Below are 288,358 nucleotides of genomic sequence, written 5' to 3' on the forward strand. Positions count from 1 at the left end.
TTGTTCTTCCTCAAACAATACATCACCAGACTGACCCGGGCCTGTCCTAAACATAGTTTTTCTGAAAAGGCAAATTTCTCCTTGACCCAAGCAAGAAAGTAAAAAAATAAAAAAATAAAATAAAGTGATTTCGTGCTTATATTTATGCCTGAGAAAAAAAATACATCTAACTTTTCATTTACTTCAGATAAGCAGGTATTACTTCAGATACTTTTTCCTAAATTAATTACTGTAGTCTGTGCATATGGAAAGCCTTTATTGCGTATTTATTCATTAGTGTCTAGATGCCTCTTACTGAAGGATATTGATGGAGTGTCATCACTTGCTGAAGTTTAGAATTTCTCTGAAAATATCAACACACAAACTTTATAATTCGTCTTTTCATATATCACTCTAAATGCCTCCTTTGGCTGTTTTTATGCAGCAGCCCTGGGACAAATTGTGCCCTTGTGGTGGGGAACAGATATAGTGAGAGCCTTCATTCCACCTGACGTGCCCTGGCAGGCCCAGCCTTGGACACACCTCATCATGTCTCGCCTTCTGGCCACATTTTCTGCAGGCTGATTTTATGCGGTCACCTCACAGATTCAGTGAAAAGACCTCCACTGTACTCGTGTTTCTATGTCAGTATCAAAACAGCATGCTCCAGTGAATTGCTTGATAAAAGGTTGCAAATAAAGTTGTGGTTCCGAAGTGATTTTCTGTCCTGGAGGAAGAGGCTCAGGGCAATCCCACTAAATCACTGTGAAGAGGTTTGTCAGAGTCTGACTGTAGCACAAAGAGCAATTAGGGCTGTGCTCCCACCTGAGATTCAGAAACACAGAGAATAGTAACTAAAGAAAAGCAAAGTTGTCTGAAACTCAGGCGACTAGAAGCAGGTTGTGTCAGACCAAAGTGACGAGCCTAAGGCACCATATGAAATTGTAAAGTCAGGGTGAAGAAGGTTCTGTGTCAGTGACAGGTGACACTGGCTAAGGAGATCACCATGTTTCAAACTCATAGTGTAGAATACTTTTAAGTCAAGAGATTTTTCTAGAGGCAGAGAGAATTCAGGTTGCTCTAATTGCTGAAGTCTTGTTAACAGATGCAAGTTTACAGTTCATATAATTCCATCCAATTTCTTCTAGTAGTGTTAGAATATTCTGCTTCATATTCAGATATACTATAATTCTGAATTAAATGTGGTATTATTTTTGGTATCTAAGCAAAAAGAAGATCAGAATATCATTCACATTTTATTGGGGCTGGCCACTTTTTTTTTTTTTTTTTTTTTTTTTTTTTGAGACAGAGACAGAGTATGAGCAGGGGAGGGGCAGAGAGAGAGGGAGACACAGAATCTGAACCAGCCTTCAGGCTCTGAGCTGTAGCACAGAGCCCCACACGGGGCTCGAACTCACAGACCGTGAGATTATGACCTGAGCTGAAGTTGGATGCTTAACTGACTTAGCCACCCAGGCGCCCCTGGGGCTGCCCACTTTCTTACCAGGCAGCTCTAGTATCCAAAATCATACTTCTAGGCAGTTTTCAAGTTTATAGATTTTTGTCTATTCTGGCCAGTTGCCTGAATCAAAGTGTTAGTCTGTTTTATTCTCCGGTAACTTTTTTCTCCTGGGATACCATGAAAGCTCTCTGAGGAAAATCACCAGTTCTAACTTGTTTCTATTTCTTTGTTTCAAGCAACAGCCATTGGTTCAGATTAATTTATTTAATACTACAAGATAGTTTATTGTAACAGTGATAGATAATTCACAGAAGGACATGCTGAAAAACTAGACCCTTGGAAGAAAGTCAATTTGGAACAACTCTAGTAGCTCATTAGTGAGAGTATCTGGACAATCTCTTTAAGGTTCTGTCTGTACTCTAGCCTGTTTCCAACCATCTTCTGTCCTTGCATTCCCGCCCCCCCCCACCCCCGCCCCAGGAATCAGATTTCAGAGGGAAAAAGAGAGAAAGATTTTTGTAGCTTGGGTACCATTCTGTAGGTTGAGGTCCACTTGATTGTCCACCAAGATCATAATGGAATAACAGGGGAAGAATCACTCCAAAGAACTGCAGATCATTCAATGATGATTGGGAATATTACCTGACAAATTAAAATTCTGTATGTAATTAATTATAAATATAATCTGTATGCTTACAATTAGATCTGTATGCTTGAAGTCCAATGTGTTAAGTTAAAAAGGGTCCAGGATAGTAGGAGGGAGTTTAGTGATTCTTTAGGGTTTTGTTCTCTTATCAAAATATATGTAGTAAATGCCTAATTGTCTAGAAAATATATAGAAAAGTTAATGAATAGATCGAAATTGCCATCAAGTAACAGGACAAACAAGTTTCCAAATGAAGTGCCAATGCTTATTTCTAATCATGATAATTTTAGAAGCCTATAATCAAACTGGAGCAGTATAAAGATTAAATGCAGTGACTTTGGACTCACTGGTGTGAATCGTGGCTCTGCTGCTTACTTGTAGGACACTGGGAAAATCTCTCAACCTCTCTATTTCCATTTCTCCATCTCTAAAATAAAGGTAAGTGATATCTTTTTGCACTGATCTATTCAGTATTAAAGGGGGTAATAATATTTTTGATGTTCTTGTATTGCATAAATGGTAGATACTATATTTTCATCAGTATTCTTAAGAGTATGGACCACAAATCATGAGAAGACCAGTGTGTTATCATTCTAGGGCTACTATAACAAAGTACCACAAACTAGGTGGCCTAAACAACAGAAATTTATTATCTCACAGTTCTGGAGGCTGGAAGTCCAAGATCAAGGTATTGGCAGGGTTGATTCATTCTGAGGGCTCTGAGAGAAGAGCTCTGAGGGAAGAATCTTTTTCAGGACTCTCTTGTTTTGCAGATGCCATCTTCTCCTTGTGTCTCTTGTCATTATCTTCCCTCCATATGTGTCTCTGTGTCCAAAGTTCCCCTTTTTGTAAGGATCCCAGTCATATTGGATTAGAGCCCATTCCAAAGACTCCATTTTTAACTGGATTACATTTGAAATGACATTATCTCCAAATGAGGCCACATTCGGACATACTGGGCTTTAGGACTTCAACATCTGAATTTGGGGGGAACATAATTCAATCCATGACGACAAAGTTACATTCAGAGTAGTTGAAGAATCTGTGGCTGTCTAGTCTGGAGGAGAAAATGCTGCAGCATGCAGAGGAAGAAGTCTGATAAATGCGTTCATATAATGTAATGAACAGCATTTAAGGAGGTTAATACAGTGTTTAGTATATTATAAACATTCCATAAATGTCAGCTTTCTGACTCTGTCTCTGTCTCACTTGGACGAACATTTATTGAGTACCTACTATGTACCAGCTGATAGTCTAGGTGATGTAGATGTATTGTTGAACAGAGAAACCATGTATGCAGGATTAGACTTGTTTTGTGTGGCTCCAGGATTAAACTCCAACTAATGTGTACCAGTTATGTAGGGATATATTTTTATTTCATGAGGAATAAAGTTCTGAAGGGCAGTGCTATTCAAAGATGAAATGGGCTGCTTTTGAGGTAGCAAACCTCTCAATTTTACATATTGAAACACACTTTGAAAAACGAAGTACCTGGCATAATTTTATGGCACTTATCGAGTCAAAGGAAAATTAAGGTAACTCGGCATCCTTTAGAATCCTTCCCTATTCTTAATTTCACTGTTTAGTAATTCATTTAAGTAATCTCTATGCCCAATGTGCGGCTAGAACTCACAACCCCAAGATCAAGAGTTACAAGCTGTGCTGACTGAGCTAGCTAGGCAACCCTAGTGTTGTTTTAAAAGGGACTAGGGTGGGACACCTGGGTGGCTTAGTCACTTAAGCATCTGACTTCAGCTCAGGTCATCATCTTATAGTTCATGAATTTGAGCCCCACGTCCATCTCTATGCTGAGAGCTCAGAGCCTGGAGCCCGCATTGGATTCTGTGTCTCCCTGTCTCTGCCCCTTGCCCACTCACACTCCTCTCTCAAAAGTAAATAAACATTAAAACAATTTAAAAAAATAAAAGGGGCTATGGCAAGGGTGGCAAGAAAGCTTAAGAAACAGGTATGCAATCTTTGTTTTAAAGAAAAGTACTCTAATTTCTTCTTATTTACATGGGAAGACTTTTTGTAATTCCAGGAACTGTTGAAATGGTAGAAGAGAATCAACTCAACCAGTATTTCTTCTGGTCTTTCTTGGGTCTTTCAACTCTGATTTCAAGAAGATACCACTGTTGGGGTGCCTGGGTGCTCAATTGGTTAAGCGTCCAACTTCAGCTTAGGTCATGATCTTGTAATTTGTGAGTTCAAGCCCTACGTTGGGCTCTGCACTGACAGCTCAGAGCCTGGAGCCTGCTTTGGATTCTGTGTCTCCCTCTCTCTCTGCTCCTCCTCTACTTGTGCTCTCTCTCTCTCAAAAATAAATAAAACATTAAAAATTAAAAAAGAAAAGACAGCATTGCTGAATGGATGGAAAGTGTTCTGACAAAACCTCAGTATGGTTGTTTAAGAAGACTGGGAAAGGTTGCATAATAAAGCCCTTTTGGCACTGAAACATCAAGTTCCTTCTAAATAGGGAATATGCTGCTATGACTTCTAAATAAAGGCAAATGTTAAATTTATTTTTCTTTCATCCAATATTAAGGAATATGATACCACATAAAGTTAAATTTCAAAATGAAAACAATTTAAAGACTGGTAAAATTTAAATTTTAGAATAGAGTTTAAGGACACAGATGAAGTTATGTTTGAAGCTTCAGGACTTTAAGGAAAAGTAAATGTAAATTCATATAAAAAACCCCTTATTTATAAAATGTAGACTTCAAAGTTTTTATTACTTAAGTTGTAGGATAAGACTATAGGAAGTAAGTGTCTTATGCTTTAAGATTGTCTATATTATGTTTGTATTGCAGCTGATGGAGAGTAGAGATTTGACTTCTAATAAATGATTAGACAACATAAATATACAAGCTTAGACTCTCTATGGTAGACTTACATTGGTATCCCCTAAAGGTCATGTTTTCCAGTTGTGAGGACTTTGTGTAGTATGGTCTCATATTGGCTTTTGGCTTGGGCCTGTGACTTGCTTTGGCCAGTGGGACATTTGCAAGTGTGAGGCTTGTTAGAGCACTTGAATGTTGGGGCTTCTTTCTTGGAACCAGAATTTACAGCCAGCTCTGTAAATCAGGCTAGATATTGAATGATGAGAGGTTGATATGACAAGAGACCATGGAGGAGGAGGGCATTCTTGGGTATTCTTGCCCCATTTGAGCTCCCAGTTGCATATAGACCCATGAAGGACTTCAGTTACAAAAGAACCATCCAGCCTGCTAATAATCCCAGTCAACTCACAGAGGCATGAGAAATAATTACTGTTGTTTGAAGCCACTCAATTTCGGGATGATTTGTTACTCAAAAATAGATGACACAAATACTACTTTTTAAGTTATTTTATTTATAGCTTTTGTTTTCCGTTACGGTTTTATTTTGTTTTCAATAACTTCAGAAGAAAACTGTGTTTGATGAGGCAATGGTTGAATTAAATACCTACTGTTGATTTTACAGTATATTCCAGAATCCAAATGCATAGTTTTTAGGCAAGTTGTATGAACATAGTCTAAATTGCTCCCTAAGAAGAAGGGATTTTATGAAGAACTATAACATTTTAAAGGCTTCCATGAGAGCTTTAAGTAGGTTGCAGTAACTTATTAAATGATATATTCGGTCATGCATTTTAAATGTATGTAGTAGCTAATTACATTTGTACTTATTCTTTATCATGAACCAAGTCACTAATGAGTTTTGGGGCACAATATAGATAGGAAATTCTTTGGGAAAACAAACTGGAGAAATTTTTTTCCCACCAAACTGAGACTGAAGTTGATTATTTGTCCACAGATAATTCCCTTTTTAAAAGAATTTGCTTCAGGGTTCCTGAAAATTGCAATTTCTTTCTGTGTTTATATGAACTACTATTGAATTTAAAAAAATGACATATTAAACTTCACAGAAGCCCTCCATTATATTATTCATTGTAAAGAACAAAATATGCCTGTATTTTCAGATTATTCTAAAAAAAAAAAAGAAGTAAGTGTCTGTGTATCTTGTAAATCATGAATAAATGGATGTTACATATAATGGCAGTGTAATTGTAATCTCAACAGACAAAATCAGAAAAGAAGCTTTTTTGAGTTAAAGTTGTTTGTAATTCGTTGCTCCTCATCAAACATAAATGTAAATAGTAAATTAAATAATGTGGCAGTAGATTTAATGAAATTTAAATGTCTATACCTATCTTTTATAAGAATTTTAGTAAGGTAATATTATTACTTTGAATTATATAATGCTTAACAATTTATACAGTTCTTTCCCAGACTTAAAAAAATTTTTAATGTTTATTTATTTTTGAGAGAGAGACACAGAGAGAGAGAGAGAGAGAGAGATCTTGAGTCAGGGAGGGACAGAGAAAGAGAGACAGAGAGAGAGAGAGAGAGAGAGACAGAATCTGAAGCAGGCTTTAGGCTCTGAGCTGTCAGCACAGAGCCTGACATGGGGCTCGAACCCACAAACTGTGAGATCATGAGCAGAAGTTGGAGTCTTAACCAACTGGCAGCCCTACCAGACTTTTTAATTAATTGGTTACTAAGTGTCAAGGCACTATGAAATTCTAAGGTATCCAAGTAAACTCAATAGATATATAACATGGATCTCAGAATGTATGGTCAATGTAATCATAATGTAGGAAGTGGTATATATTCTCCTATACTGAGAAGATTTCATGATGTGGGCACTTGTACCAAATTTAGGATAATACTGCCTGGGAAGATCATCAAATGTCAAAGTCTAGGGATGGGAGAACATGGTTTGTGCCTCCCCCCCCCACCTGCAAGAACTAAGAGGGGAAAATGATTAATAATTCCAACTCATTAGTGTTCAGCTTATAGAAGGGACATGGCAAGGATTGAGAGTAGAGAGATTAGTACTATCTAGATCAAAATTGGCTTTTGAAGCCAAACAATGTCAAGAAATTTAGATTCTTTTCTAAGGAAATAGGGAAATAGGAAATAAGAAGCCATTAGGAAGACATGATCAGATTGCATTTAGAAATTTTACTCTGATTTTACAACAGTTAATACATTGAGCAGGGGCAAGAATGCTTGAAAGGAGCCATTAGGAGGCTTCTGGGAGAATCCAGACAATAAATGATTGAGGATGTAACTCAATGTAACTATGACATTAGAGATAAGTTAATAGAAGTGCAGAGGTAGAATGAATAGCATGTGGTGATATATTAATTGTAATGGGTTGAGGAAGGGGGCATGTTGAGTTTATTTTCCAAGGTTTATGGTTTGAGCAACAGGATGCATACTGCTTCCTGTTGCATAAGTCATAAATGTGTGAAATAGGAATATAAGAGAAAAAGTGAGTGTTGGGTTAATATTAATAAATTTCTGTTGATGGAGTTTCATTTGTAGGTACTTGTTCAACAGATAAGTAAGATTTATAGTAAAGAGTTGTATGGAAAATGTGTCGAGAAGAGGAGAGGGTGGGGAATAGGAACATGTGGAGAACTTTAATAAAAGGCTGTACAAGGGAGAAAGGAAACAAAAGATGGAGGAGGATGTGTGGACAAGGGACAGATTTAGGTTAAATTACTTTGAGCAGAAAGGAGAAAGAAATATAAGACAAAGGACAGGAATAATTGGCAGTGTCTCAGGACACAGCAGGAAACTGATTATAGAGCATATTATCTCACATAAGTCTGTCTGTCTCTCTCAAGCACACATACAACAATAAGTGTGATGTTATTAGTTGCTAGATAGTAGAACTAGAACTTGAGGTTACATAACCTATAAAATGTCACTTACCTGGTATATCACAGAGCTAAAACAATCCCTAGTGTCCTGACAGCTGAATCCAGGGTACATTCCTCTAGAGGCAGTGGGCACAGAGACTTTTTAATTGGTAGCTACCACAGAGTATTGAGCTCTGGCTGACAAGTGAGTCAGTCAATTAAAATAATCAATTACAAGTAATCCTACAGCTTGATAGTGAAAATTGAATTTTCCTTTTGAATCTAAATTTCTAATCACATAATTTTTGTATGATCCAGACTGGACTGAGTTTGTCTGACATATTTGCAATAAAGAAGCATTAGCGGTATGTGTACTAACCATATCTACATCTCTTGATTCCAGCTGTGTATGATTCCCACTGCCTATGCCATTTAACATTGGTCAAAAATGACCCATTCATTGTCTAGTGCTCAAAAAAAAAAAAAAAAAAAGAACACTTGGCCTTATGGTTTTAGAGGAAGATTCACTTACTTGAACAATCACAGAAATGAATGGCAGGAGAAATATAACAAGAGAAAGGTGGAGAAAATTTTTTACCCTTGTTTATTATTCTTATTATTTGTGTAGAATTAACCCAGTATCTTCTTTACTTTAAGGCTTTTATTACCAAGCACAGAAGTTTTATTCTTGCATTTAGACTATTAGATGTTTAGCATTTTTTTTTCTTATTTTGGACTCAAATTGCATAGGACATGCATTATTCATGGGCAGAAAATGTGGTAGTATGCACACTTGCATAAACATCATATGTAGGGTAGTTTAAATTTAGAAATAGTATTTGGCCTTCTGCTTCAGGAGACATCCTACTAAATCATACAATGACTAAAGCTTGTGATAGACATTTATCAATCCACCATGGGATGCCTGCTGTGACAAGCTGTCTTCAGGAACGGAGGATTTGCGAAGATAAAGTTACACTGGGTTTGCTCTATAAAAGGAAAGCCAAATGTAAGTGTGCTTCATTGTAACCTAACAGTACAGGTCTTCGACTTGCTGGAGCAGTTTTAAGCTTAAATGACTCCTGACTCCTAACAGATGATATATGAAACCATATATCCTGGATTTTTGTTAGGAAAATGTAGTCACCATGCTGTGACTGTATGTGCTGTTGCCAGCTTGTCTCCTTCAGATCTCTCCTGAATTCATGCCAGTCCCAATTCTTCCCCACCTGTGAACTAAAGCTGCCCAGCATTGATCACCAGGATCTATAAAATGTCATGTTCAATGGTTGTTTCTCAGTCCTTAGGTGAAAGGACCTATGAGATGTATTTGACCAAGTTTGTCACTGTCTGCTTTTCCTCAGTCACTTTGTTCACATGGCCTCCAGTTTCTTGGCTCCTCTGAACTTCACTAGATTCTCTCTCTCGACTTTATGGTCTTTAAATATTGGATTTCTCAGGGCTCAGTCCTTGGACCTTTACTATTCTCCATCTGTATTCACTTTGGAAACGATCTTGTTCATACCTAAGGCTTTTAACTATCTAAAGCTAATGGCTCCAAATTTTGTATCTCCAGCGTGGACTGCTCACCTGCATTTTGAACTTGTATATTCACAACTACTTGAATATGTAACAAACATCAGAAATTAATAAGTTCAAAAACAAGCTTGCATTTCTCTTTATCTTCTACCCCCTCTTCTCATAATCTGTCCTGTCTCAGAATGTGGCAAATCCATTTTTCAGTTACTCATGTCAAAACCTCAGTCACCTTTGATTCCTTTCTTTCTGTCACAGCTCGTATCCAAGCTGTCATTGTACCTTGTCACCCTAGCCTTCACATGTTTCTGCTCTCAGAGTACTTCTCGCCTTCCACCACTGCTTCCCTCACTTGAGTCCCTCTGTTTCTTTTTTTTTTTTTTAATTTTTTGTTAACGTTTATTTATTTTTGAGACAGAGAGAGAGAGAGAGAGAGAGCATGAACAGGGGAGGGTCAGAGAAAGAGGGAGACACAGAATCTGAAACAGGCTCCAGGCTCTGAGCTGTCAACACAGAGCCCGACGCGGGGCTCGAACCCACGGACCGCGAGATCATGACCTGAGCCGAAGTCGGCCGCTTAACCGACTGAGCCACTCAGGCGCCCCTAGTCCCTCTGTTTCTTGACAGGATCATTGCAATTGCTCCCTAATTCTTTTCTCTGTTTCCACTCTTGCTGCTCTAGAGACTGTTTGTGACATAGCTTCCAGAGTGAGCCTTTTAAAGCATAAGTCAGATCTTACCTGTCCCCCACTCAAAATTCAATGGTTTCCTGTTTCACACTGGTGAAAAATTCAGAGTCTTGACTGTGACCCTTTATGGCCGTACAAGATCTGACCTCTCCATCCTCACACTTGTCCCCATTACCCAGTCTCCCAATACTACCCCTCTTCCGCCATTTCCCTCAAGCGCACCTAGCTCTGTTCTGGCCATGACAAACCCCTATGGGTTTTATGAGTATACAAAGCCTGGTCTCACTTTTGGACTCTGGTACCTACTATTTCTTCTGCCTGGGATATTTTTTTCCTTGTGTCAGCCTGGCTCACGCTGTGTCTTTTTTCAGGCACCTGTTAAAATGTCACTTTATCTGAGAGGCCTTCTTTTATCTCTATGTGATAAGGGGTATCCATGTTACAATACGTCTACCTTTTTTGTGTTTGTCACTGTTTGACATGATATTTGCTAGTTTATTCCCTGTTGCTGTTAGGTACTTTATTTATTTATTTGTTTATTTAGTTATTTTTTAATGTTCATTTATTTTTGAGAGAGACAGAGACAGAATCCGAGTGGGTTGGGGCAGAGAGAGAGGGAGGCACAGAATCCGAAGCAGGCTCCAGGCTCCGAGCTGTCAGCACAGAGCGCGACGGGGGGCTCGAACCCACAAGCCATGAGATCATGACCTGAGCTGAAGTTGGACAGTCAACTGACTGAGCCACCCAGGTGCCCTGGTAATTACATATTTAAAATTAGAATTGCATACTTCTTAGTAGGCAATTAGAATAGTTAGCTCCATGGAAGCAGGGACTTTATCTGCTCAGTACCTACTATAGGTAAGGCCTGAAACATGGTAAGTTCCCCATAAATACTGATAAATGAATGATTATAATGATTATGTTTTCTTGCTTCCCAACTTTAACACATATTTTTACATAGGTTAATTCAGCCAAAGCAAAACTCCCCAATACCTACCAACTATTCCTTACTCTGTAAATAACTTCTTAGCTCTCTGGCCTTGATTTCTGCATAGACAATTCTCAGCTGAAAAGGGCCAGACTAGCAGGAAGTGTAAATGCAGGTCTAATTCATAGGAACATTGGTATTGAACTATAAACACAAACACAATTAACCTCTTGCACCTGGGTTATGAGTCATGATAACGGCACAACTCACAGTAAAGGCTCTGATCTGCTGGCAGATTGTGAACTACAACAGTGACTTGAGTTCTGTTACGTATAGTACTTTCTTTCCAGGAGTGAAATGTCCATTGCAGGAATTTTCTTTTAATATGACAAAAATACAATTTACTTAAAAACATCTTCTTCAGGATTTATACTTTTTATCCCATAAGTTGAAGAACTCTGCATTGACATTAAAAAAAAAAAAAAATGCTGCTAGGCAATCATGCAGAGTGACAGAGCCCAGGCTCTGGTGGGCCAGTGGTGGCTTCGAATAGCAGCTCTTCCAGATATTAGTTCCCTGAATTGGGGCAAGTGATAACCTTTCTCAAGTTTAGTTCCTGGGCTATAAAATGGGCAGAATAGTAGCATCATCCCTTAGAATTGCGCTGAGAACTAAGTGAGGCAACACATTAAAACACTTAGAAAAATTCCAGAGAAAACTCTTGCAGCTTTTTTTCTATTGGTATTGTTAGCATTACACTTACTTGTTTCATTGACCCTGAGTTGAATGTCCTCCCTCCAGTGGCCCTACTTCTCCAGTTACAAGTGCAGTCTACTGTTCTGAGAACAGACTTTTGTGGGAAAACTGAGATTGTCACCTGTGTTTGAGAATTACATGTTTTTCTAAATTCTTTTTTAAATTCGAAGGGGTTGTTACATTAAATTTTCGTGCTGTGTTGCCTCAGAAGTATGTGTGCAAGAGTGTTTTGTCCTCCCACACAAAAGAACAAAATAACTTAAAAATGATTAAAATTAAAAAGTCAATTTAAAATGTCTTAAAAATGGGCTCATATGTCTTTATAACATATTTTCCACCTGCGAACTAATGCTACAGAAGTTTGCATCATGTGTTAGTGAGTATTTCTGTAGGAAAGTGCTAATGTTTCCTAAGTAGCATATGGGCTATTAGATCTGATACATGGGAATAACTGTGCAGCAATCTTGGAAAATTATTCAAGGATTTGTTACAGAAGAAAAAACAGAATTTCTAGAGACACAAAAATCAAAATACCAGCTTGAATATTATAATGACACTTTGTGGTTATATATCACCTTTCTCAAATGCTTCACACCTATTTTCTCATCTAAAAACATCTTCTGTAAATTAATACAGTAGCGCGTATTAGTCGTCTTCCCAATATGAAGGGAAATCTTACTCGAGAGTTCACTACTCTGTTTCAGTTTGTACCATTTGAGATCTTCTGGAGTTCACATATTTAATATTTGCATTATTTTACTGGAAGCAAGAAGGTTGTCAACTGTAAGCATGATCTTCCAATGCAACAGCACATGTTGAAAATATATCCTGTTTAACTCAGGTTCTCTTACATGTGCTGAAGATAAATAGCTATTAGCACCAAAAAATAGTATTCTGTTATTCTATTGAGAAAACTAATTTACCTTAACTGTAGGTGAGACTGTTGATAGCTATAACTCTAAATCAAATAAACATGCATTTATTTACTTATCTATCAAACGTTTAATATGCACTCACTATGCACCCACTAACTGTAAGATGCTGAAGAGACGGTTTCGATTATACTCAATCTCTGCTGTCAAGAAAATTATGTTTCTTGGTTACAAAATAAATCCATCTTCAGTAACGATTTTAGTAGCATCATTGAATTTTAAAGGATAATATCTAATATAAGATGAAATGATGACTTAACGATAGATGTAAACGGGAGCCAAAGAAATTAGTTTGGTAATTTGTGTTCCATAACTAGTCATTGTCAGGTATTCAGCTGTCTAAACATATGTGTTCTCTACACTTGGGTAAAATCTGTGCCACTGCTCGCCTATCAGACCTAGAAGACACAGGAGGAATTGTGACCCTTCTTCCTAAAATGTGAATAATGATGGCAGTTGCTATCTGTATGAAGGAAAGTGCCCAAGGTAAATGATAGCTGGTCAGCATTTCCTTCTATTCTGTATGTATATCTAGTCATGTATATCTAGTCTTCTTTTTGACATGAACCTGAACTCAACATTTATCAGAATTAATGGTACATAAAGTAAAATTGAACCCATTAAAATTGTATTAAGATGACTTTCTGTAATGCAAGCAGATAGGAATCTGTATACAACAGAAGGAAATTTCCCACATTCGGATATTAAATTTACAAAAAAAAAATGTAAAAGTCAAAGTACATTCACTTAGTTCTTTCATTCAGTATTCCCAGTTTTCCTTTCTCATGAAGACCTGTAGGTTTTGCTCTTTACTTAAGTCTTGTGCCCTTGTTCCTTCTTTGAGTCCTTTTCAGTCTAAACACACAGGTTTAAACACATTGTTTAAGCTCACTGTTGTTTACAAGACCAAACTTCCTCACCTTGTTCTCTTTCAGTCTCACCTGTCTAACATATCCCTGACTCAGAATGTTAGCTTTCTACACTCAGACATTTGGCAACTCAAAGAGTCTTAGGAGCATTGCTGAAGGCCTAGTTTGGCTTTCTTGTCCATCAGTCTGCAGCCATAGATATCAACCTTTTCAAAGTCCAAATAAAAATTATATCCTCCTGGGCAGAGAATAACCAATGGCCAATTAACTCTTGTAACTTGAGGTAATACTTTCCCAGCTAGCAAAGTTATTCCCAAATAGTTTTTCCTAAATGGAAAGAGAACATTTGACTATCTGACTTCAGTATCCATTGCTTGAACCCTGGGTGTTATTACATAGTCAGTACAGATTTTCCAGGGCTCCCTGCCAGTCTCCCATGGCCTACTTCTGGATGATACTAAAGGAGCAACTTTTCTGATACTGGTGGGAGAAATAGTTCTCCATGATCTTGCATATCTTCTCATTATTAGATTAGGAATACTTGATTTGACAACAGTAATATAAAATACGTCAACTACACGAAGAGAAATGGTCGCCTAGATAGCCCAAGACTTAGAGGCAAGCCAAAAGGTTATCTGAGCCTAGTAAATACCTCATATTTTGCATGGGTCACCATTAGCAGAGAGTCAATATAATCAGTTTTCTGTATTCATCAACAATAATATCCAGATCCTGAAAATCTTCCTCAGAGATATTTGCTCTAAAAGGCCATTCCTTACAACCCATAGCAAAATAGGTAACTATAATCCATACAGGCAAGGGAATTGGATTTCCCTGATTAGTTTGGACTTACCTAGAATCTGGGGAGGTGTTCACCTGCCTATGAATATAGGGACATGTTCAGGAGGGATGGATATCTGGAAAGACAGGATTCTGTTTAAAGGAAGAGTTGGTCTATGATAGTTAGGTAAACCATAGTACATTCTATAAACAGAAATGATCTTTTGTGAGGCTAGTCTGGATTTCTAGATATTTCCAGACCTATCAGAGCCCACTAAGAGACATACTTTAATTTTGAACTTTAAAAAAGTTTATAAAGTTTTCACTTATATGGAGCCACTTCTAGATCCTCAAGAGGACCTCATCTTAGATATCTCTATGCCTTTACGCATTACTGTTATGGGGCGCCTGGGTGGCTCACTAGGTTAAGCCTCTGACTTCAGCTCAGGTCATTATCTCAGGGCTTGTGAGTTCGAGCCCCACATCAGGCCCTGTGCTGACAGCTCAGAGCCTGGAGCCTGCTGCAGATTCTGTGTCTCCCTCTCTCTCTTCCCTTCCCCTGCTCATGCTCTGTCTGTCCCTCCTTCAAAAATAAATAAACATTAAAAAAGAAACATCACTATTATTGAAGTCATTAGGTTGAAAGAATAGAAATTGACAGGAAACATTAAAAAAACAAAAACTTTATTATTTATTTTCAAGACCTATTCAAACTTGCTTGGGAGGGGGATTGGGGAGCAAATATTTTCTGTTCTTTGAGAGAAATTTAGGACATGTCCAGTTACTTTTTTGGTGATTTTCTGATCATAAAATTTCAATAAATTCTGGACAAACATATAATGTCCTTCAGTAAATGTCCAGGCCCATATAAAACTCAATATCATGAACTCTTCTTAAACCTAATACTTAACCTCCCCAAACTCTGCCTTTCATTAGGCAGGATGCTGGCAGTGGGATAGAGGATTATGCATGACTTCTCTATTTCTCCTCTTTGTGTGTCTCCCCTTAGCTATTTCCTATTCCATCCTAGGCTGTCTTTTGGTTCCTCTGAGTCTAAGGCTGAAGGCAAAGAGAGGTAGGAGGCACAATGTTCTTAGTTTACAGATGCTGTTATGATCTGGCATTTGTGTTTTCTAGGGTTGATGGCTATTTGAAGGTGGTATTTTCATACAGCATTTCTGGGGGTTTCTTAAAGCTTTCTTAACCGAGAACATTTACCTGTATCTCTCTGGTTTGTTGTATTCTTTCTTAACCGTGTTGGTGGCCAGCAACCTAGCTACCCACTCTGTTGGGATCACAAGTTTGAAGTGAACTTCTCAACTGATGGTTCCTAAGGACAAGAAACTCTCATATGCCCTTGCTCTCTAGACCCGTCAAAGTGTGGCTAACCAACAAGTGTATATCAGTCTTTTCCAGTTCTGACATCATAATTTCATGGAACTTTGAACTTTGAAACTTTGTATTCCTTATGTGTGAATCCAAGAGGAGCCCCCTCTCCCCCGCCCCCTGCCCCTTTCCTCTCAGCTTTAGAGGAAAAGCAACACACTCTAAAGTGTGATTTGGTTGCTTCCTATTATTGCATTTGGAAGACACAAATGGACGACAATGCTTTCTCAGTTGTGGGGAGAGCAGAAAGATGTAAAACTATGACATTATCTACAGTAGTAAAGGTGAATGTTTTTTAATAAAACAATATTTTTTTATTTTTAACCTCAGTGCCCTTTCAGAAATCAAGTCAGAAATTAGAGCAGTGATTTCTTTCTCTAAAATTAGTGTCTGGAGTGTATGGTAATATTTTTCACCATGAGCTGTTAGATGAGCGCTACCAGTTTGAAATGCTGCATGAGTTTCAGTGATGCAGGAGTGGAAGGATTGTCTTACGTGGGCAGCTGATAAATTGGCAACTAAAACTGAAAAATTAGGACTGAAAAATTAAAACTACATGGTGAATTGATGTGCAAATTTGAGAGGAGAATTAACTGTTTTAGAGGAAGTTCACTAGAAGGTCGAGTGACTCTGTTTGATTATGGATCTGAAGGAGGTTCAGCTTAAGCCACCTGCCTTCCACGGGTTCTCAGGGTTGATTTTATGTCTTATGCCAAGTTTGGCAGCTCTTCCCTTTATACAGATTCCATGTATTTGCTTCCTAAGGTGCTGCATTAGGTCCTGGTCAACCTTATCAGATAAAAGATGTTCATGCTAGCTAGAATCTCCAAACTAGCTCTCTGGTTGATGCTTTGAAATACAGACAGAAGTTTGTATTCAGTTCAGAGAATAATCTTTGTGTATTCTGTGCCAACCAGTGTATCATGATAATGATGATACAAAGATAAAGACATGACCTCTGCCACTGAAGACATTGTTCTAAGGGTGAGACAGAAAAGTCAATTGTGGAATTGTCCCTAGCTGAATTGCAGAAAAGATCTTACAGGAAAGAATGGTGTATTTGGAACCCTAGTGGGCTATTCTCTATGAATGGTGCCCTCTGGAGTTGTGCAATGCAGTGGCTTTGGGGATGATTGATTTTTAACAATTGCTTTAATATAAGTTTCTAAATATTTGAGGCAAAAAATCCTTTCTTCCATCTCCGCTTTTAGTTATAAAGATTGACTCTGGCAGTAGTGGGGATGAGGTTCATGGCACTGGTGAAGATGGATTGACGGTTATTTTGATTTCAGTGAAAATTAATAGACTTTTAAAAAATGCAGCTGCAAAATCCTGTAGCAATAGTTGACTAATCCTATTAAAAAGAGATGAATGAAAGAATATGTTTCCTTGGGAGAAAGAAGTATGTACAATTCAAGCAGAATTGCCCTTGATAGGATTTTGTCCTAGATTGTTTATGTTTTATCAAATCAAATGGAAGGGTTTCCCATATGAAAGGGCTTAAATATATATTTAGTAAATACTGACGTCAAAATAATTGGTTGCTGGATTGGATTCAACTGATATTGGGTGAATACAAGATAGGAGATTTCAAGTATATATTGACTATTCATTTCTCTCATTAAGTAATCTTCCACCAAGTAGATTCACTTATTATTTAATTTATTGTGTTGAAAAATTCCCAAGGAGTTGCACTATGTATACCTCTCTCTTCTTTATTTGTTTATATATTTTGCTGGCTATTTTACTTTCTGTCATATCTCAGCCTCAGAAGTTAATATTTAACATTTTTGAAAACATAGTAAGATATGATTACTGTGGTATGCTATTTGAATTATGGTAGACTAAATAATAGTAGGGCACTAGAAAATTGACAATTGTTAGTCTATAGTAAGTGAGTAACATGTTTTAGATAAGAAGAAAATCATTTCACATAGGAGCAAAATAAGGGGACCAATGCAGGGATATTGGTTAAGGATTGGTTTGGGTGTAAAGAGCAGGAAACTCTACTGTGAGTATTAAAAACATAGTCGTTTATTTTTTATTATATTGTGAGCGGCCTGAAGATAGGCTGTTGTAGTAAATATGGGAGCTTTAGTTATTCAAGTATGATGAAAATAATTTTTTTTTTAGTGTTTACTTATTTTTGAGAGAGAGAGAGGGACAGAGAGAGAGAGACAGAGACACAGAGTGCGAGTGGGAGGGAGGGGCCAAGAGAGAGGGAGACACAGAACCTGAACAGGCTCCAGGCTCTGAGCTCTCAGCACAGAGCCCGACGCGGGGCCCGAGCCCATGAACCGTGAGATCATGACCTGAAGCGAAGTCGGACATTTAACCGACTGAGCCACCCAGGTGCCCCGAAAATAATTTAAATTTAAATTTAAATGATTTGCCCTTATTCAGTAAGTAAGGATGCAGTAATTACTATATAACATTTAATATTATTACTATTATAATATTATTATTTACATAATCAAGACTTCATTACTGTTTAAAAAATAAATTCAATGTGTATATTTTTAAGGCCTCCCGCTCGTTCCCTGAATTAACCCAAAGTTTCTGGAGTCTCACTATACCAAGTGGCTCAGGCCTACTTCTGGAAAATCTATTCAGTTTACCAGTTCTTAGTACTTGTTACTGCATGGCATCCTAGTTAGTGACTGACTTCTCATGGTCTCATGGAAGTTGCTTATATAATCATGGAATGAGTCCTCTGGCTTCAATCACGGTGACCTCTGGCTTCAAGTTTCAATCTGTTTGGCTTAACTTTATGTGCTCAACCTGTTTTTAAAAGCCTGAAGAGAAATCAATTAAAAGGCAGTTGAAGAAAACCAGCAATGATTTACTTTTATGGTGGTATTAGTGAAAATAGAGGAGACAGGGTCAAAGGTTTTTTAGTTGGTAGAATCACAAGATTTGTCATTTTGGGGAGAGTGTTAAGAAATAAGAGACAACTTCAGCATTTTGTCTTGAGAAACTGTGTGGATAAAAGGTATCATTTCTGGAGATGAGAAGCATTTCCTGAGTTAGGAAACACTAGAAGAGCAGCTATGAAGAAAGAAAATGGATTTACTTTGAAATATACTGAGTTTTCATTGCTTCTGAATAATCTAAGCATATAGAGGGATTAGTTGATGTTTGGGTATATAGTTCTGAAGTTTAGGTGAGAAGACTAGATTAAAATTGAGGCTTTGAAGTCATAAATATATATACACCATTCATTCAATAGTTATAATTTCTAAATATCTAGAAATTCACCTTATTGGAATGAATTGCCCTTAAGTATTGATCTCCTTCCACCAAAAAAGATTGAAGCAGAAGTTGAATGATCTTTGGTCACCATTATAGTAAAACAACTCATTGGGAAATTTTGAATTTTCCAATTATTTTCCAAAATTCTTTCTGAATTATGTAAAAGTTGGGAAATTCCAAATACTAGTAGATATGAATAATTTCCCCCCCCCCAAGGAAGTCAATGCTGATATAATTCAGTAGAGGTCTTGTTCAAAGACCTCGAAGGAAGCTCTTATGTAACCCCTACAGATAAGGCTCAGAGCACATGCAATGTTGAATTGCTTATAGAAATGACAGATGAGAAAAACAGTCCATAAAGTAGGAAAGGAGGAATTGCAAAATGAAAAGGTCATGGGAGTTGAGAGTCAGACAGATTTTTGTTTAAATCCTGGTTATGCAGTTTATCTGCTACTTAACATTGGACTGCATATTCTCATATGTTATATAAGGGAAGTGACATCACTAGTGGTGAGGATGAAATACAGTATCAGTAATATGCTTCCACAGTGACCTTCATATATGTGGGGCCTAGTGACATAAAATGGTTACTACCACTAGCAGTTCACAGTTTACGACTTAGATTAAACAAATTAAAATAATCTATACAAAATAAGCATTTTGGATAAAGAGCTTATGTATATATGTAGGAGGTGAATTAAATAAATAAATATATATATAAATAATACATATAATATATATACAGTAGCTGAAAATATGAACATGTGGAAACAATTAAATTTTTACTAACTTTTTATGGTTATCTTATAACTTTTACATTTAAAAAAACTTATTTACGTATTTTTCTTCCATGTTGTGATTTGTATAAGTGATGAGAAACTCCATTTTAGGGACCAAGTGAGAGTAAAAAATAACTGGATTAAGTTTATGGTTAAACATAAGACATTTAGCTATCCCTGAACTAGAACTAATATTAAGGTACAGTGCTCACCTTTAAGCTACCTAAGCAAGGATCTAAGCCATGCACACTGTTAATTTTTCTATTAGCCAGAGGTCCTGATACCATATCTTAGAAAGGCAGGAAAGGGAGAGAATTCAATGTCTTTTTGTCTGGTCTCCTGAAAGGAAGGTTGAAGGCTGAAGCTCTCAGAGCACGTGCCTGATGACCGTGGAACAGGAGCTCAGACCAAAGTTTCCTCACTTCAATCCTTACCTCCCCTTCACACATCTGTCCTCCTTTCTTCAACTACCAGACGGTCTACACCACAGCAAAAATTTGTCACAAACCCACACGGTGTCCCTTTGGATTCTTAAGCTTGAGCAAGCATGTTGGGAAAAGCTGTGTTGAAGAAAACTTATGTTGCCTTCTCTTAGATATAGACTAATTATTCAATGAATACCTTATGATGAGTGCATCATGTCAGTCTAAAGTGATCCGTACAGTTTGCTGGGTCTGTAGTTTACAAGGCTATGGCTTGGCTTATCATGATTAGATCCGTTCTGTTTACTTTGAGTTTTCCCAGGTCTGAAGCTTGTTCTTGTTATAAGTCTTCAATGGTAAGTGATACTACCTCTGCACCTGAAATCCATTTAAATTCTCAGCTGCCCATGGGGGTACAACTCAGGCACTGCATTGTTTTGAAACGACCAGCTCCAGCTCCCAGGACGCCGGGCCATCTAGATAGCTGCTGAGTAGTAGCCAATTATTTCACAGATGTTCCAGCCAGACACTTCCCGGCTTCAGGGCAGGAAGTGGTATTTAAAAATGGAGATCTTACTTCTAGATACAGATAAGTTAGCAGATACTGTATCTTAGATATTTAAGAAAGCATGATCTAAATAATATTTCCATGGGAACCATTCACACAAACGATGAAGTACTCTGGCTAGTTAACAATCATTTTAGGTTAAAAACTTAGGAAAAACTTCCGTGTATCTTTCAGTTGTATTTTGAGGAGGGGACTTTAGTCTATTTCTATGTTATTACTTTCTGTCATATAAAAGTGGATATTCTCCAAGATTATGTGTTAATTTCTTGCCTCTCTCTAACCAGGGTTTCTTAATTTACATGGATCCTAGAGCAATAACCTCTAATTTTCTTTTGGGGGGAAGGTGGGTATTACCTCCATTTAGAATATAGTAAAAATGATAATACTTGTTCCTAGAAAAATGCACAAAAATGCACCTACCTACCAATTACTTTTTTTTTTTTTTTTAATGTAATTTTAGGTGTCATTGGTTGCAGCCCATCCCTGGACTTGCTAGGAGTTAAAACCTGAAGACTGAGAAAACAGTTAACCTTTTGCAGGGTACCTGGGTGGCTCAGTCAGTTAAGAGTCCTACTTTGGCTCAGGTCATGATCTCAGTTTGTGGGTTCAAGCCCCATGTCAGGCTCTGTGCTGACAGCTCAGAGCCTGGAGCCTGCTTTGGATTATATGTCTCCCTCTCTCTCTGCTCCTTCCCCACTCATGTTCTGTCTCACTCCATCTCTCAAAAATAAATAAAAATTTTAAAAAAGAATCTTTTGCAATAATTTAGAGAAGTAACAAGCAAAGCTAATGGAGAAGGCAACTAGAGCAACATTTCAATCATGTTTTCTGTAGCATTCCATAGTCTGTCATCCTCTCATTATTGAAGCTCTCTCCTGGTTTTATATGCCTTAATCTCTGTTTACCTCATTTAATCCCCAGACCCCATTCTCATATTTCTTACATATTTTTGAAAATTCATCCCCTTCCTATTTTATCCAGACCCTTTATTTTTTCTTGCCTGAACAATTACAGCAGACTCCAAAGTGGTCATTTAGCCTGTAACATCATAAATGTTAAATTGATTCTCCAATATTGATATAAATTTTCTTTGTAAAATAGACATCTGAAAATGTCTCTTTGAATAAAATGTCTTCCCATTATCTTTAGCACTGTTGTCTAATAGAAAATATAATGAGGGTGCATCTGGGTGGCTCAGCCAGTTAAGCATCCAACTCTTGACTTCAGCTCAGGTCATGATCTCACAGTTGTGAGATCAAGCCCTGCATCCTCAGCATGGAGCCTGCTTGGGATTCTCTCTGTCCCCCTCAGTGTACCCCTCCCCCATGCTCCTGTGTGCACACACATGCACTCTTTCTCTCTCTCTGACAATAAATAAATAAACTTAAAAAAAAGAAATTTGAGGGCTACATATGTAATTTAAATTTTCTAGTAGCCACATTAAAAAAGTAAAAAGAATCAGGTAAGGTCAATTAATGATCTGTTTAACCCAATATAGTCAAAATAGTATCATGTCAACATGTAATTACTTTGAGAATTATTAATACTTCAGTTTTTTGGACTATGTTTTCAAGATCCAATATGTATTTTACACTTAACATATCTCAACTAGGATGCTACATTTTCAAGGTTTAAGGTAAAATGAAGTTTTGCCTCCAAATGAAGTTATGTTTAATGACAAAAACAAGAAGTTTACATTGCTTCAGCTTTAAAATTTAAGTAACTGAAATAAAATAAAATTAAAAATTCAGTTTCTCTTCACACTGGCCATGTTGCAAGTGCTCAAGAGCCGCCTGTGGCTGGTGGCTACTGTATTGGAGAGTGAGCTCAAGTTTACAAGGTAAAACTTAAACTGTGCTATAGATTTGGAACATGGCTGTAGATTAGTGTGCTTCCTCTTGGTGCCACCCCTACAGCATACCACCCAGCTGTAGCAAATGCGTTGCCATTGCCCATGTATATTGTGTACCTATCCTGTTGGCCTGAATATCCTTGCCTCGTCTTTTTGCAATTCTGCTCACTCTCAGGTATTCGTTCTCAGCGTATTAAGACTCCCATGATAACTCTTTTTATTCTTCTGTTGTCCTGGCTTGAATCTGAAGAAAACAGTTCTTCCTCTATTCTCCCACAGAAATTCACTGTTACTGAGTACCTACAATGGGTATGTCTTTTTCAAATGTCTTCTCTCCTATTATCCTGTGCATAGAAGGGGAAACGGAAACTCAGAGAAGTATGTTGTGCAAAATCATTTACGTAGAAACTAGAGAAGAAAAGGAAGCCATTAGCCAGGACTTACCAACATTTTCTCAACACCAAATGTATAGATCTATCTACGTTTGCACCCACCTTCTCTCTTATCTACTATTACGTTGGAGGAAATTAATCTCCATTGTAAAAATATTTTTCATTTTCCATTGTAAAATAATATTTGTGTTACTTTGATAAGTGCTCTGCATAACATCATCTTTCACATTATCAAGGACTTTGCTTGTTTCTAGAGTTTGGTATCATCTGAGAAATAGAAGAAACATCAGCAGTTGTGTACTTCATGATTGTCCATCCTCCTCCTCCCCCTCCTCCCCCTCCTCCTCCTCTTCCCCCTCCTTCTCCTCCACCACTTCCTCCTTTTTCCTTCCTCTCCCTCTCCTTCCTTCTCCTCCTTCTACCTTTTTTGCTTCCCTAATATTTTTTTTTAAATATAATGCTGAAGATATAAAAACTAAAAGCATGAAAGATTAGAAAGAAGCAGGATATATTGTCCAAAATCATTGAGTATTCCAGTGGTAGAATATGGACAAAGGTGTGCACCTTTTAGTTCTTGGTTTAGTGCTTTTTCCATTTTATTGTAGCTTCTCCTCCCAAGGCCCTTTATTCATGAAAAAGCAGTCTTCCCCTTACATTTCAATGGGTAGAAATACCTGTGGAATTTCATTGAAAAAGCTGACCAAGTCAGCTTATAAAAATCATGTATTTGGTGCTAGGTACTAATGGTTTCAAAGTGTAGGTAATTTAAATTTCTGCAACCATTAGAACTTAATTATGTATTCAGCAGGGGTCAAAGGAGTGATAATCCTTTTATTACTATATGCCACTGGCATCCACAGTGATTTTTTAGCTTTTTTCAATAGTTAAAACTTAAATTGTATTTCTTTCTAATGCCTACAGATTATTTCTCATTATGTCTCTCTGTAATTTATATAATAAAAGAAAGAGAAAATGATTAGACATGGTGAATAAAGTACTTTCAGGGTGTCTCCTTGTTAAAGCATTTGCCAAGTATCAATTCTTAAAATTCAGCTTTCTAAACAATGATATGTTAGAAAGCCTTCACGCATCCAAATAAATATCTAGGTCTTCTAGCCGAACGCTTTTTTTTTTTTTTTAAATTAGAGTGGAATGTATGTTCTGGTTAAAGTCAATGAATGAAAGTCGAATGGGGCCCATGTCAGGTTGTCCATAAAAAAGTTTTCAGAATTTTCTACTTTATAAATGCTATGCTCCTGCTATGGATTAATAATAAGCAAAAGGGCTTTAAAAGACATATAAGAGATTATCTGTAGCTCTGTTACTCTCTCTGTTACTCCCCCTAATTTCTACATTACAGTGGATATTCAAAGCCTGTGAGGTTAGGAGGAATGGATATTATACTACACTACACTACACTATACTATACTGCAACACATCACAATGAAAAAATTTCTTTTTTCATGTTTATTTGGAGAGGGGGAGAGAGGGAGAGGGTGCGTGAGCACCTATGTGAATGGGGGAGGGGCAAAGAGAGACTCCTAGGCAGGCTCCACGCCATCAGTGTAGAGTCCCACACGGGGCTGCATCTCGCAAATCATGAGATCATGACCTGAGCTGAAATCAAGAGTCAAATGCTTAGCCAGCTGAGCCACCCAAGTGCCCCAACACATCACAATTTAATGTAAAAAGGCAACAGAGCCAACTTTGTTCTGTTAACTTTCCTGTCAGTTAACTGCCCAGACTGAGAAAAGATTCATAATTGAATTCCACAGACATTTCCTTGGGGTCATCTAGATGATGTATTTTGCATGCAAGGAATAGTATCATGAGGATGACGTGCTCTCTTACCTTGAGAGAGGTTTGATGAAAAAAAAAGAGGTTTGATGAAAAAAAAAATAGATAACATATTTCTATTACTTTGCTATTAACAAACTGTTAGGCACAATAATTATCTCTCTCACCTTTCCAATGCCCTGTGGCATCTTATCCCAAGTTTGCTTATTCCAATGCCCTTGGCATCTTATCCCAAGTTTGCTTATGATCACTCCTCAATGAGGTACTGTTATAACTAGGTACTCTTTCTCCCCAGTAACCTCTGGCTTCCCCACTCCTCAAACCTGTCAATGTCAATAGCCACTGATTGCCTGGGCTCAGTGTGCAAGTTACAACCTCGTGCTTGATTTCTCCCCTTCCTACATGTGGTTCAAGCTCCTAGAGCACATCATTTCAAAGGACACTCAAGCCTGATCTTAACCAGTCAGTGTCTTGCCTTGCTTTTGCCATCTTCATGTGCACATCATGTCTCTAGACTGTGGACAGACTCTTACTTCACCTCTAACAGAAGGTGGGTTCAAAACAACAGGCTGAATTTTGGTAATCTCAAAGCACTTTAGAAAGATTCTTATTAAAAAAATAATCTATGTGCTAACAGAGGTTGACGCCATAAAATGAAGGGAGGGTTGGATTTTTCAGCACTTTGCTCTCAGCCATCCATTCTTTCATCATCAGGGAAATCACAGAACCCAAGGAAGACTGTAATCAGGGATAGAAGCACAAGGCCAGGAGCTGTGTGGCCAGAGAAACTACAGTGAATACTACCAGTAGAAAATAGGTGGGGTGAGTAGAAAGAAAGGAAAGGTCAGGATTTCCCATTTCTGGTTCCACATGGAAGGAGTGTAGGGACCTAGGGCAGGCAGCACCAAGATGGGCCACTTTGGCATAAAGGTTATTTCCAGTTAAAAGTAATAGAAACCTAGCAGATGCAGGAAAGGATCTCTGCCTCCCCCATAACTGCCTAAATTTACATTGGAAAGGAGAGCCTGTAACAGGAAGAGAAGTATTAACAGAGACTACCCTTTATCTAAGGAACTTATCTGCATAACAGAACAATCTTGTTTTTCCAAAACATCTCCTTTCACCTTCTTGCTCATGAGCTTTATCTCCTTTGTGTTTTAGGCCCCTACCCCTCTCCTTAGCTCATTTAAACTTCCTGTTGCCTCATTGTCTTTGGAATTTGATGTCTGTGTGAATCTGCTGTACCTCTGCCTATTAAATTTGGTTTTCTCCTGGTCAGTTTGATTCTGAGTCCAGCTAGAAGAACCACGGAGCAGAGGAAAGTCTTCTTCCCCCATAGTAGTTTGGAAATTGCCATTCCATCCTAATAAGTAAAAAACTGATCAGACTGAAACAACAACCCTTCTTGGATCTGTAAGGGAGGGGAAGACACAGGGCCAACCGCCGCCCCCACCATCAGAGACAGGTGAATATAGGGAGTCATAGCTTCTTTGAGTCATTACATGCATTAAACTCTTTTGAGATTGAAGGTATTCACACTTGCTCTTCTCCTCTCTTCAGTGTGTTAACATATATGTATCCTTCAAATCTTAGCTCACTCCTCAGTCTAATCTAACTTGCCCTTGTTTTTGTTTCTCCTAGCATACTGCATGAATGAATGCATGGGAAAATACTTTATCGCTTGTTGTACTTTTCCTTTATGCATGTTACTCAACAGGAACCCTCTGTTAACAAACTTGTACCTAAAATATACAGCCGTGTTGGGCCTTGGACCTTGAATCAATGACCATTTCATGGCCCATTTCTATTTACAAAGTGTTTTCATTCATATTATGTCATTTGATTCCATTAATACCCTAGGAAGGAGTCCCTAGCTTTATTGTTGTATTACAGGTAGGGAAAGCTTCAGGAATTATCATGTCCATTATCTGGTAAATAGAACCCTATGTTCTGATAAAAATGCTGGTGTCTGCTCCTCTACATGAGAAATTCTGTGTGGTAGCAATAAGAGATTGTTATGGGAACAGGGATATAATAGAAGAATGCAAAAGAAAAGTCAAAGAATATGTTAACAGTCCAGTTTAGGCTTTCAAAGCAGTTACTGGCATGTTTAAATGTTGTCCTTTTCATTCTTTTTTTTTTTTAATTTTTTTTAACATTTATTTATTTTTGAGACACAGAGAGAGCATGAACGGGGGAGGGTCAGAGAGAGGGAGACACAGAATCTGAAACAGGCTCCAGGCTCTGAGCTGTCAGCACAGAGCCCGACACGGGGCTCGAACTCATGGACCATGAGATCATGACCTGAGCCGAAGTCGGCCGCCCAACCGACTGAGCCACCCAGGCACCCCTGTTCTTTTCATTCTTTAAATTACCTAATCAGTAAAAATGTTGCTGAAATGGAATCAGATACCGGAAATATTTTTTAAATGGAGACAAAAATGATTTGGGGCCTAAATAACCTGAATAATGGCCTCAACTATTTGCTTTCATTGAGGAGGTAAAGGTAGGTTAAGTTTCAAAATAAATCCTCTTCTAAGATGTACATGAGATGATACCAGCCATGAAACAAAGAACATTAAAGGCGAATATCAGAAGACCCTCCATGAAAGCCCCAAAGTACATGGTGACAATCATTAAAAAGACAACTCTCCTTCCACCTCCCTTAGAAGCAGTGCTACCAGAGACTCTCAAACAGGCTATTAAATAGGAGAGAAAAAGTGTTCTAAATATTCTCCGCCAATTTTGATTTCTCAATGTGATTATAGAAAATAAGGAAATCACTCAGAACAGCTGTGTTGAAATTTCAGATGTTTATCAGCTTGGCATTTCTGGAAAAAAATTACATATCTGAAACCTAATCGTTCTATGCCATAAGGTTACACAGAGCCCTAAGAAATTGTGGGGCCTCCAGGATTGTGATATCCTTTAAAATTAGAATGTTATCTCCATGTAGATTTAGTAATGCAAGAAGTAAAGGAAAGCTCGTTATGATTTTCTCATTCATATAATCTTCTCTTTGCCCCTTGTATAGAAGTTATTATAATATTAAGTGATACATAAATAGTAGATATTTTAACTTGTAGGCCCTTACTTCCCTCTCTTTCTTTCCTTTTCTTTTTTTTTTTTTTTTTTTGAAGAGATAACCAATCTTGCTGGAAATGTCCAAATAGAAAAATATGTTGGGTCATAACTATATACTCTTGGGGATTTTCAACAATGTTTGACTGTAAACCTAGATAATCTTCTTTGGTTTCAGAAAAGAAATAAGTTACAAGCAAAATGGAAACTACAGATTGAGAAAAAACAACAACAAAAAACTAACAACTTTTGCGCAGCCATCAAAGTGCAAAATAAATTAGTGGACCTTGTATAATTCAGACAACAGCTTTCCGTTCAGTCCAAATAAGTAGGATAGGCTATCTTTTGGTAGGTTGTAAAATTTTAAAGTTTCCAAATAATTATTTTGTCATAAGCTGAATGTAACCTGAAAACTAGTGCTTGTCTAGCTTCTCTTGATGTCTTAAAAAGGCATGTTTAAGGATATCTTCAGAAGACATCAAGAAAAGCCTGTTCGTACAAATACATGGAGAAAATATCTTTCATATTTGCCACCATCTTAGGATGACTGTCATATTTATAAAGAATTTTGGTTGAGCTTTTGACTATGTTAGCAGGTAGAACATTCCTGATGTGATACCATGTGACTTCTGGGACTGGGTCATAAAGGTAATGCTATTTCTCCCTTGTTCACTTAAGTTCTTGTACATGGAGACTCAAGCTACCATGTAACAATCCCACCTCCCCAGAAGCCACCATGCTGGGATGAACCCAAATCCAGTGGAGAAGCCATATGTAGGTGCTCCTGAAGGCAACACCAGTCTCCCCACCCACGTGCCATACGAGTAAGTGAGCAAATCTTCACATGACTCTAGCTCCCAGCCTGTGAGTCATCCGCATTTAGGCCTTCCCAAGGAAACCCTAGATATTGTGAACCAGAGACAATCCATTTCTGCTGTTTCCTGTCTAGATAAATTCTTGTCCTACAGACTCTGTGGGAGTAAAAAAAAAATCAATTAGAGCCACTCAGCTTCAGATTAATTTTGCGACTCAGCAGTAGTAACTGGAACAATTAGTGACTGGAATTTTTTTTCTAGTGACCACAGCCTTCAGACTATACAGCCAAGTAGACTTCCCAACTTTTTGGCAGGGTGTTAGCAAAGAGCACCAGCTGCGTTTGCAGAAGCAGAGGTGCTAATCCTGTCCTCCCCATGGATTCACCAATAATTTACAAGTGAAAGGGAGACTAGAGGAAACAATTCCTTCAGATTGAAGGAATATTTTAATGTTGCTTCTGTTACCCGAGAATATCAGGAAAATGTTTTATGTACTTTGAATTATCTTGATGGTAACTTAAATTCTCTTAATTTTGTATGTATCATCTGATCATGGTATGAAATCTGAGCAAATGAATGAATTTGCAAAGAACGAATGGAAAAGTCCTCATTAGTTACTAAATATGAATTGGCTCACACATAAGGTTTGGCATAGGGACTAGTGAAATGTGTGAAAGCATTTGGTCTCCAGACACTAACTCCACAAAAACCCTTCCACAATAACCAATCTGCCTTCTGTATTCTGTGACCAATGCCCAGATTTAGACCAGCTCAGTAGAGTACAAGTAGAAATGATATTATTTTATTTTTGTGATTTGGAAGGAACAGTGGTTTCTTCTGTTTCCCATCCTAATGGTCTAAAGAGAGCAAGGAAAATTTATTTTCATTTTCAGCTTCTTCCTTCACCTACTCAGTTCTGGAAATCATTGCATTTGTTTCTATAATATTATCAATATATGACAAAGTAATTAAAAGAATTGAGGCAACATTTTGGCTAAAAGAGAATAAGTACACAGGAGTGAATTGATTCATAAACTTACTTCAAATGAACTTCTCTCCAAGAGAGGACAGAATAATCACTGTAGTCAAAAGAAACTTATTTGAAAGTACATATATGTTATTTAAAAATTGGCTAAGTCCCTTTCCTTTTGTACAGAAGGACTTCTTTAGTAAGAATATGCTGGGAGGGATGTACATTGACAGTTCTCTCCCATAAAGTATAAAATTTTTTTATCTTAAAATATAATAGGTCTTATTTTTATTTCGATCATAAATCTTTGGAAAAGAAGGTAAGGGAGAGTAATGTTTGATTTTCTTCTTGAACTTAGTAATGTCTGCTTCTATAGATAAAATTTGTGTTAACTTACGTGTGCACACACATACAGGCAAAAATGGAGGTGGAGAATTAGTAAACTGTGTTCTTTTCAGGCTGTGTAGACAGCTAAATTGGACATCTCAGGGACACACATTAAATCCAGATTCATTGTAACAAAGTGGGGGTAAGCAAATTTTCAGCTTTGCTTCAGACAACTGAGGTCCCCTGAGCTCTACAAAGTCTGATTACATGTACCAGGCTAACCCAGAACATTAGTGGCTTATGAGTATAGTGGAACAGGAAATGGCCAGTCCACAGAACTAATGAGTCATCAACAGAGATTTTAGTGCTATGGCACTACAGGACAGAGTCCATCATCAGCTTAAACTAAGATCCGACCTCCTCTTGAGGCCAGTAGTACAAATGCACACTTTTATAAAGGCAACCTGTGTAAACTTACATTTTTTCCAGATTAATTGCATGTTACAGATACTTTGCAAAACAGACCTTTTTTTCCCCAATTAAATAAAGAAAAGGGGTAGTTGTCTGACTCCCTCGTTTTGTAGAGGAACCTCTGCAGCTTACTTCTCAGCCTATGTACAGTGTGTGCATGCGTGGAGATAAGCACAAATAAACACGGAGATACGAAACAAACCCACCCAAACCAACTTCTATACTTTTCTTCTTCTATAGATTTCAGGACGTTTCCTGAGTTAGAAGGAATTCTTTATTATTCACGAAGAATATTGTTTATAATAAGTCCATGAGTTTCATAAGAGTCGTTATTGACCTCCATATATTTGTGTTTTAGGGAAAGTGGTGTCAGTCATAAATCTTATTCCCAACATGGGCTTGACTCCATTGGTTTCAAACATGGTTTGGCAGCCCTGCTTTCCTTCCCACACTGTTTACTCAGCATACAGACCTGTATCTGCTGCCCTTTCTTTCACTTAGCATGTGTGTTTGTGTGTGTGTGTGTGTGTGTGTGTGTGTGTGTGTGTGTGTTGAGACAGGAAGTTTCTTTTCCAACTTCCGCTTCTGAATATACCTTTTAAATAATTAATCTAATTAAGAACTAGTATGTATATGGCAATGTTCTTTGCCCATTTGAATATACTTCAAAAACAAATTATTGGAAAAATGAAAAAAGTGGGTTTTTTCCCCAAATGTAATAGCAGTTATTAAAAACATTAGCTTTGATCATTACCAGAATTGTTGAATACTCTGTGGTGTATTCATGCAGTGAAATACTGTATAACATTGAGAATGAACAAACTTTACCTCTTTCCAATAACATGGACGGGTCTCAGAAACATCAGACAAAAGCAGTCAGAATCCAAAAGAATACATACTATATAATTCCATTTGTATGTAATTTAAAAATTAGTCTATGATGCTTGAAGACAAGCTGTGTTTACCCCTGAGGGAGTAGTGAGTAAAAGGGAGTTTGTGACTGGCATTAGGGTGCTGATAATGTTCCTGTTCTTGATCTGGGCACCTGTCATGTGAGTGTGTTTATTTTATAAAAATTCATTAAGCTGTGTACTTACTATTTTTGTATTAAAAAAATTAATGTTTGTTTATCTCTCAGAGAGAGGGAGAGACAGAGTGTGAGATGGGGAAGGGGCAGAGAGAGAGACACACACACAGAATCCAAAGCAGGCTTCAGGCCATCAGTGAAAAGCCCGATGCGGGGCTCAAACTCACAAACTGTGAGATCATGACCTGAACAGATTTAACCGACGGAGCCACCCAGGCGCCCCTTATTTGTGTATTTTAAAATAATGTCTCATAGTTTCATAAAAAGTTCACAAAACAAACCAAAATCAAAAAACTTAAAACACGAAAACAGTTTAAGTCTAACAATTTCTGCATCTTTTTGGCGCTAATCTAAAATAGTATTCACATTCCTGTGTCCTATTTTTGATGTGAAGTTGTAAAAGTTTCTTTTCACAAGGCCTACCAATGTTTGCCTGTATCAATGATTTCCAACTGATGTTTACCATTCATGTAGGTAAATGGTGCCTTCGTAGTTTCCTGGGCCAGGTCTACAGTACATTTTTCTAGGATTTTTCAATTTACCTGGGCCACTCGTGGCAGTAATTAAAGCAGGTAAAGTTAGTGTGCCGTAGCTTTTTCCTATTCTTCCTCTGCCTCATCTCTTCCTCCTCTTTTTTCTCCCTCGCTCATGTTTCCTTTCTTCCTTCCCTTTGTAGTTTTTCCCTCTTTTTCAATGCCTTTTTTGATAACTGGGCTGTTTGAGTCCTTAGGATATCAGGATCCACAAATCTCCCTTGATAAAAACATACTTTGCGAATAGTGGATACATGTCATTATGCATTTGTCCAAACCATAGAATGAGTACAACACCAAGAGTGAACCCTAATGTAAACTACGGACTTTGCATGATAGTGTTGTGTCATTGTGGTTCCTCAGTTTTAATAAATGTACTATCCCAGTAAAGGATGTTGGTAATAGGAGAGACTATGCATGTGTGGAGGTAGGGAGTATATAGGAAATCTCTGGATCTTCTGCCCAGTTTTACTGTGAACTTAAAACTGCTCTAAAAAAATAAAGTCTATTAAATAAACCTAACTTTGTCAAAAGGAAAAAATTTCTAACAACTTGACATATGAATTAATTGATTTATACCCACTCTCCATTTTTAAAAATTTGAATATAGTTGATGCATGACATTACATTGGTTTCACGTGTGCAACTTAGTGTTTCAAGAACTTTATACACACAAGTATAGCTGTCATCTGTCATCATGCAATTTTGTTACAGTACCTTTGACTATATTCCTTATGCTGTACCTTTATTCCCATTGACTTATTCATTCCATGACTGAAAGCCCATACCTCCCACTCTCCTTTACCCATTTTGCCCATCCACCCATTCTTCCCTTCTGGCAACCATCAGTTTGTTCTCTTATTTATAGGTCCGATTCTGCTTTTTGTTTGCTTGTTTATTCATTTGTTTTGTTTTTTAGATTCTACATATAAGTGAAATCATATGGTATTTGTCTTTTTCTGATTTATTTCACTTAGGATAACACTCTATAGGTCCCATGTTTTAACAAATGGCAAGATCTCCTCCTTTTTATGGCTGAGTAATACTCCACCATGTATGTATTCCACATCTTCTTTATCCATTCATCTATAAATGGACACTTGGGCTGCTTCCATATCTCTGCAATGGTAAATAATGCTGTAATAAGTATAGGAGTGCATAGATATTTTTGAATTAGTGTTTCATTTTCTTTGGGTAAATACCTAGGAGTGGAATTATTGGATCTTATGCTTTTTCTGTTTTTACTTTTTTTGAGGAACCTCCATACTGTTTTCCACAGTAGCCTTAGTAGTTTACATTCCTATTAACAGTGCACCAAGATTCCTTTTTTCTCCACATCCTTGCCAACCCTTGTTATTTCTTGTTTTCTTGATTCCAGCCTTTCTGACAGGTATAAGGTGATATCTCACGGTAGTCCTGATTTGCATTCCCCTAATGATGAGTAATGTTGAGCACCTTTTCATGTGTCTGTTGGCCACCTGTATGCCCTCTTTGGAAAAATGTCATTCAGGTCCTCTGCCAATGTTTAAATTGGATTATTTGGGTTTTTGCTGTTGTTGTTGTTGTTGTTAAGTTGTATAAATTCTTTGTATACTTTGGCTATTAACCCCTGATCAAATATATCATTTGCAAATATCTTCTCCTATTTGGTAGGTTGTCATATTGTTTTGTTGATGGCTTCCTTTGCTGTGCAGAAGTTTTGTTTTTGTTTTTGTTTTTTTGTTTTTATTTTGGTTTTTTTTTTTAAATGTAGTCCCAATAGTTTATTTTTGCTTTTGTTTACCTTGCCTGAGGGGGCATGTATAGAAAAATATTGCTGTGACTGATGTCAAAGAATTAACTGCCATATTTTCTTCTAGTATCTTAATGGTTTTAGGTCTCACATTTAGGTCTTTCATCCATTTTGAGTTTACTTTTGGGTATAGTGTAAGAAAGTAGTCTAGTTTCATTCTTTTGCATATAGCTGTCCAGGTTTCCCAGGACCATTTATTGCAGAGACCTTTGTCATAGGGTAGTTGACCCTATATATGTGGATTTATTTCTGGGCTCTCTATTCTCTACTGTTGACTTATGTGTCTGTTTTTGTTCCAATACCATACTGTTTTGATTACTACAGCTTTGTAGTATATCTTGAAATCGGGGATTGTGGTACCATCAGCTTTGTTCTTATTTTTCAATATTGCTTTGGCTATTCAGAGTCTTTTATAATTCCATACAAACTTTAGTGTTATTTGTTCTAGTTCTGTGAGAAATGCTGTTGATATTTTGATAGAGATTACATTGAATCTGTAGGTTGCTTTGAGTAGTATGGACATTTTAACAATATTAATTTTCCCAGTCCATGAACACGGAATATCTTTTTATCTGTTTGTGTCTTCTTTGATTTCTTTCATCATTGTTTTATAGTTTTCAGACCCTAGGTCTTTTATCTCCTTAGTTAGATTTATTCCTAAGCATTTTATTCTTTTTAGTGCAATTGTAAGTGGAATTATTTTCTTAATTTCTCTTTTTGCTTCATTATTAGAGTATAGAAATACAACTGGTTTATGAGTATTAATTTTATATCCTGCAACTTTACTGAATTAATTTATTACTTCTAATGTTGTCTTGGTAGAGGCTTTAGGGTTTTCTACATATACTATCTTGTCATCTGTAAATAGTGACACTTTAACTTGTCCTTAACAGTATAGAGGCCTTTTATGTACTTTTGCTGTGGCTAGGAATTCTAGTGCTATGTTGAATAAAAGTGGCGTGAGTCTCTCACTCTTCATTAAAAAAAATTTTTTTTAACATTTTATTTATTTTTGAGAGAGACAGAATATGAGTGGGGGAGGGGCAGAGAGAGAGGGAGACACGGAATCTGAAGCAGGCTCCAGGCTCCAAGCTGTCAGCACAGAGCCAGGTGTGGGGCTCGAACCCACGAACTGTGAGATCATGACCTGAGTCAAAGTCGGACACTTAACCGACAGAGCCACCCAGGCGCCCCTCTCACTCTTCATTTTTAAATGGGTAAAAATCAAAGAAATACAGGATGACTAAATACATAATAGGAGATGGAAAGAAGGGTGATCAAGCTATGTTGAAACCAACATAGGTAGATCATGTTAGGGGAAAGATTTGTAACTATTTCCCCCTCCTCCTGTCCCATATACACTTATAATAGCTTGGAGGTCAATAAGGCAGAGAAGATATTTGTTTATCTTTGATCCCCAACATTGGTCGCCTTGACTGACACACAGTAGGAGCTAAATAAATGTTTGACAAAGGAATGACAGCATGGATAGATGGTATAGCCTGTACTGTTTAAGTACAAAATGGCTCTATCTCTTTTATTTCTCCACTCACTGTTCCAATAACTGTTTTGTTTGTTTTGTTTTTTTCCTGAGTGTCACATGCCTAATTAGAAATTTATTTACATGGGTGCCTGGGTGGCTCAGTCGGTTAAGTGTCTGACTTCAGCTCGGGTCATGATCTTGAGGTCAGTGAGCTCAAGCCCTGCGTCGGGCTCTGTGCTGACAGATCAGAGCCTGGAGCCTGCTTTAGATTCTGTGTCTCCCTCTCTCTGCCTTTCCCTCACTCACACTCTGTCTCTCTCTGTCTCTCAAAAATGAATAAATGTCAAAAATTAAAAAAAAATAGATTATTACAAATGAATTTACATTAGAAGACCTTTCCTTCAAATTCTCAGGTTTTTGTTTTTGTTTTTTTTTCCCCCCTCTACATAGCAGGAGACTTAATCTAAAAAGGGTTAGCCTAGTTTGCAAACAAAAATTAGTAAGGACCAAGCTACAATTAACTTGGGCGATACCTTTTGTGAGCATTAGAAAAGTGAAAATAAAATTTGTTTTCCTCAAGTGAAAATAAAACCTGTTTTAAGTGAATATATTATTGCACAGCCTGGCCTGGGAGAGCTTTTTAGAGCCATGGAGGCTGTGACACATATGCCCTCTCAATTAAAGCAACCCATCACATTCAAAGTGGAGTGAAAGTGGGTGTATAATTGGGTGTCTAGGAGCTGTGAATAGGTGAGGGAAGCAACCTCAGGAGGGGGCTGAAGCTAAGAAAGAGCCAAGAACAGCTGCTCCAGTGAGTGAAGGAGATTGTGCTCCTCCATTTGTGTGTGTATATGACCCTGTGGATTCATAGGGATTATGTTGGACTTGCCTCTCTCCTGCTGCTCCTAGAGTTAGGCTGGAGGCCTACATTTTACTCCCATCACTGAAAAGACACCATTAAAGATGTCCCCCCACCCCCGGATGTTGGTGCCTTGTGAAATGCACAGTCTTTTGGAATGGCCTGGATAAGAGGAGTCTTAGCCCATAAACCCTGTTCCTTCTTTCTGCCAAATGGTGACACTTTTGCATAACTGTCCTGTAGAATCCAATGGACCCATTCCTGCTGGCTTATGTTGTCCTGTGTTAGGCACCACGTTGCAACATGTAATGTCATACTTCCACGCTCAGTTTCCATGTCACAGGACCTAGGTATATATAAACTTTAAGCAATATGCATAAACTATGCCAAGCCAAATCAACCATTTCTCAAAATTATATCCTTTTTCTTTTTTTAAGGTTTATTTATTTTGAGTGAGAGAGAGAGAGAGAGAGAGAGAGAGAGAGAGAGAGAGAAATTGCAAGCAGGGGGGAGCAGAGAGAGGGAGAGACAGAAGAGAATCCCAAGAGGGCTCTGTACTGCCAGCACAGAGCCCGATGATGCAGGGCTCAAACTCATGAATCATGAGATCATGACCTGAGCTGAAATCAAGAGTCAGATGCTTAACCAACTGAGCTGCCCAGGTGCCCCAGTATATCCTTTTTCTTGAACCCAGGTCACCAGTACAACCTCCTGTTTCCTCAAGGTAATTTTACTTCAAAGAGCTTACTGACTTTTCCTAACTTTGGTGATGACCACTCTAAGAAGACCTGCATATTCCTTTCTTTCCCAAATCCCCTCAATTCTTTATGCAAATTAATCCAGTCCTATGTTAGGAAACCTCTTTGAAAACCAGGGATTGTAGAGGGTAGTGATTTTGATAAAGTTAGAAAATGTTCTGTTGATTCCATCAGCACCGGCACCAGCACCAATCTGTCCTAGTAGGTGCGTCCTTGACTTACATTTAAGTAATTAAGAGCTCCTGTACTAGTGCTTGGTTCTGGACAGTGGGCTCCTTAAAAGTGAGCAATATCTTCTTTGGCTGTTACTGTACAGAAGAAAAAAAAAACAGTTTGTTTTTCACATAAGACAAAATTTTGTCCGATTTTCAAGCCATTCTATTACAAAATACTGCACAAACCAGTTTTTGGCTATGTTTAAGAGGCTTTTTACAGATTTATATCTTGTTAGTTTCTGTCCAGTCAGAGAAGGCCATTTATTTCATCCTGTGAGACCAGCTGAACTACTTAATTTTAATAAAATAGTTGCATTAGAAAAAGTGGATACATTTTTACTGATAGCCATCATTTGGAATGAAGTTAAATTTAGTCTACAGTTTATATTACTTTTTCCTCACAATTTAGTTTAATATGCTCTGAATGACCTGCTATGAATAAATAATGAAGGCATGATTTCTGCTGGCAATTACAGTTTTTAAAAGTGCAAAATGTAGGAAATTAATTGAACACCTCTCTCCTCTTTTATCCCTATACTTGTATATCTGATTTTATTTCTAGAAACCAAATATCAGATTAGTTGGAACATATTTTGATAGGTTTAAATGTCTTCAGTGCAAAGGAAATGTCTGAGGCTTTCTAATTTGAGTAAATTTAAAGAAAACCTGGCTGGCATTAGGCAATCTGATAAATTATTTTCCTGTGGAGAGCCATAAGGAGGTCAGAGAAACAAAGCACTTACAAAAATCTTTCCCTGGAGAGATGAGGTGGGGTAGGGGACAGAGAGAGAGAGAGAGAGAGAGAGAGAGAGCTGAGAGTCCGCTTGTTTGAGATGTTTCCATCCACTGGGTGTCACTGCTGATATGAGACTGAACAGACTGAAAGATATTCCTGTGGCAGCAAGAATTTCTGAGAGACAGGATGTGAAAATTTAGGGATTTAGAAGCTATCACTCGGATCTGCTACACAACTGAAAATACAATTGCATTTATTGTAGCAAGGTGGTGAGCATTCTGAATAGGATAATGGAACTACAAAAGAATGAGATATTAGAATTCCTCCTTGTGGCTGAGTAAGCCCTAGTGATAGTTACATTCTTGCTTTTATGATATGTGTCTGTTTTTCTCAGTTTACCAAAAAATAAAAAATAAAAAAAAAATAAGGGAAGAGAATTCCACTGAGGACTTTGGCATTGGAACATACCTAGGGTTTATCTTTGGATTTTCCAACTTGTAAGTAATGCACTTAAAAGGTGTCTGGTTTGCCCTAGCAGATTAGAGTTATGTTAATACTGGAGCTTTCTTCTCTTTTGGTTAAAGACTTGGCAATACCCATTGAAAATGCATCTATTTGTGACTTAGACTTCCTCTGGAGTGCATGCATTCTTTCTCTCTCTTTTCTTTCTTTCTTTCTTTCTTTCTTTCTTTCTTTCTTTCTTTCTTTCTTTCTTTCCTTCCTTCCTTCCTTCCTTCCTTCCTTCCTTCCTTCCTTCCTTCCTTCCTTCTTTCTTTTTTTTCTGCTTTTTTTTTTTAAACCTATTAACATTTTGCTAGAAACAGTTTGAAAAAGTAACAGAAACTGAATCATTTTTCTTGTCATGTGATGTTCTATGTCTTGTTTGTGAAATAAGGCTAAAGTTCTGATACAAAATAATGGGGTAGAAATTTGATGGTAGGAATGGATAGAGGGTGCATTCAAAGATACAGAGGAGCAAGGAGCATCTTTCGAATCAAATATGGAGAGAGAGAAAAAAAATAAAGAGGAAGTGTAGTAGGAGGATAAAGGAGAAATGAGAAAAGGAGATAAGGAGATGAGCAGGTTTAGGAAGAGAAGAAAGGGAATCAAAGAGAAGGGAAGAGGAAAGACAGGAAGAAGAGGAGGAAGTAAATAGCTCCCTAACCTCTTATTCATGATTTTGAAGGGAGTCGTTTTAGGTGCTCTGTGTACTTTGGAAGGTAATAGGCTGAAGGAAAGAGAAGTGCACCTGGGACTTGAGGTAATTCAGAAACCTAAGAGATGAATTCATTATTAAAGTAACCAGACATGCAAGTTCAGAGCTGGTAGAAAGGAGAGGAAATAGTTTGAGGAAGAAACACAAAGGAATCTATGACCCTTTTCAAGGCATGGAGTTTATGAAAGTCTAATGGCTGAACTTGGAATTGAGGGCACTACAAACTATCCTGGGCTTGCTTTACCCCTGCTAGCTTCTTGCAGTTGTATTAACAGAAAGAACTGCCATAGCAGATTGTGGAGGTGCTTATCCCTCAGAAGTACAGTGGATCCTATTTAGAGTTCCGTAGTCAGCTTTCTGGTGGTTTGAAACAACTTGTTACGGTGACAGCTTTGTATAGGATCTTAAGTCCGTAAGATAGGTACGTGGCCTGATTGTTCACTGCTATGGTCTCAGCACTCAGCATATCGTAAATGTCAATTTTTACTAAATTGTTGAATTGATAAGTTTCCCAGAAGCATGAGTTTGGCACATATGACTTCCAAACATCCAGTTACTTCTTGCCTTCCCCAGCTTTTTGTCCTTGTGCCTGAAATGGACATCCGAGTCCATACTTTAGATGTGTCATTAGCACTAAGACTTGTATGTTACCAGACACTCCGGGATCATTCAGTACTTGGGGACTTGGAGGTCAACCCTGTTAATTAGGCCTCAGTAACATTGGGGCAATTGAAAGAGAAAGGAGAGTATGGTCTCAAGTCACCAAAGATGACGCTCCAAATATCTGGTTAAAAGGGTGATCTTGAGTAGGTGACACCATAGTAGTGTTTCCTACAAAGTTAGTGCTTATTTTCAGGACACTGCTTACTATGCTGCTTATGCCTGCCTGAATATTTTTTCTTTCCAGAAAAATTAACTTATTCTTACATTTAAAAATTAATAAATTTTTAATAAATAAACCTGGTATGGCCAAGGGATTATGAAGTCCAGTTGCCTTCTAATGTAACTTAGGTTTGATGAAATGTAGTTACACAGAGATTGCAGCAAATAAAGTTGTTTTCATTCTATTTCTTTAAGTTGACATATTTAAAATATTTTCCCCTCCCTCACCAAGTGTTCAGTCTTCTATAATTATTGGCATTGGAAGCAGAGATGACAGAATGCCACTACATTTTTGCTCTGTTTTCCACATATGAGGCTATGATTATGTTAATTGTACATGTTAAATGGAAATATTCTTGAGAGAAAAAAAAATGTTTTTCCCTGCATATTCTCAACCATGAATAATGTTGCAAAGCTAATTGATATTAAACCTAGCTCTGGTTGACAACTAAGTGAAACTGATTTTAGTTTGGGTCTCCTTTCTCTCAAGTATATGTATATGCATGCACGTACGTGTGAGTATGGGTGTGTTGGCATTATAGAACATGCACACATCTGCATACATATATACATACATACATACTTACATGCATACACATATATTTCTTTGGTTAACTTGCATCAGAGGAATGATAAGAAAACTAGTCACAATAATTCAAAATCTATAAATAGCAATGAGTGAATCAGTGTTACCCATTGCCAGTAAACTTGAAATAAGGTAGTTAGCAAAAACCTTCTTATAATACTAGTGATTGAATCATAAAATAATCTCCTGAGGGCAGAAATATAGACTTTATCACCAAAGACATTTATAAACTACATGATTGTAAACCATCAGTGGCTATATTATTGGAATAGTTCCATACTGATATGAGTATGTATTAAATGCCTTCTTGGTTTTCTAGGTTTACATTAGTCTTTGTAGTGTTTTTATATTCAGTTTTATTTTTCTTCCTTTTTTTCTACAGTTGCTTGAAAATATTACCAGAGGCTAATCTTTCATTTTTGTGCTTATTGTGCAATTTTCCTTAAGTGCATGCACATCATTATTGTGATTAAACGTGTATGATTCAATCAACAAGATTAAAATTTAATGAAGAAAAATTTCTAAGATCTTGTTTAATAATTTATGCCTTGACTAGATATTCTTGGTGTTTTTCACAAGGACAAAATTGTGTGTGTGTGTGTGTGTGTGTGTGTGTGCACGTAAGTGTTTTCAGTAGTAAATAAGCCTACCGTTGTGAAATGAAACTGTAAGCAATTTAAGGAAAATGAAGGCAACAGACAGCAGGGTAATAGTACAGGGAAAGAAAAAAAATCACTTTTTGTACAGCAACATCATCGTTATTCTGAATACTGACTGGTGCTGCACACAGGGTGCTATTAATTCTTTCTGTGAAATACTATCTGGAACTAGATGGAAAGAATGAAGAGTTACCCTAATGTCCCTTAATGAGACTTTCTATGGGAGAAATTGAGCCTGCATCTCTGGGGTAAAACCAATACATTTTAGGCTGGAATGTATATATGCACAAGAGGCTTTATTGATATTTCATGGCAATTTAATGCACGCGTAACTTGTAATCGGTAGTGCAGTGCTGCCCAACACATAATTTCTGTTGACTTAGTAGCATTTAAACTAGACACAATTTAAATCTTTTTAAGTAAATCTGCATAGGGGAACAACCTTGTTGCTTAGGAGTAATTTCATGGTGGGGATAAACTTTAATTGCCTCTGTTGTTGAATAATTACTAGTTTTGTGTATTATGTGCAAACAAAATTATAACCAACAGCAAGACACATAGTTGCCTGTTAAAAAGAGTTACAGTAGTTTTATTCCTAGAGTTTTGACTTACTTGATTATGAAATACTCTGGGTTTTCAAATTTATTAGGTAGGCACCTTAAAGAAAACAAGTCTTAAAGATAATATTGCTGCTAAGATATATTGTTTACTCCTCCACATTTGGACTTTCCCAGTCCAGAAAAGAGATCATACATAAACCATGACATCAGTTTGAATTTTTGTTTTTCATATTCTGTATTTATCCTGTTTTGTTTCATTGAGCAAAAAGTTTCCTTTTATATTTCAAAAGTATACCTGTTTTTTAAATTTTTTTAAATTTTTATATTTTTTGGAGGGAGGGAGAGAGGGAGAGAGAGAGAGAGAAACCCAGCATGAGTAGGGGAGGAGCAGAGAGAGAGGAGGACACAGAATCCGAAGCAAGCTCCGGGCTCTGAACTGTCAGCACAGAGCATGATGCAGAGCTTGAACCACCAACCGTGAGATCGTGACCTGAGCCAAAGTCCAACACTTAACTAACTGACTGAGCCACCCAGGTGTCCCCAGGAAGCTTTTTAGACAATATGATGTTTAAAGGAGAAACAAAAGTAAAAATATATTAAAGTAAAAATATATTAAAAACAAAAAAAGGATTTAAAATTTAATAAACTATTATTACTTAGTTACAAAGAGGATTATTGTTATTTTTCTTGTGTTGAATCATGGAACATATTTTGATAAAAATATAAAGTTTGTTCAGAACTTCAGGAAGAAGTTTGCCTCAAAATATTGGAATGATGATATAGTGGCAGTCACCTAATCAATCTCATTTTTTCACAGATGACAATCCAAAATCACTCTTTAACTATTGTGTTTAAAGTCACATGACTTCTCATTCCCATAAATTATTTACAGCGGGATCAGAACTAGAACGTGGTAGTGTTGAAACCCACATGGACAGGGGCTGTGCCTCTCAACATCCAACATGGTGTCTGCTATTTGGTGAGAACTTGACAGTATTGGGGAAATGAATGATGCTTTCCAACTCTTGGTACAAGCTCATTCAGTTATCCCACATTGCCTCTCTGGGATAAAGTTTGCAAGGATGAAACAGATACCTATTGGTCCAGAAAAATAGTTTGCTTTGACCTAGGATAAATGTCTTCTTTTAAAGAAAATCTTAGATTGATAAATCAAGCAGCTGCCGAATGGCAAATCCCCAATATTAATTATATCATCAATAAAACTCTGTTACATGGGTGATGCAAATAACCAAACTACATACGATATGGCACTTGTTTCTTGGTATTCACCTATGCAGAGTAGATGGATTTATTATTGTGTATTGTGTGAGCCATGCTAATAATATTCTAACAACAATCTGGTTCTTTGCTGTGATTTATATTCTAATATACAAAACAAGACTGTACATTATCACCTTTTCTCTGCACATTTTCTCCCTAACAGCAATGTGGAGTTGACAGAAGCAGTGGCTGAATATCGTTAACAGCAAATGATAAAGAGGAGTAGCTTCTCTTTATCCATGATCTAACAATGTGCAAAGAGTAGTGGTATGAATAAAAATATAAATGTGTTTATATCTTATTAAGCATATTAACCTCCTCAAGCACACCATTTATTTAGAATTGTCTTTCAGCCATCCTCATTTATATTCTAAGCTTTGTTACCTGCTGTGCTGTTCTTATTTTTTCCCCCTCTCTTATAGCTCAGAGCTCAATGAGTGAAATTGTGTACATGTAGCTGCATCAGTTCTCAGGTATGAAATTCAGTTTTTGCTGGGTTTCTGTTGATCAGATTGCATGGGCAAAAGGGATAGAATTTGTTGTGTATTTCTGCATATTTGAGTGGCAAATCTAAATTTATGTGACTTTGACAGGAGATGGATAGAAATAATAACAAGTAGTAAAATCAGATTCATATTCACCTATGTTTATATTTTATCGCTGTGATTATTAACATAAAGTTTCTTTTAAATGAAACTTAGTGCTTCTGTTATCTATTGATGTGTAGAGGGCCACACCAAAACTTAGTGGCTTAAAACAGCATTTATCATTCTCTCTCACAGTTTCATGGACTGGCTAGACTCATGTGTATTCTTCCCACTGAGTCTGTTTTGAGGTTGCTGTTGCTTGATGGCTGAGGAGAGTTATTTGAAGGCTTAGTAGATCTGGATATCTAAGACAGATGCTTCGTTCACATGGCTAGTGCCTTAGTTGGCTTAGCTAGAGCACCCGGAAGCTGCCTGGTCAACTACTCTGTCTCCATGACTTCTCCATATGGCAAGTTTGGCTTTTTTAAAAAAAATGGTGGTCTCAATAGAGTTGGACTGTATCTGTGGTTGGCCGATGACTCTCAATGTTATTTTAAGAAACCTGGGTAGAAGCTATAAGGCTACTTGTGACCTGGCTTCAGAAACCAAGCAGTTCTTCTACTTATTCTGTTTTTTTATGCAGGCTCAGACCAAATTCACTATGGGAAAGAACTATGCAATGGTATAAATATAGGGGATATGGTCATTGGGGAATCTTCTTTAAGAGACTTCGTATCTTAATTTGTTTAGATAATGTGATTTCACTGTCTTAATCACCTTCGTGGCCCTCTTTGAAGTATGTTAATTTATTATAGATTAATAATACTACATAAGTGGAAAAATACATGCAATTATAAATTTCTTACTAATTATTTTCATTTTTACTTATTTCATGCAAATACTGACTTCAGTATTTCTTCAATTTTTATCTTTTCTGAGGCACCGTGTCCAGATGATCTTTTTTCTGCTTGACTACTCTCAGTTCATAAGCATGCCCGTTATTGATTTCTAGCAGCAATACATTGACAACCAGCATAAGAAATACTTAAAAAATTTTGTCAAGGTATAGAAAACAAATTCTACAACCTGCAAATATGAAAATAAAGATACATGTGAGTTTTAAAACTGCAGATAGTGTCACTGCCTGCCATGTGTGAACTTTATTCACTGATTTATTGAATGTTTATTAGGTAATTGTCACCTGGAAGATCTGAATACTGTGCTGAAGAAGCGTAGTTTATGCTGTGAAACTTACGTTTTTGTAAGGTGTTCTTCAATAATCAGTGGTTCTCAAATTTAATGTGCAACAAAAATCACTGCAAGACTTGTTAAAACACAGGTGATTGCGCCTCACCCCATGTTTCTGATTTATTCAGCCTGGAAAGGGGCTTGACTGAGAATTTGTATGTCAAATATATTATCAGAGAATGCCATTGCTGCTGGAGACCATACTTTGAGAATCACTCTGCTAGACAACATTCTAATCATGTCTGCTTCTCTCCTGATTCAGGACTAGAGCAAAGGTCAGGCAAATTGTGCCAGTTTGAAACAACCAGTTAAACAAAGAACCCTTGATTTGCATCCAAAGTGATGCCTGTGGACTGAAGACAATCCCTGCGTTCAGTTTTTCTGAGGAAACACAGACCAACCCCAGGAGATTTACACTCTTACTGAATCTGAGTCAAGAATGACGGAAAAAGTCAGTTGGTCCAATTCAATTTTCAATATTGGAAAACCCATCAACAATTTCATCATAATTGAATTACACAGACAAGGCCTTAGAGACAACCTGATTTCCAGAAAGGCAATAATATAATGTAAAGACCAAGAAATTTCAAATCAGAAACCAGAATCAGAGTTCCGATTTTACCACGTACTGGCCTATGGTCCCTTGGGAGTGTTTCCTTCCCTTCTAAGAATATATTTTTTCCCTTACCTATAAAATAAGAAACACAATAAGATTCACATTATAAAAGTATTATGGGCGTCAACTGAAGTAGTGCGTAGGAAAACTGTAAGTTATTATATAGATCTTCTAGCTGTTTGAGGTCATTATCGACTAGTGATTGAGTCAGTAGTGCCTTGTTTTGCTGCTAATTGGAATCCACAGACCTGTTGGTCTTTACACCCCATAGTTATTCAGGCAACCTCAGACAATTAATTGATTCATCCTTTAACATATCTTTTATCTCTCCTGTCCTTGCCTTTTTATAATTACACTGTTGTCTGTTCGTTAGACTTCATCATTTCAAATCTGTTTAAATGCAGTTTTCTACCTGGGGGCCAGTGTCTCCCTAAAACCCATCCCACCTGCAGCCCCACATACACACCCAAATAATTATTTATTTATACTGTCAATGCTCCTCTCATGAAGAAAAGGAGGAGAGATCAGAAAGATAATCAAGTCATTATTTACTAAACACTGTGTTCTAGTCACTGTGGTAATAAATTATCCAGGCATTATCTTTTTTTAACATTTGCAGCCACACTTTGAGGTAGACTCTGTTATATTCCTGATTTTTGACTGAGAAATCTGAGGTATACACAAATTTCCAAGGTCAAGTTGGAACGGCCTGAGGGCTGGAACTAGAATGCAAAGGTGGGTACGTCTCAATTGGGAGGCCTTATTTGTATCCACTCCTTGCTTGACCCTATGCCTTCTGTGGCTTTACAGAGCATAAATAGTAAGGGGGAAGGGAACCTGAAACAAAGTAATCTTGGCTCTGACAGGATCCTTCCAAGCATAGTCCTCACCACCTCTACTCAATCTGGGTTTGTTTGCTTATAGTCCCCTTACTGGCATCAATTCACACATTGTTGCACTCTTTTGTTCATTTAACAAGCTTATCTGCTGCTTCTGATTCATTTTCATTGAATACTTGTGATGTAACAGGAGTTTATCTGAGTTCTTTGTATTTACTAATTTTGTATAACAATATTTAGAAGTCAGTACTATTATTATCCCGTTTTGTATGCCATTAAAATGAGGAACAGGGATATGGAATCATTTGTGCTAAGTCACATGCTAGTATATCGGAAGGTGGTATTCAAGCCATGCTGACAGCAGAGCCCGTCCGTGATCTTAATGTCTCTACCGCCTGGGCTCCTGTGTTCCCTACTACCTACAGCTTCCCCCCACCTCATATATTTTCCCCATTTAAAATTACATCCTCCTTTTTCTTCTCTACCCATCGAAATTAAAAAAAAAAAAATGAAGATCATATTGAACTTTCCTTGCATAAAGTTTCCTAAGACAAACCATATCACCCAGCATTTATACCATTCACTTTATCTGTATGTCTCTGTAAATAGAAGATATTTTCTCTCAGGCTAATCACTAAATAAGTTTTAGTGATAGGGGATATTTTCTACTCCCATTCTGCCTCTGCCCGGCAGGGTGCTAGGGGATTCACAGTAGGTACACAATACAGTTTTCGGGGACCAAGTAGAAAAGGATTTTATGTATGTATGTATATATATATGTATATATACACATATACACACACACACACACATATATATGTATACATGTATATACATATATATGTATATATATATGTGTGTGTGTGTGTATATATGTGTATATATACATATATATATATATATATATTTTTTTTTTTTTCTGTCTCACATGACTTTCTCCCTGCCATCCACACTGGAATGTTCCACTTTTCTGGTCTTCTAAGTCTAACTGGAGTTTTACTTTTTCCATCAAGTTTTTATAGATGTCCCCCCCTGGAATGAATGCCTTCTTCCTTGATTTTATAGCAGTTATTGTCACAACATTCATTTGATTGTTCCCTTGTGATTTTATTACATTTTCTGATGTAAATTTGACAGAATACCACCCTTAGAAGGTATTGGTTAGGGTTGTTTCATCCTCTGTGAAATGGTTTTAGCTGCTTGTGATGTTGGTGCAAGAGAAAACTGTACAAAGAAATCCATTTCTGGATAGGGTAGATATCAAAACACACATGCACTGAGTCTGAAAATCCTGTTAGAGACAGTATTACCATGAAGGTGCTACACATTTATGAGATCCTCACGTCTTCGAGTTGAGAAGGAGAGTTGATGGGTTTCAATGCCCTTATCGGTGAAATATTATCTTCCATTTTAAATGCAGGTTTCCTTGCTCCTTTCTGTGCTATACAAGACCTGTTACTGGTTTTTCAGCTCTTTCTCATTTTGCCATTGTGAAAGTGAATATTGAGGAAGAAAAGTCAGAAAGCTACAATGCTCATATTTACACCAAGAACCTGGACAGATGGATATCCCAATCCATATTACTTACAATGTTAAGAAAACTAATATTAGTTAAAGCAAGGTATCTGTATAGCAGATGTCCATCTTTCTCCAACAGCTCCGAGCACCAGCTGTTCAGATGAGGTTTTTATGAAGTGTAAAAGTCTGAGTACTGGTGTTCTTTGTCCTGAATATTCTTTTAATTTTTTAAGAGCAGAAAAAAAAAAAAAAGAAAAAGGAAAAAAAAAAAAAAGAAAGGAAAGGGGAAAAAAAAGAAAGTCTCCAGGAGGAAAGTAAGGAAAGCCTTGTTGGGATGGTATCATACTAATTTAAGTATTTTTTTCTCCATTCATATATGCACAAAGTCTCTGAGATAGGACCTAGAGTGAAAAATTGAATGAATACCAAATATTTTCTTTTCATGTATGAAATATGCAGAACCACTTCCCTTGCTTGATGGTGATTCGATATTATAGGGTTAGCAAATATTTTTCCCTCCAAACTTTAATATCAAGAGGACTTTTCAATTTAGAAATAAATATCCTGCCTCTACCAAGGGCTTTACCTTGATTAACCTTCCTAACTAACTAGGGAGGTTGCTTGCTATGAATGTGTTTGCATGTGAACTTCAAGCTGGTTTTATTGACATAAGAGGTCAATCTAACAAGGTCCTGGCATCAAGGGAGGAGAGCAGAGAAGCTATACTAATTGTGGCCATGAAGAGCATGTAAGTGTTTTCATTAAAAGTCAATACTCATGCAGATTTTCAATTCACCATCTGGCCCTCTTCGCACTGATATTTGAAATGCAAGAAGCTGATTTAGTTACCAGATTTTTCTTCAATTTGTGATATATTCATAGACCAACTTTTTATCATTTCTAGGTAATACAAGTGAAAACATGGTAATAATAAACTTTCTACATCTCATATTTTATATTTGGACATTTTGATTCTGTATTTCAAAATGTTGCTAAATTTAGTTTTAGTTTACTATTTAAGAAGAATTAACTTGACCATCCTACTTAAACATACGTACTAATCATAGGAACTGAAGATCCATTTGAAAATGTATGGTAATACTGAAGTACATTTCTTTGCACAACTTTTGGTAATATGTGTGTGGGTGTGGGTAGAGATGAAGGGATGTTCTTCTTTCTCTAATGCCTCTTTGGAAATTACAGTGAGTTTACTACCAGGTGTGTGTTAGAGCTACAATTTGTTCCTTGTAGCATATATAATCAAATTCTTATTTCATGGCTGATTTTGGTGTTTGCTTTATTTATTATCTCTTTGTTCAACATGTGTGACTCATATGAAGATGACACTATTAACTAACAATTCTTTGAATTTGTGTTTAATTTATTTTATTGCTAGGTGAGGTTGTTTCTTTGAACCACCTTTACTCTTTTACCTGTTAAATGTGAGTCTTGAGGAATAAATGTGCTATTTGGGAAAGTTTTAGCAGTAATAATTTATTTGATTAATAAAAACATATTGGGGACTTAATATATGCCAGACATTGCTCTGGGTGTTGGGAACTTATTAGTGGGATATAATAAGGACAGCTGATAAATAATGAGTGTTTAAATCCTTTAAATGCATTGTCTTGTATGATAATCACGATGAACTCACAAGGAAACCTCCCCCCTCCCCTGCTTTACAAATGAGACAACTGGTACTTATAGAAGTTAAATAATTACCTAAGGTTTCACAGCCAGGAAGTAGTACATCTAGTATTTTAAACCAGATTTTCCTGGGTTGGCCTCACTATCTATTAGTTCCTATGCTAACACACAGAAAATGTTAATGGAATAGGAATTTCATATTCTGCTCTTTGGTAAATTCAGTCAAATGTTGTACTTGTAACTTTAATCCCAGTCGTGGTTGTTATTTGTTCCACTTACTCCATTTCACTGTCCCTTGATCACACCTTTTTCTTTGTGTCTTTGTCCTCGTATCCCCATAATTTATTTCAGTTGGATTGCTTGCTGCTCCTCCCTTACTCCTTCAGTAAATCTTAACACTCTGTATCCCTTTTTAGGTTCAGTTAAAATTTACTTATTCTTCCCCCAAATCTGCTGTCTTCTTCAAATTTCCTTGACCTTCCTTTTCTCTGAACTTCTTTAGTACTCTCTGTTGTTCCACTAAATTGGTGCTAAATTATGTATTATGTTTTCTTGATTTATTTGCTTATTCTCAATTACATTTTGAAATTTTAAAATAAATAATTATATCTTCTTTAGTATTTCTACCATTCAGACAAACTAACAAACTATATCAGGATGTAAAGCATGATGGAGAACAGATTAACCAGAGATTGGCTGGATTTGTGTATCAAAAACATTATCCTAATAGGTCTAGTGAATAATGTAGTATAACCTGCTTTTTATTGCTGTCAGTAAAATAGAGAATGAAAATATTAATTGTGGAAAATGACACATTTCAGAACAAGAAATGACTGACAACAGATCAGGAAGTCAATAGGAAATCCATGTCAGGAAAAGGGCATCTCTGTGATCACAGCTAATCCAATCATCATATGAAGGAAAACTTTCCACAAGTCACCCATCCTTCATCATAAACTGGAGATATTTTATTGATGAGATTAAGAACTTTCACAATGTCATCAGAGGTCTGGTCTCCTTAAGTGCAATCAATTTGAAATATTTTTAAAACGTGAAGATCATAACACATAATGAAAGTATTTTGCATGGATCAAGTTGTTGCTTCAGTGACTTGGGCAAATGTTATGGTGGTTATCATGAAGTCTAAAAAAAGGAAAGTTGGTAAGAATCTGTCAGTATGCCTCCATCCTGTGCCCTGATCACGGACACAAGTATTCTTGCCTATAATGGAAGATGACTCATTAGGTTACCATGGCATTATGAAAATATTGTGTAATGTACACTTTATTGGGTATGAAGTGATTAAACAGAAAGCCTCCCAGCTACTGTTGCCTTGGGAGGTTTTAACGATGCTATGCAGTAAGTGTTGTGGTTGCTGCCCAAATGGAGAATCTGTGCCTCCCTTAGTCTCTGAGCAGGAAAGAACTCCTCCCACCAGAAGGCCTTTAGAAGCTCTTCCACACTTAGAGAGATCACATCATTGGAGCAGAAAAACATTTTTTTTTTTTTAACCTGCAGACAGACCAGAAGACAGAGATGGCAGACACAAAATACTTAGTTTAGGACAATGCAACAATGTGTAAATAGGTATTTGAGGGGTTAACAAATAGAGGCATTCAGTGTTAATGTAAGCAAAGATGAAGTCTTAGTACTATGGATCCTGACCCAAGAAGTGAAGGTCTCAGACCAGAGGAAAAAAATGTGGAACACAAACAGCAGGTTCAGACTTTACCGTTACTGGGAATATTCTATGAGCCACACTGGTTCATGCTTAACACTAGCTCATTATTGTTAATTAGACATTGTTATGTGCCAGACACATGCTAGATAGTGAAAAATCAAGGAAAGTAAGCAGATCTAATTCCTCATTCTCATGGAGTTTATGGAGTAATAGGAAAGACGTGAAAACAAGAATCATCCAAACAAAAGTATAACCACAAAATATTTTAAGTGCTATGAAGAAAAGGTACAGGGAGGGTAATGATAACAACGTTTAACAGTGACTTAATAAAGCATAGGAGATGGAAGAGTAGGGAATTTTCCTTAGAAAGTATTATCTAAGCTGAGATCAAAGATGAGTGGACATTAAATAAATATGTTGAGTCACTGGCAGGGAAGAGATAGTGAGGACTGGAGAAAAGTGGACAGACCATCATGTGCCAATCAGTGTTGTGTGGATCAGGAAGCTAGCCAGAAGGGCTGGAACTAAAAGAGAAAGGGGAAGGGGAAGTTTGGGGGCAGAGCCGCTAAGACTTCAGGGGTCCTGTTTAGTATTTCGGTCTTGATTTTAATGGAAAGTCACTGAAGCTCTTAAGATAAGAGGATGATATTATTTACAGTTTAAACCTATGTTTGTCTATACTATAAACAATAATTAAAGAGTACAGAGTGAGTTAGAAAGGAACCAAACCAAAGACAATCAGCTTTTCTTGATTCCACTGTCAGCTACAGGAAGAAAGAACCCGTATTTTTTCAAGGCATGTAGAGATGGGGTTATATGGTGAAAGGAAGAGACTTGTTCCACAAACTTGGTGCAGGTTCACAGAGTATATCAAGAAGTTTAGAGCGTTTTTGCTGATAGTGAGCAGAGGATGAGAGTTTGCCAGTTGTGAGATTGGCATGGGTCCTGGAAAAGAACCTCCTGAGAGATGACTGAGTCTCTGCTACAAGAGCCCATGAATGCCAGCCTGTGTGGGTCATTTGTGGTCAGCAAGGCCCTGGCCTTGGGAATAGCAGCTTATCATGGCAGTGAGGCGGTGCCACCACTTTTCCTAAAAGAGCCTATCAGAATAAGCAAGGAGCATGGCCAAATTGGATTGCCTTCTTAATTTTGCACAATACAAATTGGAGGAAAGAATCTTACACTTTGTAGACTGAATTAGTTCAGGGTAGTTAGGTAGATGTTGAGCAGGGTTAGGAGAATTATGAATTCGTGTTTTAAGCCACTGAGTTTTTAATATAGAAACAAATGACTGGAGGGGTGCCTGCGTTGTTCAGTCGGCTAAATGTCTGGTTCTTGGTTTTGGCTCAGGTCATGAACTCACGGTTCATGGGATTGAGCCCCATGTCGGACTCTGTGCTGACAGCGTGGAGCCTGCTTGGCATTCTCTCTCTTCCCTGTCTCTGCAGCCCCCACCCTGCTTGTGCATGCATGCATTTTCTCAAAGTAAATAAATGTATTTTTAAGTATGAAAAGTAAATAAATTACTGGAATATCTGAAATTGGTGCTTTTCTACTCATTTGTTGACACCATCATCTGCCACAACTAACGACAAATAGTGACTTTGCAACTTTCCTCCTCCTCCTCCCTTCTCAACATTCGTCAAGTTTTAAATCTCTACCTGACTTGACAAGTAATATGTCATCATAAGAAACTGCTTTACTTTTCACTGAAAATTTTGTTGCGGTTTTTTCAACTAATTTATTTACTGCAGTGTATCCTGTCATCCTGTGTTATAAATTTCATGTTTCTGTATATGTTTCTTAAGATGTTATTTTTTAGAGACTAATAAGTAATATTTTAATATTTTATGACATAATATGTTAGTTTATTAGTTACATAGAAATGGGTGTTTTGGGTATACGTGTTTATTTATGTTTTAGGAAATTGATTGGGGTTTCGCATTAATATGTTTCATATTATAACTTTGCCATTTAAAATAATGGGAAATAAGCTCCTGTTTGGCATGGCTTAGTTTTCAGAAATGAATTAGTAACATTAAATGAGAGATGCCTATATTTAGGTTTTCCACTTTCTGTAGTGGAAGAATCAAGAGAGAAGGGGCTACTCTGTTGAGGAACACAGAACAGTGTCTGCAAGTAGGTGGATGATATGGAAATTGTTTGGGATTTGTTAGTTGCCTGGTGTTTTCACACTTAAGTAGAGAAGCCAAGTAGGCAATTTCTTAGGAAGACAAAAACAAACAAACAAAAACAACACTAGGGAATGATCAGTAACCACTGGACTAACAACCACTCACTTGTATTTGGGTCGGCAGATAAAATTATGAGAGGGGTCTACATGCATGTCGTGGCCCAGGAGGTCCAGCTCCAAAAGCACCAATGAACCCATTTCACATAGATACTAACTAATATTCTCTCCTTTGAAGCCAGAAATTGAGGACAGATTGCTGCTGGCTGTAGCATTGCTTTACAGAATCTTCCATTTTAGTGCATGTAATAGAAAGTCCTCAGGGGTAAGAGTTATATTTCATGTGGCCGGAGCAATTGACCCAGGCACCTAAGAACTTAAATGTCACTATGTGTGGGAGAGAAATACAGCCACACATTTCTGCAAAAATTCCATATATGTGCAAGTGAGATGCAAAGAACATATGTACAGCCATAAATATGCTCATGTATAGCAGTTGGTCCTTCTGTGAATAATCACATGCAGAGACATTTGAGGAAATGCAAATAAAGTGCTTAGAAGTGTTCTTGGCACTTTGTAAGTGCTCAATAAATGTTAACTGCAATAATAATATTATTGTTATTCTTTTCCTTCTGTTTCTCCTCGTCTTTCTCCTCCTCTGTCCTTTCTTTCTCCTTGTATTCTTTGCTTCTCTGGGCATGCCATTATAGTACTGTTACTGATTCCTGTCAACCACTTTCAGAACAGAGAGTCATAATTCTCTTCCTTGCCCTTCTACTGTTCCAATTAATGCCCTTCTAAGGTCAGTTTTACTCCCACACCCTTTAGTCCTCTCCTCTGTTTCATGCTCCTTGTCACTGCCATGTTTAATATTCCTGTGGCTTTTCATCTAGAAAGCACCAGCCTCACACCGAGAGTGGGTTGCCCATGAGCAGTTAAGCCTATCTTCAGAGCACTGCAAAACAGGCATGTCATAAAGATGAAAATTGTTCAGTCTTGATGAACCTTTCCAGGGTTTTTCTATCAGAAAACCTAGAACACGTATTGAAGTTTTGCCACGTTTCATTCTTAATAGTTAAGCATTGATTTTATTATGACCCACAGTTAAGGGCAACAATACCATTGTATTTTCAGTTTAGTGTTTCCCATGCCTTATAATCTGACCTAGCTTCTGGCTTATCCCCTTGATTCCAGCTGCTTCTTTCTCATGTACACTCCTTTCAGGATAGTGAATACTTTTGTAATGAGATTGCACTGCTCAGAAATTGACGGTGATGTATAGTGATTACAGATAAACAGCAACCACAGATATGTGGGTTAGGGAGAATTCCATAATGTTCTGGGGGGTATGAGTATAACGTAAGGAAACCTATATCAGGGTTAAGCAAGAGAAGACCATAGTCCCTGATATCTCATCATCCTCCAGAGAGATTCTTTGAGGACAGGGTACTTCTGGATACAGTACGGGTTTGTGTTACAGGTGTGGGTAACTGTCCCTTTGCTGAGCTCCTGCCTGGTAGTGCACGTGGGAGAAGACCTTTGCTAGAGGTATGAGTCAGAGTTCAATATGAGAGTCTATACCAGCTCTTCAGAGAGTTGTATGAAAGGGAGGGCCCTCATGGCCAAGGGAAGCTGAGCTCAAATGCATCCCTCACTGAGATGGGGGAGTGAGGGGTCTCTGTCGGCCCACTGCAAGGTAATGGGAGCTTCAGTGTTTATTTGCTGGATAATCCTGCTTTTCTCTCTTCACAACTTCTTAATTACTACCAAGTTTTGACTTAAACCTACCTTTGCTGATCCTGACACCCCCTTGCATTGCATGTTGTCTTAAGGATTTCTTTTGAATATTTCCTGTGCTGTGTTTCCTTGAAAGATTTGCTCATATTGGGATATGAGCACCTTGCTTACATCAGCCCACCACTTCCACACTTACACTTGCCACCTACATCAGCTTCATGTTTATTCTATGAAATTTTCAGAAACCATGTTAAAAACTGCCCCCTTCATGGAGTCTTCCTTTCCATTCACCTAAAGTTGTCTGGATTTTGATAAGGAAGTAAAATATGTAGAAAGCTAAAAGTTAAAATATTTTTTGAGTAACTGTGTATTTTTATTCTTTTCATCAAAACTAATTAATACAATAATGCCTCTGTTTAAAAATTCCATTTAGTTAATGGAAAACGCAAGGAACCCAAACTGACTTAGAAATGTCAGGATACTTTGTGGGAACTAAAGTTTTATGAACCATATGAATAGGCGAAGCCAAGATATCAGTGTCAAGCTTCTAGTAAAAGTGACTAGAAACTTCTAAGCAACAATTTCCATAAAGCTTTGTCAGCCAAGCAGTGAAATGTGAGCTTCTTTAAAGAAGCTTATAAAATTGCATTATTCACAAGTTTGGGAGTAGATCATATGTTACATGGAAATGATTTTTGATGCAAAATATTAAAACCCAAGCAGGACCTGAAGAGACTCTGAAAAAATGTGACCATACCTGGAACAGACATACATTAAACTTTGAGAAAGTACCAATAAGAGTTAAGGTGAAAACTCACGTGGTATCTGGTTGCACCGAAGTTGCAGGCACAGAGTATATTTCAGAATGGTGTGAAATTGCTTCTTGTCTAGGAATATGCATTAAATAAGGTAGAAGTACAGGTTCCAAAATAATAACCTATATTTTAGAGAGGACTAGTAAATAAACATGTAGTGCAACAGGCTGTACTGTTTGTGATTTGTTTTCTTGAATCATTAGTACTAGAAAATGTTTCCTAAGTACTTACCATGTATGAAAAACTATCCATGACGCAGAGACGGACGTGACCTCCACCCAGTGGTTCTGCAGTCTAAATAAGTCTGGTAACGAGGCAGACATAAAAATGCTGGAAGATGGGTGACTTACATGGAGGTGATGCAGTTTGCGTACGCTTTTATTTTTCTGGTTTCTTCTATGAGGCCTCTCCCATTGCTCTATGCTTTTAAAAAGGTGCCAGGCGTGGCATCACAGAATTGCATTTTGGTCCTGTGTTCTTCATAAAAAGTCTAGTATGAGGCTAATGTTAAATCGGTACGTTACAAATTGAGGCATTCAAAGGCTCTGGTTCATAAGAAAAAGAAAATATTTCTTCTACACATTTTTGCTTATTCCAGCTTTATTTGTACATGGCCAAAGTACATCATGTTTGCTAGAACTCTGTTATGCAGTGTTAGCAATTTAATAGAAATACTGGTTTTGATGATGGCCATCAGAATATCTTTTTAAAATCTTTTTAAAGGTTTTTGTGGTCATTACCTTTAAAGATTTCATCTTGTAAATAAACAGTAGGTTTTTCCCGCAAAATAATAAGAGAACAAGAGAAAGAAAATTGCTAAGAAGCAGGTAGCCGTTAGGAAATTCTGATCAGCACTATTTCTTGGGGGATCAGAGTCTCTAAGGAAGAGGTGTCTCCTAGACTGGAGGACCTCAGATATATTAATTGAATGCATGATATGTGGAGGTCCTTAATGTACCATCTGCAGCCTTAAAATTTTTGGAAGGGCAGTGGATTCTTGAAGTGTCTTGTTACCAATAAGTCTATCTTTGTTTGCAAGAGAGAAATCTATAAGAGAGAACTGTAAAATGAATAGCTCAGGTCAAAAGGGGTGTTTACTGACCATCTGTTTAATGATTTATTCATAAATCATGTGTCTGTTAACTAACTCTGTGCTTAGCGATGAGTTGATGCTTTCAAAAGCACCTGTCAAGCTAAGAAAATGATGACCACTTTGTACAATTAAGAACTACAGAATTCTCAGTCTTTATTGTCTTTTAATTGTGTTTATGTTGCAAAAAGCTCTTTATGAATCCCAATCACAGAGAAAACTGAAATTGGAAGTAAGTTGACATTTTTGATATTCTGTTAGATACTGACATTCCAGCAGACAGGAGTGATCTCTATGCATTAAACTAGGATAATACTTGCTTATACTAGACACTCAATATTGTTAGATGGATGAATGAATACATCGTGATAAATGATAGAGTGAAATGCTTCCCAAATTGAGGGATGGAAGAGGATGTTCACATTCATAAAACAGAAAGGATATCAAATAGGATAAATCTAAAGAAGTCTACATGAAGATACATTATGAGCTAATTGACAAAGGTCAAACACAAAGTGAATTTTGAAAGTTGCAAAAGAAAATTTGTCACATACAACGGAGCCCTCATAAGACTATCAGCGTATTTCTTAGCAGAAACCTTGCAGGCCAGGAGTTGGGTGATATGTTTAAAGTGCTGAAAGGAAAAAAGCTACCAAACAATAATACTCTATATACCAAAACATTTCTTCAAAAATGAAGGTGAGATAAAGACTTTCCCAGACAAATAGAAAATGAGGGAGTTCATGCTATAATTTGCTTTATAAGAAATACTAAAGGGAGTTCTCAAATTGAAATGTAAGATGCTAAACAGCATAAAAGTACATGAGCGCTGGTAATGATAAATATAAAAATAAATGCAGAGTATTGTAATACTGTAATGGTGGTATATAAATCACTTAATTTTAGCATAAAGATAAAAAACATTAAATATGACTATAAAATTGATTATATTCATAATATAAAGGATGTAATTTGTGACTTCAATAACATAAAGTGTGTTAGGCAGGGGAAGTAAAAAGAGTACAGTTTTTGCATGCTATTGAAGTTAATTTGTTATTGGTTTAAAATAGGTGGTTATAAGTTGTTTTATGTAAGCCCTATGATAACTATAAAAATACATACAGAATATACACAAAAAGAAAGGAATAAAAATATATGATTACAATAAATCAATAAAACACAAAGAAGGATAGCAAGAGAAGAAAAGATGAGCAAAAAAACTACAAAACAGAGAACAATGAACGAAATTGCAATAGTAAGTTTTCCCCTAAGACTGATTACTTTAAAAATAAATGGAATAAATTTCCTGATCAAAAGACATAGCATGGCTGATGGATAATAAAACAAGACCCAACTACATGTTGCCTACAAGGGACTTGCTTTAGAATTAAGGACCCACATAGGCTGAAATTGATGGTGGGTGGAAAAAGATACTCAGTGTAAATGGTAATCAGAAGAGAGCAGAGGTGGTTTTGCTTATATCAGACAAAATATACTTTAAATCAAAAACTGTCACAAGGCACCAAAAAGGATATTATATAATGATAAAAGGATATTCATCAGGAATATATAACAATTATAAATATATATGCACCCAACATCAGAACACCAAAATATATATAGCAAAAACTAATAGAACTGAAGGGAGAAATTCATACCAATGCAATAATAGTAGGAGACATCAATACCAAATTTTCAATAATTGATACAGCGTCCAGGAAGAAAATCAATAAAGAAACAGCTGACTTGAACAACACTGTAGATCAAATTAACCTAACAAACATATTCAGAACTTTCCCTCTAACGGCAGTAGAATATACATTTTCCTCAAGCACACATGGAACATTGTCCTGGATAGATTCCATGTTAGCTCATAAGGCAAGTCTTAACAAATTGAAGGGGACTGAAATTATACCAAATATCTTTTCCAACCATAATGCTATGAGACTAGGAATCAATAAAAGAGAAACTCACAAATACATGGAAATTAAGCAACACACTGTTGAACAACCAAGAACAACCAATGAGTCAAAGAAGAAATCAAAGGAGAAATCAGAAGAATGCCATGAGGCAAATGAAAATTAAAATACAAAACATCAAAACTTATGGGCCACAGGGGCGCCTGGGCAGCTCAATCGGTTAAGCGTCCGACTTAAGCTCAGGTCACGATCTCGTGGTCCGTGAGTTCGAGCCCCGCGTCGGGCTCTGGGCTGATGGCTCGGAGCCTGGAGCCTGCTTCCGATTCTGTGTCTCCCTCTCTCTCTGCCCCTCCCCCGTTCATGCTCTGTCTCTCTCTGTCTCAAAAACAAATAAAAAACGTTAAAAAAAATAAAAAAAAAAACTTATGGGACACAGAAAAAGTGGTAATAAGAGGGAATTTTATGGCAATACACACCCACATTAAAAAAGAAAGGTCTCAAAAAAAAAAAAACCCTAAATTTATACTTCAAGGAACTAGGGAAAAAAGTCTAAAATTAAGTGAAGGAAGGAAATACTAAATATTGGAACAAAAATAAGGAAATAGGGGCTATAAAAACAATAGAAAAGATCAATGAAACCAAGAGTTGGTTTTTGGAAAAGGTAAGCAAAATTGACAAATATTTAGCTAGAGAAAAAGCAGATTTAAATTAATAAAATCAGAAATGAAAGAGGAGACATTACAAGTAATGCCACAGAAATAAAAAGCATCATAAGAGGCTACTGTAACAGTTATTTGCCTACAATCTGGATACCAGAGGAAATGGATAAATTGCTAGATACACAACCTACCAGGACTGAATCATGAAGAAAAAGAAGGCCTGAACAGACCACTAATGAAAAAGGGAATTAATCAGTAATAAAAACCTTCCAACATAGAAAAGTCCAGGACCAGATGGCTTCACTAGTGAATTCTACCAAACATTTAAAGAAGAATTAATGCCAATTCTTTCCAAACTCTTCCAAAAAAATGAAGTGGAGAAAACACTTCCAAATAAATTTTATGAGGCCAGAATTACCCTGATCGCAAAGCCAGACAAAACTATGAGAAAAAAGAAAATTGCAGGTCAGTGCCCTTGATTAACATAGATGCAAAAGATCTCAACAAAATGCTAGCAAACTAAGTCACTACATTAAATCAGTACATTAAAAGGATCATATGTCATGATCAAGTAAGATTTATTCTTGAGATGCAAATGTGTTTCAATATACAGACATCAATAAATGTGTCACATTAATAGAAGTAAGTATAAGAATCACAGGGGTATCTCAATAGTTGCAGAAAAATAATTTAACAAAATTCAACACTTTTTCATGAAAAACACTAGGCATGGAAGCAACAGACTTCAACATAATAAAGTCCATATGTGAAAAACCCACAGCTGACCTCATACTCGTGATAAACTGAAAGCTTTTTCTCTACTGTCAGGAAAAAGAAAGGAAACCCATTCTCACCACTTCTATTCATCATAGTACTGGAAATTCTAGCCAGAGCAACCAGGCAAGAAAAAGAAATTAATTAATTTAAATCAGAAAGGATAAAGTAAAATTATGTCTGTTGCAGATAAGATAATTCTATATGTAGAAAACTTTAAGGATCCCACAAAAAACATGTTAAAACTAATAAATGAATTCAGTAAAGTTACAGGATACAGAACCAACATAAAAATCATTTGCATTTCTATGTAATAATAAAGAAATATCAAAAAGATAAATTAAGAAAGAAATCCTATTTACAATAACATAAAAAATACTTAGGAATAAATCTAATCAAGGAATAAAAGACTTATACACTGGAAACTGCAAAATATTGGTGAAACTAATAAAAGAGAACAAAAAATAGGAAAGCATCCCATGGTTATGCAGTAGAAGACTTAAAATTGTTAAAATGTTCACACAGCTCAGAGCAACCTACACATTTGATGCAATAGACATCAAAATTCTAGTGGCACTTTTTACAGAAATAGAAAAAATGTCCAAATTCATGTGGAATCATAAAGAATACCCCAAAGAGTCAAAGCAATATTGAGAAAGGAGAACAACCCCGGAGGCCTCACACTTTATGATTTCAAAATATAGTACAAAGCTACAGTAATTAAAACAGTATGGTACTGGCATGGATACAGACAGATCAACAAATGGAATAGAATAGAGAACTCAGAAATAAACCCATGCATATACAGTCAGTTGATGTTTGATAAGTGTGCCAAGAATTAACAAAGGGGAAAGGATATTCTTTTCAGCAAATGGTGATGGGAAAACTAGATATCTGCATGCAAAATAATGTGATCATAATATTATCTTACAACATTTACAAAAATCTGCTCAAAAAGTATTGAATACTTAAACATAACACCTGAAACTGTAAAAATCATAGGAGAAAACATAGGGCAAAGTCTCTTGACTTAGGTCTTGGCAGTGATTTTTAGATGTGGCACGAAAAGCACAGGCAACAAAGCAAAAATAGACAAGTGGGGCAACATGAAACTGAAAGGCTTCTGCAGAGCAAAGAAAACAACCAACCAACAAAGAATGAAAAGTCAACGTACAGAATGATAGAAAATGTTTGCAAGTCATATATCTGGTAAGGAGTTAATTTCCAAAGTATATAAGGAAATCCTACAACTCAGCTACAACATGGAAATAACTCCATTAAAAATGGACAATGGACTTGAACAGACATTTCTCCAAAGAAGATGTACAAATGTCCAACAGATACATGAAAGATGCTCTATGTCACTAATTATCAAGGAAATGTAAAATTATAATGAGAAATCACCTTGTACCTGATAGGATGGCCATTACCAAAAAGCCAAAGATAAGTATTGGTAAGCCTGTGGAGAAATTTGAACCTTGTACACTGTAGTGGGAAGATAAAATAGCAATTATAGAAAACAATATGTGGTTTATTAAAGATTTTTTTTTAAAGAACTATCATATGATCTAACAACCCTACTTCTGGGTACACATCCAAAATATTAAAATCAGGATTTTGAAGAGATATTATCTTCACTCTTATCTTCATTGTAGCACTATTTGTAATAGCTAAGAAATGGAAACAATCCAAGTGAACATCAACAGATGACTAAATAAAGAAAATGTGGCATATCCATTATTCAGCCTTAAAAAAGAAGATAACTTCAAACAACATGTTAAATGAAATCAGCCTATCACAGAAGAATACTGCGATTTCTACTAATAGGAGATATCTAAAATAACCACTCATAGAAGTAGATAATACAGTGGTGGTTGCTAGGGGCTGAGGGGAGGGGAAAAAAGGAGTGGTTGTTCAATGGGTAAAAAGTTTCAGTTATGCTTATTGAATAAACTCTAGAAATCTGCTGTACAACACCGTGCCTATAGTTAACAGTGTGGTATTGTTCACTTTGGAATTTGTTAAGAAGATAGAGCTCTCGTTAAATGCTTTTCCAACAACAACACAACAAAACAAACGAACAAAAGGGCACACGGAAAGTTTCAGAGGTGTTGGATGTATCTGTTACCTTAACTGTGGTGAAGTGTCATGGGTATTTGCGTATGTTCAAACTCTTCACATTCTGCACATTAAATATATGAAGTACTTTCTTTAAAAAAATTTTTAACGTTTATTTATTTTTGAGACAGACAGTGACACAGCATGAATGGGAGGGTCAGAGAGAGAGGGAGACACAGAATCTGAAACAGGCTCCAGGCTCTGAACTGTCAGCACAGAGCCCCACGCGGGGCTCAAACTCACAGACCGTGAGATCATGACCTGAGCCGAAGTCAGGTGCTTAACTGACTGAGCCATCCAGGTGTCCCTGAAGTTCTTTATTTTTGTTGATAGCTTAGTAAAGCTGTTAAAAAAAAAAAAAAAAAGAATAGTGGCTCAGATTTGACTCAGGAACCATAGTTGTGGACCTCTGCTATAAACTATCAAATACTTGGGGTGCCTGGATGGTTATCAGTTAAGCATCCAACTCTTCATTTTGGCTCAGGTCATGATCTCATGGTTCGTGAGTTTGGGCCCTGGGTCAGGCTCTGCGCTGACAGCACTGAGCCTGCTTGGGATTCTCTCCCTTGCAGGAGAATGGGAATCTCTCCCTTTCTCTTTCTTTCCCTCTTTCTCTGCCTTTTTCCTGCTTGTGCACTCTCTCTCTTTCTCAAATAAATAAACATTTGAAAAAAATCATCAAATACCTTCACAAGTTTCTTGAATAGGAGTTTTTATATGTTTATTGCCAAATTCCCATATCTAGAACAGGGTTTATTACAAAAAAATGCTTAATAAATGCTTGTGGAATAATCTAAGTAATAAAAACATACTGCAGTCTAAAAAAGAAATCCAGTAATGGCTGATTTATAAGAATACATGCATCCATTCATGGATGTGAGAATTGTTTTTGTAAGGGGGAGATTTTAAGGTTTTATTTGCAATAGATCTGTTTAAAAAATTGCTTTTTATAATATAAGTACAAGTCAAAAGACAGTAAAGGTGGAGAGTTTTTATAATTCTTAATTGTAGAATGTCAGCATCATGTGGATAAGTTGTTAGTTTGATAGATGCTTTAAAAAGTTTATGTAAATTGCCTCAGCATACCAGGAAGCCAAGCATGGATTGTCTACTTCTTGGAATTAAACAAGTTTTCCTATCAAATTTTGCTGGTTTGTGGATGTCCTGTAAATTATTTCTCACAACCAATCTTTTTTCTTACAAATAAACAGTGATGAGAAATTTTGACCCCCCAAAAATAGTTTCGTGTAGTTTAATTTTTTCAGTTCACCCCAAACAAAAATTAAACTCTTTTCTAACTTGAGAGACCTAAATATATATTTGAATTAAAATGTAGTAAGTTATGTTAATAATTGCATTATTTTATTAACTGGTTATTTCAGGAAACACACACACACACACACACACACACACACACACACACACACATTCATAAACCCACCAAAACACAATACAGTACTTCTATTCCCTTATTTCTCCTACTTAAAGGGAGAGAAAACAAAACCTTCCATCACAGCAAAGCACATTTAAGAAAAAGAGATGTGAGGCAAAAATTTTCACTTGCTTGAAAGATTTAAGTATATTTCATTACTAATATGAGTGAATTATAACTGAGTTTATATTTATAACCATCTGAGATTTTGCCTTCCTAGTTCTGGGTCACATGTACTGGGGAAAAAATGAATCTTAGATATTATATTGTTTACTGTGGAACAGTTTAATGGTATTACTGTGTAATATGTGGTGCTACACACTGTTACAGTAACTGTATTATTAAAACCCTATCAAATAAAGGTCATATCTTGGAATCCTGGCTTTACCAGCTGGCTCATAAATGTGGTTTAGAAATGGACTAATTAAATTACAGCATTCAAATAATAATACTGATTAAATAGATATTTATACAGTACTTGTCCAAGAGAGTCTGCCATGGTCAGTTTCCAGGGAAAAGAAAGATCTAATCAAGTATGTATATTTTTCAAAGTATACATGTTAATTTGAAAGCTGAGTAAGTTGCAGAAGTGTTTCAGGATCAATGACTAAAAAGAGAGGACAAAAAGCGTGCTCCTTGGCAAAGTAGAGTTGGGAATCATTAATCATTTTAAAGTAAATGTTTCTTTACCTGAATCTCTGCCAAAGGCCTTGACAGAGTACAGACTCCCAGAAGATCCAAACCTGCTGATGACAACAATGTTTGTTATCCAGTATGCAATATTACAAAAGATCCTTTCAGTGCTTGAGATCTTGAAAAGATGCCTGTATCTAGGATTTCTGATAAAGCTTACAACTGCTTTGAGTGATCCTCAGTTTTAATATATGAGGCTTCATGCCATTACATGCACCAGTTCCATCCTTCATGCTGCATTGGAAGGCTCAGTTAAGCCAACTGGGGCCAATTCTAGAATTCTTCTTGCCAATGATGACATGGCTTCCTTTCCAGAGCCTCTAGTGTATTCTCATGTAGTCTGACTTATAGAGAAGCCAAAAGTTATTGGAGGCTCAGATAATTTTTGAACCACACCTTGGTTTTTTAATCAGCAGAACTTGATAGAAGTAAATGCTGTGAACTACTTCATGCTTATATTGCCTCATTCATAATGTGGTTGTCACATAAAATTATCCGCCCACACTTTACCAGGAAGAATCTTTGCCTGCTCCTTCATCCATCAGGAAAAAGCCACTCCAAGTATAAATTTCTTGGCTGCTTTACAGGTCACTACCTATTTTGATCAAGAAAGTGGATGACAAAGCCTTTCAAGTAATGAAGTTTTCCATAAAAAGCCATTTTAACTTGAAATGTTATGATTAAGCTTTTTAATATGCCATCTCTTAGAGGTCAAACATTTAGATAGCAGAATTTTAAAAAATAGAGATGAACGGAAAGAAACGTGTACATTACATAATTATAGAACTCCCAAAGGACTGATATTTGCGCTGGAGAATCAATCTCCCATGCTCCTCTCCTGCCCAGAGCATAAAACAAAATAAACAAAAACACACCAGACTTCTTTTTGTTTATATATCTGTATCTTTTTTTTTAATTTTTTTTCAACGTTTATTTATTTTTGGGACAGAGAGAGACAGAGCATGAACGGGGGAGGGGCAGAGAGAGAGGGAGACACAGAATCGGAAACAGGCTCCAGGCTCTGAGCCATCAGCCCAGAGCCTGACGCGGGGCTCGAACTCACGGACCGCGAGATCGTGACCTGGCTGAAGTCGGACGCTTAACTGACTGCGCCACCCAGGCGCCCCTATCTGTATCTTAATCTTGTAGATAGCCAGCCAGAAATAAGCCTGGCTTGGTGTCATTCTGGAAAAAGCACAACTCTCTAGGTCCAGATATTTATCTGTGGCCCTACCTGCATACACTCTTTAGCTGGGAATGTTTATTAAAGAGTCCAAGAGGATTGGTAAAAAGACAACTGAATTCAAACTTTAGTAAAGAGACATACATAACTTAGTCTAAATTAACTAGGGTTAATATATATATATATATATATAACAAAAGTAAACTTTTGAGTGATATAAAGTTGTAATGTTTCATTATCATGGAATGGGCCAAAACTTCAGTTATGAGACTATGGATTTCTGGTAGGACTGGCTTCAGTGTTGCCAGTTTCTCTTCTTGCTTACTAGCAGTGTTTTGACATTCTTCTGTTCCTTCTATCCCATCCTTGTACCACTACAGTTTTGACTGAGTTGTTTCTTTGAATAAGACCCTTTGTTATTATCTGAGAGGCACCTTTGTTTCTCTATCTACAATTATGAAAATCGCACAGAGTTGATTTTTTAAAATTTGGTTTTCAGCTCTACTTTGATTCCCTGAAAAGCACACTGCAAAGTTCTTGCCAGTACATACTTATTACAGAATAATAGTATTACTATTTCTGAAACCCTGGGGTGGGTTCATGAATTTAATTTCTGGCCAGGTTTGTTTTTACAAAGTGTCCTGTTCCACTTTGAATCAGACTTAGATTCAAACTCAATTTAAGCAATTTGTTTAGAAAATGTTGCATGTCTCGTTCTGTTTCCAGGGATATAGCAGGTTGGGTTATTCAAACTAATCCTCCCATTGAAACCAACAACAGATGCTGGATAAAATATTTTATTACTACCTTTCAAAAACCATCAGAAAGCTGATGAGGTAGTAAGGAATTACCAAGCCAAGTCTAAGGAAAACCTGGAACCCAAGAGTAAAGGAGTAGTGGAGCTATTTTTGCCACAAAGGCAATTATTAATCAATGCTAATTTGCACTTTCTTTAGTTTTGATGGCTTAAACTTGAGGAGAATAGAAGTTATAGCCCAAGGCCTACCAATCACCCATGATAAGAAATCTGATATGAGATTCTTCCTACATTAAGATAGGGCTTCAGAGAGTTATAGCATTAGAATATTGGTAAATCAGAAGCAAATCTGCCCTCCACCTCCAGAACATCAGACAAAGTTGACTTAGAGTTGTGTAGAATAGAGGGGGAGAAAGCACCCTAAGAAACCATAATCATAGCCCACTTGAATAACACATTGCAGTCCAAATTAATAATTATCTGCTGGTTACAAAATAATCTACAGATTGTGAATACATTTTAAAGTGGCTGGACAGTTGTAGTACCCCTAGGTCCCTGTAAGAAACCAGGCAGATCTATAGAGGAAGGATCCCTCCCCCCCCCTTTTTTTTTGAATCTCCAAAATATCCACATACGTAATTTATCAAGACTATGAGCAGCACACAGTTAAAAATACCAAGCACATAAGGATTTCTGGCATTATATGCCAGAATCGGCAGAAACAAAAAGTAACAGAGATATACCCACAAAGGTTACAAATACTAGACTTCTTACAGACAGAGTATAAACTATACTACTGTGTTTAAAAAATAAAAAGATGAACTTGAAAATATCTACATATAGAAAAGTATGCAAAAGGCCAAAAGATTTTATTAAAAAAAAGAACTTCTAGAAATTAAAAAAATGCAATAAATAAAAGTATAACCTCAATGGATAATTGTAAAAGAAGATTAAACATAGTTGAAGAGAGAAGAGGAACTGAAAGATTATTTAGAAGAAATTATCTGTAAATTAGCACAGAGAAGTGTAAAGATGGGAAATAGGTAGGACAGGTTAAGAGACAAGGAAGAGTATGTGATGAGTTCTAAAGTATGATTAAATGGTGTTCCAGGAGGAGATGGAGAAAATAGGGAAGAGGCAATACATAAAAAGGTAATGAATAAAGTATTTATTGAACTGTCTGATCTGAGGAAGAAACAGATTTAAGATTCCCAATGGATCTCAAAGAGCACTAGAAATAATAATAATTCCAACTGGAGCACATAAAAGTGAAATTTCAGCATACCAAAGACAAAGTGAACAATCTTAAAAGCCAACCAGAGCAACACATACAGATAACCTTTAAGGAGTGCTGTGTAGATTAATATTTAATTTCTTAAAGAACATATAGATGTCAGACATATGATAAAAGAAAATAATTGCAAATCCATTGAAATATTCTCAATAATGTTGGCAAAGCAGAGATGTGTATGTTTAGGACAAACAAAAACTGAGAAGGACAATGCCTGCGACATTTTAGGGGTTTAGAACTCCCCTTGTTAGTAAGTCAGCTTCTTTGAGGCCTCAATTCAATAGCTCTTCTTTTCCTGATAGTCTTGGAGGCAGAGTCTATTGCAAATCTGTTTGGGTTTGGATCTCATGAAGGTGCCCAAGCCAACTGATCATGCCTTAAATACCTGTGAGTTTAAAGATTGACAAGTCTACATACTTATCCCATATTTGGAGTGATTATGATCCAGAAAAAAAATAATATGGTTATCCTCACCCCAGATCCCACGGCTTTGGACAATATTATAACAGTCTTTAGAATATAGGAAGCATAGTTTCACTGACTTACAAGGTCACATGAGCAATATTTAGCATTATTGATGTCATTAATTTTCATAATGATGATTTTCATAATTGTAGATAGAGAAGCAAAGGTGCCTCTCAGATAATAACAAAGGGTCTTATTCAAAGAAACAACTCAATCAAAACTGTAGTGGTACAAGGATGGGATAGAAGGAACAGAAGAATGTCAAAACACTGCTAGTAAGCAAGAAGAGAAACTGGCAACACTGAAGCCAGTCCTACCAGAAATCCTTAGTTGCTGTCATTACCAAACCCCAACACCCATTTTTCATACCAACTGCTTCTATTATCATCAGATATTTGGTCATACAAAGTAACTAAAAGAATAAATAATACACTTAACTTTTTTGAATTTAAAATAATTATCCTAATATTATAGTTAGGAGCAAGTATTTGGTGTGCATTATCATTTATGTAGACATTTTCTCAAATATTACCATGATTCGGCCTATGTATTCAATTAAGACACTAGTTGTGTGTGTGTGTGTGTGCGCACACATGCACGTGCACACATGCGTGCTTGTGTAATATAATGTATTCCAGAACAGAGGGAAGTGAGACATTTTGAAATAGGCAGACTTTTTGTGCTTCCTGAATTAGGTGGTTTCCCAATATGTGTGCATAGCAATAAAAAAATTGATTTCTGTATGTGCATCATACAAAGCAGCTTCATATTGACTCATTTAATCTTTACTAAATCTTTAAGATTGTCAAGGAGCATATTGAAAGTTCTATTTTCAGATAAAAAAATAGTACATTCAGATAGATTATGTGACTTGCCCAAGGTCATACAGCCACAAAATGAGGTGCTCAGAATGATGTGGCTAGACAGAGACTGGTTCCAAGGACATTGAGGACAGAAAAATTGATGTCAGGAGATTGCATTCACTGAATGGGACCTTCTACATGCCAAACCTTCTAATCACTGGAGATACAGAGGTGAACAAAGTTGGATTTATTCATTAAGATGCTCTGAATCTTATAGGGGGCCTCAAGGGCAGACAGCACTGCAGAGATCATGGTGAAACTCTGAGAACCCTTAGAAGAGGGAGTGAAAATAAGAAGTTCCTACACACGTATAGAATGGGTAAAATACAAACACTGGTAATACCAAATGCTGGTGAAGATATAGAGCAACAGGAACTCTCATTCATTGCTGATGGTACAGCCACTTTGGAAGAAAGTTTGGGAGTCTTTGATAAAGCTAAACATAGTCCTACCACACAAAACTTGCGCATAAATGTTTATAGCAGCTTTATTCATAATTGCCAAGACTTGAATGCAACCCAATGATCTTCAATAGGTGAATGGATAAACAAACTGTGGTACATCCATACAATGGAATATATATTCAACAATGAAAAGAAAGGAGTTATCAAATCACACAAAGACATAGAAGAACCTTAAATGCAAATTTTAAGTGAAAAATGGCAATTAGAAAAGGCTATATACTGTATGATTCCAATTATATGACATGCTGGAAAACACAAAACTATAGAGACAGTAAAAAAGATCAGGGTCATCAGTGATTATGGGGGATAAATAAATGGAGCAAAGGGGACTTGGGGCAGTGAAACTGTTCCTCATGATACTGTATTGGTGGATACCTGATATTATGAGTTTGTCAAACTCCGCAGAACTGTACAACACAATGAGTGGACCCTAATGGAAACCGTGGACTCCAGTTAATAATGTGGCATTGATAGTAGTTCATCAATTATAACAAATGTATTACACTAATGAAAGGTGTTAATCATAAGGGAAACTAAGGGGGCTGGAGGAGATGTATGGAAAATCTCTGTCCTTTGTTCAGTTTTTAAGCCTAATCTCTAAAAAAAAGTCTATTAATAATTAAAAAATGAAGGTCATAGGCAAGTTGAAGAAGGAAATAGGAGAGTAGTAGGGGTCAGAATTGAGGGTGGGGGTTCCATAATTAGGACTACTTAAAAATTTTTTAAACATGTATTTATTTTTGAGAGACAGAGAGAGGCAGAACATTAGCAGGTGAGGGGGAGAGAGAGAGGGAGATACAGAATCCGAAGCAGGCTCCAGACTCTGAGCTGTTTGTTAGCACAGAGCCCGACGTGGGGCTCAAAATTACAGCTGCGAGATTATGACCTGAGCTCAAGTTGGATGCTCAACCCACTGAGCCACCCAGGTGCCCCAGGAATACTTTAGATGTTATAGACTACCTCTTTTGTCACCCCAGAGGGTTTTTTTTTTAATTTACATCTAAGTTAGTTAGCATGTAGTGCAACAATGATTTTAGGAGTAGATACCTTAATGTCCCTTACCCATTTAGCCCATCCCCTCTCCAATAACCCCGCTCTTTGTTCTCCATATTTAAGAGTCTCTTATATTTTGTCCCTCTTCCTGTTTTTGTATTATTGTTGCTTCCCTTACCTTGTGTCACATCAGAGTTTTTAATGCAATCCCCATAAGTAAGAACATCTCTCTTACTTTAAGAACATTGGTGAATCTCTCATATTAATTAAGGCATGCAGGTCAGAACTCAATTTTTTTTTAAAGTTTATTTATTTTGAGAGATAATGTGAGCAGGAAAGAGGGAGAGAGAGAGAATCCCAAGCAGGCTTCACACTGTCAGCACAGAGCTCCATACAGGGCTTGAACTCAATGACCCATGATATTGTGACCTGAGTCGAAATCAGGAATCCGTTGCTCAACCAGCTGAGCCACCTAGGTGCCCCCAGAACTGAATTTTTGTCATTTGACTTCAAATCCATGACCAGTTCCCCCCACTGCAAATTACTAGTATGATTACCACAAATTACACAGTAAATTTTAAAAAGAAGAAAAGTTCTGGGAAAAAAAAAAAGGCAAAAATTCGGGAGGAGAAGCTAAGAATGTGAATATGGTGCCCACAATGAATTTCACCTTATTCAACCTGTCCATTTGTTCTTTTCTTCTTAAAGAATATTCTGCGAACAAATTCAAACTTCTGCCTGACAGACTCTTTGCTTCTTGAGGATTTTATTCTCAAGGGGGAAACAACAGGGGAATGAAAGGTATGCTGGAACATAATTTTCTTAGCTGAATGTTAACCACATCAGTGTTTTGAGTAAGCTCCAGTAGATGGAGTGAGAGAGTAGGAAGCGGCATCCCTTGCAGGGTGCGTTTTGAAATAAAGCAGCCGTATTTTCAACAGCTCTGAGTCTGTGTGATTTCTGGCAAGACATTTAGCAGAGGAGGAGAGCAGACAGTTTTATAGCCTCTGTCACTCTTCTTGGCAGAGCCAGAAGACCCTCTGGTCTATTGGACTTGAGGATTCCTTTCCTCTAGAAATATTTGATGGCAGCCAAGTGATTGCATGTTCCAAGACCCTTGAAAAGGGCTCTTCTGCGTCACTCAGATGGCGTTGTGTGCTAGAGGGCCTTTCCAACTCTGTGACTGATGGCAGGCAGCTAGACTAAAATCTGTGGAGCTCTTCTGCTTTTGCCAGAGGAAGTTACTAGAGCATTTTGATTTTTTTAAAGGCTACCAAAACAAACAAACAAAAAGTATGACTTAAATTGAGACAGTGAAACAATATTTTTATTCATAACTATAAGTGCAACATTTACCAATAGCACAGCATAGAGTTTATTTCTCTTTTTTCAGTTAGTCCCTTTTTGGAATGACACAGAACAGCATGATGGAAAGAATTGTATATTTAAAATTGTGCATTTAAAAAAATGTCCAAGTGAGTATATCATCAGTTGAGGTTGATCACATATACAGTGATGGAATTAAAATGCACTGGAAAGCTGTCCCTTCCCCCAGCCCACCAAATTATGGAGGGAAACTCAATAGCCTCACTCAAATTTCTGAGTACCTACCACTTTCTCTGGGAGACAAGAACCGTGGGACTGTAATAGATCTCTGTGTGTGTGTGTGTGTGTGTATTATATATAATATATATATTATATATATATAATATATATACAATTATATATAATATATATAATAATATATAATATAATATATATGACATATATATTATATATAGTCAGCTTTCTACTTAAGATGTTATTTAATTTTATAGAATTTTAACTTTCAAGAAGCATACATCTACAAATTATTTACACATTTCACTATCTGCCAAGCCATATTTCTTGTTTAAAGAAGTTTCTTGCTCTGTCCTTTGTCTTATTGTAGCTTCCTTCATGTTAGGTCAACTTTTTATGAGTAGCATAAGAATTATTTTGGGTTCTTTCCAAAATCAGTGTATGAAATTATTGCCCCACACTCACTCAATCAGAAAATAGTATGAAAGGGCACCTGGATGGCTCAGTCAGTTGCGCATCTGACATCAGCTCAGGTCATGATCTCACGGTTCGTGAGTTCGAGACCCGCATCAGGCTCTCTGCTGTCAGTATGTTGATGCAGAGCCTGCTTCGGATCCTCTGTTCCCTTCTCTCTCTGCCCCTTCCCTGCTCATGCTCTCTCTCTCTCTCTCAAAAAAAAAAAAAAAATTAAAAAAAAAGAAAATACCATGAAGAAAATAAGTGTATGAATGTTTAAATTAATAAGTTCTGCCAATACGTGGCATAGAGGGTATAAAAAATGAGAAGAACAAGGCCCCTTTCCTCTAGAGGCTCATGATCAATAATAATAGGACAAGCCCATATGAAGGAATGGCACCCATATAAACATTACTATAATCAAGGTCTGAATAAGGCATCATGGTAGTACAGAGGAGAAAATACTTTCTGTGATCGATAATATCAAGAAAGGTATTTTATTGGAGGTGGTATCTGGTCTGAGTGTTAAAGAATAGCAGAAATTCATCAGGCAGACAAGAGAATGAATGGTATTAATGACCCTGAAAAAGGCATATACAAAAGTTAAATAATATCCTATTTGTCAAAGGTAAGTAATTTAGAATGGTTAGAGCCCTGGCTAACTGTGGCAGAAAGAGGGAAATTAGATTAAGAAAACAGACGAGATAAAACTATGAAAAGCTTAAACATATTGCCTGGGAATCTGGGCTTAATTCAGCATTGTTTAATAAACCTTTCTGCAATTTTGGAAATGTTCTATAACTTGCATTGTCTAAAGCAGACACTAGCCACCTGTGGTTACTGAACAGTTTAAAAGGTGCTGGTGAGACTGAGGCCATTATTATTTTTGCTTAATTTAAATTAGATTTAAATAGTTGCATGAAACTAGTGGCTACTATATTGGATAGCACTGTTTGAATGATGGGAACTATTGAAAGATTATCTTTAGTGGAATTAAATGATTGGGTTTAAAATTAATCCAAAAATAAGCATAGTTTGTAACAATTCCATTGGATTATATGGTCCATTTAAAATCAAAGATGTTTAAATACTACATATTAACTTGGAGTTATGTTCATTTGTATAAGAAGAGCAATTGCAACTGTCCATGAACTAAGATAAGAATGCCTTTCTAGACAACTCAGCCTGAGAAGGTACAGAGTAAATAATCAAATGCATGTAGCCTCTAATCCATACATAAGGAAGTTAGGCATCCATATTTGGAGTGGAGAAAACATGTTATTAGAGATAAATGACCTCCACCAACTTAAGGAATTCCTTTACAAGATAAACCTTTTCCAATAATATGCAAATCTTTCCAAATCATTCTCAAACCTTTGGCTTATTGAATTCATGGAATTTGTGTCTGAATGATGAAAGAGACAAAGCCTGATTAGAATATAGACTCTGAAATCTCAGACAAGCAAGCCTGTGGCAACACTCTAGGCTGGCTTGCTGTTCTCTTCCCTCAGTAGATTTCAGCGGAGCTGAGGCTCTTTCTGATTTTCCTGGCTGCCTGTTTCACTGTAGGTATGTCTAATGGCACATCTCTTTTGAGAAGACAGGAAATGCTTCCAATCAGCACTAATGGCTGGGATCAAAAGAAAAAGTACCCAGAAAAGGCTTCTGATCAGTTTGGAAAATTATCTTAAAAAGAAACGTTGGTAACTTCATTTTGAATTATTTACTTTCCCCTTTGCAAGATGTGTTTATTTTCTACTGCTGAATAATAAATTATTACAAACTTAGCTTTCAAAGTGCTTAAACAATATCCATTTGTTAAAGTACACTTTTTGTAGGTTGCAAGTTCAGGCATACTGTAGCTGAATTCTCATTCAGAGTTGCTCTCACAAGGTCAAAGTCAAAGTCAAAGTGTCAGCCAAGTTGGATTCTCATTTGGAGCTCAGAGCCGTCTTCTAAGCTCATGTAGGTGCTAGAGAGTTCAGTGCCTTGTGGTTGTAGGACTGAGGCTCTCAACTCCCAGAGGGACCTTCAACTTCCTGGTCCATCGTCCTTTCCACAACATGATGGTTTGCTTCTTCAAGGACAACAGAAGAGAGTGTCTACTGCTGTTTTGAGCAGTTGAGTTCTGTAAGAGCTAAATTGATGAACTTGGGCCCACTAGGATAATCTCTCATTTGGTTAACTAAAGCCCGTTGATTCGGGATTTAATCAAATCTGCAAAATCCCTTCAGCTTAAAATAAAACATAATCATGGGAGTGATATCCACTCATACACTCATATCTGGCTACGACTAAAGAGGAAGGGATTATACAGGGCTCACGTACCAGCAGATGGGAGCCTAGGGAGCCATCTTAGAATTCTGCCTACCACACATGGTCATGGCAGTCTATACACATCTCTGTTCTAATGCTTTATTTTCCCTCACATGACTACATATGCTTACATATCTGTCTTTTCCACTAAAGACAGAGATGATATTGTAGTAAAGTGATCTTTCACACAAACTCTACAATATGATTTTAGAAGGAAGGAAGTCTCTTTGTTGCTCACTCTCCCTCATTTTCATATGATTAGTATAGTGCCTTGTACATATTGACTTATGTATAAATAGAGGTTTTTTAAGATCTTGTTTTCGTTTATATGAATTACTCAAAATATATATTATATAAAAATATATGCATCTCAATGCAAAGGGATAGTAAAGATGAATCTTGTGAAAACAAGACAGAAAATAACATTTTAAAGTGTTTTGAGAGCTTCTGATGTATAAAGGAGACAATGTGTTGTGATAACGCTGATTGATGAGAGAAGTAAGAAATGAACCACTGACATGGGTAAAGAGAAAGTAGAATATAAATTTGTATAAAATAAGATGAATTACCTCAAGGAATATGCATTTTATAGCTGGATTTGGACTCTTATAAAGTAATAACTTCCACATATTCCCATCTGAGCCTTTGTTCTTCCTTTTTGATGATTTGTAGTAGAACATGAAAACTTAGTTAATGAAAAATGTCTAGAAACAGTTTCATAATCATTTAGTGATTTTTTTAAGTCTCCAATACATCTCAGAGTAGAGGAGTGCGTTACCAGAAATATGTAGAAGATGTTAAATTATAGGATGAATTATATATGTGTGTATGTGTGTGTATTTGTGAGTGTATTTGATAAGACTAACAAATTTTTTTAGAATATTTGTAGAATATTCACTTATGAGGAGGTTATTAGTCTTTAGCCTGAAGCTAAACTCGATGGTCTCCTCTGCAGTAGTTGCCTTACAAAGCACTACTGATTCTCCTTATGTTCTGCCTACACCACCATCTTTGTTTTTAGACCTGTAGCCAGACTCAAGTCCCAGCAGCCTGCAAAGGATGAGGAAAAAGCGTGACCTGTCAGAAGGTGTACTGTACTACACAAAAGAGCAGCATTAACTGCTTGGTGCCCCCCCAACCCCACCCCCGGCCAATTTTTATAGATAGAAATCTAGAGAGTATGTGTGAGAATGGATATTATGGGTATGGAATAATGGGGAAAGGAATATAAAGTTGAATTAGGCCAAATTTATTGAAAGGGTCTGTATTAGTCAGGATTCTTCAGGGAAACAAAATATAGATGTGTGTATGTATGTATGTATGTATGTATATCCTGGGCCATACTAGATATTTAATGCTTAACCATGGGCCACCAAGTTATCATGTGAACTGAACTTTCCATTGTGAACTGGGTGTTGTTTGACACACAAAGTCATTAGGTTGGCACAGTAGCATTCCATTATGAAATGAAAGGTAGTATGGATGAGATAATGCTTGAGTAGGCCCGGTAGGAATAAGGTTCATGAGGAAGTAGGCAAAATGCACAAGACCCCTATTCCTGCTCATTGCTTTCTAACTCTTGGCTTGCACTTTTGACCTTATGGGAAATTTCCTGTTACCAGGTGCCTGAGGGAGAGAAAATTTAGGCCTGGTTTACAGATGGTTCTGCACCATATGTACGCACCATTTGAAAGTTGTCAGCTCCATTGCTATAGCCCCTCTCTGGGATATTCCTAAAGGAGAATGGTAAAAGGAGTTCCTCCTAGTGGACATATAGCACTTTGAGCAGTGCACCTGGTTATTTTGCCTGGAAAAAGAAATGGCCAGACTTAGAAGTCTATGCCTATTCATGGATTCTGACAAATGCTTTGGTTGGTCAGGGACTTGGAAGAAATATGGTTAGAAAATTCATGACAAGGAAGACTGGAAAAGGGATTTATAGATAGACCCTTCTGAATGGGCAAAGATTTTCGAAGACATTTGTATCCTTTGTTAATGCTCATCGAAGAATGACCTCGACAGAGGAGGATTTTAATAATGCAGTGGATAGGAAGACCAGTTTTGTGGATATTAGTAAGTTTCTTTTCCTATTCTTGTCATTGTCCAATGGGATCCTGAACAAAGGGGCCATAGTGGATGCAGGTTATGCATAGCCTCAACAACATGGGCTTCCATTCACTGAAGCTGACCTTACTATAGTCACTGCTAAATTCTAATCTGTCAGCAACAGAGACCAACACTGGATTTTCAGTATGGTACCATTTCTCAGGATGATCAGCCAGCTAACTGATGCAGATTGATAACATTGTTCTTACTACCATAGACACTTATCTAGATATGGATTTGCTTTCTTTGCACCTAATGCTTCTGTCAAAATTACCATCTGCAGACTAATAGAATGTTTTATTGCACATCATCAAATTCCACACAACATTGTTTCTGATCAAAGAACTCACTTCACAGCTAAAGAAGTACAGCAGTGAGCCCATGCTCATGGAATTCACTTATCTCTTACTATGTTCCCTATGGTAAGCAGCTGGCTTAATATAATGGTGAAATGACGTTTTAAAGACTTGATCGAGTGCCATGCCAACTAGGTGGCCATATTTATAGGGTTAGGGCAGTGCCTTGCAGGAGGCTGTGTATGCTCTAAATAAGCATCCAGTTTATAGTACTATTTCTTCCTTAGTCAGGATCCACTGGTCCAGGAATAAAAGCATAGAAATGAGAGTGGCACCATTCTCTGTTACCCCTAGTGTTCCCCCAGGAAAATTTCCACTAGCAAAATCTTTGCTTGCAGTCCCCACAACCTTATGCTCTGCAGATCTAGAGGACTTAATTCCATTGAGAGGAATGCTTCTACCAGAAGAGACAATAATTAAACTGTTGGATGGGAAGTTGAGGCTGTCACCCACCCACTTCATGGTCCTTACCCCATTGAATCAACACTTAAAGAAGGGAGCTACTATACTGACTGGGATGATTCATATTAATTGCCAAGGGAAAATTGCTACTACAAAATGGAAGTATGGAAGATTATGTCTGGCACACAGGAAATCCATTAGGATATATTTTACCAGGTCCTGTGATTAAAATCAATAGAAAACTAAACCCAATTCAGGCAGGAATGCTAATGGATCAGAACCTTCATGACTGAGGTTTTGCGTCACTCTACCATGCAAAGAACCATAACCAGCTGACATGGTTCCTGAGTACAGATGAATAAAGAATTGGCAGTGGAAGAAGGTGGTTATAAATAACAACTCTGCGTGGCTAGTTAATTTTATATCACAGCATTTATATTATAGGATATCAAAGAAGAAGATTGAACATTAGGGGAGGGCTTTGACTTCTTTTCTGGATCATGTTAAATGGAAATAAGACTTAGTGTTTAATTTTAATAGTAAGTATGGTTTAATGAGATATGTGGGTGTTAAGTTAACAAGGATGTGGCCATGATGGTTTTATTTGACTATCAACTAGTCTAAGTTTTCAGGCAAACATTAATTAATATGTTGGCATGAAGGAATTTTTAGATGTACTTAAACTCTATAATCAGTTGACTCTTAGTGACAGAGATTATCCTAGATGGTGTTAGTTGGCCAATTCAATGATTGGAAGGGACTTTAAAAGCTGAAATTTCCTGAGAGAAGATGAAATTCTGCCTATGGACAGTAGCTTCAGGCCATGGTGGAAAGTTTCAGCCTACCATTTCTGAAGGCCCACTGTGTAGATTTTAGACTTGCCTAGCCAGTTTGCATGATTGTAGAAACCATTTATTTGCAATATATCTCTTAGTATATATCTCCTCCTACTTCTGTTACTCTGGTTGAACTCAGACCATTACAATAGGCATTGGAGCATTGAATGAACAGTGGAGAGAAGAATGGTTAAGATAGAAAAGAATCAGATTTCATTTATTAGGTCATGTACAAGACAGTTGATATGCACAGAAGCAATTTATGGCCTGTAAAAATTACTGTTAGCTTGAGAGGAGACTGGTAAGAGGCTAAGAATGAGGCCAAGATTTTTTTTTAATACAGTAAAGACCAAGAAGTGATCAAATAAAAGTAGTAAATTGATTGATACCTAAAACAAATTTAGTTCTCCTGGTAAGCCTCTCCTCCATTCCCCCTGAATTTACTTTCTCTTGTTCCTTTTCATGAAGGCAATTCTGAGGCCAACTTAGGAATGATCCTGAAGTATTTGTGTTTCCATCAGGATGAATACCCCAGTATGTGTAATTCCTAGGAAGTTTGTAAAAATTATGTGGGATGCATAATGTTTTCTGGAAAGCTATTGTTGAAACTTCTCTGAGGTTTTTGGAACTCTATTCTATCAGCAATTAGAAATAATTTCTTTCTCTTGCTGAGCTAACCTTTTGAAGGGTAGCAACTCTGTAATTTCCTCTCATCTAAAATTTCTCTTTTTTTTTTAAATTGCTACTCCCTATTGATTAGATTATTGCCTACAGTGCTTTATATTTTATTTTATCCAGTCCATATTTCATTAATTGCATCAGAGGTATGCCAAGATTTTTTTCTTTTTTTTCTTCACTTAGTACATTTTGTCTTAAAATTAGCATTAGTTCCTCCCATATACTGGGAATTTTTAGCTCTCAGTTTTAATTTTTCAAGCTATGAGACTGCTATTCCATAGAAGAGACTTTATCATTGGTCATTTGTGTCAAGAAGAAAGAGACTTCCTGAGGAGCTACCCTGTGGCCTCATTTTGAGGACAAGAAGAATGCATTTGGCTCCAACCAACCTGACTACTTGCTTTCACTGAATTTTCCCAGTCCTTTCTCTTCCAAGCTTTCTTCTGGCACTGCTTCACTTTGATGACTTCTTTCCACTCTCATACCTAAAATTATCCTGCCCAGCCTAAGTGTCATCTCTTTCAGGATGTCTCTCTTTCAGGAGATTTTAATTTATCACTTCAACTAGAAGTGCTTTCTTTTTCCTGTGAATCCCTAGAGTAGTGATGGCAAGTATATTTCTGTTATGAACATCACTAATCATCATGGCATTCTCTCAAGCTGGGCTATGGCCGAGGAATCCTTACTATCACAGCACAGTATAGAGCCACTACGATTTCCTGAGTTAGCATTGGAAATGAAAATTAACTGTGATCCTCTCATCTTTCTCATGAACTAAACTGTAAGCAACTTGAAGACAGGGCACAAGTCACCTTTATTTTTATATTTCTCACAGTAAACAGTACACTGAGTTGAATGTATTAAATATCTCATTTCATATAGCTGTCTCCCATGTATTAACAATAATCTGTTCCTCAAAATCAGAACATCTGAATGAATATGCTAACCCATAATTTCCCATTATTTTAAATGGGAAATAATATAATGAGTTACAGGTCAGCCACAAACCCCCAATTTCTTTAACAAAAAAAGGTATATTTTTTATATATAAGTACCTGTTAAATATTTAAAACATTTCTTCCAGATCACCAAATGTAACTGATATGCCTATTAAAAAACAATTTGTTTGCAGTAACATGGCATTTCTTAGTGCCAGCAACATCTAAGATGAATACCCCTTTGTTGAGATTTAGCTAGCTCCTCAAAATGTCCATGCTATTCCAACATTCTATCAATTCTGTTTGGAAAATTACTTTTCCTCTTGCAATTTGTTAAAAAATGTCATATTGGGCTTTAGAGACATAAATGTAATTTTTTCTATATAAATATTGGCTGAAAATCCTGTGTTAAGAGACACATTTTCTATAAAGTTGGGGCATTAAAAATAAGGCAGCCTTCTACCAGAAAAATATTTAACTGTGTAGATCTTCTGTGCAGTTTTACTTTATTTGTGTATTTAATATATTGTTTATTCATCCAATGCAACACACATTTATTGATTACCTACCAGGGGTCAGGTGTTATGTAGGCATTATGCATGCAAATAGAAAATAAATTCCTGAAAATTAACCAACATTTTAATGAAGGGTAAACACATAGAAAGAAATAATTACAATACAAGTTAATACAATCTCTAGCAGCCTTGTGAGGTTTTAGTAGGAGAAGTTATTAATTTTCCCATAGTAATTATTTGAGACCTCACAGAAGAGGGGCGCAGGGACGTATGATTTACTTTAAAGACGTAATAAGAGTATAGTAGGTAGACTGGTAAGAATACTTACACAAAGTTATATTTAAAAATGTTATGTTTGAGGAACTTCAAGAAGTGTTTAATGTCTACAGTGCAAAATTTATGATAGGTGGATAGAGAGAGGTACAACTTAGAAGTTAATTAGAGCTAGATCCTGAATATTATATTAAATAGTCTGGAGTTTGGACTTTATTTCTTTGTGGTAAGGACCAAATGATGGCAGTGAGGTTGGAAGAGAGCTAATAAGACCTCATTTTAGAAAGACAACATTGCTGCTTATAAGCACTAAAACCTTATAAGGTTTTAGTGAGAAGTTATAGACAGTGCACAGTAGGTTTAGAAACGATAAAGGTCTTAGCCGATGTTTTTAAATGCTCTAAGCGCCATGTACTATGGTAAAAGCCAATGGCACCAACATACTTTTATGAATTGCAAAATATTGATATCTAAAAATTCTAACTGTAAGAAATTTTCAAAAAATTATTTCCATATAATGAAACCTGACTGCAAGAATAGGGCTAATACACAGCCACTAAGGAGAAGGATTAAATATTGTATGAGATGCTGGGGCTGATCATGAAAATGTTTCAGCTTTTGCTCAGACAAGGATCCTTGGGTTTGGGCTTCTGGAGCAATTTAGAAATACAACCTCAGGCTGTTCTTTCCATGTCATCCCCCCAGGCATCCCTCCTTTCTTCTACTGAGAGAGAGCCTCATTCATATTCCTTGGTGCAGCCGACCTCCAGCTACTATTCTCTTGTCATGCCTGAATATTCCTTTGCCCCAGCACTGGTTGAAGATAGGTCAAGCTGGTACCTCTGCCAGATCTTCATATGCAGTGTCACTGAAGTCTGAACAGGCTGGGAAAGTCAGCTTTGTGCATGCCTTTTCTTGAGTGTCTAAGAGGGACAAATTTCAGTCAAGCAGTTCTTTTTAGGAACACTTTTGATAGCCAAGGAGTTTCACCGAACTCTGATGCCTTATGTTTCAAAGCATGAGGTTAAACCTGCTGGGGCTATATCAGAGCCATAGCAACTCAAAAAGAAATGTAAGAGAGGGTAACCAACCTAGAGGGTAACCAACCTAGAGAAAAATAAGTAGCGACTAAGTATGATTGCGAGCAGTGAAATTTATTTGCAATCATATTTGAGTGAAAAGTTCTTTTCTCCTTGTTTTAATATTTAATCCCATCTTATGAACAAAGAGAAAAATATTAACAGGTCAAAAGACATCCAGGTTATTTTAAAGCTATATGGCTCTTTTGAATCTAAAAACTTCATACTGAGTCATAATATGGCAAAAATATATTTGTCAACTTGATCCTTTTCATTGATTAAATGTAAAATGTGATTTTGTTTAAAGGAAAATATTGTTGAACAAGTAAATCTTAATCAAGCATTTTAAGTCTTGGAATTTCTCAGGTACTAAAGTTAAGAGTACTATTTTTATGTAGAAGTCCACAAATTTGTTCAAAAAAGTTACTGAAAAGAAAGAAGTATTGAATGAAGAAAAAGTTTGCTGAAGATTTTTCTTTTAATCTCTAAGAGTGTACTTTATGTGAAGGAACTAAAATCCTAGGTTTCTTTTCTTAGAAAAAAGACGTAAAATGTTGAGAAAATAACTAAATTGGGACAAATGGAATTAAATATTTGATGTTCGTTGAATAATCGTAAATTGATTGCTAGCGTTGTCTAGTTTCTAAAATATACATGAGGAACTGCATAGCTTTCTTCTGATTGTACTATTTCCATTCATATTGAAGTTATTTTATTTTGATTTATTTGCAATGATGCTGAAATTTGGAGAATTATTAGTCTTAAATAACTTGGCTTTGTGATAAATGACATCAGTTTATCCATTCAAAGAAAATTCAGGTTTGGAGATTATATTTGGTTTTATTAAAAGAAAACATGCTATCTTTTCAAAACTAATAATTCATGTTTGTATTTTTTCTTCTTTTTTAAAAACATTTTGCAGGGGTAGGCAAATGAAGTCAATTTGGTACTTTACAAAATTGCAGTAAATAAGTTCTAAACCCTATAATATGGGGAAATAGATTCTTTTATATTTTAAATGGGAGCATACATTGATATAACTGGAATTAAGTAAAGGTTTATTCATCTAATCACAAATGGAAATACATGTCCTCTGTTCCAGCAGTTCAATTTTTAGGGATTTGTATTAAGATATACTTTCACATGCACAGAATAATGTGTGTAAGAGCAGCCATTGCAGTACCAAAATGTGCGCATTATTGGGGACTGCTCAAATAAATTATTGTAAATCTGTCCATTATAATGCCATTCAGACATTAAAAAGAATAAGAAAGCTTTATATGCAGTGAAATCTTCTATTTATATTACGTGAAAAAAATTCAACACATAGAAAAGGCTCCTTATCATGCTAATATTTAAATGTTAAAAAAGAATTCTACATGTATGTAATTACATGTGTAACTGACATCTATGGAAGGATAGCCAAGGAACTAGTTACAGTGGTTGACTTTAAGAAGAAAAGCTGGGTAGGAGTGGCAAAGAAAATAATTTTTTATTGTATACACTTTAATATCATTTGAACTCTCTTCCCTGTGCATTCATTATAAATTCAGAAAAATAAAATAATTCTAAAAAATAAAAATAGAACTTCTGGCAGATATTCATTTTTCTTGTTAACTTAGAATAATCTTTTAAAATTACCTATTTATGTTTTTTGAGAAGATACTGAAGTAAAACATCAGTAACAACAAAACAGAGCAATATTTCTAAAGTTTTTTTTTTCCATTATATAGTTGTAATTCTCACTGTTGTTTCTCATGAATAAAAATTTCAGGGTTAGCCCATTTATTACAGTGACCTTGATAACCAAATGAGACCACCTGGTAATTATTTTCGTCCTGGTGATTGGGTTTTAGTGTGAAGGCATTTAAATGTATAAAGCAATTATATCATGAAGTGATCTTAGAACATTGAATGTGGTCTTTTTGGTGTTCACATATAGAGAAACATAGCATAGTTTCACAACTGGTGAGTAGCCATTTGGTTTCCTTACATGTATTTCTGTAACCTTGAAACTTTATTTCAAATTACACCCTTTTGAATGAGCTCTTATCAGTTAAATGAGATTTCATGGAATATCGCTATTGCAAGTATTTTTCAAAATATTCAGGAAAGACTATGTTTTATAAGATTTGGCAACTGAAACATGTTGGCAGACTATTTCTGAAGAACTGAAAATTCTTCACATACAATGCTTTAGCTATTGATATTATTCCTGAATAGTTGTTTTCTTAGTTTACATATCTTGTCAGGGTATATTTCTGATAAAACAACAATCTCTCAAACAATTGGAACACAGCAATAGATACCCCTTTTTCATCCTCTGCCTTCCCCCCGCCTCCCCATTTTCCCATAGAATCTTGACAATTCTACTCTCGGCACACAATCAAAAGACAATTTTCATTTCTATTCTTAACTGTTCTTCACATTGTTAGAAGGAAGACTGAATAATTCTTCTGGGTCCTTACAGTAAGTCTTAATGACTCCAAGAATTTGTGAAGTAAATAGAATCAAGATTGATTGAGAAATACAATGATAATGTATATGAACTTCTAATTAGCACCAGTGTATAAGAGTAAATCTCTTAAGTGTCTTTAATACCTTATTATAGACAATCTTGAGTTAGTGGGTTATGCTATATAATTATGTTATAGTTAATGTTTCTGATTTAATTTCTTGTGACCTCTTATTTTAAATACACTCATAAAATGTATTTTCAATCCAACTACATTTTAATAATAATAGTAATAATAACGACAACAGATTAAAGTGCCATCTTTCAGATACTCTGATGCACATTTATAAGAGTTCAGATGTTTTGTGTCACCATTCAGTTGTGTAATTTATGTGAATTAATTTTGTCTTCATTTTTTAATGGGTGAATTTAACTTGGTTGCCGAACTCCTATTTTCACAGATGGCATAAGGTGCTTAATATAGTACTTTAGATAACTAAGTCACTTCTGAATTACAAACATAATTTTCCTCCCGAGGGAGTCTGACATAAGTGCCACTGTTTGGTCATTCCTCAACTGTGGTATTCCTTCCCGTTTAATCTGGGGGCTCTGCAGATTGAAACCCACAGCTCCCTTCCTTGGTCCTTTGTGGTCTCTGGTCATGTGGTCTGTCCCCCTGTCCCAACTCTTGGCCAAAGTCCATTCAGTCTAAAGACACTCTGAGTGTACTTGTACCTTCCCCCCACCCCTTGGGGTTATGTCTTCTCATCTGCTCTCTCTGCCAACTTTAGTCCTGATGAACTTTGTAAGGCATGACCTTAGACTCATCCATGGAAACACCAGTCATTTCTAATCTCCAGTTGTACCTTGACATATGGGTAGCTCTCTAAAGTTTGAGGAGCTAGAAATTTTCTTTGGATGTTTTCCTGTGAAGAAAGATATAAATTCTCTCCACTGGATTTTGTCATTCCCTTCTGGGCATTTAGATACCATTTTCTTTACTCCCCCAAGTCAACAGGTCTGGAACTCAAAAGTGTGGGATTCTGGCTGTCTTCTCAGGGACCCAGAAAGCATCTAAACCTTAAAGTGTTGCCTTCTAATATTCTCCAAACTCTTCCTTATCCAGAAGTATGTGTGAGCACATGTGTGTTTACTAGCTCTTTCCTGTATAGCAGGGAAGCTGCTGTTTGGTCATCATTCTTAATCTGCTTTTACTCTATGTTTGTTTCATAGACTTTATTTGTTCCTCTAGGCTCTGCTTCCTGTTATTCCAAGACAAGACTTTTCTTTTTTTTTTTTTTTTTTTTTTTTTTTGTAATTCAAAACCACAAACTGAAAACTGCCCCCATAATAAATGCCGAGGGTCTTACATATGAATAACTCTTTGGCTTTTAAACAATTGTGTTTGTTTTGAGTTTCAAAATCTATTTAGCTTCTCAATTGAGTTCTTTGTTCTAAGCTGTACTTGAATGCCCTACTGGGCTGATATTCCTACCACTTTAATACTGCAGAAAGGGTAAGGGTAATAGCAATGGAGGGGAAAAAACAGGGAGTTTAATGTCAAACTGTCATTCTGTACACATTCACGCATCTCGTTTATTTGTAGAGTCACACAGTAATACATTTGTGAAGGATACAGAAGTGGTCTAGTTATGGTAATCATGTTATATACACAAAGGAGTGGAGTCTAAGACATTATTTTCCCCTAAGATGACAAAACTGGCAAAAGCAGACTAGAACCTAGGCATTTTGATTTCTTGTAATATGGCACAGTATTCTTCTGCTATTCTTTATAATCTATTTCATTTTCATTTTAGCTGCCCTAAGCTCCTAAGAATAGACTTTTATGAGTTATTTGCATGAAAATTCTGTATTTGTTGTTGCAGAGGTAAGGCACAAAATGACATAGTGGGTGAAATGGATATCCAGGGTTTCATATTTATGCCTAACATACCTAATATAACTTTCCATGTGTTATCTTTTTTTATTATGAGATAGTTCTCCTAAGCTGCCTGAAATCCACATTCACAATATACTTTCTTAGATTTATATATGTGTATGTATTTAAAGGAACAGGAGCCTAAACAACTAACAAATCATATTAAATTCAGCATTTCACTGTCACACTGGAGTCCCTGCGGGTTGTATATGTATGCACCAGAGAGAAGTTGGCAGGTACCACATACCTATTGTGTAGGTTCTTGGGGGAATTGGATTTTATTTTATGTGCAGTAAGAAGCTACAAGACTTTATAAGCTAGAGAATGAAGTGATCTGATTATCATTTTTTTAAAGAAAAGCTTAACTGCTGAGGAGAGACCAAACTGAGAAACTGTAGTGGCAGAGGGACAGCGAAGTAGAGCAGAAACAGAAGAGAGGAAGCCAAAGAGAAGAACTGGTGTGGCTGCCCACGTGAGATACCTCCTGTCTGAATGAGGGCGATGGGAAGGAGACAGAGACGAAACCAGGGATATGTGTTGCAGACAAGAGTGGATGGTGCTTCTTGTGTTCTTTACCTGGGCTCAGGACAGAGGGATAAGAAAGAGTCAATAACTCACTATAATGCTCTCATGTGGCTAAATGCATTTAATTTTGTTTCTCTGCTAATCTAATATGAAATCAGGAAGAACTGTAGAGCTCAATGTGTAATAAATAGAAAGCAGTTAATACCATATACTCTAATATTCTTAGTTATTCAGTATTATTTCAAAAGATACAATGCTTAAAAAAGTCTTTAAACAAATTTTTTTTAAACGTTTATTTATTTTTGAGAGACAGAGCGCAAGCATAGGAGGGGCAGAGAGAGAGAGAGAGAGAGAGAGAGAGAGAGAGACAGAGACAGAATCCCAAGCAGGCTCTAGGCTCTGAGCTGTCAGCACAGAACCTGATGTGGGGCTCAAACCCACCAACCATGACATCGTAACCTGAGCCGAAGTCTGACGCTTTACTGACTGAGCCATCCAGGCACTTCTAAAAGAGTCTTTTAGTTAAATGTTGGCACACTAGACTGGACAGTTAACTTGTTATTATTATCATTAATACTAGTATTGTTTTACGGCCATTAGAATTGGACTTTCCCTTTTGTTCCTGATCTAAGAAGGGCTTATTTTTGTTGATCTTCTTGGCCTGATATAAAATCTATCTTTTGAGATTGGCATTCCCCAGTGACTAAGTGGTGAATTATGCTGTCTGGAAAGTTATTGTGAGTTCCACTGTGGTTTTGGTTCAGTAGGTTTTTATGTATTTTTACAAATTTTGTACACACACCCAGAGGCTTTTTGGCACTGGCTACATATTGAAATTCAAGAAAACAAATATGAACTATTTAACGGTATTCAATTCTAGATTTAGTGTTTCAAATATATTGAAATATGTATATGAAGAATTTCCTGAAACATGGAACGGAGACTGATTTGTCAGAGATTTTTACTAACATTACAAAGAAGAGCTCTCTCTGCAGCCCATTTGATGATATGTCCTTTAGGTCATGAGTGGTATATTTTGAATCTGAGCTCTGGAACTTGGAGGGAGTGTAGTTAATATTCTTGATATTTGTTTTGCATTTCTAGTGGCTGAATAAGACCCATGCTAATTGATTTACCCTATTCTTGGGAAAACTCTCAGGCTTATAGTCAGCTTGAATTATAGTCAATAGTATAGTGAAATGCAAAAAGGGTTATTTGGAAATGTAGAAAAAAATCATTTTTAAAATAAAGTACAGCTATTTCAAGAATATAAAAGATGTATTTGCTAATCTTTTTTCCTCCCATTTGTCAACTTTAAATAATCCACTTGCAAAATAAAGCCAAATGGCATATTCTACTGAAAGTTCAATTTATAGTGAAATAAAACCCTATAATTCTTATATGCATAGTTAGTTCTCCAAATTGACTGTTAATCACACAAGTAAATTAATATCACCCACAAGAATCTTACTATTATTAAAGGTAAAAAAAATATTATGATATATTCAGGATTCTGTAATATATATCTTGGAAATTGCCTTGGACCTTGAAAATGTGAGGCTCTTTCAGGAAGTAATGATACATACGGACACATAGGTAGTGGCAGTATTTTACTAAAGGGGTATTATTTTGTGTGTAATCACAGTGAGATGATTGTTATGACAGAGATGTACAAAAGTTTTAAGGGCAGAACAAATTTGAGACATAGGATCTATTGGTTCTGTTGGTTTTTATTCTTGGTTCTCCTGTTATTTTCTGCCTGGGTACCCTCATTCTGGCCATTTTTTAGTCTGCCAAAGGGGTGTCCACAATCCCTGTCAGCTACCACCTCAAAATATGGTCAGGGATCTCATATTTTGCTTGGTAATCCCTTGAGACGTTTGGATGAAAAGAACCATAAAAATCCAAACTGTTTTTCTAGGTGGGGGTTTCCAAAATTGGTCCCTTTGAGGGAGCCACCCACTTGGATATTGAATACCCTCCCTGTGTAATGTGGAAAAAGCAGTTGGTGAAAATTTGTTCTTCCAGCATCACCAAAAAAACAGACGTCTTTATTGTTTCGAAAGTGAAACACACCCATTGGGGATCACTTCATCATTTTTTTAAAGTGAATGAAAACATCACAAGTCGAAGTGATGAAATGCAGGATAAGTGCAAACAGACTACACCCTTCCTCTTTCAGTCACAAGGAGTGGAGGCCTGCCGTCTCCCCTCCCTGTCTAGTAAGGGCCCTACTTGGCTCACAGGCCTTGTCCGTATCTGAGCTACAACTAATCAGACCTCTGTTGAGTCACCAGCAGAAAATCCCACAGACTGGTTGCTTTCCTCTCTGTGGTGTAGGGCAGTGATTCGAGAGAGAATCTTTTCCCTGTTATTTTTTTCTCTTTTCATCTGTGTCATTTTTTTCCCCATTTGCTTACTCACTTGCATGTCTTCCAATTTTTAATTATCATCCCTCTCTTAGCCCATCCTCTTCTAATCTCAAGGGCTATTTTAAAAGGATGCTTATTCACCAGATGCAACTCTCCAAGGACACATTTGGAAAAAATAATAATCTTTTCTGTCCCTTTAGCTGCCAAAAGTCATCATGAGTCATGTTTTTGACTCAATTGACAGAAACACTTAATATAAATAGTTGGCCTTTCCCAGAGTTCCTTCTTGGTTGCCATTCTGTCTTGCTGATTTCAACTGACTGATAGGATTCAGCATTTGACCACAACAGTTTTCCTGGTCATTTTCTTCCTTTTTTTTTTTTTTTTCTTCTTTGTGTCTGTTACATGTGCCTAAAGCAATCAGATCAAGTGGGTGATAAGCAAAATAAGCCATTGTCAGTGAACATTCTAGCTCTAGAATATCTTGTTAGAAAAAATCCTTGCAAAGTTACTCCCCAAAATTGAACTGGATTCCATAAGCTAAATAAGAAATTAAGTAAACTACTTTCTAAACAATATTATTTCTAAATAATATTAACAAAAATAATGATACTACTAATAATTATATAAGATCATTCTTTGATGGTGTCACTCTTACAACCCACTACTAGTTGCTTTGGAACCATTAGACATTAACATCTTTGTTACAAATAGACACAGTATTTGGTTTCTTATCTTAAGGTTAGCAGAGCCCAAAAGAACTATTGCTGCTGTTCACATTTTACCTTGTCAAAGTGAAAGTCTTTGAAGGTTGAAAAAAATGCCTCTCATACAAATATGGAGTAAGCGTGGCAAAGGTTTATTTAACTCACTAATGGGGTTTATTAATCAGGGTTCAACCAGGTAAGCGAAGTAAGTAAGATATATGGATATGCCCTTCCCTTTCCCAAACACATATATATATTTTTTTTATTTCAAGAATGGCTTATAAATTTTGGGGACTGGTGAAGCAAATCTGAAACATGTCAAGAAAGCCAGGAAGGGAAGATCACAAGCAGGCTGGCTCCCACAGGCCTGGGCCAAAGCTATTCGTGCAAGGCAGTCAGAGAAGAATGATTGGGAGCAGGCTGGAACTCAGCAGGGCCTAGGTATGTCCTCTGGGAAAGCCTCCCTAAGAACAAGTCAGGCCCACAAATCTCTCTAATTTAAGTGAACTGATTAAGTACTTAATTTATATCTGCAGAAGCTTTTCCTGGCAGTGCCTAGGTTGGTGTTTGACTGGAGAACTGGGAGAACACGGGTTCATGCTGCAGAATGGCTAAGGCTTCCTTCTGTCCTGCAGCTCTCATGAACAGTATTTCTTGTCGTCTACCTTACGTAGAATCAGACTAGAAAGGCAGTTCTGGAGAAAGTATTTTATCCCAGCCAAGTTGACACAACAAAAGCCATATATGAATATTTACAGACTCTGTTATAGTTTGAGTGTGTTCTCCCAAAATTCATAAATTGAATCCTAATTCCCAAAGATGATGTTATTAGGATGTGCGACTTTCAAGGGTGGGCGGTGGTGATTAGGTCGTGAGGGCAGAACCTCATGAATGGAAATAGTGCCTCATGAAAGAGCCTCCAGAGATATTCCCAGCCCCTTCTGCCAACTGAGAACACAGCAAGATATAAAACAGATTACTGTTCAATAAGGCAACAAAACTGCAGTCTTCGGGACTGTCTTTTCTATCAGACAGATAATTCGCACCTGTACCGGACATAAACCCACAAGTTAACATGTAACTCCTTAGACTCTGAAACCTGACTAATAGTACACAGCGAGTCAAATAAAGGCACACAGGCCTAGATAATTACATAATCTTTACATGGGCCTATTAGACAATATTCCAGTATAACTTTGAAAGGACATGCATACCTCTTTTTGGTTTATTTATAAGTTTGTATAATTTTTCTTAACTTCTTAAATAATATACCTCCTTTCATTATTAAAATGCTAATATTTCTTCAAGAGTTTAGATTTCCCAAAATACTATATTCCATCAGATTAATCAGAAATCAGTGTAGATTTTGCAATTTCATGGTGATATCTTTTGGTTTTCTCTGCTCTAGCTACATATGATAGCTAGCCTTTCATGGGCTCTTGCTGCCTATCATAGGAGTTTCTCTGGGCATTTGGGAGGCGACTCCTATACTCCTAGGTACAGAAATCCCTTGTATCTACAGGCCCAAGCAATTAGAAAGGAAGAGAGAACAAAAGAGGAAAGAAGATCATTGTTTTATTTAAAGGCTCCGAGTCAGTGTGATAGAAATATTAGGAAGGAAGAATAACAAGAGAAAAGGAGAGAAATGTTATTTTCACTTGTACAAATGGTTATTTTTATGAGAAAATAAGACAGACCACCAAATTTGAAAATAATCAATTGACTGTAAATATAGGTTTGGTGAGAACAAAGAAAATGGTGTGTTCATCTTGAAAATTCCATGCTATTAAAGCTACAATTACTGTTTTGAACACAAGTGATTTATTCTCTTCTGTCCTAAACTGAGGACCACATGGGTCATGTTTATAAACCAATTATTCAGTAAGTGCTTCTAAGTATATATTTCAAAGGTGCCTTGAAATGGCTAATTTGGATAAAAATGAAAAAGTCAGCTGTGCAGACATTTTTCTTCATTTGACTTAAAACAAACACTTTGTAATAGACTCATTGCATTCTTTACTGAGATCTTTAAGACAACTGTTTGAGAATTTCCACCTCTTATGACAATACAGACATTGCTGACATGTTGTAAGTAATAGGAAATTCAAGCCAAACTACAAATTGTAGTGCTGGGAACAAATTCGTACTGATATGTGTCTAAACTACTGTTTCACTTTAGATGTCTTAGCAAATTATTGCAGTAAATATCTAACAACGATCTAACATGATAACTTTCCTAGTCATCATGTAATCAGCTGGCAAAATCATTATTCTAAAATCCAAGGATCTTTGTTTTCCTTTCTGGCCTAGTATGCTTCCTTGACACACACTGCCTACTTGATCAATGCACCTACCTAAGCAAGGTAGTCAAGGTTCTTTATGATCCAGGCTTTATTATCTCTTCAATTTCTTTTTTTGGCCATGCACAGTCAGCTTCTATGTGCACTATACATAGACATGGTATTTCCCAAACCTTCACATAATCTTGCTGTATAATATTTGCATGCATAATTACCCCTATAAGAAATGCCCTTCACCCGCTGTCATTCTGGAAAATTTCGTTTCATTCTTTAAAACCCAGCTTAGTTCCCTTCCTCTGAGTAACTTTTGACCATCCCTGCCTATTCCACCCCGACAGCCAGAACTAGCTTCTAAGCTAGAACTCTCCTAGGTTCTAGAGGCACTTCCTGGGCATAACTCTGCTATAGCCCTTAGCTTATCAGTGATTCAAAGGGCTTTTTATGTAGGTTTATTGCTCCCTGAGTGCAGATGCTTTACCTTTTTTTTTTCTTTGTTCCCAGAATATAGCTTAGGGTTTAATTTGGTAAGAGTTGCCTATGCAGAATAAAACCTTTGTTGAATATTGGGTATAATCAATTCCTCTGATCTGATGTTGGCTTTGGGAAATTAAAGTGGGTAAGTAGAGAAGCCATTCAGTTGAGGTCGTGGACGTTTTATTGTCTTTATTTACTAGTGGGTCTCAGACTTTACTCTGCTTCGGAATCTTCTTATTAAGACACAGATTGCTTGGCCTTGTCCCCGAGTTTAAGATCAGTAGGTCCGGGCTGGAGCTGCCAAAATGGCGTTTCTAGTTAGCGTGCACTTGTTGCTGCTTCCGGTGCTCAAGCAATTCTTAAATTACTGCTCTATATTTACACAAAAACCGAGGTGCTGAAAGGAAATATGTATATTTAATACATGCTTATCCAGTTGATAATGTTTTTGTTGTAAAGAATCTAAAAATCTTCATACAGAATATAATTTATTCTGTTCCCTTCTAAATCAAGAGAAATGGAAACATGGATGCGTATATATTTTATTTAACAAAGAAGATTAATAGTCTGAATTTTCTGTCATAATCATAATCCACCCATTATTTTCCAAGGGACAAAGGGAATTTTTAAAATTTCTGACCATGTTGATTTCCTTTTATAACAACAGATCTTAACTTTTTTTGAGAGGAGGGACAGATTATCACAACCATCTATGTTACTATGCAAGCAGTTAACCCATTCTTCAGAAAATTGAACATACATACTAAATTTGTCCTGATATTTTAGGTGGTTCCTGGACTCTCTTGAATTTCATAGGGGGATCCAAATTAAGAATATTTATTTTTAAAATTGTAAGTGGGAAATAAAGGATTGTAGAGATAAAATGAGAGCAGTCTTTTTTAAAAAAATCAACAAGAAATCTATTGGAGCAAATAAACAAATTCAGCAAAGTTGTAGGGTACAAGATGAACAAACAAAAATCAGAAGACCTAATAAATGGAAAGGCATTTCATGTTCTTGGGTAGGAATATGTAATATTGTTAGGATGTCATTGTTGCTCAAAGCAATCTATAGACTCAATGCAATTTTTATAAAAATTTGAACAACTTTTTTTGAAGAAATGGAAAATCAACACTCAAATTCTTATGAAATTGCAAGAAGTCCCAAATAGCCAAAACATTTTGAAAAACAAGAACAGAGATGGATAGTTCACACTTTCTACTTTCAAAACTTATAGCAAGAATATGGATTAATAATAGATCAATGGGCTAGAATTGAGAGTACAGAAATAAAAACATACAGCTATGTCCAACTGATTTTTGACGAGGGTGCCTTTGTCCACTCAATGGGAAAAGATTAGAGATGGTCCCTGACTTAAAATGGTTCAACCTCATGATTTTTTGGCTTTATGATGGTGCAAAAATGGTACACAATCAGTAGAATCTTTACTTGGAATCTGAAAGTTTGATCTTCTCCTGGGCTAGTGATATGCGGTACAAAATTATCTTGTAATGCTGGGCAGTGGTAGTGAGCTATATATCTCCCACTCAGCCAGATAACAATGAGGGTAAACACCTGATACACTTAGAACCATTCTGTACCCATATGACCATTCTATTTTTCACTTTCAGCACAGTATTTAACAAATGATAGAAGGTATTCAACATTTATTATAAAATAGGCTTTGTGTTAGATGATTTTGCCTAACTGTAGGATAATGTGTTATGAGCACATTTAAGTTAGGCTAGATTAAGGTATGATGCTCAGTAGATTAGGTGTCTCAAATGCATTTTTAGCATATGATTTTTTCAACTTATAATGGGTTTACCAGGTCAGAACCCCACTGTAAATTAAGGAGGACCTGTTGTCTCTTCAATAATGGTGCTGGAACAATTGGATTTCTACATGCAAAGGAATTTTGTTAGACACCTACCTTATATCATATACAAAAATTAACTAAAAATGGATAAACACTGTAAATATAAGTGCTAAAACCATAAAGCTCTTAGAAAAAATATAAGGATAAATCTTCATGACTTTAGAATTGGCAACTAATTCTTTTTTTTTTTTTTCTTAATGTCTATTTTTGAGAGAGAGAGAGTGTGCACAAGTTGTGGAGGGGCAGAGAGAGAGGGGGACGGAGGGTCTGAAGCAGGCTTGGGCACTGACAGCAGAAAGCTGGTTGTGGGGCTCAGACCCACAAACCGTGAGATCATGACCTGAGCTGACGTCTGACGCTTAACCGACTGAGCCACCCAGGCGCCCCAGTGACCAATTCTTAAATATGACACCAAAAGCATAGCCACAACAGAAAAAAGATCCATTGAATTTCATCAAAATTTAAACATTTTGTGTATTAAAGGATATTTTCAAGGAACTGAAAAGATAACCTAGAGAGTGGGAGAAAATGTTTGCAAATTATATATCTGATAAGTATTTAATATTAAATATATATAAAGAACTTTTTTATTAAAACAAAAATTTTTAATGTTTATTTATTTTTGAAGGAGAGAGAGACAGAGTGTGAATAAGGGAGGGGCATAGAGAGAGGGAAACACAGAATCCTAACCAGGCTCTAGGCTCTGAGCTGTCAGCACAGAGCCCAGCGTGGGACTCGAACATACAAACTGCAAGATCGTGAGCTGGGCTGAAGTCGGACGCTTAACCGACTGAGCCATCCAGGTGCCCCAATATATATATAAATAACTCTTAAAGCTGAACAGCAGAAAGACAAAACAATGGAGAAAGGACTCGAACAGATATTTCTCCAAAAACATACAAATAGCTTATAAGAACATGAAGACATATTCAACATCTTTAGTCACTAGGGAAATACAAATCGAAACAATAAGATTTCACTTCACATGTGCTGGGATGGATATAATGAAAGAAAAAAAACCTAGAAAATAACAAGAGTTGGTAACGATGTGGAGAAACTGGAACCCTGGTACACTGCTGGTGGGAATGAAAAATAATGGGAAAGTTAGTATGGGAATAGTTTGGCTGTTTTTCAAAAAAGCTAAATAATGAGTTGCTATTTGACCCAGCCATTCCACTCCAAATTATAACCCCCCAAATTGAAAATAGGGATCTATTTTTATGCCAGTGTTTATTGCAGCATTAGTAACTGTAGTCAAAAAATGGAAAAACCCCATGTATCCACCAGTAGAGGAATGCATAAGCCAAATGTTGTATATACATATAATGGAATATTATTAAGCCTTAAAGAGGAATGGATTCTAATGCACAGACAAACCTTGGAAACACTGCTTTAAGTGAAATAAATCATACATAAAAGGACAATTATTGTATGATTCTATTCAGTGAAATATCTAGAATAGGCAAATTCATGGAGACGGAAAGTAAATTAAAGATTAGTAGGAGTTTTTTTTGCTAGGCAGGAAGGGCGGGCAAAGGAATGCCTGTCGAAACAGCTTGGGAAAATGGCCATGGAGACGCTGGAGAGGGTCCTCAGTTACCAGGATGACAAAGAGCAGGGCCGGACTGAAAAGGTCCTGGATGCCCTGTCCTGTAGTTTCAATATCAGATTGAAATGGTTTGGCAGATGCTTTGTATGCAGCATTTCTTTTTTGTTACTGTTGTTTTATCCTTGGAACTGGATTGCTATTCCTTTCTGGTGGCATAAAACTTTTTGTGTTGTTTTATACCCTAGGAAGAATTGCTGCATTGACCAGTGTGAACTTTTCACTGGGCTCTGTGAAGCAACTGAAGAAAATGTTTGAAACAAGATTGCTTGCAACAGACATTATCATTATTTTTCATATTCACCTTCTGTGCTTCTCGTTAGCGACATAGGAAGAGACTGGCCTCATTGTTCTGCGTGTTGCTGGTCTTGTGAATGGCCTGATGGAGTCTATGATGTACTCCATATGCAAGAGATACAGAAATTAAATGCAGTTCTGTTCAAAGTTGAAAGTCCAAAACTCTCCAAAAAGAGCATTTGAAAATTAATGCTGTGGTTTTGGTGAAGAATGCTTTTCCTGATAAAATAATCATTCCAAAAACAACTGTAGTGACAATTTAAGACCTTTTGTATTCTGGTAAAAACTACATGCTTGTATAAACTGTTAAATGCTTATAACTTTAAATTCATATGAGTCATTACTATGCCCTTCCAAAGACAAGGAGATTTTAATCATTGCCAATTGTAAATTATTTTCAGCCATTTTTTAGTCTTTTCAAAACGGCTTTGGGATGTGAATAATTAAGCATGGACCTGTTCTGAAAGACATATTCAGCTTTTTTTTTTTGATCTTTTAAAATGTGAACATTTTAAAAACAATTTAAAAAAACGCTTTATGTGAAAGTTTAAACTTTAAGCTAAAGATCGCTTATTGTATGGGGGCACCTGGGTGGCTCAGTTGGTTAAGTGTCCAACTCTTGATTTCAGCTCAGGTCATGATCTCACAGCTGTGAGATCTATCACCACGTCAGGCTGAGCGGAAGCCTGCTTGGGATTCTTTCTCCCTCTCTGCTCCTCCCCTCTCATTCTCTCTCTCTCTCTCTCTCCCAAAATAAATACACATCAAAAATTTTTAAAAACATTGCTTATTGTACATAATAAAAATATTTTTTTATAATTAAAAAAAATTTTTTAATATATGAAATTTATTGTCAAATTGGTTTCTATACAACACCCAGTGCTCACCCCAAAAGATGCCCTCTTCAATACCGATCACCCACCCTCCCCTCCCTCCCACCCCCCATCAACCCTCAGTTTGTTCTCAGTTTTTAAGAGTCTCTTATGCTTTGGCTCTCTTCCACTCTAACCTCTTTTTTTTTTCCTTCCCCTCCCCCATGGGTTTCTGTTACGTTTCTCAGGATCTACATAAGAGTGAAAACATATGGTATCTGTCTTTCTCTGTATGGCTTATTTCCCTTAGCATCACACTCTCCAGTTCCATCCACGTTGCTGCAAAAGGCCATATTTCATTCTTTCTCATTGCCACATAGTACTCCATTGTGTATATAAACCACAATTTCTTTATCCATTCATCAGTTGATGGACATTTAGGCTCTTTCCATAATTTGGCTATTGTTGAGAGTGCTGCTATAAACATTGGGGTACAAGTGCCCCTATGCATCAGCACTCCTGTATCCCTTGGGTAAATTCCTAGCAGTGCTATTTCTGGGTCATAGGGTAGGTCTATTTTTAATTTTTTGAGGAACCTCCACACTGTTTTCCAGAGCGGCTGCAGCAGTTTGCATTCCCACCAACAGTGCAAGAGGGTTCCTGTTTCTCCACATCCTCTCCAGCATCTATAGTCTCCTGATTTGTTCATTTTGGCCACTCTGACTGGCGTGAGGTGATATCTGAGTGTGGTTTTGATTTGTATTTCCCTGATGAGGAGCGACGTTGAGCATCTTTTCATGTGCCTGTTGGCCATCTGGATGTCTTCTTTAGAGAAGTGTCTAGTCATGTTTTCTGCCCATTTCTTCACTGGGTTATTTGTTTTTCGGGTGTGGAGTTTGGTGAGCTCTTTATAGATTTTGGATCCTAACCCTTTGTCCGATATGTCATTTGCAAATATCTTTTCCCATTCCGTTGGTTGCCTTTTAGTTTTGTTGATTGTTTCCTTTGCAGTGCAGAAGCTTTTTAACTTCATGAGGTCCCAATAGTTCATTTTTGCTTTTAATTCCCTTGCCTTTGGGGATGTGTCAAGTAAGAAATTGCTACGGCTGAGGTCAGAGAGGTCTTTTCCTGCTTTCTCCTCTAGGGTTTTGACGGTTTCCTGTCTCACATTCAGGTCCTTCATCCATTTTGAGTTTGTTTTTGTGAATGGTGTGAGAAAGTGGTCTAGTTTCAACCTTCTGCATGTTGCTGTCCAGTTCTCCGCACCATTTGTTAAAGAGACTGTCTTTTTTACATTGGATATGCTTTCCTGCTTTGTCAAAGATTAGTTGGCCATACGTTTGTGGGTCTAGTTCTGGGGTTTCTATTCTATTCCATTGGTCTATGTGTCTGTTTTTGTGCTAATACCATGCTGTCTTGATGATGACAGTTTTGTAGTAGAGGCTAAAGTCTGGGATTGTGATGCCTCCTGCTTTGGTCTTCTTCAAAATTACTTTGGCTATTCGGGGCCTTTTGTGGTTCCATATGAATTTTAGGATTGTTTGTTCTAGCTTTGAGAAGAATGCTGGTGCAATTTTGATTGGGATTGCATTGAATGAAGTTTTTATAATTTTTAAATAAACCCACAGTTACAAATAAAGTTTACTAGGGGATAAAGGAAGGGACGAATGAGGACTTATTGTTTAATGTTTTTAGAGTTTCTGTTTGGACTGATGAAAAAGGTTTTGAATTAGTTAATAGTGATGGTTGCACAACATTGAAGGCCATTAATGCCACTGTACTATATACTTAACAATGGTTACTATTGAAAAACAATCAATGGAAGTAGATACAGAGAAATAAGCAAAAGTAGGTTAAGTTGCAAAGGTGAGAAGTGCTAACAATTACATAGTGTTTACTATATTCTGGGCTCTTTTAGGTGGTTTTATATATGTTAACTCACTCAATCCTCACAACATTATTTTCCTTGTAACTATGAGAAAACGAGGCTCAGAAAGTTTAAGTAATTTGTGAGTGTCAAGTAACTAGTGGATAGAAAAGCCAAGATTTGAACCCAGGTAGTTTGTCTCTAAAAACCGTGCTTTGGTAAAATCATGCTTGCATTTTAACCATGCATTACTATTTCTGCCCATTATTTGGTTAGGTGCTGAATGAGGAGAATGAACCTAAGACTGTGAGAAGCAAGAGGCTAGGAGAAATCAGTCTATTTTTTGGTCACTCTGGTCTCATAAGACCATAAACTTTACAAATAAATCTCTCTCTCTCTCTCTCTCTCTCTCTCTCTCTCTCTCTCTTACAAATCTAATTCTTAATTGACAAATTTTATATCCTTTTGGTGTTCATACTGCCTTCCCAAGTGATTTCTTAGAAAGTAGTAGGGTATGATGACCCTTTAATCTGATGGAGTCATTGAATACCTGCTCTGCACATTTTTTAGCAATTGATAATCAACTTATTAAAACAGATGATATTTTTCAGCTTTATTGAGATATAATTGACACATGAAATTATAAGCCATTTAAAGACCACAAGGTGATGGTTTGATACACGTATACATTGTGAAAGGATTCCTTTATCAAGTCAATTAATACATCCATCACCCCACATATTTGCTTTTTCCTCTTTTTTTTTGGTGAACACATTAAAGTTTTACTCTCTCACCAATTACAGTTAAACAACAGAGTGTTACCCACTATATAGTCACCATGTTATACATTAGGTCCTCAGACTTTACTCATCTTATAGGTGAACTATAACTTTTATCAACTCCAACCTCTACCTATTTCTTCCACCCCACAGCCCTTCGAAACTATTGGTTTACTCTCTGCTTCAGTAAGTTTGACATTTTTTTAGAATATACATGTAAGTGATACCAGGCAGTGTTTATGTTTCTCTGTCTGGATAATCTTGCTTACCTTAACATCCTCCAGTTCATCTATGTTGTTGCAAATGATAGGATTTCCTTTTTTTAAAGGGTGAATAATATTCTATTGTATATATGTACAGCATTTTCTTGGTCTGTTCTCTTGTTGATGGACACTTAGTTTTTTGCCAAATTTTGGCTATTGTGAATAATGCTCTGACAAACAGGAGTAGAGATCTATCTTTGAGATAATTATTTCGTTTTCTTTGGAAAATGACACTTGAACAACACAAGGGTGAGGGGCCAGTCCCCAGGGAGTCAAAAACCCACATATAACTTTGACTCCCCAAAAACTTAACTACAAGTAGCCTACTGTTGACCGGAAGCAGAAAACAGTTGATTAACACATATTTTCTGTGTTATATGTACTATGTACTGTAGTATTACAATAAAGTAAGCTAGAGAAAGGAAAATGTTATTGAGAAAATCATAAGGAAGAGAAAAATGCATTTATAGTACTATAGTTATTGAAAAAAATCTGTATATAAGTAAACATGTGCGGTTCAAACCTATGTCATTCAACGATCAACTCCGTATCTAGAAGTGAGATTGCTGGATCATATGTCGTAGTTCTATTTTTAATTTTCTGAATATAGTCCATACTGTTTTCCATAGAGGCTTTACAAATTTAAATTTACAAAATAGATGATTTTTAAGGAGACATGGAGAAGATTACAAAAAAAAGTTGAAAAATGTGACTTCTTTTACTTTTTAATAAATGGACTCTGATAACATTAAGAATACTGTAACATAAAGCTGATCTGCATTCTTTCCAATACTTATTTATTTTCTGCTAATTGTAGCTTCAAACACATTAATTTTTATAGAAATGATGAGGCATCAATATTTAAGACATTTCTTGAACACCTGTTTTGTGCAAAACTAAAAGCCAGTATCTTTCCACGTAAGGGATAAATTACAGACATATCCTGGTGGAATTCTTGTCTAATTATTGCTTTTATTTTTTTCAGTATTGTGTCCTAGCTAGTTATTTAGAGAACTTGGGAATTGTTTAAGAGGTGAGTTACAACAATGAAATACAACAAAAATATTATCTTTGGATCATGTTATTTTCATATATATGAAAGCAGTTTGCAGTAAAATATTTATCATACTTTAAAAAATATAAGTACTCTCTGTTAAGTTTTAATAACCCTAGTTTGAAATTTAAAACATTTTAAGCACAACCCAGGGGAATTTTATATGATATAAGCCAATGATATCAGAACAACAACTGTGGCCTTTTATTAGCAGTTATGATTTGTAGCAAGTCTTTATTGCCAATTTTCACAACTCCCTTCCTCTTTCTTTTCTTTTCTTTTCTTTTTGTTTTGTTTTGTTTTTCCCTGTAATCAAGTCTTGTATTAGTGCTTTTGGCCCCTGGGATCAATCTGCACCAGACAACATGAAACAAAACTTCCGTCTAGTTCTATACTTCAGCTGTTACTGACTGGAATTCAATTATATATAAGACACATTGTTATTTAAAATTCAGTAGGACTAAAAATAAAACAAATAAGCCAAAAACTAAAAGGTTTGCTTCCAAGGAAACACTCGTTGATTACTAATAGGTATTATTTGAGGCTAGAAACATCCAGAATTTAGAAAAGCCCACTTGATAACTTATTTTCATATATAACCAAGTTATTAAGGAATCTTAATAATAGATGTGGGCTATAAATAGGACATTAATGAGTTTTTCATTAACCATTGTCTCTAATTCCATTTTAGAACTTTCTTCTCTGAACTTTGAGTACATCTGAATAGAAGTGACAGGCTTTCTGGCCACTTTCATGCATTGATTAGCCCAAATCAAAGAAATTCATTCTCACATTCAATTGAAAGATGTTAATTTCCCATTTTTTCCTACCTCTTAGATTGGCCTGACTTGCAGTGTAGATGCATAATCTGTTTTTCACCCTGGCTATCTTCTTTCCCTGTATTCCCAGTTCCATGCAGGGATGAAAAAGGCATTAATGAAAGAGGAGTAAAGAATATGATAGTATTACAGGTGTCCTAATGTGAATTTCTTTTGGGTTGTATTTGTGGGCTTATGGGAATTATTCACTGGGATACTCATATTGAATAATTTACTGATATGGGACGTATACTTTGTCTAATCACTAGAAGTCCTTCTGTAGCTCTCCATTTTGCCTTCACCCACTGGTATACACTACAGTTTACAGTAGGGCTATACAGTACAGTACAGATCAATCTCTTCTCTATGGAAAATGCTTTCTTGGACATGGTCATTTACAGAAGCTTTGGGTGAAGTAATTTCCAGAATTTCCATTGGTAGATGGGAATTCAGTGTGCTAGAGATTGGCTACTTGTATACCAAATCCATTTTCTTTTCTTCCTGGATACAGGGCTATTCCTGCGTTTCCTAGCTTTCCTTGAATTTGATGTGGATATACGGCTGAGTTTTAGCCAACAAAATATGAGTGTGGTGCTATTTCCAAGGTTAGCTCACTAGAACTTCTCATGTACAGTCCTCCATATTCTTTTCACATCTGCCTCCTTGAGGCAGCTAAGGACAGAGATCTAGGAAGACACCTTTGAAAATGATGGACCATAAGATGAAATAAATCTAGATCCAATTAAAGAATAGTTTCTTGCTCCTTTGTAATTTTTATAAGCTCCTTTTGTAATTTTTATAAATAAATTCTTATTTATAAGAAATAAATTCTATCATACACAAACCGTTATACATTTTGGAGTTTGTCATAGCAAGTAATCATATTTTAACTAATTCATGCATGCATTGTAGCTAGGCTTGTCATATTTAGCAAATAAAAATAAAGGGCATCAACTTAACATCTAGAAGTTAGAAAAGCCCACTTGATAACTTATTTTCATATATAACCAAGTTATTGATGGATCTGAATGATAGATATGGGCGGTAAATAGGATATTAGTGAGTATTTCCTTAACCATTGTCTTTAATTCCATTTTAGAACTTTCTTCTCTGAACCTTGAGTACATCTGAATAGAAGTGACAGGTTTTCTGGCCACTTTCATGCATTGATTAGCCCAAATCAATTTCAGGTAAACAAGGAAAAAAATATATTTTTTTTAATTAAAAATTTTTGTTTAACGTTTATTCGTTTTTGAGAGACAGGGAGAGACAGAGCATGAGTGGGGAAGGGGCAGACGGAGGGAGACACAGAATCTGAAGCAGGCTTCAGGCTCTGAGCTGTCAGCACAGAGCCCAACGCGGGGCTCGAACTCTCGAACTCTGAGATCATGACCTGAGCCAAAGTCAGATGCTCAACCGACTGAGCCACTCAGGCGCCCCAAGGAAAAATATTTTAAAATAAGTATGTTCCATGAAAATATTGAGGACATGTTTACATTAAAGATTATTTGTTGTCTACCAGAAATTCACACTTAACTGGGCATCCTATATTTTATGTCAACCCTGATTCTTATCACACTAAAAAGTGGGCATGTATGGCACTCCCAGTGTTTCCCTCTCTTGTTCCATTTTTCTGTGACTGCTCTATCTGGAATCAGATTTTCAGAAACATATGGAGGAAGGTAACCTTTTGGCTTCTACATTCACATTATGCCTGCAAACAAGGAGAAATGTGCCAGTCTTGTCCCCAAATTCTCCCAACCAAGTCATTCCAGCACCATGGCACAAGTTTCTCCAACTCAACAACCATCCATGTGGGGAATGTCATGTAAGCCTTACCTTCAGTATACTCCCTAAATTTCTGTATATGATTCTCTCAGAACCCAACTAGCTTTGTTTGGCACAGAGACTATTACCATATTTTTAATAACCATATAACTGAACACTCAGATAAATTCTTCCCTCTGATGGACTTGAGTCTTTCTTTTATTTGGCTACAAGGGGTAGGGAGAGTGAAGGAAGCAGATATGGTCAAATCTTAGTAAATCTTGTGACTAATGCCTAAAAGCTCCTCTTCAGAATGTAGAGAAGCTTATTAGCTATTGGGTTTGTTTGTTTTTTTTAAATCTTCAACAGGAATTCTCAGACAACAGGAGAAGTTCACTTTATTATAATTCCATTCAAGTTCCATTCTATTACATTTTTTCAGATCGTCAAAAACATTGAGAAAATGCAAAACTTATATGCACATTCTTAATTTCACTTCAAAAAAATAACACTTGACAATCAAATCTGAATAGTATTTCTCTTGGCCAGCATAATTCTGTGTCCTTCAATTTACATCTTCAATAAGTTCAGGCTATCAGTTTGTGTATAGCTTACCAAACTCTATGGTAACCCACATACTATGTGCTCTGTGCTTTCATTATGTGCTTCATATCATTCTTTCTGGTGTCATTATAATACAATATTTGGCAAAATGTAATACTAAATATTGGGTTGGAGTTTTGTTTCTTCACTTACTCTAAATAATTTAACCTATATTTCTCTAAGAGTTTGATTTCTTTCTAAGAAAGAGATTATGTTTCTTCTGTAAGGGCAGTATAACTTAACACACTGAAACAATATTAAATATAATTATAATTTCAGGGTTCAAGGGAAAAATTACACTCAAAAGTGAAAGCAACACATCTTTTCAAATCAATTTGAACAAAATGAAGCATTATTTTAAAAAATAATATACTGTATTAGAAATGAGAAACTGAAGCTCCAGCAAAACTGATAATAAAGTGGACAACAAACTTGGGTCAGAGACAAGCAATTATACTATTATTTTTAATTTTTTGGCATCAGCTGCTAGATCCATGAGGTGAAAAATGAAAATAGAAAAAGAAAGAGACTCAAATCACATAATTGTATTATATATTATTCATATTATACAGTATTCTGTTTTCTCAATCTAATTTTCTGTGGTTAGTATCAGAAATACTCGGTTTAATAAAACAATACAGTTTGTTATGGGATAGATGCTAAAGTAAAAGCAGAATGCACAAGGATCTAATATCTATTTAGTAAAAAGGAAGGAAGCCTTATTCAATGGAAATCAAATTTGATATTTTACATTATGCATTATACTTAGTATTAAGAAATTATTGAAAACATCTGCAAAGAAGAAGTAAATGGGACAGAATATTTGGAGCCTTATTCTTAATTCTACATAAGAGATAGATATTAGTGTAGGACAGGAGTTGGTTGACAAACTTTTTCTTTAAAGATCCATATGGTCAATATTTTAAGCTCTGAGGGCCATAAGGTACTTATCTAACTAGTCAATCTGCTGTTGTAGTGAGAAAGTAGTCAAAGATAATGCATAAATGAGTAATTATGGCTGTGTTTCAGTAAAACTATAACTACAGGCTATTGGCTAGATTTGATCCAAGGATCAGAATTTGTCCATCCCTGTTCTAAAACAAATGCACATTATGTTACTATCTCTCTCAAACACAGAGACTGTCTTCTGTTTCTGATTTTAACTTCTCAGTTTACAAATCATTTCCAGTTCTGGTTCATGCCAGTGTTAATTTCCCAACAACCTTGCCCTTTCTTTGAAGCTCACAATTGATATATTGAGAAGCCTATTGCAATGTGCTTTTTTTTTTTTAATATTTATTTATTTTTGAGACAGAGAGAGACAGAGCATGAATGGGGGAGGGGCAGAGAGAGAGAGAGGGAGACACAGAATCAGAAGCAGGCTCCAGGCTCTGAGCCATCAGCCCTGAGCCTGACGCGGGGCTCAAACTCACGAACCGTGAGATCATGACCTGAGCTGAAGTCGGACGCTCAACCGACTGAGCCACCCAGGCGCCCCGAGAAGCCTATTAATTTCTTCATAGCTCTAAAGAGAATGGACTCCTAATCAGATCTAATCATTTGCCCAGCTATTTGTGGTTTTAAACTGATGAAAATGTTAAGACAGTAGTCCACTGTTCAATAGCAAGATGACTCTTTCTAGAGGGGATTATACATGTCTTTTTTTGTTTTTAATTTTTTTAACTTTATTTATGTTGGAGAGAGAGAGCAAGAGAGTGAGAGAGTGCACGCACGCAAGAGAGAGAAAGTGAGCAGGGAGGGGCAGAGAAAGAAGGTGAGAGAATCTCAAGCAGGCTCTGCACTGCCCACACAGAGCTTGACATGGGGCTTGAACTCATGAAGCAGAGATCATGACCTGAGCCGAAACCAAGAGTTGGATGCTTAACTGACTGAGCCACCCAGGCGCCCCAGGGATTATACGTTTCTTAGTCAATTTGATTCTTTTTTAAAAATTGATATAGGGAGGATCCATGTATAGCATCTAGGTGATTTTGCTTTGAGCAGTTGAGATTTCTCATCAAATATTTATTATTTATTTACAGACAGGAAGACATTTTAATTAGCTTATTTTTGACTGGAGTTCTTACTGCATAGCAGATCACTTCTTTGAAATGACTTTCCTGATGAACTGCTTCGGTACCATGACTGTAAAAATAGCCTCTTGAGGGGCGCCTGGGTAACTCAGTCAGTTAAGCGGCTGACTCTTGATCACAGCTCAGGTCTTCACCTGTGGGGGGTTGTGAATTCAAGCCCCACGTTGAGCTTCCTGCTGAGCATGAATCCTGCTTAAAAAAATAGCCTCTTGATGGCCATAAATATCTGTCTCCACCCCTGAATCCCAAATGTGTATACATCATTTTTCACTAATTCATAAATTCAACAAATATTTGTAGAGACCTAGTGTGCAAAACATGTTGTACTTGATGTTTGGCCTTGGTTGAGTTTTGACTATATATATAGGCAAGGTTGAGTTACTATTTGTGAAATCAGTAAAAAAAAAAAAAAAATGTACGCCAATTAAAAAAAAATAAATGTCTTTTTATGCATAAGGAAAATTTCAATATCTTAAACCACCCAGGGTGGGATAATGATGAATCCAATGGGAACTGAATGCCCTTTTCAAGAAGTCTAGTGAACTTTGTTGAAGTGGAAATCTTTGGACTAGCTTTCAAAGTTATTTAAAGGATTAGATGCCTCAGCTTCTATTTTCTCTTCTTCTGGATCCCCTAGAGACAAATTCTCGCTTCATTTTATTCTCCATCTCTAAGCCATGTTTGAGTTTTTGTTTGTTTGTTTGCTTTTTCCTTGACTGTGACAATAAAAAACTTTTGGCTAAAATTGGGTGCTCTTAAGTAGCATCATGTATAGATTTGTCAGATGCTCACCAAACTTTTGTCTTCACATTTCCTACCAAAATGCAGCTGATTTTCATATTCACAGTAGTCATATTCTATAAACTTATTAGGAATGATGAATTAATGAACAATGAGCTGTTACTCCTAGGAGAAATGTAAGATTAGTTTCCTAAGAGTCTCTGGTTGTATTGTTGTCAACTAATCAGTATATAGAGGTTTTTGTGTGTTTCTATCTAAAAACATTTTATTTAATAGATGTTATTGATTCATTAGCCTTGGACTCAGCCACAACACTATAATTCATGCTTGAATGAAACTTATCTAACACATGTATCATTCTTATGCTTAGGAAAACTTCAGCACTATGCTTTGGAGACCATTTTAAACAGTAAAATCACCAAGAAGAAGCATAAAATTGCAAATAATGTGGCACCAAATAAACGGCAAAGAAGATAATCAGAAGGAGAGCTGAAACAAGAAAACAGAACATCATCTTGTTTGACCTCCATTGGGAACCTGCTCTAAAGGTAACTCAAATTTTTTGATATCCTTACATGTCTATGAATGACCTTGAAACGGCTTTGATTATTGATTGTAGAGGTGCAAATGCATTTTAGTGAGGTGAATTTTTTTTGTAATATTATTTATTTTGAGAGAGAGGTGGGGAGGGACAGGGAGAGAGAGAGTGAGAATCCCAAGCAGGCTCCTCACTGTCAGCACAGAGCCTGACATGGGGCTTGATCCCACGAATGGTGAGATCATGACCCGAGCCCAAATCAAGAGTCAGACACTTAACCAACTGAGCCACCCAGGTGCCCTGTGAATAGGTGAATTTGTAATTATGGAATCTGTAATAATGAAGAATGACTGTACTTTGTCCTATTTTCTTCCTTTAATGCATATTTTTTACTTAGTTTTATTCAAATTTACCTTATAGCAAGATGGAAAGGAAATAGATTTTATTACTTGACTTATGTTGTTTTCCACTTAACTTGGTAGTCTACACACCATCCAACTGCTATTTTTGTATTGATAATATTGCTATTTATTGATATTGATTATAAGGGCTTACATTCCCTGTTGTTAAAGAATGGAGTGAAAAGTTGACTGGTAGATTTAGCAGGTGATCACGTACAATTTGTCTTAAGGTGCAACTCTCATGAGGCATTAAGAAATGGAATACAATATACTCTTAAACTCCCTTACAACATTTTCAGCTTCTGCCTAAATGATGCAAATCTGTGCAAAATTAACTCCAATAGTAATAATTTCTGACTGTTTTAAGTAATGTATTTTCAAAGTCCAAATTCTGTGCTGCATAAAGAAATAATTATTTCCACACATGGTTAAGTCCTCTTTGCATGCTAGAAAGACATTTTGATTGTAAACTTTGAATTTATTAAATTGTATGTACCATATAATTTTTTCCTAAGGAAGTCTTAGCATATATACATGGCTATGCTTTTTAGAACAGACCCAAACCAAATAATACCCTGGCATATTTTTGACTCTGCTCCCAATACCTGCCAGACCTTAAGCTCCACAAGGAAGGAGACACTAGCTCTCTTTATCACGGTTATTTAAAGAATGCATGACACATAGTAGAGGCTCAACAAATACTGGCCAAATAAATGAGTAAATGGGTCAGTATATCTATACCACAACATAAAGAATTAGGAAGGATTTATTCTCCAAAGTCTACTACCCTAATGATTTTGAGCCTTTAAAAAGAAAAAAAAAACATACCATAAAATACCATAAGATATTTTTTCGTATCATCTTATTTCAATATGATTTTACAAGTAATCTCATGGAATAATTAAAAATAATATTTATTATAAACTGATGTGAGTTAAAAAACAAAACAAAACATAATAAAAACCCTGTAATACATATTTTGGCTTTTCAATGGAATCCAAATTTCATCACCAGCTTACTGACACCCAACAAGCCAACCCTTTGGTATGTCTCTATACTTTCTCGTTAACTGTACACTCTGCTTCTAGTTCAGTAAAAATTGAAGTCAATATAAACAAGCTCTGAATCATAAAAAAAGATTACTAGGAAATCCCTAAATATTTGGAAATTTAAAAATTGACTTCTACAATGATTTACGTGTCAAAGAATGAATTAAAATGAAAATTAGAAAATATTTTGAGCTGAGTGACAACAAAACACTATATGCCAAAAATTTGGAGTGCACTTAAAACTACCAGAAGAAAAAAAATAATGTACTGCTTTATACCAGAAAAGGTGAATGGGAAAATTAGTGAACTAAGCACTGCTCTAAATAGCTTGGGAAAATGGCAACAAATGACACCTAAAGAAAATAGAAGAAAAGAAATTATAAATGTTAAGAACCAAAATTATTAACATAGAAAACAAACATACATTATAGAGACCTAGCAAAACTAAAAGCTGATTCTTTGAAAACACTGAAACATTCTTAAGCACCTGGATAAACTGAAGAACATTAAAAAAAACAAGGGAAACAAAACCAGTGGGAGAAACAAAAAAGGAAACTTCACTAACAATCCTACAGACATTAAAAATATATCACAGTAACTTCAAAAATATTTAAGAAGCAAAACATGGGAATAAATTTCACTAAGGTGTGCAAAATATCTACAAGGAAACATGTAAACCATGAATATGGGAAAATTAAAAAATAGATGTAAATGTAATAATAGAGATATAAATGTAGTAATAGACAAAACTTTTCATGGATTGGAAGATTCAGTATTTCAAAACATCAGTTCTCTTCAGATTACCCTCAAACACCAACATTTTTGTCCAGAGTTTAAAAACCTTATTCTAAAATCTGTATAGAATAACAAACATTCAAGACTAGCCGGGAAATTCTGAAGTAGAATAAAAAAGTGAGAAAACTTGCTCTGATAGATACTAAGACATTACAAAACTAGTGTAAGTTAAGACAGTTGTTGGCATAAGGATAGAAAAATAGGGAAATGAAGCAAAATTAGAATCCAATAACGGAAAACAGAAACACAATATAAAACAAAGGTGAATTTTCAGAGCAGTGAGAAAAAGACTATGAATACATAATGTTGGATTATTGGATATGCGAATGAAAAAAAAGTGAAATAAATTTGACCCCTACTTCACACTTTACCCCAAGTGGAATGAAACTAAATGTAAAAGGGAAACAAGTAATTCCACTGTAAAATAAGGTAGAAAATTACCTTTATTGGTGGGAGGGAAGGGGGAGTTAAGAAAATGTTTCTTTAACAAAACACGCACACAAAAACACAGCTAACCATAAAGGAAAATATTCATAAGCTACAATACAATAAAATTAAGAAATTCTGTTTATTGAAAGACAGGAATAAGATAGTGAAAAGACAAGCCACTGATTGGGAGAAGATATTTGCAATGCATATAATAAAAAGTGCTTGTTTTCTGAAACTTCAGTTTCTGAAACTGTGAATAATTCCCATAAGTCAGTAAGAAAAAGTCCAAGAGAAAAATGGCCATAAGAAATGAACTGGTACTTCAAAAGAGATTTTATGAAAATGTTTAAGAAACATTTAAAATGCTGGTTAATCTCATTAATACCCAGATAATAATAATTAGAAAAGTGTAAGTTGATGAAGAATCAAATATGATTACACAACCACCAGAATAGGTAAAAATAAAATTACTAAGGCACCTGGGTGGCTCAGTCGGTTAAGCATCTGACTCTGGGTTTTGGCTCAAGTCATGATCTCATGGCTCGTGAGTTTGAATCCTGAATGGGACTCCGCACTGCCAGTGAAGAGCCTGTTTGGGATTCTCTCTCTCTGCCCATTCCCCATTTGCACTGTCTCTGTCTCTCTCAAAATAAATAAACTTAAATAAATAAAACAATTTTTAGGTAAATAAAAATAAAATTACTAACACTGCCATGTGCTGACAAATATATGGAGGACTGTAAGTCAATACATTGTTGATATGTCTATAAATTGCAGCTGCTTTTGAAAACCAAAAGATATCATCTACTGAAATTCAACAGATACTTGCTCTATGATCCTTGCAAATCAACAATAAGGAGCTTTACATGCCTTAAGAAAAGAAGTTCCCAATAAGTAGATGAATCTGTGATATGTTTGTTACTGGAACATCTGGAAAAGGAGGTATCATTACCAGACAAGAATGGGAACTGAAATAAGAGATTTCCTAATCTCATTTAATAGATGGAAGACAGTTGTAAGCAGTGAACGGCTAGTGTCGAAGAATCACGCATAACATAAAACTATCATTAGAGCATCACTTTTAAATTTCACAGAAAATTCCTGCTGACTTTCAGCACAGGCTGCATAGCCTTCAGCAACATGTTGCTCAGTTGATGAAAAAAAATGAAACAGGTAGGGACGTTTAAGCAGACAGGAAATGCTAACAAAACTTTCCCATTCTCTGACATGACACAAAATTAATGCTGACAGTGCCCAAGGTGATTGGGTCATATATCATTTGTGCCTTAATAAGTCTAAAATAGTACTTGCAATAAGCCTAAAAAAAACTATGTATTAAGAAAGCAGTTGGTCAAGTTTTAATACTCAGCTTTTTTTTTCTTTGAATATTTCATAAAATAATGCTGAACAGTAAAATCATTGGCATCTTAGATTTGATGATATTCCATGAGATATTGCCTCTTCATGCTAATTCTCATACATATTCATAGAACACAGGAAAAGACAAAAAGTATGTACAACAAAATATTAAAATCATTTACCTTTAAAAACTTTAGGTTATATAAACTTGTAAGATCTTCCGGTACTTCTACACTTTAAAAAGTTTTGGGGCACCTGGGTAGCTCAGTTGGTTAAGCGTCTGTCTGACTCTTGATTTCAGCTCAGGCATGATCTCACTGTTTGTGAGTTCCAGCCCTGCGTTGGGCTCTGTGATGACAGCATGGGGCCTGCTTGAGATTCTCTCTCTCCCTCTCTCTCTCTGCCCCTCCCCTGTACACACACACTCTCTCTCTGTCTCTCTCAAATAAATAAACTTAAAAAAATTTTTAATTCTGGGCATGCATTAAGAAGTCTAAAATCTAATCAATGCTAAGCTTTATGGAAGGAGGCTTACTTGTAAAGGCATCTATGACTACTTAAATGTCTAGAACCATAGCTTCCTACACATTGGTCCAAAAATGACCAGGGGATCAAGGTTTAGAGAGCCAACCTCAGAGTTCCTGGTTCTGTGTCTCAAAATTCTGCAGTTTGCTTTTAAAGAACTCCAAGGATGATTCCGATGCAAAATTAGGTTGCTCTATGGCACATTAAAAGATTTTCCATAACATGAGATGTAGTTATATCAAGTTAAGAGGTGATTATCCACAATAACCATTATTTATTGGACTTTCCCTGGACAGTACCAGCCACTAGATTCATTTAACTTACAAAAATAATCAAGCAGATATTAACATTCTGTTTTTATAGATGCGTACTCTTACTCTACAGTTCTCTCTATGCTTACACCTATCACTTTGTAAGCAGCTAGAGAACACATGCTGCTGTTTTAATAAAGAACTCTATTTTGTACACAAAAGTCAGAGGTCCACATACTGTATTTCTTCTTTCTTCTGTACTTGGACTAAACAAAATGGAAGCAAGAGGTATTACCGATTCCCTGTGGACTTTTGTCTCATACATGAAGCTTATTAAGTAGAGAGAAACATCATGCCAGCAACTCAGATGACTTTGGATATATATAGTCAAGGCATTGCTTTCTGTCACTATATTATGCAACAGGATAGCGTAAAATATTTGGTGAGAACATTTTAAATTTCAAAAATCACACTCTGATGACTCTTTCAAAAGCTCTAAGGGGTTTCCTTTTTTTTAAAACAGCAATTTTTTAATTATTCCATGTTTTCTGTAGCAATAACGTATGGAAAATGTGGATATTAAGCATACGTTTTAAGCCACAAAAACAGTAAAAGGACTGAATTGTTTTGAGCACAGGTCGAATGGTGTGCTTGTGTTTTCACCAAGATAAACTTAAAGAGCAATGTTCCCAAACAAGATATACACACAGCCAAAAAAACAAAAGCAGAGCAACAACAAGAACAAAAACAAATAGAGGTGAACATTATTTTGTAACTTTTATTTGCTGGAAATTATGTCATTTCACAACATGATAAATTTACCAAGAAATCATAGAAGGTTCAAGAACCTTTTCTTGTACTTTTATTCAATAACATGAAATGTAATACATTCCCAGGGGTTTCGTGTGTCCTTACTTTATTTTGTCCAATGAGGAACAAATATAACAGCTTCTCACATTGGGGAACTTTAGTGAAATCTTATTAATTTGCATGCTAAAAAATATGATTATTTAACTTGTTAGTATATCATCTAGGATGGACTGAACAGAAGTATTTTCTCTTTACTGTCTATAAAGATTAGCTTTGATTATACAAGTAATAAAGCCAATGATATTCCAAAGACCCATTTCAACCTATTCCAGAAAAAAAATTATTTTTTAAAAGTAAGTTAATCTTAACTTATGAATGAATGTAAGCTACTAATTGCAAATTAATCTCACGTATTGGGGCACCTGGGTGGCTCAGTCAGTTAAGCATCTGATTTTGGCTCAGGTCATGATCTCATAGCTCATGAGTTCCAGCCCCACGTCAGGCTCTGTGCTGACAGCTCAGAGCCTGGAGCCTGCTTGGGATTCTGTGTCTCCTTCTCTCTCAGCCCTCCCCTGCTCATGCTCTGCCTGTCCCCCCACCTCTCAAAAATAAATAAATGTTTAAAAAAGTTTTTTTTTTAATCTCATTTATTTACTTCAAAAGGACCACTAGGACTTCCATTTGTAAATAGTTGTGAACAGTTAAGAGAGGGAGAGAGAGAGAAGGATTGATACAGAGAAAGGAGAAAGGCTGGAGACTTGCTAGTGTCACCTGGGTGAACTGAGGTGCTTTCAGAATTTCCAACAAAGACCAAAATATTTCATTTCCAGTGTCACACTTTTACTTTGTAAAATATAATACAATGCTCTAAATCCACAGTGGGTTTAAGAGGGTTAAACCTTATTTAAAGAGGCTTCACCAACACAAGCAATTTAACTTGTCCATTTGTTTGGTACTCCTGTAGTTTTTAAAGCTCAGGACAGTTTTCCAAAGAAGGATTGGGTTGGATGAGAACTTTCCCTTGTCAACTAAAAGAAAGAGAATTGCAGTCGAGGAGGTGGGGAAGGAGACCTTGCCTGGTACCTTGACTAGGACTACATTGCTGGGCAGCACATAGTTGAGGTTCTGGAAAGTGACTTTCTTAAGTCACCCTTGCCATTAATTCCCTTGGAAAGTCTTTGTGTACACTCAAGAGTCCAAGTTTTAAGATCATTGATTTAGAGAATTTCAGTAATCTGCAAAAGCCCACACAGATTAACATGTAGCTTAAACTCCCTGACTGCAGAAACCAAGTTCTTAACCACTGCACTGCAATCCATTCTTTTTTCATTAAAGATAAATTCTACATAGAAACAAATGCCTATTACTTTTTAGTATTTGTAAGTATCACACTGTCTCATCTCTAGCTCTCATTATAGAATGATGCTATTTTAATTGCTTTGATCTGTAACTATACCTTTTTACTGGGATTTTTTTTCATTCATATAGTTCTAATTTCTGGCAATCAAATTTAAGCCTCAGGAAATAGTATATCTATTGGAAATATCAAATAAACTTTCTACGTTTCAGTTTAGGAAATTTTATAGTGGTGAGGTAATGATGTTTAAAAGCAAATTTCTTGGTGTTTAGATTTATGGTTTGGCTGTTCTGTGCTTCTCTAGTTTATTTTCTGTTCCACTTTATATTAATACAATACTACAACATTATTATAAGATAAATGTTTCAGCTTTATTCATTAGAAAAACATTACAATTTTGTTCTAAAAACATTAATCATAGTAATTGCACTAAATTAATACTGTACATTCAAAATAATCTGTTTGCCTCTGCCAGCTGGAAATCTGTGTCTCACTAGGGAATAACATACAACCACTATAGAGAAACCAAGCTGATGTTCCCCTTCTAGAATATTTTAACTGTGTTTGCACCGTTGACAATGAAGGTTATAATATTTTCTTTGTATTTTCTAAACACGTTGTGGCTTACCACCAATAAATCGTTTTGAGGTATAGAAAATACTGCACTTGCCATTGTGAAGGAAGGTGGAAGGAATGGAAGAAGGAAGGGAAGGAAAGAAGGAGGGATGGAGGGTGGAAGTGAGGGAGGAAAGAAAGGAGGGAACGAAAGAATCGAGACACACAAGTTGTTAGAAAAGACATTTAGACTTGGAAGGGAGCTTAGATATCAACCAGGTTAATTATTTCATTTTCTAGACGGCATATCACCAAACTTGGAACTACAAACCATATATTCTTTTGAATATTAGAAAAAACCAAATGAATTTTTTCAAAGATATGCCTTCCTTATAGTGAAATAGTCTCTCTTTTATAATGAAGTTTTGATGGCTGCCTGGCTTCTTCATATTTTATTCCCCTCCCTCAGAGTTATTACTAATAATTCTACAACAGTTGGGAAATAGACAATAAAAACTTATGAGCTTCTTGGGCCACAGTGGATATTGTGTATATAATGATGTCACACAGGAAGGGCTATGGTGTCATGGTTCCTGCCAAATAGGGTTACCCACTATAGTTCAGATTGTAACCTGGAAATTATTTTCCCTATCCCAAAGTGAGTAATATATAAATGTCCCATCTACTGACCCAGAGCTTTGAACACAGGTGCAGGAGGCAGTGATAGAAAGAGATAGTTGCACTGACAGTTTAAGTATAAAAAGAAGCCTTTCCTGGTAACAAATAGCTCATGATCAGTATTTTGCAGAGCTTATTCAGGCAAGGGATCCTCCTTAGCAGTTTCACAACTGAGACTGGATGCTCCAATACATAATCGGAGGCAGAAGATTTGTGCATATAAAGTGCATACTTAATGTTCCCTGGCAGAAATTCCCCAGATCATTCACCTTTATCTCCAATTCCATACTTTTGGGTAGTCATTACCAAGAATTCTTGAATAATCAGGGTAGTGCTTATGTTCTCCAGAGTCAGGAGACCTTTCTGGAGTCACTCTTTATCTCCAATTCCATACTTTTGGGTAGTCGTTACCAAGAATTCTTGAATAATTAAGGTAGTGCTTATGTTCTCTAGAGTCAGGATATACCTCATTCTTCTTCCCATTCTTCCATAAAGTTCATTCCTGTGAAAGAAACGCTATCTGCCTTCCAGAGAACCACTAAAAAGGGCGGATGTGGGTAGCAGTCACTACTGTAGATTTTCTTGGGAGGTAGCCCATTGTAGGATGGCACAGAAATCCTTTACAATCAAATATTACCCATTTCTTGTTTAGGTTTCTTCACTACTGCAAATTATCACCAGTTTACTTTCTCCCCAGTGTCAAAGAAAAATTATGCCAGAGCGTTAAACAGTCAAGAAAGATTTTTTTCAAGATGATCGAACTAGGAGATTGAACTCTGCCTATACTAAAGGTGGGAGGGCTCAACTTTTGAAACAGAAGGTGGGAAAGTTTCAAGCACTAGGGGGTGCTAGTGGGAAGGCACCAGGGGTCTTCAGGAGGTTGGTTGGCCGGTGTGCTTAGGCCACCTGTGTTTATTTTACTAATTGGCTAATTTCTGCTTATCAGAGTTAGGCTCCTACTCTCCCATAAGGGCTGGGAAATCGGAACTCTATCTTTCTAAAAGGATTATATTTCAGAGGCTTGCCTTCCAGCTTCTTAAGAAAGATGTATCTGGTTGGTTAAACTGGTATAGCCTGGGAGGAGATTTACATTTCAAAGGAGCAGGGGAAAAAATGTATAATTGGAAGTTTTCTAAAGGAAATACTGTAAGAAAAGTGAGGTCAGGGGCCTACAGTCGGGAGGAAGCCTGTCTAAAGTTTAGTTAAGCTGCATAGAACAGTAGAGCCATTTTGTAATCAATGTTTTAGCCTCCAGTTTTTTGCTCAGATATTTTCTCTTTCTACAATTTTCACATATTTTTTTTTTAGTACACATAACTCCCTCTTTTTTTGAATGTGTTCAGAAACTCCCAGTTCCTCTTTTTTTAATATGCAGAAAAACATTAGTTTTCTCTTTTCTCCTTTCCTTTCAGAAAGTAGCATATTCAGGATGTGTAGAGTGAGGAAATTTTCACCTTTCACACCTCAGGAGCCCTTTTCCTGAGCAAAGCATCATTCATATTGATGTGAATTGTGTCAGTTCTTTGTGTATAAAGTCTTCTGCAGTCGGTTCTGTATTCAAACAATATATAGTTTCTCATCACAAGAAAAGAATGCTCAAGATTTGAACGGAACTAATGTGAAACCAGAAAGCAGAGTTCAAATATGCTCCCAAACCTGCCCACAGGGCAAGTCAGTTTGGTTGCTCTGTATTTGTGCCTTTACTAAATGCAGAGGTGCCCTAGGAAAAGGTAAATAACTGTCATATCCTTGCTTCTGGGCATGTTCTTCCTTATTCATGTAATGTGGGTTTTACACTAATTTCTCAGAAATATATGTTTACGTACCATCCCTTTACTTACAAAGCATCCGTTAAACTGATTACTAAGTGTGTGCATATTAGTATTTCAAGTCTGAGACTTTTTATTCTTTTCCAACTCCACACTGCTATTTTTATGAAGCTGCAAAAGCACACCCCTCTCAAAGGAGAGTTAATGGACTAGTTTTGCCTGTTTTCTAGTTCAGAAGGGTATTCCCCATGGGGGGAAAATCATAGCTTCATTAACCATTGCTGGAGTACTTTCCTGCTTTAAAATGCTGCCTTGAGGCTTTTAGTGGGTGTCTGTGAAGAAAAGTGACAGAGGATTTGATGCCATAGGTCCGACCTTCACTTCATGGGCATGGCTGCTGCTCATTACAGAATATCCTTGTGCACTAGGTGAGGAATTTCCTCTCCTCCCAGAGGGCTCTCATGTAGGGGTAATAATGGGTCTTGATTTTTCACTTCTTTTATTAAACCAGCAGATTGATATCTGGAAGGAGACTTTGACAATCTAATGAATGATGTGTTACAATTATGTTGAAACCACTGGTCCCATGTTACCTGTTCATCAGTCACCCTGTTACCATAAAACTTGTCAAAGTTGAGATGCAGATGGTATGGAATAGACTGTTTCAGAGTCTATATTAGTCAAAAATTATATCAGCAGCTGGAAGAATGCATTTGGAATGGCAAAGTCTTGGTTTCTTTGTTTGAAAAGAAGATCCATGCATCTATGTATGCTATCCACACAGATGGGTCTCAGTACTACCTTCTGATTCTTAGGTTGATCATTTAAGTCTTTTGTTTTGATGGCCTTTTCTGTTTTTATAAACTTGGGACGACTATCCCAAAATACATCAAAATGTAATGATTGAGAAAGCAATGGTTGTGGTTGTGAAGAAAGAATAATGATAAAGGAGCCGTGAGCTTTCAGATACTAAATAGTTATCTTAAAGCACAGTAGGTAATACACTGTGTTAACAGTACAAGGATCAGTGGATCACTGAGGAAAAGAAATATAGAAACAAACCCTATATCTAAGGGTTTAGTTAAAAGAGTAAATAGAGAAATTATGTGAGAAAAGAAATCAAGTTGGAATCACATCTTACATTTTTCAGTACAACAAATGCTAAAAGACAAGTCAAGTTGAAGTCATTAGATAAAACCATAAATGAAAAACAAAAACAAAAAAATTGATGTATTTGTAAACCTAAGTGAGGAATTCCTAAGGATAAATACAGTGAAGGTATTAATAAATAATGTATGATATATTTGGCATCCCTCCAAACAACAAAATCATCACTGGTATTAAAATATCAGAGATGCATAAAGAGAAATATTTGCGAGGCACCTGGGTTGCTCGGTTGTAGAGTGTTTGACTTCAGCTCAGATCATGATCTCCCAGTTTGTGAGTTCAAACCCCGCGCTGGCTCTGTGCTGATAGCTCAAGAGCCTGGAGCCCACTTCAGATTCTGTGTCTCCCTTTATTTCTGCCCCTCACGACCATTCACACTCTGTCTCTCTCTCTCTCTCTCTCTCTCTCTCTCTCAAAAATAAAAAACATTAAAAAAATTTTTAAATTTTTTAAAGAAAAATATTGCTATAATTATGATTAAAACTTAACATATGTAATATATACAGTACTTATAAATCAGATATAAATAAAACTCAAATTCACTGATCAAACTGACAATCCTGAAAGATAATTCAGAGGAGAAATACAAATGACTGATAAATGTACAAAAAAACCATATTAGTAATTAAAGAATTAAAAATTTATCTGATAATGAGATTTTTTTAAAAAGATGATAAAATTTGCAATATATACAATGGAATGTTACTCAGCCATGCCATTTACAATGACCTGGATGGAGCTAGAGAGTATTATGCTAAGTGAAATAAGTCAGTCAAAGAAATAGAAATACCATATGATTTCTTTCACTCATGTGGAATTTAAGAAACAAAACAAATAGATATGGGGGGCGGGGAAGAGAGAGGCAAACCATAAAACAGACTCTTAACTATAGAGAACAAACCTAGGGTTGCTGGAAGGGAGGTGAGGAAGGGGGGATGGGTTAAATGGGTGATGAGTATTAAGGAGGGCATTTGTGATAAGCACTGGATATTGTGTGTAAATGATGAGTCACTAAATTCTACATCTGAAACTAATATTACACTGTATGTTAACTAACTGGATTTTTAAAAAAAAATTTAAATGTTTATTTATTTTTGAGAGAGAGACAGAGTACAAACAGAGAGAGAGGGAGACACAGAATCTGAAGCAGGCTCCAGGCTCTGAGCTGTCAGCACAGAGCCCAACAGGGGGCTCGAATTCACGAACCGTGAGATCATGGCCTGAGCTGAAGCTGATGTTTAACTGACTGAGCCACCCAGGCGCCCCTTAACTAACTGAATTTAAGCAAAACCTTCAAACTACAAAAAAAAAAAAAAAATTAAAACATTAAAAGATGATAAAATTTGGAAAATGTTTTAAAATGATATAAATATGCTCTTTGGAGGATTATGGGATTGTGGCTCTCAATCTTGTCAGCCTAAATCATTCATCTTATAATAAATTATAATGGCCCTTTGACAATTTTGAAATGAAATTCATAAGTAGAATAAAGTACTAAATGAATAAGTTCCAGACAAAAGTGGGAGTACAGTACCCTATCTGGACTCTAAAGAAGAAAAAGGTGTTACTCAAATGTACTAATAATGCTGAATACCAAATAACTCATTTATGGGATCTGTCACTAAGATACTTGGTGACTGTTTTTGAGGAAGAATGCTGTGAATTGATAACTCCTGGTAGTCCTTTTGAAAAGTTGCTTATAAACTCATTTGGCTGAATAGCCATTCCTCTTGTTCATGTTTCATTTGTTGTACAGTAATGACACTGGAAAAGGATGTCTTTTAATGCAATTATTTTTTAGGTTGTTAAACACAGATAAACCTTTTGTATTCAGTTTCAGTAATTTTATGCAAGCAGAAATGCGTATTATCATCCAGGATGTTCCTCCCATTGAACTTAAAATTTGGTTGACTGCAGTCGTTGTTACACAGCTAATTTTCAAAAATCTTTTGCCATCTCATCAATTTCTCTCAAAGGAGTATCTTTGCTGAATGAAATAGAAGAGATGATTTCATTTGGATTTCTTTCCACCAATGGGCAGCTGCTAAAGATTAATTATTTTGTAAGATCGCATGGCCAATCACGCTTTGTGATATTGGCACTATTCTAAGAAATGAAACCTTTATTCTACCATAAATATTTGTAAAAATTTGTACTTTTTATAAAAATTGCTGTGACAGCATTATGAGTTTTAAAGTCCCCTTTGAATCTTGTATGATGTGTCTTTGACAATTCTGTGAACTTATTGCTTTGTAAGATACTCCATTTATCATTTGATTTCATTGGTCTGTCAGAAATGTGCAAAATAATAATTGAGTTTTTAATCCAATCATACCATCTTTTAATTGGAGTACTTAGGTCATTTACACTTACTCTAATGTTTGCGGTTTTGTTTACTACCATTATTATTATTATTTATTAATTATTTTGGCTTGCTATGCCTCTCTTTATGTTCTATTTCTCCTTGCCAACTTCTTTTGTATTATTTTAATTTTCTTAGTATTTTCATTTATATTTTCATTTTATATTTATATTTTATATTTTGAGTTTCCTTGCTCTGCTATGCATGTACTGTAGTGTGGGAACAGAGAAACAAGAAAAGCAACAGGAATTTGCCTCAGATTCTTTGAACCATAGTTTTTCTGGTCAGAGAGGATTCTCTCCCTCTTAGAGTTTTCCGTAACTACTCACTATCAAGGCCATGACTTTGCTGTCACTGCTGCCATGATGCTGCCAAGGTGTTAGGGTGGTAAGGAAGGGGAAGAAAAATCAACAGAAGATTTCCTTTATTCTCCCTGACTCATTGAGAATCCCTTTCCTGGTGCTTGGACCAGAAACAGCTTTTCTTAAACTTTTTTTATCTGCATTTAGTGCACATGTCTGGGTTTTAAGCTACCTTTGGCGGAGAAAAATAAATAAATAAACTTCCTTCCATTTCAAGGGAACTTGAAAAATTCTGATCTCTATTTCCCTTCCAGCTGCTACCATTTACTTTTCAGGGTTCTCAAGTAGCTGTTCCATGCATTCTATCTGGGATTTATAGTTGTATTTGATGGGAAAAAACAGGGTGTGATATGTGTATTCCATTTTCTCAGAACCAGAACTCTTCAAAGGACTTCTTTTGTTGTTTTAACAAACTGTCTTTATGACCTATAAGACTTATAAAAATACCATATTTTTTCAGTTTTGTATGCTTTATTAACATTTTTCATCACTTTTTAAAGTGTAGGCAGTCAACAAAATAATAAATTTTGATTTTCATGGCATAAGTACTCTCAGCATCGCCAGTTTCAGGCTACCAACATTACATCACTGGGTGTAAAATTGGAAAGGCACGTGCAATAAGTCGCACACCAGAAATTGTATTTCTGTCATGCAGATACAATAGATACAAATAACCTCAAGATAATAGGAAAATAATTAGTGATGTGTTTGAGTATCTATTACTTTTAATTTTTAATATAATTTATTTAATTATAAATTTATAAAATTTAACTTTATCTTATTTAGTTTTATTTTATTTTATTTTATTTTAATCCAAGTTAGTTAACGTATAGTGTAATAATGATTTCAGGAATAGAATTCAGTGATTCATCACTTACATATAACACCCAGTGCTCATCCCAGCAAGTTCCCTCCTTAATGGCCATCATCCCTTTAGCCCATCCCTCCACCCAACACCCCACCAGCAACCCTCAGTTTGTTCTCTGTGTTTAAGAGCCTCTTAGGGTTTGTCTCCCTTCCTGTTTTTATGTTATTTTTGCTTCCCTTCCAAGTGTCTTTATCACATGTAAGACTTATAAAAATGCCATATTTTTTTTAAGGATAAAGAAAATAGCACCTGGTGAGAAAATATTATACTTCAATAAACTGTAAATTGGAAGTTGTGTAGGATTTCTTTTTGAAGAGGGGCAGACTGATATAATAACTAAGATCATGGTGTCTTTGATCAGACTAATTGATATTCCTTTTGTACACAACCACTCTCTCTCTTAGTTTCTATATGTGTAAAATTGGATACTTGTAATACAACTAGGCACTGTTATAAAAATACATTAGAAAATACATGTGAAAGGATATAGAACAGTGCTAAGCAAATAGTAAGCACTATATAAGTGATAGCAGTTATTAGTGTACAGTTTATATAGTGCATATTACAATCCTGAAACTAAATAGAGAATACACTCAAATAGAAAACGATCATCGAAACTCTAGATTGTGAGTGTGATAGCACAGATTCAGCAATTCCCTACATTCTCAAACATTAGAAGAGGAAATTGCTGAACTTAAAACAAAAAATGGAAGAAGATTATATAAGAACCTAATATAATTTTTAGGCACATTATGATAAAATGTGTAATTTAAAACTGTATTTTATGTTTGTGAAATCTTTGATGAAGTGGTATTTCTTCCTATTGCTCAAATTTGCCTAAATGATAAAACCTGCACCTGTTTGAAATAGTTTCTTCCATACAAAATAATTACCATAAATTGCAATTAAAATTAACACTGCTATATCATCATTATATCTATGATTATTGTTGAAATATCTTCTTTCTTTACTTTTTTACATTAAAATGATGAACATAATTGAGAATCTACTTTTTGCTAAGATCTATGCTAAGCTCTGATTGAGAATTTAAATTCTACTCAAAATTCAACTCAAAATATTTAGGCACTGACACTGTGTAGCAACTTTCCCGTTTGTTTTCTTTTTAGCACTCTTCTCTATCTAAGGTGTATAATATACTGTGTATTTTACTTTTTTGTAATTTTATTGTTTTCCCCACAAGGATATAATCTGCATGCGTAAGGGGATTTCTGTTTTATTCACTACTCTACCATCTTCATTTTGATAAGTGCCTGGTATATATTAGGAGCTCAATGGATTTGGGGAATAGTGTAAAGAACATATATGATTTTGCTTCTTAGTATGTATAATGATTATGAAAGATCAACTACATATTCATTGATTTAATAATAACTAGCATTGGTGCATTCAGACTGTAAAGAACAATACTTAAGGGGAGGCAGTATGATGTAGTACTTTGTGAGAGCAGATCTGAGTTCACATCCTTGCTCTGATACTCATTAGTTCTCTAACCCTGAGAAAATTATTTCCTGTCAGTCAGTTTCTTAACCTGCATAACCAGTGATGTTAAAAAACACTCCTTGTTTTAAGGATTAAGTGAGTGAATGCATTCACAGCTCCTTAACAGTGCCTGGTACACAGGGAAGGGACATTTATAAAAGGTTAGCATTTATATATGATATTATTAGTTATTCAAAATACTCTGCATAGTAAATAGAACAGGCACTCTTTGTATTATTGATTTGTTACTTATTATCATTTAGCACTCCTTTTTTTTCAGATGAAGAGAAAGATTTAAACTACAGAGGTAATAATTGATCAAAGTGGGATTTGGAACCATGTTTCTCTAAATTCATAACCATGTTAATTCTTTTATGTTGGACCATCTTCAAATATTCACTGAGTGTCGGTATAGAGCATAGTAATGTGTTTGGCACTGTGGAAGATATAAGATAAGATCCTGGTACATTGATATTAATCTTGTCATATTTATACTGACAAACCAACAATGATAATAATCCAAGTGTCTGATAAAGTTGTCTGAAACACTTGAATGCTCATGAACATTATTAGATGCAGATAAAATATCGGTAATTGAGCATGGAAATCTGTTTACAAAGGATTTTTCCAGGAAGTAGGCTTGGAGTGCTGGGGGGAGGAGGGGTGGTGTGGTAGGTACAGGGATGCACCATTGAGACCCTCTTTGAGAAAGCACTACTTTGCCTTGGCTTAACGGAGTGCAGTCAGATCACAGCCAGCCCTTAAGGGTTGCCTCTGCTGCAGAAAACTGCCTTGCTCCTTCATGCTTTTCCTCAGGGAGGCCCACATCCAGTGACTGAGGTGGAGATTAAAAGGCAGGCTTTGCCTCCATGCGGTACAAACCTGAGGAGCCATTTTTAATCCTGAGCTCCCTGTAGAGTTGCCCTTGAAGTTTGACTTCTCCCCATCCAGTTCTCCTTCTCCTTCTTCCCACAGGTGTTGTTCCCAAGGATGCTTTTTAGTAAACACCCTGCATTAACTGCCTCCAGTCTCCTTCTTGGAGTCTAATTTCCAGAGACCCCAACCTGTGACAGGGAAGAGGAAAGAGGGCTTTGCTGGCAGCCTCGCCCTTATTCCTAGTCAGAAAATCACATGATTTTTTTGTTAGATAAATTGAACCATCTCTCTGGGGAAAACTTGTAACACTCTTGGAAGTTGAATAATGCTCTCTGTATAGCTCTCTGTGTCCTGGGATTTTAGGATCCAGAATCTTAAAGTCCAGAAGTCCCTTATGTTTTAACCTAAAAATGAAATATTTTAGCGGGCATGCTGATAATCCAGTTATCTCTACAGAGACCTTGGTCAGTCTTCTATTCTTAGGAAAGACTAGCAGAAAATAAACTTCAAGTGATACACGTGCCTCATTTAGGGAAATAAAAAAAAAGAATCAGAGTTACTAGGACACATTAGGCTATCACAGTATGAACACAAAACTTAGATAAGCTAATGCTTAGTTACTAGATTTAATTACACCAGGTAAAATCCATATGCTTGGCTTCTAGTACTTGGTGCTGTTGAAGACTATAGCAAAAACTCTAGTGCATATGTAGAGAGAGGGGGTGTTTGAAGGAAAACTTCATCTTCACCAAGATGACATGTAGTATGGACCAATGCTTCAGATTCAATGACTTGTGGTCTTACATTGTGATAGATCTTATTGACCTTGTGTATTCCCTATATCTGGAGATGAAACTTAGCCATCTGTGAGATCCTTTTTATTAGGGGCAATGGAGACTATGAGCCTTTCTTGAAAAGTTTATACGTTTGCAATAGTGGAAACCTTGAGAATTTTCTTTTTCTTTCTTTTTCCTCTAGAAAAGGTTCATCAGAACCTCTAATTGAGGTGCCTGGTTGGCTCAGTCAGTTAAGCATCCAAATTCAGCTTAGGACATGATATTGCGGTAAACAAGTTCAAGCCCTGTGTCAGGCTCTGTGCTGACAGCTCAGAGCCTGGAGCCTGCTTCAGATTCTGTGTCTCCCTCTCTCTCTCTGCCCCTCCCCTGTTCATGCTCTGTCTCTCTCTCTCTCTCTCAAAAATAAATAAACATTTAGAAAAAAAAAACAAAAACAAAACAAAACCGAAAACCTCTAACCATTTTCTCTATAAATCTCAATTTTCCTTAAAATGTTGTGTTGTATTTGCTTTGGGAGCTGACTAATGACAATTTCTTGTGAGCAAGTGTTTTTAGTACAAAATGCTGTTTCCACTGCCTCTTGGTATGGAATTTTTAAGTTAATTAAATGTGTCTCCTAGGGAAGGATTCCCTTCACATTTTTTCACTTTTACACCCGTCAGGAGAATCACTCTTTGCAGAATCTTCACCTGAAGCTATATTTATTGTTTCTGGACACCTAGTAAAGATGAAAGCTTCTGCCAAAATTCCTGTATCTCATCATCTATTTTTTTTTATAAACATTGTATTTGGAATAATTTTAGATTCACAGAGAAGTTGCAAAAATAGTGCAGAGAGTTTCTGTATACCCCTCACCCAGTTTACTTCACTGTTATTTTATATTATTTTGGTACATTTGTCAAAAATAAGAAACATGTTGATACATTGTTATTATTATTAAACTCCAGACTTTATTTGAGTGTCACCACTTTTGCATTGGTGTCCTTTTCGTCTTCCAGGAATCCATCCAGGGTACACACTGATATTAATTGTCATGTTTCCCCATTCTCCTCTGTGACAGTTCCTTAATTTTTCCTTGACCTTGACAGTTTTGAGGAATCTGGTCAGGTATTTGGAAGAATATTCTGGGGTTTCTACAATTTGGGGTTGTGTTGTTGTTTTTCCATATTTGGTTAAAGTGGTGCCTGTCAGACTCCTCCACTATAAAGTTACTCTTTCTTCTGTCCTTCTTGAAACAAAATCTCTATGCACAGCCCACACTTCAGAGGTGGGAGTTTTGTTCTAATTCCTGAAAAGAGCAGGGGGTGGAGGGAGACTATCTACATATACATTGTGTGGAATTCTTAAGGAAGAGTTTTCTCCTTCCTCTGCCAGTTTATTTACTTATTCGATCATTTACTCATATCATGATGAATGCACATATATTTACATTGTATTTTATGTTAACAGTTTGTAAATTGTTTTAGCTTTTGCTAATGGGAGTTTCTTTCAGGTTGGCTACTATATCTTTTTGAAATGTCGCCATCTTTTGTGTTTTTTGAGCCATTCTAACTTCCTGATACCGCAAAATGCCGTGGGTTCATCTCATGTTATTTCTGCTTCATTTTTCCCAGGTAGCTTTCCTTCCCTTTATTGGAACGTGGTACTTAGACAGCAGGGTCTGAGCAATGGGTGTGCTTGTTGTTACTAGGACGTCCTTGCTCCTTGTCTTGTCAGCACACAGAGCTGGGTAACATATGCCTGTGCACTAACCCAGGGATTAATTATTTATTAAAATAAATTTATTCAAATAAATTAATAAAATAAATGTACAGACTTATTAAAATAAATCTGTATATTTATTATGCTAAACATCTATTCATGCTAATGTCTCTGACTCCAATGCAATACCAAAGGGTCATTTTGATCTTTAGTACTTATCTTTGTCTTCCCTCTCTGATAGTGAGAAACCCAGTTCCCTGTCTCCAATATCCATTTACTTATTTGGCCAACCCCAGTATGCACGTAAGTAGTCTCAGAATTGTTAATCTTCACCCGGAGAGAAAGAAATTTGTGGAGTATAGTGTTGTATACTTCTTTTGTCTCTAGTCTTACAGTTTCCAGTGATAACATCATTTACCAAAATTACTTAGGTCAGCTCCTTTTTCTTTTTTTGCAAGTTTTTATTTAAATTCCAGTTACTTAACATACAGTATAATATTAGTTTCAGGTGTGTAGAATTAGTGATTTGTCCCTTACATACAACATCCAGTGCTCATCAGAATAGGTACACTCCTCAATCCCCATCACCTATATAACCCATACCCCTCATCCACCTTCCTCCAGCAACCCTCAGTTTCTTCTCCTGGTTTGCCTCTTTTTCCCCCACCATGTTCATCTGATTTGTTTCTTAAATTCTACATATGAGTGAAATGATAAGGTATTTATCCTTCTCTGACTGACTTAGCATAATACTCTCTAGCTCCTTCCACATTGTTACAAATGGTATGATTTCATTCTTCTTTATGGCTGGGTAATAGTATATATATACTGTTTCTTTCTATTTTTTTTAATTGAGAGAGACAGAGAAAAAATGAGTGGGGGAAGGGCAGGGGGAGAGAGAGAAAGAGAGAAAGAGAGGGAGAGAGAGAGAATCCCAGGCTCGAACTCATGAACCGTGAGATCATGACCTGAGCCAAAACCAAGAGTCTGACACTTAACCAGCTAAGCCACAATTTCTTTATCCATTCATCAGTTATAGGACATTTGGCCTGTTTCCATAATTTGGCTATTGTTCATAATGCTGCTGTAAACATCAGGGTGCGTGTATCCTTTTTTTGGGATACGGGATACGTGTATCCCGTATTTTTGTATCCTTTGGGTAAATACCTAGCATTACAATTAGGTCAGCTCCTTTTTTACCCTCACTTCCTTCAGCACAGTTGCATCTTATGTTCATAATATAATTAATTTACCACAGTCTTCATCCCATCCTGGGATCCCCAACATACTTGCTGATTTTGTTAAAATTTTGCATACATTAAAACACACTCTTTGTGATGTACAGTTTTGTTTGTTTGTTATTTAAATGGACACTTAAAAAGATTTATTGGGATAAGGACAGTGAGATTTACCCTCTTAACAGATTTTTTTTAATAATTAAAAAAAATTTTTAATGTTTATTTTTGAGAGAGAGAGAGAAAGAGAGAGAGACCGAGTGTGAGCCGAAGAGGGGTAGAGAGAGACAGGGAGACACAGAATCTGAAGCAGAATCCAGGCTCTGAGCTGTCAGCACAGAGCCCAACATGGGACTTGAACTCATGAATCGCATACGAGATCATGACCTGAGCTGAAGTCCGACACTTAACTGACCAAGTCATGCAGGCGAGCCCACTCTTGAAAGATTTTAAGTGTACAATACAGTGTTGTTATCTATAGGCACACTGTTGTGCAGTGTATGTCTAAAACTCACTCATCTTGTATAATTTAAATTTTATATCCATTGATCAGCAACTGCCCATTTCCCCTCCCCCACTCCCTGGCAACACATTTCTATTTGTTGCTTTCCTGAGTTTTACTAATTTATAGACCCTACATGAATGGAATCATGCAATATCTGCGATTGGCTTATTTCACGTAGCATATTGTCCTCCAGGTTCATCAGTGTTGTTATGTCTTACAGGATTTTCTTCTTTATTAAGACTGAATAATATTCCAAATGCTTGCATGTACCACATTTTTTGGTCCATTAATCCATTGATGGATAGTCCCCCCCCCCCCATATTTTAGCTATTGTGAATGGTGCTCCAGTGAACATAGGAGTAAAGATATCTCTTTGAGATTCAAGTCTTTTCAACATATAACCACAAGTGGAATTGCTGAAAATTTATGGAAAATTCCTGTGTGCTCATAGGCATAGCTAGGAATTTTTTTGTTTGTTGCACATATGATACAAAAGTGTGGCAGAAAAATATGGAACAATTCATGAATCATAACTGCAAATTAATTATCTCAAGGAAGAGTACATCTCCAATATTAAGTATTGTTATGATTGTTTTCTGAGACTTGTTTATATTTCTGTTCCAATTAATGAATTCTGAACTTTCAGTAGAATTTCCAAATGTCTTCTTTTTATTTTCTATAATATTAACTTAGAGTATAATGGAGGCTATCAACTAAATAAAACTTTAAATATGACTGTCCTCCAATATTTATATATAAAATAGTGTATATATTAAGATAGTAATATAATAGTGTGTCTATTAAAGTAATATATAAAAATAGTATATGTAAACAGTATAGATAAAAATAGTATAAAGGTATAAAAATACTATAAGTAAAAGTATATATGAATAATTTATATATAAGATAGCATGTATATAACATATAGTAATTTAAAAATATTTTTGGAGGAACCTCCATATTTTTATACATCGATACATATTTATATACACAGATATAAAAAATAGTATGCGGATATAAAAATAGTATATATAAAATAGCATATATACAAAAGTAGTATATATATATATATATAGTATATCATATGGTAATTATTTTTAAAATCTTTTGAGGAACCTCTGCACTTTTTTTTTTTAGCATTTTTATTTATTTTTGAGAGACAGAAAGAGACAGAGCGTGAGCAGGGGAGGGGAAGAGAGAGAGGGAGAATCCAAAGCAGGCTCCAGGCTCTGAGCCATCACCACAGAGCCTGATGCGGGGCTCTAACTCACAAATCGTGAGATCATGACCTGAGCCGAAGTCAGACGCTTAACCGACTGACCCACCCAGGTGCCTCACCTCTGCACCGTTTTGTGTCGTGGCTGCATGATTTTACATTCCCACCAACAGCGTACAAAGGTTTCAGTTTCTCCACAACCTTGCCAACACTTACTATCCTTTCTAAGGTTTTTTTTTGATTGTTGTTTGATAATGGCCATTCTACCAGGTGTGAAGTGATAATCATCTCGTGGTTTTGATTTGCATTTCCCTGTTGATTAATGATATTGAGCATCTTTTCATGTACCTGTAGGTCATCTGTGTATCTTCTTTGGAGAAATGTCTATTCAAGTCCTTACCCCATTTTTTTTTTTAATTCAGTTACTTTTTTTCTTTTTTGTTTTGCTATCAAATTATAGAAGTTCCTTAAATATTTTGGAGATTATCCCCTTATCAGATAAATGGCTTGCAGATATTTTCTCCTATTCCATCTGTTTATGGGTTTGGCAATGGATTGAATCAGGAGTCTACTACCACAGTATGGTATAGACTGGTCCTTCACCCGAGAAGTTTCTCTAAATGTCTCCTTTGTCATTAACCTCTCCTCTCTTTCTTGATTCCTGACAAGCACTGATCTCAGCATCTTTTAAATGTTCAAGGCCCTGACTGTCTTACTATGCTTAATGAATATGACAGTTTCAATTTCTGAAGTATCACCCCACAGTTTTTACATTTACAGAGCTAGCATAAGACTCTGTGTGTGTGTTTGTGTGTATTTGTGTGTGTGTGTGTGTGTGTGTGTGTGTGTGTGTCTAAATCCTCATTGAGATGGCATTTTGAGGTGAGGCCTTTGGGAATTGATTAGGTCCTGAGGGTGGGATCCTCCTGAATGGGATTTGTGTCTTTATAAAAGCGACTGTAGAGAGCATTGTGTTCCTTCTGCCATGTGAGAAACAGTAGGAGGACTTCCAGCAATGAATCAGGAAGGGGTCTTTCACCAGATACCAAATGCCAGTGCCTCCATCTTGGATTTCTTGGCCTCCAGAACTGTGAGAAATAAATGTTTGCTGTTTAAAGTCATCTAGTCTGTGGTATTTTTGTTCTAGCAGCTCTAACAGACTAAGATAGGAGGAACTGTCCTTAGCATATTGTTTCCCTTCCAGACTTGCCTGTGCGGTAAGTCATTCTTCATATGGTGAGAAGTTAGGGGAAGGAGAGAGATCAATGTTTTAGGGAAGGTCTTTCCAAATGCAAGCACCGGAGAGTAAATATTCCCCCAATAGTGCTGTTTATTTGCTTTCAACTTTTTAAAAAAATTTTTAAAGTTTATTTATTTTGAGAAAGATAAAGACAGCACAATGGGGAGGGGCAAAGAGAGAGGGAGAGAGAGAGAATCCCAAGCAGGCTCCGCACTGTGGGCACAGAGCCTGAAGCGGGGCCCAAACCCACAAAGCCATGAAATCATGACCTGGGCTGAAACCAAGAGTCAGATGCTTAACCCACTGAGCCACCCAGATGCCCCCTATTTGCTTTCAACTTTTGAGGTGACCTCAGCCAAAATACAGAGTACTTAACAATGTGATGAGAGAAGAGAATGTAAATATTATCTTTCAATTATGGCAATTTAAAAATAAAGGTGGAGCTAAAAATATGGTAGATAGGATAGGATGAGTAAACTATGTCAAAGGAATGAGGCACATTGTTTTCATATAGAGGTCAACCAAACAAGAGATTAGGTAGAGTTGAGAGAGAACTGGCATTTAAAATACCAGCTTTGGGAAGGGAGAGGGGATTGTGTGAGTTAAATCCTTTTCTTTAAAAAGACTTAAAATGACACAGTAACAAATAAAAATTTATGTTGGTTATTAAAGTTAAGGAGCTAACTACCAAAAGAAACTCAAAGCAGAGACAATTAAAAATAGTTACCACAGGGAAACAAGCCTTGCGTTTGCGAGGTGTAGGACATATTATAAAGCCGTCTGTAAAATTTTATTTCTGCCATGTGCATTTATGACTTGGATAAAAATTGGAAATGGAAAAAGCAATTGGTTCGGATTGGTGTAACATGTGATTTCAGTATTGTAAAAATTTCCTATCTCTAATTTTATGACCATACACTGAAAGGAATTTTTTTTATAAAAATATCATAAAATAATGGGCAAGAGTGAGATTCTGACATTTAAAATAAATTATGAGTTACTGATATCTTAAAAAAATAACATTTATTAAGTTCCAAGAGTTGTTTTTGCTTACTCTGAATCTCAAATTTTTCTTATTTCCTTTATTTTTCTGTGAATTTTGTTTTAATAGTATTTTCATGTATTGTATACCAGGGTTAAGTACTGAAAAATATATATATTTGTTTAAATCTGGCATCATATGTGGCTACTTTTTTTTTTAATAAATAAAAGTATTTTTTAAAGTACTTTAGAAAAGCTTAAAGAACACTTATATGCAGCTTTGGCCTTAACCTTATGGATAAGAGCTTCAAATTAGAGTTTTACTGGAAAAACTCGCAGCGTTCCTGGAAGGCCTCTTCATTTTGTTATTTCAGTGAATCAGAAGAACAAAAAGTACTTTAGTTACTTCTTATTTTATTAGCTTAATTGTTAGAGTGGGCTAACAGACTGCCTTGAGCGAATTTCTCTTCTGAAGAACAGGACACTTGACAAAGTGAGACTGTTCTTGGTCAAAAGCAAACGATTATTATTTCCTATCTTAGAGGTGTGACTGCTCTCTCCAACATTTCTGAACCTTCTGAGTAAAAATGGATAACATCCTACTTACACCATCTGAGCAGCAGCCACGGCAAGCTGGCTATTGAAGTGTAATTACTGATTCTGTTTTTGTTGTTGCTGCCATTGTTTTGTTTGTATTAAAAGAGTTGTGTTTGATTCACCCATTAGGTACTCAGAATCTAAGGTCACTGACCATTAAATACTTGTGTATGAAAATCAAGTTGTTGAAAGTTTCTATAGAGTCTCCTAAATCATTATTCATATGGCAATTGTCTAATTAAGAAGAAATAGGACTGTCTGACCTGATCTCACGGCACCAAAAATAAGAATTTCCAAATGGCCATAGAAAGCGAATGATCTGATCCTAACTAATCTCAGGTTTATGGGTTTGGGGGCCCCCAAAACACATTACCTGTGGGTTTAGGCCCCCAAAGTATAGTTTTATTTGTAACAGTAAAAATGGAATTTGGGAGAGTTGACATCTTCTGGAAAATTTTATGAGGTAACTCCAGTTGGGTATCTTGATATTGCATAAGTTTTATCTATTATCTGCATTACACGTTCTTCATTGTGTATATTTGACAAGCCTAAAAATTCTGGCTATATGGTTTGAGGGGATATATCTGATCCCAAAAGAAAAGTCTATTAAAGTTTTTAAATATCCCACATCTTCTTAGAGATGTAAATAGAAACACTGATTTCAATAGTGCTAGATCTCATATTAAGTGAAATGAACCAATAGGGAAACAATTATCAGAAATGAACCCAATTGTTTTTCTAAATACATTCCTCCAGCAATTATGTCAGGGGAACTTTCTCTTAATATTGGTGATTTAAAAAAATTGCTCAGCCATCTTAATTCCAAAGATTTGAAGATCAAATATAGCTATATAAAACTACGACTATATTAGTGATGGAGTTACACATTGACCTGTTTAAAACTTAGAACAGCATTACCTTGGGGCGGCTGGGTGACTCAGTCAGTTAAGCCTCTGACTTCAGCTCAGGTCATGATCTCACAGTTTCTGCATTGGAGCCCCTTGTCAGGCTCTGTGCTGTTGGCTCAGAGCCTGGAGCCTGCTTCTCACTCTCTTCCCCTCCCCCACTCATCCCCCATCTCTCTCTGTCTCTCAAAAACAAAGAAACAAAAAAAAAAGAGCAGCATTACCTTATCTAATGAGTATATCAGAGTATACCAGATTAGTTTTCAGCTGCAAAATTGGTTTATGCTCTATCAGTGTGCTGAAAGAATTTTAGACTATTCAGCCAATATGACTTCCGTGCTTTTGTTTATAATAAGAGAACACCAAAGTATAGATTTGCTGCTTCTCTCATTCTCACACATTGCACCTGGGCAAGGACATCGGTTGTTTTGGTCACTCAACATTTTTCGGAGACTGTTTACATTTTGATAGTTTCTCAGAATGCACTTTGGATCTTCAGACAAACAAAGGAAAAAACAAATAGGCAAACTAAGCCCTTTATTTCCTAGCTTCCCTCTTCTATTAGGGAGCATATGCATGATCATGCAGTTTAGGTCCTCCCACTCAGATACAAGCAGAGACACTGCTTCACAATTAATTATACTACAGCAGAGGCCAGGAATGAGGCCTTTATTTTACTGGCACTGGGAAGTGCAAAGGCGGTTTTGGGTTTAGCTGTTTTGGTGATCATTTTCTGACTGCTAGTGGGTCTGGAGTCTCGCCTGCATCTCCATCAAAGTTGTTTCTGGAAGCTCAGTGTATAGCAGTTCCCTAGCCTTTCCAAGATTCTGTAATCCACCTAATGTTGTATAAGAAACCCCTACTTGCTTATTAGTTAGGTGGAGGCCAAGGTCTGATCTCAAAGTTGGAGAGGAGCAGCAAGGTGGACTGTGAACATACTGGTTTATTTCCAGTGTTTGTTGCTAATTTCACTTCATCTATTTCCCAAAATCTTGGTGTTCTCCAGATCTGTTTAGCTTTATAAGAAACTGCCAAGCTGTCTTCTTAGGTGACCAAATTCTTGCATTCTCACCAGCAATGACTCAGACTGAGTTCTGTTGCTTTGCCTTCTCACCAGCCATTGGTATTTTCAGTGTTGTTGTTTTTTTCTTAATTAGCCACCTACAAATGTATAGAGGTATTGCTTTGTTATTTTAATTTGTATTTCTCTTGTGACAAATTATGTCAAGTATTTTTTTAAGTTTATTTTCCATCTGTATGTATACCTTCTCTAGTGAGGTGTGTGCTCAGATCTTTTAAACTCTTTTAAAATGAGTTGATTTTGAGTTTTAAGTGTTTTCTGGGTATTTTTCATTTAATTTTTTTCTCATCTTAATAAGGTGTAATTGACAAATCAAAATTGCATATATTTAATTGACAAATCAAAATTGCATATAATGTGATGTTTTGATGTAAGTCTACATTGAGAAATGTTTACCACAGTGAAGCTAATTAAAATATCTATCACCTCACATATTTATTGGTGTGTGTATTTTAGATCCGTGTTTTTATCACTTACTTTTTTTTATAGTTTTTTTTTTCCCTCCCTGGCTGAGGCTTGTTTTCTCGTTCTCTTATCAGCATTTTTCACAGATATGTTTTTAATTTTAAGGTTAATGAAGTCCAACTAATCAACGTTTTCTCTCATTGATCTTTTTTTTTCATATAGAAGAGTCATTGACTTCAGAGTTATGCATAATTATAATTATGCAAGTGAAATCCTTCACATTCTGAAAGTTACCTGTCAGACACACTCCTGTACCAGCCCTCTGTCTCTTTGTCACCTCCCATTTGTAGCTCATTTATTCAGTTTACTTGCAAATACATTTGTATAAAAGGAAAATGCAGGGGAACTATTGTGTTTGGACATTTTGCAAGGTGACTATTCTACTTGCCCTGCTCAACTGTTTCATTCACTTTTACTGCCCTTATCATTATTCTTATAGTCTCCTGTCATCTCTTCCTCAGAGAGTAAATCTTTACTTTTCCCTTCAAGTCATAGCTTACATGTTGCCATCTTTGTGGATATCTTCCAGATCTTCTACCCTGGCTCAGCAAAATCACTTCTCCTTCCTACTGGCACAGTAGTCCAGTAACACTTTGTTCAGGCCACCTTTATGTCAGCACGTCAACCTTTTCACATTTTATTACGTTTAGCTTTATACTTACTATCTCCCCTCCCCCTCACATACTAGACTAAGGAGTTTTTGTGGGCAGCGGTTATGGCTTACTCATCTTCTTTCCATAACATCCAACATAGTGTTGAGTCCATGTTAATTTTTCAAATACTGCTTGATAAACCAGAGTATTTAAAAATAAATAATTTAAGGCATTTGATGAATAACTTCATTTCATAAATACCTTTTTTATTATTCTTCAATTCATGTTAAACAGAGCCCAAATATTATCAATAGAATTAATTCACCAATTTCTCAGTACAAATTTGTTACTGATTTTTTTTCATGGCATAAATTCAAGGGATGATTAAAAATCAGAAAACATAATCTTCATAATAGAGAAGCTAGATAAGGAACGATGCCAATGAGTGCACACACACACACACACACACACACTCTACATAATTCACTTTTCACATACCCTTATTCCAACTGATGTCCCAAGAAGAATTAGAAACTGTCCTCTTCTTCATATTTTGCGTATTCCCTGCTGGTGACATCTGGCTTGCCACTTAGCTTCAAGTCTGGCTCCATCTTCAATTTCCTGATATAATTTGATGACGTTCACTTATATTCTCCTGTATTCAGGTTTGGATGTTTATGGCATACACCTTCATTTAAGAAAGAAATCTGTTTAGGGATTGCATATAGTCCTAACACAAGTTATTCAGGAAAATACAGAGAAATATTTAAGGGATTAGGAAGAATGGGGTGGAGCAAAGGTGGTTCCTGAAAACGTGTAAGGGAGGATCTTAGGAGGGACATTGGCGGAGGGGGGCATTTTGAGGAGTGAAAGGTGGAGTTCTCACTTCAGAAGAAGACAGATTCGAGGGGCGCCTGGGTGGCGCAGTCGGTTAAGCGTCCGACTTCAGCCAGGTCACGATCTCGCGGTCCGTGAGTTCGAGCCCCGCGTCGGGCTCTGGGCTGATGGCTCAGAGCCTGGAGCCTGTTTCTGATTCTGTGTCTCCCTCTCTCTCTGCCCCTCCCCCATTCATGCTCTGTCTCTCTCTGTCCCAAAAATAAATAAACGTTGAAAAAAAATTAAAAAAAAAAAAGAAGAAGACAGATTCGGTACTCAGGTTAACGGAAGGAAGATGGGTGGTCAGCAGTTGTATATGAAGTCCCTAGAGCAATGTTTTCTGAACAGGTGACCCACTAAATACTAACTGCACTAATTATTCTGAGGGAGCATGTTCTGAATTCAGATAATTTGGTCCGCACTTCATCAGTACACACTCCCGGTGAAAGATAACACCTGTCAGCATATTCAAAGTTCTCATAGAAGTTTTTTATACTGAGGCGACTTGTGTTACTTGTTTTTCCCAGGATTTTACAATTATTTTTTTTTCCCATGGTGTACTCCTCATCCATGTAATAAGCTTTGGAAAACGTTCTTATATTTCCTTACTTTTTTCTTTTTTCCTTGTCATTTGTCTTTTCCATTTTCCAGCAGAGACTTGGACTGGAATATCCTTCAATTCTTTGTTAATTGTGTCCCAAAAGGCACACAATTTTTGTTTTTTGTTTTTTTCTTCTTCTTTCCTGGAGAGTAGTGTGACATCATGAATTGTGAAACACTTAATCATAATAGTGCCAAAGGCTGTGCTAATCACGTGCATAGAAACCGCCTCATGTTATTCTTAGGAGTGCCAAATCAGGGTGAATTTCACGTACTTTATTTTGGCGAGAGATTTCTGATGTATTTAAAACCCTCAATATGGTTTCCCAGCATTAAACTTCCAATAATCATTTCTTATTATAACAAGAGCATGCATTCATACAAAAATTCAGGCAGTTTACCATTTTAGTACTTAGACTTCAGATTATATTAAAGGACAGACAGAACTAAACAGTATGATTATCGTTACTTAAATTATGTGTTTTTGCTTCATGGAGAAACCTATGGTTTATGTTCATTGAGTTGTCTCTTTTAGGTATAGTCTCAGATTTCTTCAGCAATTTTAGTTTCATTGTTTCAAACAGACTTAAAAAAGAGACTTTCAAGAGAATGATACCAGTATTGACTTCTAGTATATCAGGATCAGGTTTCATTTTTAGTGTTTAGTCTTTTATTTTCCAATAACCCATAGATCATCTGGTATAGGCTAATGTGTATCCCCAATATCTGTTTCCCTTTCTTTTCATTATCAAAATTTTAGCTGGAAATATAGCTACATGATAGAATGAAGACTTTACTTCACAGCCTTTCTTGCATCTAGATGTGGTCGTATGACTAATTCAAGCCAAAGATGACATTAATAGAAGCTCCATGTATTAGCAAGAAACCTTCTTTTGCTCGTATCCTTCTCCCTTTCTCTAATCTAATGCCTAAAGCTTAGGGCCATTTTGAACTCTGAGGAATGCCATCCCTTGGGAGATATGGATATTGACCAGATCTCTGACATGATCCCTATGAAGCATGATAGACCATTAGATCACCTTTTCAAGTTGTTCAACTTTTATGGATCTCAATATATTCTTCAGTAAAATGGAGCTATTTCCTATGGCCACTGGGGAGATTTTAGTAATAAAATACATAAATAGGACTTGACACAGTGCCTAGTTCATAGTGCTCAATAAATGACAGCTTCATTTATTGCTCTTTTTTACTATCCTGATTACATAGTTTTTCAACTCTAACCTCCACTTGGGTGGTCAAGGTCCACTTATGAGAGACAGAGTCTGGTATTTAAGGTTTCATATTATTGTTGTCTACCAGCCAGGCAGTATGTCACCATAAATTAGAGCTTATTTTCCTTTTAAAAATGCATAACTCACAACCTTGCTTTTCATTGTCTAGTTTTCATGATTCTAATATTTAAAAAATTCTCTTCTGTGAAAATATTTACTGTTTTAATATTTAATAGTTTAATGCAAATGAAAGCATCATCAAATATATAATTTAATATATTAATTTGGTTAATACATTGATAAAAGAAAAACGATATTTTAGTTTTGAAAGTTACTTAGCAAAAGAGGAAAGATCATTTATTTTCATTACCTTCAAAGTTCTGAATGTATACATAGAAGTCATTAAGTATCTGGAGATGGGCATTCCTTTAAAGAGAAAATTCTCTGTATTGTGACTTGAATGCATTGAGTTTGGCTAATTATATATATTTCTTGAACTAATTAAATTATTTTTTAAAAAGTGATTCTTCCAATTCTCTTTATCTTGTCACATGCAAGGTGTTCATTTCTGTAGTATAAAATATACTCTGGATATGTGAAAAAAGTTTTCCTTTAGAAAATTATTAGCCAAATTTATTAGTGACTAAAGTGATATGATAACTAAAATCAATACCTGATTTTTGATTTGACCTGGGATTGGGAAAAATGTTATATAGGGCATTATTGATAATTGGCCAAATTCGAATAGAGACTACAATGTTAGATTTTCTTATTTGAATAATAATGTGTTTATATATGTGAATATCCTTATTCTCAACCTATATAATACTGAATATTTAGGAGGAGGAGGGCATATTGTATGTGACTTACTTTCAAATAGTTCAAAGGGAAAATAAGTACAAATAATAAAACAAATATAGATAAAATATTAACAATTGATAATTCTGGGTCAAGAGAATTTGAATGTTCTTCATGATATCCTTATATTTTCCAATTAAGTTACCGAAAAAACACAAAACCTTAAAACCTAGAAGATTGAATTTTATGCAATATTTAAGAAGAATATTTATATCCACAAATATTTATAATAGAAAACACACAAACTTCTATAAGAAAAAACAAAACCCCATCTATATAGATTATATACATACATACATATATGTAATATTAAGGATCAATATATTCAAAAGACAGTATTGGACAATACTAATAAAGATGGATTACTTATAAATCTATAATATAATACTAGTAATGATAAACATGTCTCTAGCAAGTAAGCAAACAACATTAAGAATGGAAAATGTATAAAATCTTATATAACAGAGCATACTGCATTAATAAGTTTGAAATTTTAGACAAAATGCACAAATTCCTAGGAGAATATATTTTATCAAAATTGATTCTGGATAAAACAAATCCTGTGTACCTTTATATCATTAAAAAATGCATCAGCAACTTAAAAATACTTTCTACCATCAAAATTAATACACACACACACACCCCTCAGATCCAGAAATTTTGTCAGAGGGTGTAATAGATTTTGCAAAAGATAGAAAAAGACAGAATGATATTTAAGCCAATTTATGAGGTCAGCATTATATTACATATTTGTGACAATACCTGACAAAAAATAATTCAAGAAAGAAAATTATGAGCTAATCTTATTTGCTAACATTGATGAAATGAGATAATCAAATTGTAAATGCTAATAGAAGCCATGCCAAGTTGGATTAATTGCAGTAATGCTAAGATAGTGCATTTATCATAAAAAGAAAGCCATTAATGAAATTAATGGTATAAATATGCCTGCACGGTTGTATTTTTTCCCCGTCTCCTTTTTATATTCATTCAAAAGCAGAAATAGGAGACATATACAAACTGCAAACTCAAGTGTAGAGTCCGGGCAGATGCCTTATGGGAAGAAATAAAACAAAGAAGCTGATGTTCAGGGATCTTCTAGCAATGTGATGGAGATTCCCTTACTGTGTATCCTGAATCTTCTTTCTTGGTTTACTGCCTGGATTTGATGTATCTTCTGGAGAAAGAAGGCTTAGGAAATATCTATTTTTTATTCTAGCTTCACATTTAATTATTAGTTTTTGTGGAAACAGAATTTAATTTGGATATAATTTTCTCTCAGAATTTTGGAAACTTGGCTCCATTTTTTTTCTAGATTTCATTGTTATTCTTGTTCCTTTGTATGAGGTCTGTCTCTGCGTCTTCTATTTCATTTGCTCTTGCTCTCTCTGTGAAAGTCAACAACTTTTTCTTTTGCTCCTAATGTCCTAAAATTTCACAACGTTGTGTTTCAGTGTAGTCCCTATTCATTCATTCTTTTCTAGGCTCCTTCTGGGCCATTTCAATCTAGAAATTCATGTGATTCAGTGCTGGGAGTAATTACTTGATCATGTCCTATTTTCTGCCCTCTCTTTTTTTCATTTACTCCAATTACTTATCTATTTCATTGCTCTAAACTGGTCCTCTACATTTTCTCTGTCTTTTCTGTTTTCCATGTTTCTTCTCTATTTTGTTCTTGATTCTGGATAATTCCCAACTTTACTAACAAATCTATTGAGTTTTTAATTTCTGCTATAACAATTTCTTTGTTATAAAAAATTTACAAATGTTTGTAAAGTTGTCTTACCTTTGCATAATATAGGTTTCCTCCAAGTTGTTTTTATTTATTTGCTTGTTTTGGTTTATATCCTTCATACTGAATGCTTTCCTCAAATATTTGGTAATTCAATTTTGTCTATTTAAATATTAGGCACAGGAGCACTGGTCAGAAATTCTGTGACTTGAAGGACTTTGGGCTTACCTGAATGACAATATGGACCATGTTGGGGGCACTTTTTTCCAATATTTTTTTTCCTTTAACTGGACAGATTGCCCACAGAACACTATATCAGTTTTCCTCTTTAGAAGTTGAATTTCCAGTGTTTCAAGAGATATATGAGGGAAAGAATTTAGAAGCCTCAGTATTCACTAGTCAAATTTACTCAATTCTCTTATTTTCAGTTTAATACCCCAACTTCTGAAATCTAGAGAATATTTATTTTATCATCTCCAGAGACTGAGCCTTTAGTCTTACATCATAGTGGAAGACTGGTAGTCAATAGCCATGTGGAGTTGGTGTCTGATTACTTTATAAACAGACATTTAACCAATCTACCTGTTTTTTGGTCCCTTCTTCATGATCAATTCTAGAGGGACTTGGTGCCATTAACTTTTTAGCTTTTGGGGACTCTTCAACATAACCTTGGTAATTTCTTGGCTTTCACTACTGCTAAATATGGAATCTGCTTCCTCTGATAAAATTAGTGAGTTAGTACCCCTCCATCTACTTACTGCCTTTGAAAATTTTTTTGTTGGTTTCTTTTTTTCTCTATCCTTTTGCCTTTATTAGTTAATGCTTTAAAAAATTAGCTTGTTCCCACTTTAGTTAGAACTTTTAGAATAGGGGGGCTTAATGCACATTTTCAAACAGAAAACATAAAGTAGATATTCAAAGGAAAATGGGAAGAAGACATGAATAGACACTTTTCCAAAGAAATACAGATGGCTAACAAACACATGAAAAGATGCTCAACATCATTCACCATCAGAAAAATACAAATCAGAACCACAATGAGATACCACCTCACACCAGTCAGAATGCCTAAAATTAACAACTCAGGAAACAACAGATATTGGCGAGGAAGTGAAGAAAGGGGGACACTTTTGTACTGCTGGTGGGAATGAAAACTGGTGCAACCACTCTGGAAAACAGTGGGGAGGTTCCTCAAAAAATTAAAAATAGAATTACCCTATGACCCAGCAGTTGCACTACTAGGTATTTATCCAAAGGGTATAAAAATACTAGTTCAAAAGGGCTCAGAGACCCCAATGTTTATAGCAGCACTTTCAACAAGCCAAATTATGGAAGGAGCCCAAATGTCCTTTGATTGGTGAATTGATAAAGAAGATGTGGTATATATAAACAATGGAATATTAGTGATCAAAAAGAATGAAATCTTTCCATTTGCAACAACATGGATGGAATTAGAGTGTATTATGCTAAACAAAATAAGTCAGAGAAAGACAAATATCATATGATTTCACTCATATGTGGAATTTAAGAAACAAAACAGATGAACATAGGGGAAAAGAAGGAAAAATAAGGTAAAAGCCAAGAGGGAGGCAAAGCATAAGTGACCCTTAAATACAGAGAACCCACTGAGGATTGTTGGAATGGAGGTGGATTGGGGGATGGGCTAAATGGGTGATGGGTTTAAGGAAGCATTTGTTGTGATGAGCACTGGGTGTTATATGTAAGTGATAAATCACTGAGTTCTACTCGTGAAACGTATTGATACTACACTATATGTTAACTAACTTGAATTTAAATGAAAAAAGAATACTGAAAAAAATTTAAAGTTCATAGAACCTGTGACCCTTAGAAAGAGGTTTCTGCAGGATGCCTTCTTATATACCTTTGGTTTTAGTTTTCTAAATTGGCAAGATCCAGGGAAAGTGAAAGCCTAAGGAGAGCTATCTCTGTAGCTGTGAACAAAGTGCCGTATCTGGAGAAAAAAAATAATCAGCTGATCTCTGGCATGGTGTAGAAACCCCTATAGAAACCAAAAATAATAATAATGATCATTATCATTGTTTGGACTACTTCTTTGTGCCAGTAACTGCTCTGAGCATTTTATATACATTGTTTCAAATACTCCTTATAACATATTTGTGAGATAATCATGTTTATTTTCATTTTATTGATGAGAAAATTGTGGGTGGGAAGAGGTGCATTAATTGACCTGATGTTACCTGACTGCCATCTGGAGAGCAAAGAGTTTAGCATTCTAGTCCAGTCAATTCTAAATCTGATTTTACGACAGCATAATAAAGACTAGACAAGTATTAATCAGACTTGCCTAGTGCTGACTGCTTCTCAGATTGATGAGTACTAAAAAAAATATTATTCAAAAACTCATTATTCTGTTAAAATCAGAGCTTAAAAATTGTGCTCAATTCACTTATGATATGAAATGTGTATGTATTTGATGTATTATCATTATTATCTAAAATTCTTGATCCTTTATATGATGGGAAATTATTAGACTTATTTGGAAAGTTAGGGGCACCTGGGTGACTCAGTCAATTGAGTGTCTGACTCTTGATCTCAGCTCAGTTCTTGATCTTAGGGTCTTGAGTTCAAGCCTCATGTTGCGCTCCACACTGGGGGTGAAGCCTAGTGAAAGAAAGAGAGAAAGAGAGAGAGAAAGAAAGAAGAAAAGAAAAGAAAAAAAACGACTTATGTGAAAGAAAACAAATCTAGTTTTCAGTTAATTAGGACAAAGTATCATCTGCATGAGGACATGTATGGGCAGTTATGATTTAATTTCTTAAACTTAGTATAAACTGGTCTCATTATAATTTGCCTTTTTCTTACCAGAAAATAAAGGAGGAACTCGAGAGCTATCAGAGCACACCACAGTCAAAACCCGAAATTTCTCTTTTTCATGTAGAAGTGCAGGGATGACAAAATTTAATTTAATATTAGTCTTTAACTAAAACTGACTTTCAATATTAGTTGAATGTATGTTGCTAAAACTTATACCTCAGTAGTCATTGAGAAAGCATATAATTATATGCTCACCAGATGACTTTTACTGTAATTCTACATTGGTTAAGAATGGGAATTATTCACAGCTCTCCAGATTATGCTTCCTTAGAAAAATATAAGGCAAATGCACCAACCCATCATGGGTAATACAAAAGCTAGTGGAAATGAAATGGTTTATATATCCCAGAAACAATAGCCATATGAGGGGAGCAACTACACAGGAGAAGGTTTCTTTGGCAGGTAGGGAGCCAGAGGAAGAAATACCCTGACCTCACTTTCTTCTTGCCCTTCAATCACCTGCTGTTGTCTCCTATTGTCTAAACCCAAACGTAAGTCAGAAAACAAAGGTGCCTGTAGATACAGTTCATAAATAGCAGGATACAAACAGGAGATGAGTAGGTTCAGAATAGCAAAATGAAGTATCTATCAGAATAAGATGTGTAGTCAGCCAACGTGTATTAATCACTAACTATAATCAGTCTTTGGAAGCCAACATGAGTAGTGGGCCCCATCCCTCATAGAACCAATCAACCTAATGAAACAGACAGGAAAGAAGTCAAGGTATTATCACATGACAGTAATTGAACATTTAACCAATAGATGCTAGGAAAGTGCTGAGACCAATATTTTATAAAGATATCATGGGAAAAAAAGATATTGTGGACGAAGGAAAGTTCAAAGATACTAAGATCCATAAATAATTAATTGTTTCAAGTTAGTGAAGTTTCTATTTTAAGTTTTTGTTTTGCTCTCACATCGCATAATTATGGAAACATTTTTAGAGAGGCCGTAACTTGGTCATTTAGAGATACTAATTATTCATAAATAAACATATGTAACATTGAGTTTTATTTTTAATGTTTAATTTTTTGTAATATGCCTTTAAAATGTACAATAACTAATTTGGATGTAAATCACATTTTTCAGCAGTTTAAATGGTAACAAATAGTTAATTGTAATCACTATTTTAGTTCTAAAATTATTTGGGAAGAAAACCTCTATTGAATTATTTTTCAAGTCGGTTATTATATTTTCAGTTTCTATTAATTATTTCAGTTTAATGTCAACCTTCAGTATATAAAAAAAACCCACATCTCTTTGTTGTTGGAGGCAGTCATGAGAGGATGTGACACTGGTTGATCTGAAAGCTGGATCCGGGCAATCCATGGCTCTTCACCCTCACCTTTGTCCTTGGAATGTGCGTTCCATTCACCTTTCCCACAGTGGGAGCTGTTTTCAAGGTCACAGCTTTGTGTTGTTGAAATAACCTGGTCGGTATATGTGACTGGACCCAGTCAAGGCCTTTATATAAACTTTTAAGATTCTGGCAGGCAGGTGTGGAGATCTACCCCTTCTGGGACCGCCCAAGACAAGCCTAGTATTTAAGTTCCTTTGCTTACTGAACTTGGCCACCTACCTATCTGGAGTGGTCTGCTTCTTTTCATCAGTCTCTCCTTGCCTTCCATATACTGCAGTCATTTCAGATTTCACCTGGGAAGCTCCTGAGTTTTCAAGCCAACATATGCCTATTTGTTTCATTTTTTATGGAGAAGGAACAATTTTTAAAAATTAACATTTTTTCCTTAAGTTCAGTGATGAAGAAATAATTATTACTCAGAAAAATTTCTAGTGCATATTAAAATCTTTTCAACCTTTAAGCAGCCTGAATTTGCCATCCTGGTAAGACTGCTTCTTTTAACATGTTTCCTATAGAAATAGATTGAGATTTTGGCTCTGAGTTTGATATTTTAGGTGTATTTTCTCACTACTTGGTTTAGTTTAAGTCTTTATAAACTAGTTTTGACTATGACTAAGAGAAACCTGGAAGCACAGTTTCTGTGACAAGTTCTTATCACCCTGTAGAATTGAAATGTCCTTTCCATACGCTACAGAAAACCTTGTGATCACTTTGTTATAGTCCTTGTTTCCTTTATTACTGCAATAGATCTTACATTGGAATTTGCATTTCAAGTTATCACGATCTGGACACACAATAGAGTATATAACCTTTCAAATTGTCATTTATAAAATGAAAACAAATACTTTTAATCTGCTAGGTTACAAAATGTATTTTAGATTAAAGACCATAGAGTAGTTGGCAGTTCCCAAAGTGTGCTTTATTGCAAATATTTAAACCCCACACACACTCATGCATGCAGACACACAGAGTTAAACACTTTTCATTGAATGATAAATCTAATTCCATCTTTTCAGTATATCACGTTCATCTGCATAAGGCCAGCCAATCACTACCTAATTTGATGCAGCCAACCTAAGAATTCCCTTGGTCCCTGAACTCCAGCTTATTTCATTCTTAGTCCCTGCAAACATTGGTATTGCTTATACTATATGCTATGACTCTCCTTTAGCCATTTTAATTATCAGAGTTTAATTTTGGCACCAGCAGTATAGCTGATTCAAGCCTAAAATTGCTTTGCATTATACAGCCATGTCTACCTCACCATGGAAGGGTCCAAGATGTCCTCAACCTTGGATCCACTCGTGGTCACTAATAACCATGAAATGTTTACAGAAGAGGGAGTGTATGGGAAGACACCAGTACTCCAGTGACAGTGCTGCTGATTAACAGCAGTTTCTCAACCTCGGTACTATTGACATTCTGGACTTAAAGTTCTTTGTTGTGGGGACCTATGCATTGTATGATGTTTAGCAACATCTTTGGCTTCTACCCTGTCGTGAGTAGCAACCCCTTCTCCCGAAGTTTGACAACCAAAGCTATCTCCAGACACTGCCAAATGTTCTCTGAGGGGCAAAATTGCCCACAGCTGAGAACAACTGATCTTATCTTTGGCTACTGTGTGTAGTGTTCCTGACACTACACTATGGTGTATGGTGTTTATTGTGTTCTGATAAAGGTAATACGTTTCCTCGATTTAAAAACCAGTGGTTGCAATTGTTGTATTTCCTTGTAGCATACTCATAAAGAGAAAACGTTATTTGACATTGGCTGGAGAGAAAAAAAATGTAGCTCCTTTCCTTCAATGTCTATAAGGAAGCTTTACTGGACACTCTTAGTGTCCTCTTAGTACCAAAATTTCTTAGTAATCGGAATTTTTTAAATGTGACTCTTTAACACGGCCTTCATGTTAATTTGTGTAATTTGGCTTCTGCTTCGCAATTCAAATTCTCTTCACACTATTTCCCCAGTTGTTCAAAGCTGAAACAGTCTACTTTCGGTTTTTCTAATGCACCAGCTGCTATGACCTATCAGGACATTTGCATAAGCCTTTCTCTCCAACAGGAAAGAATCCTTCTCAACCCTCTATCCTCCCTCCAGCCCCTAATCACCCTGCAGTAATTCCTACTCAACTTGAAAATCTCAACTTAACTATCATTACCCTAAAATTGGCCTCATTATTATTATATTTTTAAATAGGAACCTCTTTTTCCACCTGTGGCATTTTTAAAAGTTTACAATGATGTTCATTAATATTTACACATTATATATCTGTCCTTCCTGCCCCCCGCACTAAGTATTATTTGACTATGTTTGGAGAACTTGTGAATATTCACTATTCAGCACTGCGCTAAATGTGTCAGAGAAATATGTGGAAGCTGATCATTGATCCTCAGAGTCTTTTCTCTCCTCAATTTTAGTACCTGCAATGTTTGTGATTCTTATACTTCTAGTTCAAGAGGTCTATGAAAATATTTTCACATGTCTCAATCACTGGGTGTAATTAATTGGGATATTATTTGCATAATTCAGAGGCTACATATGAGATAACTTCTCTGTAAAATTTCAAAATTATGTTGGCTATTGATAAAATATTAAGTGAGGGTTTGGTGTAAAATGGTGCCTACACACTAATTTATAAATCAGTTATATAATTTTAAGATGCTCATAGTACACAGAGGAGGATTATGGATGGGATGGACAAGTGCCCCACATATGTGGCAAGTCTGAGAGCTGGTCCTGATAATACAGATTTAAGGCTATCACTTCTTATGTCAAAACTATGCAAAATTGGGTATATAAAAATTTTAGCAAACCACTTCAGTATATAGCATCATCATTGATGAGGCCATAGATCTTACATAGAAATTTGCATTTCAAGTTATCATTGGAAACTAAGGCACCTCATAGTTTGGCTCTTCTGCCTGTGTGTCCAGAAAGGCACTAACATTTCTTTTCCCATGGTGGGTTGGGAGAATTCCTTCAATTGCTTTGCAACACTAAGAAGCTATCAGAGATAATATTCATAAATGTTGGTGGAGAGACGCAAAGCCTAATCATGGATTTTGGTTCATTCCTCAGTTTCCCTGGATAAAACTGCTAGCTAGGTACAGAGGAAAATGAAGGAACCATCAGCATCTTATATTTAAACCCAAGACACTGACACTTATACACATAATAAATGTTTCTTGAATCACTAAAAGAAAGAAGAAAGGAAAGGAGGAGAAATAATAATGACTAAATCCATGTATTTTTTCTTGAATAGAAGCATTCTGACCAGCCCTTATTGAATATCTGTTTGATCATGCACACAGCCTGCTCACCTTCTAGAGAGAATGTTAGACTTAGTGATAGATGCAGGATGTACAGATGAAATACAAAAATTAAAACAAAATACATTTTTTCACCAATTAAAAATAAAAACTATTGTTCATTTAAATTTGTACAGCCTCATTAAAAAATTAAGCAGGCTTCAAAGGAAGATAAATATCACAAAATGACACACATCATCCTTAGTGTGAATTATTACTGAGTATTTAACCCCAGTCCTCTTTGTTTTGATTTAGAATCAGAGGGAGGGAGGGATGGGGATTCTCCTGAGTGTTTCAACTCACTACTTGTCCATTTACTCATTTTCGCCTTAACCTCTCCTACTTCTGTCCCCTCTGCTGAAGTAGGCATCTCTGAAATCTAGCTGTTAATTTTATCTCCAATCTCTGCTTCCACCAGTCCTTTCCTCAAATATGAGGTTTTGGAATATTGCCTCCATTTTCTTTCCCTGCGCATCATTCTGTCTGTTTCTCATCTAAATGATCCGATATTTTTATGAGTTATGTTAAGTAGAGGTTGGAAAGAGAGGGGTTTTGTTTGCTTGTTTTTGTTTGTTTTTTTTAATTGGGAGAGGGCAAAGGATGGTTACTTTCTTTGTAGCAGCTGTAGCGCGTTAGGAAGGAGTAAGACGCAAAGAGCAAATTATCCTAACTTTCCTTACGGGAATGGTTTTAGAACTCTGCATGTAGAGAAAGCATTTGTTTTCCAAAATTATTTATAATAGGAATTGATCAGATCACCAGAGCACTGTTACTATGGGCCATCTGCTGGGGATAGATACAGCTTCGTCACACACAACCCTTTTTTATATTGGCATTCCTGTTGGGGAATTTTAACTGTAATCATCTCGCAACAGGGGATTCTTAGGTCATCAGTAGGTTAGTTGTTGTCTGGAGAATACAAGAGGGAGGAAGAACATTCAAAAAAAATTATTACCCAAACTATAGCCTTTTTCCTGAACCAAATGGACTCAATTTAACTACAGATGAGATTTAACCAGTTGAATTCTTATGTTTTAGCTATCAGGAGTCACCAAGGTACTGGAGATTAGAATTCACAGAGCCTGAAGTTTCTAGCTCATTGCTTAACCTGCTGAGTCGTACTGTTCCTTTATTATTCTGTACACAAGAGCGATGGTACACAATGATGCTGTACTAATGTATATTCCATGTCTGCAGGTAGGCATTAAATGTTGGTATAATCAGGTTGGTAACAGAAATTAACATAGAAATCTGGCAAGCTAGACTTTGTTTTAAGATGACAATAACCCTTTCTCTTTTTTAAAATCGCCATCACTGATGCACTTTGTTTACTAAACCAATTTTAAGAAAGTGCTAAGGCCTTTTCTGAAACACTAGCTCTAGTAGAGAATGAGATGTATTGTTTCTGCAGTGTGATAGAAAGAACCCAGTGTTGTCAGGAGACCTGATTTGATCCTTGCACTATTTTGTTGTGTGACCTTGAAGAAGTCAGTTGATCATTTGGTTTTAAATTTCCTCATCTATAAAACAAGACTGGAGATTCCTGTACTATCTATCCGATTAACTTATTGTAAGACTAATATATGCTATAAACATTTTATAAAGTGAAACATTGCCATACCATAGTAAGTTGAAATATACTTAAGTGTGTAGCACTTTTGTTTCTGTGGCTATGATCTAAAATATTCCCTGACTGGGGTGCCTGGGTGGCTCGGTTGGTTAGTCATCTAACTCTTGTTTTCAACTCAGGTCATGATCTTCTCAGTTGGTGAGATCTGCTGTCAGCGCAGAGCCTGCTTGGGATTCTCTCTCTCCTCTTTCCCTGCCCCTCCCCTGCTGTTCTCTCTCTTTCTCTCTCTCTCTCCCTCTCTCTCCCCCTCTCAAAATAAACTTAAAAAAAAAAAACTATTTAACGGGCGCCTGGGTGGCTCAGTCAGTTAAGCATCCGACTTCGGCTCAGGTTATAGTCTTGTGTTCATAAGTTTGAGCCCTGCGTCAGGCTCTGTGCTGACAGCTCAGAGCCTGGAGCCTGCTTCGGATTCTACGTCTCCCTTTCTCTCTGCCCCTCCCCCCCCCCAAATAAAATAAAATAAAAATACTTTAAAAAAGTATTTAAAAAATAAAATAATAAAAAATAAATAAAATACTCCCTGATTTATGAAAATTTCTGGATGTATTGAGCTGACAGATACAGTAGTCATGTTCATTGGAAGGAATATTGAATTACGTGCTGGTGAAAGAGCTCAAAAGATGGAGTACGTAATAGATGTTATGGTGTAATGGAGGACAATATTTCACAAACAACAACAAAGTAACATTTTGGATTCATAGTTTTAAATATGTTTTGTAACATATATCTAGAATATTAAAATATGTTTGCAACATCATTTTATGCCATATAAATCAAAATTCATTTTTGTCTTCATAGCATTTGGCAATGTTTAGCAGATTATTACACTCCATTGTGGAGAATTTGAAAATGACTTCATGCTATGAAATTTTGAAGATATTATTGTTGGCATATGGAATGGATTTTGCTGGCTGGACAGTTGAAATTTCAAATATAGTCAAAGGGACTCCCTTTATGAGCACCATGCATGAACATAAATGCCTGTCTTTTAAATGTCTGCATTATTTTTCTACAATTCGCTAAAGGTAAAAACATGAGAAAATCTAATTATAATTTATGATCATGTATTGAAACCCCAAATATCTTGACAGTGACATATCTAAAATGTACCAATATCTATTTCAGTTGTAATACTTGAATGTGCCAACATTTTAATCATCTCTTTCCTTGTTAAAAGACATTTGTTTGGAAATTGAAATATATTGACAGTGATGTTTTCTACATTTTTTTTTGCTTGTGAAAACATGTCTATGTAACTGAAGGACCATGTTGCAGTAACTGTAAGACTGAGTAAAAATCACAGAGTTTAGTGTGGTACATCATATACAGTAGAATTATTTCTACCTGCACTTAAACGTATGCATAATTGTTTTGGTACCAAATGATAATGAGTCATAGCTGAAGTCTAGTGGTAGGGCCTAAAAATCCATTTACCCATTTCACGGTTTATTTTATTTTAATTTGGCAGTAGCTCGGCTCTCCCTCACTTCCAAGAAGACAAATACTAGGTTGGACAGCAACGTTTTGTACCCACCTTTCCATCTCAAGGCTGTCATGTTCTTGACTACCATTCGAACTAGACTGTTTGTCAGTTTTTAAGAATTAATAAACAATATTTATTTTTATATGAGTACTAATCTCTTTATGGCTCAGTGTTTTCCTCTCTTCTTCTTCTTCTTCTTCTTCTTCTTCTTCTTCTTCTTCTTTTTTAAATCTTAGGGCAAGGTTTATGCATAGAATTCTGAATATAGGAAAGCTTTTAAAAGTGTCTATTTTAGGGGCGACTGGGTGGCTCAGTCAGCTAAGCATCTGACACTTGATTTCAACTCTGCACTGATAGTCTGGAGCCTGCTTGGGTGCTCTCTCTTCCTCTCTCTCTGCCCCTCCCCTGCTCTCTCTCTCTTTCTCTGTCAAAATAAATAAAATAAACACTAAAAAAAAATGCTTATTTTATACCCTACTAACCATCTTCCCTGTGATGTAGAACTTGTAACTGTACTTCTTGTTCAAATTTAGGAACTTCTATTTTTACTAATATGTTCTATCACTCTTGGAAATATTATTAATCATTTCTTATGTGTATTTTATATAATCTAATTCATTCAGTGGACTCTGAAGGAATCAACAATCTAAATGGGAAAGAATGCAAACTAATATAAGAATACATGTTTTTAAGGAGTATAGGTAGATCTCTCAATACAATCATTTTCTTTAATGATTATTGATAGTTTCCTGAAATTTCATTTTTAGTATTAATAAGGAAAACAAAATATCATCTATAGTAATCAGAGATTTTTCTCAACTTTTTCTTTCTTTCTTAAAAATGTTTAATGTTTATTTTTGAGAGAGATAGAAACAGAACATGAGCAGGGGAGGGGCAGAGAGAGAGGGAGACACAGAATCTGAAACAGGTTCCAGGCCCTAAGCTGTCAGCACAGAGTCCGACGCAGGGCTTGAACTCACGAGCCATGAGCTCATGACCCAAGCTGAAGTTGGACGCTTAACCAACTGAGCCACCCAGGTGCCCCTTAACTTTTTTTTTTCAAAAGGACCATAGCAATCCTATAGCTGATAGATAGTTCCTTGATGTTTTTTGTAATTTTTTCATTCCTACTATAAGATTTAGCCCTCCCCCCCCTCTTCTCTCTCTTCTCCCCTTCCCTCCCCTCCTCTTTCTCTCTCTTTCTTGGATTTCTCGTTTACTCCTGGCAGTTCCTAGACTGTGCCCTCAGTTTTCATTACATTACACATTCATTTCATTACACAGTGAAGATGTGCACTATCCCCATAGAACAGGGTTGTTATAAGGATTACATTTTGTGCACTCAAAATGCCTCACATAGTGCCTCAGTACTTGATAGTGACTATTATCTGGAGTAATTTTATTAATAATAGTGCTCTTTGAACTCCAAGTACTTCGTGTCTGGTTCTCAATAAATGGTGATTAAAGTGAACTGTTTTACATATCTTGTTGAACCAATCTCTTAAACTACTGCTGTATTGAACAGACTCTCTTTATTGATCACCTGTTCCCCTGCAAAGGCTGTTTTTTTTTTTTTTTTTTTTTTTGCTTTTTATTAAGCATCATTTCCTGGTAAAAAGTTCTGGAAAAAAATATACCTTTCCAGCCTTATCTGCTACTGATTTTTCCTAGGTGTTCTTTGTTTCCATTAAACGAAATTATTATTCATTTATTTTCCCTCTCTTAATTTTTATCTATCTCTATCTATCTAATCATCTAATCTTTCTATGCAGTCAATTGATACTCTTATTTTACTCTATGTAGAATGTCCCCTTTATGTGGCAAATCAGAAACATCTTTGAAGACATAAATGTCATGTTTTCTGATTTTACTTTACTATTTTTTGCTTACCCCATCCCCCCTTCAGATATAGTTAGTTACCTTCTCTGTATGCTCATTCAGTGTTGTATATGCATTTATTTAAGTACTAACCATATTCTTTTAAAGTTACTGTTAACCTTTGTTGTCTTTCTTTAGACACTGAGCTCTTCTAAGGTAATATTTGTATTCTACTCATTGAAACATTGTCCAACACCTAGTAAAGTGTCTAATACACAGTAAGTGATCACTTCAAAATGTTGGATAGATTATTTTAATTTTCCAGGCTCAAAATTTTGGAATTAGCTTTTGTTTATTTTTTTGCCATTCTTTTCTAATTATTACAAGATCCGGTCTCCCCTTTCCATTCTCAATTGCAAAATTCTGTATGAAAGCACAAAAATACTGTTATATAGCCTTTTCCTTACTATCCGTAGATTACATTTCTAAACTGTAGAAAAAGTATTTCCTTTGTGGCTTCATAATACACACCTAATATCCTCTACCTGCAATTTGTTATATTAATGTACCTGGTATACTTGCTTCTCTATTGTCTGAAATAAGGAATGGGATATATAACATATACTTGCAATATTGCAGCAATTCATTTAAAGCAGCTATTACCTGGCAAAAAGGATAAATGACTGTGGTCCTTCTCAATCTTGTCTTGCTGGAGAGACCACACTGACATTGCTAAAACCCTTCTTTAGCATCTGCTTCCCCAGGTCACATCTTACAGATTGGAACAAATGGTACCATGAGTCTCCATATTCCAGCAAATCACACTGTCACAATTTTGGCCCAGAATATCAAATAATATTTAATTTATTATACGTGTGTGATTTTTAAAAAAATGGTGCAATTTAAAAGTACTTTAGGAACAATTCTATTACTCTCTTAACTTTAGTACTCTAACTGCAGTATTTTCATCATAAAGTAATTAAGCAGAAAGATTAAATGGCTCTCACTGGCCAAATACTGACAATTTGAGCATCAAAAAGAATAATAACACTGTTTTATATATAACACAATGAATGTAAAAGAATCTATAATTCAGTAATAGCACTATAGTAGTGTTGAGGGCTGGCAGAAAAGAAAACCCTTTTACATAAAGTAAAAATTAATAAATGAAGAAGGAATGATAGAAATAAGTCACATTGTAATTATTTCCCATTGAAATAATTAATTTAGATGATCTTCATGGATACAGGAATTATTGGGTGAACAATTGTTACGGAGCAAATTATTTCCATAGTCTCAAAATATTGCCCCAGAGACTGCTTATTTGTTGTAGGAGGATAAGATAAAAAAAGTTTCTTTATACTAGAAAAATCTACAGACTCCCCAAATGATTAAACTTTAATATCACCAATCCTGTCTTAAACTGATGCCATGGTCCTACTGACAAGCACTGAGAAGGCACAGTATCACATATGTGGTAATGTTGCCAGCAGTGATGAAGAAAACAAGCAAATCCAAGTTAAGAAACATTTGCAAACCCAGTAGCCTAGATTTTTTAAAATGTCATTGTTGGGAAGAAAATAAAAACAAACATGGGTTCTGGGAGACTGTTTTAGTTTAAAGAGGCATGGCAACTAAATTGAATTGTGTATTCTTGATTGAATCTTGTATCTAGAAACAGAAAAGCACTTATGACATAATTAGGAGACCGTTTGTGATATGTAAATAAAAAATTTATATTATGTAATTGAGTAAGTAGTACAATACTAAATTTCTTGAGGGGATAATGCATTTATGTACTTTGGTTATGTAGAGAATGTCCTTGTTATTAAGACCTACAAATTAAAATATTTAAAGTGTCAAGATTTCTGCAAATGATTCAAATGGTAAGACAGATGTATGTGATATAAATGCAGTAAAACCTTGGGTTGTGAGTAACTTGTTCTGTGAGTGTTCCATAACACAAGCAAACATTTCTAATAATTCTAACTTTATAAACAAATGATGTCTCTCAATACGAGTAGTATGTGATACCAAACATCACATGATCGCAACCTGAACCAATGGTTCTTCTCTTTCTCTCTTGCTGTGGGATTGTGGGTGATCATCTCCCATGCTCAGATGCTCAGTCTTAGGCCATGGTGTTTGACAGATATCAGTGATTTTTCAGAACGTTGGAAGGTGCCCACAACTGGCACTAGTGTATTTTTTGTCACTTCAAAGCACCCGTGGACAGTCCTTTGCTTTTCCTTACAAGGGTAAGCTTACGAATGATTTGCTTCATTTAGGTCAGGCTGCTTGCAGAAACAGACCCTTTCCTCTGTTGCCTTATTGCCAGTTACATTAAATACAGTATATGACAAGAGTTTATTAACAACTGTACTATAGTCAACATCCACGTGAATATATACAATGGCCCTCAGGCAGAAAAACGTTGAAAAGAAAGGTGGTAAGAAGAAGGAGATGATTATGGTAGAAGTTAAGAAGGAAATCATTGAGAAGTATGAACAAGGTATGCAAGTGGCTGAAATTGAAAGATTTTATAAGAAGTCTACGTTGACCATTTGCTCAATATTAAAGAAGAAATAAGGGGGCTAGATGGAGCAAAAGGAGTCACAAGAATATCAAAGCAACAGGCACGTGTTGTGGAAGATGTAGAAAAGTTGCATTTGGTTTGGATAAACGAGAAACAACTAGCATGTGATGCTGTGAGTGAGAATTTTATGTGCAAGAAGGCAAAGGCCTTGTACACTGACCTCTTAGGTAAAGGTTAATTTGTTTATTTTTCTTTATATTTTGTATTTTCTTTATTATTTTGTATTATATTATAGTATTATAATCATTTTTATATGAATATTTTTGGGTTGTGGAATGAATCATCTGAGTTTCCATTATTTCTTATGGGGAAATTTGCTTTGATATACAAGTGCTTTGGATTATAAGCATATTTCTGGAATGAATTATGCTTGCAAACCAAGGTTTTCCTCTCTCTCTCTCTCTCTCTCTCTCTCTCTCTATATATATATATATATATATATATATATATATATGTAGACCCACACATGCACACACACACACACACACACTTCTTTATGTATATACAGTGAGAAAATTAAAGTACTTTTTGTATTTTTAACAGTTATGTTAGTAATTGCCAATATTTAGAACAACCCAAACATCCTTCAAAAGGTGAATGGATAAATAAACTGTGATATATTCAGACAGTGGACTATTATTCCATGCTATAAAGAAATGACCTATCATATGAAATATATGAAAGAGCCTTAAATGAATATTGCTAAGTTAAAGAAGCCAATGTAAAAAGGCTACATAGTATATGGTTCCAACTATATGACATTCTGGAAAAGGCAAAATGATGAACACAATAAACAGATTAAATTTTGTTAGGAGTTAGAGGATAGAGAGGGTTGAATAAACAGAGCAGAGGTAATTTTTGGAGCAGTGAAATTTTGTATGGTACTATCATGATGGATACATGTCATTATATATTTGCCAAAACCCATAAAATGCTAAGAGTTAACCCTAATGTAAACTACTGATTTAGCTGATAAAGTTATGTCCATGTAGGTTCATCAGTTACAATAGATGTACCATCTGTGTTTCAGGATGGACATAATGGGGAAAGCTGTGTGGTGGAGGCAGAAGGTATATGGAAACCTTGTAATTTCTGCCCAATTTTGTTATGAACCTAAAATTTCTCTAAAAATAAAATCTATTGAAAAGAAAAAAAAAACAAAACTAGCTATTGTTCTCATAACATCATTGGCCATTAAAAATAATTTTTCTTTTGCTAATCTGACAGGTGACTAAACTCATTTTACTTTTCATATTTTTAAATTACTGCTAAGGTTGACTAATAGGTTTGCTGTTTGTTTTTCCTCACTTGTTAATTGCCAATGTGTTTCTTTTGTCCCGTTTTATTTTAATGACCAATAAAGACTCTGTGTAGTAGTAACAGGTACACTTTGCTGTATTCAATATTTGTCTGGTTTGTTATCTTTTAACTTTGGTCATGGTATTTTTTGTCACAAGAAGTTTTATTTATTATTTAGTTTATTTATTTTGAGAATGAAAGAGAGACAGTGAATGTGAGCAGGGGAGGGGCAGAGACAGAGGGAGAGAAGGAGAATCCCAAGCAGCCTCCATGCTGTCAACACAGAGCCTGACATGGGGCTTGAACTCACAAACCATGAGATCACAGCCTGAGCTGAAATCAAGAGTCAGATGTTTAGCTGCCTGAGCCACCAAGGCATTCCCACGAGAAGTTTTAATACATAGTTAAGTCCATCTTTTCGTTTCACATCAGGATTACAGAAATATTCTCCTGTATCTTCTTTAAACACTTTAGTGGTTTGAATCTATTTGGAATTTTATGTATGTTTCTAAAATGAGATATTATATATTTCATGTTTTTTTCAAATGGATATACCATTTATTGAATAAATGTTTCCATTAATTTAGAATGTCTTGTAAAATTTCATATAAACGACTTTTTGTCTGGATTCACAGAAAGAAATAAACATGCTGAATATTTCTCAGACCCACAATTCCTTTCCAGTAAAGTTTCCATTATGCAGTGTTTTATTTTTGTTTTTATTTTTTTCTGCCAGGGTGTTTACAAAGTTCTTCAATGTTAGACATCTCAATAGAAAATAGATGTTTATTATTTTAAATCAATATTTTCTGCAGGTCTATCATAACTTAAATATCATCACTGTCGTCATCATAATGATGAGCACAAATATGTATTAAACACTTTTAATATGCCAAAAAACTTCATTAAGCCATTTACAAGTGTGATCTCATTTGATCCTCAGGACAACATGATGTTTATATGTGGGAAAAGTGAAGCTTTGAGGATTTTAATAACTTACCCAAAGCCAAGATGAGTCAGGACTCAGTAAAACTCATCAAAATCTCATTTCTTAACCATTATGTAATATTAAGCCTTTTTTGATCTGCAGATTTGGGTCCTTTTTCAGGAAGTGCTTTTCTTTTCATTCTATCTTTGAACATTCTATTTTATTTGCTGCATTCCCTTTTTTGGAGGCATCTATCATTTACAGATTAAATTTTTGTCCTTTTCTCTCTCTTGCCTTTCACATTCTTGTTTTGTTTTTGTTAACATTCTAGTTTTTTTTTTTTTTAGCCTGAGTTTTTCTTATTGTCATGAATTTAGTTTTTCAGGCTGAAGTACTCAGGAATTCAATTTGAATACTTACATAATATTAATTTATAACATGACATGTGTTTGGACAATCAGTATTTAAACACTATATTGCAATTGATCTTTCTTTCTTTCTTTCTTTCTTTCTTTCTTTCTTTCTTTCCTTCCTTCCTTCCTTCCTTCCTTCCTTCCTTCCTTCCTTCCTTCCTTCCTTTCTTTTTTAAGTGGCTCCAGGGGTGCCTGGGTGGCTCAGTCAGTTAAGCATCCAACTTTGGCTAAGGTCATGATCTTGCAGTTCGTGGGTTCAAGCCCCGTGTCGGGTTCTGTGCTGACCTCTCAGAACCTGGAGCCTGCTTCAGATTCTGTGTCTCCCTCTTTCTCTCTGCCCTTCCCCTGCTCATGGTCTGTATTTCTCTGTCTCTCCAAAATAAATAAATGTAAAAAAAAAAGTTTTGAACTAGCTCCAGTGTGGGAATTGAACTCACGACTCTGAGGTCAAGTGTTGGATGCTCTACCAACTGAGCCACCCAAGCACTCTACAAGTGATTTTTCAATAACAGAATATATCTCAAATGATACAATAAAGCTAGAGCCTAGGTTAATGTGGTAGGAAATGATATTCACAGATCGATCATATGTACCTAATAATTGCATGGTTAAAATAAAATATATCCTGACAAGTAAAGGACATAATTCAATAGCATATAAATGATTGGGTTATTTTTGAATGCTTTTGTGATTATACAAATTACATATCTGTAATCTTGAAACTCAGAGAACCATAATTGAAAAGGCATTGCATTTGGAGCAGATCTTAAATACATCTCCTCATGGTGTGACTTGAACAAGTATCTTAGCCTTTCTGAATGTGTTTCATTATATATAAAATGGGAAAATTAGTATCTTCCCCATAATTACGTCTTAAAAATAATGTTTCAAAGAAGTTTTAAGCTGGGAAATATATAAAACATATACCACAGGATATTATAACTATTATTATTTTGATATAAAAATTATCATCTTTAGTTGTCAGGGCATAGAAGAACTACAGTTCTTTACCAAGCTATTTCAATTTGTCATTGTTGCAAGAGACTGAGAATGTGCTAACTCTGTCATATCTCTATAGAAGGAGCTGTAACCAGTATTTTTCCTTTGAAATGCGTATGCCCCAATAATAGATGCTTCTTTCAAATTTTAGGAACAGTAACAAATGCCATTTCAGATATGCAAATACTCAAGGGCATGTTTCTCAGTAGACACTGTACTGCCTTAAAGATAAATAACAAGAACTGAGAATGTAGTAGCTGGGATTTCATCCAATGAGGTCTGCCATTTAAGCAGCGCGGCATGAGCTTGACTTGGTGGCAGTTAGCAGTAGCAACTCATGAATGTAGACAGATTTATGCAGGGTGACCTTCATGACTCAGTGTGCTTGGGAGCTTTGTGATTTCCACAGGGGTTACCAACAGGACATTCCATTGACAACCACAATGAGTGTTCCACCTCCGTGGCATTTTTAGAGCACATCTTTATGCATCAGAAAACCCCAGCCTTGCACAAGGCTGCTTTCTAAAGAGATATGCTACTGGATGAATTTTGCAAAGGATAGAGTTCATCTGCATTCTTATCAATTAGCTAGCTACAACCTCAAAGCCTTTTTTTTCCTCAGTATTTTGCTACTTCACTGCCACGATGCATGTCCAAACCTATGTTTTCTGTGATAAAATGATTAAATCAATGTTAGCCTCAAAGGGGACAGGGGTCTGTGATAGCTATTTGTAGGGGGTTTTAGAACAGTGTTTGATCTCAGCATCAAAGGGCATTGAGGTGCTACAACAATGACAAAGCATATCTAAATAGCTTCATTTTGCTTAACTATTCGAGTAGATTAGTGAAGTAATAGGCATATGGTATCTAGACTTCAATAAGACATTTATTAAGCTGAATATTAGTTCCATTTTGGAAGAGTTGGAATTATTCTAGTGTCCTAAAAGCACGCTAATAGTTGAAATGATTTCAGTTGCAAAGCAGTAATCCAAAGATGTGCATCAGAGTCTGCCTTATGATTGTCTTACTGACAAGCTAGGGGCGCCTGGGTGGCTCAGTCAGTTAAGCGTCCAACTGCAGCTCAGGTCGTGATCTCAACAGTTTGTGAGTTCAAGCCCTGCTTCGAATCTGGAGCCTGCTTCAGATTCTGTGTCTCCCTTGCTCTCTGCCCCTCCCCCACTCATGGTCTGTCTCTCTCTGTCTCTCAAAAATAAATAAATGTTAAAAAAAAATAAAGGAAGCTAATTAAAAAACATTCAATGGTCAGGGGGTGCCTGGGTGGCTCAGTCTGTTAAGCCTCTGACTCTTGGTTTTGGCTCAGGTCATGATCTCACGAGGTTTGTGAATTCGAGCCCCCGCATCGGGCTCTGTGCTTACAGCGCAGAGCCTGCTGGGGATCCTCTGTCTCCCTCTCTTGATCCCCGTCAACTCTCTCTCTGTCTCAAAAATAGATAAATGCTAAAATTTTTTTTAAAAATTCAATAGTCTGTTAGGTAGAATAAGAGATACCAGAAATACAAGAGGTAGAAGTGGAATCAATGACGTAGCATAGAGACAGAATAATTTGGACAGTATGTAAAGAACATTCAAGTAGAACTCTCCAAAGAAATAGGATGTTGCTGCAGGGTATGCAGAGTGTGCCTTGATTGATGACATCTCAGCACATGTTGAAGGACACTTGGATTTTCTGTGTGTGGGGACGGGAATGGAGGGTCTTTAAACTGTGCCTTAACTCTGAGCATCTATGCTTTTATAACTGTTGGGCTCAGTTGTTTCAAGCTAGTTAAAAAAGGTTTGCACTCTGCTTTAATCTCTGTCTTTTCCTTTAAAAGCCCAATATGAAAATCTCAAAATGTGTTTAATGTTAAAATAGAGGATCACTGTATTTGATGGTATTATCAATCCTCACCTAGCACTAAAAATGAGACCCAGACACATCTCATTTAACATTTCACTATTTTTTAAAATCAGGAACACAGTTTGTTTCGTATTATTATATCACCTCACCTTCACCATTGAACTTAATGTAGAGTAAAAAATAATTACAAAAGGACACAAAGTTATTTTTAAATACAATTTTCCTGGTTCCAACTGCAGTGATCATTTATTCAAATAAGTTTCAGTGTTATATGCTACGAAGGCATACAAAACTTTATCATTCACAATACTCAATATTAAAATTTTGACCAATGTCTGTCTTTTCTCCTAAAACGTTCTTTTTTTTTTCTTATAGAGGTGTCCCTAGCACTTGGCACAGCAGCTTTCCATTTTTGTTAAATGGATATATTTTATATGCCCTTTTGTGTCTAAATTGTTTGTCTCCTTGTCTTTGTCACCCATCTCCTATCACTTATAAATAGAACTCCCCTCCTTAATATTAAATTGAATAAATGCTATGTTTGCCTATAGCAAAAAATACTCACCACTTTGAGGATATGTCTTTAAATCATAAGCCCCTGTAATCATTTAAATTGTTTTTTAAGCACAATGAATGCCTTTGCCTGTATTGATCGTTCACATTCATGAATTCTTTTAAACAATTCCTAAAATCTTTAAAAAGGTGTGGTTTATTTTTTATTTTATCTGAACATTTTGTACCTGGTAGGACATTGCTCTTAACATATGATAGAATGTACTTTTGCAAAGATTCCAAATAAATTACTTTATTGATCTGATGTGTTAATCTGTATTTGTCATAATTTTATTTCCTCTTATGATACTCTTGGGTTTTAAGTCTTTATAGAAGCTGACTTAGTTTTTACCACTTCAAAATAAAAAATATGTTTGACTCAATATTTTTAATGATATCCACAGAAAATTACATACGTTTCAAAATACTTTCTACATACTTATGACAATTGAATGCATTATACTTTCTTATATAACGGATTTGAGATAGCCATGGAAACAGAATTCTAAGAAGGACCTCAGGATTCACTTGTTTCCTGGTGAACATGTCCTGAATAATCCCCACATTTTTTGAATATGATGAATTTTACTCCCACGGTTAGGATATGTTATAGGTCGGAAGGGATGTTGCAGATATAATTAATCAGTTGACCTTATGGTAGAAAGATTAATTCAGTGGGCCTGAGCTAATCACATAAATCCTTTCAAAGCAGTCTTTTCCAGGCAGGTGGCCGAAGAGGTAGCAGTGACGGGGTCCAGGTGTCCTAGAAGAAAGCAAACATTCATGTTGTGAATTGCCCTTGGCGGCCACACGGTAGAGAGCTACAGGCAGCATGGAGGAGCTGAGAGCTAACCCCAGACAACTGCTAGAAGGATAACAGGGCCTCAGTCCTAAACTTGTGAGGAAATGAAGTCTGCCAACAACCAGTGAACTTGGAAGACAATTCTGAGCCAAGATGAGAACTATAACTCAAGCCAACATTTTGATTTCAGCTCATGAGACCCTGAGCAGAGAAATCCAGCCACACCATGTCCAGACTTGTGACCTACAGAACCTCTGAGGTAATAAATTTGTGTTGACAGAAGCTACTCCATTTGTGGTCTTTCGTTACACAGGAACAGTAAACTCGTAAAACCCAGGAAATTTGTCATTTGAAGTTCACCAAAATCGAGCGTCAAAGGAAAGCTTCCCAAAGTTTCTCCTGAAGGAAGCGTCAAGGAAGGTACAAGTTTCAGGTTCAGTAGACATTATCCAACCTAATCCAGTGAAGGTCACTGATGGTCAGATAGAGTAAGTGCCTTTCCTTAAATCATCCATAAACATAATAACGACTGGAACCAGCATCCCATGGCTCCAAATCAATGCTTTTTCCACAGTACACTTATACATTTATTCATAATTGGAAAAGGGGTGGCTGGTGGGAATAATGGATATATTATTTTATTTTTAATGAGTAATGAATCTCTAAAATGTTTTGTAGCTGTTCCTCCTTCCTTCTCTCTTTCTCTTCTTCCTTTCCTTCCTTCCTTTCTTCCTCATCCCTCCCTGCCTCCCTTCCTCCTTCATTTTTATTATCCAGGATCCAGTCAGATTTCACCTACCTCGTTTGATTGTCATAGGTCTGTATTCCCTTTTAATTCAGAATGGGCTCACTATTTTTTTCTATTACACTGACTTTTCAAATGCTCAAGGCCAGTTGTTTTATGGTATATCTCACATTGTGGATATGACTGTTTATTCATATTTCTTTTCAATACCTCCTGCATTTTATTAAGGAAGTTAGGTCTATAGGTTTTATTAGATCCAGGTAAAACATTTGGCAAGAATATTTTATGTGACTGTTGTGAACCCCATAGAGCATCATATCAGGAGACACATGCTATAAAAATATCCCCTTCGGGCGCTTGGGTGGCTCAGTCAGTTGAGCATCCTGACTCTTGATTTCCGCTCAAGTCAGGATCTCGCCGCTCATGAGTTTGAGCCCTGTGTTGGGCTCTGTGCTGACAGTGCAGAGCCTGCTTGGGATTCTGTCTCCCCTTTTCTCTGCCCCTCCCCTGCTCACTCCCTCTCTCACATACATACATACATACATATATACATACATACATACATAATTTTTAAGAAAAGAATATCTCCTTATTAAAGGTACTAAGTTTGAACTCTTGATTAAGATAGTAAATGCCATTCTCTTCCCATGTAAAGGTGCGTTCTTTTGTTTGTGCTGGTGAGTAATCTGGGGGGGTGACACTCTGGCACCATGTGACTATCCTGTTAGTCAACAACATTTTGCCCAAAGCTCTTGCCATCCATTGCTGAGCCTTGCTGAGCTGATTATTATACAGGGGGTGAATTAGCATTTTTATCTTTGCCATGACAAAGTACCACAAATTTAGTGGCTTAAGACATTACAAATTTATGATCTTATAGTTCTGAAGGTCAGAGGTCAGCACAGGTCTCACTGGAATAATGTATTTGGTATCAAGGCTGCATTCCATCCCTGGATGCTCTAGGGGAGAATCCGTCTTCTCAACTTTGTCCAACTTCTAAAGGCTACCCTCATTCCCTGGCTCCCTTCTTGCTCCATCTGCAAAATTAGTGACAACAGGTTGAGTCCTTTTTACATTATGCCTCATTGACCCCTCTTCCCACAGTCGCATCTCCCAGTGACCACAGGTGGTAAAATTTCTCTGCTTTTTCATGTGATTAGACTGTGTTCACCCAGACAACCCCAGAAGATCTCCCCATCTGTGGGTTCTTAATTTAATTACATCTGTAAAGTCTCTTTTGCCATGTGAGGTAACATGTTCAAGGACTCCAAGGATTAGGATCTAGACATATTTGGGAGGCCCTATCTTTCTCTCCACAGGAATTGCAAAATGTTCATTAAAAAAATAAATTCTATCATTAATTCTGCTTATGGTACTTATGGTCCCTTGCATTCTTATGTAAAGAAACATTGTTCCCTTCTCTATGGAGTCAGAGATTACTTACATTTCAATGTGTTATAATCTGTTCTTTAATTTCCCTTTTTGATGCTAAAGATGATTCAAAGTATTGTTTCCAAAGTTATGCTACTAATTTGATATTCACAATCCTGAGAAAGCGATAAGAACAGTTATTTGTTTCTTGAAGAAATACATAGTAACACCTTGTACTCTACACCAAGTACTGTGCTACTGAAAATTCCAATAGGTGCATTGAGCACTTACTATATTCTGGCTACTAATCATTTTGTGTGTATTAACTCACACAATACTTGTAACCACTACATGAGGTGAGCAGTCCCCATCTTACAGATGAGGACACTATAACATAGAACAACAGAATGATGGGATTCAAACCCATAAATAGTGACCCCAGAATTCACACAGTCATATGCTGGTGTCAAGGGTTCTTAATATCAGGGGTCCACAGAACCCTATAATCGAGTTCAAATTTCCAAGAGAGAAAAGGTCTATAGTTTATATCAATTTCTCAAAAGAAACGCAAAAACTAAAGAATATCTGGGTCCCACTGTTGTACTGGGGGCTAAAGATTAATTGCCAATTATAATAAACAGGAGTAATTCCAATTTTCCTGGTTTTTTTTATTTGAAATATATTTGACACATAATGTTAAATTAGTTTCAGGTATACAACATAGTGATTCGACAGTTCTCTTGGTTTATCATGCAGCATAACTACCCAGGCTCTTCTGTGCCTAACAAGGGACTTTTTCATTTACACTCTTTTATCTAGCCAATGCATTTAAAAATGTTACATACCATTTCATTGTATGTGTAAGATGCAACCTTTATTGAATCTGTGAGATCTATCATTAGTTTCCCCTATCAGTGGATGTTTAACTGTTTTTTCCCTAAGTTTTGCCACCCGCATGAAATCATGAATTTCTAGTATATGCTTTTTGCTACATGTTTGCATTAGTATATCATTTTATTGATTATAACCACTTTAAAATATATTAGATTTAATAACAGTCTGTAGGCCTGTTTTTTTTTTTGCCATTTTTATCTCTCAAATTTGTAATACATATAATTCATGAGAAGTTGATTTCTATTTCTATTTTTGTTATTTATATTTAGTTTCATTTAACAGTCAGGAAGTATATTTTGTATTATGTGTCCATTTTTAGAATTCAGTAGGATATTTTCTCTCCTTTCCTCTTTCTTTTTAGAAAGTGTGTGTATGTGAGTGTGCATGGAATATGTTATGTGGAATACAGATATATAAATATACTCCATATGGAGTATACACATACCTACATATATATGTATATATTCTAACTTAAAATAAGGACACCTGAGTGGCTCAGTCAGTTAAGTGTCTGACTCTTGGTTTCGGCTCAGGTCATGGCTGGTGGGTTTAAGCCCCGCATCGGGCTGCATGTTGAGCCCGTCCCCTACTCGTGCTGTCTCTCTCAAAATATACATACATACATACATACATACATACATACATACATACGTACATACATAAAATACATACAGACATTTTTCTGTACTGGCCTAGTTAGGAATTTTAGTCTATAAATTCTACTTTGGTTCCTTATATTACTTAGTTTTTCCTCCATATACTTCAATGCTATATTTATTAGGAATAGTTTTATCTTGATTGTGTATAGGATCCTTTATTATACTAAAGTCATTTTCTTGGTCTGAGTTATTGCAAAATGCTTGAAATTTAACTCTTTCGGATAAATAATGTGATCCTTGCAGTGTTTTGTTTGTTTTTGTTTGGTAAATCATTATATATTCCTTTACATTTTTTTTTGTAGTCAGTTTCTTTTAGACAAGATTGTCTTATAAATGGTATATTGTTTTTTATCTTCTTGGTTATGTTATCATGGTCCACAATGTTTAAGAGCTTACTGAATCTTTGTTATTATAAGAAATGCATTTGATCTTTTGTCTTATGCTTCTTCTATTTCCTTTGTTTTTGTACTTTTGAAATATGATTTATGGGTTGTTTTTGTTTGTTTGTTTGTTTGTTCGTTTTGCCTGCCCTCTACCTGAGAAAATTTAAATGCACATAGTGAAGGAAGATAACACCTGAAACTTGCATGTTTAAACCTGTGCTTATTAATTTATCAAATTCAGTATTATTGACTCCACTCATGAAGTAGGAAAATAGCACACTTCTTGCCAACAAAATGTTTTTATTGGCAGATTTCTTGGATATTTGCATTAATTTACTGCCATCTAGTTACTATTATTTTTACATATTGTCTCATGTCTCTTCCAAAAATGTTAATTATAATATATTTTATGTTAAAACATTCTTGGGGCACCTGGGTGGCTCAGTTGGGTAAGCATCTGACTTTGGCTCAGGTCATGATCTCTAGGTTTGTGAATTTGAGCCCCGCATCAGGCTCTGTGCTGACAGCTCAGAGCCTGGAGCCTGCTTTGGATTCTGTGTCTCCCCTCTCTCTCTGACCCTCCCCCTGCCTCAAAAATAAACATTAAAGAAAAACAATTTTAAAACATTCTTGTGTCACTTAGTTCAGATATTATTTTCAATTAATTTTTTATTTAAATCAGCCTTTTTTCAATGACTGTCCCATCTTGATATTTATTTCTATTTTTCTTGTTGTTGGCTGAATATAATGTATCCATGAGTGTTTTTCAGGATGGATACCAAAATTCTATAAGTATTTCATTCATGCATACCTAAGGATATCATATTTTCTTCAGTCCCAAATGATGATATGTTTATTTTCCATCAGAATTCTAGATGTTGCTCAATTAGTTCCTGACATACTAACTGATGTAAAAAAATCCTATGATTATTCTGCTTTTTTTTTGTTTGTCTTCAGATGAATTTTTGTTGTACTTAAACATACTTGTAGGGTTCTTTTTTAACCCTTGTACTTCATTAACTCTACTAAAATATTTTACTGTGTTCAGCATTCTCTATTGTTTTCTTTTTTCTGAAGTAAGGGGATTCTTTTATTCTACTGAGTTGGGTTTTCCTTTGTTTCAGGGAAGTTTACTTCTTTGAAAAGTTTAATCTTTTTGTTGGTACAATTTTTCTTTTTTTTATCTTTTGAAAAAAATGATTAGCCAGGTATAGGGACTGAATTCTCTATCTGGGTTCAGGATTTCCTCACCTTCTCATCTGGTAGGATAGATATGCAAGGATCATTAGCCAAATTAAAAATAAACTATTACTTCATAACCATGGAAAATCACCCATCAAAATACAAGGGTTCTGATAATCTGTTGATGAATGCAGCCTAGTCTATTGAGGCTAGTCAAAGTATTTGTAGTCCCTTTCCCTGAATTAGAAAAATCAAGTTGACGTAAAGAAAGTCTTACTGTAAAGAGAACAACAGGTCTGCTTGACATATGCTGCCCACACACAGAAAGGCAGAATGGGAGCAACACAGAACATGCCGTGCCTGAGTTCAGGATGCAAAAGAAAAAAAGAACAAGAGGTCTGTCTCTGGACAAAGTGACCTAATCCAATAGTAAAATAGAGGTTCTTGTGCACAGTCCTCTCACCAGTCAGAACAGCCATAAGATCTTCTGTGGCGGCACAATTAAGGAGGTACAGATATATGCCAGAACATTCCTTGTAAACTACAACTGGAAAGGGATAATAAAATTTACCTCTTTTTAAGGTTGAAACGGGGCTGGGAGTGAGGAGCAAACACTATCCAAACTCATATAATTTTCATATAACTTAAATACATTGAAAGATGTTAGAATCTTAATTTCCCTATCTGTTTCCTTCTGAAAGTGTTATCTATGTCACTGTCCGGTTTCCCATTGGATAATTTTTAGTTCAGGATGATTTTCTGAGAGGTTGAAGTTTGACACTGCTTTTCACCTTCAATTATTATTTTTTTAAAGTTTTTATATAAATTCCAGTTAACATAAAGTGTGATATTAGTTTCAGACATACAATACAGAGATTCAACACTTTCATACAACACCCAGTGCTCATCACAGCAAGGACACTCCTTAATTCTCATCACCTATTTTACCCACCGCCCCACCCACTTCCCCTTTGGTAACCCTCAGTTTGTTCTCTATAGTTGAGTCTGTTTCTTGGATTGTCTCCCTCTCTCTTATTTTTACCCTTTGCTCATTTGTTTTGTTTCTTAATTTTTTTTAACATTTATTATTGGGGCGCCTGGGTGGCTCAGTTGGTTGAGCAACCGACTTCGGCTCAGGTCATGATCTCCCAGTTCGTGAGTTCCAGCCCCGTGACGGGCTCTGTGCTGACAGCTCAGAGCCTGGAGCCTGCTTCTGATTCTGTGTCTCCCTCTCTCTCTGCCCATCCCTACTTGTGCTCTCTCTCTGTCTTTCAAAAATGAATAAACATAAAAAAAATTAACGTTTATTATTGAAACACAGAGACAGAGCATGAGTAGGGGAGGGGCAGAGAGACAGGAGACACAGAATCCAAAGCAGGCTCCAGGCTCTGAGCCGTCAGCACAGAGCCCCGGCGCAGGGCTTGAACTCACGAACCGTGAGATCATGACTTGAGCTGAAGTCGGGATGCTCAACCGACAGAGCCAGCCAAGCGCCCCTGTTTTGTTTCTTAAATTTTACATGTGAGTGAAATCATATGGTGTCTGTTCTTCTTGGACTCATTTCACTTAGCATAATACCCTCTAGCTCCATCCATGTCATTACAGATGACAAGATTTCATTGTTTTTTTTATGGCTGAGTAATAATATCCCGAAATGTATATGTATACCACATCTTCCTTATCCATTCATCAGGTGATGGACACTTGGGCTGTTTCCATAATTTGGCTATTGTAGATAATGTTGCTATAAACATCAGGATGAATGTATCCCTTTGAATTTTTGCGTCTTCTGACTAAATACCTAGTAGTAAGATGGTTGGATCATAGGGTAGTTCTATTTTTAACTTTTTGAGGAATCTCCATACTGTTTTCCAGAGTGGCTGCACCCGTTTGCATTCCCACCAACAGTACAAGAGGGTTCTGCTTTCTCCACATCTTTGCCAACACCTGTTGTTTCTTGTCTTGTTGATTTTAGCCGTTCTGACAGGTATGAGGTGAGATCTCATTGTGGTTCCCTAAACACGTAGTATTCAATACCCAGATGTATAGCGAAATGTGTTGTGTCAACTATTATATAACTTATTCCAAAATTACTCTGTGATTATGTTCGTCATTTACGTGCTTTTCCTTTTCTTCTTCCTCAGTTTGTTTTTGCTGCCATGTTTTTTTTTTAACGTTTGCATTAGTATCCTGGTTTATCTTCTTTACTCACTTTAAGTGGAGAAAACCATCAGAACCCACTCTTATCTCAAGAACAATGTTAGTGATTTGAGTGGTCTTTTAAAAATTGCTCTTGATATTTCCCCACGTCCCTTCTCCATTGGCTCCCTCTCTCAGAGGTATCACTTAGTCCTTTAGGAATGAAATTTTAGGTACAGGAATTACGGGTTTATATACCTTCTTAATCATTTATTTGATTGAGTAATATAGAGAAGAAGCTGAGGTTACTACTAGCGGCTGTCAATCAAGCAAGATTTCTCTTAAAGTCTGGAGTCTGACCTGGAGGTTTCTCTCTTTGGATTGGTAGGGAGTTGGAACATCCAGATGAAAGTCTATATCTGTGTAGACATGCAAGTATTTCTCCTTGCTTATGTCATTTGTGTCAGAAGCTACAGTGTAGAGTTTCCCATCTACCCAGGGTTGTTCTTTTTGGCAGAAAATCAGCTCAAACAAAATAACAAGACTTTCCTAGGATGTCTGTATGTTAACAATCTCTACCATCCACCTGCCCTTTCACTGTGCTAGAACTAGTCCCACAGGATGCTTTTCTTCCCCAGTAATGTGTTTACTCCCCAACCTCATCCCCTCAGCTAGAAGTTCCTAGTAGACCTCATTCAGAACTTCTTTTCTTACTTCTTACACCATAGTCTTCCTAATTGGAAATATGTCTTTGATAATCACAGTGTCTCCGCTTTATCAACATTTTTTTTTGTAACTGACTGATATTCTTCAGTTTATTATATGGCGTAATCCCCAAGTATACAGGCAGTTTTTATCTCTAATTATGTTATTCATTTCATTAAGTTTCAGTTAGGGAAGCTATGAAAGCATGAATTCACTCTGCCATTAAACTCTGTGCATGAACTCTGTGCATTAAATTTTTATTTTTGTAAAGCATTGGAGAAATGTGCTTGAACTGGATGGCTAAGTTGAATATGACAACAGAGTGCTCTTGGTCTTGGCTAGATGCCAGAACATGAGCACGTTCGTGTCTTCTCTAGCGAAAGGGAACCGCACTGTGGATCCGTCCCAGGAAATTCCACACAGCCACCTGTTTTGCACCACAACTGCTTTTACCCTCTATTGCTGAATGCAGTTGGCTTAAAACAAGACTTTCCTTAAAGTACATGTTGTAATTTCAAAACCCCGTTCCTCATAGCTGAGGTTTTTAGCATTTTAAGTGCATGCTTTAAAATGTACAGGCTCCCAGAAATCGCAGGTGCAAATCCAGATGGAGTTAACTCATAAAGTAGATAAACTATCTTACATGCACCTTATTCTGTGGGATTCTTAGGAACCCAAATCAAGTCTTTACTTTGTTGACCTTTAAGATGTGAGATCAATTTTCTTAATAAAAAGTAGACTTTTGTACAGTTTCTGAAAAGTCACTGAAAACCTTTACCAACAGAGACACCAGATTATATGTCCCAGTCAGCCTTGGAGGAATAAAGTTTATTAGTTGACATAAAAACACCAACAGCAGTATTTGCCTCTTTCCCCAGTGGCAGCAACCTTTTGAAATGGTTTCTGAATGTACTGTCGCACACCTTCTGGAATGTTCAAAATGTTTAAAGCACTGTGCACATCATCGTACTCAGGAAACTTGAGGAAGGGTGATATAACCATAATCAGCTAACATCCATTTAATACATTGCGCCAGCCATTGTACTTTAAATTGGATTATACGATTTTAATCCTAAAAGTAACCCTGAAGATTAGATATAATTATTGTCCCTTTATTACAGAGGGAGTAACTTCGATTTAAAAAAATAAATGCCTGCTTGGGTTTTCTCAGCTGGTGGGTGAGTCATTCAGAATATAAATCTCTAAATTCTACTTGCAGAGATGTGCCATAACACTATTCTGTACCATTTCTTCTATGTACTTGCATTTTTAAAATTCAAGTGTATAGTTTGAAAAGAACTGCTTACTCTGGGCATAATAGGCCAGTGTTACATTAACTTTATGAAGTGTACTTTTTTATCAATGGTGTTTGTACCTCATGTGCTTTTCATTTTATTTGAAAATTTGAAAAATATACAATAAAATGTTTATACTCTCACAAATCTGTACAAAGTAAGAATGTTGCAAAAAGCGAATCACAGGCAGTCACGAGGATTTATCATACAATATATACCTATTGAGTTTATATACTTAAGTAGGAATTAAGATGGTTTTAAGATTCTGCTGCATAAAACTCAGAAGTGTTTGATGCGAATATAACTAATATAATTTAATAAAGACTGTTTTTACTGTGAGTTAACATACTTAGCCAATGCATAGAAAATAAAATGTATGTGACTTGTACCTTCTAGGGACCATTTGCAATAAGGTAGGAAACCTTAATATTTTAGCCAGAACAGTTCTAAATAGATTTATCTGTAAGTGTCCTTGAATATTCTTATATACATTTCCACTTTTTAATGTCAAAGGATGTTTTGAAGCTAGGAAAATTATTCCATAATTCAGTCATCTTTCTCTCCTCCTTTTGTTTTTATGATTACGTAACATAGGATCTTCCTTGGCTGTGCATAGTTACATATAGATCTGCAGGCAGTTCGTACAATGGGGCTTACCCTCAGGAGATGGGATTTGTAATTTGTCAACATAGGTTTCTTCTCTTTTATTCTCTGAAAAGACAGTTCTGAATTTCAGCTGGTCTCCAGTAGGACTGAGACCCAGCTATTTATTGTCATTACCTGATAATAATCATGTCAGTTTCTGTCTACTTTCAGGGCATTTGTATCTCATTGCCTCTGCCTAGAACGTTCTTCTCCAAATTTCCCCATATTTGGGTTCCTCTTCTCATTCAGGTTTTCATCCCAATTTGCATTCCTCAGAGAGTTCATTTCATACTACATCCTCTAAAGTAGGTTCTTTCTCCCTCAGCTATTTCCTCAATTATTTGCTTATTTACGTATGTATTTTATCTCTTCCACCTCAACATAAGATCCTAAAAGAGAGGAGTCTTGCTGCCTTATTTACTGCAGTGTGTCCGCTGCCTACAACATATTCCTAGACAGTTGCTCAATAACTACTTATTGATTGGTTGGCAGCTCCAGTGAACATAAATAGAAACCCCAGTTGCACCAGATAAACCAAGCTCACCAAAACAATACCGCAAAGGCTCTGAAAATTAAATAGTCATTGGAAACACAGACCACAAAAGTAGGCCAGGGCATGTGTGTGAAATCCAAACCAATGGGACCCAAAGTCTCTTCACATAGTAGGCAGAATGTTAAAGATAATTTTTTTTAATCACACATCATAATATGATCCAGGAACATCACAACTAAATAAGAGAAGACAATCTATTGACACCCAAACCAAATGAATCAGATGTTAGAATTATCTGTCAGCAATTTCACAGCAGCCATTATACATACTACGTCAATAGTAAATGACAAATTCTCTGGAAATAAATGGAAAATCTCAACAAAGAAAGAGAACTTGAAAAAGAAAATGAAGTAGTAATTTGTAACACTGAGAAACATAATAGAAACAAGAAAAAAACCTTGCTGCTTGGTCTCAATATCAGAGCAGGATGACAGTATAGATTAGATGACTTTGAGGATAGATCAAGAGGATTCACTCAGTCTGAAAAACAGAGTAAATAGATTGAAAAAAAAATGTATAGAGTCTCAGGAGGAAAAAGAACCAACAGTCATATTGTAGAAGTACTACAAGGAGAGGAGAAGGGGTGGAGCTACAAGATTATCAAAGAGGTAACGTCTAAAACCTTTCTGAGTTTGGTGAAAGACCCAAATCTACAGATACAAGAAGTTGAACAAACCACAGATAAGCCCAAAGAACTCCATGCCAGAACGCATTATAATTAAATTCCTGAATACTAAACAAACAAAAATTTTGCAAGCATACATAGAGAAATGTTAACAAACACCTAAGTCTAAATAATCATGGTTTGTCTGCCAATTATCTTTTTAAGTAAAAACAATGTTCCATGAAAGAAAAAAACAACTAGTTCAGCTATGAATTTTAACCATTACACAAGTATGTTTCCTTAAGACAAAGAGCATCTGTTTGTATGCAGCAGAACTATTTTGTGAGTACTTCCCATTTCTTCCATAGAATGTAAAAAAAAAAAAAAAGTTTAGTACATGGTTGAGCAGTTTATTTTTCTCCTTGGGAATGTGTGCTGATAAAGATGCAGTGGATATTGATACAATTTCATGCCACTTTCTCAATTTGCACTAAGACATGATCGATTTTTTTTTTTTTTTGCTGTTACCATTGTAACTCATAGTGCAAAGGGAAAATAATTTCTTAATATTATTAGGAAGACTTCACGGACTTCTTCAAGTTTCTGAGGGATTGCTAAAACTTTGATACTTCTAGAATCACTTATGCAGTTTTAAGAATCATTTATTTAGGCATGTATAACACCATAGCAAAATAAAGAGTCCAGACATAGACTGTATATGTATATTTTAATAGGTTTTCAACAAAGTTGTCGTGATTAAATTTAAGGAGTTTTTTTTTTTCCCAAGAAATGTGTTTGAATAACTAGATAGAAATCTGTATTAAAAAAAAAACACTTTCTCTTATTTTGACTAATTCACAAAATAGAATTTTAAATGGTGCAGTACCTGGATGGCTCAGTCGATTGAGGGTCAGTCTCTCGATTTTGGCTCAGGTCATGATCCCAGGGTTGTGGGTTTGAGCCCTGCATTGGGCTCCATGCTGAGCACTGAGCATGGAGCCTGATTGGGATTCTCTCTCTCCCTCTCTCTCTGCCTCTTCCCCACTTGTGCTTGTTCTTTCTCTCTCTCTAAAAAAAAAAAAAAAAAAAAAAAAAGAATTTTAAACGGAATGCAAACCTAAAACTAAGGAGACGACTTAGAAGAAAATTTAGAGCAGGCAAAGCTTTCCTACTCAGGACACGAAAGGAAAAACAGTAAGAGAAGTGTAGCGATGAACTGCATTTTATAAAAACGTAAATTTCTGCATTTCAAAAACTACCATTAGAGTAATAAAACAGACAAGCTACAGAGAGGTAGAAAATATTTCCCATACATACATGTAACAAAAAACTTTATTCAGAATATATAAAGGAATTTTACAATGCAATAATAAGACAAATAATGCATTTTAAAAATGGACCATGAAAAGATTTTCAAAGCCATTCATTAATATGAGAAATATTAAAAATCTAAACCCCGAGGAGATGTCTTTTCCGGTGTGAACCCATAAGAATGGCTAATGTTAAAACATTAATAATAAGTATTTGCAGCAATGTAAACGACTAGAACTCATATATCATTAGGATTGCAAAGTGGTATGGCCACTTTGGAAAGTATTTTGGAAGCTACTTGTGAAATTAAGCATTTACTTACCTTCAAACCACCAGAGATTCCACTCTTAAGATTTACTTGGAGAGATAAAACATGTCCAACCAAAATGTTTTACATGATTGTCTAAAATATCCTTATTCATATTTGTTAAAGGTCCAAAAATTAACCAAATATCCATCAACGGGTAATGGATAAATTGTTGTATATCTACTAAAACAGGATAGTAATCAACAAAAACGAACATCCCATTAACACATACAATAACTTGGATGAATCTCAAAAACATACTGAATGAACGAAATCAGACATTTATATGAGATTCAGAACAGGCAAACTAATTAATATGATTAGATGTTGTGATTAAATTTGTGTTGATACAGGAGTGGGATTTTTTTTTTTTTTTTTTTTTTTTTTTTTGGTTGGCTAAAATGTTTTATATCTTGATTCTGGTGGTTGTTATACCAGTTTGTATATCTGTCACATCTTTTGAACTACATATTTTATTCTTTTTATTTTATTTTATTTTACTTTTATTTTATTTTACTAATACTGGGGAATTTAGCAGGACTTTCTGTTTTTTTAGTTTGTTTGTTTTTGAAAAGTGTCCCTTTGACTACATATTTTAAATGGATGAATTTTAGTATGTATACATTTTATCTGAAGAAAATTGATTAAATCTTAAAATGTATTTAATGAAAAGACAACTACTAGAAGGACTTTTACTACATATCATATAACCTAAACATGCTAACAAATTAAGTGATTCCATTTATATAAATAATCTGGTTTATTTTAATTTGGGCACATATTTTATGTATTTATAATCATAAGTTAGATTCCATTTAGTATGTGGTTTATCTTTTCTTAACATTTTCCATGTTGCTACACAGATTTCATATATATGTGTGTGTGAGTATACATATGTGTATATATATATGTGTATATATATATATATATATTTCTGATTGCATAAGAATCCATTAATTATGTCTTAAAATTGGCGTATTTTTGGACACTTAGGTTTTATAAAGTTTGTAATTTGTTAAAAGTCACTGCATGCCCCAACTAGATGCAACCCAAATTTTTATAAAGCCTAGAATTTATAAATAAATTGTTGCATGCCCAGCAAATTGAATACTCAATCCAATTAAAAAGAACAAATGTTATGTATTCAAACAAAACATGAATGAAACATAGAGACACAATGTTCAGTGAAAGAATTAATACACAAAAAGTCCATTTGTAGTTTGAGGACTAATCTTTGCAGTTGAAAATCAGAAAAATGAACATGGTGCTGATTGGTAAATGGGGAGCTGTTGGTGTGGTGTAAATGTTCTTTTTCTTAATCTGGGTGGTGGTTACATGATTGTGCATATGTGCAAAAGGTCATAAAGCTACACTTAAGATTTGTGCATTTTTGTGTGCTCCTGTTTTACTTCAGTATAGAAATATAAACAAGAAAGGCAATAGCATAGCTAAAAGTGCCATACAGCTAGCTCTCTTCACCCAAATTACTTTTTGTGAATTTTGTTTTGATTCTTTATAATTTTCTTTGGACTATTTACCAAAGTAAGTGCTACAGTGTTTTTAGTTCTTACACAAGTTTTTGTTATGTTTGTTTGCTTGTGTTTCTTTTTAACTAGGAGAAAATGTTTTTATTCTAGTTTAAATCGCCATCTGTAATGATTAATACCAGTTTTTATATGGGCTTGCCAACAAACGTTATTAACTTGTTTTCCCCTAAACTAAAGGTTATATGTTCTATTTATTCTCATAAGTGCTCTCCGTTTGGGGCACAGGATTATGTTTATTGTCATACTGGTTTTTCTAGGCATGAGGAACTTCCTAAAAACAACAAAAAAATTCTTCATTAGTATTCAACTCACCCATATTCTGATTTTTTTAATATGGTAAGAGTGACATCTAGAGAAATGTTCCATTTTACTATTGGGAGAGAACCTATGTGCCTTTTGGTAGCTTTCTCTTTTTGAGGAGAAAGGGTGATTGACTTTGATGGAGTTCTCAGGAGATGTACTGATTGCCTTGTGCTTTGAGCATCAAACAAGAATATTGTTCATGAAAGGAACAGTTGTTGCCAACACAGCTAACTGCTTTGGGACTCTACTGAATCCTTTGTTCAACTTTTGAGTAACTCACTCAAACTTTGATGTTAAGGCTAGTAAAAAGGAAAGCAATGTAGAAATAATTTTATGTCGATCATATGCAATAAAAGCCCATGTTGAAATAAGAAAGCATCCTCATTCTTTAACCATGTATGGATGCATATTTATTATTCCTAGTTCTATGCTGTGGACTTCAAAACCCAAAATTTATGAATGATAGTTGGAAAAAAACATGCATTTGGGGATGATGATAAAACCATGTTTTAAAATATCACTCTATCTGGGAACTACAGGCAAGGATTTATGGTTCTTCCATAAAGCACAATTGCTGTTCTAAATTGTCTACTGTGATGAGATTTACTATTTATTATGGAAGTCACTTTCCTATATGTATATATCACCGCCTCTGCCATTGCATGTAAAGAAGGAATGTAGTAAAAATAATCGATAGAATAAGTTACCACATTTTAATTAGTCCTTATTTATTTCCTGAGGGAAATGATAAAAATTTATTGGCGAAGATTCAGAGTAATTAGATGCTTAAAGAGAACATCAGAGACGACTTGGAAATGATTATCATGCATTAGTAAACACAAAAGAGGTCAAAGAATATGTATGTTCTACATACAAATGTAGGCTAAATATATATTTTTAAGGGATTTGAAAAGAGGTTCACTTTCCTTTTGTTCTTCTCCCTCTCACTCTTCTTCCTCTCTTTTGCTTCTTCAAGGAATAGGGGCTAAGAAAATAATCTCCATGTTACTTGTCATCACTAATAAAATGGATGTAAGTATGCATGGACAAGAAAAGAACCAGTTTTGCCTTATTCCTTCTAATAATATAAAGTATATTTTGATTCTCTGAAATGTGATTTTAAAACTGGAAGGAGAGAATAGTACCCCATTCTCTGTTCTCAAGCATTTGGATATGGTGTTCTCTCTGCCCTATACATTCTTTCCCCAAGTCTTCCCTAGATACATTTAAAATTCAAACTGTAGGTCTCAATTTAAATGACACTCACTGAATTCCTCGACCACTTCTATGCGTTCATAATACCCTGTGTTGGTTAATTGCATCTTTCTTTTCAGATCCACTTTCGGTCCATCCCTTGTTCCGGTGTGTATTTCAAGGCTCTTAACTCTTGAAATTTATATGTTTATTAAAGTCTCCCAGTTGGGTTTGGCTGATAGGGGCTCTTGTGGAAGCTTGGAGGAAGAAAGAGGGTATTTATCCTCCCCCTCCTCTCTGCTCTGGGCAGTGTTTCTGAGCATGTCTCTTACAAGACCACAGTTAGTTCTTACCAGCTGGCTCAGCCATAGGCCCCTATAATTCCCTTCGCTCCATCAGTCCTTCCAATTCTAGGGTGATAGCAGCTTCCTGCTGTGGCCCATTTTCGGTTGACTCACAGTTGCATTTTGCCTCCTCAGCCTTTCTAATACCTTTGTGGTCAATTCCCCATATTAAAGTCCCTCTCTTGGATTGCTTTTCATAGGACTTGTTTTGCTGGCAGTAATCTGACTGATAATTATATTATACTTTCCTCATCTATATTACCAATCACACTTTTATTTAGTCTGTTTATTGTCACATATTTATTTAGTCTGTTTTCCTTGCTAGACTAAATTGCAGAAAAAGAGAATTGTGTTGGTTTCCTTTTTATATTTCTAGCCCTTAGCCCAGATCTTGGCTCATAGAATTCAGATAATATTTGTTGAAAGAACAAAGTAATAAAGGGATGAAGGAAAAAAGAAAGGAGGGAGAAAATTTTAACTATATTTGTATTTGTATTTCACAGTAATAAAAGAAGATTTGAGTCTATGTATATCAGGACAAAATAACTTCCCCTTAAACAGTCGCATAGCAGATTAAGCTAATGTATGGGACAATGTAAAAAAGAGAAAAGAGTAATCTTCCTTGTGTTTGATAAGCCTAAATAGTGATTGAAGAGGCAAAGTGAAAAATATAAATGTCTGTCTGTGTTAAGTATGCTTAACAAAAATTTTCTTGGAGTATTTGAAAAATACTTAGCCAGATTTCAAAATCTCATCTTTATTTTTAAAAGTGTTATAATTGGTCCCCCTTTGTTTTTTGATTGTCCAAAGAAACTCAAAGCAAATTATGTTTTAGATTGTTCAGCATCTGCTGAAGTCTCCTCCTCTCTTGCCTTGTCTGTACCATAGAGGCCAGAAAACTCTGAACTACATCTGCATTTCCCAGAATCCCTTGATGTAGGCTCCCGATGTCTTGTGCAAGATTTGAATGCGGAACTGATATCAGTGGAAAGAGAGTTGACAGACATAGCATATCTTGAAGGTGCAGAGTGACTAGAAGTCAAGGTAGCTGGGGTGACTTCTGTTCATCAGGGCGTGATGTTCAGGTAACCTGGAGTCAGCACTGGGATCATAACTCCCTGACTACAGCCCAGATAACAATTCATTACATGAACCTCTTCCGGTATAAGATCTGACAGTGGAACCTGGAAACTGCTCCAGTCCTACGAACAATGTTGGTGGGTAAACACCAGATTACCAGAACTAAATGCATTTGTACTGAGAATAGCTAGAGTGTTTTCTGTTACCCAGAATTCTGAACCCTTTTTGGACAGAGCCAATTTGCCATCATTATCTTTACATCATAATGAACGTAAATTGAAACTTATATATACATTTAAGAAAGAAAATAAAGGCACATTTGGAAGGAAATTTAAACATAGGGGTCAAGTGTTGTTCGTTTTTGGTAAAATCTAAAAGGTACTTGTGATGGAGACATTCTTTCAACACAGATTCAAGAACTGGATGCTCGCTGGATTAGGCATTAAGGTAACAAGGGTAAGGGGTGCCTGGCTGGCTGATTCGGAAGAGCATGCAACTCTTGATCTCACAGTAGTGAGTTCAAGCTCCATGTTGGGGTAAAGATCACTAAAAAAAATAAATTAAAAAAAAAGAAGTTACAATGGTAAGCAAAGGCAGAAATGTTCTTGATCTTGTCATACTGCCATTTCAAGAGGAATATATACACTTTTTTTTTCCTAATCTTGGAATATTCAGTGCTTTGGATCTTAGAGAATTACACAATTAACTGTAATAGTACAATTAATGTCATGACAGAAATTTAGTTTGAAATGAGAATGTTTAATGAGATGGTGTGACTACTTCAGGGTCAAAGAATATTACCTTCAGAAAAGATTATTAAGGTGATATGTTAGCACAGTTTGGATTTAACTAGAAAACATGAGGGGAGGAACAGAGGAAATGGCAGACATAGGTAACATGTGCAAAAGCCCCACTTTCAGCATCAACATGGCGTGACTCAAGAGGTGAAATCAAACCACTGCTAGAGCACCAAAGACAAGGTGGCCTGGGTGAGGATGTCTGGAGAGATGAGCCTAGGTAAAGTCCCACTGATTCAGGGTCATGGTGGTCTTGCTACTAATGTGTGCCATTGTTCTAAAAGCAATGGAGAACAGAAAAATTAAGAAAGGTGATCCCTTGGTTCTGTGTTTCAAAATACAAAAGGAAATAGAGTCGCAATCTTAAGAGCTGGTTCACACAGCAAATAATTATTGGGAAGAGATTACAAGGAGTATTTTTAGTCTAAGCACATTTGGCACTAAATGACGAACTGGTTCTTTTACAGTTGGTCCTCATCTGCTGTGCCTCTGCCTTAACCACCTTGTTATATTAGTTTTGCTATTGTTGTTTGCTTGTTTTTTAATTATTTTATTTATTTTAAAGAGAGAGACCATGCAAGCTGGGAAGACGGGCAAAAAGGGACAGAGAGAGAGAGACAGAGAGAGGGAGAGAGAAAGAGGGAGAGAGAAAGAGGGAGATTCTTAAGCAGGCTCCACACTCAGCATGGAGTCCAATGTGGGGCTCAATCCCATGACCCTGAGATCATGAGCTGAGCTGAAATTAAGAGTCAGATGCTCAAACTACTGAGCTCCCCAGGCACCCTGGCTTTAATATACTTCCACTAAGTGGCTTTTCCTGTCACTGGCTTAATCTCTATATCTTTGACTGTTGAATACTTATTTTTGAAACAAGCATGTATTTTTACTTTTTTTCTTATTCTTACTACTTGTTCTTTCACTTCTCTACACTTTTCATTGTTTTAACTTATTTCTATTCCTTAGTTCTATCCTTAATGATATTTTAAATTTGCTTTATCCCTATTATTGTTTTGGCCACAATTAAAAACATGGGAATGTTTTAGTAGTCTGCATGATCAGCTGGTGGGGAAGGTTTTCAGAGATAAGAAAAAATAGATTTCCCTGAATTTATTAAGTGGTTATTTTGGAGCATAAATCATCATTGGGGATGTACACAAAAATAGTTAGGTTTTTTAGATGTTTTAACTGTTGACTGTGATTTTGTGTCCTCTCTGTAGTGTTCTTGTTATTATGAAATACAGATCCCAGTATTTGTTTTATTTTAGCTTTGTTATACACTCCCTGAAAGCCTTTTAACAGATTTTAGATTTGTGTTAATCTTTTTAGTCACTGGCTAATGCAAAAGAATATCAGTACTTGCTTGCTTTTCTTTTCTTTTCTTTTCTCTTTTCTTTTCTTTCTTTCTTTTCTTCCTTTTCTTTCTTTCTTTCTCTCTTTCTTTCTTTCTTTCTTTCTTTCGAGAGGACAGGAGGGGCAGAGAGAGAAACCCAAGCAGGCTCTGCACTGTCAGTGCAGAGTCCAGCGCAGGGCTCAAACTCACCATCTGTGAGATCATGACCTGAGCCCAAACCAAGAGCCAGATGCTTAACTGACTGAATCACCCAGGCGCCCCTATCAGTGCTATCTTAAACAGAATGCAATTCAACAAATTATATGTGAGATTTTCTGTATTACTACTTCGAAAACAATCTACAGAAATAGAAAAAAAAGGCAACCTCCCCCCAAAACAATAAAACAGAATGTAGTTATTTCTACAGATGTTTCAATTCACAATAAACATGTGAGGTTAATATATACTGGTTACTTTCTTTCACAAAGCAAACTAATAAAGTACTTTCGAGAACATTCTTTTCTGCTCCTGTTTGAACAGCTACAACATCCAATATTCTGAAGCTTATCAAAAATTTACCCATTTCAAATGTGGAGAAAGTTCTGCTGTTTCTTGAAACAATTCAAAATCAATGACAGTGGTAAATTGAGGAAGAGATGTAGAGAGAAAATTGTTAATTTTACACAATAGATGCCAGTTTTTTTCAAAATGGAAGTGCTATAGAATTGCTCACTGTTAAAAGAAATAATGATAAAAAAGGATAGAAATATAAAAAGTTTGAGAGAAGTAGAAAGTGCAAAATAATTGACACTGTCAAAATTGTAAACTTCAAAAAATCAGCTACTTTGGTAACCTGACAGCTGTGTGTTGCAAAATCCAAATCTATCTTTCTACACAAAAGACTCTGATTTACAACTTTCCCAGAAGCTAAAGCTTGTTTCCATAGAAATATCTCTAGTTTCTTTATAGACTTAAGATTCCCTTAAGGACTTCAAACCTACTGTGTTTCTAGTTTAAGAAAAAAATGCAAGTGACTTTTTAGTGAAATAATCCAGTGCCGCTTTTGGCTTTTAAGCAAATTAATGAAAATATCACATGCACACTAGACTTCTCATAGTCTATAGAGTCTAACATTCAATTTAAAGTGATTTTTAAATACATGTAATTGTTTAAAACAAAGAACTTCAAATGTAGTGAAATATAGGACATAATCTCAGAAAAAATAAAATGAGAACAAGTAGAATCTTCTAATACTTTGTGTTTTGTCAATGTAAAAAATGGGAAGAATGTTAAGATAGATGATGCACATAATTGTACTACAATAATATTTGTTTGAACAATTATTTATACGTTAATATAAATGTATTAATAACATCAATAGGTTATTATTTAACATGCATATATTGATATACATAGTATATCCAGAATAAAAGTAACATGAAAACTTGCACTCCAAACCCAGATAACAAGCATAGATACATTTTAAATATAATTTCTTAATGAATTCTGGAAGCCAAGGTAAGTATCTCTCATTACTCACATAAGTAAACAGAAACTGTGCCTTGTTGGTTAAGTTATGCCAGGGGGATTTTTTTGTGTTGTTTTATTTTATTGCCCAGCTCAAACTGATATAAATAAGTATTTTGTAATTGTCGCTTATTAAAATAACTTTTATTAGTTGGGTTGATAATTGAGAACCAAAGATCCAGTACTCTTCAGGTGTTACTTTGCATAAAACACAAGATTATAGATTATATTTCCTAGTAGTTATTTGTGACTTTAATTTTACAGAGTTGCTACCTTTTACATTATCTTTGTTCTTCAGTGTTTTATTTTGAAAAATTTTAACAGCTCAGGAAATTATGATAAACCACATATACTCCTTACCCACACCCATCAGTTTTTAGCAATATTCCTCTTATTTGAACTTTCACTGTGTGAGTGTGTGTGTGTGTGTGTGTGTGTGTGTGTGTGAATGTGTGGGTAGGTTACTGTGTTTGTACATGTCTGTGTGCATGTGTATATATTTGAGAGTGAGTTTCATACATGAAGATTTTCACTCAAATATTTTGTATATATTTCCTAAAAACAACAAAACAGTATATTTACCATATTAAAAATTTATGTTGGTGCAATACTATTATCAAAAATAGGGCCCACATTACAATGTATTTGTCTCAGTAATATCCTTAAACCTGTATTGTTTTACTATGATCTAAATAATTCAGAATCTAATCAGCATCATACCTTCTTTTAGTTGTCATATTTCACTGGTCTCTTTGATATAGATTTTTCCTGGATCTTCTTATTCTAAATAGTTCCTGAAATTCATATTTTTTTAGAGTCCAGGACAGCTTATGTTTTGTTTTGTTTGTTTTGTTTTGTTTTGTTTTGCTGAATTTCCCTTGAATTGATTTTTTTCTGATTGTTTTCTCAGGCTTGGAATCAAACATTTTGGTATGCTCTCCCTTCTATCTCCAATGTTTGAGGTCCCAGTATATTCTGTTTTTTTTTAAGTTTACTTATTTATTTTGAGAGAGAGAGAGAACATGCACAAGTAGGGAGGGGCAGAGAGAAGGGGACACAGAGAATCCCAAGCAGGTTCCACACCACCAATGCAGAGCCCGGTGTGGGACTTGAATTCATCATGACTTGAGCCAAAGTTTGATGCTAACCAACTGAGCCACTCAGGCACTCCAAGTTCCCAGTATATTCTAAAGCCCAGTCTTCCTGTTATAATCCTTGAAACATGTTCAGTAAAGATACACAGTTGGTCAATTAACAAGTATATACTGAAGAATCTGAGGAATATGAGTTTTGTCGAGGATATAATTTCCCATCCAAATTAAAATATTTTTAAAAGTGAAAGATAATACTATTTACAATATCACTGGAGCAGATTCTAGTACAAATATCTGTATTTGTTAGAGAATTGAATCCATTTTGGCCAAGATAAACAGTTAAAGATTTGTTACAAGTGATTACGAGTCTTTTAAAATAAGTTTTAAAAAGTCTGTCTATCTATCTATCTGTCTATTTTTGAGAGAGAGAGAGAGAGAGAGAGAGAGAGAGAGAGAGAGAGAGGCTCTCTGCTGTCAGCTCTGACCCCAACACAGGGCTCAAGCTCAGGAACCACCAGATCGTGACCTGAGCAGACACCAAGAATCAGACGCTTCACCGACTGAGCCACCCAGGTGCCCCACAAGTGATTAAAAGTCTTCCAGAACCAGTGGGTGGGCCAGAGAAGTGGAGTCAGGTGAGCGTTCGGGAGCACTACTCCGAGTTCCAGAGCTTGATGGCGGGAGCCCTGGTGGCTGCTGCTTCTTCATGACCAGGAAGCTGCCATCACTCCTGTCACATTAGTCCCTCAGTGCTCCTGTAACAACCCACACTAGACATCTGGCTGCCTTGTGCTCTGGACATCCATAGCCACAAAGTGTTGGATTCTTGGATTTTGCTAACACTGCTAAATATATATATATATTATATTATATATATGAAGCCCATGCAACCTTGCCTGCCAACAGAAACAGAAAGAACAGAAACAAAAGAAAGAGTATAAACAGCACACACATGACGTTTTCACCGTCAGAAATTCTGAAATAAAATTTACCCTGCAGCATTTCCCTGTGGGATCATCCTGAAGCTACTCTTGGGAACACTGCCAACATTGCACATTTGCTTGGCTGTTTCTTCTCTGTCCTCCATCCCCAACGCCCAACAGCTTTCTCCTGGGAGCACTTCCTTAATTAGACACTTGCCACCTTCGGAAAACCTTGTCTAAAAAATGACCTTGCCAAAGAGCACTTCCTCAGACCCCCACACCACATCTACCCACTTACCTATAATGATGCCCATATGCTCAGCTATTATTATTATTATGTCCATATGCTCCTGCTATTATTATGATGAATTGGTTATGTTTCTATCTAAGGCCAAGTCCTTAATTTATCTTCTGAATCCTATCTTTTCTTGCCTCCTGAAGACATCACTTCAGCATTTCCCTCTATCTTTCCCCATCTCTCTCCTTTCTCATTACATGCATACCTTGGAGATGCTGCAGTTTCGGTTACAGACCACTGCAATAAAGAGAAATTGCAATGAAGTGAGTCAGATGCATTTTTTTGTTTCCCAGTGCATATAAAAGTTATGTTTACATTATGCTATAGTCTATTAAGTGTGCAGTAGCATTATGTCTAAAAAATGTATATGCCTTAATTTAAAACCATTGCAAAAAAATGCTAACCATTAGTTGAGCTTTCAGTGCATCACAATCCCTGATCACAGATCACCAGAACAAATATAATAATAACAAAAAAGTCTGAAATATTACGAGAATTACCAAAATGTGACAGAGAGACATGAAGTAATCAGATGCTTTTAGAAAAATAGTGCTTATAGACTTGCTTGATGAAGGATGGCCATAGATCTCCAATTTGTAAAAAAACACAATATATATGGAGGGCAATAAAGCACATTGCAATAAAATGAGGTATGCCTGTGCTTTTATTTTATTTTATTTTATTTTATTTATTCATTTATTTTTTAATGTTTTGTTTTATTTTTGAGAGAGAGGGGCAGAGAGAGAGGGAGGCAGAGGATCTGAAGCAGGTTCTGTGCTGACAGCAGAGAGCCCGATGTGGGCCTAGAACTCACGAACTGCAAGATCATGACCTGAGCCGAAGTCAGACACTTAACTGACTGTGCCACCCAGGCACCCCATGCCTGTGTTTTTAATTCCTTGCCATTTTTATTTTTCCCATATTCATCCATTCTCCTCTGTTTCTATTCCTTCTCTGTCCAGCCTTAACTTTCTGTTCTGCCAGTCTAGTCTAAATGCTGCTGAAGTCCCAAACCAGATGGACCTTGAGTTAATCAAAAGGGAAGGTGTCCTGGGTAGGCATGACTAAATCAGGCAAGTCTGTTAAAAGAGGCTTCTGGTATTTCTTGAAAGAAGAAACTCAACTTGAAAGATTCTGTCATTCCATGATAGAATGGAAGAGATCAAAATGTTGTAATAATTAAACATGGTCTTATTGGATGTCATTTCATCTTGATTCTACACTCTTCGGGCTTGCCAGTGCAATCGAGTATATTTGCAAGTACATGTAAAGGTGCTTATTACAAAGCCTTTAGAAATGCATACCGTCTGCTCTTCCTCTGGTCCCCATTTCCTGTAAAATAAAAGTGTTTGGATAGTGTAGTCAGCCTCATTCCATATAACCAGCAACATGATCCAGGATCCTTGAACTTTCTTTCTTATCTCTTACATGGACATGGATAAAAACATGTCATTCCCAGGACAGATGGAAAGCTATTTGTATCAAAGGTTTCAGAAATTTGTTACTGTTGATACAGAGATACACTAATCTGTTTTCATAGGACCAGCATCAGCAGTACGAATTGAACTGTGAAAAGACATGGGGCAAATTAGTTGATTCAGTATCACCATAGAGCAAACGTGAAGAAAAAAGTAAATTCAAAGTGGACAAGTCATTGAAATTCTGTACTTCCATTTTTTAAGCTATCATTTCATCTTATGTTTTGCTTCTTTCATACTTTAATTACTTTTTGGATTGTGTAGTAAAATTATATAAAATAATGAAATCATGATTTTTTTTAAATTTTCCTATACAGAAGGCAATTCATGCTAACTGAAGTAGTAATTAAAAATAGCTTTTGAGTAGAATTAACAAGAATTAGAATTAAAAATAGACTTTTGTGATATTTTGAGGCAAGAACTAGGGAATATTTAAATGATTTATAACAAAACATATTTACATAAATGTATATCATATGTATATATGTACCAGGGGAACTGCTATGTGTTTAATGCTTTATTTTATTTTCCTCTTGAGACCAAATAAAGACATATTTCCCAAGACTCCTTCTGTCCAGGTGACTCATATAAATATTTCTGGGCAGTACAATGTGGTTACTAGTGATGTAATTACTTCTCATTCTGTCTGTAAAATCCCCACACGATTTTCTGTGCTTCTTTTTCTTTTCCTCTGGGCTGGCCAGCTGCATGGGATCCAGCTCAGGAGTGTGATTACGTAGTGGATGGTCTCAAGGAAAGATAAAAAAAAAACCCAATGATCTTTGGCATTACGTTTTGAGAGACAGCTATGCAGGAGAATCACCCAATAAGAAACACCACATTGGACTTTGTACTGGTTAAGAAGAACCTGTGTGTGCTTCTGTGTGTGTGTGTATATGTATTATGTGTGCATACATATGTGTGTGTGCATGCATATACATACACACATATATACACACTTTTACTTATGACAAGTCACTGAGATTTTGGGTAGGCATTAATTTTGGTGAGAATTATAGAAACTGGTACTTTGAAGTAGTGTGTTTCTACAACAGCAAGAACATTGATAGCAGATTCTGGAAAAATCGCCATCTTATAGTAGAGACTGTAGAAAACAATATTGGCAAAATTGTAGCCTGCAGTAATTCGAGAGGCAGGTTATAGGGGTACTTATCTGTTAAACCTAGGTAAGAAAGAAACAAATAACGTATGTTGATTATTACTACCTACATTTGGTAGGTTAATAAAGGCAAGACTTGAACTTGGGAGATAATTAACCAGTTTATAGGCAGACAGGAAAGATCACAGAGAGAGTATAGACATTTTGAGCTTCATTGGGTTAAAGAATCAACATCTTTCAGGCCTTAAATATTAAGAAATACAATTTTAAAAGGCTTTGTGAAACAAAAGCCAAGTAAGCCATCTCAGCTAAACAAGCTAATAAAGTGACTCAGGGAAAAGATCAAGTTAAAGTTGTGGGCTTCCTAATTATTATTCCAGGTAACTTCAAGATAGCTGCTAATAAGAGAGGGTATGAAAGTAGAAAGGAAAGGGGGTCAGGACTGGGAGTCTGGAAAGGTCTAAGCAAAACTCTGGGTGTGGTTACCCACACATGGCAGAGACTAAAAGCAAATAGATTAGAAGCCCAGTAGGTGTGAGTGAATCATACTGCAAAAGAAAAAAAAAATGTATACCTGATTTAATAAGGCCTTTAATTCTTCAAGTTTAAAAATCCCTTAGGCCTGCAACTTTCCATGAGTAGCTTTAGGCTTTGAAAACTCCGTGGTCCTGAGGTGAAGATGCCACCAACACACACACATATCATATATGACCAAGGAAAATAATGGACAAGAAGGATCCTATTCCAGGGCAGGGCCAGGAGTCATTGAGAACAATGGGTCAACGTGTTCCTTCCAATGAGCAGAATCAAAGCATTATTATAAGGCATCCTCAACTTCAGGGTAGGGGGCATTCTTGATGTCTTCCCAGTAAGATTTTGTAAGTATCTGGACCAATAACTATAATGTGTCTTCCAGTCTTAGTTTTCCAAATGAAAATGTTATTGTAGTAGATTCGTCCCTACTCCACCATTGTGTATTGAGTCTGTGAATGTTCATGAACATGGGGGATGATATGGGCAAATAAGCTTTCTTTGAAGTTTCTAGATTAATGGACAAAGAACTACATATAAACTTGATGTGAAAGTTTGTGCAAAAATAAGAAATCTTAAACTTTGAGTTGGCTACGGGGACTAATGGGGACTTGAGGTGTCTCCTTGGGAAGATTGTGAGTGTCTTCTACATGTAGGAAGGGCTATTACATGGTTTATGACCAGATGGGAGGACATGGAATAGAAAATATTCTAAGTTTACAATACCATTTTTCATTTTCCTTCTTAGAAAATAAGAAGATGACATTTCTGAATGTATTTATTTTTAGGTGAAGATAAGTAGGTCTGGCTCAAGAATTATTGGCAGAAGGTATATAGACCTGTCCTAGTAATCAGCCTTTGTGATCTTCTGTGCTCTCTCTTCCCTGCCTTCATTATTGAAAGCAAAGAATCATGAATTGGTCAGGTCACAAATAAGGAGCCTGGACCCGTTTAGTTCACTGCTTAGAGAAAGCTGCCCAGGAATTCTGTCTCACTTAAGAACACCACCATTAACCATTGTGTATAAGGGAAGAAAATGTCTATTATGTTAAGCCATAAAATTTGGGAGCTGTTTGTTAGGCAAACTTTATTATCATGATGAATTTAATATATATGTAAAAGAATCATGATTTTCCATCATTTTACTCTTGCCCTTTTTGCCCTCAGATAACCTTTTTCTTTGATCTGTTTGAAACCTTCAATCTCAGGATCTTCTTCTGTGTTCCATCTCTAAGCATCTACCATTCTTCTCTTTCTTTTCCAAAACCTTGGCAGTTATGGTCTATAATTTCAAAGCATTTCACCCCAACTCTCACATGTTATTTGCTTTCACCATTTCAGTTTTGAGCCTTGAATAAATATAACTTGCTGCTTTCTTTGCTTCTGCTTCTGGGCCACTTATCCTAAAACTGTAGAATTCAGCCTAAGGAAGGTTTGGTCCCAAACCTCAGTTGGGTCCCCAATACTAAATATTGTTTAACACTTCTAACTTGCTTCTACCCCATCAGTGTTTACCAATTTTCCAAACCTTTACCAGTATTTTAAGTGACTTATTTCCTAATTGCTCCCTTTATTCTAAGTCAAATACTTCTTTCATAGGAAACATGAGAGTGTTAAGATAAGATATTCTCTACATCTAACCCTTCCACCTCTAAACTCAGTTTTTTTCTTCACTGTGTTCTGTCCTCTCTGAGAAAGACAACCTCTTTATCTTGACACTAAATTTCATGTCTTCCCCTGCTCTTGTACTTTGTTCTAACAAAAATTCCCCTCACATTTTCCAGTTTTATTTTCTCTCGATTGTCTTTTTTTCCTTCCAAGTTCTTAGTGGTAACACCTAGTGCTGTCTTCAGATGTTTCTAGCTCTCTATGATCCAGGTTAAATGATAGGAGTTCACTTTGTGTTTCTTGCTGGTTTAGTTGGGCCAGGTAATGAGTTACAGACAATGAGTGACAAGCAGAAGTGAAATAAGGCCTTACCTGATGAGCAGTTTATTGCCAGATTTCTATTTTTTCCTGTGACCCAGCAGCTAGAGATCTTTAAGAAGGCAGTTGCTACATTAGCCTGAGTCTCTGAGGAGCGAACAGGGTGGATATGTAGTGTGAACAAAAAAATGTCCTTGTAGTATTAAGCCTATGAGAATTTGGGCTTGCATTATTGTAGTACAGCTTAGCCTTGCTTAGTATGGTTCTTGACAAACCACCTTTCCCGGGGCCTAAACCCTTTTCAAGCTACTACTCCATCTTTTATTCTTTCTCTTTCAAATTGATTGAAAAGTTTGTTACTCTCTGCTATTCTTTCTTACCTGTTAATTGAAACCACTTACTATGTTCTGTTACCAGGCACTGGAAATGCTGTTCTATAGGGAAGAGACCTTGAGGTCTTCATCAGCTGCTTATCTAGACATGGGTGAAGCTCCAAAATTTCACCTTGAGCAGATTTTTGTGTCTGCTTTTCTGTAATATTAAGCCTATCTCTGTGCATAGGTAGGATAGCAGTTTCTTTGGTGATCTCAGTTTAAAAAAAAAAAAATTTAAATCCTATTAAATAGCTTCTAAAGAATGTGAATCTTCTGAAGTCAGGAACCAGGAGCCCTAAAAGCATAGGCTTCTTTTTATTTATTTATTTATTTATTTATTTATTTATTTATTTTATTTTATTTTTAAATTTTATTTATTTATTTTGAGAGAGAGAGAGAGAGCACAAGTTTGGGAGGGTCCAAAGGAAGGAGAAGAGAGAAAATCCAACAGGCTCCAGACTGCCAATGCAGAGCCCGATGTGGGACTCGAACCCACTAACCTTGAGATCATGACCTGAGCTGAAGTCAGATGCTCAACCAACTGAGACATCCAGGTGTCCTAGAAGCATAGGCTTCTGTCAAAGATTCTAACCTTGACTTGTTATAACGTCACTCATTATCTTCAGTCAGTGAAAGTGTGGAAAGCTTAGTTTTTAAAATTTATATTGCTATTATTTTTTTCAAAAAATTATCTTTAAGTTGGTTTATGATGAAGTGTATTTGAACACTTAATACTCAAGCATTACCTTAATTTTTATTGTAAACTTATTTTGAGCCATTAGTGTGGGGATTATTGAAAGTAAATTAAATGATACATGTCTCGTATGATCAATTTCTGTTTCAGGTTTTAAATGTCATTTGGTATGGAACAAATTTGAATCAAAATCAGTAGACATAAAAAGTAAAAATCAGAATGATGAATGAGGGAGGTGGACAGGCAAATGGTAAAGTCTTAGTTGCAGGAATCAGAAAAGAGAATGTGACATGTAATCAAAGATGAGCAATAATCTGAGAGACATAAATTTACTGCTGATTCAGTGTTCACTGCTTAGTTGTGAATGTGGAAAAAATATTTGAATTGGTTATACTGGCTGTATGTTTATTTTTTTTAAATATTTTAATTCAATTTTGGTAAATCTAACAAGCATGTATAATAGATTTTTTTTATCAAGGAATAGAGCAAAAATTTAAATAAAAGTTTAAATATAGGTACAAAATACAGATTTAAGCAATCCTGACTATAATTTTCAGAAAGTTCCATATGACTATATTGCATTCTGCAATACTGGAGAAAAAAGGGAAGAAGAGAATAAATTACCTTTTTTTTTTTTCTCATTGAAGTTAGGTGAGGCTATCCCGAATTTGAAAGTCAATTTTAAGATAAATAGTCATGTTCTACTATTGGTTCCAATATAGAAGCTGTAGGACATTTTTATGTGTGATATGCCGAGTACAGATAGAATGAGTTAATTATTGCTAGTTCTTCCATTTAGATTTAGAGAAGATTTATAATTCACTGTCTCAACACTCAAATATGCAAAAATGTAACTGTGTTTATTTCTCTGTTAGTATTATTCATGCAGCTCCTGAACCCCATTTTCTTCCCAACAGCAATATCACATTAAACTAGCTTATTATAAATGACTTGGTTACTTCCAGATTAACTGGGTCTCTTTGGAGTAAGTAGCATTTTTAGGTTTCTTTCCCTAATTCTTACTTTTCCTTGCCTTTGGTGGAACCTGTGTTCAGCAGAAGCTTATGTAACATTATAGTTACTGGGCAATGTCATGTGATGTCACGTGTTCTTTCTTGGTCATTTTTATGGCCAGCATCATGGGGACAATTTCTGCCTAGTTTTGCCTTTGTTACCACTGCACCCACTGCTGTTATAACTTAATATTATACTTGTCAGCAAGGTCAGTTCATGATGTTTGTTCCTGGGAGCTTGGCCATCTCTGCCTGTGTGTCACCTGACTAAGCCTCTGCCTTGACATACAGTAGTGACACAAGCCTCTGGAGGTGTGAATCTATCCCCAATCTATCTCTAACTCAGGCAAGCATAGGTCCTTCATAAAACAGTGTGTACTTTTCCCATCAATCCATGCTCCCAGAGGCACTTGAGAGCCAGCAGTCTCTGGGAGGAGTCTCTGGGAGGAGACTCTGGGAGTCCCTCCTCCACCAGGGCATGTGGGAACCCTTGGATACCCTTCACACAATATAGAATCCAGGGGACACTTTAGGATGAAGGAGCAGTAGATACAATGTCAGACTCTTTCATGACCTACCTTACCAAAATTTCTCCTCTGTTTTGGCCGTATCAACATGGTACATGGCCCATTGAAGGTCTTCATACCTCCAGGGTTCTGGGCAAAGGGGGCCTAGTTCTTTTTCCCTGTAAATTCCTGAACCTCTCAGGTCAGTCTCTATAATCCAGGACCTCATAGTAAAAAATTAAATACCATCTGAGAGCTAAGGATAAGACCATATCAAGTCACTATTGCTTCAGTTCCCTTTCTCCTTTTTCATATTCTCTCTATCAACTCAGCCACTTTTTGAGTCATATATAGATGACTATAGTCATCTATAGAAGGGTCATATATAGATGCCAGATGAGTCATATATAGATGCCTACATCATATATAGATGCCTACATACATACATATATATAGGCAGCAGGAAAACTGATCCTATACCCTGTCTGTGTTCTTCAATGAGTGTTAATAGCCTCATCATCCAAAAATTCAGGTTCTGCATCATGAGCCGATCGGTGTCAAACCAAGCCAAACCAAGCCCTTTTTGAAATTCAAAGCAAACTTTTCTTTTTCTGAAGTGCCTGGTTATTGCAAATCAGAAATTGTTTGCCTTCAGTCTATTGTGTCTGATGTGAGTTGAAAATCCATTCAACTCAACAGATATTTTTGTTCTGGTCTATAACCTACTCTTCCCAAAGCAATGAACACCTGTGATTCAATGGGTTGGGAATGTTAAGCTAAGCAGGAACAACAGTGACTGCAGAGATCAAAGTTACTGGTTAATATTTCAGAAATTTCATCCAGACACAGACATGCTGACTATTAAAAATGACCAAAAACAAACAACAAAAAAGAAACTGCTTTTTAAAATGAGGGCTTTTGCTTGTTCCTACATGTAAATTAAATAAGGTAAGAATATGCTGTTTTTACTGGTATTTTCATCTCTTTATTTTGAGCTTGGCATCAATAATTTATACATATAAATAAAGCAAAGTTTCTCCTCTCAAAGAATATACATACAATAATAAAAATTACATTACAATGTCAAGAAGAGAACTTTCTTCTTGTCTCTATTTTCTCAATACAGCTGAAAAAATATTATCCATATTTTTATACCCTTGGATGAAGTGCTGGGGGAGGAAATTTCAAACTCTCCACCTGTTAGTTGGTAGCTCATTTGGTGAGAATCTGATACATACAGGGTCATATTTATTGGGGGTTGGAGTTTGATGCATAATATGTACTTTCATATTTGCTTCACAGAAAAAAGAAGAGAATCAAACTTTCTCTGGGTTCTTACTTCCATTAGATAAGCATGCCTACCTTCTAGAGAGTCTGAAAAAGAGTCCATTTAGAAGCTTGGAGATACAGGAAGGAAGGAATGAAGAACAGTATAAATGTTAAATATATGGGTAAACATAAATTGATATTAACTAATAATGCAATGATAATGATAATTTCTGGATGTTAAAATGGACATAGAATTGAGATGCATGACAGATATAGTATAAAATCAAGAAAAAATAGGGTTGAAGTATTCTAAAACCCTTGCACTAATTAATAAAGCATGGGTACATATTATGACCTCTTGGATAATCAAGGTATATAGATACCATGCTAACAGAAAGAAAATGTTATAACAAAGTTAATCTGTGAAAAAGAAGGCAAGAAAAATAATTGGTACAAATAAGGAGCAATAGTAAAATGGAGAGTTAAACTCAATAGTATCCCAAATGACAATTACCATGAATAGGTTATTTCAATTAAATGCAAATTTGTCAAACAAGATTAAAAATAAACAACTGTATGATCTTAGAAAGTCACTATAGGTAACCATAGGTTAAAAGTTTAAGAAAGAAAAAATAAGGAAGTATATAGCTCATGCAAACACTAACCATAGAAAACTGCTATTTTCTACATTAATATTAGACAAAAGAGACTGACTTTAAGGGCCACTGCATAATAAATAATGGATTTACCAAGAAGCTATAACAATTCTAAATGCCAGATTCTACATGGAATTATATATAACATATAAATGTTATATGTATATATGAACATTTACTTTTATCTATAATTTATAATATAGAATTTATAATTTATTCACATATAAGTGATATAATTCACATAAAGCAAAAATTCAAAGAACTATTAGAGAAATAAAACCATCCATGATCATTCAGGAAATTTTAATGCATAATATAATATATATTGTTTTGGAACTTTTGCAAAAAATTGAACATATTGGGCCCTAAGAAAGTTTCAACAAACTTCTGATGAGTTAATTCATCAAGTATAATTTCTGAACATAGTATAAATTACACTTGAAATTATTTTTTTATTTATAAATTTTTTTTCAACGTTTATTTATTTTTGGGACAGAGAGAGACAGAGCATGAACGGGGGAGGGGCAGAGAGAGAGGGAGACACAGAATCGGAAACAGGCTCCAGGCTCTGAGCCATCAGCCCAGAGCCTGACGCGGGGCTCGAACTCCCGGACCGGACCGCAAGATCGCGACCTGGCTGAAGTCGGACGTTTAACCGACTACGCCACCCAGGCGCCGCTACACTTGAAATTATTTAGCACAAATTCTTTCTTAACAGTAGAATTAAGCTAGAAGATTAAAATCACTAACATTTTTTGTTTAATTTTTACCGAGGTCATTGTGTCAATTCATTTTTTTTTTTATATTAATTCCATTTGGGTATCTTATTCATTTGAAATACAGTTGGGTTCATTTGCTCCTTTGTTTCTATTTGTAGCTTTTCCCTTCCTATTATTACTGGAATTTTAAAAATATCAGTAGAATTCATCCAAGAGTCAACATTATTAAAAATAAAAATAATTTGAAATAGTGTCACTCACTCTTACCCACTTTTTCAACTCCACTCCTTCTAGGTGACTGACATCACTATTAGGTGCTGTATCCTTTTTGTGTTTCTTTTCATAGAGACAGGTGAAAGTATGGTTATTATTTACTGCTTCTCTCTCTTTCTTTTTTAGTTATTTATTTATTTTGAAAGAAAGAATGAGCAGGGGAGAGGCAGAGAGAGAGGGAGAGAGAGAATCCCAAAGCAGGCTCCATACTGTCAGCACAGAGCCGGACACAGGGCTCAATACCATGAACTGTGTGATCATGACCTGAGCTGAAATCAGGAGTCAGATGCTTAACCAACTGAGACACCCAGGAGCCCCATCTCTTTCCTTAACCAAAATATAGCATATTGTCTATTCTATTTTACAATTGCCTTTTCACATAAAAATATCTCCTGGAAATCATTCTGTTTCATTTATCAGATCTCTTCCTCATTCTTTTCATTTCTTTTTTAAAAAATACTTTTTTTTTAATTTTAGAATGTTTTTAGATCTGTAGAATTATATTGAAGATGGCACCAGACTTCCTATAAACCCATATACAGTTTCTTTTGTTATAAACATCTAACATTAGTTCAGTACAGTTTTCACAATTAATGAACCAATATTAATATATTATTAGAAACAAGAGTCCATAATTTATTCAAGTGTTCCAGCTTTTTCTTAATGTCCATTTCTCTTCCAGGATTACATTTGGAATACCATATTACATTTTAGTATTTGTGTCTCCTTAAGCTTCTCTTGGTTGTGACAGCTCTTCAGACTTTCCTTGCTTTGGATGCCCTTGACAGTTTTGAGGAGTACTGGTCAGGTATTTTGTAGACTGTCCCTTTATTGGCAGTTGTCTGAAACTTTGCTTGTGATTAGACTGAGGTTATAGGTTGTGAATTGGAAGACCAGAGAGGTGAATTATCATTCTCATCACTTCGTATCAATATGACTTACCATGTTGATGTTAACCTTGATCACCTGGGTTGAGGTAGTGTTCATCAGATTTCTGCACTGTAAAGTTACTCTTTTTTCCTTCACTTACCCCCACTCTGCTATCTGGGAGATAAATCGCTATGTGCAGCCCACACCTAAGTAATGAGGAGCCATACGGTCTTTTATCGAGAGTAACTTATTTACATCAACGATTTGAAATTCTTCCGAGTGGGAGATGTCTCTCTTCTTCCCATTTATTAATTTACTAAATCATTTGTTTATTTCAGTATGGACTCATGGGTGTGTATTTTATACTTGAGGTTAAAATTTAGTACTGCTTTATGTGATTGCTTAAATTGTTCCAGCTTGGGACCATGGGAGCTCTTTCCATTGATTCCTTTGTCCCTTGAATGTACTCCATTATTATTTGTCATATGTTTGCTTGTTTGTTGGCACTTTCCTATTTTCTGTCACCACAAGATGCTCCAGGATCATCTTGTATATTTCCTACTCCAGTTCTCAGATTGTCCATTTCTCCAAGGAGCCCTGGCTTCTTTTAGTGGAGAATAAGTAGTATCAGAAACCAGTATTTGGGCACTTGGTGTACTTGTTGTGACTAGGGTATCATTACTTCCAGGCCTTCACAGCTGAAAGAGCAAGGACATGTATATGTGTGTGCCGGCCTCTGTATATATTCATATATCTAAATACTTCCATTTGAAACTATCTTTATGTCAAGCTGAGCATGACTTCACACTGATGTATCAAACTCTAAATCGTTATTTCAAAGAATCATTCTAAGCTCTTCCTCTTGGATTTCTCTAACCTCCCACTGCACCAGTGAAAAACCCATCTCCCACCATCTACTGTTTACTTAATTGTTCAGTTTAAGTAGACTTACAGTGTTTTCAGAATTGTTAAACAGTAACCATAGGATAGAAAAATTTTATCACCTACAGTAAAATGTTTACATTCTCTTCCTTTTGCTTTAGTCTTATAAACCCTGCTCATTTCCAAAGGTACTGAGGTCAACACCTTATTCCCCACCCTCTTCAGTGAGGTTGTTTCATACGTTTGTAACACATTTAGATTCTTTTATTCCGAATTCCATCTTGGGATTCCCTGATGTACTCTATTTTTTAAACTCTACATACATTAAAATTCACTCATGCTATAAAGTTCTGCGGTTCTAGCAATGTTTGATTTGTTTTATTTACTATTATAATTTGTATGCTACAGAATGATTTCACTGCCCTAAAATATCTCCTGTATTTCACCCTCGTCCATCAACCCCTGGGAACCATTGATCTTTTTACTATCTATATATTTTTGCCTTACTGGAAAGTTGTATAATTGGAATTATACAGTATGCAGCTTTTTCAGACTGGTTTCTTTTACTTATCAGTGTGATTTAAGATCCATCGGTGTCTTTTTGTGGCCTGATAGCTGTCTGAGCACTTACCTTATGACAAAGGCAGCATTGCAGAACAGAGGTGATAGATGACCTTTCTAGTGAATGGTACTGTGTCAATGAATTATACAGATTATAGTTCTAAATGTGAAAGGCCAAAAAAAACTTCTGAAGACATAGAAAAGTATTCTCACAACCTTGAATTAGGCAAAACATTTTAAAAGTTCACAAAAAACATTAACCATAAAGGGGAAAGTTGATAAATTAAATAAGTTAAATTACATTCCTGTTCATCAAAACATACCATTAAGAGAGTCAAATTACAAGCTACTAAGCAAACAATACATTTACAACTCATACATGTGATAGATAGAATTTGTATCCAATATGAAAAGGGACTCCTATGGATTTACAAGAAAAAAAAAGACTTCCAATATAATGATCACAAAATACTTGAACAAGCTCTTCAACAAAAGAAGACTTCCAGTTAGCTAATAAACATAGAAGAAGATGTGGGAAATACCAATTAAAAGAGAGATGGATGAGATAACGTGTCACACTCACCACTGAGTCACTGCCTAATTATAAGAATGATGGTACCGAGTATTGGTAGACAAATAGAATATCAGGAAACCTCATGTACTGCTGGAGAGCATGCAAATTGTTACAGTTTTGAAAACCAATTTGGCTTATCTTCTGAGGCTGATCATGTCATCTGTGATTCAGTAATTTCAATCTTAAGTATAAACTCAACAATAAATTTACCCAGGCGTACCCAGAGTCTTGTATGAGAAGTGCATAATTGAAATATTCTTATTATCCCAAATTGGAAGAAAACCCAAGTGTTAGGAATAGAATAGATTTAAAAAATGAATAGTACATTAATAAAAGGGAATAATATGCAAGAATAAAAATGAATTAAATGAAGCTACAAAGAGAAACATTTACAAATTTCATACATCTGTTGAAGAAGCCAGATATAAAATAAAGGAAGCCTTAAACAAGATATATAAATATCTATATAAGATACCAATGATATGCTCACACCACAGACAAAAACCATGCAAGGACACATGAGAACATGCAGCAAGGACATGCAGTGAGAACATGGCCATCAATATGCCAGGGAGAGAGACCTCAAAAGAAACCTGGACTTCTGGCCTACAGAACTATGAGAAAAAAAAAATATGTTGGTTAAGCCACCCAGTAATGGCATTTTATTTTGGAAGCCCAAACAAATTCAACACAGATTATATGTTTTATATAGATAAGATATACAATGTCAAAAATCAGACCAAACTAACCTACAGCTTTAGAAGTCGTGATAGTAGTTACTTCTCTGTAAGAGAGAGTAGTTACTGGGAAGAGGCACAAGAAAGGTTCCTGGACAATAGAGATATTCCAATTGCAATAATGCATTTAGCTGTGTATATATTTTGTGCATTTTTGGAATATATGTTATATATTAATATAAATTTATCTATTATCTACATCTATCTATCATCTATCTCATCGAAACAGCAATGTAATAAAGAGTTTAAGAGTACTAGTTCTGTACTAGGGTCTATTTCAGGATTTAATACAGATCTATCTTGGGAAAATAAACCAGATCAGTAAACTCATAATATTTTGAAAAGAGAAGTATAACTGTGTATCTGGTCTTCTAGATATTCAAATACATTGAAAAGGTACATTACACAGCTATTGGAGCACATCAGTAAGTGTTTTGATCAATGATTCTATTGATTCTAGTGTGTAAAATATTTGATAAATTATGTGCAAGAATTACTAACTAGTAGGGAATGGGTGTGTGATAAAATAAATAGTATTGAAAAATTAATCCATGATTAATAATTAATTTATATCCCAACTTCACAGCATACATTGGAACAAATGTCAGGTTGATTTTCTAAATAAGTTACAGCATAAAATATTAAAATATTTCCCAAAATCTGACATGGATATTAACATAATCAGATGGCAAGGGATTTTCTAGTCATAAATACAATGTAAGATATTGAATAAAAATGTTTGATATAGTTAAAAAACATAAGCTGAATTCCAAACAGCAACCTGAGTAATAGCTTTTTATATGTATGAATGAGAAATGATAATGTACTTAATATTTAAAGAGTTTATACAAGAAACAGTATAGAGTAGAATTTCAAAGCTCTGATTTAAGAGTAGACAAGTTTGAACTGCAGCTAAACTACACGTTAGTCATTTTACCATGGAAAAGTTACTTGATCTCTTTAAATATTAATAGCTCATGTATAATGTAGGTATAGTTAGTATCAACTTCTTAGTTTTGTAAGAAAGATCAAATAAGGTAATGCAGTGCTTGGCACATTAGAAGCATTCAGCTATTATTGAACTCTTTCAATTTCTATTATTATGTTATAAATCAGTATATATTTTAATCATAGTAGTAAAGACATAAATATATTCCATTTTTCTTGTCACAGTGGTTTAGGTATAAAAAATAGTATGTTGTATTGATGATATAGTACAAATTGCTACAAGTTTCTAATACTTAATTTAGTCAAGAACCTGAAGAATGTTTTGTTCTTTCTTCCAGTGATATGACTTCTACTGCATTTTTAAATCTAATCTGGTTCCTTCTTAGACAGCCTCTTATTTGGTTTGACTGTCTTATTTGCCTGACTGTCTATCATTTCCTTTGTTGTTTTAAAATATTCATTCTGATTCTCTTTTTCTTTTTATCTTGAGATCTTTTCTAGTTTGGTTTTAGTTTGCTAATTCAATGTCTGTATTTCAAATTTTATCATTATTGCTTTTAATATAGGCTATAGTTTTTCCTTTTTAATATTTTCTTCATTATCCCTTTTCATTATCCCTCATTATCCCTTTTCATATTGTTTTCATTGCTACCATTTATGTTACCTGATTCCTTTGTTTTATCAACTCACATTTATTTGATATTCCTCCCTCCAGCCTTCTTACCACCTTCCTTCTTTTTCCTTTTTTTTTTTTTCTATAATGCAGATACAACCTAGATTATTCTTTGGTTTTCTGTTGTAAATATTTATCCAACATTCGTTTTACTTTGTAGTGTTAGGATAATCTCTATCTTCATGTCACAGAATATCTTTTGAGTTCGATTGTTGGATCTTCCTGCTTATTAATTCTTGAATTAAGAGTAGTCTACCAGGTTCTGATATGTGTGCCTAAAATAGTGCCTGTAGATTACTTTCCCATCTTTCCATTGCTGTCTACATGAATCTAGACAGTATCAACCTCTCATATCTCAAACCATTTAATAAACTGAATCACAGCACCACACAAATTTTAAGTGCTTCGTATATTTTTGAGGTATCTTAACTCTGTTAATACAATAAATCCAATTTTGCCTATCCAATTCACTGATTTTGAAAAGTAACATGTGCCCCTTAGAAATATAATATATTTTGACTTTATGGAGTGTATAAAAAGTTTTTAAATATACTCTTTCTGGAGCTCTTAGGACTAATCTTCATGAGCAGTTCCTTTTGTCTTTACCCTTTCAGTTCCCAATCAAACTGTCTTTCAAAGTTCCTTAGGTCAGCCCTTTTCCACCACAGCTATTTCAATGAAGTTGTGTCATACAATTTAAACTTAGATTCAGTGGTCAAACATTCTGCACTGCATCCTGGGTTAGTGTGTGTATGCATGTGTGTGTCTACATTTATTTTTAACACCTCAAACTTCACTTTTGTATGCATAGTCATTTGGGTTTTGATAAACGTATACAGTCATGGGTCCCCACCTCAGCACCATACAGAATAGTGCCATCATTCTAAGAGTTCCCATGTTTGGTAAGTTCTTCTATAGATTTTGGATACTAACCCCTTATCCAATATGCAACAGACAGAGGTATCAAGGTATCGATCCCATTTACAATTGAACCAAGAACTATAAAATACTTAGGAATAAAACTAACCAAAGAGGTAAAAGATATGTTCACTGAAAACTATGGAAAGCTTATGAAAGAAATTGAAGAAGACATAAAGAAATTGAAAAACATTCCATTCTCATGGATTGGAAGAACAAATCTTGTTAAAATGTTGATACTACTCACAGCAATCTACACATTGAATGCAATCCCAAGCAAAATAGCACCAGAATTCTTCTCAGAGCTAGAAAAAATAATCCTAAAATTTGTATGGAACCACAAAAGACCCCGAATAGCCAGAGTAATGTTGAAAAATAAAACCAGAGCTGGAGGCATCACAATCCCGGACTTAAGCCTATACTACAAAGCTGTAATCATCAAGACATTGTGGTATTGGCACAAAAACAGACACACAGGCTAGTAGAGTAGAATAGAGGACCCAGAACTGGACCCACAAATCTATGGCCAACTAATCTTTGATGAAGCAGTATCCAATGGAAAAAAAGACAGTCTCTTTAGCACAAATGGTGCTGGGAGAACTGGACAGCAACATGTAGAAGAATGAAACTGGACCACTTCCTTATACCCTACACAAAAATAAATTCAAAATGGATCAAAGACCTAAATGTGAGACAGGAAACTATCAAAATCCTAGAAAACAACAACCTCTTTGACCTCAGCTGCAGCAACTTCTTACTTGACAAGTCTCTGAAGGCAAGGGAAATAAAAGCAAAAAAATGAACTATTGAGACCTCATCAAGATTAAAAGCTTATTCACAGCAAAGGAAATAACAAAACTAAAAGACAACTGACTAATGGAATGGGAGAGGATATTTGCAAAAATGGATATGGACATTGAAGAGGCCACTTGTTGGGATGAGCACTGGGAGTTTTATGTTAAGTGATGAATCACAGGAATCTACTCCCGAAGCCAAGAGCACACTGTATACACTGTATGTTAGCTAATTTGACAATAAATTATATAAAAACTAAAATAAAAAATAAAAAATAAACATTCCCATGTTTGTCCTCTTCATAGTCAACTTCCCCACCACATCAATCCCTGGCAACCACTGACCTGCTTTCCATTCTATAGTTTTACTTTATGTAGAATGTCATACAAAAAAAAAAGGTGGGGGATCATGTAATGTGTCACCTTTTGGGCCCAGATTCTTTCACTTAGTAAAATGCATTTAAGATATACCATGTTGAATGAATCAGTAGCTCTTTCCCATTTATTGATGAATGGTATTACATTGTGTGCATGTACCACAATTAGCTTATTTATTCCTCTGTTGAAAGAAATTTGGTTGCTTGTAGTTTTTAGTGGTTATGAATAAAGCTGCTATAAACTTTCAGGTTTAGGTTTTTGTGTGAATATCAATTTTTAGTTCATTTGGATGAATACCTAGGTTTATGATTGCTATGTTGTATAAGTCTATGCACAACTTAAAAATAAAAACAACAAAACTCTGCCAATTTGTTTTCCAAAGTGGCTATTCAATTTTGCATTCCTTTGCCACTGCATGGGAGTTCCTTCTGTTCTACATCCTTGTCCAAATTAGGTCTTGTTGGTTTTTTGGATTTTAGCCTTTCTAATAAGTGTATGGCTGTATCTGATTATGGTTTTAATTTTCATTTCTTTTGTTTTCAAATGATTATTTAAATTCCAGTTAGTTAACATACATGCAATAGTGATTTCAAGAGTAGAATTCAGTTATTCATCTCTTACATACAGCACCCAGTGCTCATCGTAGCAAGTTCCCTCCTTAATCCCCATAACTCATCCAGCCCAGCCCTCACCCACCTCCCTCTATCAACCTCAGTTTGTTCTATATTTTTAACAGTCTCTTATGATTTTTTCTTCTCCCCCACCCTCAAATGTTTATCTGTTTTGTTTCTTGAATTCTACATATGAGTGAGATCATATGGTATTTGTCATTCTCTGACTGACTTATTTCACTTAGCATAATACACACTAGCTCCATCCATGTCGTTGCAAATGTCAAGATTACATATATTAAATATATACCACATCTTCTTTATCCGTTTATCAGTTGATGGACATTTGGGTAGTTTTTATTTTGTTATTACAATTTGAGTCTTTTCATGTGTTTATCATATATCTTCTTTGGTGAAGTATCTTCAGATCTTTTGCCTTGTTTGTTAGGGTATTTGTTTTCTGGATTTTTATGTTTGACTTTCTAATATTCCAATATCCCCAAGGCAGTCAGAAAGGTTCATGTACATATGTCTGGATCATATTACTCCCATTCTTAAAATGAACTCATAGTGTTCCCTTTCCACTAAGTATGAACATGACCTGCTTGCTTTAACTCTTGCTTTCTACTTGAACATCTCATGCCCTATTTCCCCTACCTCACTACACTCTAACCACATTTGCTTTAAATTCTTCAAATGCACAGTCTTTCCCTCTGAAACACCCACTTTTCCTTCATATTATATATTTTGGTTTAAATTTCACTGCTTCTGAAAAAACTTCCATAATCACACAAAATAAAAAAGATACCCGCTCATTTATTTTATCTATTTCTTCATCATATGCTTCCTATATATGTCTATACTTTCATTGAGGATTGTGTCGTGATTTATTTATATTTAAATTAATATTTATTTAAAAATATTTATTTTTGAGAGAGAGAGACAGCACAGGAGCATGACTGGGGGAGGGGCAGAGAGAGAGAGGGAAACACAGAATCTGAAGCAGGCTCTAGGCTCTGAATTGTCAGCACAGAGCATGACCACGGGGCTCAAACTCCTGAACCTAAGATTGTGACCTGAGCCAAAGTCAGATGCTTAACTTACTGAGCCACTCAGGCACCTCATGATTTATTTATTTTTAAAGTTTATAATATTTGTCTAATCAACTAAGCTCAGGAGGTGAGCTCTAGGAAGTCAGAAACTTACCATTGTATATCCTTCAAAAGGCCAGGGAAACAGTCAATACTCAATGAATACCTCTTCCACAAAAGAATTAACTTAATGGACTGGTAACATGACAGTGATACACATGTTGAAAAGTATTCACGTTGATAGTGATTTGAGTTTGATGTTGATAATGTATAAGTGTGCATATCTCTCCCGTAGGAGTTTGAGTTTTCTTGAAGTCCAAAATATTCTTCTCTAGTAGGCAGAAGGCATCGAGGCAATCAGTGATCTATAATATGTGCCTTCTGCTTCAAGAAAACCCCAGTAAGAATGATTTCTCTCAGGGATTTTGATCTGATGACCCCATTGTAGCAGTCAAAATAATTCTTCATGGGATACAGTTTCTCTTGTAAGTTAGGACATCGTAGGGGGTGTCTCATATTTTTTCTAATTGAGATATAATTGACATATCACAATATATTAGTTTCAGGAGGTACAAATAATGATTTGATACCTGTATACACAGCAAGATAATTACCACATGAAGTCTAGATTCCTTACCATATAAAGGTACATAATATGCAATATAATATTTTTGAATATATTCACCAAGATGTACATTACATCCATATGATTTATTTATTTTATTATTGGAAGTTTATACCTCTTGACCACCTTTTCCCATTTTGCCCACACCCCAGATACCTTCTTCTGGAAACCACCAATCTGTTATCGGCATCTGAGTTTGTTTTGTTGTTTCTTTTTTTTTTCCTTCTTTTATCTTTTTTTTTGGGGGGGGGAGGCTCGTATATAAGTGAAATCATATAGCATTTGTCTTTTTATGTTAAAATTACTTCATTTATTGTAATAGCTTCAAGGCCCATCCATGTTGTTGCAAATGGCAGGATTTCATTCTTTTTTATGACTGAGTAAATATTCTATTGAATGAATGTATGCCACATCATCTTTATCCATTCATCCATCAGTGAATATTCAGATGACTTTCCTATCTTGGCTATTACAAATAATGCTGCAATGAACATAGGGGTGCATATATGTTTTTGAATTTGTGTTTTTGTTTTCTTTGGACAAATACCCAGAAGTGGATTTGCTGGATCATATGATAGTTCTAGTTTTAATTTGGGGGGAAGCCTCCACACTGTTTTCCATAGTGACTGCATCAATTTACATTTCCACAAAGAATGCACAAAGATTCCCTTTTCTCCACGCCCTTGCCAACATATGTGGGTTTCTTTCTTTCTTTTTTTTTTTTTTTTGTCTTTTTGATACTAGTCATTCTGACAAGTGTCAAATGATATCTCATTGTGGTTTTTTTTGCATTTCTCTTATGATTAGTGATGTTGAGCATCCTTTCATGTGTCTGTTGGCCATCTTTTGGCCATTTCTCTTTGGGAAATGTCTATTCATATCCTTTACCCATTTGGATTTTGTTGTTGTTATTGGGTTGTATAAATTCTTCATATATGTTGGATATCAATCCCCTATTGGATATATGATTTACAAATATATTTTCCCATTTAGTAGGTTGCTTTTTAATTTTGTTGATGGTTTCTCATTGTATTGGTTTTTAAGGACTGATTTGTGTTAACCAGCTGCAACCTCCAGTTCCATTGTGCATGTTCTCCCATTCTAAGAAGCAAAACTCTGCACTGGTGTTGAGGTCTCAGGCTTGCTATATTCATATTTAGAGTGGTTAACAAATATGGGGATCTAAACACCATTTTTTGAATATCATGGTCAAAATAAAAATAAATTTATCCTAGTAAAAATTCACGGCCAAAAAATATACAGATGTAAGATTACTTACTGGTTTCCTATAGGTTTTAATAACCATGAAGATCTTTTGTATAATAAATGACTTCTAGAACATTCTATTAATGCACTTAACTTCAACCCATCACCAACACCATATCTTAGCAAACCTTCATCCTTCCACATATAAGTTGAATTTACTAACACTAAAATCTATTACAATGACCCTTTTTTTGCAGGTGCTTTTTATAAGGAATAAAAGCATGACTGTAATATATGGGTTAGAGGCCTGAAATAAATGTTTAAATTTGAATGACAGGCTTGACACTTGACGATATAGACTAGCCTCAAATAACACAAAATTGATGAAAATAACAAGGAAGCATGATACAGATGTGTGGTGCTTTAATTTATATTTAACTACCCTGCAAGCAAAAATTTTCAGCTTCATTTGACCATATCAGAACTAAGTTAAATAGTAGAATCATAATGTGTCAAAGAAATCATTCAAAATAGGAAGAAAAGAAGAGAAGTATTCTTTGGTCTTGCATAAATAGTATATATTAAAAATTAAAACAGAAAGATCTATTTTACTGACCTTGAACTTTCCAAACACATAAATTCTATTCCTACTTCTCCCTTTCTATTAATAGTATGTCCTGTGAATATTATATTCCAAATATTTTTCCAGTCACATCAACACTTTTATTTTTTTAAGTTTATTTTGAGAGAGAGAGAGAATGTGTGAGGGAGAGGCAGAGAGAGAGAGAGAGAGAGAGAGAGAGAGAGAGAGAGAACGCAAGCAGGCTCTGCACCGTTAGTACATAGCCTCAGGCTTGATGTCATGAACCATGAGATCATGACCTGAGCTGAAATCACGAGTCACAAACTCAAATGACTGAGCCACTCAGACACCCCAACACTGCTTTCTTATTGGTCTCCTGTGCTACTGCCATACTCTTAGACATTATTTGACTATATTTTGGCATTATTTCATAAAATGTGCTCTATGATTGCTTGCCCTTGAAATGTATGGCTGACTTAACAAATCCAGTAGTTAAAAATTGTGTAAGCTGGGGCACCTGGATGGCACAGTCACTTAAGCATGGGACTCTTGATCTCGGCTCAGGCCATGATCTCATGGTTTGTGAGATCAAGCCCTGCGACAGGCCCCATGCTGACAGTGCAGAGCCTGCTAAGTATTCTCTCTTTCCCTCTCTCTCTCTCTCTCTCTCTCTCTGCCTCTCCCTCACTCTCTCTCTCATGCATACTCTCTCTCTTCCTCTTTCTCTGTCTCTCTCTGTCTCTCTCAAAACAAATAAGTAAAACTTCTTAAAAATTCTGTAAGGTACTGTATACATTCTCCCTTTCCTGGAAATCTGTGATCCACTATAGCATATTAAAGTCTATGAGAAGTCCCTGCTGGGCCCCCAAATCTGTTGTCTTTCTTTTGGTTTGCTCTAGAAACAACCAGTAAAGGAGAAAAAGGTAAATATAAGGAGAAAGTTGCAGCGGAGAAGTAAATAGTTGTTGACTCTTAATTCCTCCAGTTGGCACATCTAGGTCACTGGTCTTAGCAGCCCACATGGATTGAAGCATTTGGCAGATCAGAGGAGCCAGAACAGCAAACTCACCACGTGTTATATCCCTAACCTTATCAGTACCCGGAGACAACTCCTGCCACTCTATAAGGCTTCTCAGCAAGGCACATCTCAGTGCTCTAATGGTTTGGTTCTGCACCTCGAATGTCTTGCTGTGTCAGCACAAGACCCATCTCCATATATCTGCTTCTTCAAAAGAGGGCTACGAGTTTTCCATATTTTTCCCCTTAGGGGATTTTATTAGACATTGCCTATTAGAGCTCTAAAGTAAAGCCATCTATTTAGTTTTGTTTCATTCAGAGTTCCCAAGCAGATCTGCCTAGAGAACCCTTTTTTCCAGCTTCCAGCTAGTGTCTGGGGCAAATATCATGTCGGGAATGCCGACCTGCAATGAATGATCTCTCCATACATTTGTGTGAACGCATGAATCCTACTAAGAATAATGGATTAAAAGAGTTGAGACACGATCTGTGTGCTCTCTGTGGGCTAAGACTACAAAACTGCAGCTGGATATTTTTTATGGTACATATTTTAATAATAACACCCCACAGCACAACAGATACTAATATAAAGCTAAAAATATAGGGCAGAACGTGGCTTCTGGTGGCACCCTCCTATTTCTCTTCCCTAAGGAGTTTGTAACAATATTTAACCAGTGGGTCTAACTAGGAAGAGAATTCCAATACAATTCCAGATCTTTCTACAAATGTTTCATTCAATTTGTGTTGGAATATTCCTTTTTTTACCAATCAATTTTTGCTGAAATTTTTAGCATTTTGTTTGCATTTGTTCATTACTTCTAAAAACACTAAGACCACCACCTCCCACACTGCCTACTTTTCTTTTCTTCCCTCACTACTTCATGAACTGATTTCAGTAAGTTGGTATGTATTCTCCTATAACTTTAAACTTAAGTAATTACATCCCTATATATACCCATATGTGCCTTGAATTTATTTTCAATAGATGGATCATATGCTATATACGTTCAGAATATTTCTTAGCAGCTTATCATTGAAATTCACTAGATATAACTAAGTATGGTTTGCATGTAATAGTATTGTGAAGTATTATGTATTGATACACTTATGACTGGTGGGGATATAGAGGAAAAGTATATTTCTACACTGTAGAATTAAATGGAAATTGATATGGCATTTTTGGAGAGAGATCTGATATCCATTAAAAAGATAAATGTACAATACTTTGATTATATATGTGTATATATATATATATATATATATATATATATATATATATAAAATATATGAGTCCAACAATATAATTTATGGTGACACAAAAACTATGGATTAAATATATTTCAGTGATTATGTTTTTAAAAAATGGTAGTGCAATAGTGTTTTAACTTGATGTTACTTTTCTCTTTATCCTTAAGTTTACTTTTATTTATTTTTTTAATTAAAAAAATTTTTAGTGTTTATTTTTGAGAGAGAGAGAGAGAGAGAGAGAGTGCATGAGCAGGGGAGGGGCAGAGAGAGAGGGAGACACAGAATACTAGCAGGCTTCAGGCTCTGAGCTGTCAGCACAGAGCCCGATGAGGGGCTCAAACTCACAAATGTGGAGATCATGACCTGAGCCAAAGTTGAACACTCAGGCGCCCCATATCCTTAAGTTTACTTTTAAAATAAACCTGTCTGACTTAACATGGTGCTAAAAAATTATGTATTTCTTCTCCAACTTTCCACTAAAATTGGTAGAAAGGCATTATGTCAAGAGGCAGTTAAATATGTAAGTTTAGAACTCATAGTGGCACCTGGGTGGCTCAGTTGGTTGAGCAATTGACTTCCCTCAGGTCATGAAACTGACTTCCCTCAGGTCATGATCTCGTGGTTCACAAGTTCGAGCCCCACGTCGGGCTCTGTGCTGACAGCTCAGAGCCTGGAGCCTGCTTCAGATTCTGTGTCTCCCTCTCTCTCTGACCCTCCCCTGCTCACGCTCTGTCTCTCTCCCTTTCTATCAAAAATAAATAAATAGGGGTGCCTGGGTGGCTCAGTCGGTTAAAGGTCCGACTTCGGCTCAGGTCATGATCTCACTGCTTGTGAGTTCAAGCCCCCCATCAGGCTCTGTGCTGACAGCTCAGAGCCTGGAGCCTGCTTCAGATTCTGTGTTTCAGTCTCTCTCTGCCCCTCTCCTGTTCACACTCTTTCTCTCTCTGTCAAAAATAAATTTAAAAAACATTTAAAAAATTAAAAATTAATTAAAAAAATAAGAACTCAGAAATGAGTCCACGGGTGAATATTCAAAGTTAAGAGGACATTATTAGGGTCTTGGTAACATTCTGTGTTAGGATTATGGTTACCTAGATGTTTTATTTTGGAATTTTGGGTAGCTTCACATTTATGGCTTGTGCACTTTTCTCTGTGTATGTTAACCTCAACAAAATTTAAATTAATAATAAGATTTGCCTACTTGTAAAGTTTGACCTCCTACAGTATGCTGGGTTTAAAAAATATAATAGAATGTGCATTATACATCTCTTCTTTTTTATCTTCTTATTATAAACCTGTTCCTAATTGGCAACCATTTTGGCAGGAGAATGGGGAAATTCATTTCTAGATCAGGGTTTCTCAACCTCAGCATTATTGCCTTTTTTTTTTTTTAATTCGGAATACCGCTTCGATGTGGGAGGTTATCCTGTGCAATGTGGCCTATTCAACAGTATTCCTGGCCTCCACTCGCTAGATGCAGGTAGCATCCTCCTAGTTGTAGTGATCAAAAGTATATCCAGACATTGTCACATGTCCTTGGAAAGGAATACTGCTCCTGGTCATGAATAACTGGTTGGGGCAAACTAGATATGCCAAAGAAGAAAGTTTGGGCAGAATCTGGAGTAAAGAAATTAGATCATTATCAAGATTAGAAGTCAGAAGGTAAACATGCTGAAAACTTCTCATTGAAGGGAATCAGATCAAATTTCAGAAAGCTTACCAAAATTCCAGTAGCAGAATTTATACTCATGGTTTGTAATGGCAAGACTGGGTATCAGTGTTCTCAGTGACAAAACCAGTATTTGCAATTCTAAGAAAAGACTCAATTGTCATGCAGTGGTCCTTTGACAAAAGAAAGACCCATAAACTCACCATTATGAAAACTGATTGTATATATTTCTGACATTCAGCAATGCATACTCTTTTAGTCTCACCCAAAAGTAGTATTTGTTTTTCTGACTTCATCTGTGTTTGGTCAGTTTTAGCCTTCTTGGATATTGCGCCTCATCATTTTGAGGAGCAAAATTTCATGCACAAAATAAAGTTATCTGTTACAATTAAGTTCTTAGGTGAACAGTTCTTGGTCAGGTGTACTAATATTTAATACCAGCTACTAGGGTGAATGGAGTAGCACTTAATTATTTCTTATTTCCCATAACATCTTTAATGGAACATGTCATCCATCAGCTACCATACAACGTTCTGATCTAAATGGTGAGGTTAACCAGGGTGACCCTGGAAGGTAAAGAAATAAATGCATCAGTGAGGGTGTAGCTGCTGGCAATTTGTTAAGATTTTTATAGCTTGTATAGTTAAAATTCCCCATACTATTATGAACTGTGGTGCTTTAAGGAATTAAGTATTTTCATCAGAGATGGCTCCTGTTGTGTGAAATGCCTTCAGGAGACAAACTATGCATAACGAAAAACCTTGTGAATGAGGTAGTTACTATTACAGATGAGCCACAGGCTGCCTCTTAGATTTACAGAATCACTAGAAACAAAACAACACACCCACGGATGCAGACGGAATCAAATTTATTGTGCTCCTTCAGGGCTGAGAGACAGATTTGGAACATTTTATATGTAATATGGCTTGAATTAATATATGCTTTTAATTAGTCTAGCTTTCAGAAAACCTAAAAGGACATCAAATCCCCATTTGGGCACAAAGAATGTTTAGGCAAATGCACTGTCAAAGCAATACCACCATGATGCTTTTCCTAGATATTATTATGCTTTATCTCAATTAGAACTTGTATCTTATGGATGTTAAAAAGCCTGCAGAATTATTTTTCAGGCTGCACAAGGAATCATCGTATTGAAAACATGTTTTGGGAAAGCAAACGAGGCTTAGGCTAAGCATATGTTCTCCATTCTCTCTTTTTCTTTGCCTTTCCCACCATTATTAATTTTACACCTACATTGAAGATATTTTGCCCAGATATTAATATTCCTGGGTTTTCTGTTTTGCTATAGAAAAGGTCGGGAAAAACGCATAGGAAAATCTCATTGACAAAACATTTCACTAAGCCCCGTGTAGATTTACTAGTCTGCATTAAGGGACCTTCTCTTCAGACTCTCTGGATTTATCATGTATACACATACAGGGTTTTAGGCATTCCAGAGGTTTCTGAGAGATCTGGCTCTTTGTGTGATCGTATGATCATCCATGTGTGAAGTGTTGTACATGATCAGAGCTCAGGGAAAATATTTTAGAATCTCAGTCAGGTGCCAAGAGAAGTTCCAGGTCTTGAATAAATGTTCCTTGTGTAAACAGACTGTCCAAGGCAAATTCAATCCCATTTCTGTTTTGTGATCTCCATGGCTACATGTGGAGAGAGGGGATTTTAGGGTTATATCCCTAAATATTTGGTGGGGGGGGCAGTCTATTATTCTTTTAAATGCTTTATAAGATTTACTGGTCTTTTGTGAGCATACTTTGCTATGGTAATGAGAATAGCCTCTAGACCAAAGCTGGCCCTGAGGTCTTTAGATTCCTGAAACACTATACTAAACTGAATTTGTTTTATGAAAACTTACATGCAGCTGACTCTACTCCCAGCCTGGATCAAGAATGCTGTCATAATAGGAAGGCTGGCTGGGATTTGGAGTTAGTGTGGTTTTAGGCTAGGAGCCCTGATAAGGAGTAAGATTGATTTAGAGAGGAATGGAGGAAAGATACTGACAGAAGTTTTTGTAACATGTATCCTTGTATGAAGGTAACTGAATTTGTTGACAATCGATAATCCATAGATTATGGAATCATAAGACCTGTTTTCTGATCCTGGATATTTCCTTCCTGGCATTTTCCCCGTTGGTAGTTTCCTTAATCTCTCCAATGTTATCTTTTCTTATTTACGGTGGGAAGTCATAACACTTGACATAATTATTTTAATGAGCGTTAAGCACCATGAAGATGACTCAGGAATTCCAGTTGATTATTGAGGCCACTCTCTATGTGTGATACAGAGGACGATGGACCCCCAGAAATACTTTTACTGTATTAGGCTGTGAAATTTTGAGGACAAGAACTATGTCTAATTTCACTCTGAGTAATATTCAACACAGTGTGTAGTATATAGTGAATGCCATGCGTGTTGCATTAATTGAATGATGATACATATAGATCCATTTCCAAGAAGAAAGGAAAACCTCACAAAGTACTGTTAAACCCAGTTGTGTGCTATAGAAAGGGGTATATGAAACTGGAGTCACTGGTTCCAAAATATTCTCAACATCATACACAGGTGCAAATTCTTAGTTCACAGACCACAGTCTTGATTTTATGTATAGGACTTCTTTTCTTGCCATTCTTTTAGACACAAAATATATCAGTTTCCCATTTAGATAATTTGAGGAATGAAAAAATTTACTGTAAGTAGATAGTGGAGAATATATTACCATGATATTATGATAATATTAAGAAATCCCTGCCTGGAGCACCTGGATGGCTCAGTTGGTTAACCATCCGATTCTTGATTTTGACTCAGGTCATGATCCCACGGTCATGGGAGGAAGCCCTGCTTGGGCTCCATGCTCAACGTGGATCCTGCTTAAGATTCTCTCTCTTTATCCCTCTCTGCCCCTCTCCTCTGCTCTCTAAATAAACAAATAAATAAATAAGAAAAAGGAAATCCCTGTCACAGAGATAGTTCGGTACTTATGAAAACACATCTTAAACACTAAACAATTTTCTAAATTGCTCCTGATAATGTTTTATATACTTATAGAATAAATTTCTCTATTTTCCCTCCAAATAAGATTATTATGTTGAATTTTGAGTTACAACATGAAAAACCTATTTATAAAAGGTGACAGTATAATAGGTAACTCATGAAAGTTGTTTCTGTTTATTTGGATGATATTTTCATGTGCACATATCTTTTTTAAATTTGAGCTTCATTGTAGTTTTTATTTTATTGGCTTCAAAACTCTTTTCTCTGTTAGCAAAGCATTACTGTAATATTGGCATGTAATTAATAAAGGAATTTTGTTTCTTAGACATGAGTAGCCATTTTAGCTACATATTTTTGCTACATAATGAGAACTGAGTATGATTTTCTCCATTTCCATTTCTTAGGTCCTCTAAAAAATTAAAAAAATGGCTCCCACTTAGACTTCAAGAATAACATAGTATAAATTTAATACTAGTTTATTTCTAAAGAAAGAAGATGTTTAGCTTTATAGTTAATCAGCCAAAAATTCAGATTATTTATTTGAAACTTCTAGGCCAATATTATATAAATATAAATATATTTCTATAAATACATATGAATATATATATTTGAAAACTGGCTAAATATTTGGGGGCCAGTTATTCTAGATATTACATCAACTCTTTACTTGGAATCTTTTAAAGCTTGGAAGGGTGTATGTGGACTTCTGACACTAAACAGACTAACAAAAAGGAATATAAAATGTATCATGGAGAATATTATTGGTCACTTATGAAGCATATGAAGTAGATAAGCAAAATATCTCCTTTTTCTTAAAAGTAGATTCCTAAAGATTGAGATGGTAGAGTCTTTCCAGAAATGGCCAGCCAGAGGCAAAGACCTGGGAGAACACGCTCCCAACAGAACACGACAAGGAAGGATGTTCAAGGTAAAGCTAGCTTGCTTTCTTTTTCTTTCTTTCTTTCTTTCTTTCTTTCTTTCTTTCTTTCTTTCTTTCTTTCTTTCTTTCTTTTCTTTCTTTCTTTCTCTCTTTCTTTCTTCTTTCTTTCTTTCAAGAAATTCATCATTTTTAGATTCAAGGAGTGTGGGTGTGGACTACACCAGGCCCAGGGTTTTGTGTCTCTTGAGGATAGACCCAGTTACAGCAAATACACAGAAAAATGGTGGAGGGAAGGGACAGTTAGTAGATGTGGTCTTGAACTTGGCTGGGGGGCTGGAAAAGTGATCATTCTCCGGGGCCAGAAATGAGGACCAGTAGGAATAAAGCTGTGTTGGGGGGCCTGGGCGGGCCCAGAGGGGCAGCCCCTTCCCCTCGGTGCTCCTAATTGAGAGACTGAGGCCCCTCTTCTCAGTACTGAGAATAGGCACTTGGCTCCATCATCTTCTGCCCGCACCCTCACCCTCAGAAGAGATGCGGTCCTTGCACCTTGGCTCCTTTTAAGAACCTACAGGCTGTTTTCCATTGAGCCCCTGGAAGAAGCTTTTGCCAAACTGAACTCGAAAGAGCTGATCATGATGGCACATGAAGGAGGGGGTGGCCCTGAAGATCCTCATCCTCCGGAGGAAGCTGTTAGAGCCCCCCCCCCCCCAGTGCCTGACTCAGCTGGGTCCTCTGCAGCGGCAGCAGTCAGGTGGAGTGGGCCTGCCTGGTGTCACTTTCACGGCCTCCAGCGCTCCCGCTGCCACCTGGCCTGAGTCTCCACCCCGTGGAAAAGAGTAGAGTGAGCACCGCTGCCGCCATCCCTGAGACATCACCAGCCACACAGTGGGCGCCCACGGGTGCCTGGTCCTTTGGCCTGAGCCCACCCAGTCATCGTCGCAGCGGTGCAGAGCAGAAAAGGCCAAGGCCACATCCCGAAGGGCAGGGGGTCCCCAGGCAGGGGGCCCCCAGCCCCTCCACACTGAGCGCCAGCCGCCCTGAGCCACAGCGGCCCTAACACAGGCACGAGCCATGCTGTGACACGCGCTGAGCCTGCAGCTTTGTCCTCACCGGCTCCAGGGAGCTGATCACAGTCAGGGTGCCCACGCAGCCTAGTGCCCCTGCCACCACGGGTGCGGGGAGGTCAGAAGTCCAGGCCAGACCACAAGGAAAGGTCTTTGATGGGGAAGCTACACAGCAGTGGCCGGCACAGTCACCACCGGGGGGGCTGGGAGCACCCACAGGGTGCTGGTGACCTTGTGTCTCACAATCTCCACGAAGGTATCCGTGGTGCCAGTGAAGGGAGTGGGTCCTGACGCCGGCGGCACAGCAGGCACCGTGTGGGCACCGGGGCAGGGGCTCCAAGACACCACCGCAGTACAGGAGGTACTTTGGCCCAGGAGAGGCTCCAGAGTCGGCAAGGGGAGCATCGGCTTGCTGGCCACCCAGGGCCGCAGAGACCGCAAGGTCCCTTCACTACATCCGTGGGTGTCCTGAAGCGAGAGGTGACCACAACCCCCGTGCCTGAGGTCACCGTTTGTTGGAGGGGCTACCTCCCCTCGGGTCCTGGTCAGCCATCTTGTAGCTTCAATGCTGGCTCTAGGCGGGTGCTCATGCAGCGAGGTGCGCAAGGCAGCCCCTTGGCCAGTGCAGGGTCCACATGCCCTTTAATCTTGTTTAATACTCTCCGTATCTGAGATGCTTGTTATCCGTGAAAATGAGAATTTATCTGGGACTTGCAACCGTCAGAAAAAATCGCGGCAAATGGAGAGCTCTAACTTAACAAATTGACTGGTATTAATTACATGACATTTAGGAAAGCAATGTTCAAATGGGAGAATTCCACGCCAGTGTGATTCTATTGAACCAGATTACAGCGACCAGCTTGCCTCACCTACTTCCAAAGATGTCCTAGAGATTCAGACACACCTGGAGATCTCTCCTTCTTTGCAAATCTTTTACCTTTCCCTGCACCTTTCAAATGGTCTTTCATTATACTTTCCAGAAAAAAAAAAATGAAGCTATCATTTGCTACTTACCACTACAAAACTGCTAAAATCATACCGTCATAGCATATTTTACTTTTGTGCATACGTTACTTTCTTCTCCTATAGAAAGATAATCTCTCTAGTGTGCATTAGACATGTCTCCTCCAAATATCAATGCCCTCTCAATTGAATCCTTTCCACCAATAGGTCCTTAACTTGCTAAAACATTGAATCGCATTTCCCCTTCACAGCCATACTTTAAAAAAACTCTTCTCATGTTTTTTCTTACTTCACTCACTTCTTAATCTACTACTCCTGAAGTAGTTCTCCCTAAAGTTAACAACCCTCTCTATGTTGCTAAATCCAAAGGACTGATTTCAAAATTGGTCTATTTTCCTCCGATAAGCTTTCATTATGCTGTGCTTTTCTGGTAGGTTTAGTCCTAATCGTCTGGGAATTCTGTGTCAACCTCTAGTTGGTAGTTCATTTTCCTCTAACTGGTAACTAAATATTAAAAGCAAAAGCTTGTTGCACCCAAACCCATAAGATACCTAGGAATAAACCTAACTACGGAGGTAAAAGATCTATACTCTGAAAACTGTGGAGCACTTATGAAAAGAAATTGAAGATGACAGAAAGAAATGTAAAAACAAAAATCGGTTTAAGGCTCTCCTTAGTCCATGTTCTCTCCATAGTTAAACTTAGTCAAACCTTTCATTTCAGTCATCATCTGTATTTTAAAGACTTCCAACTTTTTATATGCCTTTCTTCTGAACTGTGATAGATTTGACTCTTAATTCGGCATCTTTACTTGGATGTTTCCCTTATTTTCCCTTCAGCCCCTATTTACAAGTAATCACCAAATAGTGCATATTTTGTTTTCCCACATCACTGCTGTGATGGTACAAGTACAGACAGACACAATTCAGAATTTGTCATATAATAAATTTCTAACTAATTTCACTGCATCCATGTTCATCTACTTATATTCTGTCTTACAGGTTATCACCAGAATAATCTCTAAAAATCTCAAAGTTGGTTTTACTCTCTGTTCCACACTTAATACCTTTCAGAAACTGTCATCGTTCATTGGATAAAGAGTAAATATCTCAAATGAAGCTGTGTCTCAAGCATATTCTCCATGATATGCCTGGACTCTGCATATCCATCCACATTGCATACCAACCCCAATTTTTTCTCTGAACTTGAGATGTACTGGCCTCCTTTTACTTCCTCAGATCCTTGCACAGGGCTTTTACATGGGTTGGAGACCCTGCTCAGAAAATTCTTCTTTCAACCTCCTCACTTCACTTATTTTTTAGTTCAAGCCCACTTCCTTATATAATTTTTTTTCCTGACCCCTGAATTTAGTCAGATTCACTTTTAATATTTTTTAATTAATCAAGGCATTTATTTATTTTTCCAATTTTATTGATGTACAGTGGTCAAACAAAATTGCATGTATTTAAGGTGTATAATACGATGATTTGATATACATATACATTGTAAAATGATTACCATAATCAAACTAATAACACAGCCATCACCTCACATAGTTGACATTTTTTGTGTGTGGTTAAGAACATTTAATATCTATTCTCTTAGCAAATTTCAAGTACACAAGTATTATTGACTAAGTCACCATGCTGTTCATTAGATCTTCAGATCTTATGCATCTTATAAATGAAAGTTTGTACCTTTTGAGCGACATCTGCCTACTTCCTCACCCCCCTACTTCCCAGCCCCTAGCAACTACCATTCTACTCTCTGCTAATGTGAGTTTGACTTTAGATTCCACATGTAAGTGAGAATGTACAGTACTTTGCCTTCTGTGTTTGGTTTATTTCATTTAGCATAATGTCCTCCAGGTTCATCCGTGTTGTTGCAAATAGCAGGATTTACTTTTTTTAATATGGCTGAATAATTTTCCATTATATATGTACATACCATATTTTCTTTATCCATTCAGCTGCTGGACACTTGGGTTGTTTGCATGTTTTTGGCTATTGTGAATAATATTGGCTGCAATGAATGTGGAAGTGAATATATTTCTTCAAGATATTAATTATATATTTTTTGATATATACCAGAAGTGGGACTGATGGATATTATGGTTGTTCTATTTTTAATTTTTTTGAGAAAACCCTATATTTTTTTTCCATGATGGCTATATCAATCTATATTCCAAACTCAGTGTAAAAGAGTTCTCATTTCTCCACACCCTGACACTTACTATCTCTTGTCATCTTGATAATAGCCATCGTAACAAATGTGAGGCAATATCTCCCAGCTTTAATTTGCATTTCCCTGATGGTTAGTGATGCTGGGTATCTTTTCATATACCTACTGGTCATCTGTAAGTCTTTTTTGGAAAAATGTCTAATATTCTTTCTTAAAATCATGTTCCTTTTCTCCTACTTATCTTAGTTTGTAAGCATACTTTTCCTCATATCTGTGAAAATTTTCATTTCTGTGCCCCCCACACACATCCTCACTAGTGTTGTTTAATGCTTTATTGAAGTATAATTTATATACAAAATTGGACACATTTAATGTATATATCTTAATGACATTGGATATATACATACATCCTTAACACCATTACCATAATCAAGATAATTAATGTATCTGTCATCTTTCCTTGATTTTGTGTGTGTGTGTATTTTTTGTTTTGTTTGTTGAAAAAAACACTTAGCATATCTATTGTCTTCATATATTTTAAAGTGCACAATACATTACTAGTAAATACAGATACTCCGCTGTACGGCAGATCACTAGAACTTACAGTACATTAGACATCAATACCACAGGACTCAGGAGGAATTCTTTCCTTGGTATATACCCCAAAGATTTAAAAACTATTGTTCAAAAAAAAAAAAAACTTGTACATGAGTGTCTGTCACAGCACTATTCGTAATAATTAAAAGGTGGAAATAGGGGCGCCTGGGTGGCTCAGTTGGTTAAGCATCTGACTTCGGTTCAGGTCATGATCTCACTGTCCGTGAGTTCCAGCCCTGCGTCGGGCTCTGTGCTGACTGCTCAGAGCCTGGAGCCTGTTTCAGATTCTGTGTCTCCCTCTCTCTCTGACCCTCCCCCATTCATGCACTGTCTCTCTCTGTCTCAAAAATAAATAAACGTTAAAGAAAAATTTTTAAAAAAGGTGGAAATAACCCACGTCCATCAACTGCTAAATGGATAAATAAAATGCGGTACATCCATGCAATGTGATGTTATTTCAGCCATTAAAATAAATGAAACACTGATAAATGTTGAAAATTGGATCAACAATGCAAGTATGCTGAGTGAAAAAAAAGCCAGAATAGAAAAATTCATCGAGAAAAGAAGCAGATTACTAGCAGGGGTTTGGGGGAGGATGGGATTGGGAGTAACTGCTTAATGGGAATGGGTTTCCTTGTCACATGGTGAAGTATCCTGGGACTAGATAGTGGTGATAATTTCTTACCATTGTGAATGTATTAAATGACATGGAATTGCACACTTTAAGTGGTAAAACTGTTAGATTTTTATATATTTTAACACCATATACATTTGGGTTTATGTAGGGGAAAAAAACAACATTAATTCTGTATTCAGTTTTATCTGACTTTTAATCCCAGATTGATTATTTATAACCATGGGTCCATGAGAAGGCTACTTTTATTTTGGAATCATTAATTAATTGACAGTATCATGGAGGGTTATTCACTTAGCAGATATTTATTGAATCAGAGGCTGTGCTCTATGAACCTATGGTAAAAAGGGGACAAAATCAACATTGACTTTTCATTCTTGTGGATCTTACTGTCCAACAGAGGAGATAATGAGTCAAGTTACTACAGATATAGAAATAATAATCTAGTAAATATCTGTTATTGTTTGAATGAGACATATTGAAAATATCCAGTGAAAAATGAATACAAAATTATTATTATTGTTATTAAACTTTTAATTTTCATACTAAAACTTATTCTATTCCACAGAGTGGATATGTCATTACAGCCATCTTGAAAATATGTAGAGTCAGTCACAAGGAATTGACACCCTGATATTTGTGGCTAATTTAGTGGAAGCCATCAACATCTCTGAGATTTTTAATATATATTTATGCAGGTGTGAAAGCACATTCCTACATGTACTGTGCACACACAAACACAAACAGAATAATATTGCTGAAAATATTCAGAATTCCTTTTTGTCACATCTGAAAATACATGTACATGTTTTCAATCAACTCATTTTTCCTGTGTTGATTTTCTATATTCAATTTAAGGGGGTCTAGTAAAGCCATAATGACCTTTATGAACTTTATAATAATCTGAAATCTTTATATTCTTTTCATACATAATATGAAATCCCATGTTTTGGTGGATACTCTGAAGCCACAATTCCATGTACAGTATTTGGATTAAATATCTTGCTGGTATCTGGCTACTTCAGATTATAACCATGTAGAGAGCCTTGTTGATAAGCATTTTATGTTGGAATCACAAGGAGAAACAAATTAAACTAATCTTAGATTTTAACACACTATTACATAATAGACACAATGTAAAAGCAGTACACATTTGAATTCTAAAATGAGAATGATAAATTTTTGGCAAATGGCAGAGCTTCACAAGCCCCAACATTATTCCTACTATTGTACCTTTTTTTTAGCATAGTACAATATACTTGTACTGCTGGCAAAACAGGAGCTCCTGAATCATTCCAATCAGCTAACTATAAATTCTGACAATGAAAGAATCACCAATCCCTTTCTTTTGTGCTATGCTGGTATAATTTAAGTATTTGAGCAGTCATTTGTTAAGTGATCTAGCTCCATGGATTTAGGCTTTCCAAGACACTACTGACATCTGTTAATGTGCTCACTTGAGTAATGTTTTCCTTTGCACAGACATATATTTAGCCTTTAGTGTTTTCAGATGGTTCCCATATAAAGTCAAGATTTTGCAACAAATATTATTACTATCAATAGAGAAAATCAGTTCTTTCTTCTGTTAATCTTTAAAAATTAAAAAAATCACAATTTATAATTTGTGCCAAACCATGGTTATGTGAGATCTCAGGACATCAATGGTGATAAATTATAAATATATAATGTTGAACATTTTTCTCAGAGCTGTCGATGTTTTTTCTCTAACTTGTACTCTTAATTTTGGAGCATAGAAACTCCTTTTAATTTTGGGAAATACTCCTCTCTCATTTAAAAAATACAGTTCTATAGACATGGAAAATCTTGCACAGTTGATTGATAGCATTTCTAAGCACTTTACTTAGATTCATTTATCTCATGACATTTGTTTTGGATAGGCACTATTATTATCCACACTTTACTACTGGGAATTATAAGGCCCAGAAAAATTAAATAACTTTCCAAAGTCACATGGTTAATAAGTAACAGAGATGGGATTTGAATAGAAGAATTTGTTTCCTGAGTTCAGTCTCTTTCTGTGTTTCAAGCCAACCTAGTTGTTTGGTCTGTTTGGAGAGCTCAAATTACCATAGACTGGGTGACTTAAGCAAAAAACTTACTTCTTCCAGTTCTGGAAACTGTGGTGCCAGCAGTCAAGATGCCAGCAGATTTGTCTTTGGTGAGAATTCTCTTCCTGGTTTGCCATCTTCTTGTATCCTCACATGATGGACACATGGAGAAAAAGCAAGCTGTCTCCTGTATCCAATAAGGGCACTAATCAGTCCTATCATGTGATATCCACCTTCATGACCTAATTATCTCCCAAAGGACCCATATCCAAATACATCACACCGGGAATGCTGTTTTAACATATGAATTTTGGGGAGATATAAATATGAAGTCCATAACACTAGTCAAAGGTCTTCCTCAAATTTTTCACATGAGAGCTCAACTTGGGAAGGTCTGAGTGTAGCATCTGCCAGGAGGCCGTATTTCCCACCTGTGAAGAAAGGCAGCCTGAGAAAATGAAGCCAATGTGAAAAAAAAGAAGGCATGTTGAGAGAAAGGGTACTGGTAACATTAAATATTTGTTCTGGTTGCTCTGGAAACCACTAGCATGCTAGCATTTTCTGATCTTTGGTTGGTCAGTAAGTTTCCCTTCTGGCAATCAAAATAGGTTTTCTAATACATTAATCTAACACAATATTTTAATAGTAGCAGGAAGGCTTGCTGGCCACTAAAAAAAATGCAAAGGTGTTTGGCTATAAGCTTAGAGAGGCAACAGGAATAGGGGGCAGACGTTGCAGGGCTTTGTAGACCATTGTACAGACTTTCACTTATATTCACAGTGAAATTGAAAGCCAATTCAGGGTTTTGAGGAGAGATGTTGTATGATCGATGTTTGGGAAGACCTTTTGAGTGCTAAGTTATGTAACAGAATAAAGGAAGAAGAAGGGAGACCAACTTGGAGGCCCTTGCAATCAGTCAGGTGAGAGGTATTGTCCATGGACTAGAGTGGTTACAGTGGAGAGAATGAAATGTAAGGTGGAACCAGGGGGAATTCTGCATGGCTTAGAAGTAAGAGTGTAAGAGAAACTAACAATCTAAGATGACTCCCAAGGATTTTAGTTTGAGTAACCAAAATTTTGGAGTCACCATTAAGTGAAATGGAGAAGATTGTATGAGATGTTTTTAGGGGGAAGATCAGGATTTTAAGAATAAATGAGCAGAAGGAGTGGTCAATAGTATCAAACATTCTACAGTTAATCTGTAAAATAAAGGCTGAAAAAATACCAGATAGATTTGATTATTAACTGGTGAACTTGTGAGAGCTGATGTGGTACACTGGTATGTAAGATACCAGATTGTAAAATCAGAAATAGCAAATGATAGGTAAGGATGTGGAAATAGTGTTGAAAGTCATCATTTTCAAGAAATATAGTTCTAAAGAAATGGAGATAAAATTCTAGGTAGAGAAGGACAGACGATTGCGGAGGATACTCAAGTATAATTTTATAGAAATGGAAAAATAATTTCTTACATATTTCAAAAATACATTTCATTACACCACATTTACATTTCTTATATGTGTGCGATGCATGTGGCTATAATTCAACTGAGAAATGTAAAATATTTCCCTGCTTTTCAGAATATTTATCTCAGGATGAGTTAAATCAGGAGCAATTTTCGGTGAACATGACTTTTTCACCTTAACAAATTATAAAGGAAGTATACTTTCTTGGGCACTCTCCAATATGATTAATCTAATGAAATGTAATATCTGTGAGAACATCTACTTTCCTCTACCTATTACTTTGTGTTTCCTGAAACTTTGGCACTCCTCAGAAATGTTTGCAATCAGCTGGTGACAGAATGTGCTTTTAAAAATTAATAACAGTCTATTAGTGACATAGTCCTTGGTCATAGTTATATGTTGTATTACCTCACTTTCACTCAGGTGATCATTTTTTCCCAAGTGATGTTAGAATAATTCATGCTAACTCTTTCCTAAAGTTCTTTGGGGGTGAATGTGACATTTTAAAGCTCACTACTGTTATTTTTAAAGCAGGAACATAAAAATTGTTAGTTTCTCCTGTGCTGTAGAGATTGATGGCTGAGCAAAAACAGCTGTTTTCTCCTTCTTCCAGAGTGAAAGAACTCTCAGTTTTTCAATGGGCACATAACTGTTCAAAGTAAATCTTTTATTTCCCAAACCTCTTTGTTCCAAGTGATTGACATGCGACTAATTTGGGACCAAAGGCATGAATAGAAATACAGGCATACCTTGTTTTATTGAGCTTTGCAGTTATTGTGGAGTTGTTGTTGTTGTTGTTGTCTTACAAATTGAAGGTTTATGGCAACCCTGCGTTGACCAAGTGTATTGGCCCCATTTTTCCAACAGCATCTGCTCACTTTGGGTCTCTGTATCACAATTTGGTAATTCACACAATATTTCAGACTTTTTCCTTATTATTATATCTGTTAGGGTGACCTGTGGTCAGTGATCTTTGATATTACTATTGTAATTGTTTTGGGGTGCCAAGAACCACACCCATTTAGGACAGCAGACTTAACTGATAAATGTATGCATCCTGACTGCAACACCAACCAGCCATTCCACCATCTCTCCTTCTCTTCTCAGGTCTCCCTATTCCCTGAGACCCAACAACATTGAAATTAGTTAATGACCCTACGATGGTTTCTAAGAATCACACATCTTTCACTTTAAATCAAAAACTAGAAATGATTAAGCTTAGTGAAGAAGGCATGTCAAAAGCCATTTGCAGCAGAAAGCTAGAGAGCCCTTACACCAAAAAGTTAGCTGAGTTGTGAATGAAAAGGAAGAGTACTTGAAGGAAATTAAAAGTGCTACCCCAGTGAACAGAGGTCGGTTCATTAAGTTTAAGGAAAGAAGCCGCTTCCATAATGTGAAAGTGCAGGGTGAAGCAGCAAGTGCTGATGTAGAAGCTGCAGCGAGTTACCCAGAAGATCTAGCTGAGATAATTAATGAAGGTGGCGACACCAAACAGACTTTCAATATAGACAAAACAGCTTTCTGTTGGAAGAAGACACCATCTAGAACTTTCCTAGCTAGAAAGGAGAAGTCAATGCCTGGCTTCAAAGCTTCAAAGGATAAGCTGATTCCTGGTAGGGGCTAATGCAGCTGATGACTTTAAGTTAAAGCCAGTGCTCATTTACCATGTTGAAAATCTAAGGGCTCTTAAGAACTATGTGAAATCTACTCTGCCTGTGCTGTAGAAATGGAACAACAAACACTAATGACAGCACTCAATTTGCAACATGGCTTACTAAGTATTAGAAGCCCACCATTGAGAACTACTGCTCAGAAAAAAGATTCCTCCCAAAACATTACCAGTCATGTACAATGCATCTGGTCCCCCAAGAACTCTGATGCAGATGTGCAGTGAGATTAATGTTGTTTTCATGCCTGCTAACAATATCCATTCTGCGGCCGAAGAATCAAGGAGTAATTTCAACTTTTAAGTCTTATTATTTAAGAAATACATTTCATAAGACTGTAAGTGCCATAGATATTGATTCCTTTGATAGATTTGGGCAAAGTACATTGAAAACATTCAGGAAAGGATTCACCATTCTAGGTGCCATTAAAAACATTTGTGATTCATGTGGGAAGAGGCCAAAATATCAACGTGATATTTTGATTTTCCAAAATTTAGAAAACGTTGATTCCAATCCTCATGGATGACTTCAGGGGGTTTAAGACTTCAATGGAGGAATAAACTGCAGATGTGGTAGAAAGAGCAAGAGAAGGTGAATTTCAAGTGGAGCCTGAAGATGGAACTGAGTTGCTGCAATCTTGTGGAAAAAAAATCTCATGTTGCTTTTATGGTTGAGCAAAGAAAGTGGTTTCGGAGGTGGGATCTACTCCTGGTGAAGGTTCTGTGAAGACGGTTGAAATGACAACAAAGGATATAGAATATTACATAAACTTGGTTAATGAAGCAGCAGCAGAGATTGAGATGATTGACTCCAATTTTAAAAGAGGTTTTACTGTGTGTAAAATGCTATAAGACAGCATCTCATGCTACAGAGAAGTCTTTTGTGAAAGGAAATGTCAATCCGTGTGGCAAACTTCCTTGCGGTCTTATTTTAAGAAATTGCCACAGCCTCTCCAGCCTTCACCAACCACCACCAATTCAGTCAGTAGCCATCCACATCGAGGCAAGACCCTCCACCAGCAAAAAGATTATGTACAACTTGGTGAAAACTCAGATGGTGTTTACCATTTTTTAAGCAATAAAGTATTTATAATTAAGTAATGTATGTTGGTTTTTAGACGTAAGGCTATTTCACACTTAATAGACTAGAGTATAATGTAAATATAACTTTTATATGGATTGGGGAACCGAAAAAACTCATTTGGCTCCCTTTATTGTGATATTTGCTTTATTGCAGTCGTCTGGAGCTAAACCCACAATATCTCTAAGGTATGGTTGTAGTCTTGTGGAAGTTTCTTAGAACTTTCTTTAAATCACATTTGACTCATATCCTATTTCCTTCTCTTTATTTCTTCCTCAGTCTTAGTGCATAAAATAGGATATTATTATTACAATTTTATCCATTATCATGTGCCCGAGGACAAGTCCCTACCTTAGGAATGGAAAATAATCACCTAGAATGAGCTGCATCCCTTATGACTCTGGGGAGCAGAGCTAATATGGCACCTCTGAACTTTTTGCCTCTAACTTTTTGCAGGAGATAGAAATAAAGTTTTCATTTATTTAAGCCATTGTTTGTGGTCTATGTAATTTATGACTGAGTCTTAAATGATGTACTGTGATTTTCATTATGAAATTTTATAACACTGAAGTGTAAACTAATAAGACTTTTAAGTACAGGAATTCATAATTACTATACTATTTCTATCATCTACTTAATAGCCATATTTTAACACTCTCTTAAAGTTTTTAAGTATTATATGTGCTGAGAAAAATGTGCAATCATTAAGAGAACTTAGTTGTGGTAATCTGCACCCCCAGATAAAGAAATAGAAGATAAACAGTGCACCGAAAGATCTCATATAATCCCTAGGATTTCACCATTTGAAGATAAATACTATATTGACATTCAACCATGTCTGTTGGTTTTGCCACTTTTGAAATGCACATATTTAGACTCATTCTGTATATAGTCTTCGTTTTTGCAGAAAGGTCTGGTCTCCTTCACTCAGTGTTATACTTACAAGATTCATGTGGTTTCATATAACAATTGCTTATTCATTTGTATTCCTGTATAGCTAGCTTTCCATTTTGTTAAAAAAAATATGTATATAGTTAATGTGGAGATGTGCCACCTAGATATTCTTCAAGGAAGGAACTGCTGACCAGCTGCTGGAAGTATGGTCAGCAGACAGCCTCCAGCTCTCAGTATCTTCAGGGTCTGCCTTGGTTGCAGGGATCCACTTTTTAGAGAGCTCACATATTCTCTGAGGAAGCTTCCATCTGCTGAGGGTCAGAGTATAAAAGCCTGGCCATTTGTTTCCAATAATGGACACTCTGAAGGGCAAGACTCACTCCATATCCCACTCCCCCATGGTTTGCTGAGGTTATGTCAGACCTGCATCACAGTTTAGGCCCTCTTCCCAATCATGATTCTTTCCCCTCCCCTTAACAGATACTGATCCCTAATAAACATCTTGTCTCAGTGTCTGTTTCCAGATATCCCAACCAGTGACAGTTGGTACCAAGAAAACAGGAGATAAAATGGGGTTTCAGCACTGGATCACTACTGTTTGATTGGCCATGAAGACTTCCTTACTGGTGATAGGTGGAACACAGACAAGCCCAGGTACAAAGCCATGGCCAAATTATTGAAATGTTCACCTGTAGTGAACTGGGCGAATGTGACTGGTGGAAGAGAAGGACTCAGGTATTGCAGGAAAAGCATAACAATAAGAAAAAATGGACCAAATAGCTATTGCTGGTTATCATTGCTGCTCTAGAACAATGGTTCCTAATTAGGGACAAATTGGCTCCTGCCCTCTGTTCCCTGCCATCACTTAATGGTGATCAGGAAGTGAATCCTGTCAGAATCATCATTCCATAAAGTTGAGGGGCCAAGACATAAGTCATTGTAAAATGGAAGTTGTTTATCTGGGATCAAGCACAAGCAGGAACAGAGGGCCCAAGCAAGCAACATGAGCAGATATCCAAGAATCCCAGGTCTGCACCAGTGCCCCTCCCTCCACTTATACCATAGCCATGTGTGGAGTTTCTTGTAACTAACTAAAAGAGGAGGGAGCAAAAATAAACAAGGTTAGTTGACAGAAGATTCGTTTGAAAATTGATAGTAACTTTGATAGTAACTAAAGCACAGCCTCATTCAGGAGTGGCCATGAAAGAGATTAGTGAAGAATAATTCTCCCTCGAGGAAGAACTTCAGGTCATGCCCTTGCCATCCTATTTGTGTGGAAGAAATGCCCAAAGATTGGAATATATATAGACTCATGGGCAGTGCTAAATGGTATTGAGAGCTAGTCAGAAACCTGGAAGAAAATAAAATTAAAAATTTTTAAATGGAGAAAAAGGAAGTGTGGGGTAAAGGCATATAAATGGACATAGGAGAATGGGAACAAAGAATGAAGAATATGTATAGCATACATATGCCACCCAGAAGGCACAAACCATGGAACGAGCACTAAATATGATATAGACCCCCAAAAAATGCCAGTTGACCAGCCAGTCTTTGCCATCAACTACTCCAATGCTGGAACAAGGGGTACACAATGAAAGTAGCCATGATGGCAGAGATGGTAGCTATGCATAGGATCCATGACATGGGCTTTCACTTTCCAAGGCTGACCTAGTTACCACTGCTACCAAATAACGAACCTTGCAGGAACAGAGACTAGCACTGAATTACAAATATGTCACTATTCCTTGAGGGGGCACCTGGCTAGTTGGTTGCAAGTCCTTCCATCAGTTCATCAGTTCCATCAGTTCCATCAGTTCCATCAGTCAGAAGTTCATTGTCATAGACATAGACATGGATTTTGAGTGTGGATTTGCCTTTCTGCTTGCATGTCCACAGCCAGCACTACGATTCAAGGTGATTTGAAGCAGTTGATCCACATACATGGGATACCATATAATATTTCTTCAGGACAGGGGGCACTTATTTTAGCAAATTAAATACAGGGTTGGGTCCCATGCCAGTCCAATTGATCAATTTCTCTCATGATTAATGTATTTTGAGTACTAGTTAAGAAATTCTGAGTATTTCAAAGTCATGAAAATATTCTTCTAAGTGTTTACTAAAGGCTTTATTGTTTTACATTTCATGTTTAGATCTACAACACATCTGGAATTGATTTTCTATGAATGCTATGAAGTAAGGGCAATTTGTTTTTTCTTTTTCCATATGGATATTCAATTGACCCACCACCATTTATTGAAAAGTTCATCCCTTCCTTTCTATGCCACTTCATCACCTTTGTTATAAATAAAAATCTGAGTATGTTTTGGAATTCTATTTTTTTCTCCATTGTTTGATGACACAATCTTGTGCCAATATACACTGTCTTACTTCTTACTGTTTTATTAAGTTAGGTGTCTAATAGTGTAAGTTATCCAGCCTTTTCAAGTTCATTGTGACCCTTCCAGCTCCTTTGCATCTCTCTAGAAATTGTACATTGAGTTTCCTAAATTTCTACATAGAATACAAAACTTAGTAAGACTTTTATTCTGATTTCATTAAACATATAGATCAGTTTGAGGAGAATTAACTCTTACAATGTTCAGTCTTATGATATATCAACATTTATTAAGTCCTCTTAATTTTTAATTGTTTAACAAATTAAAATTTTATTCACAATAAAAATTTCCATTTTCATATTACACAAATTCAAATTTCTGTTTCCTCATCCCATTGCAATTTGCAGTTCACTGCTTAGGGATTGACTGAAACTTTTTTTTTTTAGTGTTTATTTATTTATTTTGAGAAATAGAGCACATGTGTGAGCAGGGGAGGGGCAGAGAGAGAATGAGAGAGAGAGAGAATCCCAAGCAGGTGTCATGCTGTCAACACAGAGTCCAATCCAGGGCTCGATCTCCTGAACCATGAGATCATGGCCTGAGTCAAAATCAAGAGTCTGACTCTTAAAAACTGAGAACAAACTGAGGGCTGATGGGGGGTGGGAGGGAGGGGAGGGTGGCTGCTGGGTATTGAGGAGGGCACCTGTTGGGATGAGCACTGGGTGTTGTATGGAAACCAATTTGACAATAAATTTCATGTATTTAAAAAAATAAATAAAATCATATTAACACTAAAACAAAAAAAAATCAAGAGTCTGATGTTTAACCAACTGAGTCCCCCAGGCGCCCCTGCCTGAAACTTTTCTAATCAAGTTCACCATTGGTTGTATCTATATACAGAGGAGGCTTTTGCTCCTTATTTTGCTTAGCTGCAAGTTTTTATACTGTTTTTTGATATTTCCTCCATTATGAAAATTTTATTCCTTGGGTGTCTAGTCATAACCTTTTTCTGCATTTCTTCCTACTGGTAAGAATGATCTTTTTTAGTTTTCTTTTCCAGTTCTGTGCCATATTTTAAATGTCACTATAATGCAGGATTCTATCTTAAATCTGTTCTTTTTGCAATCTACATATGCTGCTGGATGATTCAACGCATTCAATTTATTTGAATTATAAATGAAATGCAGATTGTTACCAGTTTTTAAGATATCCGGTTCAAATCTCTTCCTAGGCATTAGACCATATATCAAACTGTTTATGAATAGATGTCTCAAGGGATAACAAGATCAATGTATCCAGAATGAAACTTATAATCTAATTTTCCCAGCCTAAGCCTTCTCATATGTTTCCTATTTTAGTTAATGACATCTCAGTCATCCCATTTGCAGGAGTATTAACATAATCATGACCAATTTCTCTTCTTTCTCAAACTCAAAATCCAATGAATAACCTGATAATTTTTCTTTTAATTCTTTGGCATTACTATATATTATAGAATATAGTATATATATACATTATATATATATACACCATATATATATATATATATATATAAATTGAATTTGAGTAATGAATTTATATATATATATATATATGTATGTGTGTGTGTGTGTGTATATACATATATATATATATATATATATATATATATATATATATATATATAAAATGAATTTGAGTAATACTCCAAACAGGATTTCCTGTCTCCAGACTTGATCATGTTGACATGTTGATATGGAGGATTGTGTTGATTGACTGTGTTGATTGGGAGAGTTTACCTCACACCAAGATCTAAACACTTAGAATTCTATATTAGAAAGCTATGCATTAAAATAATTTAGAGTGCATATCTAAGCTCAAAAGCAAGAATGATAAATTATCAAATACTAGAAATGAAAAGTTAACTCAAAGATGGTGCTGGAAGATTGCTGAAGCTAAATAGAGAATGGAATTTAAAAAGTTAAAATAGACATTAGAGTTTGGGGGTTCAAGATCCCTGGGGAGAGAAATTGAGGGCTGAAGCCTGGGTGATGCAGGGAACTGCAAATGAGCTTCAGTAGTACAGATAAAGCCCAAAGTAATGTCCTATTCATGAAGTAGGAATTTTAAAATATGCCCCTGAAAGCGTTATATTTATTGAGATCTGGAATAGAACTAGAGTCACCTGTGACTATTTTGTCATATCAGATTTGGATCATTCATGGACATAGGAGTAAAATGTTTATTATCTAAAACATTGACATGAAAATAGACACAAAAACAGTGAAATCCATTAGTTTCCCATTAACGATAAACACAAATGGACTGAATACTGCTGACTAGTATTTACAACACAGACCCTCAACATTTCTTCAGATTATCCCAGCACACACCCTGAACAACACACTCTCCAGATAAGCTCACCATTAAAAAACAAAACAAAAACAAAAACAAAAAAACATACAGGGGCACCTGGGTGGCTCTAGGGCTTTAACATCAAGGTAAAACAAAATAAACCTAGAAAAAAAATGGAGGAGAGTTCAGAGCCAATGTATCACAATGCCATTCCAGATTCTGAAGGAGGATAAGTATCTGCTAATCTTTGCCATTTTGAAAGGTACACATTGTGGAACTGCTGTTAGAGTCACAATTATCTGATTTTCAGAGTCTCCTATCTAGACTCTAACATGTACTGGGCTTTGTTTCACACCTTCAGCTGGTTAATTCTTAAACATTCTTTAGACTTCAGCTTAAATGTCTCCTCTTAAACACGTTCCTTTACGACTCACGCCCTTTTTTGGTTAATCTGAAACTTATGTATTCTATAGTTTCATGTCTTGTAACGGTTCTAATTAATTGCCTCTTCTACTGGTCCTAAAACTCTCCTGGGGAGAGTCTTGTCTCTTTTGTTTTCACTACTTATTCAATGTGTCTCACACAATGAATGGTATACAATAGATGCTCAAAATTTTTTTTTAATTAAATGAACACATGAATAAACCACATAATCAAAATCAAGAAGTGGAATCTCCAAAGATCCTTTTAGAACTAAATTCATAATTTTATAAGTCTGTGTATTAATTTCTGATTAAGCAATGAAAATACCCAGGTTTTAAGGTATTACTGAAGATTTGTTTTAATTCTGAGATCAATAATTAGATACAGGAGATTCATGTGTTTGGAAATTAGTCCAGAAATTGTAAAAGCCAATATTTTTATCTTTTTGTATTAAATTTTAATTAAATATATAATGTTTTTTCTTTCCTACTCTTCCCACAGTCTACAGATTTGAAAATTAAGAGATGTCACACATGCTGAGTGATGAGTGGGCTCTGGGAGAGAGAAACTTGTTCTTTTTTATTAACATGTCTGCTTTGTTCCTCTTACAGTTTGGAACGCTGAGCCTTACATCCCATAGTAGAAGTAAGATGACTTAGCTACATGAATAGTAGTAACTACAACCAAATTCCGCATCAAGGTCGTATATAATAGCTGTTTATATTCATATCTATCACTCTGGGAGACGAAAAATCTTGTACAACACAGTCTAACAATAAATTTACATTTTATGTTGCACAGGTAATAATAACAACATACTTGACCAATAATTTTTATTTTAACTATGTCAATTATTTTAACTATGAGTCAGTGGGTTTTCTCAAACATTTTGTTCCCTAGATTTTTTAAGGATTTCTGGAAAGGGATTACTATCACTCAAAAAAAAAATTATCCTCCATGAGAAAACTAGTTGGGGCAGAAGGCAAAAGCCAGACATCCAGGGATGGAGTTTAGTTTATGTCAATGAAGAGAAGTAGCCTCATATGAGTGTCATGGAGTAGTGAATGGCAGGAGGTCTTCAAGGATTAGATATACTGGGTCCAGCTCACCCAGAGTTGTAGTGTGAATAGTCATTCTGAGGTTTCAGTCAAGGGACTCATCCATGTCCCTGTGCTCCCTAAAGTGGTGAGTAGGTTGAAAGAGTTCAGAAAGTGTGGGAAAATTTTCATCCCACTTCGATATGATTTTGCTCAGCAGCTGTTTCAAACATTTTACTGTCTTAGAACTGCTTAACACTCTGTCTTAGAATATGACCTCAAAGATATGTTACTGTTAAGTATAAGTCCATATCACTTCAACTCATTCCATTTTTTTCTTCCCTCTCTTTATAAATTTCCTCAGGCTCATGAATCATTCCTGACTCCTCTATTTCTTTCACACCTCACATCAAAACTTTCAGCAAATTCTGTGAGGGTAGAATGAGAAAATATCCAGAATCTCACCACTTCTGATCATCTCCATGGCTACCATCTGGGTTCCAGCCACAATCTTCTCTCACCTGCATTATTATAACAGCCTCCTAATGGTCTCTCTGACTCTATCATTGACCCCTACAATCTCTTCTCCACACAGCAGATAAAGCAATCCTTTCGTGTAACTAATCTGTTCAGAACTCTCCAAGTTACTCATTTCACTCAAGATGAAAACCAAAAATATTAAAATGGACAATCACATCCTCCATGAACCAGACCCTCATCATCACTTTGACTTCACCCTCCACTACCCTTTCCCTTTCTCATTCTAGGCTGTCTCACTGCCTTGCTTTTGCTTTAACACATTAGCTATGCTCCCACCTTAGGGCCTTTGCACTGGTCATTTCTCTGCCTGGAATTCTTTTACCTCAGATTTTTACATGGCTAACACTTGTCTTCATTCAGGTCTGTTCAGATTCCTTGTTCAAAGGGCACCTCTTCCCTATTTAAAATTATATCACCATTCCATACAATATCTTCCATAACATTTACCATTTCTTTTTATCTCCCTCTTCTCCTCCCTCCTTTTCTCTCTTTCTCTTTTCTCTACCTGCTTTTCTTTCTTTCTTTTTTTAAATAATTTTTTAAAGTTTATTTATTTTGAGAGAGAGAGAGAGAGAGAGAGAGAGAGAGAGAGGAGCAGGGGAGGGGCAGAGAAAGAGGGAGGGAGAGAGAATTCCAAGGACGCTGACGGCATGGAGCCCAACATGGGGCTCAATCTCACTAACCATGAAATCTTGACCTGAGTCAAAACCAAGAGTCTGCACTTAATCGCTTAACTAACTGAGCCACCCAGATGTCCCAGCTTTTTTTTTTCTTTCTTTCCTTCTTCCTCCTCACTCCCCCACCAGTTCTTCCCTCCGTCTTTCTTTCTTTCTTTCTTTCTTTCTTTCTTTCTTTCTTTCTTTCTTTCTTTCTTTCTTTCTTTCTTTCTTTCTTTCCCTTTGATTGAATGATTACTTTGAATAATTTAATGGGGTGGTTTGTGCCAACTAGAACGTAAGCCCCAAGAGCAAGGAGTTTTGGCTGTTGTGATCACTGACAGTCAAGATATAGTGACATCTATAGGCAGGCACTACATAAGTTTTGATTAAAGGAGTGACTTATTTCCTTCTTTCTTTCAATATTAGAGGGTGGAATCATGTTCCATGTTCCCAAGGCTAACATTGTTGTCTGTGTTATAGATCTTTTACAATATATGCCCATTAAGTACTCTTTTATTTTTTTTCCTTCAGTCTTTACCTTTACCTATCTCATGAACATACTCAGATGTCCCCTAATCCAGGGAAAGCCTACAGCTCTGAGCCTGCTTATCACACTGCCATAGGTTCTGGCACCATCATTTGCATTTGGCACTTTTATCGTGCCTTTTCTTTTTTTTTTTTTTTTTTTTAATTTTTTTTTTCAACGTTTATTTATTTTTGGGACAGAGAGAGACAGAGCATGAACGGGGGAGGGGCAGAGAGAGAGGGAGACACAGAATCGGAAACAGGCTCCAGGCTCTGAGCCATCAGCCCAGAGCCCGACGCGGGGCTCGAACTCACGGACCGCGAGATCGTGACCTGGCTGAAGTCGGACGCTTAACCGACTGCGCCACCCAGGCGCCCCTCGTGCCTTTTCATTCCCATTTCAGTTTTCTGAAATCTTGTTTCTGGACTCTCCTGAAATTAAGTGATTATTATTATTGGCCTACTTTTTTCCCACCAATTCATGAATCCGTTTTCAGTCCCCAGACTGTTTGCTCTCAGGATAATATTTTAAGCCAGAAATCATTTGGTCCTTTGGAAACTTCTCTTTGATTAATGAAGTAGATGGAAATTAGTTTACTTACATATGTGGTCTGATTTAGTCTTACTTCCAATCCTTTGACTTTCAAGGCAGGAAGAGTTCTCAGGGCATCCTTCCTAACTATGAAATATTCCTGAAACTTCCAAGGAAAAAGAAAATGAGGCTAACAGCGTCAGTTGAAAGCAAATACCAATGACGTTCTGTTCTTTAATATTATTGTCTACTTGATATTTATTGAAAATACACCGCGAACATGGAAAGAAACATTTACTTAGTGCAAGAAAAGACTTTTGTCTTGTTATATTAGCATTTCATTTATTATTGTCATTGCTTATAATATCAAGGATATTATGGAAGGAGTGGAAGTAACAATTTGTAAGTACCTGAAATAGATGTAGAAATAATAAGAATTGGTTTCCAAAGACAAACCTATAAGACTTTTTGCAGTAAAAGTACAAGATTCTGTGTGAGTAAATGATAGGATGAAATTGTGAGTGATTATGAAAAATATTTTTAAGAAACTTATAGCATTTTGATATCATATCATTTGTATTTTAAAATAAACCTTTGATATATTAACTTTATCACAAGTCTGACAAAACAACTTCAGGAAGGTTATGGGATTCATAAAAAGTCATTGTGTTTATGGATCTTATTCTTTTTAGTCCAGAGCTCAAGCTGCTTCTGTAGTTGTGTTGCATGTGGTTAATGAACGTTTGCATTCCTGGAGCTTCCAATTTCTATGTGCAGAGATTTCCACTAATGCACTGGCTCTCAAAGTGCAGTCTAGGACCCATGAAGATTTGAGACCTTTCCATAGGATCCAGGAGATCAAAACTATTTTCAAAATATTAAGTTGTTATTTTTCTTTTTCCACGCTCATTCTCTCATGATAAGAATCTAGTCATCTACTACAGAAGACAATAAAGAGATATGGGAAAATATAAAAGTATTTTTTGTTTTTTGCAATATAGGTATTTTTCATAAAAAGCATACTTTAACATGTAATAGGTTTGTTATTATTTTAAACAATTAATTAAATTAAGTATTTCTCAGTTTAAATTTCTTATATTTTATCAATGGATTTAAAGTTAGTTAAATCAAAGCTGTTTGGAGTACCTGGTAGTTTTAAGAGTCTAAAAGATTCCTGAGTCTAAGTTTGAGAACCACTGCACTAGGGCAATAATTCTAGTAACACTTCCTGCTCCTTATTCATACTTCCCCATGAAAAAAGAGTGTGGTTATTGGATTGATAGATTACATCCATTGAACCATTTTGACTGCCCCTTATCATCTCCTGTGACTGATTTCTTAATTGGCTTAACTTAAGAAAAGAGCAGGGGGAGGTTGCCTATTGAAATAAATGTGATTAGGAGACCAGAAGGATGAGGATTTCTTTTTTTTTAGCCTTCAATATTACGAGAATTTCTCTTCTCAGGGCATCGTCTTCTTTATTTGTAAAATGAAAATGTTGGGGTGAACTAAGATCTTTCTGGCTGTACATTCTACAATTTTTTATTTTATTTAATCTTTTAAATATGAAATCAAATTTATTATTATAATGCATAATATGAAGTCAAATTATGAAATGCATCATGCTGAAGTCAGAAGCATCTTAATGTATATAGATTAAAATTTTTATACAGTCTCATAATAGGGTGATACAAAGATCTAGTGGAAATGGTTAGGAAAGCTTTCCAATAATTTATTAATTTTAAATAAAAATCATTTATATGGTGATTATATTATACCAAAACATGATGTTTCATGTCCTTCCTCATCCAAGTTTCTGTTTCTCTTTGGTATACTTAGAAGAAAAACATAAACCTGTCCTTTACAATTGTATCTCTGGATATAAATTCTGAGACACCAAGAAATTTCAGTGTGAAAGACAGCTTACTTACATTAACGTAAGCTAACAGTAGCTTTAAAATTAATCTAGTGGTTTATTTACAGAAAATTATTTGCTTAATGAAGGGGAAATCATTGTGGTGTCCTTTGCCTTTGATCAAGACTTGAGATTTGAAGAAAATCAGTAGTGAATTGCGTTGGCATGAGAAACACTTTCATAATACAAGTTTGATATTCTGTACAAAAATCTGTTGAAAATTATGGAAAAATAACATTAGAATATTAAACGTATGTCCCTATGTGTCCTTAGGTTTGAAAAATATTTATTCTGAAGAATTTCAAAGGAAAATTCCAAAAACTGTCTGCCTAGATGGTGATATTTGTAAATCAACCTAGACAAAGGTGAAAATATACAGAAAAATTAACCTGAGGATTAATTTTCAAATATATTCTATGAGTAATTTTTTAAAATATACAATTAGGAATCAGGAAAAGCTATTCTGAGATTAATCTCATGTAAATATTTTTAAACAATGGGCAATATTATACTAACCATTTATTGAACAGAAATCTACATTAGTATTCAAAATACTTGGCCATTATTTGAGATTTCAATGGTTAAGATGATTATGTTTGTTCCAATTTGACTTTTATTGGACACATGGTAAGTACTGGGTAGTATAGGTATAAGTAACCATATATATATAATGTGTCAAAATAGTACTTTGAAACTTCTCAAGTAGATCAAAATTGGCAGGTAGCTTCTGAGTGATTTAGAAACATACATAAATACTAATTTGTTTATATATATAAAAAAAGAAGACATGAATAATATGAAGAGAATGTAAGTGAAAAATTAGGGTTTTTTTTCTTTTTTTTTTTCTCAGAGAAGCCTGAGAGGAGGATGGAAGTGGTTATATTTAAGACAAGCTTTTTAGAGTATGCTTTTTCCAACTAGAGAAATGGAGGGATTTAGCAAAGACTGGACAGCTTCAACAAGGACATAGAAAATTAAAATCCTTTAGTATAGCTGGCAGAGTAGATAATAGAATGTATTTGAATGTGTCCAAATAGAAGTAGCATTGAGAAAAGATAAGTAGACTGCCATGGTGTAGCAGACACTGTTGTTGCCTGGCCAGATCTCCTTGGGTTGTGTATTTTAGTGCATCCTGACCTATTTTCAACTGTCTGAGGGCTCTCTCTGGTGGCCGAAGCCTGCTCTGGAAGAAAAATAGTAGAGAGTAAATGTCTACTGGGAGCTACCTTCTGCTTGTGACTGGAGATGGTTGGTGGATTGATGCTCCAGCTCCGTCACCTTTCGCTGGACAACTCTGTCACATGTTCTACACTGGCTCCTTGAGCTCCCTGGCAGGATAAGCTTCCAGTTGCCTTGTGATATTGGGCTTGATAGTGCATTCTTTATTGGCTGTCCTCTTCCTTTCTCACATTTCTTCTTTCTTGGTGTCGCTTGGGATTACACTTAAATAAGCTAAACACTCTCAACTGACTGTCACAGACTCTGCTACTGGTGGAATATAACCTGAAATGCTGGGATTTCGTTGATACATACTATTTTCAAAGAATCATTGAATCTGAGAATCCTTTCCCATCCTGTGTGATGATTCTGCTTTCTCTTCTTTCAAGCTCACTAGCAAGGTACATTTGACAGGGACTATAAATGTATAATTTATGACAATGAGGAAGCTGAACATTTTAGTACCATAGTCTGAGAAATTTGGTCTTCATTTCAACGATTTGTAATTTCCTTTCCCTTCATTAAAAGAGGGCTTTGAGGGGTGCATGGGTGGCCCAGTTGGTTAAGTGTCTGACTTCAGGTCAGGTCATGATCATGATATCTCGGTTTGCGAGTTCGAACCCTGTGTTGGCCTCTGTGCTGACAACTCAGAGCCTTGAGCCTGCTTCAGATTCTGTATCTCCCCCTCTCTCTGCCTCTCCCCCCTCTATCTCCATCAAAAATAAATAAACATTAAAAAATTTAAAAGAGACCATTGAGCAGGTTGCTTAAAAAGCAAAGAATTGAGAGTCCAATCAATGTGAAGTTTTGTGTCCTATTTCAGTTTTATAACTGTGTGATCTTTGGCAAATATTAACATCACCAAGTCTGTTTGTTTTAATGAGAAAAATAAGAAAATTATGAAAGTAAAATGAAATAGTCAAACTTGTTAAAAGAGTCTCCCCTATATATAATACTAATTAATTATCACTTACTATTGTTCTTTTGTAGATTTTATCGTTTAGCCTAGATGTTAAGGTGCTCAATATACAGGAAAATGTAAATTGAGATTTTAGCTTTGAAATTAAAGCATATATTCACTTTCCCAGTTATTTTACTCGATTGCCTATTTAGGATCAAATAATGATAATGATAATAATAGTATCTGCAATTTTCTTTGTATGTGCTAGACTTTGTTTTAAGTAGTGTTCAAATATTTTCTCATTTATGACTCAACTTCATAAAAATCTAATGAGGATATTCTATTTTGCCAATAGGGGAAATTAGGGTAACCAGCTATCCAGCTTGGTTTGCCTTTGACTTAAGGGTTTCCTGTGACATGGGTCTTTCAGTTTTAAAACCAGGAAAATCTCAAGCAAACCAGGATGGTTGGTTACCCAAGAACAGAGCATCAGTGAGGATAATTAACTTGTCCAATATCATAGACTTTTACTTGGAAATTTGGGGTTTGAACTTGTCTGATTTAAGGAAACCATATGCCTTGTTGCCTCTTTATAATAGACTCATCCACATTGTCTCTATTCTTCTAAAAAAGTTTCCATGTTATAAATCTCAGAAAGGAGCTGAAGATATAGTTGTGTTCTCAGTATGGGTGATACTACCCCTCTTCTAGAAAGCATTTTTGAAATCTGCAAAAGCATCTGGGTTGCTACAGTTATTGGAGGAACACCACTGAAATTAGTGGGATGGTGTCACAAAATGGAAAATTCTCCCAATTTTAACATAGCTCTGAATGTCTTCTTAGTCATTCATATAGTTACCCACTGAGTCCCATAAACCACAATTTTAATAAATTTGAGCAAAATAGTATTAAATAAGAGACATAAGAAATGTAATAATGGTAAAATTGCAATACACTTAAAAATTATAACATTAAAAATACACATTGTGAACATTACGTATTGAAATGTTCACCTGTTTGGGGTTGCCTATTTATTTTAGTCTTCGGAAATGTGTTCAGAGGAATTCACTTTCTATACCTTCTTAGCTTACTTTTCCTTTCCAGCTCATCTTCTGTTACCCTTCACCAATATTTCCCTTTCATTTTTTCAAGTTCTAGAATCTGAATATATGCTTGACAGGTAGTGAGAATTCAGGATAGAAGACTTGTTTACATAACACACGCTATGCCATAATGTACGGAATCATGCAGACACTCTCCTTATCAATAAGGTCATCTAGGACGACATTATATTTCTTGGTTTCTCTACTTTGAAAGTTCTCAACTTGCTATAACATTTCTACTTTAAATGAAGCTATTTTTCCTCTTTCTGTTACCATACACAAGAAAGTCTGGTCCTTTATTAACTTATTAAAACAACAGTTTTTATTCTAATATAAATCTTTTTTTATTGGCATTACTTCTAATACTATTTTTCATAAAATGAGTATGTGCAAATATGTGGCCACTTTATTTTGTTTTCCAGTGTGGTGATATCAGAGCATTTATATATTAAAGTTCATTTAATTTAATTATACATTATTTTTCTTTTAGCCCCATTATATTACAGAGGACATTACTATTGTTATAAAATTATGTATATGTGTAGCATATATTATCTTTTAATTTAATTTTAGAATAATAGATTTGGCATTATAGTATGGTTTTTAAAGGAGTCATTGAGTCAGACAGGGTTGAGAACACTGCAAAGGAAACAGATTATTTTCAAATAATAATAATAATGGTTTCTAAGAAGCAGATGAACTTGACGTAATCACCTTTTTTTCTTCTGTGATGACCAAGTTTAATTTAAATTTTGGGAATTCCATTTAAATATGAAAATATATTCTTGACCACCTAAAACTTAGGATACATTTCACAGGGAGGTTTTCAAATTTTGAGACACAGCAAAACCTGGTCTCTGAGTGCGCCATAGAAAAACACTTTTGGAGCCAATTGGCAAGGATTGTGTGAAAGGAAGTGTGGATAAGCTACAGCTATAAAGGTTTACAGAATCTTGTTAAAAGAGAAGGAGAAGGCAAGAGAACAAAGACCATGATCCTAGGGAATGAATCTCTGAGGAATAGTAGAAATAATGAGGCATATATGTGTGTAAAATAATACTATGGAAAAGATTAAGAAACAAGAAAAAACTAAATTTGGAATTCACATTTTTAAGAGAGTGAGCTGTGATTTATTGAGTGTTCACTGAAAGAGTATTATTTGGTGATAGGGAAGGTTATAATTTAGAATATAATGAAGTCCATTGCCCAAAGAAACACTTGTAAAATATTGTTTGTTTTTTCTAATTCCTTCAATAGAAAAAAATTTACCCTCCCACTCTGATTTAGCTAAGTTCCAGGAAATATCAGTAAGAATTTACTAAGAAATCTTTCAAGGTCTTTTCTATTAAGAGTAATAAATATTATCTAATGAGTACTCATTTTGTGCTAGACATACTGGCTAAGAGTTTTACATGTAATGTTCTTTATTCCTTTCAGTGACGCATGTTAAGAATTGTTTTCCTATGTTATAGAGGACAAAACTGAACCTAAATAAAGATTTTGACCAATGTCAGAGAATTATGTGCTGAGGTAGAATTCAAATACTGACATAACCTTATTATTTCTTTGAGTATTCATTTAATTTATAAATTCTATATATATATTCTAAGTAGGCTGTGTCTAAAAATGACAATGATAGATTTAAACACTATGATAAATTTTACTGACATTAAGCAAAATTCAGCCTGCTATTTATAAATTAACTCCCACAATTATGGAACTTGACCAAACATATCTCCAAAATAGCTCAACTCGGGATTTCTCCATTCTCTTCCTCTTTTCTCCTACTTCATGCCACATACATTAATACAGATCCTTTTACTTGACCTTATATCACCAGTGACACCATCATGTACCAAATTTGCTTTTTTTTTTTTTTAATTTTTTAACGTTTATTTATTATTGAGAGACAGAGCGTGAAAAGGGGAGGGGCAGAGAGAGAGGGAGACACAGAATCCGAAGCAGGCTCCAGGCTCTGAGCTGTCACCACAGAGCCCGACGCGGGGCTCGAACTCTCAAACCGCAAGATCATGACCTGAGCCAAAGTCGGATGCTTAACCGACTGAGCCACCCAGGTGCCCCCCAAATTTGCTTATTTGAAATAATTGATATTTGCCCTCTGTCCATTTTATTTTTTGACCAATTAGCTTATTCAGCAATTATTCACAAACTGCATCCAGTTTTTGTTTGTTTGCCATCATATACTATTTGGATCTTTCTTTTAAATTCTCTTGAATTTGACTTAAGTCCGGTTATTGACTTATTACACATTATCATAACACCATACTTGAGCTCCTGCATTGATGCTCTGCCTGGACTTATCATCTTTACAGATTTTTCCACCTCCACTAATACACATGTCTCTGCCATAAGAAGCAACACTCTATGTCACAAATCTAGTTATTCTTCTTCGTTGCGTTTAAAGCTTATAGTGGTTTTTTATTGCTTTTGGGATGAGGTTGAAATTCTTCCTTATGACATACAATGCTCATACTTGTTGATCCAAGTTCAGCACATCCCTGCCTAGACTCCTCCTAACGCACCCTGTATGATAAATTCTTAATTATATATTTTCCCTAAATGTGCCACATTTTCCCACATATTCCTGTTTTACCTTACTTATTTCTTCTACCTCCCCAACCCCCACACAAAGGCTTTAAGACCCAGTTCAAATTAACTACTCTGCAAAATCTTCAGTCTCTCCTGTTTAAATTGGTTGACACTCTCTTCTATATTCCTTCAGTCAATTTATATCATTATCTTTTTTCACATTGGTTCGTATTTCTTTTGTTTGTGTGTGTGACTCTTCTTTCAGTGTGTGAGTGCCTCCGTTGCTCTTCCAGACAGTGACTTAAACTGTGTAAACATTTCCTTAAGTAAAGCCAGCTCTTTATTACATAAGCTGATAAACTTTTACTTTGAAGATAGTATCAGTGCAATAGACATCTGTATTTTTAAACTTTGTAATCTAGAAAGATTAATATTGAAACCAGTATGTATCCTTTGGCAAAATTAAATCTTCAATTTTGAGAAATATCTGTGTCTCCTTAATATGTTACCATTGAAGCTCTCTGTTCCTGGGAGACTCAAAATATTTGAATCCTATGAGATGAAGCAGCCAACACACTGGAGAGGTGAAGATCTGATTGGAATAAAAGACCAAGTTTATTGGGACTATTTTTACCTTTGGATCAGGAATTTGAATTCTCTCCAAACTTTTCGAATATATGGTTAGTTGAGGTGGTTAATTTTAAGGGAAATCAACAATCTCTTCCAACAGTAGTACACTTTTTGTATTCTAGCTCTCAGAGTTTACAGGTATGAAGGGGAATTACATTTACATGTGATAGATTTCAGAAATTAATAATTCAGCCATGGAAACTATAAAATATCTATATCTGTTTTGTAAAATACATTATGTTTCTGGACCAGTGTACAAAGGGGGTTTCAACGTTTTTTGTGTAGTGTTATAGATAGTTCTTGCTGAATTTAGGGGTAATAGTGAAAGAGAGCTGAAAAACAATGGTCAAAGTGGACTAATTTTATAACAAACATAAAAGTGAGAGGCAAGACTGAGGTGGAGTTATCAGGAGTAAAGGAGTAGTAAGTGAGTGCAAAATAGGAATTTGCAATTGAAGGGGAAATAGCCTACATAAAAACGGGTATCATCTGAGGGTATCAGGATTGAAAAACAGCAAGCATATAGCATTGTCTTAAAGGGGGATTGCCTATTCAATTGCTCTCACCTATCTGAAAAACAGTTTCTTTATTTCTTCTTGGCCAGTATTTCACAGTAGACTTTCAGAATTTAACTTCTAATCTACCTTACCAGCTATGACTGGTCTCATGGACTGGTCTCATGGTTTAATCACTTTGAATCATTTAATATTTCTCAAACATGCCAAATGCCAAATTCCTCTTGCCTTTACTCATCCTGTTTACACAGCCTGGTGGGGGTGATTCTCCCCTATTTTTCACTATAAAATACTTAACATTCCTTCAAGGTTAAGTTCAAATCCATTACTACTATGAAAACTGACCAACCTCTCCACCCAAAATTAACCTCTGTCTACTCTGAATCCCTATAGCATTTTACTACTATCTATTCTCACATATCTTGCTCCCTTCTTTGATCTCCGTTATCTTTTGAGAGCAAGTACCGTGATTTATTCCACAAAGTTCCATAGTGAAGACTTGAACTTCAGGCCTATCTTAGGAATTCAACAGTATCAAGCTCCTACTCACCAAGAGTTAGTTTTAGGCACTAGATTGATATCACATAGTGAAGTTGTGTAGGCAATTAGCTATAAAAGTTAGAAGTTTATGTGAAATGTCGAGGCTAGAAATAATAAATTTGTGAATCATGATTTTAGATGTTATTTAATTTCATGAGGCTGAATGAGATTATCTAGGAAGAGAAGGCATCTGAAGTTTGTGCCCATTTATAGAGGACATGAGGACAAGAAGGATCTACAAAACAAAACAAAACAAACAAAAACACTAACGAAGAAATAGAGGGACAACCAAGAAAGAATAATGTCCAGGGATCATGAGGGGAGTGTCCAATGTTGTCAGTGGTTGTTAAGTGAGATGGGAGCTAAAAATTGATCAAGATGTAACAATCTGATAGTCTATTGGCAACCTTGACAAATGTCTTTCAATAGATTGATAGAGCTGGTTGCCTGATTTGAGTCGGAGAGTGGGAGGAAGGAAAGTATTGACACCAAATGTAGGCAATTGTATGCTATAAAAGGACCAAGAATGGTAACAACAAAAGCAGTGGATAACCAAATGATAGTAACCAAATTGTATTTTAATGTTTTTTAAAGGTCCTTATATCATAGGGCAGCATTGGATACAGATTTAGAATCAAACAAAATGGTATTTATCATTGGTACGCTGGATATTCTCAAGAATGATATGTCAAGAGAAAATAATGTTCATGTTTTTATTCTTTGTTGCTTATCGTGGTGATTTAATAAAGTACTTCATAAATGTATATTGACTCTTTGTGTGGATAACAGATGGATGTGCTGATAAATAAAAAGTGAACCTTATGCATATAGTTATGTAAGATATTTTCCCCAGCTGCCAAATATGACTGAAATGTCCTAAAACTAGACAAATATATATCTTAAACACATGAAATATTGGGCTTTAGGAATAAAGAGAAAGCTTTCTCTCTTTAAAAGGTTTAAAAACCTTACACAGTATAAAAACTCCCATTATTGGAGGGATTCCCAGGATCTTGAAAAACTGTAAATTTAGGGAAAATTTTATCAGAACCCTCCATCTTGGCACAATTATTTTATCCTTTGCCATCACTCTGTAGTTCTTTAGCTTCTGGAAATTTCTCCCTTTAATTTTTCATAACTACAAGGGTTATGTGCTCCTCTTTTCTGTGTCCCATTCATATAGGAATTTATTTGCTTTTAGGTAACACTGAAGTCTAGTAAGTCATGTTATTGTTATCATCCATCACCAGCACTTGGAAAACATTCTTACTTTGCTTGGAATCAGAAACCTGCTTTGGGATTTTTACCACCACTCATGTGGATGTCCTACTCAGCCTGCTCCGGTATGTTCCCGGTCAGTGTTTTCTGCTCCTGGACAGAGACCCTCTTTACCCTGCAGAGCTTTGAAACTCCATGCTGGGTTACTGACCCCTGGCCTCGACATAGGTGCATAGCCTCAAACCACACATGGCTTAACTAGTAATTTTGCTCTGAATCAGTGCAGAAGGAAGGAAGAATGGCAAGAAGGGTAGAGGGCAGGAAGGGAGAAAAGCAAGAAGTCAAAAGAGAACATATGCATGGAAAAATGAAGCCCTTTCAGCTTTTTTATGCTTACTGCTTGCACAGTATATATATTTTCATCTCTTTACTTTTAAGAGATCTGTGTTTTAATACATAAAGTTTGCCTCTTTCAGAAAGCATTGGTTCTAAGTTTCACATCCAATCTAATGATCTCTGCCTTTTGCATTATATTAATTTTTGCTATTATGATAACAGTATATGTCTTTTGTTTTCCACAGTTATTTACAGTTAAAAATAGAGGACTCAATATAAAACATTACAACTTTGCAGTAGTACTGTTTCATTTTTTTTCAGCTTTATTAAGGTACAGTTGATATATAAAAATTGCACATATTTAATGTATACACTTTGGTGAGTTGCAATATACATCCACTGGTGATGCTATAACCACAATCAAGGAAAGAAACATATCTATCATCTCCAAAAGATTTCATATGTCCTTTTTATTATTTTTTTATATTTATTTATTTATTTTGAGAGAAAGGGTGTGCATGTATGACAGCAGGGGAGGGACAAAGAGAGAGGGAGAGAATCCTAAACAGGGTCCATACTGTCAGTGTGGAGCCCTATGTGGGCCTGATGTGGGCCCTGATTGGGGGGGGGGAGGGGGGAGGGGGCGAGGCTGACATGGGGGCTCCAAACCACACCTGGAACCCTGAGATCATGACCTGAGCCAAAATCAAAATGGCACCCTGTCCTTTTTGTTTGTTTGTTTGGTGGGCGTAACACTTAACATGACATCTACCTCTTAGCACATTGTCAAGTACACAACACTGTAGTGTTAGCGATAGGCCATCATTCATTTTATAGAAGATATCTAGAATTTATGCATTATGTATAACTGTAACCTTATACCCACTGAACAACAATTTCTGATTTCCCCCTCCCCATCCCCTAGCAATCGCCACTGAATTCTCAGCTTCTGTGAATTTGGCCATTCTAGATAGCTCACATAAATGTAATCATGCAGTATTTTTCTTTCTGTGATGGAATTATTTCATTTCGCATAATGTATTCCAGTTTCATCTATGATATCACAAATGGAAGAATTTACTTCTTTTTAAAGGCTGAATAATATTCCACTGTGTGTGTATAACACATTTTTTTATCTGTCTACTGAAGAACATTTGAGTAGTTTCTATTTATATCCATCCTGTGTGCTGTCATTGCTTCCTATATTATATCTGCAGTCATAATAAACTACGTATTATTGTGTTACAAGTTGTGTTTTAAGTGAAATTCTAAACAAAATTAAAAAAATATATGGGTAACAGGGGTGCCTGGGTGGCTCAGTCGGTTGAGCATCTGACTTCGGCTCAGGTCATGATCTCACAGTCTGTGAGTTCGAGCCCTGCGTCGGGCTCTGTGCTGACAGCTCGGAGCCTGGAGCCTGCTTCGGATTCTGTGTCTCCTCCTCTCTCTGTCTCTCCCCCACTTGTGCTCTGTCTCTGTCTCTCTCTCTGTCTCTCTCTCAAAAATAAGTAAACATTAAAAAAAATTATATGTGTAACATTTTACATTCATTCATACATGTATCATTTCTGATGTTCCTTCTTTTCTGTAAATCTGCATCTCTTTCTGATGTCATTTCTCTTCATCCTGAATGACTTGAACATTTTTGAGTTCCAGTTTGCTGATAAGAAATTCCTTTTTTCTTGATCTTAATTTTTTGTGTACTTTTGAACTATATTTTTTGTTACACAATTGGGATTAAAAGCTTTTATTTCTTTTTAATTTCAGAACTTTAATGATGTTATTCCTGTCTTTTGTCTTCTATTACTTCTAATAAGAAGTTAACTCATTATTGCATATTATTTTGTTATTGTTGCCCTATATATATTGTACCATTTTCTCTGGTAACTCTCAAGATTTTCAATGTATCTTTGGTTATCAGCAACATGAATCTTGTGCCTTGGTGTGTTTTTTTTTTTTTCTTTTTATTCTTGGATCTATAAAAATTTATGATTTTTGTCAAATATGGGAAGTTTCTGTCATCACTTATTTAAACATATATTGTGCCTCACTCTACTTCTCTTTTTTCACATGAATGTTAGACTGCTTTATATTGTCTCACAAATCACTAGAATTGTGTTTCATGTTATATTATTTTTTTGTCTGTTCTTTGAGAAATCTGGTTGGTTGGCCATAGCTGAAAGCTCTAAGTTCTTTTAGCTTACCAGCTGTTGCTTATCATTGAGTTCCTTGAAATTTCCCTTAAAAATGCATTCAGGAGACATAGATTTGATGGCATTTACATGCAGGTTTCAGGGCTTCACCCCTATGGTTATTTTCTTTTGGGGTTCCCTCTGTGAGTTTCCTGCACCCCCAAACTTCCTACTATAACTCTCGAGCAAAAAAGACAGTAATTTCTGTTTAAATTCTAGCTGTCTTGCATTGAGTAGAACGGAGATTGCACTCATTGAAAAGACATATAAACATGGATCTCTCTTACTGTTCCCTTCTTTTAAGGGTCAAATACCTTCCAGTTTCTGTTCTCTTTTGTTTGCTCTTCAATGACAGTTGTTATTGTATATCTGGTCCAGAGTTCAGAATTTTTATCTGCAGGAGAGATTGTCAAATAGAAGTTACTCTGCCATTACTAGAAGCAGGACCTTTGTTTTATTATTTTTTTTAAACTTTAAAATACATAGTATATGCATTCATTTGTATGTCTGATCTATTTCCCAATAATAACCTTAAAAACTACAACAGTGGAATTCATTATAATAGTTGACATATAAGGAATTTGATTATATCTCAAAAGAAGAAGAAAAAGAATCTGAAAATATTCCTTACTTATTTGTATAAGAAAATGAAAACTAGGAATAGCAAGCAACTTTTCAACTTGATAAACTAGCTACCAAAAACTTACATTGAACATCATACTTAGAAAGTTTACCTATGTTCCCTTTAATTTGGAGGAAAAAAGCATTTTTTCAGTATCTTCACTGCTACTATACAATCTTATTATGGATGTTGAGGTCAAAATAATATAACAAAAAAAGAGGCCTAAAGATTGGAAGGGAAGTAATAAAATTCTTAACTGGAGATGATACAATTAATAATATGGAATGTCAAACAGAATTAACACACAACACACAATCTATTTAAACTAGTTAAACTAATAGTGAATTTAGGCAATTTTGCTGGAAAGGCCAATTTGAAGGACATAATGAAGTTTTTTTCAATACTATGAATGCACACTTAAAAAATAAAATATAAAATAAAGCACCATTTACAATACAGCAAAATACCAACTTTTCTCATGACCTATTTGGAAATAATTTTTTAAAAGGTACAAAAAATAGATTAATAAATTATTGTCATAATGGGGCAACAGAATTTTTTTTTTAGAGTGCAATTTAGTAAGTTTATTTAAGTAGTACTGGGACAGGACCCATGGGCAGAAAGAGCTGCACTTTTTTTGTGTGTGAGGCTGATAGTTATATACTTAGTAATCAAAGGCAAGGCAGCAGGCAGAGAGTATCACATTAAAAAGTTTCTTCAATTTCTTTGAATTTCTACTCATAGATAAAACATAAAAGCTTCGGTTTTCTGGGCAGGTTAAGAAGGAAAAAAAACTTTGTGTATAACTTTGTATGAAGAGCACATTTTTTAGCAGAAAAGTAGAACTTCAGTCTTATACCAGTGTACTTTTAATATCCAGTTATTTTAATGTTAGTCCTGACCACATATAAAATTCTTTCCTAAAGATTTCCCTTCACAAACCTTCTACAACTTTCTTTTTCATTTAGGTTTTGTCCAAAGCCTTTTCTCTCTAAATAACCAGTCTCATTTTAGGACACAATTACTTTCATTTTCCCTCAGCAAAATGTATTTTAATTTCTCATACCTTCTTTACACATTGCTTACTTTCTACATACAGAGTTGTTTTCCTTATCATTTCCATCGGTCTTAATTAGATATGCCCGAATTTTAACTTAGCAACCTTAGTCTCCAGTGAAAATTAAGTAGTAATCAATTTTGAACTATCTTTAGACGGGCAAATTTATGAACACATTGCATAATTTCTAAAAACAATATCTTCCCGTAGTACAAACTTTCAGTAAAGCAGACAGTATGTTTACCGACAGACTGAAGTATCCTCAATTTCTCCATGATAAAAAGCTAAAGCACAAATCTATGTTCAATCATCAGTGCTTTAGTACTTTATATTATTTGCAAAAGACTTGGATAAACAATGAGTTCAACCCAATTTGTTATTTAACTTAGCAAAATTTTAAAGTTCTAAGTTACCAAAGAGTTTTAAAGCTATTTGTAAGTTTTGTGTATAAACATTTTTATTCATTCAAGCTACTTGTTCTGAACAATTACCTATGAAAACTCTTATGAGACAAGAAATTAACCATCATCTTAAGCCATCTTTTGCTGAAAAGTTGCATCAAAGATAACATGAGCTTATTTAACTTTTAGTAAACCTTGGTAAAAAGTTTTATATTTAATACTGATAACTCTAAAGACATGTCTATTGTAGTTAAACTAACAAACTGAAATTAGCTTTAATACAGAATATGTTGCACTCGTGCCCATGAAAAGTCAATCAGTTTGTTCCCCACTGTGAATTTTACTTGGGGTACCTATGGGACAATATGAAGCAGGTGGTTTAAGTCCAAGGGAACCCTTGGCCCCTTCATGCTGATTTAGGAGGTGCTTTGGTTTTAACCTCATAAGGAGGTTGTCTAATAGCTTGGGATGCTTTTTGCTCCTTGATAGTGAGATTTGGGGGAGAAGGACCCAATGGTGCCAGAGGCACCAAAAATGGTACAGGAGCCAGTAATGTAAACTGGGCCCAGTGTGGTGCACAAACAGGAGGAAGGGGAGGGGGAGGCAGAAGTTGTGAGGTGCCACCAGCAAGGCTGGAGGCAGACAAAAGCACAGACAGAAGAAATAGGACTCTCGGTCCTAAAGCTCGTAAACCCAGACAGATCAACAGAGGCATGTTTTTTTTTTCCCTCCCAAAAAGGTGAAAATAGGCAGCTCGTATTGGGCCAGAGAAGATGGGGAACCTCCTTGAAACAAAAGGAGTTTCATCAGCTGCTTGGGAATATTCCTGAAATTCTCCATCCAGAGGCAGACTAACCAGACACTTGGCTCAAATTATCATAGCCCTTAACCCAGGAAACAACCAACACCCCTCCCCCCACCCCCATACAAGAGTCAGACAATATTCATCCAGTCCTCTCAAGATATAGTTCAGATCTGACACACAAAAGAAGAAACAAAGAGAAGAGTGTTTCAGGAAAAACAGAGGGAGGCATATATAAGATCTTGGCAGCACCCTTTTTGCAAGAGAGACAAAGGGGAGACACATAGAGAACAGGACAGAACACAGGTAAAATGGTGGATTAACAGAAGTAGAAGGGTCTGAGGCAGCTGAGCCGGTGGTGAATTGAGTAGAGGGTGAAGAGATGGGTGTTCTCAGGCCCCTAAAGGAGTATGGACAGATCAAAATTTTGTTACAGGGCCATGAAGACATGATTATATGGGATTTTTTTCGTCATACTTCCCCCTCCTCTAGTTTACATTGAAGCCAACAGTGTGACAAAAGAAGCAGACTTGGAAAGGAAGCATACAAAGTGTCAGGGTCAAACCAGTTCCAGTTTCTCAGGATGCATCCCAAGGAGTGTCAGATGGGATCCAGGATTTAGAAGAAAGATGGACATTGACAGTTTCCTGGCCTAGAGGTGTCCCTGCTGAACCCCAAGAGCATCACCTTGGATAGTTTGTGCCCCAGGGATATCTCCCTGGAACCATCAAACTATCATCCCTGGTGCAGGTGAGTGTCCCCAGCCTGCTGACCTCTTAGGCCTAGTATACCTCCTAAAGAGAGAGCCCCTGCCCATCCTTCCCTGAGTTTCATTGGGAGACAGAAGTCTCCCTGCACTAAGATTGCATTTAATCTGGTGAACCAGCAGTGGTTTTTGCTTTCTTTTTAGGCCTTTTCCCAGGTGGATAAGAAAGAGAACAGTGAACTAAGCAACTATCCCACATAAGGAAGACACGAGTTGGAGACCCACTGATGAAGAGTTGCTCAGTCCGCTCTTACTTTATCCTTTTGTGGTTGCCAAAAAGATGTTGCCAGATGAACTGGGGAGACCCTGGTTCCTGGGAACTTGACCCACACCAGACCCAAAAGAATTGCTGAAAGTTCTTGTTCTTGTAAGGAGAAGGAATTCAAGGACAGACATGCAGCACAGCAGACGAGTAACCGAAGTGGGAAAATTTATTAAAGCAAAAAGTACACTCTCAAGATCTGAGAGCAGAAGAGCTTAAGAGAGAGCTATGTACCCTGGGGAATGGGTTTCTGTCTTCTATTAACAGTTGATAACTAGATAGTAGAATGTTTATTATTTGGGGAGGGAAGTAGGGTTTGGCACTTTTTCTTTAAATCCAAATTGACTCAAACATGTTAAAAGACAGCCTAAAAGGGAATCCTTTGGGATTGAGGAAGTTGATCCCATAGTTAAATCCTACAAAATGAGGAAAGTACATTAACTAAGAGTCCATTACCAAAATCCCCCCTTGGCTTCCAAACGGCATCCCATCAGGAATATCGCCAAAGGTTCCTGGGGTTCAGAGTAGCAGGAGGCATCACTCTTCTAGACCACTCTGAAGGATAAGGATGTCCACTCCCCTTCCTTCCCGACTGCTTCCTAGGCTACAGTAGGTGCTGGTGGATGAACTGAATGATGCAAACATTGGTGCTGTCTCTTTCAATTTTGAGAGAGTCGATATATTTGACAATCATTAATACCCTTTGTAAGCCTCTAGATCTAGTATTAATGGATAGGGTGAAGGTCCTGGCCTTTGTTGAAAAAGGGGCAGCTATTTTATATCATATTAGGCATCATTCATCTAAGCTAGAAGTACCTTTAATCTGAGAGCAGGACCCAGAATGCCAAATAGCCCATGGGTAAAGGCAAATGAGAGACATGAAAAAACAAAAGTGTGAAATTCCTACATAATCCTGGACACTTTCTCATGAGCTTTATCCATGATGCAATCCCAAGGGAGTGGTCCCCCCATTGGATGAGTGCCCCAACTGGGGAATAGCTCTAACCGATCCATTTTGGGAAGCACACAATCAGATGTGTCTTGTATTTTATGCACCTTCAAGGATCACGCGGGGTTATTTAGGAGGAAACTTACACGTGAGTCTAAGATCAGTGGCTGTCCTAATGACATGTATGATCATCCTATGCCCAAGAAGAATACAAGAATTAAAAGAACAGGAAGAACAGGGAGAGCCTGATTTTTGAGCTTAACCCCATCACTGCCAAGGTACTACACGAATATTTAAAGGCATATGACAAAGACATTAATGGGATGCAGTTGGAATGGCAAATGAAGACAAAAATAAAGAGATCCAAAAAAAAAAAAAATAGAACAAACCTAGCTTTTTGGACAAAGGATGGAAGATGGAAGTAACATAAAATGGGGAGCAGTTTTTTACCTTAACCATTCATAACCACAGAACTGCCTCCTCCTCTTGATTCTTCAGTTTCCTATTAGTTCTACAACTATTTTTTTTCTTGAAAAATGTGCAGCGATAGACAGGATTCACTGACTTGGACATATTAATATTTTCTATACGTGCATCTTGACTAAAACTTTCTAAGTGGTTACATTTTCACTTTGCTTCATTTTGCATAGGTACCATTAGGAAAAAAAAGTAATTTTCTATCTTATAGTCAATTATACAATTAAAACATGCTTGTAATTTTCATTATTCTCAGATTTTCATATTGTTTTATAGGCAGTATCTGGGTCACATTCTGTAAAGGGGCCAAAATGTGGGGTTATAGGCATGAAAGTTCTTAGAGTTTTAGAATATAAAGTACTCAGAGTAAACTAAAGCATTATCTTTAGTATTAGGTGGTTGAATTTGACATAAACTAAAATACCAAGAAAGTGAACAAATGATTCTGATTCCGATAAAATTTAAAAGGAAAACTTGCTTCAAATTCCTTTATTGTTTTTTAGAAAAAAAGTGCATACAAGATCAGACAAAGGGAAAAGATTAGATACACTTATAGTAAAACTGTATTTGTTTTATAAATACACAGCATACAGAATTTGGAAGTCAAATTAAGATACACAGTGAAATTTAAATCTTCCTAAAAATGTCTCCAAGTTCCCATGTTTTCTTTGTGTTTAGGGATTCACTAATGTTAGAGTTTTGTTTTCTTCTTAAGGATGTTTCATGGATATGCCCACATATTTGTATATATATGTATTCGAATATAGATAGATATAGCTTTTAAAGCATATGGCTGGTTCATTGACATTTTTATTCATCAAAAATAATTCTTTGTAAAATGAGACAAAACAAAAAATTTTGAATGACTATAGAAATGCTTTACCAACCACAAAAAAAAAAAAAAATCAGTATTATGAGACCACCAGGTGCTGGTAACCTGGTTTAGTGTCTGGTTGCAAAGGCAGCCATTATCTACTGAATCTCCCAAACCGCTTCCTGTATTTGGTCTCCCAGAAATTCATTAGGCACAGACCTGTTAAAGTTTCACACTAAGGGTTATAAACCCTACTGTTATTTGAAAAGTTTATGCCCTGGTTGCAACAAAAACCCTGAAATTTTAACTAGCAATACATTTAGGGACCAATTTCCTTTCAAGCTCTAGGAAGCACAGATCTAACTCTCATGTAGTGCAAAAAGCTTCCCATGCATATAAAAGTTTCTTGTTATTGAGACTAGAAATTTCTTTCCAAATTAACTCATATTCTCCCTGTACTGCAAAAGGGTAAAGGGTAGAAATATATTCCCTGTAATGAAACTTGACTATAAAATATAACTATATGAAACTAATTTTATGTTTCTGTCTGTGTCTATATGTATATACATACATAAATATATGCACTGTTGACCTTTGAACAATGTGAGGGTTAGAGTGCCAACTCCCTATTTAGTGAAAAATAGTGTATACTATTTCACTCCCAAACTCCCCAAACTTAATTACTAATAGCCTACTATTGACTGGAAGCCTTACTAGTAACATAAACAGTTGATTAACACATTTTGTATATATTGTATATTTATATCGTATTCTTATAATAAGCTAGTAAAAAGAAAATGTTATTAAGAAAATCATAAAGGAAAGTACATTTACAGTACTGTACTGTAAAAATATATATATAAGTGGACCCACGCAGTTCACAGGTCAACTGTGTGTGTGTGTGTGTGTGATTTTTGCATATAGACAAAAACTGGATTTTATTTTATTTTTTTAATGTTTATTTATTTTTGAGAGAAAGAGAGACAGAATGTGAAGGGGGAGGGGCAGAGAGAGAGGGAGACACAGAATCTGAAGCAGGCTCCAGCCTCTGGACTGTCAGCACAGAGCCCAAGGTGAGTCTTGAACCCACGAACCATAAGATCATGACCTGAGCCGGAGTCAGACGCTTAACTGATGGAGCCACCCAGGCACCCCTGAAAACTGGATTTTAGTGTGATGACAGTAGACATGAAATGCCATAACAGGAAATAATAATTGTTATTCTGATGTTATATAAAAACTATATACTGAATGAGCAAGTATTATTAAAAAGTTTAAGTACCTGTCTCATTTGACATTATTAATATGCCACTTCTCTACCAAGATAGGCATTCTTTCTTAGTTGCTTTTAGTGATACCAAAAATATTTTATTATCTTCTGTGCTTTTAGGAACTTTAGAGTGAAAAAAAGAAAAGAAATATGGGAAATTGGCCATACATTTAAAATCCAAGAGTATAATGTCCCTAAAAAGACATAAACTGTGAAGCTTCTAGTTGCTAAAGGAATAACAGATGTAAATTTTCCAATTAGTTTTAATAGGGGAGAAATGATCTTTCCCTTGAAAAATTAAATATTCTCATTATCAGAAAAGTGTTTCACCTTGATGCCATTTGATTATATGGTGGAGAACATTCCTTTTGACATTTAAGCTTCTGGTAAAATGAAAACTGTGGAGCAGTAAGTAATTCCAGCCCAGCCCTTGAAAGCTCACTGCATCATTTGCTAAATGTGCACATCCAGAGAGGAGACACGAGTGTGGAGCAGCTCATGAATTCTCAATCATATGCAAGCCTCTACAAAAGTCCTTGAAGCAGTCATATAGAATCTGCCATATGCTGATAACTGCATTCAGAAAACTCACTCATCATAAGAAAGGATGATGAATAGTTATGCTGAGTCAGTGGTTACACGTTGGCAATAAACTTGAAGAAAATTGAGGTCATTTGTTAGACTGTACAGTATAAAGCTTTGCCTTGAGACTCAAAAAATTTCATTGATGAAGTAGAATTGAATTGAAAGTGGTTATAGAATACTGTTTCTGGCACTGAATTCTGCAAAATGGTGTACAGAAAGCAAGGAGACCTGGCAAACCCAGTACTTTATTGCTAACGGTAGACACTGTGTCAACAATAGGACCTCAAATTTCAGAATGAACCAAATAGACATCATGCAGATTTTACCTCCATTTCTGGAGTTTAGTCAGAAACATGAACACTGTAATTTTGAATCTCAAAATTATGTTATTGATGCCACTAGGCTCTGAATTACATTAATCTGATTAAACTTAACAACTATACAGTGAAGAACCACATTGCAGAAAGTCTGTGCCAGAGATTACATAGGAAAGGATGTGATTTTCCTTTCAAGAAGGGAATATGCTTACTAACTCCCATAGTTTTCTCTTGGTACATGATCCAACATAGTATTGATATTTAATTCCTTATTCTTCATCCCTCCTCAAGTATAATATATTCTAGTTCAGGAATCCATTGGTATTCACCTTTGTATTCTTACTTTCTAAGATAGTACCTTATAAAATAGACATAACTGATTCTTGAGATGATCATTTGCTATTGTTTCTGAGATTAAATCATACATTTCAGAACGTTCCAGAACATCTTGGAAATATTTCAGACATTTTGGAACATTTCAGAACATCTTGGAAGTGTTATGTTCTGCCTGATACAAATTCATCACTTCACTGTGCTCCAATATAGAGTTACATTTCTTGTAAAGGGAGTACTGACCCACACATGGCTTCTCTTCCTCTGATTTTTTTCTTCTACCTTCTTTTTCAGGCCTTTCTTTGCCTTATATTTTCTTCTCTTCATTTCTTTTTCACACTGAAGTAATTTCCTCTAATAATCAATCTCACTGACTTTCAATAGTCAACAGCTACTTCTTTTTTATTGACATATAACTGATATATAATATTATATTAGTTTTAAGTGTATAACATATTGATTTGATGTTTGTGTACGTTGAGAAATAATCACAATTTTCACCATACAGTGTTACAAAAAGTTTTTCTTATGATAATTTCTAAGATTTACTCTTCTAATTTACAAATATATAATTCAATATCATCGACTATAGTCACTATGCTATATATTACATCCCCATGACTTAATCCTTTTATGACTGGAAGTTTGTCCCTCTTGATCCTCTTCACCTATTTTCCTTTCCCTCAACCCCACTCCCTTCTGGCAACTGTCAATCTGTTCTCTGCACCTATGAATTTTATTTTGCTTTGTTTGTTCATTTGTTTTGGTTTTTAGATATCACATTTAAATGAAAAATCGTATTTGTCTTTCCCTGTCTGGTTCCTTTTACTCAGCACAACACCCTCAAGGTCTTTCCATGTTGTTGCAAATAACAAGATTTCATTCTTTCTTATGACTGAGTAGTATTTCACTGTATATATGTCTCACGTCTTCTTTATCCATTCATCCATTAATGAACACTTAGACTGCTTTCATATCTTGGCTATTGTAAACAGTGCTGCAATGAATGTAGGAGGACATATATCTTTTTGAATTAATGTTTTGTTTTCTTCCAATAAATGCCCAGAAGTGGCATTCTTAGATCATGTGGTAAGTTCTATTTTTAATTTTTTGAGGAAACTCTGTCCTGTTTTCCATAGTGGCTGCACCAATTTACATTCCCACCAACAGTGCACAAGGGTTTCTTTCCTTCTGTCCTCTTTGACACTTATTATTTCTTGTCATTTTGACTTCAGCCATTCTAACTGGTGTAAGGTGATATCTCATGGTGGTTTTGATTTGCATTTCCCTGATGATTAGGTATGTTGAGCACATTTTTGTCTGTCTGTTGGCTATCTTATGTCTTTGGAAGTTACTCAGGTCCTTGGCCCATTTTTTAATCCAATTGTTTGGTTTTTTTGGAGTTGAGTTGTATAAGTTCTTCATATGTTTTGGGTGTTAACCCCTTATAGGATAATATGCTTTATAAATATCTTCTCCCATTCATCAGGTTGCCTTTTCATTTTGTTGATGATTTCCATCTCTGTACAGAGCTTTTTAGTTTGATGTAGTTCCATCTGTTTATTTGTGTTTTTGTTGCCCTTGCCTTGGGAGTCAGATCGAAGGAATCAAGTCAAGACTGTTATCAAGGAGTTTAGTGTGCATGTTTTCTCTTAGGAGTTTTATGATTACTATAACTTTTTAATATAGTCTGAAATCAGGGAGCATGATGCCACTACTTTGTTCTTCTTTCTCACCATTGCTTTGGCTTTTGGGGATCTTCTGTGGTTCCATACAAATTTTAGGATTGTTTACTCTATTTTGTGAAAAATGCTGTTGGAATTTTGATAAACATTGTATTGAATCTGTAGATTTTGGGGGGTAAAATGGAAATTTAAACAATATTAATTCTTCCAATCTATAAACACAGAAGATCTTTCCATTTATATATGTCTTCTAACAGCTAATTCTATGTAAGTGATTTATAATATGTATTTTGAAGTCTTAGTGTGTGTCTTAGTTCCATTATGAAAACTTCTTATTACTGATAGACATCTTTGCTTGGATATCAAAATTACATCAATTACTCAATATGGTCTTAATTGAATTTGTAATTTTCTCTTCCTACTTTATCTACCCACATAAGCTTTTATAATCTTTATGTCTATTTTTGTTATTGACATTATGATTGAGTAAATTTGAACTTGTTACAAGTTCATGAACTATAAATTGAAGACATATTATAGTATTATCTAATAGTATATCTCACTATCTTTCACAAATTCTTAATCTTTAATTCTAGTGTAGGGGTTTTATTTAAAGATGCAAGCTTTGTGGTTTACAGACACAGATTCCTATCAGAGTTCTTGGTTTTACTAACTGTATGCCCAGGTGTAAGTCCGGTTTTTTCATCTATAATATAGGTATCATAAAAACTGCTGCACATTGTTTTAATAATTAAGTGAGATAATAGAGGAAGAGATGGTGTGGTTAACAGCATTTGTAAAGTAGCAAATTTCAATACATTGTAATTAATTTTATTTATTAGCAATGTTACCCTCTTATACCGCTCATCAGTTTTTTACTATGGATATTTTAATTACAAAAACCAAAAAAAAAAAGCAAATTGAAATAATTTCACAGTGAAAACCCCCATGGCTGACACCTAATATATGTCACTAACATTTTGCTATAGTTGCTTATCACATATCTATATATCTATCCATCCTTCAATCCATTCATCAATCCATATTATTTCAAAGTAAACTGCAAATATCAGTGCAGTATCTGTTCTTTATATTCCAGCATGCATATTTAGAGTTTATATCTGCTTTCTAGTTTTACTTTTGATGTAATACATATATATAATGATATATAATGACATAATATTATATGTGTATATATATATATTTGATTTCCAGTTTTACTTTGATGTTCTATATATACAGGCACAGATACTGTGTTATACAAATAACGATGCCATATAAATATATATGTACAGATATAGAAATATATATTATATATAAAAAGATATATATTACTTTTGATTATATATATATATACACACACACACACAGAGGTTTCCAGAAATCTTAAGAGTGAAGCACAAATTCTGTGCAATCCAAACTGCTATCAAGATCCTGAACATGAACATCATCCCAGAAAGTGCCCTCATGCTTCTTCCCAGTCCGTTCTGACTCTTGTCTTTCAGAGTCAACCACAGTTCTAATTTTTTCCCCCACAATATTAGTTTTGCCTTGGGGATTATTTTCTATGTACTTTATGTAAGATGCCTTTCACTCAGCAAGATTCTTTTGCGATTCATCCATGGTGTTGTTTGTATTCCTGATTCACCTTATGAAAAATGACAGCTTGTTTATCCATTCTTCTATTGTTGGACACCAGGATGTTTCCAGTTTGGGGCTAGTATGAATGAGAGTCTCTGAAGTTTCTTATATGTAGGAATATGTTTTAATTTTTCCTGCATATATATTGTGAGATGGAACTGCTACATTTTTTAAAGGTATGAGCAATTTATTTATTCTTATTTTTTAATTAAAATTCTTTTTTATTTTTATTTCATTTTTAATTTTTTTAATGTTTAATTTTGAGAGAGAGAGAGAGAGAGAGAGAGTATGAGAGGGAGGGGCAGAGAGAGAGAGGGAGACAGAATCCGGAGCAGGCTCCAGGCTCCGAGCTGTCAGCACAGAGCCCGACATGGGGCTCCAACCCACTAACCTGGAGATCATGACCTGAGCCAAAGTTGGGCACTCAACCAACTGAGCCACCCAGGCGCTCCCCCTCCAAAAAAATTTTTTTTTAAGAGAGAGAGAGCACGCAAGAGGGGGAGGGAAGAGCAGATAGATGGAGAGAGAAAAAGAGTCAGGCAGGCTCCATGCACAGTGTGGCAGTGTGGAGCCCAACTGGGGGCTCAGTCTCATGACCCTGGGATCATGACCTGAGGCAAAATCAAGAGTTGGACGCACAACTGTCTGAGCCACCCAGGCACCCTGGAACTGCTACATTATAGGTTAGATATATGTTTAGGAATGTAAGAAGCTACTAATTTTTTTTTAACAGTGGTTGTGCAATTAACATTCCTATTAAACTATGTGTGAGATTTCAGTTGCTGTATTACTTACTCACATTTGGTTTTGTCTGTCTTTGAATTACTTTCTGGTGGCTGAGGTTGTTCTGAAGTCTTTCTGTTTTTTCAGTTCAGAAAAATCTTCAGTTTTATTTTAGTTTCCCCGACTGATGCTGACTTGTCTTTCCCCTAGACTAACAGCCATAAAAATGGTTGCTCACTCAGTGTCATTCCCTTTTTCCAAATTTAGACTCCCCTCTAGAATCTGTCTGCTTTTGATCATGTTCCAATTGCTTTAAGCCTCATTTATTTCCTCAGATTGTATAATTATCTGTGAGAGGTTTATACCCAGTAGGAACGTAGCCACACTGGAAGGTGAATGCATCAAGTCTTATAGGCTTATTTCAATACCATTCTAATTGGTCTTCTGTATTTCATTTTTCAGAAGTTTCCTACCCATCATTAACATCAATCCCAGATGAAACATACTAATGTGTGTAAGCCATTCCTCTGTTAAAAATATCTTTAATGGTTCCTTTACTCATGGAAAAAATAGTCCCAAATCCCACAGTCTTAGATTAGTGTTCAGCGTTCTTCATTATCTAAATCTATACCAGTTTTAAATTTATTTTCTCACAATATAGACATTTTGTGAGAGAAAATTTCTACAAAAACCTGTTTTGTTTTATTTTTCATATTGAACATGCTTACTACTGGGATATTACTTACAATTTTGACCCTTAATTTTAATCTCCTAGATTGTTTGGACTTTAATTCCAGCTTTATCATTTATTAGCTATTTGATCTTTGGCAATAACAACTCCAATGACAGTAAGAATGTTAATAACAATACCAGCTAAGATTTATTAAATTCATACTATACTGGAGAAATTTTTTTTATTTAAAAAAATTTTTTAACGTTTATTTATTTTTAAGAGAGAGACAGAGCGTGAACAGGGGAGGGGCAGAGAGAGAGGGAGACACAGAATCTGAAACAGGCTCCAGGCTCTGAGCTGTCAGCACAGAGCCCGACGTGGGGCTCAAACTCACAGACCGTGAGATCATGACCCGAGCCGAAGTCGGACACTTAACTGACCGAGCCACCCAGGCGCCCCTGGAGAAATCTTATTAATAAAAGTTGTAGAATAAGCACCCAATTTTAGATAAGACTGTTAATATATTGCTTAATCTGTATGTCTTCTCCCTCACTAAGGATGAAACTCTCCAAATTAGAAGAACATTTTTTAGAAATTACACAGGAAAAAAGTTGACCAAGATGGTGACATAAGGAACCTCCTGAGCTCCCTTCCTTCCATAGACACACTGAATGTACAGCTACATGTGGAGAAATTCCCTCTGAAAGGGGAAACTAGCTGAACCACTCATAAACATCAAATGAACGAGGAAATACCCACTTTGAACCAGGTAGGAAAGACTGAGACAAACTCTCACCGTAAACTCCACCCACAATACAGTGACATGGAATCCTGAGGGAACTCCCAATTTCCAACTACTCCCTGAGGAGTGAAGAACTTGGACTCACATCTAGACCCCCAGCTTGTAAGTCTCCCCCCTAAGGGACAGGTTCCCAAATACCTAGCTCTAAAAGCCAAAAAGACTCATGTCAGGGGTCAAGGAGGGGGGACACATAAGACTATATACAACAAAAGCAACTCTTAATGAGTGTGCTAACACACCACAGCTATCTCCCCAGGGCTCAGTGCAGAGGCAGCAGGCAAAACCACCCAACGCCCAGGCTTTCCCTGAAAGGAGTTTATCTGAATGCTTTACAAACTGTTGCCAGAGGGCTAGACTTCTAATTGAGCAAAAACTGGGAGCTGGCTGAGATACTCCTCAAAGACCAGGGGAGCCAGCAGATAGCTCTCTGGTCCTCTCTCCCCAGCTTACTCCAGTAATAAAACCAAGTCACCGGTTATTTCCCTGGAAGGAGCTAGTACACACATCTGGTGCTCCAACTTCTGCTACTGCCACCTGAACTGCATGCCCCCAGATCTTCCGGCTCCAGTAGCCAAAGGGGCTGGCATTAGCAAGTCTCACAGGACCATAGCAAACAGAGGACCGGTTCTAAATGGCCACAGGTGTCCCTTCCCCACTTCCACCCCACCACTCTGCAGCTGTACACCTGGGCCCAGCACAGAGGGAGCAAAAAAGTTTATCTCCTGCTTTTTCTTTGGAAAGGACAGAACCATATATTTTCCCACCATATTTATCCCATCTGGGAGAGACAGTGATCCTCCTCTTTGGGACACTGATGAGTCTGGGCATATCCCAAACTCCTGAGAGGCACCAAGTACAAAAATGGTGGCTCGCAACACAAAGGTTTGAGAGAAAACAGAGCTCAGTACAGGCTGATTGATGAGTTCATCTCCTACACAAGACTGCTCTGTGAGGGCTGGGAGAGCTGGCTGTTTTATCCAATGTGTAGAAAGCGACACAGAGCGTCAAGGAAAATGAAGAATATGTTCCAAATAAGAGGACAAGATAAATATCCAGAAACAAATCTTTTTTTTATTTTTTATTTAAGTTCAAGTTAGTTAGCATACCCTGTAATATTAATTTCAAGTGTGCAATATAGTCATTCAACATTTCACACAATACCAGATGCCCATCATAATGAGTGCACTCCTTAATCCCAGTCACCTATTAAGCCCTTCCCCCCATTCCCTCCTGTCTGGTAACCATCAGTTTGTTCTCTGTAGTTAAGAATCTGTTTTTTTGTTTGCCTCTCTCTCTTTCTCTCTCTTTTTTCCCTCTGCTCAATTTGTTTTGTTTCTTAAATTCCACATATGAGTGAAATCATATGGTATTTTTCTTTCTCTGACTTATTCCAGAAACAGATCTTAATGAAACAGAGATAAGTGATTACCTGATAGAGGGTTCAAAATAAGGGTTATAAAGATGCTCACCAAGGCCAGGAGAGCAATGTATGTATGAACGAAATGAGAATTTCAACAAGAGAAGAAAATACACAAATGTCCTAAACAGAGCTGAAGAATATAAAACCAAAATAAAGTCCCCTGCTATTATTGTATTTCTGTCTGTCTCTCCCCTCAGATCTGTTAATAATTGCTTCATATTTTTAGGTGTTGGGGACATAAATATTTACAAATGTTATAACCTCTTGATGAATTAATGCCTGAAATGAAACAACCTAAGTGTCCTTTGACACATGAAGGATAAAGAAAATGTGGTATATCTATATACACGATGGAATACTATTCAGCCTTTAAAAAGAAGGAAATCCTGTCACTTGTGAAACATTGGTGAACCTGGAAGGCATTATGCTAAATGAAATGAACCAGAGAACAACAAATACTTCATGGTATCGCTTATATGTGGAATTAAAAAAAAAAAAAGTTGAATTCATAGAATCAGAGAGTGGCAAAGTGTTTGCCAGAGGCTGGAGTGAGGGAAAATAGTGGGAATTTAGTAAAAGGATACAAACTTTTAGTTATAAGATGAATATGGTCTGAGTATCGAATGTATAACATAGTGACTATAGTTGATAGCACTGTATTATATAATTGAAATTTGCTGAGAGAGTAGAGCTTAAAGGCTCTCATACACATAAAAAGCTAACTATGGAGGTTATGGATGTGTTAGTTAACTCCTTATGGGGAATCCTTTCACGATGTTTACATCTATCAAATTATCACATTGTACACTTTCAATAGCTTACAATTATATTTGTCAATTACACTTCAACAAAGAAAAAAATTACACTGGAGATAGGATAAAATGTCTCATAATAATCTCAAATAGACATTTAGCATTTTCCATATGATAATTAATTAGCAAATTAGTTTCTAACATGTAGAATTTTTCCAACCAAATTTCTCATTAACCTCTAAATTGCCAAACTAATTGTTGAAAATTGAACCTAAGAAAGACAAATTTAATCTTCAAATGAAAAGTAATTTTTCCGACAATGTGAATTTTGAGGAGCTCTGTATGCAGCATGCTTCAATGTATCTTCCTGATTAGCCATATTCCAAATTAAATTAAAGCACTGAGTTTGTAGAATTGGTTATTTTGCTTTTTTCCAAAATGCTTACCAATTGAGGCATGTGCTATGAATGGAAAAAGGGCTTTCCTCACATAAAGTCTAATGTATAAGGTAAAGGAGTCAGAAATGTAGTTTTATAAGCAGTTATACTTTATTTAAATTTAAGGAGATTTAAATAATAGTTGGTGATATGTGTTTGACATTATACTACTCAAATCCAAATAGACAACAGCAAAAAATACTATAAAAAGAGAAGATATACCCTGAGGAAGGGTAGACAACACAATGATACTTACCAAAGAGAAATATATTCTTTTTAGAGGCATAATTCTTGGTCTCAGGATGTGAAAATTAATAGATTTCTACTTAAATATGAGTTTCAGTGATATGCTGTAGGGGAAGTTATCAATGAATCTCAGAAACTTATGTGATTATTAATGTTTTGAAAATGCATAGAAAGTTGATTTTATGCATAAAAATTCACTTAGTAAACAAATTCTTTAAATGTTAAAACTATCAATGAAATAAAGTTTTATTTCAGCAAAGTGAAGTTCTCAGGACCTGCTCTGTTGTGTCCATACTGCAGATATCTATGAAAGAGATTTTACAACCATGAAGGAAATATTCCCTAATGTGTCTAGTGTATTAGAGTTATATCACTCTACAGAGAAATTTGGAAGGATTTTCTCTTAAGATATATTCCTGAATTAAGGAAAAGATCAAGCAATAACAGAGCGGGGTGACTTATTTTTTCCTACATTAACCATTTTCTGGCCATTCATTGTGGAGCTCCATTGGAGACATTCATTAATTAGTTACCATGTTATTCTGCAAGACAAAATAGTATATATAAGTTCTCTCTAACTGAGAAAGAAGAACTGATATAAATAACTTCCTTTTATTTATCATAGTTCTCAAAAAGTCCATGCTATTATAAAGGGGTCTTGGTATTGGTAAAAACAATATAGTACTTTTCTTTGCATTTTATGCAAGAACAAAGCTTTTTCACAGAAGTTTTAGCTACATTTTGTAAATGCATTGTTTTAAAGAAATAGTTAAAAACAAGTGATATCCACAGCTCCTCTCTTTGTATGTAAAGAAGGTGTAAAGTAACACTTGAAACTAATATAACACTGTATGTTAACTAACTGAAACTAAAATAAAGACTTCAAAAATTTAAGAAAGAATGTGTAAAGTATATATAAGAGCATTTAGTCAATGTGCTAGGGAAACAACCCTAAATGATAAAAGCGTTTATTGTGAAGTATTCAAATAAGCTCTTTACCTCAAGTAATGGTCATATTTTTAAAGTCTTTAATCTTTGTAAAGGCATTAAAATGAAAACTGGGGTGTTTTTTGATTTTTGGTTTTTATTTTGTTTTGTTTTGTTTTGTTTGTTTTGGTTTCAAGCAAGATTTTCTTTCAGCAAGTAAAGAATATTCAGTCAACTTTGGCATTGCCTTTATTGAACATTCTGTTTGGTTTAATGTTTCATAATATAAGGTGATTAACTCTTGAGCCTTGATGTAAATTTATGTTTTTCATCCAATGGTTTGCTTGGATTTTTTTTAAATGCAATTTAGTAGCATTTTCTTTGAGCTTAAAAAGATAACTCAGAAAAACATTATCAAAAGATCGGCTCATCGTGTGTCACTGACTTGCTGAAACTGTCATTCTTGTATTCCCATTTATTTAGCATCTGTGCTTGTCAGGCTGTCACTGGCAATGTGTGAAAATGCAAGGAAAAAAACATGGCCAATGACCTTCGTAAACTCACATTCAAGAGGCTTCCTGGTATCATAACATGTTATTAATTAAACTATTGACAGTTTGAAGAAAAAAGTCAGTATTTATCAACACCTAGGACTTATTTTGACTTTAAAGAATAAAGGAGTCTAATTTAGCCAAATTTTTTACCTGTGTGTTCATTAATTTGTTCAAATAACCATGTATTGTATATCATCAACCGTGCATTAGCAATAATTATGCACAAACAATTTTTAGTTTGAAGGAATTAAAAAACATAAAAAAGATTCTTCTATTACAGGAGTGGATAGTCTAGTAAACAATGCCATCATTCCATAGATTTTGTTTCAGTATTGGGCACACACAAAGATAGATACATTTGCCTTTAAATAAGCAATACCAACTCAACAGAAAACCATATGTGCTGGGCTGTGGGCTCAGTGCTATAGAATATAAAAATTATAACAATGACTTCAATAGAAACATTAAATAATGATAATAATGACTACTGGCAATTATTAAATGCTTATACTCTGCTAAATAAGTTAATCACTTTATATGTGTTATTTATTTTAGATCTTCTTTTTCTTTTAATATGCTGTTGGGTTCAGTTTGATGGCATATTGTTGACTATTGTTGGATCTATATTCATAAGGAATACGGTGTGTAGTTTTTTTGCACTGTCTTTGTCTGACTTTAGTGTCAGGGTAAATGGGACCTCAGAATGAGTTAAGGTGTGCTACCTCCTCTTCTACTTTTTGGGAAGAGTTTTCTACTAAGAAATCTACGAAGATTTCTACTAATCCTTTAAATGTTTGAAAGAATTCACCAATGAACTTATTGGTCTTGGACTTTTCTTTGTCATGATTAAAAAAAGATTTTTTAAAATGTTTATTTATTTTTGAGAGAGAGAGAGAGTGCAAGCAGGGGAGGGTCAGAGAGAGGGAGACCCAGGTTCTGAAGCAGGCTCCAGGTTCTGAGGTGTCAGCACAGAGCCTAACGGGGCTCGAACCCACAAACCGTGAGATCATGACCTGAGCCAAAGTCAGAGGCTTAACCGACTGAGTCACCCAGGTGCCCCATGATATTTTTTTTAATTACTGATTCAATGTCTTTATTTGTTATAGGTCCATTTAGATTTTTTATTTCTTCTTGAGTCAGTTTTGGTAATTTGATGATTTTAAGGAATTTGTGAATTCTATGTAGGTTATCTAATTTGTTGAGGTGCAATTTTTATGGAATTCTTTTATAATATGTTTTATTTCTCTAGGTCAGTATTAGATTAGGAAAGTAAATGTTTGAAAAGAAGAATTATCTAAGATAGGTCATTCATTAACCCTGTTATGATGAATAAATCAGATCTTACATGGAAATCTGAAAGCTATGCACATGCAGGTGCTGCAGTACAGCTGAGATATAGGGCTAGGGCAAAGGCCTTGGAAAATTGTTTGCTTTTTTTGCCTTAACTCTGTAAATTTGCAGTGAAACATCTGATGGTGGTTTGCATTTGCTGTTGGTTGTCCTGGCTAGCAGCTGAGGAGATACAAATACCAGGCTTGGGGACAGCAAGAACAAAATGGCACCACCTTTGTCTGTCTCTCAACATTTAACCAATAGCAACCTTCAGAACTTAATGGATACTGTTTAACTTTCACCTTCCAAATATTGTGCAACTTCACTTTCGGTCAATTCTAAACATTGGAATCATATTTAAAAAAAAATTCTGGAAACCAATTGAGAAAACAATCATCTTGGTATGTTAATCCCAAACTAAAGCTTTAATGGGAGATAATACTGCTGTACCATTTTTCCCATAAGAATTAGCTGCTATCCCCAAATAAAAAATCCTTCCTGTGAGGAGCTGGACAAAACACAGACATTAATGAAAGTGGAATTAAGAGAAAGATTCCTTGATCATATCCTCTGGTAGTTGCACCAGTCTGTATTGTTTATGAAAGAAAATAAAGCCATATATGTTTAAGGCAGTATAATTTGGTTATCTAATATATGGAGCCAAAGATAATTCTAATGGATAGACACTTTGGTACTGGAAGTGTAGGCCAAAAAGAACACAAATTCACCAGAGATGCACACCTTTGCTCCAAGATCATGGTGCCCCTATAAAACAATATGTGAGTTAAATGCTTCCTGAGATCCATCTAAGTATTAGTGTGATAGCTCTTGGAAGAAGATCTGGATGCATCAAGACATCATATCATAAATGGAAATAAAAATCTGGTATACAAATTAGAGTAGAAAAAAAAGATGGACTTATTTTTTTATTGCAAGCAACATTGAGTCCCACAAACCCACTGGATAACCCTGTCTTCTAAGGTATTTGATAGTGACTAATATTGAAGATTTTATTTGTTACTACAAGGAATAAATGATATAAGAGATTGGCAATCATCTGCAAAGTTATAATATCAAAAGAAAAACAGGGATGTGAAGTGTACGGTTCTCATTAATTAAGGAGTTTATATACTTCATCAGCCTCAAAACTGCAAACTGGAGTGTTGATTTGCAAAAGTGTAGGTGTCAAAGATCACAGGTAGAATGGAGTCTGCAGTCCCACACATGCCTCCAGAGGTACTGGCCCTAAATTGAGGATTAAAGATCAGAATAATCAGGTTTGCTCCATTGTTTCAATGCAGAATAATGGTCTTTGAATGAAAGAATTTCTGCCCAACTGAAGATGTCATGTTTCTTTCCATGAATCAGAGGGAGAGTCGATGAACAAAAAAACAAATGGAAGGTAATGTTCACATGCAGGAGTGATATTTAACTCAACTCTTAAGTGAAAAGAAAGATAACTATTTAAATGAACATAATAGAAATGTGTATATTAAGCTTTTGTGCCTTTCCAAATCATTATTGATCAAATGATCTATTTTAGTTTTTATGAAATCTTCTAGTTCTTATTTATTCCTAAAGTAACACCTCTTCACAACTCAACCGTAACTTGGTGAGAGTGGAAAGGCAGGATGATATGGTGGCGTGTGCCCAGATCTGGAGAAAAAAATGCACAAAGAAAAAAAGAGACAAACCAACAAAATGTACTCTTAAATATAGAGAACCAAATGGTGGTTAGCAGAGAGGAGGTAGGTGGGAAGAGGAGTGAAATAAAGGGGGATAAGACTATACTTATTCTCTGATTTATTTTTTAATATTTATTTTTGAGAGAGAGAGAGAGAAAGAGCATAAGCTGGGAAGGGACAGAGAGAGGAGGACAGAGGATCTGAAGTGGGCTCTGTGCTGATAGCAGAGAGCCTGATAAGGGGCTTGAACTCACTGACTGAGCCACCCAGGTGCCCCAAAAGTATACTTATTCAGATGAGCTCTAAGCAATGTATAGAATTGCTGAATCATTACATTGTACACCTGAAACTAATAAAACATTGGATTATAATTATACTTGAATAAAAAATAAATAATACTTGTTACGGAAAGCTTGTTTTCACGCTGTTTTGGGGATGGGGGAATCTCAGTGTCTTACGAAACTTCCTGGTGGAGGAATCTGAGGATTGGAAGAATTTGAAGCAGGAATGTAGCTCTGCCATAACTAGTTCCATTTTGACCTGTTTTTAATATCAAGATTTCATGTAAGACTTGGTTTAAAATTGAGGTTAGTAATAGAAGTGCAATATACATTTGGATTTGATCTTCACAGTTAAGAGTACTAAATCCCCATGTTTCCTTTTTAGTTCTCAGAAGTGTTTGAAGGGGTGTCTTTATCTCTGCATTATAGAAAAATAAAATGAAGCTTTGAGTTTCCAGGGGTATAACTAACACCTGGATCTTCTAACACTAAGACTAGAGCTTTTGATGCTTTAAATCTCACAATGGCGTTATAAGACAGAAAACGCAGCACCAGTATCTAACAGGAAACTTCAGACTTACGGATGTGGTGCAAACTGAGTGAGTTGAGGGTTCAGATACTGAATTTTTACTACTGAACCAATTCTTTCTCTTTTTTCAGCATTCTGGGAGCCAAAATAATGAATACTGTACTATATTAATAATGTGGTATATATGCTAAAAGGATAATGAACTTCCTAATTTAGACACTTTGCCTGTAATATTATGAACTGAGCATCAACATTTTATTTATTTGGAGTTTTATTTGTCATGCTTTTGATTTTCAAATAAAGACATTTTCCTCTAGTACTATTGAATTTTATTTTTTTCTGGCTTTTAAAATTTGAGAAGTGACTTATGAAACATTTTCAAATTTATTTTCCAGTTTGCTGTATGTTGAGTGCTGATCTTTTCATCAGTTATATTTTTGAAAGAAAAAAATTACTCAAACATAATCAAAACACTATTAACATTTTACGTTATGGTTGACTTATGTGCTTATTAAAGAAGAACTTGTTGGGGCGCCTGGGTGGTGCAGTCGGTTAAGCGTCCGACTTCAGCTCAGGTCACGATCTCGCGGTCGGTGAGTTCCAGCCCCGCATTGGGCTGTGGGCTGATGGCTCAGAGCCTGGAGCCTGCTTCCAATTCTGTGTCTCCCTCTCTCTCTGCCCCTCCCCCTCCCCCGTTCATTCTCTGTCTCAAAAATAAATAAACGTTAAAAAAAAAAAAAAGAAAAACTTGTTAATTTTGTAGTTAGGAAAGAAAATGAATTGCTATATATCAAGTCTAGGTGTTTATATTTGTATGTGTGGATGTGTCTGTGTGCCCATAGAATAAGATGTATTACTCTTTTTGTTAAATTTTAAGTTATTCAGGATGAAGTTATTATTTCTACATTATTTTCAGACCTAACATCAGGTTATTCTTCCCATTGTCAAATGCACACGTTAAAGAAGAAAATTATCAAAATCTCCCACACAATAGTATAGATTAAACTAATTATTTACAAAAAAATGTACACTTTCACTCTACTCCAACACACCAAATATAAGCATTTGTAATTTTTTCTCCATATAATTTTGTTCTATCTAATTTTACCTGTCACGTTTTTCCATTCTTAAGTTGCTGTGCCTAGTTTTCTAAATTTTCAAAGCAGTTGAAGCTTGCTCCTTAAATGCCCAGAATTACTGTCACACCCATAAGGAGTTTTGATTAATTTTGAATGTGTGTTCTAGAACAAGTTCTTAGACTTTAATATGTAAAATATTAACTACGTATTTTGTTACGAAAAACATGTGGTGAACAATGGGAATAATAACATTAAACTCATTTATTTAGGTCTTAGAGTCTCACTATTTTTCATGGAGCATCTCAATCTAATGCTTCATGGAACAAAGCTTGAGAAATTTTGATTTACTTTATGAAACTTTTTCCTGTCATATGTACTTGGGAAGATGAGCTCAATGAACAGGAAACTGGAATGAACAATAGAAGTTTTGAAATTCCATTTTTAGTCCTCCATCATACTGTGAGAAAAATAGCCTTTCTTCACCAGAAATAGGTATTTGGTCAGAACCTTCGCAAAGAATGATTCAGAAAAGTAGGGCACTATCCTTCCTTGTTAACGCATACTAATTTAAAGCAAATATAATGCACCTCAGTTCCTCAATAAGGAATTGATGCAAAAGAAGAAAAAGTAGTATTTAATAATACCTACTTTAGCTTTCTGGGAAAGATCCCCCTGCCCTCCAGTTGGCTTCATTTCATTGGTATTATTTCACTACTTTATACACCTGACTTCACACAATGTCTTTCAGTTCAGCTAGCACATATAACTACATATTCTTGCACAGACACTATACCTGTCACTCAACACAGCAGAATTTCTTCCAGGAGTTTTTACTTTTATATCTGTTTTCATCCATGGATCTCATAAAACCTGGCAAACATGATCTCATTATTCCTCAGGATCTTCCTGTGAAGTTGGTGGGTGGCCAGTATTTTGTAAAGTGCTTTATCCAGTTTACATGAAGTATTATTCTCCATATTATGCAGCTTTTATGAGTGAGTAATGTGACCAAGGACATAGAAAATACACGCAGACCTACGAAAAGAACTTGTGTTAACAAGAAAAGCCCAGCACCTCATCTTTTTAGATCTTGCTTCTCTTCTATGTTGTAACAGCCTATTGCTGAACTCTGACATTTTATTTATTTATTTATTTATTTATTTATTTATTTATTATTTATTTATCTTGCTACAGTCTTTATGAGGATTATGTTATTCTGCAGTTTCCCCCTCTGGGTTCTAGAGATGAATAGTCTGCATAAAATACAATGTAGTATGTGAGGTGTATCTTCAACTCCACTTTAAACCCACTAAAATGATGTAATCACTACTCAGCTTCATTTATTTTGAACCACACATCAAGAATCAGTGAGTTCATTAACACGTTTATCGTCAAGAAAGAAAAATCTTCAATTCCCGGCTAATGGTTATTTCTGGGTTTAGCAAAGGTAATATAGTACAGACGACTTCAGTAATTTCATGTTTATTCCTTGAATTGGGTGTGGTATACTATATATTTTATGCTATTATTTATAGCTTTTTATATATCTGCTATTTTATAATAATTAGAAAGGAAGAAAAGATATATTCATGGTGTTGCAAGCAATGAGTTAGATCAGGTAGGAAAAGAATCAGATTTGGTGATGGGGTGCTTGAATAGTTGGAATTTTTAGATGTCTTATGTTGAATCATCTGTTACATAGAGGAAGTATTGAATAGCATGTGGAAATTTGAAGCCTGGGAAAATTTAGATGGATTCTTGATTTGGAAATTATAGAAATATCAATTTGTGGTGAAGCAAGGGAGTAGATAAGATTCCTTGAGAGTTTGGATTGTAGATGAGTAAGAGGAAGAAAGTACCTAAGATTATATGGTGAGATAAAGTGACTTTAATGAGAGAGGCAGAGGAAAAGGAGTCAAGTAATAAAAAGGATATAATGGGTATCAGCTCAGAGTTAAACAGTGTGCCCCAGGTCCTGCCCCTGTTCCTCTGTTAGGGGCATCATAGTTCTCTGTAGCTTTCAAGTATACAGGATATTGTTGGCAGATGAGTTCCTCAGCTATCCTTTAAAGAAATTTGGGTGTGAAAAGAAGAGAGAGATAGGGACCCGAGATAGGGTAATAGCTGGAGAGGATATAGAAATGAATAGTATCTACTACTCTGTTATGCAGCAGTAGATAATAGAACCAAATAGAAATCCCTTAGAAATAAAAAAGGCAAAATCATGTAGAAGAGGTTGATCTTCATAATTAAAAACATGATCATAATTATAGCTAATAATTTCATACTTCATGTACATCAGACACTATTCTACCCACATGACATGTGTTAAGTAATTTACATCTCACAACTCTATGACATGGTACTATTATTATCCTCCCAATTAACATGTAAGAAAGTGAGATACAGAAATGATAAGTAACCTAGACATTTGAATCTTGGCCATCTGCTTTCAAATTCTGAACTCTTAAATACTACGCTGTTGGTTTCGGGTTAGATCTTTGAGACAGAAGAAAAAGCATGAGTGAGTGAACCTGGGAGCCCAAAGTGACAATGAGAATTTAGGCTCTTTCTGCAGTGGTGAATATAATGAAGGGCAAAATGATTATTATAATCTAGTAAAGCCACATATGATTTTCTGGTTTACTCCTTTTGGAGATATTTTCTAGCAATGCTAGTATATAGTGTAAGATATTCTTTCAGTGGAATTATAGGAAAATTGGTTCATTGATATTAATAGACACATACACACAGTAACCTTACAAGCAATCAAATGAAGCGGATACCTAGATTTTTCTTTTTTTAAAAAAAATTTTAATGTTTATTTATTTTTGAGAGAGGGATGCAGTGCAAGTGGGGGAAGCGCAGGGAGAGGGAGACAACAGAACTCGAAGCAGGCTCCAGGCTCTGAGCTGTCAGAACAGAGCCCGATGCGGGGCTGGAACTCTGGAACCATGAGTTTATGACCTGAGCCAAAGTCAGGTCTTAATGGGCTGAGTCACCCAAACGCCCCTAGATTTTTCTAATATAGCACTTACTAGCACACTTCTGAAATGCAACACATTTAAATACTTTTCATAAACAAAGTCCTAATATTGGGCAATATTTACAAGGAATTGAAAAATGTCTTTTCATTTGTCTTTAACCTTTCACTATTAAGGTTTAACAGACATGAGTTTATAGGGAAGGACATTTTCAAATTAGAATAAAAGTAAGGAGGAAAAATAGCTGTTTTTGCTGGTTATGATATTAAAAGCTTTTCCTGAGCTGAAGGTAGAAAACATGAAGCCGAGGTACTGACTGGGGGGGCATAACAGGGAGACAGAACAATAAACATGGATTTTTAATATGAGCTAAGAAACCCTAGGGGCTTGGGTCCACCAATTAAAATAGTTAAGCATGCTATATTTAGTCACTCTGTGAAATAATATTCTACTTACATATTCAATTTACCAATTGTTCAAATAGTTTTTCATATTCAAATAATGGCTGGACCATGGGTTTTTTTGGTATTTACTCAGAGTCCTAGAAATGACAAAAAGGTAATTTTTCTTTTCTTTTCCATCAGAGTTATGCCAAACCACATATATGTGGATTTCATATCTAATTGAAAACAATTTTAGCATCAAATTAGCGTTTTTAGATTTTTAATTATTTATCTATTTAAGAGACAGTGAGCGAGAGTGTGGGAGGGGCAGAAAGAGAGAGACAGAGAAAGAGAGACAGAGAGAGAATCCCAAGCAGGCTCTGCCCTGTCAGTGCAGAGCTGAACACGGGGCTTGAACTCACCAACCATTAGATAATGACCTGAGCCGAAACAGAGCCACCCAGGCACCCCTGGGTTTCCCTGTTTGTTGTTGTTGTTGTTGTTGTTGTCGTTGTTGTTTGTTTGTTTTCTAATCACATGCAATGCAGATAAAAGTGTGAGCACCAGCTATGGGACTCCTTTGGACAACTGCATGATGAACATTGTTTTGACAAGAAACTTTCTTTCTATAGCACTAAATGCTTCATTTTTATAACATACAATGCTTCCTTCATGAGTTTACTACTTGTCAAAATATTTGTTTGAATTATGTAGACACCAGTGATGTGATTTTTGATTTGATGTGGTAAGAACTAATGGTTTTATGGCAAAAGGTAAGCATTTTGACATTTTAGTTTTTATTTGTGTTTTTATTAAACTTTTTATTAAAGGCATGCTGTTACTTATAAACTATGAACGGCAAATAGGACATCTAGCATCTTGTCTGGCAGTAAAAGCAAATCATTATTTTATTTTAATTTGTTATCAGCTATAAAAGGAAAAGAAGTCACAAGTCAATATTAAATTAAACATAAAAGCAGAGACCCAAAGGCTAGTAAGTGACAAGAGATGCTACTTTTCAATGTTATATTTGGAATAAAAATTACAGTCAGGCAGGCGTGTGAGTTTGAACTTGAGACAAATTAAATGTTTTTTTTTTGTTTCAAGTAAACAAATCATTATAACTCTTGGTTTGCAAAGTTATGGTAGGTATTTTATGTTTCATAATATCATAGTTACTGACTGAAATCCAATAAAATTTTATTTGTAGAGGACCTTGAGGCCACTTGCGTTTTTTTCAATAAACCTTAATAAAAAGAATTTTCTGTTATTTATGTTTACACACATAAAGAATTTAAGAGCAATGCTCAGACATCTGGTGAAGTAAAAACAGTTTCATAACCAAGCTGAACTAGGGTGAATGCCCCTGTTAATGAGGTCAGAATTTGTTATCTTAAAGATTAGTACTCACTAAAAAAATAATAATTTGTTATCTTAGAGATTAGTATTCACTAAAAAAAAATAATACTTTGTTCAATTAGATGTCTGGACCCAGGGAGCTATTGTCTAGCAGGATTAGAAATAAATTCACGCTCAAAAGGCTCAGTTTAAGTCTATCTTTGCTATTCTTGGGCTTTAGTCAAGTCCCTGACTAGTTACAGTTCTCTTATTAGTAAAATATAATCCTGTGACAATTTAATAAAGTAAATTATGGGGAAATTTGAAAAATATGTAATTATAAATGTTTAAAGTATATACTGCCTTATTCAATTATTTTTAAGTTAATAATAAATGTTAGAAATAAAATCATAAGCTTTATACTAAAGTTGGATTTTTTAATAAAAAACGCATTTCTACAGTTTCTGAGTCTGGAGGATAATGGAGGCAGCCATTATATCTTCTGAGAGAAAGATATAAAGAGATAGAGGCAGAGGTGGAGAGAGGAGAAGGAGAAAGAATGAGCACATCCCAGGAGATAAACACACATGGCCTACCTTTTGTAAAAATCCCTGGAGGCAGAGATTATTACAATCACCAAATTCCAACGGAACTCTTCCCAAGATGCCCGCATGTCAGGGGAGAGGGGACTTAACAGAATATGAGAAAAGAGAAGAAGAAGGTGGAGAACATAGATGAAACATAGGCAAAATCACCACTAGAAAGCCCAACCCAACATTTGGTCCAACAGACTGCAAGTCTGGGAATCAATACTTCACAATGCTCACTAGAAAGTAGGAGGTTGCAGGTGTACAGGATACAGGTGGGAACCCCAGAGAAGCACTGCCATGGGGAAGATCAGACACATAGGGAGGTGCAAGTACCCCATATTTAAGTGACAGTGAAGTAAAGAAGAAAGAAGAGGGGAAAATTAAAATTCTTACAGGAATGAAAGAAACAAATACCCCTCACCTTTCCACCAATCAACAAAATTATCATACTTCACTGGACTGACAGAAGAAATGGGTCCTTGAACTAGAACCAGTGTCAACAACCTTCTACAAAGAGAAAAAACCAATCAACTTAAATCACACAATTCTATAAAAAATTTCAAATCAAAACATTTCAGCTGATGAAACCACCCCACAAAGAAAACAGTTAAGGATCAAAAGAAAACTGAGTGTCACACAATGCTTAACAGTGAATTAAACATCTTTAAACAGGTATTTGAAGAAATTATGCAAACGGAATCAGCAATTTAAGATTATAATGGAAATGGACAAAAAATAATCAGGAAGAGTTACAATTAGATTCAATTAAAGAGTGGAAAGGCACAGTAATCAAAGAATATGGTATTGTTGGAAGAACAGAGAGTTTAGAAATGCACCCAAATACATGTAGTAAACTGATATTTGACAAAGGAGCAAAGGGAATACAAAATGGAGCAAAGATTATCTTTTTAACAAATAGTGCTGGAACAACTAGACATCTACTTGCAAAAAGAAAATCTAGACACAGACCTTACATCTTTAACAAAGGTTAACACAGAATGGATCACAGACCTAAACATAAAACACAAAACCATAAAACTTATAGATTTCAGAGAAGGAAATCTAGATGACCTTGGGTATGGTGATAACTTTTTAGATATAACACCAAAGGCAGTGTCCATGAAGGAAAGAATTGATAAGATGGAAATCATTAAAATTAGGAACTTCTGCTCTGTGAAAGACAATGTCAAGAGAATGAGAAGACAAGCCACTGATGGGAGATAAGATTTGCAAAGAGCAACTCTGATAAAAGACTGTTAACCAAAATATACAAATAACACTTAAAACTCAACAGTAAGAAAACATACAACACAATTTAAAAACGGGCCAGAGACCTTAACTGAAACTTTACCAAAGAAGAAAAACAAATGGTAAATACGCATATGTTTCACATCATATGTCATCATGGAAATGCAAAGTAAAATAACAATGAGAGGAGCTCCCCCCCTCCCCACCCCCCCCCCCCCCCCCGCCTCGGTGGCTCAGTGGGTTAAGCGTCTGACTTCGCTTCAGGTCATGATCTCTGTTTGTGGGTTCAAGCCCTGCGTCGGACTCTGCTGACAGCTCAGAGCCTGGAGCCTGCTTCAGATTCTGTGTCTCCCTCTCTCTCTCTGCCCCTCCCTTGCTCACACTCTGTCTCTCTCTCTCTCAAAAATAAATAAATGTTAAAAAAAATAACAATGATATATCACTACCCGCCTATTGGAATGGCCCACATCTGGAGCCCTAATAATATCAGATGTTGATGAAAATGTGGAGTAAGGAGAACTTGCATTTGTTGCTGATGGAAATGCAAAATGTATAGCCATTTTGAAAGACAGGTTGGTGATTTCTTACAAAATTCAACATTTCCTTACCATATCAATCAAACTCCTTAGCATTTACTCAAAAGAGCTGAAATTATGACCACACAGAAGCCGGCACACGGATATCTATAGCAGCTTCATTTGTAATTGCCGGAGCTTGGAAACACCCAAGAATTTTTTCAGTAGGTGAATGGATAAATCAACTGCTACATTCAGATAATGGAATGTTGGTCTACAATAAAAAGAAATAGGCTATCCATCCATGAAAAGACTTAGAGGAACCTTAAATACATATTACTAAGTGAAAGAAGCCACTGTGAAAAGACTAAAATACTGTATGTTGTATAATTCCAACCATATGCCCTTCTGGAAGAGGTAAAACTATGGAGAAAGTAAAAAGATTAGTGGTTGGGCAACATGGGTAAAAGGGAGTGGGAGATACAGGCTTCCAGTTATGGAATGAATAAGTCATGGGAATCAAAGTCACAGCCCATTAAATATAGTCAATGATATTGTAATAATGATGTGTCAAGATAGAACATACCTACACTTGTGGTGAATAGAGCATAATGTATAATAACTTGTCTAATCACTATGTTGTACACATAAAAATGATGTAACATTGTGCGTCAACTATACTAAAAAAAAAGACCATTGGTTGCTAGGGATTGGGACAGGGAGAAGGGATGAATAGGCAGAACACAGAAGATCTTAGGGGCACTGAAAACACTGTGTATGATACTCTATTGATAGTTACAAGGCATGTCCAAGCCCATGAGTGTACAATAGCAAGAGTGAACTATATTGCAAAGTATGGTCTTTGGATGATTATATGTCAGTGTAGGTTCCTCAATTTTAAAAAATGTACCCACCACTCCAGTGAGAAATCTTGATAATGGAGACTATGCATGTGTGGGTGTAGGGAGTATATGAGAACTCTTGGTACCTTCCCCTCAATTTTGCTGTGAACTTAAAACTGCTAAAAAAAATAAAGTCTTAAAAATTGTACATATTTAAGTTGGAAATTTGGTGATCTGATGTAGATTTACTTTGCGAAATAGTTACCACAATCAAGCTAATTAACATATCTCTCACCTCAGAGAGTTACCATCTTCCTTTCCCTCCCCTTCCTCTCCCTTCCCTTCTCTTTGCTTTACTTTTTCTGTATGTGATGGGAACATTTAAGATCCACCCTCTTAGCAGATTTTAGATCTACCATTAAGTAGTGTTAACTATGGTCACAGTGTTGCATATTAGATCTCTGGAACTTATTCATCTTGCATAACTGAAATTATGTTTCCACTGACCCACATATCTTCATTTCCCCCTCCTCCCAGCCCACAGTTACCATCATCATACTCCGAGATCATGCAGTATTTGTCTTTTTGCATCCAGCTTATTTCACTTTGCATAATGTGCTCCACATTCATCCACATTGTCACACATGGCATACAAATATTGTATGTATATACAATGTTTTCTTTACCTCATTCATCTGTTGATGGACATTTAGGTTGTTTCCATATCTTGGCTCTTGTCAGTAATGCTGAAAATTAACATGGAGTGCAGATATCTCTTCCAGATCCTACTTCCATTTCCTTTGGATATATACTCATAAGTGGAAAACATAATCATAATGCAGTTCTGTTTTTAATTTTTTTAAGGAAACTGCATGTTATTTTCCATAGTGGATTAGCTACCTTTTTTTTTTTCTTCCAGAAATGTTTTTGTCCTCATTCCCTCATCACTTACTGCTTTCTGGCCTAGATACATGTATGTTGGACCACTAGATACTGTTTATCAGTCATTGTGATTCAATTTTTGTTCAGTGCGTTTCTTTCTTTTCAGTTAGTTTCTACCAATGTGCTCATTGATTATTATCCTACAGTGACTGAACTCCTATAATCTCATGTAGTCAGTGTTACCTTTTAGATACTGTATTTTTCATCTCTAGAAGTTATTTTAGGGTCCATTTTATATTTCCATTTCTCTGCATATTATGTCCATATTTTTCCTTAAGTAGTGGCACATTGTTATAAGAGCTATTGTAATCTCTAGCTGTTATTTCTGGGGTTTGTGTATGTGTATCGACTAATTTTTCTCCTGGGTGTTCATTACACATTCTTGCTTCTTTGATCTTGGATATTTTGAATTTTATTTTTTTGTGTGTCTAGATTTTGTTATCTTTCTTGAAAGAGAACTGGAGCTGGTTTTGGCAGGTAGTTAAGTTTCTTTGGTTTAATTTTATCCTTTGGAGGCTGGTTTTTAAGCCATATGATGTTATGTGTACACTGACATAAGACCTTTTTATGGTCTCTATGAGTGCCCCACATGATCTTTGAAAACTGTGGTCTCTGATTGACTGAAATTCAGTTTCCAGAACTATGATTGCTCTGGAAATCATTTAGTTCCTAGTTCTCTGATCACTCCTGCTAAGACTGGTGGAGTTCACCCTATGCATATACTTACGTGTCTTCAGCAAAGACTTGAAAGGATTCCTGAGACTTCTTTTATTGCATACTCCTTCTTCTCAATACCCCACCGTGCAATTCCCATCTGCCTCAGTTATTTGATTCATTAAAACTATTATGCCTTGTTTGGTTTTCCCCTTCCTGCTTACACTTCCTAGAAATTGAATCCAGAGAGAAAGCTAGAGCAAGTGAATGGTTCCTCTTTGCTTCCTTTTTAAAAATCTTTTATTTTATTATTTTTTAAGTTTTTATTTATTTATTTTTATTTTGAGAGAGAGAGAGAGAGAGAGAGAGAGAGAGAGAGAATGGCAGAGAGCAGGAGAGACAGAATCCCAAGCATCCTCTTATTGTCAGCACAGAGCCTGATGCAGGGCTTGATCTCATGAACTGTGAGATCATGACCAGAGTCAAAATCAAGAGTCAGAAGTTTAACAGGCTGAGCCACCTAGATGTGCCCCTTTAGTTGCTTCTTTTTTTTTTTTTTTGTTACAGGGGATCACTACTCCCTGATACCTAATCATGTCCAGAAGCAAAATTCCAATTATCTATCTGTGCATCTATTATCCATCCATTGTCTATTCATCTACCTGGTATTTATCAATTTTATGCACAAGTATTTCACTTACATGCTCATCAGTGTTCATTAAATATTCTTTTTTTCTTTCCTTGTCTTAGGCAAACTGAAGAAATATGGGTCCCCAAGTATAATCATCTGACCTTTCCCTTATGTGAGCTTTTTTTTCTTTACTCGCTACTTCAGATATTTCTTTTTAAGCATGTTTTTTAGCTTTGTTTTTGTGATTTTTTAAAACTATTTTCTCTCTATTATGTTTTCCCTTTCATTTTTAGACCAAGCACTCTTCAGGCTGACTTTTTGTTAGTTAGGTGTTTATGATCTAACATGCTTGCAACAGTTCTACTAGTAAAATTTTTTTGTAAGAGAGATTTGAGGATATAATTGGGTCTGTGGTTCACATTAACAACCACTATGTTAGTAGTCAAGCTTGAAAGACTCTGACATTTAACATTATTTTGATAAGAAAGTCATTTTTTTCCTGATGCTTATGCAGATGAAATAAAAATTACCATCTTCTTATAGTCTGCCTACCAATGCATGATGGTTAAATTATATGAAGGAAAGATAAAAATAAATTAAGAAGGTTTTTCCTTCAGTAAAACATTTGATTGCATGATTTGATTGATAAAGTGAGAATAAATTGCTTTCTTTTGTACTCTTCAGAAATAGGTAATCATTGGATGATTAGCTGACAACTTTACATTTGAAATGTGCTGATCAGCTTGTTTTACCTTAATAACCCTATGATAGTGACCACCTTATCTTGCCCTTTAATTTTAAAAATAATGAAATAATTTTTTATCGTAGTCTTTTCCACTGTTCTGCCCAATTACTTTAGTGCTGAATGGTACTTTGCATTTTTGCTGGTCCATTAGTCCCATATCATGCTCTTTCTCAACTTCCATATTCAAATATAGGATAATTAAACGCCGTCTTTTAGCATCTTATAACCTTGACACATAAATTCTCTTTTCTCAGTGGTACAAATTAATGGATAAACGACAACCTACTAGAAATTGTAATGAGACATTACTATTTATAAAATGTTAATGTACATTAAATGCTAAACAAGAATCAATAGTATATAGCTATTATCCATATAACTGAAGGATATAGGATATGAAGTGAATATTAAACTTTTAAATTAGCACATTAGATGGTAGATATATAGAGAAATATAGATAGATATAGAGATATATCTATATAGATATAGAGATATAAGTGTTTCCAAAGAAGTGCAATTGAATTATACTTTGAATTATGAATAGAATTTAATCAAGGCAAAATATTTAAGGAAGGAAAAAAGAAGAATATCTGTGGAGGTCTTGAGAGGAGAGATACATTTAAGAAGACAAAAGAAAACCAGTGTAACTTGAATAGAGATTATGCAACATGATGTTGGAGAGGACTTTTAGGGGGGTTTATAAATACAGTATGACAAAAATAAAGGGAATGTGAAATTTTCATCTATTTGTTTAGTCATTCACTCAACACCTGCAGGACAGTTACTATGCTCTGTTTTGTGGCATTAAAAAATAAATAAGGCATGGCCCATTCCTTCAAAGAAATCATGAACATAGTTGAGGAAGAGGCACAAACAGCATAAATATGAGCAAGAAAGTCAGTCTAAGGGACAAGTACTACATCAGCCACATTACTAGAAATCATTATATGCCATTTCCAATGAAGCACACATTCAATTGAATTATAAAGTATTTAGAGATGCAGCTTCTAGAATGGTGGAATAAGGATCTCTCAATATCTGCCCCCTATGAAAATATAACACTTGCACATAAGGGCAAATTCAACTGTTTCTGAAATCTTAAAATGAACTGAAAGCCTTAAGAAATCCAATGATTATTTATTTTAAAAAAGAAAAAGTGGAATCTCTGTAAGAGCCAGTCTTGTTGCCCTGATCATTTCCTCTCCCACCACATCTCTGTGGTAGTTTTGGAAACCAACATTCTTGCAACTACAGAAACTAGGAAAACCAGGAGCCTGGTAGCCACTGGGGGAGGCAGGACAGACAAATCCGAGGTTCACCTAAAGCATCATCCTAGAAAATTGGCATTATTTGGCTTATCTGAAAATTTCCCAGAAAAGTTCAGTTTTTAGGGTTTGTTTCTATTCAATCTGAGAGCTTACTCTTTATGAACAGCTCTAACTACAGAGCATTTATAAAAAATAATCAGCAACGATTGTTTTAAGTTCACAGCTGCCTGAGGTGGCATCATCAATGGGAGTTAACAAAAGCCTGAAAAAGAAACCCTAAGAGAAAAAATGGGGGAATTGAATGGTCTTGAAGGGCTTTGAAAGCTCTTATATAAATCTGGAAACCTAGAAGGACATGCAGACATCTTCAGGAAAGATCTGAAAAGGCCTAATGCTCTTACCTCTGGCTGATCTTGAGGTTCTGTATAAGTTGCCTAGAGCAACTATAGACTCCCTACCAGAATGTTAAAAGTTGAAACAAACAAGGGCTCAGTGCCCTTCAGCAAAGGTTGGGAGATTCAAAGAGTTCAAAGAATAAAAGAATATTTCAGTAAAATTATTAGATTACCAAGATAATCAAGCAGGCAATTCAGTGGCCACGTATGACAGGGAATTTAGACTTTACAGAATTAGTTCACTAAGAAAGTCACTAATGAGCAAACAGAACATGGGCTTTACTGAAGAGGAGTTCAAGAGACTGAACATCAATGCGGCAAAGTCCAGCTTCCTCCCGGAAGATGAGAAGAGGAAGCTTCTTGATTTGCTCTACAAAGCCTATGGGATGCCACCTTTGGCTGCTGCAGCAGGGCAGCGTCCCTGAAGACGTCACAGCCACCTCTCCAAGCCCTCACCCTGTGGATGGAGCCTCCCTGACTCTGGGCACTAGAATGACACTCCTACCTTTACTCCTTCAAGGAAGACCAGGGTTCCCATAGTCAGCTACTGCTGCTCTTGAAGCCTGTGTGCCTGTTTCTATACACGCGAATACTTCGGCATGCTGTATCTCTCCTCAGACTGTGGACCAGAGTCTGGTTGAATCTGAAACCTTCCTATGGGGACTCATGATGAAAATCTGGTGCTCAATGAAGAAGCTAATGGTAAAAAAAAAAAGTTTCTTAGTTTCATTACAGAAAGTCACTAATGAGCAAACAAATAGTGGCAGTAACAGCAACAAAGAGCAGTAACAACAAATCCTGGCAGGTGGGAAGGCCTCTGATTTCCAGAGCTGTTGCCAAGATACATTACTTAAAACTTGAGGTCTCCTGGGTGCCTCAGTAGGTTAAGCATCTGACTTTGGCTCAGGTCATGATCTCACAGTTTGTGGCTCTGCGCTGACAGCTCAGAGCCTGGAGCCTGCTTTAGATTCTCTCTCTCTCTCTCTCTCTCTCTCTCTCTCTGTTCTTCCCTGCCTGTGCACACTCTCTCTCTCTCTCAAAAATAAATAAATACACATTAAAACTTAAACACAGGTCAATTGAGACGGTCTTATTTGAGGATCTAAAACCAGAAAAAAATATATATATAAAAATGGAGGTTTATAGACCTGCAGGGCACTACCAAGCATAAAAATGTATGTCTAAAGTGACTTCTGGAAGAAGAAAAAAGAAGGAGAAGAATAAGAAAGAGGGGAGGGGAGAGAGTAACAGGAGGAATATTTGAAGATATAATAGCCCAAACTTGCCGGATTTGATTAAAAATATTAATCTGCATATGCATGCAGCTTAAAAAAAACTCCAAGAAGGAAAATTCAAAGGAATTCACATCTAGATACATTACAGTCACACTATCTAAAGCCAAAGATGGAAAGAGAATCTTGTAATCAAAAGGAGAGAAGCAGTTCGTGAAGTCCTTGCAGCTATTTCCATTTTCAATGAGAAATTTTAGATGTTCTTCTTAAAATATGTCAAGTGGTATAAAGTTCCTTAAAATTCTTATTAGAGTATTAGACACAAAGGATTTGGAGACTAATAATTTAGGATAAAAGCAAGTCATGATTAATTTTACTGGAGTGGAATAAAAACAACT

General features: G+C 35.9%; 2 long non-coding RNA genes and 2 pseudogenes across 4 annotated transcripts; 3 read left to right on the forward strand and 1 right to left on the reverse strand.

Annotated features, from left to right (window-relative positions):
- The first annotated feature begins 6,577 nt into the window (after positions 1–6,577).
- On the forward strand, positions 6,578–216,700 carry LOC113600602 (uncharacterized). Of its 3 annotated transcripts, none has more exons than XR_008292545.1 (4): positions 6,578–6,849; positions 8,639–8,791; positions 107,788–107,965; positions 163,495–164,068. It is a non-coding gene; the product is annotated as an uncharacterized LOC113600602 (long non-coding RNA). The 3 variants fall into 3 exon arrangements; XR_008292546.1 differs by lacking the exon at positions 163,495–164,068 and adding an exon at positions 216,593–216,700 and having other exon boundaries at positions 6,579–6,849; XR_003421673.2 differs by having other exon boundaries at positions 6,580–6,849; positions 163,498–164,068.
- On the forward strand, positions 96,287–96,857 carry LOC106975515 (vesicle transport protein SFT2A-like; annotated as a pseudogene).
- Positions 216,701–216,856: 156 nt separating the features above from the next.
- LOC106975516 (probable mitochondrial glutathione transporter SLC25A39) lies at positions 216,857–218,267 on the reverse strand (annotated as a pseudogene).
- Positions 218,268–234,670: 16,403 nt separating this feature from the next.
- Positions 234,671–269,380, forward strand: LOC128312836 (uncharacterized). Its single transcript, XR_008292654.1, has 5 exons — positions 234,671–235,061; positions 239,494–239,591; positions 248,228–248,369; positions 264,707–264,918; positions 269,217–269,380. It is a non-coding gene; the product is annotated as an uncharacterized LOC128312836 (long non-coding RNA).
- The last annotated feature ends 18,978 nt before the right edge of the window (positions 269,381–288,358 follow it).

Source organism: Acinonyx jubatus, chromosome F2, assembly GCF_027475565.1.
Source record: "Acinonyx jubatus isolate Ajub_Pintada_27869175 chromosome F2, VMU_Ajub_asm_v1.0, whole genome shotgun sequence".
Classification (NCBI taxonomy): Eukaryota; Metazoa; Chordata; class Mammalia; order Carnivora; family Felidae; genus Acinonyx; species Acinonyx jubatus.